Source organism: Podarcis vaucheri, assembly GCF_965113315.1.
Source record: "Podarcis vaucheri genome assembly, chromosome: 13".
Classification (NCBI taxonomy): domain Eukaryota; kingdom Metazoa; phylum Chordata; class Lepidosauria; order Squamata; family Lacertidae; genus Podarcis; species Podarcis vaucheri.
The window spans coordinates 54335277-54581693 of NC_138751.1; the positions used below are offsets into that span (position 1 = coordinate 54335277).

A 246417-nucleotide genomic window follows, 5' to 3' on the forward strand; every position below is an offset into this window, starting at 1 on the left:
AACATGATGTTTGTCTATTGTTTGCATCAAAATGCTACTACTCAAGATAATACCGATTTCCCACCAAAATAAAGATCTCATGCTAGTGTTTGTTAACGTCAACATTTCTCTAAGCAATTAATTAAACATCATATTTTTAACTAATATTATTTAAATACCGTATATTTAACTGTAAGCTTGTATGATCAGAAAATAAGCTTTCTGGACAAATACAACCCTAAAGGGAGATAGGTTTCTCTCAATATTTTATTCTGTTGATATTATTTACACATAGTAAATTCCTGCACTCTGCTAGGATGGTTACACAGCTCAAACCCAAAAATTGCAGTTATTTGCAAAAGTCTAAAACAGACAGGTCATGAGGCCACTTCCTGCCTAATCAGCTATTTGGAACTGCTGATGCTAGCTACAGGTCAGAAGGTCGCTTCCTGCCTAGCCAGAAACTGCTGTTAACTGAAAAACCACAAGCAAGATGTTTCCTGCTTCACTTCTGCTTTTAAGGAAGAGATACGAAGGAAATGCTTAACTAGCAAAAGAGGACACGTGTACAAGGAGGTGGAAGAAAGACAGGAATGTCTAGCAGGCAATATTTTGTCCTTAGCAAGCAATATTTGCTAGCCGATTTGGGGAAGTCTGCGGGTATAAGAAAGTGTGCAGAAGTGACTTGCTTTACAGCCAGAATATTCTCAGGAGCTATCCAGCTGGTTGTCTCTGGGTACAGATTGTCTCTGTGCACAGATTTGAAATAAAACTCTTTTCTCCAAAGAAGATTTATTTCCTGGTACTTTTGTTCCCTCCGAGGTCCAGGGGATGGCGTGGCTAATGGATCCCTAGGTAAATAAGGCTTCATCTTTCTGGGGGCTCGTCCGGGATAAGCCCCCTCCCCAATACGGACCGGAGGGCCAGGCTCAACAAGGTGAACAGCTCCAGTCGGCGTTCGCATTTCCGGTGCACACCCTGCCAGTTTGTAGGGGGAGATTGCCACACCGTCCTGGAGCGGAGACATCTAGTTGAGGGAGAATAAGAGGACAGAACGGCGCCGAGGGGACAGGTCCGCAGCGGAAAAAGGTAAGCCCGAGGGAAAGGGCTAGGGGGCCCGATGGAAAGGGCGAAGGGGCCTGATCAGCCTCACCTGGTAGTTGGCAGTACAGTGCCCGTGCAGTAAGATGCCACCAGGAATAAGGGGATTGGTTGCGCAGTAGGGTGCCAGCCACCAGGAATAAAAGGGGACTGCTGGTAGCAGTAAGAGTGCCACCAGCAGAAGTTGGGAACAGAAGAGGGAATGGGGCGCCAGTAAGGTTTGGGAAAGGGAATGGGGCAGAGGGAATTGTGTGTGTGTGTTTTTTTGGCACGTTGCATGTCAGAATTATTTTGGTGTATTGCATGCTGGAGTTATTTTGGTGTGTTTAGTGTGTTACATGTTGAAATTATATTGATGTGATTTGTATGTTGTATGTTGCTATGTTGCATGTCAGATATTTGGAAGGCTTTATTGCTATGTTGCATGTCAGATACTTGGAAGGTTTTTGGGGATTCAAGCTGATGAGGGGAAGATGAGGACATTGTGAATTAGACTGGCCTACCCAAAAGAATAAATTGGCCGTCCATCTAGATTTGCAACTCATTAATCCATAATGTCAGAACATTTTGAATGACCGTTCTGACCAAATCCCCTACATTTCCACATGGAACACCAATGTGGAAAAGAACCCCCCCCCCCTTGGCTAAAGTCATGCTGCCAAAAGTCTCAGGCAGCCGTATCTGCTCAGTCAGGAAGACAGGAGGACAACCCCCAGTCCTCCAGGATTCAGAGAAGGAAGAAGATAAAGTTTTAATGCCCCCACCGCCTTATGCCCCGGCAACAGCCCTGGCACCACCCCCGCCACAGGGAACAGATGGCCCAGCCCCCAATCCCGTGGACAATGCATTGTTAGACCTGGGCGAAGATGGAGAAAGGGAGGAACGAGAAGAGTGATGATTTGGGGATTCAAATTGAAAAGAACAGAGACTCAGAACTTTATGTGAGGTGGACTTGCCAACCCAGGGAACTGCGTGGCTTTGATTTGCAATTAATCAACCCCCTGTGGCAAATCAACCCCCTGTGGCAAAATATATTAAATGTCCACCCAAACCAGATCCCCTATATCTCTACATGGAAGACCAATGTAAAAGAAAAGAATCTACCATGGCTAAAGTCTTACTGTGACAGCAACACACAGAACAGGATTTGTACAGTGAAGCCTCTGGTGTCAGAAGACCCAGAAGATGAGGAGAGGGGAGTGATTAAGCCACCACCTTACACTCCACCAACAGCCCCCTCCAACCCCCCCAGGCCAAGATCAAGAAGCACAGGGAGGTGCTGGTGTAGGGGGAGGAGGACCTGCGAAGGAAGATAGTGAGACGGAAGAAGAGGAAGTGGGGACAGGCGGCGAAGAAAGTATGTCTCACAGACAGTATGAGAAAACCAGGAAGGATCAGGCAGCCGGAGTAATGCCCCTTCAGAGAGTTTATGATCCACCAGCCCCTGTCCCAGCTGGACAAGCGAAGGCACCACAGACAGCATATACTCTTTTCAAGTGCAGATGTTTGTAAATGAAGAAATCAGAACCCCTCTTTTGAGGAGAATCCAGCAAAGACTGTAAAATTGTTTGAAGGGATTTTTTTTTTAAAAAAAAAAAACCTATAATCCCACTTATGATGATGAACAATATCCCCTGGACTCACTACTAACTACAGAAGCATTGCTTGGCCCCTGCATGAGTCAACTAGGGGAATAGAGAGGGAACAGCAACAGGCTTTTCAGGATTTCAAAGTGGCATTATAACAAGCCCCAGTGCTTGGCATCCAAACCCCGAGAAGCCTTTTACCCTGTTTACAGATGAAGACCAGGGGGTAGCCAAGGGAGCCTCATGCCAGAAACTGGAAAATTGGCAGCAACCTGTCGAATACTTGTCAGAGAAGCAAACCCCAACAGAACAGAGGTTGCCCCCCCCCCCGTATGAGAGTGATTGTGGCAGTGGCCACCCTATTCACAAAGGCAGATAAATTCACGTTTGGACAGGACACCAGCTGTGTAACTCCAAGAGGAAGTGCCAGATGCTGTTATTACATTCACGCCTGAAGTTTCAGGTTACCACAGCCCTTAACCTAGCTACCTTATTACAGGTAGGAGAAGGTGAACAAGGGAGCTGCCCACTCAGTCTTACCTGTGCCTGTAACAAAACCCACAAACCAAGTGGTTAATATAATTGGAGCCACAGGTAAATCACAAAAGGCCCCGTTTTTGCAGTCTGTTACCTGCTGCCTAGGTGGCTAAGTAGTCCAGCACAATTTTTTTGTATATACCAGAGTGTCCCATTCCTTATTGGGCCGAGACTTGTTAACAAAATTACAAGCCCAGATTTCCTTCCAACCAATGGGGGAAGTAATGATGACAACTGGACCAGCAGGAGAGTTTTCTTTAGAAATACCCCTGAGAGACCATTGGTGCTTGATGATGGTAAAAGAAGAGGAGGGAATCCTCCCTGTTAGCCTGCTTCATGATGTTGACCCTGGACTATGGGCAGAGGATAAAAACCAATGCCCCATCCCACGACAGGCAGCTGAAGGAGTGGGTGCATTTGAAGCGATTGATTCAACATGGAATCTTGAAACAATGCCAATCACAGTGAAACACCCCACTGTTGCCAGTGAAGAAGGACGATGGTGGGTACTGCATATAGGCCCCAAAGTTCTGGAAAAAAAGGAAAGGATGAAAAGGACTTTGAAAAACCACTGACCCAAGAAACAGGGTCTAATTGGGTGTTCATGTTGCCCTTGGCTTTGCTTAGAGTCTGTAGCCTCCCATTGAAACGTATTCACTTGTCACCCTTTTGAAGTGATGTTTGGGAGACCGGTTCCTTATGTGTGCATGCTTTCACCTATCCCTGCTCAAGATGTGGAATTGAACAATTATGTACAGTCTCTCTCTCGAGATTCTCTCTCTCAACCCAGGCCCGAACTCCTTGCGTGACCAGTTTGAGCCAAGTGACGAGGTGTGGATAAGACTGGTCCCAGGCACCACTGCAACCGTGCTGGAAGGGCCCATCTGCTCTCCACACCCACAGCTGTGAAGATCGCTGGCACCACCCCTTGGGTCCACCACATTCAAGGAGGAAAGCTGCTTCAGATTGGACTGTGTCTCAGCATCCTGAGTGACGACTGCCTTGCTGATATCACTCCAGAGGCTGATATCTCTACGTACGGTGAAGAATTGGATGGGAGGGGCGCCCGCAGGCAGCGCCCCCAACGTAGACATTTGTTCTCCAGCCAATTTAGAGGCACCACCAGAACTTTTGATATTGGTACCAGAACTCACTCCAGATGATGTGGAACCACGTTACACCCTTGATGTACAGCAGTGGACCAGCCAAGAAGGAGCAACGCTCCAGGAAGGACCAGACAGCCATGTTTTTGTGCCCCAACATCTGGCCAGCACAATTGTAAAGAATTACCACGAGTCCACCCATTTGGGAGGCCCAGCTGCTAAAGCACACCTTGGGAGAATATTCTACCTCAACTAACTGCTGCTATAACTAACTGCTGCTATATCCCAATATGTGCCCTGTGCGCCAACCAAGAGACTGAGAACTATCACCCTGTGAACTTCTATATGGCAGGCCAACCCCTTTCGTCCGAGGCATCCCCGCCAGTTTGGGGCAGATGGGAGATCACATCACCCAAGAACAAGTGCAATCCCTGTGTTTGTTGTGTGTGTTTGCTTTCTTTCCAGGTATTCCCTCGAGCGTACACCTGCAGTCCCGCGGCAGTCTCGCTGAGCCGGTTCACCAGTTCCTCTGAGTGACAGCGTCTGGCGACCCCCTCATCCTCAACTGCAGTGAAAGTAATCGAGGTGATCCCCTGGGTACATCACACGCATCTGAAGAAAGGTGTCTGGACTTGCAAAAGAAATCCTGCTGACCCTCTGAAGTTGATCATCACCTTGTGTCTGACGCTACCAGGAGAAAAAGCGTTAGGCCACGGACAACGACTAATCATCACAAGGACAGTTACAAAGACTTTCTCTTTTCTCTCTTATTTTCTTTATTGACTTGCTCTATGTCTTATTGCCCTGACCCTACCGAACCATACCGCCCTTATTGGCCTGCTGGCCTCTGCTACGACTGGTTCGTCTTGCCGGTGGTAAGGGATGGCGTGCTCCTTGGCTATTGGAAACTGGGGTTTGATGAGATTACCATATTGAGACACCCCACTACCCCGTTGTGGCTCCTCTCCCACACCACTGACCAGCACGCGTGGACAGTACTCTTACGGGAAGCTGCAGAGACGATCGAAATCTATCTAGTTCTGTACCGCTCTTGCTGTTGTGGGAGGGTAGTCAACTGTTATCCGGAAGGTAGAGCACTGTACCAACCTCAGTTGATAGAACAGGTCCTACTCTTAACCCAGGTGATAGAGGGGACAGAACCTATCTTAATGCAAGTATTGCAGGGGTGGGAGCCTTAGCCAGGTGTGCATTGAAATTACTAAACAAGTGCCAGTAAGAATTGCCACCCCAGGATTTCAGCTTCCATATGTTCTGGTCACTAGGGAGGCAGCACGAGAGTTCAATCCACCCAACAGGGCTAGTAGAAAAATTGACCCACATAGTGGGAGCATCAGCTCACCGGTGGGCTCTCATCCTTGAGGCTCAACAGGTAGTCGGGTACAAATATCAGTGGGCTCTTCAACAATGAGCACACCCCTGAATATTGGTGGGAGGAACCATGAAGATATTGGGTTTGGTGGGTAGGAGTGATATGTACCGCCCTTGTCATATGGATGCTCTCGTATTTCTGTTGGCATGAACGGTATCGTATTTGTGGGAAGAATAGGCCCAATAATGCTTCTATTGCTTCTTTGCTTCTGTATACCCTGCTCAATGCAATGCCTGCAACATATGATGGGAAAGATGATGTCTCGCATGATGAGACCTCGCGTGATTGCTGTAATGAGAGAATATAGACCCCTACCCCAGAACGAATCTAAGTAATAGATTGTTCAAAAGAAGAGGACGGAGTAAAGGGAGATAGGTTTCTCTCAATATTTTATTCTGTTGATATTATTTACACATAGTAAATTCCTGCACTCTGCTAGGATGGTTACACAGCTCAAACCCAAAAATTGCAGTTATTTGCAAAAGTCTAAAACAGACAGGTCATGAGGCCACTTCCTGCCTAATCAGCTATTTGGAACTGCTGATGCTAGCTACAGGTCAGAAGGTCGCTTCCTGCCTAGCCAGAAACTGCTGTTAACTGAAAAACCACAAGCAAGATGTTTCCTGCTTCACTTCTGCTTTTAAGGAAGAGATACGAAGGAAATGCTTAACTAGCAAAAGAGGACACGTGTACAAGGAGGTGGAAGAAAGACAGGAATGTCTAGCAGGCAATATTTTGTCCTTAGCAAGCAATATTTGCTAGCCGATTTGGGGAAGTCTGCGGGTATAAGAAAGTGTGCAGAAGTGACTTGCTTTACAGCCAGAATATTCTCAGGAGCTATCCAGCTGGTTGTCTCTGGGTACAGATTGTCTCTGTGCACAGATTTGAAATAAAACTCTTTTCTCCAAAGAAGATTTATTTCCTGGTACTTTTGTTCCCTCCGAGGTCCAGGGGATGGCGTGGCTAATGGATCCCTAGGTAAATAAGGCTTCAACCCTAGTTTGGTACACATGTGGATACCAAATTATACCTTTGTGATGTATCTTATTACACTGTCCTAAAATCCTTATGAGGTAAAGGTAAAGGGACCCCTGACTGTTAGGTCCAGTCGTGGACAACTGTAGGGTTGTGGCGCTCATCTTGCTTTATTGGCCGAGGGAGTCAGTATGACCTAGCCGCTTCTGGCGAACTAGAGCAGCACACGGAAACACCGTTTACCTTCCCACCGGAGTGGTACCTATTTATCTAATTGCACTTGGATGTGCTTTCGAACTGCTAGGTTGGCAGGAGCAGGGACTGAGCAATGGGAGCTCACCCTGTCGCGGGGATTCGTACCGCCAACGTTCTGATCGGCAAGCCCAAGGGGCTCAGTGGTTTAGACCACAGCGCCACCTGCGCTCTTATGGGATAAAGGAGGTATATAAATATTTAAAATAAAATAAAATCTCACTTCATCAGATTCATCAGTCTCTTAGTGCACCTGACCTCTGTTGTTATTCCTCATCAATTTGTGTCTATTCATTGCATCCACATGCTAGGCATTTATTCAGTGGCTATTACCTGCAGAGCCATGAGATTTGGTCATGAGTTGCAATTATATGGCACCTAATAGAAGAGCTGTGGGTTCAGGATTGGGAGTGGGTCAAAGTTTATTGTGGTGAGAACTCGGCCAGTTCAAACGGGGCAGAGGTTTGGGGTAGTTGCAAATCTCTTTTTAAAAAATTGGTTACATGGGAGTAAACCTCCGAAAATGTTGAAACCCCTTTATTTTCCTCTAAAGAATCCATAAACATCCTTGCAGTAAAACCAATATTAATATTCCTTATGTATCAAGCAAGACATAAACAAGTCCCACTAACAGCTGACCTTGAGTGGGACCCTGGTCTCAGTTCTGCAAAGTCTCAGCCTTCTGCTGCAGACCTTCCAAGTGTCCCTCTTTTCCAGGGACGTCCCTGATTTAGAGAAGCCGTCCCAATTTCCGATTTGAACCCGGAATGTCCCACTTTTTCTTAGGACGTCCTTATTTTCATTGGAGAAATGTTGGAGGGTATGGAGTTATCCGACCCCCGAGCTGTCTGAAGGGGAAGTTTTTAAAATGTTTAATGTTTTATTGTGTTATTATATATGTTGGAAGCTGCTCAGAATGGCTGGGGCAACCAGTAAGATATGTGGGGTATAAATAGTAAAAATATCATGATGGAATGGGACATCTGACCCCCGAGCTGTCCTATTTTCATGGGATAAATGTTGGAGGGTCTGCTGCTGCTGCTGGCTGCCCAAGCGCAACCTCTGGGCAAAGCAGTGGTGTAGGAAACATCTCTCAAAGAAGGGGCCCAACAAGCCTTTCCTTGCCAGACTGATTGAAAGGTCCTGCCAACAGTGGTGCTGCCAGGAAGGAGGAGAAGCCCAGGGGGACTTTCAAGGCCATGAGAGAGCCTGCATCCCTCTGTCCCAATCTCCCTGCTCCTGCAAAAGGGAATGGAAAAACTGGGCACTCTGAAAACCCCCCCAAATCCTTGAGCATTGTTCAGTTCTCTTCGAGGTGCCAACTTGATTCTTAGACTAAGCCACATGCTGCTTGCTCATCTGTGCATTTTTGCACATTTTATCAGCTGCTGAGCTTTATTGTCACACCTCTTGAGGTGGTTCTTAAGGAAAGTGGTGACCGTAACTTTGGTATGAAAGAGAGCATTAACATTTATTACCTGTCTTGCTTGAGATGTGGATTTTCAGATGCAGGTCGTCACTGTTGTCTTCTCCAAGATGGTAGCCCAACTGGTCTAAGTGTGTTAGCAGAGGAAGATGAAGGAGGCGATGTTTGCCTATTCACCCTGCATCCCTCTGCAATAGTGTAGGGCAGAGAGGCCCAAACTTTTTTCAAAGAGGGCCAGATTTGATGAAATGAACATGTTGAGCTTTTTTTTAAGTTGCTGAGCTTTTTTTAGGATTTTACCCCAGGACATATACTGCCTTGGGGATTGGGTTAAATCAACTGGCGGACCAGATTAGGCCCCCGAAATGGACTTTGGACATGCCTGGTGTAGGGAGTAGCAGAAGAGTATGGAAGGGAAATCAGAGAAGAGCCCCAACTCATTTGCCCTGCTCCACTGGATCAAAGGGCCTTGTGTTCATGGAAACACTCCTTCAGATCCATCTCATTGTTTCCCAACCTTTGGTTAACAGCAAGGTATGCTTCACTGTTGAACCTGGAAAAGTAATTTTCAGAGGTGAGAATTACCTGCCAACAGAAGGACCCCTGTGTCCCTGCACTATTGACTGTTTAGGTCTACTTCTTGTTTGAAAGGAGGCAAACCTGAGCAGTGACGTAAACATACAATGGGCCTCTGGAGGTGGATAATTCTGCTGTGCCTCTGTATTCGGAGTGATTAAAAACACCAACCCTTTGGGCAGAATTACCAGTCCTCAGCAGGCACTGAGTGGATGAGGTAAGGTGGCAATGGGAAAACACGCAGAAATGTAGCAGGCAACACATTAAAGGAGGCTTTGGATTCCAGGAGCCTCATAGAATCATAGAACTGAAGCATTTGAAGGGAACCCGGGGTCATCTAGTCCAACCCCGTGATGCAGGAATCTCAACTGAAGCATCTGTGACAGATGGCCATCCATCCTCTGCTTAAAAACCTGCCAAGAAGGAGAGTCTGTCACCTTCCAAATGAGTCCATTCCATGAGTTACTAGGTGTATTTGTAATGGCATATAGAATCCTGGTCACTGTCTCTTCGAGCTCTTGCCGTCGGGACGGAGATACAGGATGATGAAGACAAGAACGAGCCATCTTAAGAACAGCTTCTTCTCCAGAGTGATCTCGGCCCTGAATGGGAAGCCCGGACTTTGAAAGTCATCTAATCTCCCTTGCTGTATTATACTGTATTGTTTAATTAGTGTTTTTATGGAGCAGTCAAGTAATTTCGTTGTCCCCGAAGGGGGCAATGACAATAAAGATATTATTATTATTATTATTATTATTATTATTATTATTATTATTATTATTTGATATTAGCAAGATATATTCAATTCCACTAGTGTGCCCTGAAACACAGTTTGGGAATTACTAATCTAATGCTATTGCCCTATCATGCCATTTTAACACCTGCCTACTTTGGCGGTTCGAATCCCCACAACGGGGTGAGCTCCTGTTGCTCGGTCCCAGCTCCTGCCAACCTAGCAGTTCGAAAGCACGTCAAAGTGCAAGTAGATAAACAGGTAAGGTAAACGCTGTTTCTGTGTGCTGTTCTGGTTCGCCAGAAGCGGCTTAGTCATGCTGGCCACATGACCCGGAAGCTGTCTGCAGACAAAATGCCGGCTCCCTCGGCCAGTAAAGTGATATGAGTGCCACAACCCCAGAGTTGTCCGCTACTGGACCTAATGGTCAGGGGTCCCTTTGCCTATACCTTTTACTTCAGTAAAAGTTATTTCAAACTTTTATCAAGGTCCTGTGCAGCAGGAAAAGCTGATGCACGTTAAAGAGGGAGCGGGTACAGGGGAGAATTTTTTGCCAGTAAGTTTGCCAGTTGCATTTTGCTGTTATTTGATCTATCTTGGGGAAAGTATGCAAAAGCCCTCCCTAAACTTCAGCCCATTTCTTTGGAAGTAAATCCTGCTGTTCCTAGTGCGGCTTTCTTCCATTTAAGCATCAGGGTTGCAGGCAGTCCCATATTGACTATTTGGGCCTTGATATGTCCGTAGCACCACTACTCTTCCAGCTCATGGTGGGACGGTTCTTTAACCCTTCCCTGGGTTTTGCCGCTGTTTCATTAGAAAGAGAAACAGAGCAGTCTCGCCACAAGGCTTTAGGCAAGAGAAGTTATTTTCTGGCAATTTGGATGTGACAGGACATTATGAGATAGATTGATCTCCCTCGCTCCCCCTACTACCTATGGGTCATTTTTTCCTTATTTCCTTAATTGCTGGTTCCTTCGCAGTAAAGACGGCGGATCAATTGGGTTAATATAGAAGATTGCTGGGAGGCAGAGTGCCATTGATTCGCCAGCAGGAGCAAAGCCCGGCCTTCCTCAAGTTTTTGGTTCCCTCTTCAACATTCACAGCAGCACTGTTGACATGGTTTTCAATCCTGTCAATCTTCTCCTGCTGAGACTAGATGCAAAGGAATTACGAGTGAGGTTCCCTGCTGGGAAGCGGCAGTAAGCCAATACACACCATTTTAATGTCTGTAATCAGGGACCCCACAGCCGCTTTCAGCTGGTACACTCTGCAGCCATGCAGCCTTAATGGCAGTTCATTAATAGCTTCTGATAAACCGCACTGGAAGCACAAAATTATATAGAGTGTGGAATTTAACTATTAGGCGATAAACAGAGAAATGTTGCATAAAGGATTGCTAAAAGTTAAAGAAAACAATGGACGGACTGCATTATTTACGGTTCTACTATTATGTGAATAGATGGGTGTGCTCTGTATGGAGACTCAGCACAGCACACAAATACTTGTTTGGATTTCCCCCGCAGGACACACCCTGCTTCATAAAGAGAGGCATCTAGAATGTTGCCCAAATTTCAGAGTAAAGAGAACAACCTGAGATGTCTGAGTCTGTAGCAAGGGAAGGGAAGCTTCTCCTGGTGGCTGAGGTGGCCCTATGTGACATGGTGCCAGAGGGAGCAGCCAAACACCCTTCAAACATGGGGGAGTCGGTGCCTATGCTCTGTGCTGTGTGTTCTTTTTTGTGCCCGTGTCTTTAAAAGAGCTCTCCAAATTGGAACGTGTCCAGAGGAGGGCAACCAAAATGGTCAAAGGCCTGGAAACGATGCCTTATGAGGAACGGCTAAGGGAGCTGGGCATGTTTAGCCTGGAGAAGAGGAGGTTAAGGGGTGATATGATAGCCATGTTCAAATATATAAAAGGATGTCACATAGAGGAGGGAGAAAGCTTGTTTTCTGCTGCTCCAGAGAAGCGGACACGGAGCAATGGAGCCAAACTACAAGAAAGAAGATTCCACCTTAACATTGGCAAGAACTTCCTGACAGTAAGAGCTGTTTGACAGTGGAATTTGCTGCCAAGGAGTGTGGTGGCGTCTCCTACTTTGGAGGTCTTTAAGCAGAGGCTTGACAACCATATGTCAGGAGTGCTCTGATGGTGTTTCCTGCTTGGCAGGGGGTTGGACTCGATGGCCCTTGTGGTCTCTTCCAACTCTATGATTCTATGATTCTATGATTCTATCCTTTGGGTGCTGATAGCCCACTCAGCGACCAGGTAGCACCACGTGAATGAGACGTGCAAGCAGGTGGAACCTCAAAAAAGCACTTAAGGTGGTTTGGGCTGAGCATTTGTCGCTGGTTTGCCACAATCCAGCTCAAGCGCCAGACATTTTGCCTCTCTTGGCTATAGCATTCTTCTCTTGAATTAGGGCCCCACAATAAAAGCCTTCTAATCTCCTATTCGTTTTACTGGAAACAAGAGAATTGCATTTATATCTATCCTTTTATTTGCACTTTCAATGATGGTCAAAACTACAATAAAAGTAATTATTATATGTAAACTGAAAATTCATAAAAATGTCTAATTTGCACGTGGATTATACATAGAGTGGCTGTGCATATATTTGTCTAAAACCTGTGGCAGAAACCTTAGATCAATATTTACTTAAGAATTCCTAATGTATTTTTACAGCATCTAATTTTCCGAGCAAAGTGTGTTGTAGAGAACATTTGGTAGTAAAATAATTAATCTGATTTCTTTGCAAACAAACAGAACACTAGCTCATTGGTAAACATTTAAACAGCTTACAGCAAACACATTGTACATGTCGTATAATTTATCAAGTGTCCCAGACTTCTATTTAATTAAAACAAAGAACTAGTCTATTTCTTGTTTCCGTGGACAGAACTATTTATTATATGCTGCTGCTATCAGGTGGGTGCGCACTCATGAACACATTCCAGTTTAATGTATAATTCAATTCTTTCAAGTTAAAATGTGGAGGGAAACAGGCTTTTAAGAAGAACCAACCTGAAGCTTCGATTCTGTGCCTTTTACTCAACCCAGTCATTTAACGCTCACAAAAACAATACAACTATTTGCAGCTGGGGTGGTGAACCTTCATTCCTTCATAAGCTACCGGACTACATCTCCTATCATCCCTGACCATTGTTTATGCTCACTAGGGCTGATAGAAGTTGTCAGTCAGCAACATCTGGCGGGCCACAGGTTCCCATCCCTAATTCAAGCCACTAATAGACTTCACCCCAATCCAGGTGAAGGTGCTTATCCCTCTGAAATTAATGGGATTTCAGCTGTAGGGCTAATAACCCATTCTAACTCTAGCCATTGTTTGCTACCATCATAATTAGTTGCACAAACCTTCCCCATTTGCAACGCATTGCAGATTGGGAATCTCCAATCACTTTAGGCCAGTGTTTGCCAAGCCTTTTCCAAATAAATAGTTTAACCATATTCTGTCATTGTTTTATTTTCTTTGGTGCCATCTATAGAGGGAAAACCAGAAACAACCAAATTTGCCTTTGAAGTACGTTCGTTTTGATCCCTAACCAGGAAAGTAGCAGAGCTCTCTCTTTTTTCATAAACCCTTTGATTTAATTTTTACAAAACAGCAGTAGCAATGACAACACAACGTACACCAGTTCTGCAGTGTCTGTTCAGGTGGATAATTGTTTTCCATATCAAAATATGTTTACGTTTTCATGTCCATTTCAGCCCAGCACCATTCCCGACTGCACTATGAGAAAAGGACAAAAAGAGAGTCATTGTCATACTCTCCATGTCATGATGCTTCATTTTGTTTGGTTCCTTTTCCATTTGTGTGTCCTTGCCCATTCTTCTACCTTCCAGTACTCTGCAACAATCTGGCTTCCCGCTATGAATATATAAAAAAACAAAATTTCTTTGTATGGTAATACTGTGCTTTGTCCACCAACCTTTGGATTTGGATTTGATATCCCGCTTTATCACTACCCAAAGGAGTCTCAAAGCAGCTAACATTCTCCTTTCCCTTCCTCCCCCACAACAAACACTCTGTGAAATGAGTGGGGATGAGAGACTTCAGAGAAGCGTGACTGGCCCAAGGTCACCCAGCAGCTGCATGTGGAGGAGCAGGGAAGCGAACCCGGTTTCCCAGATTACGAGTCTACTGCTCTTAACCACTGCACTGTAACCCAAGGTACCACTGTGCATTCTTCCTGCAGCACCCCTGTGGGGCTCAGGAGCCCAGTTATGTCACCCCTTGCCTGCAGAGCTGGCAGTCTCACGCCCTTTTTCGAACACCCTCCATTATGGAGTGTTCCCTCCGCCTCCTCTCCTCTCCCTTCTCCTCGGGAGTCTCTTGGTCTCTGAACTGCCCCCCCCCACTGCCCCAAAGAGAGGTGCCTCCTCACACTGCCCGCCTTTCTGATATCTGATATCCCGCCTTTCACTCCCCCTCAGGAGTCTCAAAGCGGCTAACATTCTCCTTTCCCTTTCTCCCCCACAACAAACACTCTGTGAGGTGAGTGGGGCTGAGAGACTTCAAAGAAGTGTGACTGGCCCAAGGTCACCCAGCAGCTGCATGTGGAGGAGCAGGGAATCGAACCCGGTTCCCCAGATTACGAGTCTACTGCTCTTAACCACTACACCACACAGAGTTAACATACAGAAGGATGCTTTGCTGTTTGAATGGGAGAACAATTTTCTCACATTCCACAAATACTTTCTCCAATAAAGTTTGTAGAAGAAGGTCCACCTAGCCTTGTAATCTTTCCCCCATGGCCCTTGTGCTATCACTCAGATTTAACGTTTTATGTGTCTAAGGCCAGTGGTGAAGGACCTTTCAGGTATGTTCTTTTATCCCAGCTGACACGTGGATATGGCTTTTTATGCCATGGTGCATTCTATAGCTCCTTTGCAATATTTATTCTTAGATCCTTCTCTCAGCATCCCTTTAGTCTCACTAGAGAGTCTGTATTTTCTTTGTCAAGCAGGAGAGAGAGAGAGAGAGAGCGAGAGAGAGAGAGAGCGCTTTCCCCTCTGCTCCTGGCACTTATCTTAGGATACAGTGGTGCCTCGCAAGACGAAAAGAATTTGTTCCGTGAGTCTTTTCGTCTTGCGATGTTTTTCGTCTTGCGAAGCACGGTCCGTCGCAACTGCGCCTCTTCAAGCGGCTTTAAAAAAAAAACCCAAGACGTTTTCGTCTTGCATGGCAGAATCCGAGACCTGGGAGAAGAGACAGTGGAAGAGGACTGGAAGAAATTCAAGGACTATTTGCAAAAGTATTGTAAATTGTATGAATGCTAGAATGATGCAGGATATAAAGACAACATGGCATTAGTAACCTAGCGGAAAGGAGTATGAAAATAACTGAATTATAAGAACAAAGATGAAATTTGAATAATATTATGTCAAGCTTAAATATTTAAATACTTGATAACAAAGGGTAAAATTGGAGACATAATAGTTGAAATGTACAATTCAAAACAAATTTTGAGAAAAGGTGAAATATTGCCGAACATGATTTTGTAAACAGGAACACAGAAAAGGGAGATGTGAGGGAGTCATGAAAGAGGGTTATGGAAATAATATTTAAGAAACTAAATCAATTTCTTTTTTTATGTCTTTTTATGTCTTTTTTGCTTGTTTGTTCTGTATGCTTTGTATGTCTTTTTTGTCTTTTTTTGGCTTATGGTGTCTTTCTTTTTTTCTTTTTGGATTGTGAATGGGAAGTTTGTTGTATTGTTTAAATTGTTTAAAACCCTTAATAAATATTTTATAAAAAAAGACGTTTTCGTCTTGCAAAGCAAGCCCATAGGGAAATTCGTCTAGCGAAGCAACGCAAAACCGAAAAACCCTTTCGTCTAGCGAGTTTTTCGTCTAGCGAGGCATTCGTCTTGTGGGGCACCACTGTAGTCACGTTAGCAAGATGGTTAAATGCAAGATGGACAGTGTTGGTTGGCTGGAGTGCCATAGGGCTTTTGCAGTTCGAGATTCTTATTATAAACGAACTGGATCCTTGAAAGCATTGGTATGAATCTTGAACAGCACATATCTCAACTAAAGAAGAGGCTTGAAGTGCTTGACTTGCATAATGGCTTGACGTATGTGACAACTAAATAGATGGAAAATATTCACACTATTATTTTTACTTTGTTACATTTTATTTTACCTTCTATTTAAAAATTCTGTCATGATTTGCTCTGACTTCAGAAAAACTTGTAATCTTTTTTAAGAATCAAACTCGGGAAAGATTATTTCTTCTTTGCCTGTGAATAAATTTTCCATCGTATAGTAAGTGGTCAAAGAGAATTTTTGCATTAAAATGTTGAAGCACATATATGTATGTCTGCTTTTCTAAAGATTTATTAAAAACGTTTTTTTTATATAGCTTTTAAATATTCATTCTTCCTCACTTTCAAAACCTATCAAAGTGTAAATAGCATCCTGCTGCAATTCAATATCAAATCTAGAGAAGCTCTGCTGACAGGTGCTTTTCTTAGCAAAGGGGTATTGGAAACAGTGAATGAAATCGCCATTTCTGGTATATGTCTGTGTCTCTTTACTGCAAATGGAGCTTTCATTCTGTGTCTTCAATATCCTTTTGCTTAAAAAAACACCACACCAGTTGGTAGCATTGCTCTAGATTTGAACTTGTTGACAAAAGAATATACTGCACCACAATTCCCCTATCCTCCTGTTTTTAAAGAGTAAAGGAGGACTGCACTTTGGGGGGGGGATCAAAATTGTAAAAGAAGGTGAGAGTAACAGCGAAGGAAGTAGCAGAAGTAAATCAACAGATTTGAGAGCTACTGCTTTAATAATAATAATAATAATAATAATAATAATAATAATAATAATAATTTATTTATACCCCGCCCATCTGGCTGGGTTTCCTCAGCCACCCTGGGTGGCTTCCAACAGAACACTAAAATACAATAACCTATTAAACTTTAAATCTTCCCTAAACAGGGCTGCCTTCAGATGTCTTCTAAAAGTTTGGTAGTTATTTTTCTCTTTGACATCTGGTGGGAGGGCATTCCACAGGGCGGGCGCCGCTACCGAGAAGGCCCTCTGCCTGGTTCCCTGTAACTTGACTTCTTGCAGTGAGGGAACCGCCAGAAGGCCCTTGGCACTGGACCTCAGTGTCCGGGCAGAACAATGGGGGTGGAGATGCTCCTTCAGGTATACAGGACCAAGGCCGTTTAGGGCTTTAAAGGTCAGCACCAACATTTTTAATTGTGCTCAGAAACATACTGGGAGCCAATGCAGATCTCTCAGGACCAGTGTTATGTGGCCCTGGCGGCTGCTCCCAGTCCCCAGTCTAGCTGCTGCATTCTGGATTAGTTGTAGTTTCCGGGTCACCTTCAAAGGTAGCCCCAAATAGAGTGCATTGCAGTAGTCCAAGCGAGAGATAACTAGAGCGGGCACCACTCTGGCAAGACAGTCTGTGGGCAGGTAGGGTCTCAGCCAGTGTTCCAGATGGAGCTGGTAAACAGCTGCCTTGGACACAGAATTGACCTGCGCCTCCATGGACAGCTGTGAGTCCAAAATGACTCCCAGGCTGCGCACCTGGTCCTTCAGGAGCACAGTTACCACATTCAGGATCATGGAGTCCTCCACACCCGCCCGCCTCCTGTCCCCCAAAAACAGTACTTCTGCCTTGTCAGGATTCAACCTCAATCTGTTATCCACCATTCATCCTCCAACCGCCTCCAGACACTCACACAGGACCTTCACTGCCTTCACTGGTTCTGATTTGAAAGAGAGGTAGACTGCTTCCACCCTTTTGACTGCTTCCACCCTTGAGAAAGGCATGAGTTTTCAAACTTTGCTCCATGCAAACACTCCCATGTTGCAAAATATATTTTCTGGTAAATGTCCTCATTTGCCACCTTGAATATTGTGACTCTGACCAGAAGGCAGAAAAATAAATTTTAAAGATGAGTGCTAATAAAATTAGACGTCGGTACTTTCATTCAGCATTCCTTTGCCTAACTACCACACTCCAGTGTCTAGTTTTCAGCATTCAGCTATTCAGTTAACTTTTGGGAGAGTCAAAAGTAGCTCAAAATTGGCTTACCTTTCCGGTGAGCTCTCTTATTCTTCCCTGCTCTGAAACTGGCTTTATCTCTCCTGAATATAAAATATCAGATGGTCTGCAAAGGAAGTGTGTGGATTGGAGCAGCTAGCATTCCCCTCATTTCCAACTTGTAGAATAATTTATTTTGTATAACCTGCCAACATATTGAAAAATGGAGGGGTGTGCGGCCAGTAAACACAATTGTAGCGGAGTGGGCATGTAACTGTGTGCAGACGCCATATGATGTCTGGGCAACACACATCAGTTCTCTTTGGTTCTGAAAATTTGTGTACATGTCATCATTATTGCCTCTGTGCAGTGCTCTGCACCAGTTACAGATTTTCACAGTGGAGATTTTTGTTTCGCTTCCTGACTACCTCTTCATTTTTATAATCCTAGTATTTTAGACATGTTGCCAAAGTGCCACTCTACTTGACCCGTGTGAACTGTGTCCCTGGCTGGGACATGCACTCGGCGAAAGTTAGTGGCTTTGGGAAATAAAAGCATTTGTTCATTCTGGCTGGTCGGTTTTGGACCTTTTAAACCAGGGAATCTTGTGAGAATGCTTTATGTACCTGCTGGATACATGATTTGGCTAGTGGATGGTAACTATGAAGACAAAGCTCAATATAGCCCGTGCTACATTTTCTTGCTGACATATGTATTTCAAATAGAAAGTTGTTGTTAAAACCCCTCTGTTATACTGGGAGGCATCCGTTTAAAGATCATTTAACAGTCTTAAAAGGTAAAGGGTAAAGGGACCCCTGACCATTAGGTCCAGTCGTGGCCGACTCTGGGGTTGCGGCGCTCATCTCGCTTTATTGGCCGAGGGAGCCGGTGTAAAGCTTCCGGGTCATGTGGCCAGCATGACTAAGCCGCTTCTGGCAAACCAGAGCAGCGCACGGAAATGCCATTTACCTTCCTTTACCTTCCCACCAGAGTGGTACCTATTTATCTACCTGCACTTTGACGTGCTTTCGAACTGCTAGGTTGGCAGGAGCTGGGACCGAGCAACGGGAGCTCACCCCGTTGTGGGGATTCGAACCACCGACCTTCTGATCGGCAAGTCCTAGGCTCTGTGGTTTAACCCACAGCGCCACCCGTGTCCCATTGAACAGTCTTAGCTTCCATTTAATATGTAGGACTTAATGACGTGGACTGGAGAATTTGGGATGTCTCTAAATGTTGGCTTAGTTTATCTGTGGAGTACAGATTAGAGCCCCACACTGATGGTAGTCCTACTGCCGAGTTGTTCTGAGAACTGAAAGATCATCATTTTTTTCAGACTGTTGCCACTGCTAGATATGGGTGAAAGCTGTGACTGCTGAGGATCGGTATTTACCCTGGTGCAGTGGGGAGAGAGATGTCCTGGTGGGTCATCCATGCATTATAATTGACAGACAGTGTTAGAAACAGGGAGGAAGCTGTAAGCACTCTCAGCATGGGTGTTATCCAAACTGGCTGAATTATTCATTTGTGAATATATTAACACATAAATTTAGCCTTCTCTACACAAAGCGTCAAGAAATGGATCCTCATTCCTAAGAATGAGTGGATTGATCTTACTATTTGTGAGCTACTTTGATTGAGCTCAGATTTCTTTCCCTTTTTTGCAGGCAGTTCACATGAATAAATTGGTGCTTTTTCTCCCTGGTAGAACCGGGTCTACTCAAAATTGAGCTGACAGCCTATTTGTAATACATTTTCCCCCACAAGGCACTCGAGATGCAGACAAAACAACAACCAACTGCCATAATTTTTCTCCTACCAATTTCTCCTACATAATTTTTCAGTACCAATTGTGACATCACATTGACAGGATCATAGGGTCACTTTCATACAAATCCTTTATTACATAAAGTAACCGAAGATGGTGGACCATACATGTAGTGCAAGGCAAATAAAAGCAGTCATAATACCCAGCCTATAGTTTAACATCATATCAACGTGGGTATCATGGGACACATCAAATGCTTTCCTGTGATTTTAAGCTATTTCTAATTTGTTCTGAACAAATCGACACTCATAAGCAAACAGTCATAACCCCCAACATGAATCTTAACATTCACATAACAAGATTTAGAAAATATATTTTTAAAGCTTTTTGTTTTTAGTGAAAACTGCACAACTGTGTAAAAAAAGAAACCTTTGGAGATAATACTGATAAGCGTAAATTATAACAATGTGAATTACAACCAATTCTTCATATTTTCCATCTTCAGTTACACAGAGGGAGCAAATCCCTTATTGTCACATCTACACCACATATCTGAATCACATTTAAAGCACATGGCTTTTCCCAAAGCATGCTGGGAACTGTAGTTTACCCCTCACAGTGCTACAGCTATGATTTCTTTCATCTCTCATGTGGGCTGATGTGTATTCCTGCACTCTCATCTTCCTCAACTGCCCAAGTCTCAAAAGCCTCCTTTGGCAAAAGGTGTGACACTAGGGAAGCCTTAAAATTTCTTGCTCATCAACCTATACTAGCACAACCAGCAGAAGACTTAATCTTCTGAAAGTCGATAATTAACTCTCAATTCCTCAGTTCCCCATATGCTACGTGGCAAGAAATTCCCACAGAACATGTGAGCCTTGCAAATCACAGTAGAGGAAGTTGTCTGTGGGGTTATGGTTACTGGTGATAGCTCTAGCTACAATGCATTCCTGGAAAAGGGGCTTACTCAAAGCTGCAGAACACGGGTTTGTCTGGATTGTCTGATAAAGCCAGTATTTCTAAAGTTATTTGTGCTGAATGCAAGGGCGAGCAGTTCTTCGGTTGCACAAATGTTGCCATGTTTTGCACCTGTAGGACACTGGAATTGCTGCAGGTACACTTCATCACAGGCATGCGGGTGGTGCTGTTGGGTTAAACCACATAGCCTAGGACTTGCCGACCAGAAGGTCTGCGGTTCAAATCCCCAAGAACGGGGTGAGCTCCCGTTGCTTAGTCCCTGCTCCTGCCAACCTAGCAGTTCGAAAGCATGTCAAAGTGCAAGTAGATAAATAGGTACCGCTCCAGTGAGAAGGTAAATGGCGTTTCCATGCGCTGCTCTGGTTTGCCAGAAGCGGCTTAGTCATGCTGGCCACATGACACAGAAGCTGTACGCCGGCTCCCTCGGCCAATAAAGAGAGATGAGCGCCGCAACCCCAGAGTCGTCCGCGACTGGACCTAACGGTCAGGGGTACCTTTACCATTTACACTTCATCACAAAAATGACAAAAATGACCCCTGGGTTACTCAGGCCCTTCATGAAGAAGCCCACTGGCCTGCAAGATCACCCACCTAAGGGGCTGAGTAGACTTAGAACCATAGAATCCTAGAGTTGGAAGAGACCACAAGGGCCATCGAGTCCAACGCCCTGCCAAGCAGGAAACACCATCAGAGCACTCCTGACATATGGTTTTCAAGCCTCTGCTTAAAGACCTCCAAAGTAGGAGACTCCACCACACTCCTTGGCAGCAAATTCCACTGTCAAACAGCTCTTACTGTCAGGAAGTTCTTCCTAATGTTTAGGTGGAATCTTCTTTCTTGTAGTTTGGATCCATTGCTCCGTGTCCGCTTCTCTGGAGCAGCAGAAAACAACCTTTCTCCCTCCTCTATGTGACATCCTTTTATATATTTGAACATGGCTATCATTAGCAGTGCTGGAAAAAGGGTTAAGGAGCATGTGAAACATCGGACATTTTCATATGTGCTGAGAAAATTCTCCCCAGAACAGATTTCTGCCCCACCCCTGAACCATATTTTTTAATCCATTCTAATTCTTTGCAAGGTATCAATTTAATGTCTGTTTATTTCATAAAATTTATATATTGTTTGATTGTAATAAGAAATAAACCTCAAAGTCACTGACAAAACTTTGCCTTTTGCTTTGGGATGTAGAAGCCCAAATATTTAAACATCCTAGCACATCTTGGCAACACTATTGCTTGAGTTGTTAGTTTAGGTACTGCATTAAGAAATTAATTCTCAGAATTAATTTTAAGACTTGGCACTGTCCTATCTCTGTCATAACAGCCATATCATCTATATATTAAGTTTAAGAAATGCTCTTTGCCCCCCACCCAAGTAGCCCACGATGTTCCAGTTCTGCCTTAATGCAATAGCTTGGGGCTCAGTGAGCAGCAGTGACAGCAATAACCCTATTTAGTGTCCCAGGCAAAGGGCTGAGTCCCATTAATGTAGCAAGTGAAGAGCTGAGTTGTCCAGTGGGCAGGAGACTTTGGGTGGGGGGAGAACAGGAGGGTGCCTTGTAGGGGCTTGTGTCTGAGAGTGTACATAAATAAAGGAAATAAAATCATGGCTAAACTTCAACCCGAGCCTCTTCTGTTCTATGATGCCTTCTAAATTAATTTATAAAAGCAATGCTATTTTTCTAGAAAAAGAGATGCCGGAACACACCAGGAATGCCTCCCTTGTAGTTTTACAGTGGCACTGGTACCCACCTGAAAAGAGCCAGAACAGAGTTCCAGCAAGTTCTGCTTAAAAAAAAAGCCCTGTAGAAAAGTAATAATTAAGAATGATTTTCCCAAGTAAAGCACACTTTTAAAGGTTTCTTTGAACCTGAAGTACATGAAGGGTATGTCACAGGCAAGTGAAATTGAAATGAAGAAGTTTTGGGAAAAGTTCTGGAAACTACTATGCATTTTCATTCTATGTACATGAGAAACCAGCAGTAAATTCCACCGAATTCAATTCCACTTGCTCAGGGAGACGTGTGTTTAAGGACTGCAACCGCATTGGCCCAAGTTCCTTTTTCCTTGTTAGCTTTCTGCTCTTAGGCTGGTTGGAATGACTCTATCCAATGCCTGTGAACAATTGAGGTAACAAATGCAGCACACCAGTTGCTACTAGAGCGATTTAATAATAAGAGATGCCTAAACAAGCAGCAGCAGCAGCTGGCATTGTATTTAATGACTCTGTTTTGTTCTCATATTCTTCACTTTTTGAGGGCCCAGCCACATCCTCTGCTTGATATTTTTTGAGCTTTGAAAGCCTGGGGTCACAGCCAAAATTCCAAGACATGCTGGAGTTTTTACACAAAGAATTTTGTCGTGATGTTCTGCATGTGTTGTGGGAAGGCAGAGAATGCCTGGCGACAAGAGAAAGTTCAAGTATTAAACTGGTAGGTTGGAGGTTGGACGTAACCAAGAAACCAGCTTCTGCAGAAGGCAAGACCCACGCCGCCCAAAGTGTATGTGTGTGAGTGCACGCGTGCACACACACACACACTTTAGAAGGACTTCTGCTCAGTATATTTGGTTATTAAAGATAATATTTATCTACAGGTTGACTACAAGCTGAAAGGTAAATAACCGGCAGACGTCAGATGGGAGACAATGTTGGTATAATTTGGTTTGCTTGCATCTACACTTAAGATTAGTCACAGTGCTAGAGCCGGCTTGTTTGTCCACGCCTTTCTTCCCATAAGGTTTAATTAAAGCTTTTTCATTATATAGCAAGGTAAAGGAAACTCATCTAAATAAAAACAAAAACAGAGAAAGGGAAATGCAAAGTCTTCCTTACGGGGTCCTCACTGTGGGATCACATTCACCTGGTACTATACCAGCTGCACTGGCTCCGGGTGGAGTACAGGATCAGGTTTAAGGTGCTGGTTTTAACCTTTAAAGCCCTAAACAGCCTAGGACCCTCGTACCTACAGGACCACCTCTCCTGGTATGTCCCACGGAGGACCTTACGGTCTTCAAATAAAAGCATCTTGGAGGTCCCGGGCTGCAGGGAGGTTAGACTGGCCTCAACCAGAGCCAGGGCTTTTTCAGCCGTGGCCCCGATCTGGTGGAACGCTCTGTCACAAGAGACCAGGGCCCTGCAGGACTTGACATCTTTCCACAGGGCCTGCAAGACAGAGCTGTTCCACCAGGCCTTTGGCCAGGGCACAGCCTGACCCCCTCCTTTGGCAATCCTCACAGAACTCTAGCCCAATGGTTGCCATCAATTTGATTTTGAATTGATTTTAGAATGAATTGATTTTAGAATGCTGTGTTACTTTTATTGTTGTTAGCCGCTCTGAGCCCGGCTTTGGCTGGGGAGGGCGGGATATAAATAAAATATTATTATTGTTATGTACTGAAGTTCTCACCCTGAGCCAGCAGGGGGAATAATGTAGATAGTTTTCACTCAGGTCCACATATGCAAATAAGGGATTGAAAGTGATTGGATAGTTACAGAAAGTTGTTACAGTTACGTTGTACTGGTGCTCTATATAAGCAGGCTGGCTGAACCCTTCAGTTCAGTTCTGGCCTGACCTGTGAATAAACAAGAGCTGCTTGAAGAATCGCTGTGTCGTCTGATATGTTCACCCACAACTTAACATTCATTCATTCATTCATTCATTCATTCATTCATTCATTCATTCATTCTCTCTCAAAGGTAGCTCTTACCCCTTGTCTCACACAGAAAGGGGTGGCTTCTCCCAGCTCTCACCTGGGAGCTTCCCTGTCTTCTCCCAGTCTCCCACCTTGGGAGGTCTTCCCTTCTCTGCCCCTCTCAGGATCTTCCACCCAAGAACCACCTTCAGGTGCTCCACCCTGTTCTTGCTTAGAAATCAGGAAAGGGCTTCACTCTCTCTCTCTCTCTTTCTCTGCCTGCAGGAGGAAGAAATTGGCAGAGGTGTCACTGCTGCCGGATTAGTTTGACACACTGCCCGGTAGTTGATGGGGGACTTTTAGCATTAGACTATCGCGATGCAATGCTGGTTCAGACAAACCCATATTCTGATGGTGACGCTATACAGCAGTGAAAGTGACTGAAAAGCGACATTTTTGTAAACAGGCTGCTTAAACTCAGTAGGCACAACTCCTCTGGCGCATCCTGCAAGCTTTGACTCATTTTTAGAGTAATAAAAAGGTAAAGGGACCCCTGACCATTAGGTCCAGTCATGACCGACTCGGGTTGCTGCGCTCATCTCGCTTTATTGGCCGAGGGAGCCGGCGTAAAGCTTCCGGGTCATGTGGCCAGCATGACTAAGCCGCTTCTGGCGAAACCAGAGCAGCGCACGGAAACGCCGTTTACCTTCCCGCCGGAGTGGTACCTATTTATCTACTTGCACTTTGATGTGCTTTCAAACTGCTAGGTTGGCAGGAGCAGGGACCGAGCAACGGGAGCTCACCCCGTCGCGGGGATTCGAACCGCCGACCTTCTGATCGGCAAGTCCTAGGCTCTGTGGTTTAACCCACAGCACCACTTGCGTCCCTTTTATAGTAATACTCCTGTGTTAAAAGTGAAGTGAAGCCATCTCAACGGTAAATGCAATATCTAAGACTGCTTAAGGGCTAAGAAAAATCTGGTATATCCCAAACTGTCAATTATATTATTAGCATTTGATATCAGTCTTGTGTATGTCACTTTCGATGTCACTACAGTCTGATGTAAATGACATTCAGGCCCACTGACTCCAGTATCTGGGGCAAGGAAGAGGTTTGAGGTATATTTTTTAGGAATGTCCCAGTCTTTGCTTGGGTTAAGATTAGAAGCAAGGCTCACCATTCATCTTCATAGCATCCTGAGATTCCTTTTTATTTTTCTTCGGTTTGCAGCCCTTTGCACAAACAGGGGATATCCCCCCCCCCACCAAGGTTAGTTATTACAAGTACTGATTAATCCGAATATTCTTGCGCAGGTCCAATGTGACAGAACTGTGGAAAGTTACTCGCATATAAACAATTTTAGCACTGCACAAAATAAGTAAGTCAAATCATGAGGTACTCCCCATAGCACATTTCAAAAGAAAAGTGGGCTGTACATTTTTAAATACTTTTGGCAATCATGTTTTGATTTTAAATATGTGTATTGATATAAGCTTTCTAATTCTTAATTCACTTTAAATAAATGAATTAATAATGAGAAAGCTTATATTAACACATATTCTGCTGGTCAGGTGTGGTGGAAATCAGTAGAAACAACTGTTTCTCATGTCCTGGTCAAAGATCATGCATTCTTATGGATGCACAAAAATAATGTGTGTGTTATGGACATTAAACTGTTGAACTGGTGGTCTAAAAAAGACAAACTACTTATGCTTCCCCCACTTCTCTGGCAGGACTTATGATAGCAGAAAAAACCAAGCCAGTAAAATAAAAAATGAAAAAATGAAAGCCCACATACTGCATATATATCCTCTATACTGAATAGTAAGGTTATCAAGAGGCTGCACTTTTCAATGCAATGATTTATTTCTCAAGATACGCAAACCAAGTTCCTGCTAATTTTTCAGTGTTCTAAGCTTGCTCCCAGGTTTTAAACCACAGCAGACCTAAGAGATAAAAAAAAATCACATCATAATTCAGCAAAATTCAATACAAATAGGGCCTCTGGGGGAAAAGTTAATTCAATTTAATCATTTTAATTTACACTGGATAGGTAGAAGAGCATTTCTTTCAACCCTACAGGTTAACACATTCACAAAACAGAAGCATTGCTGTTAGAGGAACAGAAAACTTCTGAAGCACTCTGTTATCTGAAACAGAAATAAAAACAAGGCACTCTCCATTAACAGCTGTAATATTCCTGATTTTAGTATATGAAACAAGGCATGTTCACACTGAGAAGTTTCTAAGAAAAGGAGTAGCAGAACTGGCTTTGCATTTCGTTTCGTTTTTCACTCTTGAGATTTGTCAGTGACTATCCTGTATGAACAAACTGATCAACTTAAAAAAATAATTAGCCATAGGTAACAAAGATGATGTCCCCCCCCCCAAAAAAAAATAATCTATGGAACTGAAACACAAATGATCACAGAAAATTTAACTGTGGGAATATTTATTATGCCATGGATGAGTTATCATCACTGTCTCTGAGCCCTGGAAATTTGGACATCTCAGAAATTAACTGAATGGAGAAGGGATTCTGAGAAGTGTTTTGAACTAATTCTGTACCACAAACTTTCAAAAATGTTTGCATTTTATTTGAATATTGAAAATATATTAACTAAAAAAATTCTTACAACTACAAAAGCATATTCTTTCTGATAAACTTTGTTTGCCTATTATTATAAAAAACCACACCCTTCATATTCCATTTACTGCCAAATGAGAACTGTGGTTTGTGTGTCTCCAGAAAGAGAATGAAAGTGAAAAATTAAATTACTGTCAGAGGTTCTTATTACCTCTAGTGAGTTATATATTTTGCACATGTGGCAAACACATTAGCATGCCTTTTAAATTCTCTTCTGATTGGGTGCATGAATTCAAAATCAAAAAACGATTGCTTTACAGTTCAACAAGTAAAATTTACCTGCAATAAAAAGCTGTTTCCTCAGATATTTAATCATGCTATTCTGTTAGCCCATGAAGTCAATACTAAAAAAGCAGTAATTTTTAAAATATCTGAAGGAAAACTGAAAATATAACTTATAATATAACTTTTCCTGTTGATACCATTACCAGTCTTGAGAATAATAATATGTTTCCCCCCAAAAGCACACCCAAATATAAAGATAAAATACCAGCCTTTTTAAAAGTGAGATAATAACTTGATATCTAGGTTGTCCAATGCATCTATTAGGCAGTTAATTTGGCATCTGTTTGATTGTATAATTTAATTTCTATACAGTTTTTTAAAAAAATACAAAATTACTGTAGACCGTTAACAAAAAAAGATACTGGGGCATGAAATTGACATTCAAAATGTTTTCTTTTCTTCGTCTTTTTAGCAAAATGACCAATCTTAACTTAATACAGTGCATATAATCTTTTTTTGTAAATAACTAAAATATTTAAATATTATTTATGTTACCAAACATGAGCAAAAAATTTTAATATCAAAGTGCTAAATTGTACTGCCTTAAAAGTCACTGCAAATAAAACAGTAAGATAAAGTTTACTTGTGGAAGGATGAATTTTATATACAGCTGGTTAATAGAAATGCGCACATATGTGTGTGTGAACTACCCACACTCAACTGAATCAGTGTGAACGCACTATTTCGTTGATCTGTGTAACGCGGCTCCCAGGAGCTGGCAGTCATTGCAATAAATACAGGCGAAGTTTTACAATATATTATGCATGCAAATATTTATACAAATAAAGACACTATGCAACAAATAGTTTCATATTAATATAGCATCAACAGTATAAACATACAAAATAGGGAGTACATACACGGAATGTTTAAAATGCAGCCCACTAAACCCTTTCTAGCATTTACATTCAGACTATTTTTTACAAGACTTGTTCTTCTTCCAAACTGTCTTGTATCCTTACTAATCAATTTGCTAAATTCAGTTCTAAACTGTAACTATGCATGGTGCTGACCCTTTCGGTTGCTATGCATCGTGACTTACTTCGTAAGAATGTGGCCTCATCACAAATTGCTCCTTCCTGCCTTTCCACTCCACCCCACCCCCACCCCCATATTGGCATGTTAGTAAGTCATGTTACATGGATTCAAAGTTTGGGAAACTTTATCATGGAAGTTAGTGCATGTAAAAACTATGCCCCCCCTCACTCTTGCTATTTCCATTTACTTTTTATATTAAAATAAATTATAATTAACAAACAAGACTTTAAAAATTGCACTTGACCATGGGAGTTAACAGCCGTTGTCATTTTGCTATATCAGATTGATACGAAACATGAATCAACATTAGAAAAAAAGAGAGAGAATTTTTCATTTGTGCCAGGTTAATGTGCCCTTGGTACAGGAAGTATGCTAAAGGTATAAACTATAAAAGACATACTACCTGCATGAACAATTTGCCATTGTTACTGTTTTCAAACACTACTATTTTCAAACACACAGCATCTACAATTTTCTGCTCACCACTTAAGATGAGGTGCTATGCAATAGATTTTTTCCTGCTGGGGTAGCATCGTTCAAAAGTGCCATATTAGTGATTAAAAAACAAAAACTGCACTCAACGCTCCCTCTCTTCAGTTTCCGAGCTCCAGACCTGTAGATACATTTTAGGCAGCTTGCAAGGAAATTCATTAGGCGAAGTCCAATGCTCAGGGCTGGAATTGCTTTTCCCGCCGGTTAAATGAGAGCAGCATTGTTAGCATTAAGTTTTCAGTCTTTTTTTTTTGCCTGCTCTGGTAGACAGTTGCCCTTCACGAGGGTAATTTGAACCTCAGAATGGTAAGGTATCCAGAAACAGTTTGTCAATAATGGAAGGAGGTGGCACCAAATCTTCCAATTTCAGGTAAAAGATCCGCTGCAGTCCGAGGGTGCAGAGGGAGCGCAAGTCAGCAAGGACCCCCAGCACTTTGGACTCCACAGGCTCAAAAAGTTGTCCTTTGCTTTGGCAGCTGAAGGCCAAGTGATCTTTAAAGCTGCTCATGATCTTGTTGCATAGCTCATGCACTTTCTTTGGTTCTTTTAAGCCATGTCGTTCTGCAAAGCAACAGGAGAGAACGCAAGTGAGCACCCATGTTTTATGATCAATTTGTCAGCTCCTCTTATTTATACTAAAAGGCTGCTCATTACTAACTACATTACATAGTAACTACAGTATCGAGATGTGAATGTCAGGGTGAAGTGTGGCAGTTAAAGACATGCAGTAGTTTGGTTTTAAAACACCACTAATGTCTTTTAAAAATGCCTTCTCCAGTTAAGAGACCAAAATGTTTATGTGGCCACAGGTGAAGAGAAAGGGATCTAGATGATGTATACATAATTTTAGTGCCATAGTTTCATTGGAGGATTTGACGGCAGAACTGTCACAGAAGGTGTTTTGGAGATCTCCCAGCTTCCCTACCAGTTGTGAATACTCTATAACTATGGCAACCATTATTTATTCAGTGAATTCAAGTGGAGATCAATATCCACTGTGAGCTCCATCAGTGCTAGGCCTGGAATTCCATCAGGAATTCAGACACTCTTCTAAGAAATGAAAAGCACCTCAACCAAGCTTTGCTATTTTGATTATCTTCTACTTGTTGCAGCTTATTTACCTGTAAAAAGGGCTGGAGAGAAAGCAATCTCCAAGCCAGATATTTCAGGGCTGGGAAAAAATTATTTTATTGCGTTGTGTAAAGTGCTATATTAGAAAACCCTGAATCTTAAGAAAAGCTTTCCCTATACTCCACCTTCCACCAAACTTGTGGCAAACGGTAGGTGGTAGCAGATATGGAAAACATAAGAAGGTCCTTCTAGGCCTTTATAAGGTTTTCCGGAGAAGCTTCCAGGAAGCCCATCAACTGGAGAGGTAGCCCTCCTTGACTGTTGCTTTCTCTCTCCTGCTAATTGGTACTCTGCACCATATTGCCTGGGAAGAGAAAGTTGCGCATCGAGGTCCCCCAGGCCACCCCCAATAACTCACGCTTCACACATCAATTTTTGTTTAAGGTTTTTGGCATGAATTTGGCCACAACTTTATTTAAATGCACACACGTGAGTGGTTGCTTAGGCATTGGTTACGGCTATCTGTCCTTGCCGCAGGGACAAAACTGGCCTCTGGAATCCAGCAGAAGCCCTTGCCCCAGGGACAGAACTGACTTCCGGATTCCAGTGGAAGCCAGTCAGGGAGACAGGACGGACTTCTGGATTCCAGCGGAAGCCAGTCAGGGAGAACCATATTGGGGAGAAATGAAGCTGGACATCTCTCACCCTCATGCCCCCTGGGGCTTGCATGGCCCAAGTCCGATGCCAGGGACTAGACGAAAGGGATTGCAAGCCCTTGGATTCCTTTAACGGAATTCCTTTTCCGCACCGCCATTGGAGGGGTAGGCACTTACCCCTCGACCAACCAATTTGAACCAATGCCTAACCGCCAACCTTACAAGTTGTGACGAGTTGCTACGCAGTAGGCAAAAACCAAATGGCAACAGCCAATCAGCCAAATGGACAAAATTCCTCCCAGGCCCCTGCCCCAAGGCAGATGACCCCATGACAGGCATAGCAAGGCCAGAGGACAACGAACCCCCCCCCCTTTCATGATCCAGTGCACGCAGCCCAAGAGAAGGCCCCAGGTTGCGAGCCCCGCATTTAAGACCTCTGACCCCTCCCACACTTTAGCAACATAACATTCTCCCCAGCAACACTCCTTGCCCAATCACAGCATGTGGCCAATATGCCCAACAACAGTGGGGTGGCCTTTTTGGCCCCCACCGCAACACGTGCTCCCTATTATGGAGAACACGCTTTACCACGTTTTCTTTTACAGGGAGAGTAAGCCAGTGGCCCATGAGGCTGGAGGTGACCCGCCAAGAAGTGCTTGTCTGAGAGAGAGAGTTCTGAGAGGCTGCATGTCTGATGAAGTGTGTGTGCTGCATGTAAAGTGCACGTGTGCGTCTGCAATGGCCACCCCCACTGCTGGCATGGAAGGGTGGCTGGCAGCCCATGTGGCCTAGCCCTCGGGCCAGAAAAGGACAGCCTCCCTTGCCCTGGCAGTGGCGTAGCGTGGGGAGTGCAGGGGGGGCTGGCCGCACCGGGCGCAACATCTGGGGGTTAGGGTTAGGGTGCGCAAATCCACGGGTTAGGGGGCGCAAATTACTTGCCTTGCCCCGGGTGCTGACAACCCACGCTACGCCACTGTGCCCTGGGAGTCATTCCAGGGGGAAACTTCAATCCTGTTGGTTCTCCTGGACCCCTCGGCAGCTTTTCATACCACAGTAAAGGTAAAGGGACCCCTGACTGTTAGGTCCAGTCACAGATGACTCTGGGGTTGCAGCACTCATCTCGCTTTATTGGCCGAGGGAGCCGGCATACAGCTTCCTGGTCATGTGGCCAGCATGACTAAGCCGCTTCTGGCAAACCAGAGCAGCGCACGGAAACGCTGTTTACCTTCCCGCCGGAGCGGTACCTATTTATCTACTTGCACTTTGACATGCTTTCGAACTGCTAGGTTGGCAGGAGCAGGGATTGAGCAACGGGAGCTCACCCCGTCACGGGGATTCAAACTGTCAACCTTCTAAGCCATTTCTCACCTTCTCACCCCTTGCCTTTTCCTATAAGACCTATTACAGTCGTTAAGAGTCGTCAACAGGCTCATCTCAGCTATCTGCCAATCTCCCATTCCCACCACCCTTCTGAGTAATACCCCTCCCCACCTTCTCACTATATAGAAGGATCTGGCAGCTTCTGTTTCAGTGTATCTGAAGAAGTGTGCATGCACACAAAAGCTCATACCAAGAACTAACTTAGTTGGTCTTTAAGGTGCTACTGGAAGGAATTTTTTTATTTTGACTATGGCAGACCAACACGGCTACCTATCTGTAACTGTCAACCTTCTGATCGGCAAGCCCTAGGCTCTGTTGTTTATTCTTCTGCAAATGGTTTTGGGAACCTAGGGGCTTTGCTTGTTCCTGGAGAGTAAGACCTAGAAGCAGGACCCTTGTTCTATAGGAAGCCGCAGACAAAATCTCACTTAGAGATTTGGGCAGCGGAGGCATCAAGATTCTGATGCTAGGATTGCTTCCATGCATCCCTAGGGAGACAGTGGAAAGCAAGGGTCTCTGCTTCATCTGTTGCAAGGGATACAACAGGCTGAAGCTTTATCCAAACAAGGTGGACCTGGTAGTGGGCTCATGGTCTGATTTGGGTTAGGAGTACTTGTCTTGAACGCACTACCCCCAAGAGAGGAGTGGCTCACCCACAAGCCATGCGCCACGGGAAATGGCCTACCGGTGCCTGCTGGGCAATAAACCACTTCTGCAGGGAGTGTTGTTGTGTTACGCATTTCTTGCCTGCTACACAATTCCAAATGAAAGTGGCATGATTTGGCCCAAGATCAATAGAGCTGAAATCCAGGACTTATTCCAACATATCATTGATTTCACAGGAATTTAGGCAGACTAGCTTTGATCAGGACTGAACACAAGTCACATTCTTAGCAAGAAAGCCCTTTCTCCAATGAAATATTTACTGCAGCCTATGATTTGCCTCTGACTGAACACAAAAAAGTATCAGTTAACGAATAAATAATGCCAGAAACTTACAGGACTGAGAACGTGTAATGCAATTTTTCGGCAAGTGAAATATCACAGAGAAAATGATCCCAAGGGAAACATAGCAGTAAGGGCTTTATGAACTGGAATAATTTACTATTGCAACTCTTGTCAGTCTAGCCTTTGCAAGCATTTAAGATTGACATGGGACGCGGGTGGCGCTGTGGGTTAAACCACAGAGCCTAGGACTTGCCGATCAGAAGGTCGGCGGTTCGAATCCCTGCGACGGGGTGAGCTCCCATTGCTCGGTCCCTGCTCCTGCCCACCCAGCAGTTTGAAAGCATGTCAAAGTGCAAGTAGATAAATAGGTACCGCTCTGGCGGGAAGTTAAACGGCGTTTCTGTGCGCTGCTCTGGTTCGCCAGAAGCGGCTTAGTCCTGCTGGCCGCATGACCCGGAAGCTGTACGCCAGCTCCCTCAGCCAATAAAGCAAGATGAGCGCCGCAACCCCAGAGTCGACCATGACTGGACCTAAAGGTCAGGGGTCCCTTTACCTTTTTAAGAATGACATATCTTTTTAGAATATTGTAAAAGTGGATGGGCACTTACTGAAACACCTTATTATCTCTAAAAAATATTTGCAGAGATATTTTTTTTAACTCAAGGGATTTTTTAAAATTGAAAGTGCTCTTACCTGTCATCATACTTAGAGCTGATAAGCATGCTAAGGCTGGGATGTCAAGGTTGAGGCTCTGTAAATTTAAGGAAAAGTCTTTAATTGAGTCGAGCCACTCCCCAAATCCACGAAGGCACTGAAGTCTATGAAGCACAAGTCCATTGCAGAAAACAAATTTATCTTCAGCAGTGTCAGATCTTGAATGTAAAAAGACACACATTATGAACGTTGTTAGAGTGGTATGTGCCATTGTTAACAGCACATCATTTGCACACTAGTACATGTTTACTTGGAAAGAAGTCTGAATAAAATGGATTGGCAAGACTAAATCTTTGGGGCAGGTCTACAAAAACAGCCGATCACATAGTAATCTCATTTCAGCTGAGTTGCAAATCCCTGAAAAAACATGCAAGAAGAAGAAGAAGAAGAAGAGTTTGGATTTGATATCCCGCCTTTCACTCCCCTTCAGGAGTCTTAAGAACCCTTCTCCTACGCGTCTAATTTTGCGTATGTAGGGAGAAGGGTTTGTTTGTGTTTTAATGGGAGTCCTTCAGTCATGCTTGCAGTAAACGTCTATGGGACACTTCTATCATGTTTGCACTCAACTTTCCTTTACCCACCTCTGCACAATCAAAGCAACTTTTACAAAGTCATGCCAAGGAAAAAAAAAACCACACGCAGAGAAGGGATCAAGAATTTCAATTATCCTGGGGAATCTTTTCTTGACTCATAATTTACTTGGCACGCGAATTAAACCCTTGACCAAGTAAACAAGTTTGACTGACACATGTCAGCCGAGAGATCCTGCCTATTCCAAAGACAGAGCTCAACTTGCACAGCTATTATAGTTTTAGAAACAACAGAGTTAATGACTTCACAGTTATAATTTAAAATATTAATAAATCATGACTTCTTGACAAAATGAACCTCAGATTTACCTGATGGACATTCTCAATACAAAGAGCTCCAAGAACGCTGATTCTATGAGTAGAGTTTGATCTTCTTTTGGGAGGTCTGTAAATCCTGGGATTTTTTCTGCCCAGACCCTGGATATGTCAATGGAGGCAGTGAGAAGATTATAGAATTGTTGCACGTGTTCTGCATCTGTACCTGTAGAAGTCTGCTCAGTGGAACAGTACTAGAATGAAAATTATTTTTGAAAAGAGAAAAGGGGAAATACGTTTTTGAGTAATATCACAGTATTCTTCTTAACCTCTTTTCTGCCAAGCAAAAGCAGATTTTATACAAATTGTCAGGTGTGCTTTGTTTTTATATGTGTAGCTCTGAATGCTTATTCTACACAGACACAGTAAATATGACAATTCATAAGCACCTCAACTCCTAAACCATGCCTCTGGGCTTCCTGACTCTTACATGAGAGTTGTATCAATCAAAAGCATCCTTTAATCAGCCCGCTTTGCTGCCATGACAGTCTCTCTGAAACTAAAATGGTTATAAGAGCTGGCGTGGACTTTATGTATTATTTACTTATATATTTGTACCTCGCCCTTTAGCCGAAAAGGCTCCTGGAGCAGTTGCGGCAGTTCCTGCCCTCCTGCTCACAATCTAAGAAGATACAACGTGTAAGGAAAAGGGAGTGGGAGGGAGAAGGGGAAAGCAAACTCCAGTTCTTAAAAGTAGAGATTTGGAAAGGCAAGGGAGATCTGGGTTTAACACCCCTGCTTGCCCATAAAGCGTACTGGGTGACTCTGGGCTATTGGCTCAAACTAATCTACCCCACAGAATGACTGGTAGTATAGTACTCCAAAAAACTAATCTAGAACATGATTTTTTCCATCAAACACTTGACAGGGCTGGCCCCAAGACATTTTGGCACCTGAGATAAACCACAGAATGGCACTCTCCTCACCCGGGAAGAAAAGGGGAGTGAAGATCTTCATCAAGAACAGGGGTGGGTTTGGCCTCCAAGGAGCGCACTGCAGCTGCTGTGGCGCTGTAGTGGGTGATCTGGTCTTTGGAGACCAGATCTGCCGCCCCTGCCATCTGAGGCAGTCACCTCACCTTGCCTCATGGGCAGTCTGGCATTCGCATCGCTCAAAAGGGCCATCAGACATGCTCTTTTATAACAATGTGAAAGTGATGTTTGAGCAAGTGCGTACTAATGCTAAAACATTGAGGTGGAAATGCACACTGCGCGTTACCTGGGTTTTGCTTTGCCTAAAACCCCATCTCAAGTTCTCTTCTCTAAATTTGTAGGATCAATTACTTTGTGGGTTGTGGGAAAGTTTTCCTGATCCCAACTGCAGCAGCCAGTGCCAAGGGGAGTTAGGAGTCCAGGAACGCCAAGGAAAGCCGCAGAAAGGCCACCCCGACTTAGAAGAATGATGCCACCATTCCCCACATCCCATTTCTTTCAATTACTTGCAGATCAGTTCCCATCACCTTCCACTATCTCCTAATTCTTCATCTCTGCCTTTTAAAAGCATGTTCTACTACAGCTACAGGATATACAACTGTGAGGCCAAGCTATACTGCGCACCGACAGAGTTGCCAGAGAAGTTAATCTAAAGTGAAATTCAGGGGGAGATCTGGAGGATTCCACTCAGGTGAAACCTTTGTACGAATGTCAAGAGAAGTTAAAAGAAAACTGGAATGACCTGAAACATTTTTGAAGAGCAGGGCTGCACAACTTATTACTGCCATATTGAGGGACAAAGGCCCACTTCAGATTTCCCCTTGACAATATATTTTTGTCTGAAAGTTTAAAAATCAGCTTTTCGCTAGCTTTCCACAAATAATATTTCTTGACAAACATGTTAGCATTCCCATTTGATAGATCTACAATCAGGGGCTTGAATACTTAATCAGAGATGGGGAGCCTGAAGCCCTCCAGAAATCACTGGACTGCAACTCCCACAATCCCTGACCAATGACCACCATGGCTGGTGCTGATGGGAGCTGGAGTTCTGCTGGACAAGTTGGTTAAGTGGCCTTCATGTTTGCATTCCCCCTCCATTTTAGGACTCCACGGTTAAGCAGGGAATATATAAATGACCTGTAAGTTTGTATGCCAGGATGACAGCTGGATATGTATTGTAATTAGAGAGTGTAAAAAAATTAAGTGGCTGGGGAGGGGGGTGCTACAAAAGAAACGTACTGAAATGTATGTATCCTCTTGTGTCTCCAAGAGGGTTGCCAGGTTCTCCCCCAACCATGATGCCTTTTTTTTATTTTAAAAAAACTTGCTGGCTGTATTTGTTACTAGATGTTGTGCCTCTTTGTACTGAATTTTACTGGCCTGTGACCATAATAAATTGCTTGCCTAAAATATTTATTTTCTAAGCAGATAAAAGTGATACTTGTTATCAGCACAGCTTCTTTGCAGGTTGAACTTGAAACCTAAATGCATAAGTGCAGTGGCAGAGATTAGTGCTGCTGTTACTCTCTTGCCGCAACCTTCCCAGGTCCCATAGCTCCTCTTCGCCTTTCTGCTGCAATTTGCAGAACCTCAGTCCCTGCCCCCTACAGCAGATGGGGGGTGGGGGGAAGAGGGTGACTAATGAGATCTGGGAAGCAAGGGGGTGGGTGGCAAGAACTCAAATGCATTAATGGTAAAAGGCGTGATCTCTGGTTTGCAAGTTGCAACCTGGCAGCCCTGCTAATATCTTTTGTCCTCCCTAACCAATAAAAATAGTGCCACGAGAAAGAAAGAAGCACAACTGAATTCTTGTGAACTAAAGGCAATTTAATGTGGAAACACAGCAAAGTTGTTGGTTTTTGTTTTTAGTCTCCCTAAAGAGTATTACCAGCCAAGAGGCTTAACAGTGCAGATCCCCAAAGATTCTGGGGGTTCAGAGGCCCACCCAGCTCCTGCTGTCTACCATGGTGTAAGCCCTTAGGCTGAATGCACCAACCACTCCAGTAAACGGCGGGGGGTGCTCGGAAACTTTAGTGGAGATTGTGTATTGATTGAGAGTATATCTGGTGTAGAAATGTGTTGCAGAAATTTTATTAATCGTATATAAAAGGAAGGGGAGTTAAAAGGTTGACAACTGTTTATCAGAGAGAGATAGAAACTGATGAAAATTAAAAAAAACCACAAATGTGGCCCAAGGTAGCATATTGTCTGTTAAGTATGTCGCCAATGTAAACATCAGAAAGGTAAATGTAAAACATCTGAATTTAGTTCCTACTAAATTGGGAGGGTTGTGCCTGTCTCATCTGCCACATCACTAATGAAACTTTAAGCTGTCTATGTTTGCTTGATTTGATATCCTTAATAATCCAAAAGTATATTTTAAGTTTGTTGTTTTAAAAGGAAGGAAGGAATTCACTCCCAAAAGGCTGAGTTATGTTAATCATATTTTGTGGTCCTTAGTCACAAGCCTTCCCTCCAGTTCCAGTTCAGTGCAACGCAGTTTGCTGCACACTGTCCTGTGACTGTTGCGGTAAAGGGCAGTATAAAAATACCTAACTAAACAAACCTCCAGCTGGGACTCACTTTTGGTTTTCAAGCCTGACTGTGGGGGTATATATTGCCCAGGGGGCATTTGCAGGATAGAATGAGCAGGTTGAGAAGGAGCTCAGTCTTTCCCTCCTGCCGCTGGTCCCCTGCAAATGCTGTCATTTTGACTCTAGTCTTGTGAAGGTAACACAAGGTTTGAAACCCTGGGTTTAGCGCCAGGCAAACACTCCTTGTTAATTTATGATCTCTCAGAGTTACTGCATGGGGCAGAATTCTCACTGAACTCAACAAGAGTTTTGTCTGAATAAAAAAATGGTTTAGGGATAGATTCTTATCGCCTTGACGCAGCTCATGTCTGAAATGGAGTTGGAACAGTGTAAAAACAGGTGGGAGACCCGAATGAGGCCTGATGCCCTTGAAAGGGTTTCCTCCTAGTGACTGCTTTTTGAAAGCCAGTTTCTAAATATACTGTTGCTATGGGTTGGGTAAGCTAATACCAGCCCTAAAACATTAGCAGCAAGTCAAAATAAATTCAAGCATAACTGTATAGCATCTAAGGATCATCAATTCAAGTTATCTAGGATGACTCTGGCTCAAAATACTGGCTGGTCATGAAACTACTGTTGTGCGTCCACATTGATTCTGCAAAGTATTTAATAAAGATGAACCAGCCCCTACGTAAGGCATGTGGAAAAACTGGGCAAACATATTTAGCCAAAAGTTAAGACTTATCAATAGTTAATATTAAATGAATTTTATTTAACAAAATTTTGCTAAGCTGTGCTGACTGCTCAAAGTTTATGTACCCAGGTAAATCTAAAATGCTGGTCAGCAATATGATTTTGGAACAAAATATTGCCAATTAAAACATAATCAGCATGTTTACACACGCTTCTCAACAAGAATGCAACTCTTGTTGAGAAGCGTGTGTAAACATGCTGATTATGTTTTAATTGGCAATATTTTGTTCCAAAATCATATTGCTGACCAGCATTTTAGATTTACCTGGGTACATAATACATGGATTTCATGAGTCCTATTGCAGAATAGGACTCATGAAATCCAGCTGAAATCTTAAGTGCTCACTCTCAAACTACTTCTGTGTAAATAGATGCTCCACCCAAAAAAATCTCATGCATTCGAACTACACAAAAGCAGTGGATGCTAACCATCATGAGTAAAATACAAAAAAAAAAAAAATAAAAATTCTCCAATCCCCCAAAATTACTTGGAAGTAGGCCCCACTCAATATGTTAATTGGGAAACATGTTTAGGTTCTGGGTCCCGATCTCCACCCCCAAGGCAGCTTTAACTATTATTTGTGTACATAACCAACTTTAATGCTCCAGATTGCAAACCACCCCAAATGAAACACGCCAAATGAAAGCATAAAATTATGATAAGATTTATGACTAGGGATTTGTCAAGCGGTGGGCTATCTTTTCATTTCAAGGTGATGGCTTTTCACTTCAGAAACAAAGCATATACCTGAGGTCAGAGTCTCGCTTTCACTTAAGATACAGGAAGCCCACAACTTGCACAGGGGTTAAATTCTGGGCATGGTGCCTAAAGCCAAAATCACATATAGTCAAAACACGTTGGATGTGGGTGCGATTGCCAAAGTCTTTTCACCTGGGTGCCCACTTGCCCCCTTTCTAATTTTTTTATTTTTATTCTTATTAATTAATTTTTTTAAAAAATGGCCAAGTGCATAAAGCTGAATGCGCACAAGTTAAATGTGCCTAAGCTGCAGGCTTACTGTATATGGAAATTTTGAAATGGTGGAAGATTGGGTCCAAAAGTGCTGGCTGGTGTACATGAGAAACCACGGGAAAATTCCAGTCTTTCTTACTCCTTGGTTCTAACCACAGTTACTAATTGGATTTAAGGGGACTTACTTCCAAGTAAAGATGCAAATGACTGGACCGAAACACACTTATGATTCACAAATCATTTAAATTAAATGGGGTTCCTTTTGTTACTTTCTACTCTCTGTATTACAGAATCATGCATGAAGCCCTGACCAATTTCAGGAATAAAATGAAACCATTCTGCAGCATTGCTGCAACTACAGACAACTTCTGGCAAAATGCTATACGGTCACAAAGCACCCATTACTGCGGCCAGAAACCACCCACTTGTTCTACCTGCAAATGGTATTTACCGGTATTTCATACATTAAAACACAACAGTTGATAAAGAATCCTATGTATCAGCTGGCCAAATATATTTGCTAAAAGCCATTGGTCATCAAAAAAGCTAATTCTATATAGAAAAGCACAAAACCTACTCTGGAATAATCAAGCTCTCTGGGTGCGGAATCGGATAACGCTTGCACAAGAGCATTCATCATACTGACTGGAGGAGAAGGTGGAGAGGGCTGAGGAAGCTCGGGCTGCAAAGGGCTCTTTGGTTTGGAAGGCAGTCTGCCTCTTCTCCCTTTCAAACTGTCAGTACGGACAACTGATCAAGGAGGAGAGAAAACAAAAAACACACACCGTCAGTCTTCAGAGGCAAATTCCAACAAGATACATGTGAACATTACACGGTCAGCTTTTTGCCTAATTAATACAAGGGAAATCAAAACAGAGAAGAAAGCTGTCTGTCGATCTCCCTTCCTTAAACATGCAGTTTTCAGTTCACAGCAGTTACACAAACGGATATTATGTAAAACAACAACAACACTTATTGTACCAATAGTCAGTATTCACTAGAGCACTATCCTGTCTATTCTGTAACATTTATAGGGGACGGAGATTACAGGCATTTTATGAGTCTTGCATGATTTAAATTTGTACATGCTTGATTGTCATGCATAAACCACAGCACTGCTGAAAACAAATACCTTTACATTTGTAATTAGCACTAAAGATAAAATGAAATATAATATTGACAAATACATCTTGTAACTGACTGAAAACATGATCTACATGGCAATTCTCTTCTCTTGAAGTGTTCGGCTCAGTTTGTATTAATGATTTTCGATAAAACAAGACTGTTAACAATTAAACAGTTTTACAGAGCTATTTTTGATTTCAATGAGACTTACTCCCAGTTAAGTGTGCACAGGGCTGCAGCCACACACTTCCTGAGTAAATGCCACTGAACCCAATTGGGCTTACTTCTGAGAAGACAAAGTCCTGCATATTAAGCTTCTTTATTTTACTCCTTTCCCCCAAGGAGCCTGACATGGTGTACATGATTCTCCGCCATTTTTTCCTCACAGCAGCCCTGAAAGGTAGGCTATGGCGAGAGATTGTGACTGGCCAAGATGGGGGATCTTAATGGTTGGATAGGGAACTACCAGGTCCTAGTCTGACACTCGAGCCAGTGGCTCTGCCAAATTATTTGCTTTTCAACTGATAATACACATAATATTCAACCCTCAGTGTAATTATTTTAGATACCGATGGGAGTTAAATATAGCTTCCACACATAAGTGGAGGAAAGCCAAATATTAAATTGCCATTGCCTTTGGTGGGAACACATGAAAGGGCTTTTTCTGTGGTGGTGCCCCGTCTGTGGAACTCTCTGCCCCAAGGGGTTCGGTTATTCTGCCTCTTTATTTGTGGTTCTACTGACAACTGGTAACTTTTTTTAAAAAAAGCTTTAGATTCTGTGGATATATTGCCTGCCAGCAACTGTGTCAGTGGCCTTAAAGTTAGCCATGACTAACTTTCACTGGGTCTTCTTGGAGTATGACTTAAGCACCCTTTGTGCTTCTGCTGCCATTTTTTAGTTTTGCTAATTTGTATTTTGTTGTTGCATTTAAGTCATAAGGTACTTTCAGCAATTCCTTTGTGTAGGGGATGTAGTTTATTTTCTAATCAACAAAACAAATAACATATTTTCTTAGAAATGTCCTTTTACAGGAAAACACCAAAACTAAACATAGCATTTAAAAAAAACGAAACCCAAATCTCATTGATTGAAATGTGACTTTACCATTTCAATTTAGCCCCAACATTAATTTATTAAAACTTCTACTGATGAATCTCTATATTTAATGGATAAAAAGGCTTGCAGCCTTGAAACACTATTATCAATTATGATAGCAAAAAGGATATTATCTGCTTGTTTCATGTCTATAAAGTACCGAATAATTTTGAGAAAAGGAAAGTGGCAGTATTTACATGAATTTGATGAGGGTGGAATGCAATAATCCCCATTCAACATATCAGGGCTTTTTTCTAACTAGGCTATGTATAGGATTGGGGCTATTCAAATAGAAGGAGACAAGACTCAATGAAACAAGCACTATGTAAAACAGCAAGGAAAGCAGACTAAATAACTGGTGTGGAAAACCTTCCTTTTCAAAGTTCTACTTTCCTGCTCCCATATCTAAAGAACCTCTGAACAATCCATGTTATTTGGAATAAGTCATTGTTGTAAAGTCATTGTTACGCAACGTGTAAAGACAAGGACATCCACTGTTATTTCTAAGAATCACAATTCCTTTAGGGTCCCTCCTTTTGCACTCAACCCGTTTTGTAGTCTGATGTGCAGGCTAATAATAGCAAACTCTTACCTTCTTTTACCATGCCGACACTGAGACACTTCTGAAATCGGCAGTATTGACATCTGTTTCGACGGCGCTTATCCACTGGGCAATTTTTATTAGCCAGGCAAACATATTTTGCATTTTTCTGAACTGTCCTCTAGGAAGATACAATGCAAGAAAGAGTGAGCCGGGACCTGACAAGTTGCATTTTAATTACAGTGTGAAAAGTGACAGTGCAATTCACATAATTAAATAAAATTAATTTCCTAACACACTAGCCTCCAGGAAAAACAATTTTATTAGTGTTAGCTACTGACAATGAAAATCGACGGTGGTTCAGAAGCCGGGCTCAGGAGACAGCCAACTCCTAAATGATAAAATCATATCTGAAATTACCAGGTCATCGCATCATACCTTTGGGGAATGTATTATCTGGGCTTTTAATATTCCTCTGAGAACAATTTTTACTTGGTTCATTCCCTTGATTATTACTGACCTTATTAAAATAGAATCAAAATTACCTGAAGATTGATCTCTCTTGCTATCAAGATAACTGGTTTAGATTTATCTCACTACTTCAGTTATTAGATATCAAAATAACTGGTTTAATTCATCATTGCCATAAACAAAGAATATATAAAACACAAAGAGAAGCAAATGTACAATATAGAAATCTGTAAGTTAAATTATACAAGTATTACCATGGGCTCACAACAAAATTTAAAAAATAGGGGGCATGATTTAACCAAAGTTGGGTACTTTTCAGTCAAATTTATTTGAATGGAAGCGTTAAGCTGAAGTCCTTTTCTCATATATATGGGGTTTTTTAAGGAGTTAACTGTCTATGGTTAAATAATGTTTGCATGGAATTATTTTACTATTTTTTCATTCTTTTGTTTCTTGCCTGCCCTTCACTCTAAGATCCCAGAATGGGTTGCAGCATTGAAATACAATATAAAAAAATTTTTAAGCAACTTTCAGCCATAAATGCAAGGTGGGTCATAAAAAACACACAAACCTCAAGTATTAAGATTAAACTTGGGTTTTGTTAAATGTGAGGAAAACAGATACTGTAATGTATTCAGACATCTAAAGTAAAATGAAAGGGGTTTTTATTTCTTTCTAATAATATTACTTATTACTTTAACCAAGAGCTGAAAAACAGTGAAGGCTGCAATCCTGTCTGGAAGGAAGCCCAACTAGATGTGATAGCACTGGCGTCTGAATAAACATATAAAGGATTGCTATGTGCTTGTCTTTATATAACAGCATATTTTTAAAACCAAGTTGGTGACTTTGCTATACTATAACTTGCACATTATATACTGGGTGTGGGAAATTCTTGCTATAAAGGGACCAAGTTCCAACTGTCTAAGGGAAGATTTCTGTGGTTTAGTGCAGGCCAAAATTAGGGCTTTAACAGCAAAAGCCTGATAAATATGCTGCAAATATATTACCACTAAGTAGTGACCATAATATAAAACATGTTTCCAACAAAGGCAATAGGAAAGCAATTGATCCCTTCAGCTGATACAGGCTCTAGGAAGTTTGGAGCTCAAGGCATGGCCAATTTCTTTGGGCATGTCCTACTGAAATGAGCAGAAGATTTCACCCGCCTCTTCCTCTCAATGGACATGCAGAAGAGGACTCTCTGGCAACATGTGTCCCTTGACCCCAAGGAAAAACAGGGCAGGCTGACGTTTCAGTATCAAGAGCTAAAGCAACCTTATACGTACATCCTCAAATACACAACATAGTCTGAAAAACAAGTCAGCCAACATATTTACGGAAACATGATATGTGAAACAACTGTGTATAGCATACACAATTTGTTTCATATATATCACATTCATTTAACGTTTCGAGAGCACATCTCTTCTCTGTCCTATTAGAAAATACAGGTCTGTGTTTTGACCCTGAAACTGAGCCTGCGAGAGGTGAAGTGTTCTCAGCTTAAGGCCACTTGGCTTAGTGAATTTGAAGAGAAAACTCTTAGATGTATTTGCCTGTTTCCCTACACTGAGGTACAATCCTTTACCCGTTCACCTCACATGCTGAACATGATTTGCAGAACAAGTCAAACAACATACTTTATTATACACGAAACAAAGGTGGTGTATAATAAAATATATAAAATGTATATAATAAACATATAGATATACCGTATTTTTTGCACCATAACACTCACTTTTTTCCTCCTAGAAAGTAAGGGGAAATGTCTGTGCGTGTTATGGAGCAAATGCCTACGGATGGTGGGGGGATCTGCTGCAGTCGTGAGCAGAGGATCCATGGTTCCCCTTCCTTCCCTCCTCCGTGGTTACAAAGCATGGATCCACATGGATCCTCAGGATTTTTGCATTGGGCTACTCCAAACTCACTGTCAGATCACATGTCTGTGGCCACAGCATGAACCACAAAAATCATATATCCACTATTTCATTTAGAATATTTTTGTTGTTGTTTTCTTCCTCTAAAAACTATGTGCGTGTTATGGTCTGGTGCATGTTATAGAGCGAAAAATACGGTATTTGTATAATGCATTTATGTGAGAGAGTGTATTTTCAATATATATCTGAAATATATATTTCAGATATATTGTCTTAGAAATCACCTGGGACTTAATTTCAAGTCAAGAATAGGATTGCACTGTGAAGGTATTAGGCGCATTCTCTGTGGTTGGCCAGTCTGCTCCATAGGTCACTTTCAGCAGGGCACTGGTGTCAGGCACTGGTGTTAACCTTTAGAGTCCTGAGCGGTTTGGGACCCGAGGACTGTAAGGGCTGCCTAATTCCACGTGTTGTTTCTCCGTCATGCTCCAACTACCACCTGAGGCCTTGCTTCAGATCTCTCCGCACTGGGAGGAAAGACTGGCGTCAGTGAGCTTTCTCTGCTGTTGTGTCCACACTGCTGGGTGAGATTCGGCGGTCCTATCATTATACCGCTTTAGGTGGTTGGTGAAAAGGCCCCTGGCTTTATAATTAAATAATTTGCTGGCTTAGTTTTGTATTTATTCATTGGCTGTTTTGGAATCATCAAATGCGCTTTTAGTTTTCTGATATTTTGATTCTGTGGTTGACTTTAATTTGGGGATTATTTGAATCTTACTTTCATATTGTTCCATTACTGATTTGTTAGCTATCTTGCATTTCCCCAGAAAAATCAGGTAGGGCAGTTTTTAAAAATAAAGAAATGAACAATGTAAAAGCTTCAGAGCAGACACAATATTCAGCGAAAACTGGTTGCAACCAAGACCCATGGAAAGCAACCAAACTTGTTCCATTGAAATGTGCAGGTTTTAATCCACATCCACTTAGAAGTACCATTGTTTTCAATGGGGCCTCCTCACAAATAAGGCTGCAATCCTAAACACACGTAGCAATCCTTAAACCCTCCTTAACACAATGGGACTTACTTTTACCTAAACATGTACGCACAGATCCTGCTCTCCAAACACAATGCATTCTCAGGAAATTGCTAGGCGAATATCTGCATAACGAGTCATGACTTTGAATGCATTCCTGACCACAGAATTTTGACTCCAAAATGAAGAAAAGACCTGGGAAACCCCTCTAAATCCTTGCAAGGAAGAGGGGAAAAGTTTTCTTAGTTGTCAAATCTCTCCCCCTCCTCCAACCAGGGTTTCTGGAGAAATGGGTGCCGCAACCCAGAAAAACACAAAAAGGAGACTTGTTTAAGGCTGCTTATCTGTTTACAGCACTACACACAGGTCTGACTCTTTGAATATCTGAATCTGCACTATGTATAGCGAGGTTTGGGTACTAAATCCTCGTGCTCAGATAAGTGAATTTTTGCACAACGAGCACTGGGATAGCAGGCCCTGTGTGTATTGGATTACGCTGCTACTGGCTGAAGGGGAGAGCGGAGGGCTCACATTGGCGGTTCTTACCTTGAAGAAGCCTTTGCAGCCCTCGCATGTCCGCACGCCATAGTGCTGGCAGGCAGCATTGTCCCCGCACACGGCGCAAGTGCCCTCCCCTGAGGAAGAGCTTCTGCTGGGTGGGGAGGGAAGACCACTGCTGCTACCGCTGCTCTCCCCCAGAAGACTGGAAGCGGCTGCATTGAGACCCAGCGGCGAGAAGGCTAAGGCGGCTGCTCTCTTGGACAACGGGAGCCCGTACGGGTGGTTTTCCATGGCGGCTTGGCCAGCGGGGGGTCTATCCGATCCCATGGGCAGGCTCAAGGCAGTGGCGTCGTAGCACATGTGGGTGCCGGCAGGTGGCGTGTGGGGCGGCGAATGCTTGAAGTGGAAGAGTGGGAAGCGGCCGGGCCCCGTTTTCATGGGGGCAGCGCTCATCAGGTGGCCAGGAGCCATGCAGGTCTGTGCTGGCGGAAGAGGCGGTGGCGGCGCTTCGTCCCAGGGGGCCTGGTGTGGGGGGAACCCGGGGGTGGTGGGCGTGGAGGGCGGGGACTGCTTGAAGTACATGGAGGTGTTCACAGCCATGCCTTCGTCAGCAGAGGGAGGCAAGGAAGGGTGGTAGCCAAGCATCCGACTGTCTTCCATCTTGACGAGGGGCCTCTGGCTTGCGGAAGAGGAAGGCGAAGAGGACTGCATTTGGTATAAGCAGGAGGGCTTCAGCTCATAATTCCCAGCGTAGCCCTCCATAAAAGTGCTGAAACTGGGCAGAGAGGTGGTGGCAGTGGCACTGATCTCAGCCCCGCTCATCTCCATGGTCAGCTTGGTGTAGTCCGGGTTCATGATCTCGGGGTTGTACTCCGAGCCATAGGTGAAGGTCTGAGCTGCATAACTTAAGCCAGGGGGCGAAGGGCTGTACTGGGCCTGCACGCAGGGCATATCTGCAAGGGCAAAGAGGAAAGGGTCCATTAGCAATGGCTGAACTCCCAGGTTTTCTCATCAGTACTTGTTCCTTGTGTTACTTTATTGCAAGTCCAACCAGTGGCGTAGCGTGGGGGTGCAGGGGGGGCCGGCCGCACCGGGCGCAACATCTGGGGGTTAGGGGGCGCAAATCCACTGGTTAGGGGTGCAAATCCACGGGTTAGGGGGCGCAAATTACTTGCCTTGCCCCGGGTGCTGACAACCCACGCTACGCCACTGAGTCCAACTAAAACACATTCCCTCCCTTCTGCCTTGGAGATCCTTCAAAACGTGACAAAATGAAACAAATTTTCTACTTGGAAAATACTTCTGTGCGGGGGGGAGGGGGCGCACGAAAAAGAGACATGCATATGACTAGTGTGCTATCTCTCAGTTCAGTTTCAGGCAATGAAAGATACACGAGTCCAATGGGACTTACTCCAAAGTAACTGGATATAGCGTTGCAGCCTGAAAGGTTTTCCACATAAGGAGTTCCTCACATTTGTGGCAGCCCCTCGAATGAATGTGGGAATTGCACATCCCATAATGTGCAAAAGTTAACACTGGCTTTCAGGCAGCTGGATCAAGTGAGCAGAGTTACTCAGCGTTTTCCAATGATAAAACAACAGAATTCAGCTCCCCAACCCCTTGACTGTTTAAATTTCGGTTATTTTTAATATATCAATCAAGAAGCAAAAGAAGAACTAATAGGCTCTGAACAATTAGGTCCTAATACCCAAGCTGGGAGGGGGCAGGGGAGAAATCAAAATATCAAGACATTACAAAAAGAGAGAAAAATGAAAATGTTTGTCAGTGGTATAGAAAGGAAGAACATATACCAGAGATAAATGGTTATTGCTGTTGGATCTGCATATTGATATTTTTATAATTTGAAGCTTGTTATTGTGAAGGTAAATCAAACTAGCTTTAACACCAGCAACAATGCTATGATAGCACTGTAAATGCCCATATAAGAATCTTAATAAAATATAATAAATATACCATTTTATTTTGTGTTATTTTCATTGATACTTTAATGAAACTGAAACTGTGAAAAAGATTAAACACATGCAACAAAACATTAAATCATCAAGTTTTAGTATCAGTTTTTGAGGACTAAAAGAGACCTTTTGGTAAAAGGGAAGAACATACTGTATGTTGCATATTTATTATGCATGACAGGAGATTTAGGCTTCTTGTCTATTTCAAAATAAATGTAAAAGAACCAAACAAATCCACAATTCTCATAATGACCTCCCCCATTTAAATAGCAGCTCCTCTTTCTTAATTTGTAAAACAACCTCTTGCTTTCATTTCAATTTTTCCATTAAAATCCATAAATAAATTTACAATGTAAGTAGTTGGGATCCTACAAAACATACCAGGCTCTGCTTAGCTTTGCAAATGTTCTGGCAGGTTTACTGTTGCCCCACTATAAGGAAAGTTGCCCTACAAACAGTTATTTAAGATTTAACATTCATGTTTATAGTAAAATATGCTTTGCAGATTTTAACTGCTGGGATTTGCAAAGAATGAGAACTCAGGCTGCAACCCTAAACACTTACTAAGGGAGTAAGCGCCACTGCAAAAAAGCGAGGCTTACTTTCACTAAAAGATGCACCCAGGAGCGTTCTACCTTCTTTCTGATTCAAAACTACTCCCAAGAAAACTCTCGACTTTAAATTGTGTGCTGCGCATCTAATTTTTCTATACAGTATATCTTAGAGGAGGCTCGGAGACGTCTCTCCAAGTTTCCTTTCCTTTCCTTTGGAAAACGCCCTCTTTCATCTCCAGACCAAGGCTGCACCCAGGCGAGAAGCCCCTGAGCAACACCCATTCCTTGGGCAGGAAAGCCCCCTTCGCCCCGGTTCCGCGAGAGGCGCTTTCCCGAAGAAAGCAAAGGTCGCCGCTTGACTTTTGGGCGCGCGGAGGAGCCGCGCTGGGAAAGGGCAGCGCGCTCCCGGGAGGCCCCGGCCGGGCTGGGCGCCGTTACCTGGACGGTGACTTGCTGGCCGAATGGTGCGGACAGCGGGCTGGGCGGCGGGGGCGGGCTCGTCGGCGTCGGGCGGGCGGGGGCTCCCCGGAGAGGGCTCTTCCGACCTGGACTCTGCAAGACGGAGACAAGGGAGTCGGCGGGGGCAGCGGGCAGGAGGATCCCGGGGCCGGAGGAAGGGGTCTGGGGAGAGGCGGACGCCTGCCGTCCAGGCAATTCCGGGGAGCCCTCGAGGGGGACGTCCAGTCCGCAGCATCGGCCACCCCCGTCTCTACCTGCCGCAAGGCTCCCCTGATCTTGCAGCCCAGGCTGGACGGAGCCACACCCGACCCAATTTCTGGCCTCGGGTGTGGGAAAGTCCAGGGTTCAAGTGCGCCCCGGCCCGCCCTTCGAGGGGAGTGGGCATGGGGGGGGCGTGTGCCGAGACAGGGGGCTTCCCCCGACGCCTGGCCCTCCCGCGCCAGGGGCCAGAGCAAAGCGCCCCCGGAGCGCCACCTCCCACCCCTGGCTGCTGGGCGAAGGCGTGAGGGGCGCAATCTTCGCTCGCCATCGTCTTCTCGAGGGGGGGGGCGCCCTTCTAGGGCGGCATCGTGCCCTCGGGGATGCCCACGCGCGGGCACTAAGCGGCCTCCCTGCTGTGCCCGGAGAAGGTCCATTCTGCCCCAACAACCCCGTCGAGGGGGCGGAGGGCTCCCTTCCCCAGAAGAGCCTCGCTTGGCTCCCCTTTCCCCTTCCGCTGGGCGCGCAAGGCACCAACTTTCAACCAAGTTCAAACTGAGCTCCGCGCAGCTCTTCCTGCTCGCGCCCGGAGGAGTCACATCAGGCCCCCCGAACCGCCCCCGGCCGCCTTGGGGTGGAAAGCCCGGCGGAAAGCCCGGGCCGGCCCGATCCCAGAGCCAGAAGCTCTCCCCGACCCATGGGCAGCTTCGCTTCCACCTTAGGGGACCCACCCAGCTCCTTGGCTCCGGCTGCCCACCCATCAGCTGAGGATCAGGGCTGGGCTGCCCCGGCTCGACGTCTCCAAGTCCCGCGCCCCCTGGAGACTCACGTCTCTCAAGCCCGCGGCGCCCCTACTTTCCTCCGAAGGACGCGAAGCACTGGCGTCCCCCAAGCACCCTGGACCATCGCGCCCCCAGCCCGCCCCCCCGGGTTCCTAAGTGGGCAAGGGACGGGCTGGCACCCTTGGCAAGCTCAACAAGCGAGGGGGGCTGCCACCGCCGCCCCTCTTTCCCGGTTAGCCAGAGGTATGGCCAGGGAGAAGGATGGGCCGGCAAGGAGAAAGCAAACTTCGCAAGGAAGACGCGAAGAAAACCCCGCGAGTTTGCTGAGCCCCCGCCCTCCCACCCAATGACTGTCCGACGGGGTCTCCAAGGACTGGAACACGGCAGGAGAACCAGGAGCGCTCAATCCAAGGGGCAGCCCTCCGGCGCGCCTTTTTAAAAGCGAAGCGACTCCAGTCCCACCTGTGGAAACCCTTCCTCCGGAGTCCCCGATGGGGGGCTGCGGGCGAGTCCTCTGCCGGGACACTCCTCCCAAAAACCCGCCATCCTTCTTACTTTCAAGTTAGACACTGTCCTTCTTCGCCCGGCACCCGCCTCCTGCCCCCAGCAGCCTCCACCCCGCCTCGCCCCGCTCTTCCCCGAAGGGGCTGGGCATCGCCGCCCCCGGACGAGGGCGAAGACCCCCGCCTCCGCCCCGGGGCAAGTCCGCCTCGCCCCCACAGAGCCCGGGGCGACGCCTGCCGCTGGCCTCGCCGCAGCGCCGGACCCGCCCAACAACCTGCTTCCGAGGGAGCGTCTCGAGCAAGGGGCACGTGCGGGATGCCTGGTCCCGAGCAGCCTGCCGCCGAGGGCGGATCTCGACCCGGGATGAAAGAGGGTCTCTCCGCTTCCCTTCAGGAGCTGGCCTGCTTCCCCACCATCGCTAAACCGGGAGGGACCCGCGGAGCCGAGCCGAGAAGGGAGCGACCCACTTCCTCGCCGGCCGAAAAGTGCCGCCGCTCCCCGCGCGCAACTCCAGCCCGCCTCTTTCGGCGCCCCGACCAGGCGCCTCGGCCCCCGCGCGCCGCGAAGCCCACCCCGGAGGACCCCGCGCGCCCCCGGCCCGCCCCCCGCCGGGAAGCTCCGCTGCCCCGGAGCAGGACAGGTCGCCGCCCTCCGGCCCGCCCGCCCGCCCGCCCGAGCCCCCTGCGCGCCATCCCCATGACAACGCCAAGCGCCGGCGGCGGGAGCGGCGGGCGCAACCCGGAGCCGCCGCTTTCCCGGGCGCGAGAAGCCGAGCCCCCAAACTTCGCGCAAGTGGCCGGGCTGGCTGGCCGGGGCGCCGCGCCTCGCCTCGCCTACGTACTGGGGCGCTGTGGCGGTTCCGTCTTTACATGCAGTTCGTCCCGCGCCTGGTTCCCCGAGAAGCCGCGGCAGGTGGGCGCTGTGGTGAGGCGCGGCGGCGGGCGGGCAGGGAGCCGGCGGCTGGGGCGAAGCGGCAGTCCGGGGGGGATGCGCCGCCGCGAGGCATGGGGCGCGGGGGGCCGGGCGGCGGAGCGAGGCGCCTCGGGCTCGGAAAGGCCGCCGGGGCGAGCCGCTCCCAGCCCGTCCGCGTCGGTCGGCGGCTCCGGCTCCGGCTCGGGCTCCGCAGCGCGCGCGCCACCTCTCCCTCTCGCCGCTCTCCCTGCGCGCCGCGCGTCATTTATGCGAGAGGAGCCCTAGCGGCCTCTTCATACAGCGGCTGGAATGCGAGACGTCAATCGTGACGCCATGGGAGCCTGACGCGCCGCCTGACCCCCGCCCCCCCCCCGCGCGCGGCGTGGGGACGCGCACACACGTGTGCGGGCGACCCGGCTCTCGGGCCGGAGGAGCCCCGAGGAGGAGAGCGGCGGGCCGAGAAGGGGCGCGCGGCTCGGGGCCAAGACGGAGCCGTCTTCGCGGGGCAACGGCGCTCAGGGGGTCCGAGGACGTGGAAGACAATGGCTGGCTGGAAGTGCCAGAACGAGATCAGCTGTACACGCAGAGACGCACCATCGAGATCTCTGGCTTCGAAATATTATACATACAGATTATTTTTAATGGTGTGTATGTTTGTGTCATATTTGAGAGGGCCACACCGTACTCAAAGGAACTGCATTGCAATTCAAATATGTGTGCGCGCCTTGTGGTTGTGGTGTGGGGCTTACCGAAGTCCCCCAATATTTTATATCCCCTGACGTGTGTATATGTGTATATTTTGCACGGGGGGGGGGAGCGCTCGTTGTTGCACTTCCAAGTGTAATAATAATAATATTTTTTATTGTTTGTACCTGCCCATCTGACATCAACAAAATATTAAAAACACCATAAGGCTGCCTTCTTCTAAAAGTTCTGTAGGCATTTAGCTCTTTGACATCTGACGGGAGGGCGTTGCACAGGGAGGGGGCCACCACCGAGAAGGCCCTCTGCCTGGTTCCCTGTTGCTTCACTTATGGCATGCAGGGAACCGCCACAAGCCCCTGGAGCTGGACTTCAATGTCCGGGCTGAATGACGGGGGTGCGGACGCTCCTTCAGGTATGCAGGGCCAGGTACTGTCTAGATATAGATAGTGGAAGGGCAAGAACGAGCTCGGAGGAGCTCCCTTAATTGCTGGGCGACCTTCCGGGCTCCAACAATATTCCCTGGGGCCCCTTCAGCCGCCCCATCATTTTTGCTGCCACGTCCAGCTAATGTCTTCCTTGCGCCGGGCCCCTCGCCTTTGCTTTTGCCCAGGCCAACGTGGCCCTGGCCGCTTCTCCAACTCCCACGGTCCCGGTGACAGGACCGCGGAGGAGGAAGGCGCGGACTTCTGCGCGAAGCGAGCGAGACGGCGGAGAGCGTCCAGAATGCTCGGCCAGGTGAAAGGAGGACGGACACTTTCCCTTTTGCTCCGCCCGGATGGACTGGCTCCGCTGCTGCTGCGGAGGAGCAGGAAACCTGGCGGGATCCCGGAAGAGACTCGAGCCTGGCACACGCGTCCACACGCGCCTTCCTTTCCCGGGAAAGTATTCCTGCAGGTTGCGGGAGAGAGGGGGGACCCGAGGCGGGGAAGGCGAGAGGCGCTGGGAAAACCCTTTTGCGCGCGAGAATACTTGGTCTGCGCGACTCCCCACCCCCCCGGGCATTGTTTAGGCGGGTTAAGCCTCGTTGCTTGAACGTGTGAGTGGGGACTGTCCCCCCGGCCACCTCGCACAGGACCAGGCTGTGCGCATCTGCCCGGGCACTTCCGTGCGCACCTGTTTCTCCGCTGCTTCGCCCGGCAAAGCAGCTCCGCGGTGCGCCCTGATCGCGCGGCGCAGCGCAGAGACGGAGAGGGAACCGGCCAGCGCGCAGCCCTCGCCCCGGCCCCCCCTCCCCGTCCACCGAGGGAGCCCCGTCCGGGAGCCAATGGGCGCGGGGACGTCAGCGCGCGGCCCCGGCCCTCGTGACCCCGCGCCCAATCCCAGCCCCGGACGCGGCGGGCTGCCGGCCAGGCGGGGCGGGGCCGAGGAGGCTTGACGCAGAGGAAGGCGCGTGATTGACGCAAGCGGCCAGGCTAAATTTAGCCCCCGCGGAGCGGGTTGCGCGCGGCGGGGCCGGGGGCGCGCCGGGCGGGTCCCGAGGCGGCGGGCGGCGGCTGCTGCTGCGCTCCGGCTTGGCCCCCGCTGCTCCGCCCGCGCGCAAGGGAGAGCTATTTCGGGAGCGCCGCGCGGCCGGGCCAGCCAAAGATAGCGCGGGCGGGAAGTATTTATAGCGCGGCGCCTCCGCCGCTTTTCCGGGGCGGGGAGAGGAAAATGCGAGCCGGAGCCTCTGCCCCCGGGGCGAGAGCCGGAGCAGGGATTCCCCGCGCGGGCGGGCGGGCGGGCGGGGGAGGCGGAGACGCCGGGGCTGCCCCGGGCCAGCCTGACGCAATGGCCAGCGGACGGGGATCTCCCTGCCGGGGCGGGGACTCCGCCCGGAGCCGCGAAGCTGGGTGCCGCGCGTTGCCCGGAGGGGGCCGCTGCCCTCTCGCCAAGGGAAAGGGACTTGCAGCGAAGCCGCCGCCGAGTCCAGACTTCTGGAGCGGGACCAAGCAACCTCCTGCACTCTCCGGGCACTTGCTCGGGCGCATCTGGGGGCAGCGCTGGAACGGCAGATCCGCGATCGGTGGAGACGCGGGTGCGGACGTGAGGATGTGCCGTGCACGTGCACGCAGAAGAAAGCTTCCCTGAAGTCACAGGGGATTGGCTCCCTAATAAATACCCGTAGAATTGCAGCCCGACCCTACCTGTGTTTACTCGGAAGTAAGCCCCACTGACCTCCATTGGATTTGCTCTCAGGTAAGTGTGTACAGGATTGTAGCTCTAGGGCAGCATTCTATGCGGTATTTACTTGAAAGTAAGTCCTCACGAGTTCAGTGGGACTTGTTTACTTGTTGTAAGTGACTGAATGGTTTTTCTCCGGTCCTTGCTGCAAACCAAACAGTCTTCCCATATCCTGGTACTGACAGCCCTGGAGGAGAAAAGCAAAACGTGTGAATACACCTTTAACATGCTAATAGTGAAATATGCACATGTATGCATTGAAAAATGTAGGGTCCAGTTGCACTGGGGTTGCTGCAGTGCATATGCATAAGTCCATATGCGTCACAGGGATCCTCCTTACATTCCATAAGATTCCAGCAGGGATGTTTGCTTTTGAGACCCCTTGCAGCTGATAAAAGTTGCAAATGGGTGGCTTCCCCTGTTTGCTCATGCCGTGGTGTAAGGCTTTCCGCAGATGCGGGCATGCTTTTCTTTCATTTATTTAAAAGCAATCTTCTGATCAGACAGATGACCAGAAAAGTTCCATGAGCCAGTGGAGCAAAAGCTGTAATTCTTTGCAGTGGTTTTTTTTGGGGTGTGTGTGTGGTTCTTTCTTATCACCATGTCAAATGGAATATTGTTGCCATTTTCCAGATGGGCACACTACACACTCTCCCCCCCCCCCCCCGCGCATTTGTTCCTTGGTGGCTCCGGGGGCCAGTGACTCCAGGCTGCCCTCTACTGCTGGACATCATAGTAGCTGCAGTAAATGCAAAGCGTTCATTTCCTCCAGGGGTGCCATGTCTGGAAGGTTCCTTGGTGTGTGGGGATTAATCTTCAGCTGTTTTTCCTGCAGGCCCAGAAGAGAGACCATTCCCCACAACTTCTGTCGCTGATTGCCAGCCACACTCTGAATGAAAGGCAAGTTGGAGGGCTAGGAGAAGTCATGTGGGAGGGGCCGTTCTCCTTCAGCGTGATGAGTGAGCGAAGGGACCTGGGACTGCAATAAGGGTGGGGTGGCCTAACCTTGAGCAGTCCTGTGCAGGGGGGCAGGGGCAGTTCAAACACCCCCACGCCCCCTGGGCATTAAGTAGGTGGGGGTGCCTAACTTGGTTGCCAACCCATCATACAACTTTGGGGGAGGGGGAGGGGCAGGAAATCCCCCTGTGATTGGCTCAGAACTTTAGTGCTTTATAAGGAGGTTTCTGTTTTCAGCATAGCCAGTCGCTCTGCAAGACCCCTTCTGAATAATGTTTTCTCTTTCTCTGTGGTTAACTTCCTCTAACTATACTGTTTTGGAGAGTTTGGGGGTATATCTCCTCCTTCTCCATGCTAAGAAAGTTCCTTTTTAATGGAGGGCAGGAAGAAAAAAAAATTGCTCTTGTGCAAATACTCTCCCTTGTTTGTGTTTTTTTTCTGAATCTGGTTCAGAAAACTGGATAACCCCCCTCCCCGGCCAAATTCTGCCCCATGTAGCTTTCGTCAGGTCCCTCCCCCCCAAGTTTGTAGCTGGAAAGTCTTTGCACATTTGCAGCCCTTGGTTGGTGGACGCTCTCTCTCTTACAGTTAATTTTTTTCTTCATGCCTTGGGTAACTGCTAAATCTTGAGAAACCCCAGCCTTGTCTGCAGAAAGCCTTCTTTCATTGTCCGACTGATCAGCACAGGCCCACTGTTAAAAATGTAATCGGATCCGGGAAGTAATTGGGCTTTGCACAAGAGAAAACATAAACAAACCACAGATAGGGACTGTTGCAGGTGTGTATGTGTGTGTTCTGTAAGTTGACTTTATCCTACGAAGCAAACATGACTTCTGGAGGATAAATCAGTGCCCAGTTGATGGGAGAGAAAAGCAAACAGGTGGTCCACGTTACTGTATGAATACTGACTGGCAATAATGCCCTGAATCCTGAAACTACAGAGAATAGGGCAGTGAGGAGTCTTGGGGATGAAGGCACATGGAGCAGGCTTCAACTGCACTTTCTCTCATTAAGCCTATTACTGCAGTCTGATTAAAGACATTGTAATTGAGCTGTCACCTAAATGTAAAGGTAAAGGGGACCCCTGACCATTAGGTCCAGTCATGATCGACTCTGGGGTTGTGGCGCTTGTCTCACTTTACTGGCCAAGGGAGCCGGCGTACAGCTTCCGGATCATGTGGCCAGCATGACTAAGCCGCTTCTGGCGAACCAGAGCAGCGCACGGAAACGCCGTTTACCTTCCCGCCGGAGCGGTACCTATTTATCTACTTGCACTTTGACATGCTTTCAAACTGCTAGGTTGGCAGGAGCAGGGACCGAGCAACGGGAGCTCACCACGTTGCGGGGATTCGAACCACCGACCTTCTGATCGACAAGTCCTAGGCTCTGTGGTTTAACCTACAGCGCCACCTGCGCCCCTTGTCACCTAAATATACATATGGTCAAAACAATTTTGAACCAAGAAGCATGTTCTCTTTGTTTTTAGATGATGCTTGCATGTGTCTTCTTATGAGGCATTCCTTCTGTGTGTGAGTAGAATGAGAATGCCTCTTTTGTGACAGTATATGCCAACTGCAGTTTTTATATATATAGTTGTGTTGCAAAATCTATATTTCCCTTAACAGGGACACTTTTTGAGTCAATGATTTTTTAAAAAATGATTACTCAAATCATTAATTAATTAAATGTTGCAGCCTTGATTACCACCCCATTTCTTTTTACTTACTTTGTCTTTTATAGGGCTGAGCGCTAATACTGAAAACCCATGCTGACCCCTGACACAAATTAAGCCCAAGCAACAATGAGGAAATGTAACAGGGGTAAGACAAGGAATGGGCTCGCAACTAGATGCATTATACCATAAAAGGAAATGTCATCATAGTAGTAGTAGTAATATATATATTTATATATTTATGCCCCACCTTTTTCCCTGACAGGGACTCCAGGCAGCTGATAGATAAAAGAAGGGCTAAAAACAAAGAAAAAAACAATTAAAAAACAATTAAACATTGTCAGGATTAAAAGTATATATTATGTAGATAGATCAAAATACATTAAAACCATACAGATAATCACAGTAAAAACAGCACAGCACCAGCCCTTTCATTAAAAGCCATCAATTTCCCCAAGCCTGTTGGAACAAGAAAGGGAGAATCATTCAAATAATTGCACTGCTAGCAATATTTTCACATTTGAGAGTTAAATCAGCTTTAATTTTTTTGTTTCTGCTGTTTATAGACCACCCATTGACCAAGGTCTTGTGGGCGGTTACTGAAAACCAACAAAGCACAGATACACCTCAACAGAAAGATAGATTAGAGATACATAGGGTGGCCCTTGCATCTTCCCCAAAGCTGGTGTTGTCCTGGCCATCCAGGAATTGTGACTCTGCCAAAGGCAGAGGTAAGTTGTTACTGGACAAATCCTCTAGGGCTTTCAGTTTTTCTCCTTCTACTGCAAATGTAAAACAGCCCCTAATGAAAATATAAAGCAAACTAGTTCACAGTCTAAATTTATTTTCCTGTCCAAACTCAAATATTAGAAGATTTCAGACCTTTCTCTCTCTCTCTCTCTCTCTCTCTCTCTCTCTCTCTCACACACACACACACACACACACACACACACAAAATATGAGAGGAGTTTCCTAAGCCGCATGAAAACACACTCAGGCTTAAGATAGTTATGTTTTGAGCATGAGTGAAGCTTTTAATTATAAAGCCCTCCTGCTGTTAATACTTGAGCTGAGGTTACAGCATACTGATATTTCTGTGAGAAAGTAGCTGAAGGTAAACTGGGTCACTTTGGTAACCTTAAGGTCATATTACTGCCATGCAGTTTATCTGATTTCTGAAAAGTGTTCAGAATTCAGCACTGAAGCTGTTGGTGGTTGCCATCAAGAGACTATGATACAGAACTGCCTTGGCCACCAGTTTGTGGGCCCAGTTCAAAGTGCTGATGGTCTTCTTTAAAGGCCTAAACTGTACTGGACACACACTGCCTCCCCCGAAAAGGCACAATAGTCCAAGTAACAAAGAGCCAGGCATTGTATTTCACAAACAGGTCACCCCATTCCTGATCCCCACGATTCTCCACAACTCTGTGAGACTCTGGGGGCTTCTTGTCAGCAGCCCGACTTAAATTAGGTGATTGTATATGTACTTGCCCATAATATTTGACAGCATTAAAACATTAAAACGAACTCTGCTCATGCTCTTATGTACAAGCAATCATTTTCCCACAAGGTGTCACCTTTGATAGAGTCTTCTCTGTGACTTCTCCAGCTTCTTGTTCCATAGTTTCAAACACTGTTCTGTGGGAAATTGCTGTCTCATGTAGCTATAGCATGTGTAATGCTAGTTAATGCAAAAAGCAATTAAGACCACAGAGTTGTATTGCTAGACACAGCTAGGTCATGCTCCTCACCTAGAAGGAAGGGAGTTAAATTTCCTGCTTTGGTTATTCTCTTTCACCATGTGAACTCTCAGATAAAGTTTGTGCCTGAGCCTGAACTGGCCCGCTATTAGTTCAGACCATGTGCTTAGAGCTGTTTCACTATATTTTGTACCCCAATATTTTTGCCTGTGTTTATATGCTGCTGCATGGATAAATGCATGAACCTGACTTTTGGAACTTTGTAAGTAAAGCATTTTAAAACTTCCCAAGGTGTGTGGTCCGTTCAGTGCTAAGAGGGGTAGAAATGGGGAAGCTCTGCTAGCGACTCAGAACAAGAAGTTTAAAAGGTTTAACAGCCTATATTCCCACAATATGCTGCTGCTTGTGACTTTTAAATCTCTGCTGGGGGCTGTCTGTTGCTGGAGAGCATGTTTAGCCCCACACTTTAGATCTAGGGATCCAGACAATTCTTTTATTAATTACCCCACACGTATGATCTACACCTATGAATCTATTTTCCCCACCTGCTCATCTGATCCAGCAATTCCCAAGCTCACCCAGATAATCCTGTTTGCTGTCACAATCTTTTGATTCTCTTTGAACCATACTGTATTCTATAACTTTCAGAGACAAACCCCTGGGGTTTTGTGTGATGTTCATTATCAGTTCTTCAAACATGATTAAATGTCTGCTTCCTTGCTCGCATTATTATAACTGGGTTCAGCAAGAAGCTGCTTAAATCGGAACAGGTTACTGACAAACTGTACATCTTGACAGACTATAGTCTTCATGAATGACACAGATTATGAAGCAATAACTTCGTGCAGGGGTACCAGATGAGGTTGCCCTCTCCCCTCGCCCCTCCCCTTATTTCTTCTTTCCTTGAAACCCTGGCCCAATGATTAAGAGATGGCTGGGGGACTCAGGATCGCCCCTCCAGCCTTCCCTGGTGCCAGGTCCTTCAAAGTGGCCCCTCAGGATTATGCACACCTTATATCAGGTTGGAACACTGGGTGGTCATAATAACAATTTCTCTAAATCCGAATCTTAATCAATACAATCCCCTAACATCTGTATCTATCTGTTCTTTAAATTTCTCAATTACTGGGATGTCAATGTAGAAAAATTAGGGGGTGTGTGTGGACCTTTATCCTGAATTGCCCTGCCCCCACCCATTTTTAAAGGAAAATTGAAAAAGAAACTAAGTCTTGGTCCAAACTCAACCTCTTCCTCTTGGATATGTTTACTTCACTGAAGATGGCCGTCCTGCCCAAGCTGTTGTCCTCGCTTGTTCCTGTGGCTTGAACAATCAGGGTGGGAAACTCTGACAAATTGATTCTGATGAATGGGTGGGATTTCCCGCACATCCAACGCTTATGATTCTTTTCAGAGTAAGCATTTATTACCCTTCCTCTGGAATGATCTGCTTAAGCCTTGGGCTGACTTGGAGGCCTGTAATTGGAATAGCACCTTGACCCAGACAGTTTCCCTGTTCCCACAAGAAATGAAAGGGGGTTGAGAACTCCTTTTTTTGGGTGGAATTCGCAGAGGAATCTTGCTCCTCCCATCTCTCTTGTTCTTCCCTTCTTACATTGTCATCCCCCTTTCTGTTGTCAACGTAGAGGGCCACTTCGAAGAATCTTAAAACACAGGGAATTGTTCTTGTTTCTGTCATGATAATACTCCTTTTTCAGAAGAGCAACTCAAAGGCAAGTTGGAGGCACCCTCTGTGAACTGGTTGTCTGTATTTTGGATTCGTTGCTTTTTCTCAAACGGGACAGTCAAGTATCTGGGTCGCTGCCTGATTCAGCGGACAACTGCTTAGAAGCCACTTTGGCAAGTAAGCAGCATGTAAATAAATAAAGTGTGAACAATGGACTCAAAAAATGCACAGGGTGAAATAGGGTGTGGGATCCTTGCCGGAAGATGCTGGGACCACCTTTTAAAATATCCTGCCTCAGAATTCTACAGATGTCCCCATTTGAGATCCAAGAGATTCATATTAGCACCATCTGTGACGTTGCAAGATATCCTGGGGTCTTCTAGTCATCAGATGGTGCAGCGTAGCCGCTCAGGCAGCAAAATGTCTTGGGGGGGGTGTCTCCAATAAATTAGGTTGCACCACTGTTGTGAAGTAAGAATTAAATATAAAGGTCAGACAGAAACCAGAGCCCTTGTTTACAAAATACACTCTGCTGACAGGGGAATTGTGTGTTCTGTCCCCACCGCCACCCCCAAGTCTGCACACTGCATTTCCTCCGCAAAAAAGTGGTGCTGGAGTAGATCCAGATTAAGTGGTCCACACAAAGGTATGACATCTAAACTGCTGCTTCCATCAGAGAAGCTATTTTTCAGCACTGGCACAATGAGGAAGATTTGCCAAAAACACTCACTGCAGACAAAGCCCGAAGCAGTTCGTTTCACCCTTTCTTTGGTGCTTCTGTGAATGAATTGAGCACCCATGCATGTGCTCAGCAAAGCACTCAAGGCAGAGCCAAACATACTTTAAGGATAAAGCGAGTGAAGAACCAGAGTGCTGCTTTCTCAAAGGCAGTTGCTAGGGAAGATTAAAGTTCTCTCCGGGGAACTGCATGCTGTCATCAGCTCAAAGCTCTCACAGAAGCTGAGCTTCTTATGTTCACTGCAATAAAAGCTACAGCACACAGGACATCATCCTACCATGAGAGGTTTTGTCAAACAGCCCAAGGCCAGAGAAAGCCAGCAGCCTAAGCTATTTCAGAAGAGCTTTTCTCCAGTCCCAACAGTTGTCCTCATACCCAATAGAAAACACTTATTTGGTAATCGTATAAAGTATAACATACTATAAAATTATATTAAATAATAGGAAATGTTTATTTTGTTGTCCTATTTATTATAGGGCCATAGTCATGGTTAAGCGAAGTCAACTGAATTGCATCCCACCATTACAGTGAGAAATCAGGAGGGGAGTCAGGTAGAAGATGGTTCAACAGATCGGCAGTGTGGAAGCAGTAAGTATGAAGGTGGTTTCTGCCGAACTTGGGGTAGAAAAGAGAGGAAATGGGTTATTTTGAATTAGTTAAATGACATGAATTGTGCATTTTTCTTCCATAGACTTTGCTGGGGTGGATTTTCCAGAATGATTTATCCAATTATTTTGGGGTGTATCCAGCTAGGTTCTGCTCAAGCGTAGGTGTATGGAAATTAATGGACCTAAGTTAGTCGTGTCATTAATTTTGGTGGGTCTACTTTGAGTAGGTTTAACATTGGATACAATCCAATGCATTTTGGGGAAATGGGTCATTGTTTTAGGTCAGTTGGTTGTACTTGTACCCATGAGTTGTGTTTGTAATTTTTATTTAAAAGGCACTTTGTTGTCCAGTGTAATCAATGGACTTGTTGGGGCTACTGTTGCTAGGCAGTGCTTCTGGCCAGTCTGGGACAATAGAAGCTTGCTGTTACTAGGCAGGATTCTCACATCCCAAACTTCAGCCTGCAGTTTGCAGTTCAGGTAGAAGTTAGGTATGAAAGGAGATGGGAAAAGCAAATCACAGGAGATGAATACAAATAGTTTGAGATGAATGGGGAGAGGGAAAGGAAAATGATATCACAGATGCACAGCAACTGGATTCCATTTTTTATTGAAAAAAAATATTTTTATTGCTTTTATATATAGATAAACTATAGCAAAACATAAGAAGCATGAAGCGGGGACCAGGTGTACAAGCAAAAAACAGGATGTATACCAAATTTTCACATATTAATGTCCAAAATGTTTTTTGTGCTATATAGGGAGTTAGTTACATATATATAAATCCAAAGCACTATCAACAACAAAGTAAGGAGACTTTCAGATTTCTGTGTCAAGAAGCCCATATGTGGAGGCAAGCTGGAGAAAGGTCCACCCTTCCTTGATTAGTTTAAGGAACAAACTTTTGCCTTGTGGCATAAAATGCATCAGGTGTCTTTAGTCCTTTTGGTGTTCTCAGTTGGTGGGTTATCTTGCCCAGAGTTGCTGTTTTCGACACATTTCTATGCCACAATGTTAATGTCCAAGTTCGTTGAGGTTTTCCGTATTTGGGCAGTTGATGGATGGGCTGCAGCGTTGAGAAAGATGTGCAATTCTTTAAATTTAATGTCAGTCTTAGGACCCACAATTATAGGTAATAGTAGCCATTGAGGAGTACATTCATTGTATTCCTTTAGTTAGCTGTTTCCCAGAACAGAGCTATTAGGCAATACCCCATTCCTACAATTTTGCCAACAAGCCAGTGAAATCTCTGATGTTACGTGAGGAAGTTGCACAGGTGTCCTAGCCTACCTGTGCCAAAGCTTAATTGTACTCTCTCGCTCTAATGTATGCTGGCAGAGGGTCATATCCATCTCTGCTGTTCTGCTATCTCAGGAGACTTAGGATTTCAGAGTGACACTTTCCCCATCCCTCCTCTCCCTAGCAGCCTCAAAATCACCTCCAGAGGGCTGGACCATCACCTGGGGAAGATTTTGAGGGTGTAAAAGGAGAGAAGAGGGAACTTCATTGTGTGAGTGGAAATTAGTGCATGCCGTGTTGGATGCAACCCACAGGCTGGAAAGTTTTGAATTCCCACATCTTAACTCTGATGACTACTAGCTGTTGTGATTAATAGGTAAAAGGTAAAGGACCTTTGGATGGTTAAGTAAAGTCAAAGGTGACTGAGGTTGCGGTGCTCATCTCCCTTTCAGGCCGAGGGAGACGGTGTTTATCCACAGACAGCTTTCTGGGTCGTGTGGCCAGCATGACTAAATCGCTTCTGCCGCAACGAAACACTGTGATGGAAACCAGAGTGCATGGAAATGCCGTTTACCTTCCCGCCACAGCAGTACCTGTTTATCTACTTGCACTGGTGTGCTTTCAAACTGCTAGGTTGGCAGGAGCTGGGACATAGCTGGAGCTCACCCAGTCGCAAGGATTCGAACCGCCGGCCTTCTGATCTGCAAGCCCAAGAGGCTCAGTGGTTTAGACCACAGCGCCACCTGCATCCCTATTAGTGATTAATAAATTGATGGTGATAATAGTGATGGTAGGTCTCAAATTAGCCTTTGATTTGATAACCCAAGGCAGAAGTTGTCAACCTTTTTGAGTCCACAGCTCCCCTGACCAACTGCGTTCTTTCTGCGGATCCCCTGGAGAGAAACGTGCTCTGAGTCTCAGGAGCTCCCCTTGCCTGCCGAGCTGCCCACCCCTCACCTCTTTTGCGGAGACCCTTCCTTGTGGAGGGTTCCCTCAGCCTCCTCTCCCCTTTCCTCAAGAATCTTTGCCCGCTTGTTTACTTACCCTGAGGCCACCTTGGCTCTCGGCAACCTGCTCTCAGCTCCCCTGGCCAGCCCCAGAGGCTGCTTTCACCTGGAGAACTTGTAGCCTGGGCCGCTACAAAAACACAGCTGTGCAAGCCTTTGGGAGGCAGAGACATGCAGTGGTGTAGCGTGGGGGGTGCAGGGGGGGCCGGCCGCACCGGGCGCAACATCTGGGGGTTAGGGTTAGGGGGCGGAAATCCACGGGTTAGGGGGCGCAAATCCACGGGTTAGGGGGCGCAAATTACTTGCCTTGCCCCGGGTGCTGACAACCCACGCTACGCCACTGGAGACACGAGAGGGCATCAGAGGAGGGAAGGAAGGAAAGAGGGAGAGAGGCCACTGTTGCCCACGGCGTGCCTGACCACCATTCAAGACGCCCCAGGGTGCCACGGCACACTGGTTGAAAACCACTCACCTAGGGGATGGTTGCAGAACAACCAAAAGAGTGCACCAATTGATAAAAGTCTGTTTTATCTCACGGAACAATTACAGTTGGAAAGTAGAATGGAAATCAGATGTTGTGTAGGAGGTCCTCTGTCAAATTCTGTTGCAACTGCGAGAGGAATTAGTGTTGTAGTCTAGCTCCCCTCGTTCCCTGATTTAACTCTCCAGAACGTCATAAACTGAAAATTTGCAGAAGCCAGAATGCCTCCAGACTCCTGTATGTGGACGATGCAGTCCTTCTCTCAAACACAGTTAGGCCTGAAACACGTATTAGAAGGATGTTCTAACCTTTACGTATAAGAATGAAGCTCTTGCAATTAGTTACGACTAAGGGATTTTTTTGCTTATTCTTAAAAAGTAATGAAAGATAAATGGCTCTTTTGATGGCTACCTATGTGTTTTTAACCTTTTAGGATTTTATCATTGGGTTTAATATTTTTATATTGTTGTAAACGGCTGTGGTATATCTTTATGATGCAGCAGTGTAATAAATATTTTTAATAAATAAATAAAGAAAGCTATTATATAGTTCTCTATCTCCAAATCCCTGAAGAGGATGCAGAGGCTTCCGCGCTCCTCCACATGCAGCTGCTGGGTGACCTTGGGCCAGTCACACTTCTTTGAAGTCTCTCAGCCCCACTCACCTCACAGAGTGTTTGTTGTGGGGGAGGAAGGGAAAGGAGAATGTGAGCCGCTTTGAGACTCCTGAAGGGGAGTGAAAGGCGGGATATCAAATCCAAACTCCTCTTCTTCTTCTACATGCAGTAACACTGTCCTGCTGTGGAAGACAATCGGTAGGGTTATTTTTTACTACAGTGGAACCTCGGATTACGTACCGTCCTCCTTACGAATTCTTTGGGTAACAAGCTCTGCTAACCCGGAAGTAGATGCCCTTGTTGTGAACTTTACCCCTGGGTGCAAGCAGAAGTCGCGTGCCGGCAGAGGCCCCATTAGCGAAAGCGCACCTCATGTTAAGAACGGTTTCAGCTTAAGAACGGACCTCTGGAACGAATTACAGTGGTGCCTCGCAAGACGAAATTAATTTGTTCTGCGAGTTTTTTCGTCTTGCAAATTTTTCGTCTTGCGAAGCACGGTCAAGTCGCAACTGCACCTCTTCAAGCGGTTTTAAGAAAAAGGAAACAAACTTGCAAGACGTTTTTGTCTTGCAAAGCAAGCCCATAGGGAAATTCGTCTTGCGAAGCAACTCAAAAAACGAAAAACTCTTTCGTCTTGCGAGTTTTTTGTCTTGTGAGGCATTCGTCTTGCGAGGTACCACTGTACGTTTGTAACCGGAGGTACCGCTGTATTGCAGAAAGAACTGGACAAATGATAGGGCTCAAGTTGAGATCCCAGCCTTGTTATCACTATTAATATGGAGCTACTTCACAAAGAATGTATTAGGATGCTCTTGGCTGAAGCAAGGATGGAGGTGGATAAGCATTGGAAAGATGGGGAGGAACTTTCCACTAAAGAGTAGATAGAATGAGCAAGGAACATTATTTTAGCTGAAGAACCAGCACATCAAATTAGGCAAGGGATTGGGGGGGAAATGATTTATTCATGACAACATGGTATCCATTTATTGTTTATGCTCCATTTATTGTTTATGCCATCAAAGATTTATCACTATGTAGTCTGCCTAATTCTTGGAGCAAGATTTGGCAGTTTTTTTCTGAATGAGGAAAACAATTGTTAAGATTTTTGTAGTGTAAGACGTGAAGAAAATGGACCAGCAGTTCCAAGAAAATTTGTAAAACATTATTCGAATAAAGTGATAGCTCTCATCTTGGTTTATTGCTGTTTACAGTTTGTTAATACCAATGTTTTGTGGGATAAATCAGCCTCATATAACCAACGTGTGTAACTCTAATGAATGCGCTAAGAGGTTAAGACCATAGAGTAAGCTGTCCTGCCAGGCTTACCTAGGATACTGCCCCTCACCTTGGGAGGAAGGGCTACCAAACTCTTTATTCTCTCACTTCCACCATATGAACCCTACTAGTAAGGAGGTCTAAGCTGGATGCACGGCTTAAACAAGCTATTTTTGTGATTCTATACAAATAATTTAGAAACTTGGCATTTTTTAATCCAAGTTAAACTGCCTGTCTTTTTTTTTGCTGCTGTATGGAAAAGCACATGAATCTGACCTCTGAGGAGTTTGTAAGTAAACAATTTTTAACTTACCAAACGTGTGGTCTCTTTCTGTGCTATGGAAAGTGGGGGATTTTGGAAGCAACTTAGAAGGGGATATTTTAAAGTACTAACTGCCTATATTTCCACACTTTACTATGCTGCATATATTGTGATTTTAAATCTCTGCTGGGGCTCTCACCTAAAAGTACTTGCCCCGAACCTGGATCTTGGCGTCCAGGAAATTCTCCTTCTCATTATACCTAAAATATTTCTCCTTTTAACCAAAAAATGACATGTTTTCTGGGGCATTGTCTGCATCCTGACATCAGGAAGATTGGAGCTGTCATAAGAGCTGTTAGTTAAGCAACGAAGTTCTCAGGCCCTGATCCACAAAAAGTGCTTGTGCATCTCCTCTTCCCAGGCAGATAGCCAGGTGCTTTGGCAGTGACTCTGAAGATCTTCCCTGGCTTGCTGTCCTGTTCCGGTGGTCTTCTTGGGTGCTGGAGAACTGACGAGGAACCCAGGCAGCTGGGTAAGGACCTCCAGTCCTGGGGCAGGGATAGCTCCTCAGGTTCATTGGTAGTATGGAGATCTGCTGGAGGTTCCAGCTGCCCTTGCTCCTTATTTGAGGAGACCTCAGGTTATCAGTCTGAGCAACGCTGAATCCTAACAGTTAGCCTGAGAAATAAATAGCAATATATCAAATAGTAAAAATCATCACGACCACCTTGCAACCATGAAAGAGGTGCATGCGTTTGCTTGGTTTCCTCTTCCCTACCCATCCCACTTTCCTTTTGTGTTTTGCCTTTTCAATTGAAGGCTTGCATTATTTTTGTTGATAGAAGCTGCTTTGGGATCTTTTTCAGCTGAAGAGTGGAAGTATAAATGCACTGAGTGAATGGATTGATGAATAATAACAAATATAACAAGCCTCTCTCCCACAGTAAATGGAGCAGTGATAGAATTAGAAGAGGTATGCCTCTGTACCCTTAGAGCTTGCTTGAAGAACAGGAAGCAGAGAGTAGGCATAAATGGACAGCTGTCACGATGGATGGATGGATGGATGGATGGATGTAAGAAGTGGAGTCCCCTGTAACTTGTTCATAAGTTGTGATGAGACCAAATCATTCAGGCAGGTAAAAGCAAAAGGAATCAAGGGTAGCTCTAAACCAGGCGATTAGTCATTAAAATAGTAGATACAGTCCACTCAGAGCTGGCACCAGGTTTGAGAGGGCCCCGGGGAACATGGATTCCACCCTCTATCAGTGGGTCCTGGTGGACTTACTTAGCTGTGGTGACAGGGCTGCCAAGGTGACATGGTTCAGCCACCATGTTTCAATATTAGGTTCACAGTATAAAAATACAAAATAAAAACACAAAATACATAATAAAAACAAGAATACAATACCCCCCCCCCATTTAAAAGGACATAGACTGTTAATCAGCTCAAGGCCTGGTTGAAGAATTTTTGCCTGGTGTTTAAAGATCAGGAAGGCCTCAGGCGAGTCCATTTGACAAATAGGGAACCACTGCAAAAAAAGGTTAAACAGGTACGGTGGACCCTCCGGATACAAATTAAATTTGTTCCAAGGGTCCGTCCACAACCCAAAAAGTCTGTAGGCAGAGGCACCGCTTCTGCACATACATGTGGTGTGATCGAGCGCTTCTGTGCATGCGTGCGCGGCGAAACCTGGAAGTATACACTTCCGGGTTTGCCATGTTCATAACCTGAAAGTTACGTATCCAGAGTGGTACGTAACGAGAGGGCCCACTGCAAAGACATGTTTCCTGAGATACAGAAGAAGAGAAATGAGTTGAGTGTAATTCCTATATGACCAACAAAATGAATGTAAAGGACAAAGAGAGGAAATATAATTCAGGGATAACCTCTTCCAAAATTAATGACCAGGTGGAATGGTCAATGCAGACTGAGAGGGAAGACAGTTTATAGGGGGATAGCAAGATGAGTCTTTGCAAGATGAATAATGCATCTAAAGTTTAATACTGTTTGGGTGAATTAACAAAATTCTAGCCCATCATGGCATGACTGCACTGCACGTTTATTGGAGACTCTGCAGACTGACTGGAGTATGTGCACAGAGTGTACAAAACAGGCTATGCATGTTCCCCAAGGCCTGTTGGGAATTATCTACAAGGGCCAGATAATATACAAAATTCAGCTGAGATGTGTACTTTGCCCAAAGGCATGTTTATGTACACAGTTCCCTCTTCATTGAAGGATTATGTGTATGTTCTCCATGAGGCCTGGTGAATGTGCACAATGGCTGGCTGTGATACACATTAACCACTCAATTTATGTTCCACTTAACACACACAGGCTTAGACTAGTATCTATTGTGAGCAGTAATGGTAACTTCTCTCTCAAAAATGTATAGTAGTATTATTCAAAAGTGAATAATAGAACACTATGTAGATTATCATCATCATTACAGTTCTTGAAGCCCAGAGTGATTGCATAGCTCCATGTATAAACAAAACTGTTTTCCTATTTCCTATGAAAGCTGTTCTTCCAGCCGACCCCTTCAAGTCTGCATCAAAGAATGACATATTTCTGACGTATTGCATCACAAAGAGCCATTCTGTCTACCAGGAACAATCACATGGAAGCAGCTTTTCTGTTCTAAAATGAAAGGCCAAAATAGGGTTGAATAGCCTTTCTACAACCACAGTAGAACGTATCGCCTCACAATTGTACAATGATCCACAATATTAAGTGCTGATAGCTATTTAAAAATGCTTGCAGGGGAAAAACCAGCAGCTTTCTCTCCACACCTCCATGTAGATATATTCCAAAATACAGTTATTATGGGAACAGGTTAAAAGTGAGATAAGCCTGATTCATACAACAGAAACTCAGCTTCTTCCAAAAGACAATTTGCTGGGTATACTGGCAAAAGAGAGAGCCTGAACAGTCTGTCTAAAATGTGTCATTTTATTTGTGTTGGGGAAAGGGGTGGGGGAGACTTACATTTAACAATTAGCAGTCTAATCAGTCTATTCAGTCTATCTCAGCAAATAGCAAGTACAGTATATCCATATCCCCACTCCTGGAACTACTAACATACTGTTGCAACATGAATGGAAGGAAAGGACTGGTTCACACATGGCATTTCATCACTAGATGGCTGCAACATCACTTGATGGTTTGCATGTTCCATCCCCAGATAAATTCAGCACAGACCAAACTGCTTAACATGCAAGTATGCACCTAGGCCATCGTAATTCTGATTCCAGTTACTGCACCCATGGGGCAAGAGGAGTGTGCCGTTAATATGCTAATCTTTTCCGGTAAGTGGGTATTTCAATTAATTAAAATATTAAATAAAGACGGGGGAAACAGGTCATTGACCCATGATGGGCATGATGACCTGTCATCATCCTATGGTATCTGACATAACATCTGTTTTGCAGCAGCTGCATTCCCAGTTTATGTCCCCTGTTATGGCTCCTGCCAACCTAGCAGTTCGAAAGCACGTCAAAGTGCAAGTAGATAAATAGGTACCACTCCGGCGGGAAGGTAAATGGCATTTCCGTGCGCTGCTCTGGTTCGCCAGAAGCGGCTTAGTCATGCTGGCCACGTGACCCAGAAGCTGTGACGCTGGCTCCCTCGGCCAATAAAGCGAGATGAGCGCCACAACCCCAGAGTCAGCCATGACTGGACCTAATGGTCAGGGGTCCCTTTACCTTTACCTAAGGCTCAGAGGCTTCTAGGAGCAGCAGGTGAACACCTCTGGTCTGGTTCCATCTTGGTTCAAGTGGAGCTCATCCCTTTTGGACAGCCCCAGCTTGTCCTAAAGGACTGCTCAGTGCCCAGCAAATCCCAAATACCACTCATGCAGTGATTTAAGTCTCAGTGAATTAATGACAAAGGTAATCATAGCAATGTCATTTCCTGTTGATGTGGACAAGGTGTGGGGAATAAGAATCACATACCAAGGTTTCTACACTTTTCACCCAGACTCTCACATGAGAATGAGGAAATCCCAGCGTGTGGAATAATGCAAATGCTTTTGAAACACACTCATTCTGCATTGCATAAGGGACCTTCCTTGGAAGTTTGCTGTGAGGTGAGAGATCTGTTATTTGGGGATGGCTCTTTCCACCTGCCTTGCCTCAACCTCTGGGAACCTTTATGAGGAAGCTTCTTCCTGGACTGTGAGCAGGCACAGAAATTTAAGATCTACCTTTAAGAGAGGACTCCGCATTCTACGTTCGATTTGTGTTTTTTGTAGCTGCTTTTGTGTTTTATTTGGGTTAGTCTTCTATATCTTATTGCATTATGAATAACTTTAATAAAAAAAATTCACCTGCAGAACTGTGAGGAGAACTTGTGGTCTGTTGTGGCGGCATAAATGGGTTGCTAATTGACCTAATGTTGCTAATTGACGAAACGGTCAATAATGGTGAACCTGTGCTCACTTTTTAATATTTTTAAAATGAATTGTTAATGGTTGAATTAATAATTCTACAACTGAATATGATATTGTAGTTTATTATGTATTACAATTCTGTTTCTGTAGACTGTCTATTTTCTGTAAACTGCTTTGGGTACAAATTTTGGGTTTGTGGAAAATGCAGTGCATATATATAAATTACTAGGTAAACTAGAGGCCACATAAGCAATTACACTTTCTTTTCTTCTTAATCTGTCCATTTTATAGTTTTGAAAATATTCAGTCATTCAGCCTAAAAATAACATTTTATTTCAGAATTTTGTACTTGATTCAAAAAAACTTTTCATTAGTTAAACCAACCCTATTTTATTAGAGCTAAGTTTAATCAATTGATTAATGCTTTAGCTAGTGGGGGGAAAAACCTTTTTGAATCGGATACAAAATTTGGAAATAAAATATTATTTTAGGCTGAATGGTTGAGTATTTTCAGCCATCTAAAAATTGATCTACTTCCACTTTAAAAAAAGAGACAACAGCCCAAAGCAACCAACTGGCTGTTTCAAAGGGACTAAGTATATCCTTGTCTTTATCTTTGATACGGTAATTACATTTTCTCAATTTGTAAGCTCTTTAAGCTGTGGTAGGGATTGTATAATAGGCACAAGTGAGCTAAAAATACATTTCATATTTAACTGCCTAATAACCGGCAACTGAGGGAAACAGGAGCCAAATATGAAAACAGGAAGTTCCCCTCCGCAAGCTGCATTTTTCTGATAGGTAGGATTTCTTAAAGCCTTTGCTAAAATAATAACCCCCTTCAAGTTTTAAATAAAAGCAGAGTTGTTGGCCATTGTTTATAGCTCTGCGTAGCTGAAAAGCAGTGACCGTATTATATTAAGAGGAGCTTAACTGAGTCCTGGGAACAGGCGCTAAATTTAGCACCCTTATTTGCAACAGTAAAAAGCTTTAGTTTTAAATTCCGTTTTGACTCCGTAATTCGGTGCCGATACCCTATGTGGTCTGCATGTAGCAAAGTGACCCCGATTCCAAATCTAACTTGAGTCTGAAATGATGGGATGGATTTTGTTAATTTGGGCCCTGCTAGGCCTTCGCTAGGGACGTGGGTGGCGCTGTGGGTTAAACCACAGAGCCTAGGGCTTGCCGATCAGAAGGTTGGCGGTTCGAATCCCCGCAACAGGGTGAGCTCCGGTTGCTCGGTCCCTGCTCCTGCCAACCTAGCAGTTCAAAAGCACATCAAAGCTCAAGTAGATAAATAGGTACAGCTCCGGCGGGAAGGTAAATGGCATTTCCGTGCGCTGCTCTGGTTCACCAGAAGCGGCTTAGTCATGCTGGCCACTTGACCCAGAAGCTGAACACCGGCTCCCTCGGCCAGTAAAGCGAGATGAGCACCGCAACCCCAGAGTCGGCCATGACTGGACCTAACGGTCAGGGCTGCCTTTACCTTTACTTTAGGCCTTCGCTATCTACTCCTCTAAGCTGTTTGTTCCGGTGTAGAGCTAAAGAGCGTGTTTTCCTTGGGAAAGGAGCAGGAGAAGGCAGAAACTTCTGACCCGTGCCTAGGAAGCACAGGGCAAGCGGCAGTGTCAATTTTGGTGTAAGCTGCGTGGAACTTTCTGCAAGGAGAAACTCACTAAGACCTGGGCGGAAAGTGAAAAAAATGTGCTTAGCAGGTGCAACGTGCGGGAGGAGGAAGATGCGGGAGGTGACCGTGGGGATGGTTTGGGTGCAGAGGGGCTGCACAAAAGGGGAGAGAGGAGGCAGGGACCTGGGAGTGAAGGGGAACACGGATGCAGAGTGGGACTGCAGAGCAGGAGAGAGAAGCGGCTTCGGGTCTGGGGTTGGGAAAGGGAAAAGCAGCTTGTACGAGGTGAGAAGAGGAAGCTGCATGGAGTTAATGGTGAGGGAAATCACTGGCGGAGGAACCATAGCTGTCAACTTTCAGATTTGAAAATAAGGGATCAGCAGCCTCACCTGTCCGGGGACAGTCTACGGGATATCTAACAATCCAGGGTAGCAGCGGGAAGCAGCGGGAAACGGCGCTGGAGTAAGGGAATTTCCCGCAAAAAAAGGGAAGGTTGACAGCTATGGTAGGAACGGGAGTACAGAGCGAGCGGCCCACCCCTGGTACCGCTATTCCGATAGGGTGCCATCGCGGCGGCCACCGTGGACACGTGCCACGCACCCCTGCGCGCTGGGTACCACGCCCGTGTGGGTGGTGTGCCATGCCCTCGTGGATGGTGTGCCACATCCCTGGGATGCGCACCATGCCCCCACAAGCAGCGTGCCATGCCACGCCCCCGCAGGCGGCATGCCACGCCCCCAGGAGGTGCACCACGCCCCCGTGGGCACCAGCCACACCCCCGCCTGCTCTCCACCCCTGGTAGCGGAGCATGCAGCTTCGTCCCTGGGAGGAATGGCAGGGATGAAGCCCTGAGTAACCTCATATACTACAAGTCCACTCACCTCTCTTGGTGCAGCAGTGTTCCCCAACAGTGGAATTCAAACAGCAGTGCCCTTCCTGATAGTGGATCGGGCATATGCCCCCTCTGCCTATCAGGAGCTGGATCTTAGCCTGCCCTCTACATTGGCGAATGGGGATGCAGGCTGGGATGTGGGCAGAGCCAATAGAGCTGACGGTGGGCTTCCCTCAGATCCGCCCCCTGTCCATTTAAGCAGCCCAGACCTGGGGCACAGCCTGTTTGTTCCTGCGCCAGGTTCCCCCACATCCACCGTTTACGCTGATAGGCAATGACTTTGTTGTGGCTGCGGTGGTCGCCTTCTTTAAGGGGCCTGGTAGGAATTTGCCCACCGGGCTAATTGGCACTGACCTGGTGGTTTTGCCTACCTCATAGCAATTCGTCACAACTGGTTGAGCCCTGGGGCAATCCCTTGTTTGGGACGGAGGGGACGTTGTAGTCCCTGCCTGCCCCTCCAAATGCTGGGGTAGCCCATTAAAAGGATCCGGGGAGAGTGGCCACGTCTGCGTGTACAGGGGGCCAGGGCCAAAGGCACTTCCCCAGACAGCGGTCCCTGCGGGGGTCACCCTATTGGATGTAAGTCTTAGGAACTCTTCCTTGATTGACCACGCATCACTTCCGGGGGATGGGCCGAAAGTATTTAGATTGCCCCCTTGCCCAAACCAAACCTCTTTCATCTGTGGTGGCCTGTTTTTGACTCAAACCCAGTCTTATTGGTCTCTTACAGTGGTGCCCCGCAAGACGAATGCCTCGCAAGACGGAAAACTCGCTAGACGAAAGAGTTTTCCATTTTGGAGGTGCTTCGCAAAAAAAATTTCCTATGGGCTTGCTTCGCAAGACGACAATGTCTTGTGAGTTCCTGCTGGGTTTTTTTCCTCCCCCCCTTTTTCTAAGCCGCTAAGCCGCTTATCAGCTGATCTGATCAGCAGATAAGCCGCATAAAGCCGCTAATAGCGCTAATCCGCTAATCCTTCAATGGGCTTACTTCGCAAGATGAAAAAACCGCTAGACGAAGAGAATCACAGAACGGATTCTTTTCGTCTTGCGAGGCACCACTGTATTTGTATGGGTTGGGGTCTGGGAAGTCTGATGCCTGGTCCTGCAACAGTGCTGCCAAGGGGAGTAGTACTACTACCTTTTGGTGACCCCAGAGGCAGCTGGCTTATTGCGAAGCTATGGGCTGGAAGTTATTGTCCATTTTTAAGCACACGCCGCCTGGGCTTTTTCTCCTTGGGCTGCTCCTTTACCAACCGCACTGGTAGTTAGATGGAGCAGGGCTTTCAGTCGGACCTGTGCTCCAGCGCAGTGGAGGGGCCCCTGAGTGTGGTGTCTTCTCCCTTTAGTCTCAGAAATTTATGTTTGGAAAATAAAATCTGATATTCTCAGGTTTCCAGTTTAGCCAACTGCTAAGAATAAACCTTTGTTGTAAGCCACTTATGCCTCAATCTTTTTCATGTTTCCTTCGAAGTAAACGACACTGTTCTAAGTTTGTTCCCAGGTAAACGTGCAGAGGCTTGCAATTTCTGTCATCCTGAGTTGTTCTCATGGAATCGTGTTTTGTAAAATGATCATAAACAAACTTGAAAACACAGAGCTCTACATTCAGTACAAAACAAAGCGGTATGGGACCTTTGAAAGCTCTTTGGGCTTCCTGGTTGAGTATTTGTGTGGAACCAGGGCTTGGGGTGAGTCACTTGCTTCTTTTCTGCTAAAAAAGCCAATTGCAACTTTATCAAAATCTGCAATTTTCAGTGGATTCAGGCTGAATGAATGACCGCTAGTATTCACTAGTCAGTTTTGTTTGCTTTTTTGCTAGTGAAAATCACAGTACAAGCTGTCAATAAGAATAATATGAATGGATGGGACAATTGACCAGCAAGATTCTTTACAAAATGAAAGAGTTTGAAGTGGACATTTAAAATTCTAGCACAGAGGTGACTGGGATTTATATGAAGCTTAATTATTTTTAGCTACTGCATTTTGAAATTAAGATATTTGGCACTACAGTTTGTCTCTAAAGCAGAAAACGGATGTGTTTTACATTTCTTTGAACAAGAAATTCATGACACACTATGTGAAACCACGAATGAACCCTGGAATGAGACATATTCCCCTAAGGAAGACTTGTTGTGTCTGAATAGGTTAGTTCCACTGTGTTAGCTTTAAAAGTGTGATTTTTACCTGGTACTATATAGGATATTTACTTGAAAGGACATTTTAACCCTCTTGTGGCCAGGCAGACTTGTATATAAAGCACTTTAATATAGGAGCAAACCTAGTTATAAAATGAGGCAAAATAGTAATAATTTGGGAGAACAAATAAGGAGGATTCCCCTTCATGTGACAATTTAAAAATAATTCACCAACAGCAGTATGTTTCATTTTTTTATTTACTTATCTCTCCATGTAGCTTGTACCATGTGGAACAAACCTTAAGAATGGGTAGGATCTGTAAATTAGCTAGCTGTCAGAACCCAGCACCCCTGCTTTCTGTGCTATATTTTCAGAGAGTTAATGGAGCACAAGTTGCTAAAAGTGTGAAATGAGAAGTTCCTGATTCAAATATCACCTCAAGCAGCCATCCAGTTGCCTTAAGCAATCCATTGTTCTGCCTGCCTTTGCTCCCCATTTCAGGTATGAGAATAGCAATATTGGATTGTTACAGGACTGTTGTAAGACTCACGGTGGTAATAAGTGTGGCACACCAGAAATGCGCTGCGTAACTGCTAACTCTTGTCTTCAGACAGCATACCCCCCAAAACCCTGCATATTCCATCAATATAAGCTTGCCCTCTGCCCAGATCCTGATTTTATTCCCAAGGTGAAATCTGTGTCCAGAGTTCTATGCTCAGGTGGTTTTGCCTTCCCTCTGAGCTCCTCCTTCTTGTTCTCAAGAACATATATGACATTCACTGGGTGTCAGTCGTGCCCTGCAGTTTTATTTGGATCCAACAGTGAAATTTAGGAAATCGGAGTCCCTCCTTGTGGGGGGCATTTTCGGGGGCTTCCAAAGGTATAAATGTGTCTGCAGCCATGATTTCTTGATGTGCAAGTCTGCTCCCTCTGGAATGACTGCTCACTCTTTCAGGGAAGCAGCTGCCGCAGCTGCTTGCAGGTGTAGTTTTCCTATCATAGATATTTGCTGGGCGTCCACTCTGGCCTCGCCACACACTTTTGTAAAACACTGCAGAATAGATTTACTTTCATCAGCTGATGGAGCCTTTGGCAGAAAGCTTCTCCAGAGGGTTTCTGCTGCAGTAAGTAAAGGCAGAGGAAACCCAAGCAGGTCTGGCGGAGGCTCCTCTGATATATATCTATGAGGAATGCCTTCTGTCCCTATCTGGCAAAAATGGAAATGGTACTGTACTTAATGAGAATTTCCATTTGGAGATAGGGACAGAGGGCACCGCTCCTTTCTCTGTGTTTTCCCCTGGAGTGAGATTGCTGATGTAGGGCTTCTGCTGCTGTCTTACATATTGCACACATTATTTGAGTACTGGTGTATGCCCAGTTTTGTTATGTCTAAGACCAGGTCTCCTTCTTTGCTATTTCTCTGGTTTGAAGTTGCTGGCAGCCAGGTTCTGCAGACATTGGATTTGGGGTCGAGGAGTTGTCTTCATTCTTGCCAGTCAGTCTGGAGGGCAGGAGCTGAACAGTTCTGAAGATCCTGCCCCTCATAGCCAGTGGGAGGAATCATTCTTACTAGGAATGTCCTCCACCCCTATTTTCAAATAAATTCCCAATTCCCCCCTCAATCATATGTTTCTGTTTCCTTAAGAACGGATTTAAAATATTGTCTTCTTCCTATTAATGGATTGTATGTCTAGATTAAAGGTAAAGGTACCCCTGCCCGAGCGGGCCAGTCTTGACAGACTCTGGGGTTTGTGCGCCCATCTCACATCTATAGGCCGGGGGCCAGCGCTGTCCGGAGACACTTCCGGGTCACATGGCCAGCGTGACAAAGCTGCATCTGGCGAGCCAGCGCAGCACACGGAACGCCGTTTACCTTCCCGCTGGTAAGCGGTACCTATTTATCTACTTGCACCCGGGGGTGCTTTCGAACTGCTAGGTTGGCAGGCGCTGGGACCGAGCAGCGGGAGCGCACCCCGCCGCGGGGATTCGAACCGCCGACCTTTCGATCGGCAAGCCCTGGGCGCTGAGGCTTTTACCCACAGCGCCACCCGTGTCTAGATTAGGAAGCAGAAAAAAGCAGAATTTGTATTTTGAACAAGATATACAATGGTACCTCTGGATGCGAAAGGGATCAGTTCCGGAGCCCCGTTCACATCCTGAAGTGAATGTACCCCGCGTCTGCGCGTGCATGGGTCGCCGCTTCCGCACATGCGCGTGACGCCATTTTGAGCATTTGCGCATGCGCGAGCGGCGAAACCCGGACGTAATGCGCTCTGTTACTTCCGAGTCGCCGCAGAGCGCAACCCAAAAATATTCATCCCGAAGCTACTTCAACCCGAGGTATGACTGTAGTCCATTCTCTCTCTCTCTCTCTCTGTCTCTCTCTCTCTCCCCCCCTCCCCATCTTTCACTGTGATACCTGGGAACTGTCCATAGGCTTTAGGAAGTTACACAAGGGCTTTGTGTACCTTCCTTTTTAAAGTGCGTGTACATTTTGTTTTTACCGCTGCAGACCTCTTCATTCTCACACGTTATAGACTGAGAAACAGAAATCTCAGCAGATACTATACAGACAGCTTCCTGTTTTCACTCTACTTGCACGCAACTGCTCACACAGACAGTGCCAATAACCTGGAAGTGGGGAGCACCATGTAGAATCCTGGCTCATGAGGAGACCCTCCCCGGAGCCCAAAGAGGATGTCCTCTTCAGGCTCCGGGGAGGGTCTCCTCATGAGCTGGAGGTGGAGTGGGGCTTTGTTGAGTCTGCTCAGCCTCCCCGCCTAACAGCTGACATGCAGGGTAGTGCAGCAGCTGATGCCGTGTCCTTGCATGTCAGCTGAGCAAGCCCCGCTGCCCCTCCTGCTCACGTGAGCCGGAGGGGCGGAGGGGCCTTGTTGAGCTGCGCAGCTGACGGGCGGGGAAGCCTGTATTGTAGAATTGTAGAGTTGGAAGGGACCCTGAGTATCATCCAGCCCAACCCCCTGCAATGTCATATGAGCATCGTCTCCCAGAAAGTACAGTGGTGCCCCGCAAGACGAACGCCTCGCGAGACGAAAAACTCGCAAAACGAAGGTTTTTTCGTTTTTTAGTTGCTTCACAAGACGAATTTCCCTATGGGCTTGCTTCGCAAAACGTAGCTTGCCCCGCAAGCTCCGGGGATAGCGGGAAGCACAGCGCGTCTTCCCCGCTGTCCCTGGACCTCTTTTGAAGCAAGGGGCGGCGGGGAGAAGCGCTGCGCTTCCCGCTGTCCCCGGACCTCTTTTGAAGCAAGGGGCGGCGGGGAGAAGCGCTGCGCTTCCCGCTGTCCCCGGACCTCTTTTGAAGCAAGGGGCGGCGCGGAGAAGATCGCTTCTCCCCGTTGCCAGCCCCGCAAGCTCCCCGGACCCCTTTTGAAGCAAGGGGCGGCGAGGAGAAGCGATCTTCTCCCCGCAGCCCCAGGTCCGGGGACAGCAGGAAGCGCAGTGCGTCTTCCCCGCTGTCCCCGGACCTCTTTTGAAGCAAGGGGCGGCGGGGAGAAGCTATCTTCTCCCCGCAGCCCCTTGCTTCAAAAGAGGGGACAGAGCGGCGCTTCCCCTCTGTCCCCGGACGGTCTCCATAGGAACGCATTGATTGATTTTCAATGCATTCCTATGGGAAACCGTGCTTCGCAAGACGAAAAACTCGCAAGAAGAAAAAACTTGTGGAACGAATTAATTTCGTCTTGCCAGGCACCACTGTACTCCTGTACAAATGTCATCAAAATGAACAGGACACCTGGGCGCCTTCTATTCAGCTGGCCTGGGAGTACTCACTGGTAGATACTGACCCATAACTTGTTTGCAAGTAAATCCTGACAGGGAATTCAGCCTCTTTCTTTCCTTTCGAAAATGACCGTATTTGCTGTCTTGCTGTCAACATTTTGCATGATTTCACATTCCAGGGTTGCTCTGCCCATCTGTAGTTGGCAGGGGAAGAACTGAGCAGGCTGAACTGTTGTGCGTTGCTTTTCTGTGAAATATGGAAAGAATGTAAAGTTGTTGTTGTTGTTGCAGGCCTCAGACAAAGCAACACAAAAATGTACATTGAGCTTTCAAACAGGCTTCACGCTACTACACACTAAGCATATTGTGTCTGTCTCCATTTCTTATTCTTTCTCATTACTTCCAGTCTTTAGGAGGAACTGCAGTTGAAGGACTGAGTTAAAATTACGAAAGAAAGTGATGAGTCACGCTGCTTTCCCCAATAGCTTCTAAATCTGAAGACCCGACTATATCATGGCTTCTGCCTTGCTATATCCGTGGGAAGGGGAGGGGGTACAAAATTATACTAGTATGTTTGCCTGATGTTCCCAGTTTCCAGCTTGTGTGTGTGATTACCTAATATTCCTTCCCAGCTGTTTCTTAACATTACTCATACCAGTCTAAAGCAACTATCTTCTCACTTTCCTCACTTAACATAGTTTCCCTTTGTGGGCTGTTTAGAATGCTTTTTTGTGTGTCTGTGCACTATAGTTGCCTCAAACTGGCACTGATTTAGGTAATAATAGTTACAAGCTCAACAGGGAAATATGTAATCAAAATAACCTTGCTCATGCTAAGCTTTATTCACCATATTCCCCATTTCCACAAAAGCGGAAAGGAAAGAAAAAGGCAGGCTGCCACAAGTCTTATTTTATCTTACCAGGCAAGTGTTTATCGGGCTGCCCGGGAAAGTGCATGGACGGAGAGGCATGATTCAAATGCACAAATGGTGGAGCTGTGGAATCTTAGAGTTGGGAGAGACCCAGGGGTCATCTAGTCCAACCCCCTGAAATGTAGGAATCAACGGAGGAATTACCATGGTATTTTGGAAATAATGAGCCAAATGGTTGGCTGTGATGTGAGGTCTTAAAACATGGGTTGCCAATCTTTCTGAGCCAATAGCACATTTGGAGAAGGTGCCGTGGCCGCCAGTCGTTAAATGGCTGCCATGGAGGTGTGGCCTAACACAAAATGACGGGGCCACAAAATGGTTTGGGCATGCCGCCCCCCTCCCTCAATGAAGAAAACGTGCAGTAGCTACTAGTTCAGAATGGATGTGTGTGTGTGTGTCCACTCCTGGCAGCCAGCGAAATGTGCTGTGTTCAATGAAGGAGAGGCTGAGCCAGTACAAACAGAAACTGAACAGTCTACTGTATTGTGAATTGTGAATTTCTGAGGAGATATCTTCTGAGACCTTTCATGGGGGAAGCTGGGTGCTGCTGGCCAGCACAGCGGTGTCTGTGGGTGCTGCATCAACTTTTTAAAGCTCTTGAGAAGGCATGACTATTGAAACACATTCAGAGATATGACTGTATCAAGACACAGTGATATGTTTGCGTGCACATTCAAACCTATGTGGCTTGATTGTCAAGGAACAATCTGCTGAGCTGAGGGTTTCCATTGCTCTTTCACGGAACGTGGTCTTGGAGCAGAAAGTGACCTAATGTGGACAGTCGGAGCTTGAAGATAATGGGTCACTTCTATTGCTCTTCTCTGGCAGCTGCGATTCAGTGCTATATTGCCTCTAATTCTGGGGGTGGCATTTAGCCATGGTCATTAACAGCCATTGGTAACCCCCTCATCCATGAGTATGTATAATCCTCTTTGAACTCTTGTGACTAATAGCCTTTACTGTGTGGTAGTGAGTGCCATATATTAATTAGGTGTTCTGTGTATTTTCTTTTGTCTGTCCTAAAATTGGCTCTTAATCAGTTTTACTGGGTGACCTCCACTCTGGCATCACGAGAAAGGGAGAAAAAAACAACTTATCACTACCCACTTCTTCCCCACCTTGCACAATTCCACAAACATCTTTTTGATGCTCTTTTTTCTGAACTGAACATTCTTAAATGTTGGACGTCTTTCTTTGTAGGGAATGCCTCCTGGTTCCTTGATCCTTTTGACTGCACCTTTTCCAGCTCTGTGATATCCTTTCTGAGGTGGGAAGATGGTGACCCATGTTATTCCAAGTGTGGACGCGTCAGGCATTTGTGTAAAGTTAAAGGCAGTTTTATTTCCAGCCCCTTCCCTAAGAATCCCTAGCAAGTTATTTGCCCTTTTCACAGCTGCTGCATGCTGGGTCAACATTTCTCAAAGTATCTGCCATGGCAACCAAGAAAGCTTCCCTTATACCACGTCAGCCCGGCCTTTGGCACACCTTGTTTGCTATTGTCTCTGCAAAAAGGTTGCAAATGACTTTGAGTAACGTGTGCGGTTCTAGGGTCACTGTCATCTCAAAAGGAGGATTGTTTTTAACAGTTTAAAATCCTTCAACAGCAGAAGCGGAACTCTTAACCACGGCCAAAGCGCAGCACTGTCCTACTAGCGGAATTGTGGGCAATATATATCTGTGTATCACCCCTGACACTAGAGTAAATGTTACGTCAGGCCTCTCCCCCAAGATGCATGCGCCTTGCACGCTTCCAGGTGTTGCTTATTTATCAGCACCCAATAGTGGCTGTTCTGCTTTAAAATGGAACGAAACCCGTTTCCAAATTCCCAGCTGTCTGTAACCAAGCAGCAGATAGGTAGCGGTGTTGGTCTGCCATAGTCCAAAAAAAAAAAAAAAAAACAAAAAAAAAACTTCCAGTAGCACCTTAAAGACCAACTAAGTTAGTTCTTGTGTATCTGAAGAAGTGTGCATGCACACGAAAGCTCATACCAAGAACTAACTTAGTTGGTCTTTAAGGTGCTACTGGAAGGATTTTTTTTATTGTAACCAAGCAGACAGTCCCCATTTCCCTAGCTCCAAATGCTGGGTGGCAGCAGGGGGTGGGGGCTGTGTGTGTGTGTGTGACTGAGACCTGTGTGTGTGATAAGGGTCAGATATTCCCTCCCCCCTGCACTGCACTCCTGATCGTGATTCCTCCCCCAACTCTTGTGGCACTGCAATTCAGGAAGAAAAGAGAAAGAAACAGATATGAAGGTGCTGGTATTTAAAAAGAGAAGGGTTGATTCCCTCAGAGGAGAGGGAAAACAAATGGCTATAGCAGACTCAGAAATAGTCTGTGTGCCAGAGTCAGCTGAGCAGCAACACAAGAAGTCACCTGCACCTGGAGAAATTGCACAGACATTCCTTTGATAATTTAAAAAGTTGTATTTTCGGAGCGCTTAAACATAAAACTCAACACACACACACACACACAATGAGAGGGGGATGTTTCGTTCATGACATTGTGGAGCTGCCTTTTCAAAAGTAAGTGAAAAAAGCAGGGCAACACCACAGTAAATGCTCTGTGTGCAAGAGGCCATGTTTACGTGCGCTTAGCGTTAAGCGATTTGGTTTGTAGTTTCCCAGGTTGCTAAAAACAAACCCAAAAACTGCGTTCGATGGACTGCTCTTCAAGCATGTGGTGTGGAGGCCACTTTTAGGGACAGCTTGCAAAGTTTGGTTAGCTTAGCAATTTCATGCAAAATTGGTACAGAGCGCCTTATTTTGGTACACTTGACACTGTGAAATCTAAGAGCCATTTGTCACAAGATGCAGGGGCAAACCTGGGATTGGTACAACGTGGGCACTCAAAGCAGGAGCTGTAGCCCTGCTCATTATTGTATGACACAAGCATTTATTGCACATTTACACTTTATATCTTTTCATAGTATGCACAAAGCTTACTAGACATATATCTAAAAAGGTAATGTACAAAACGGCGCTATCAGCCAAAGCAGCTTCTAAGGGCTGAGCACTCCGTAATGCATAATGCTCATGGAAAGAAAACATTGCAATATATTATTATATCACAGGGGGACCTTTAGTATGATAAATATTTCATCAGGATAGTAGGCCAAGGATTCTTGGACTCATATGCAGTCTTTCCTAGGGCACATGGAAAAACTACCTTTTTGAGTCTTTAAAAGCGTGAGCTCCCATTGGACAGAAACAAAGAGCGGAATAATAAACTGATAACTTTGCAGTGGGGTCTCCGTTGTGCATAAGATGTTAAAGTGGCCTTCCAGAGAAAGCTGTGGGAGCCAGTGAACGCTCCAAGGCTCAGGGAAAGGAGTGAAAAGAATTGAACAGAATGCATTCTGCTGAAGTAAAAAGTGACAATTTGAAAAAGGGAATGCCGTTCTGAAGGGGGATGAATCAACGCTTGCTCTGAGTCACCCTCAAATCCATAGTTGCCCCTTCGTGCAATGCTTGAGATCACACTCTTGTACTCTGTGTTAATCAAGCTGGATTAATCATATCTTCTTGGTTTTGCATTTATGATTAATAACAATTTGTTATAATTTCCAACCTTACCTTATTAATATCAGTTAAAGGCATTATTATTTACTAGCATAAAGACATTTCAGTAAAATGCCTAGCATATGTTTTGGTAGAGAGGACATTTAATACCTGGGAGCTGAACAACTTTGTTGTGTAACGATGTACTGTACTATTTCTGCTTATCACTGTGAAATAAAGGAGTTTTGCAATAAAAAGTTTTTGGTTCTTAACATAACATTTAAGATAAATGGTTAATAAAAGACCCATGGTTGATAGAGAGGAAGCAAAACCAAACAAGTACCAGAAATATATATTTAAAAAGCTCTTGCAATACTTTTATATCTAACAGCATTAAAGTTTATGCTTATAGGCTGCTTGATGCAGCTGTCATGTTGGGTTTCACTTGGCCCTCCGCCAGCCTTCCTCATTTGTCTGAGACCAAAACATTCAAGCTGTCTGTCACAGCAGTGTGATCTTTTGATCCAATGGGAAAGCAGAGTTTCTGCCATATTCAGGAAAGATCCATCACATGATCTTCAACAAAGCAACTGTGTCATGCGCTGGTAAATTCTGCCCATTGAAAATACGTAAGTGTGTCCTATAAATTATGATGCCAGGTTCCTGCAAATAAAACCCCTATTTCTTCCATAGTGTTTCATAGAAAGCTTAAAATGCAAACAACAGCAAAATGCTGCTGATCATGTTAAAAAAACCATGTAAAGCTGATTCAGCAAAAAATAGTATTTTGGGTACACTGGACTCCACAGCATCTTTACAAGAAGCTATTGTTTTCTATTCAAGTAGATGCTGGAGGTGTAATCCTGGGGTACATGATGTGGGCTTGTCGAGTGATAGCATCTTTTTGCTTGGAAGTTGTCCCTATTGTTGCACGGACCCCACTTTCCGAGCAGTGAGAGACTCCAGGGATGCCTGTGATTCTTGTGATTAATTATATTTGTATACCACCCTTCATCCGAAGGTCACAGGGTGGTTCGCAGCATAAAAATACAAAAGGAAAACACAAAATAAATAATAAAACAGAAACAAAAGCAAAACAACAACAACACAATATCCCCCCCCCGACACAATAAAAAAGCGTTTGACTGTTAATCCGCCGAAGGCCTAGTTGAAGAGGAATGTTTTCACCTGGCACCTAAAGGTGTATAAGGAAGATGCCAAACAAGCCTCCCTGGGGAGAGCATTCCACAAGTCGGGAACCACTGCAGAAAAGGCCCTGTTCTTGTGTTGCCACCTTCCAGACCTCATGGAGGAGTCACATGGAGAAGGGCCTCCAACAAAGATTGCAGGGTCTGGGTTGGTTCATATGGGGAGATGCGGTTCTTGAGGTATTGCTGTCCTGAGGGTTGACCCAGGGTTCAGTTTCCTAGGAATGAAGGTCAATGGAGACTGTGGTGTTGTCATGATATATGGTTTTATTTACACATAAATACAACCTGAGCATAGGCTGGAGGGGCCCAAAACATTAAAACAGAACTTGCCTCTGCATTTGGTTTCCAGGAAGGCCCCATCACAGCACAAAGCAAGATATGCCCCTTCTGTCCTTGGCTTCCAGCACCAGTCAAACTCTCACGGGCAGCCTCCCCCAACCTCGGCCTATTATTCTCCATCCTAAGATGACATGGCATCCAGCCTGGAGAAGTGGGGAAAGACCCACTCATTTGTCTGTATGGCAACCTTTAGGGGCGAGTAAATGGCAGTACTGAACTGGCCAACCAAGGACATGACCTTAACAAAACAAGTGGCTTGGCTGGCTCATCAGGTTTCCCCTCATAGATACTAACCTCACATATGCCTTATGAGGAACGGCTAAGGGAGCTGGGCATGTTTAGCCTGGAGAAGAGGAGGTTAAGGGGTGATATGATAGCCATGTTCAAATATATAAAAGGATGTCATATAGAGGAGGGAGAAAGGTTGTTTCCTGCTGCTCCAGAGAAGCGGACACGGAGCAATGGATCAAAACTACAAGAAAGAAGATTCCACCTAAACATTGGGAAGAACTTCCTGACAGTAAGAGCTGTTTGACAGTGGAATTTGCTGCCAAGGAGTGTGATGGAGTCTCCTACTTTGGAGGTCTTTAAGCAGAGGCTTGACAACCATATGTCAGGAGTGCTCTGATGGTGTTTCCTGCTTGGCAGGGGGTTGGACTCGATGGCCCTTGTGGTCTCTTCCAACTCTATGATTCTATGATTCTATATACAGGCTCTATGACTATCATCCAGACTGAACACCACCACCTGTTACAGCAAAGCTATAACAATACTAATTTTCCACTGGAGAAATTCTTGATGTTTGCAGATGTCCATGTACTTTTGAATTATATCCCTGTTGTATGGGAATTGACTATTGGAGAATGAAAAGGAACTCTACCAGTCCTTGTGGTTGCTAAGAGACCTATACTCTGAGCCATGTAGGATAGATATTCACCATCTATTATGTAATAGACTGAAGATTAACATCCCTGCTACATTTGTGCGTACTTCATTGATCTGGCACACAAGAGTTGCTCTTTGCTCCAGATAGAGGAAGGGGTGTTCTCAAGATGGGGGTGCTGGTGGATAACACCCTGCCATCCTGGTGAAGTTTGGACTTACAGTTCTGTTCTTTCCCTCCAGGGATGGTGGAATGATTCAGATAGTCTGCACCCAGAAACCAGTGGAACCCAATGGATTCTTAAGTGCCCTGTTTTTTTCTTCCCAGCAGCTAGAGTAGACGACCCCTTTGAAGCCCCATCTCACCGTTTAACAGTGAGACCCTTCAGGTTCTTGAAATGGTTACCCCTGAGCACAATGTCTGGTGCTGTGGAACCTGCCCTGCACAACTGATATGCCCAGGAACTAAGGGCTGGGTACACCACAAGTGGCAGAAAGTGTGCTTTTAACCTGACTGAGCGCAAATGAAACCATATAATCATGTGTAGTGTATGGTAATGAGGCAGTAAAGAAGGCTCATTTCTCTGCCTCCATCTCTATGCCAATGCACAGAGTATGGGAAACAAGCAAGGCAAATCTGAGCTCTTAATACGGCAGTATTAACATGAGTCAACAAGGTGATGCAATAGCAAAAAAAGAGGCTAATGCTATTCTAGCCTATATCAACAAAAGTATACTGTCCAGATCAAGGGAAGTAATAGACAGCCCCAAATCACTCTGGATGGGCTGATCCAGTGCAGCCTCAATATACTTTTGGGGGTAAAGTTGACTTTATTTTTATAGGAGTCTCTCAGTCTGATTTGCCAAAAGCCAGCACCACCTGGATTGGCCCAATTTGGTTCAGGATCCAAATCACTGAAAAGGATGAACCAAATGCCCTTGCTAGAGTGTAAGTGTCAGTGAGCAAGGGTGCAAACTTGATTAAAATATTGGGGGACCCAGGTAAGCCCTGCCCCCACATAATCTATCACATGACATAGTGCACACACACCATTTGAATGGCAATGCACATCGACTTTGGGGCTCCCCCATCCCCTTCAAAAAATGTTTTTGTTGGGGGGCAAAGGGACCTTGGCCCCTAGGAGTTCACTTCTATGTCGGCGAGTTAAGATTTGATAGTGGATTGTCCTGCTAGTTATTGTATGGTAGGCAAGAACTACTGACCTCCATTGAGAAAGCAGCCACTGATACAAAAGGAGCGAAGCACAATTTGTGTTCATTTGGCTTTTGTGTATGTATGTGTGTGGGGGTGGGAGTGTCTGACAGGAATCGGAAAAACAACTTTTTTTTTAAAAAAAAAAAAACCTAGAAAGGGGAAACCCACAACTCATTTTTCCCCCTCCCAGCTGCGGCAGAAGCCAGCACTGGGCGGTTGCTCATTGCAGTATTTCCAGGGAGGTCAGGTCTTGAGATTAGGGCAAGTACATTTAAAAAAAATAAATGAAAGAGTGGAAAGCAGAACCTGACATGATGACACAAGAAGCTATTTTCCATATTTGCTTGTTATCGAAGAACTGGAATCTGTACTGACGAAGATAATGTGATGTCACTCTTTAATCTGGCAAGCCTGAGGAAACCACTTCCTCATGTGTAGGCTGGCGGTCTCATGATTGCCATTTAATTCTGAAATGCTCATTGAAATGATGTAAGAAAACAAGCTTTGCTGTTATGTGTGTGTTTTTAATAATAATGAATGAACTCTATTATGAAATTCTCTCCAGCTATGTTAGGAAGTATGCTGGTTATTCAACAAAACATACTGATTATCTAAAAGCAACAGTAAAGGCAGGGTTGAGGAGCAGAGCATGTGAGCTTCAAATTGTACAGAGCTGGTTCCTGATTTTAACTCTTTCTCCCAGAAACACAGAAAATTTCCTTATGACTGAAGTACAGTGAGTGAAATTTAAACCCAAGTTACCATAACAAGGATGTCTGAAAAAATTATATGCTGTTGGGAGAAACACAGTTAAGAACCACCTCTGTACATTAACTTCTCCTTTGTGTGTGTGTGTTGTTGTTTTTTGTGGGGGCCTGGATGCAGGTTTCTTTTTCCTCCAAATATTGAACTGTATGTGAGGGTGGAATTTCACATGGCATGGTGCATAATGACCTCACTATAATTCTGTGTTGTGTGAATCAATAGGAGTATAGCATCTAGATCCAGGGAAGTAATAGTGCCACTGTATTCTGCTCTGGTCAGACCTCACCTGGAGTACTGTGTCCAGTTCTGGGCACCCCAGTTCAAGAAGGACACTGACAAACTGGAACGTGTCCAGAGGAGGGCAACCAAAATGGTCAAAGGCCTGGAAACGATGCCTTATGAGGAGCGGCTAAGGGAGCTGGGCATGTTTAGCCTGGAGAAGAGGAGGTTAAGGGGTGATATGATAGCCATGTTCCAATATATAAAAGGATGCCACATAGAGGTGGGAGAAAGGTTGTTTTCTGCTGCTCCAGAGAAGCGGACACGGAGCAATGGATCCAAACTACAAGAAAGAAGATTCCACCTAAACATTAGGAAGAACTTCCTGACAGTAAGAGCTGTTTGACAGTGGAATTTGCTGCCAAGGAGTGTGGTGGAGTCTCCTTCTGTGGAGGTCTTTAAGCAGAGGCTTGACAACCATATGTCAGGAGTGCTCTGATGGTGTTTCCTGCTTGGCAGGGGGTTGGACTCGATGGCCCTTGTGGTCTCTTCCAACTCTATGATTCTATGATTCTATAATTCTATGATTCTAACAGTTGCTACCCCTCCGTTCTCCTCCTCTGGCATGACTGAAGAGACTGGAAAAATCTGATTCCATTTCCAACTTTCAGTTCCAAACAAGCCAAGATGAAGCCATGGCTTGTTGGATAAATTGTAGTTTAAACTAACCATTGTTTGTCCTAGTTCAGAAAAAAAATGAGAAACAGTGGTTAGTTGAAAAGGGAATTAGATGCCTCCTTGGGGCCACAGCAGAGAAGGTGGAGGAAAGAACAGGATTGTGTGTGTTTAGTGTTTAAAATATGGTTCAGTGCCTATTACATAGGAAGTTGTGAGTGGCAGCTGGTAGGGCAACTAGGAGATTGCATAGATGGAGCCACTGCTCCCCCCCTTAAAAATGTTTAGGGGTACTCTCATTTTCCTTCTCATATTGAAGTACTGCCCCTCAGTGAGACCAAACTTAGATTCACAAAATGTTTAGGGGTATGTGTCCCCCCAGAAAAAAGGCACTGGGTGGAGCAGGGGACAATGAAAAGGTGCCAAACATATCTGTTAACCAGAGGCTCCATAAACTTCCAAACCTATGGGAAAAATTTGTTTCCCTCCTCCAGCTCATTCACTTTAAGGTCTTTCCAGAGTATGAAATAAAGTGGTGAGATATTTTCTGAACTAGGCTCTGGGAGAGCAGGGCTAAAATTACCACTCAGCCATGAAGCTCAACGTGAGACTTTGAGCAAGTCACTGTCTCTCGGCCTAGCCTAACTCGCAGACTGGTTGTGAAGATGACATGGGGAAATGGAAAACCATGAATGCTACCTTGAGAGGCTTGGAGAGAAGGGGGGAATATATATACGCAAAAGAAGCAAAAGATCTCCAGCCTGACTCTCCTTGATTCTGAAGGGGGGGGGGGGCTAGGTTTGGAATAATACAAATACTCAATCGGGACACAGTCAGGATAGTCTGGCCTACGCAGGTCCCTGCAAATCCAATGTGTGGGGCTCTGCTGGGACAGAATTGGCTGGGTGGGTTGAATTATTATTTTATGTATTTATTAAATTTATATACTGCCCTTCATCTGATGATCACAGGGCAATTTACAATGCAGAAACACGATGCAGGAAGGGAGTTCCAAAGTCTTTTTTTAATATATAAATATTTATTAAAGTTTCAGAAAAAGGAATTGCATTAAAGCAAAAAATACAAGAATAAAAGACAAAAATAAAAATACAAGAAAAATACAGAATAAGTACACAGATAAAAAATAAAAATAAAAAATCAACCTTTCCATATCTTACATTCATATCTTTGTTTCCCTGACCTCCTCATACCTCCCTTTTTTGTATTCCAATTCAGTTAATTAATTCAGCAATTTATTTCCCTCCTTATTATCCTGATCTTTGATCTTAATATATTATAACATTAAATTTTTACCTATTTAAAAATCCAATTTTCCATATTCTTTTATATCATTACAGCTAGAAACCGCTTAGCTTCATTCAAACATCATTCTAACCCTCATTAATTTTGCAATACTTCTGTAAATAGTCTTTAAATTTCTTCCAATCTTCTTCCACCGACTCTTCTCCCTGGTCTCGGATTCTACCAGTCATTTCCGCCAATTCCATGTAGTCCATCACTTTCATCTGCTATTCTTCCAAAGTGGGTAATTCTTGTGTCTTCCAATACTTTGCTATGAGTATTCTTGCTGCTGTTGTGGCATACATAAAGAAAGTTCTGTCCTTCTTTAACACCAATTGGCCGGCTATGCCCAGGAGAAAGGCCTCTGGTTTCTTCAAGGGAGTTCCAAAGTCTGGGAGCAACAAGCTTGTGTCCTCTCCCAAGAAAGAGTGTGTGGGATGTCTCTATTTTCATTGGAGAAATGTTGGGGGTGGGGTGATATGGTGGCAACTTCACCCCTGCTAAAGGGACGGAGTGGCATTCACAGGGTTTTGTGTGTGGAATATCAGCCATGGCATGGTTCAGTTCCTTGGAAGTCTGATTTGTGGTTCCCTTTCTTCACACCCACCACTTGATAACTGCTCTTTCAAGGAATGGCTTGGGCGCACGAATGTGGCCAGAGCAGTGCTGACACCACAGATGGTGCTTTCTCCAACTCTTCAGGTGTAACACAGGCATATGGGAAGTACTAGTCCTGAATGGCTGTTATGAATACATTTAAAACTGAAGTCAAACACAGTCATTAGCCGTCATTTGTCAGCCCACTTTCCTTCGCCATCAGCCCCTGGGAGTTTTTATAAGGTGAGAGTCACCTGTGACAAGACCAGCAAGGCCTCCCAAGTTTTAGCCTAGCACTTTTCAGCACCAGAACTCTCTTCCTCTTTCATGGTTCTCTGATAGGAGTGTTTTTGACAGTACTACAAGCCGAACACTACAGGGCCTCCACTGTGGGAATGGCTATGTTTTTCTACAGAGAAATTTCCTGTCATGTTGAATTTACAGACACATTGACGCTGGAAGGCTTTCCTAAGGAGCATAAAACCAGCTGTACGGAGCGACTGTTCTTCAGATTGTTGCCTGCTGCTTTCTTAGCAAGGCAGAAGTGAGGAAAGCTTGTCTGATCAATCAGCTCTTACAGGCACCAGAGTGCGGCTTGGGGTTCTCTTGCAACTTCTCTATGTTAATCCAGTATATCTACTGAAAATTGAGGCCCAATGTCAACTTTATTGCAAAGGGGAAAAAAATCTGTCATTTACTGCATATGAACAGTGTATTGAACATGTCAACAATCAAAGTTATAATCAGAGGAACATCCCCAAAATTGCAAGGATGGCTGTCATTCTAAAGTGATCTAGCACTGAACTTTGGCAAATGCACACTATATTATCTACATCAGCAAAATGCATCATAGAATCATAGAATCATAGAATCATAGAATCATAGAGTTGGAAGAGACCACAAGGGCCATCGAGTCCAACCCCCTGCCAAGCAGGAAACACCATCAGAGCACTCCTGACATATGGTTGTCAAGCCTCTGCTTAAAGACCTCCAAAGTAGGAGACTCCACCACACTCCTTGGCAGCAAATTCCACTGTCGAACAGCTCTTACTGTCAGGAAGTTCTTCCTAATGTTTAGGTGGAATCTTCTTTCTTGTAGTTTGGATCCATTGCTCCGTGTCCGCTTCTCCGGAGCAGCAGAAAACAACCTTTCTCCCTCCTCTATGTGACATCCTTTTATATATTTGAACATGGCTATCATATCACCCCTTAACCTCCTCTTCTCCAGGCTAAACATGCCCAGCTCCCTTAGCCGTTCCTCATAAGGCATCGTTTCCAGGCCTTTGACCATTTTGGTTGCCCTCCTCTGGACACGTTCCAGTTTGTCAGTGTCCTTCTTGAATTGTGGTGCCCAGAACTGGACACAGTACTCCAGGTGTGGTCTGACCAGAGCAGAATACAGTGGCACTATTACTTCCCTTGATCTAGATGCTATACTCCTATTGATGCAGCCCAGAATTGCATTGGCTTTTTTAGCTGCCGCGTCACACTGTTGGCTCATGTCAAGTTTGTGGTCAACCAAGACTCCTAGATCCTTTTCACATGTACTGCTCTCAAGCCAGGTGTCACCCATCTTGTATCAGTTACTCTCCACCATAGCTGTCAACTTACAGATTTGAAAATAAGGGACCAGCAGCCAAAATAAGGGACCTGCAGCCTCACCTGTTCCAGGCACTCCGGTCTTCCTGTCCTCCTGCAGTCTGGTCAAACTCATGCTGGTAGCTTCTAGAACACTGTCCAACCAACTTTGTAACCAGAGATCCAACTGAATAGAATCTGAATCACATGCACCACAAGGCCTATGCAGCCTAACTTAAAATGGCTCCCCGGCCTGGCTTTGCACTGCAAAGTTTGCAGCAGCACGTGCAACAAAATGGCGTCCAGCATTCAAAAAACCCCTCAGCTTGCATTAACTAGCCACACACAAGGCATGCAAGCTCCACCCCCCAGTTGTTCTTAGACTTCTTATTGGGTGAGCAACACAGCCAAGCAACACAGTTGGAGACTCCCTCCTCCCTGGCCGGCAGGGAGGGAGGGAGAGGAGCTGCTTCCTTTGAAATTTAAGGGAAATCATTTAAGGGACATTTAAGGGACATCCATCAATAAGGGACAGCAGCGGGACATGGCGCTGGAATAAGGGACTGTCCCTTCAAATAAGGGACACTTGACAGCTATGCTCTCCACCTTCAATAATTTTAGAAACATAGGATACATGTACTGGTGTACATTTGCCATCAAATCACAAATATTACAAAATACAATACAGCTTCCAAATACATTTCATTTGTGTTATGCCTCGTCGGTGAGGTTTCAGTGAGAAAAAGTAGGCAAATTGCAGTAGCTGACACCAGGCCACTCGACACTCTGATCCTGTTGTTTTCTGCAGCTGCCCTGGCCGTTCTTGCAGCTGTTCTGAGACTTGCACCTACATGCACTAACAAGCCCCGGAGGGCTGGTGCCACGACTGCTTTAACAGGTCAGTTTTCTGAAATTACCCTTCCCTAGTTTTCTGCTCATAAACCATTTCATTGTCTATCCAAACACTGTCCATCCATTTTGTACCTAGTTTATCCCTGAGCTCCTGCTTGTTGGTCTTGTTAGCAAGGAAATGCTCCTCCTTTGTTTGAACAGCTTTGCTACCTGTGAAGCTCACTTGCATGCCAACACCTTGCGACCATCTCAGAGGTGCTTCCGAAAAAGATAATTCACATACATGTCACAAATTGCCTTGGCACAGAGGGGCTACATTTTATTCGGTTTTAAGAAGTGGACCACCATCTAAACTTCCACAACAAGGAAAACTTAATGGACTCTCCTCTAATTTCACTGGCCAATATGGCCCACTATGATTCAACAAGAAAGGGCTCACTTGCCTTTCTCAGGAGTCCAGAAGTAATGATGGTTTCTGACACAAGTGATATTTGAAGTTTTGTGAGATATCTTCACTTACACTCTTTGCTCCCAAAACCAAACATTGAAGAAGTAACTGTAGATGTGTATGTATGGTCTCAGATCCTACTTCCACAGCATTAGTTATGGTAAGTGTTACAGTGTAACAGCTGCAACTTGATTTCCTCTCTTGAATGTGTATTGTGAAGTACTTTTCTCCCAGCTATTGACCTCAAAATATTCTTCCCAACATCTTTACAATGTAACTGTTGACCTAACAACCACTCCGTTTGCTGTTTCATAGAGATGGGTAATTGCTGAATGAGTTTCTATCCTGGAGACAATCACAGATAATATGAGTGTCTACACCACCTACTTCCTGCCTGGAAGTGGGGCTGTACTTCTGTTTCTTTCTGCACAGGTTGGCACTGCTAGGAGCTTACCCATGTGTAAAACCTCCAGTAGTGCTCTTCAGATTCCTCATAAATACTTGTTGAGTTGAGAGAACTGAAGAGAGCCTTGCTAAGCACTGAGCTGTCTGGGGAATGCAATGGCCAGGTGAAAACAGCATGTGTGCTTCTCGTGAACAAGATCTGCTGCCTATAGATGTAGACCGAATCTGAATACAGGCCATCATTAGTTGCTTCAGAGTATTAGGCCATGGCTAGCACAGACTGCCAGTGAAGACACCTGTCAGGATTGCTGGAGAGATCCCAAGACAGCCTGGCTCCCTGCCCTCACCACCTGCCTGGAATTAAGGCCAGGTGCCCTGAAGTAGGACACAAATGAAAAGAGAGGCGTGGGAGGGCCATTTCTGACTTAGAAGCAGCAGAGAATGCTAAGAAAGGGGGAAGGGTGAACAGAGGAAGATTTAATGGGAGGAAAAGAAGCAGAAAGAAATACCAACGAAGGAACATTATAAGAAGGGTTACGCCATCTTCATCTCTCACCTATGATGAGTTGTGGCTCTTAGATCCAAGGACAGGGGCCAAAAGGGGCTTCAAGCCCCTTTCTCTGACATGAAATGGGGCTAAGATGTTGTGGCCTTAAAAGCGTCACAATGCCAACTTCCTGTTGATTCACCTATAAGGAATTTCCATAAAATGGCAACCATTTCCATGTACAGCAGCCACAGACCAACTGTATGAGGATGAGTCATAGACTTCTTTGTGGTATCAGTTCTTTGCTGAGATCTGAACACTGCATCTGTGAAGGATAGCCCCTGCTTATGCTACTTGACACCATATGAATACCATAAAGCTGTTTCATCTCATTATCTTCTTCACTGAAGCCACTGGTTGCACATCAATGGCTGGCATTGGTACCTTCACCTTCACCACAGCTATCCACGCCCAAGGTCTGTCTTGCTGCTGTTGCCTTTGTAACAACAGCATCTGAAGCAGCATCTGCCAAGGAAAGTGACCTCTTCCCACTTACTTTATGGTCATGCCAATATATGTGCAATGCTACTGGAAGCATTAACCAGTTCAAGGGCTTCCTGTAGTCCTGGTTCAGCCATCAAATACATTAAAAAACACCCATCTTTGTGTGAAAGCCACCTAGACATTGTACCTTGATTGTACATTGTTCACTTTTTTTCAGGTTTTCTGGTACAATTAGTTGAGTGTTTTCCACCACAGACATTGATTAGGGTTGACGTAGCTTATTTGCATGCAAATTTTTGAGTCTAGTTAGATAAAGGTCCTATCCGTGGCACTCGTACCAGTTATTAGTAGAAATCTGACTGAAATCTTGGCAAGAGGTGTTATTTTATGCATAGGCTGGGTCAGGCCAGGCCATGTAGGTCTTGGAGAGCTCAATGGCTGTAAGAGGTTCCATAGCAAGACAGGTTTTCAAATGGGGTCATGGGATTGTAAGACATAACATTTGTTCTATCAGAAGGTCCTTTGAATAAGTCCCATCTGAAGCACTGGCTTACGAAGACGGCTTGTGCAGTCCCATAGGGGATCCCACAGACTGAAGCTTTGAGCAAATGCAGTAAGCAAGAGAAGATGAATTTTGCTGATGTGCAGGATCCTTTTTACATGAGTTTACCAAAGTTCAGTGCTAGGTTGCATTAGAATGGAGGCCATCTTTGAAGTCTCTGATTTTTAGAAATGTTCCTGTAATTATAATTGTCTGGTTTTTTTCATGATTAAGATATTGCTTGTGTGAATAAGTCAGGTTTGTTTTGTTTTGCAAACCATTTCAAGTTAAGCTACTGGGCTACAGTTGGGAGGGAGTGCTAAGGATTTTACTGCCATCTACTGACACTAAAATATTGGAGTAGTGTTTTGGTCTTTAGCTTCCTCATTTTTGGCAACCAGTTTGGTTCAGATTACCTGCAACATAATGCAAGCCGTCAAGATCTAGAGACCTTTATATCTAGAGAAGTGTGGTCCGTCAGCAGACGTTACCTGTGGACCCTCCTGAGGAGATGGAGAACCTGAGTTTCAATAGGCTGGTTTGTTTAAGGACAGTGGGTGACTCAGCCTCATCGTTAGAATTTTTTTCTCAACTTCTTTTTTTGTTTCCAAATAAATAAATAAAAAGGTAAATCAAGAATGCCTGAATACTACTAAGCTGATCTCCAACCTAAACACTACTTTTAAAAAGACTTGAGTCCAAGGACCAATTAATGTGTATTACGTTAATCTTTAACCACAGTCTGCTTTCCAGCTCAAAAAATGGTTTTTAAGTTAATTGATAACAGAAATCAACCATTCCCCAGAGTAGCAAGGCTGCACCTGTTCTAAGAGTGAGTGGCTCTCTGATTTCTAGTTATAGCAGAGGCCCCTGAGGCAGTCTGTGCCTTTGGCATCCTTATTTTACAGATGAAACCATTTTGCACCAATAAAAGAAATTCCCAGGTAGAACTGAACAAATATAGGAATTTTGCCAGTATCGGAAAGTTTCAAAGGTTGCCATTCAATGTGCAATTTCACATTTGAAATTCAAACAAAGAATTTGAAATTTTATCTCAAAAACCGGCATTTGATTGTTGTGGCTTTCATTTATTTATTGCATTTATGAGGTACTTTATAAAAAGTCCCTGGAAACCAAACAATATTGCTCAATCAATCAATCAATCAATCAATCAATCAAATAGCATCTCCCACTGCATGTCAACTATCAGATAAGGTCAAATATTAAATAATAATTTTATGCCATTTCCCCCATGGAACATCAGCACAAGTGCAACATCTCTTCACAACATCTCTTCTTTGGTATAATGCTTTTGCTGATGTCTTAACAGGCAGGAATAAAACTGCAGGTTTCCCTGGGATAAATGGCATCAGTGGGCAGATTTCTTAGAATAGAATCATAGAATCATAGAGTTGGAAGAGACCACAAGGGCCATCGAGTCCAACCCCCTGCCAAGCAGGAAACACCATCAGAGCACTCCTGACATATGGTTGTCAAGCCTCTGCTTAAAGACCTCCAAAGTAGGAGACTCCACCACACTCCTTGGCAGCAAATTCCACTGTCAAACAGCTCTTACTGTCAGGAAGTTCTTCCTAATGTTTAGGTGGAATCTTCTTTCTTGTAGTTTGGATCCATTGCTCCGTGTCCACTTCTCTGGAGCAGCAGAAAACAACCTTTCTCCCTCCTCTATGTGACATCCTTTTATATATTTGAACATGGCTATCATATCACCCCTTAACCTCCTCCTCTCCAGGCTAAACATGCCCAGCTCCCTTAGCCATTCCTCATAAGGCATCGTTTCCAGGCCTTTGACCATTTTGGTTGCCCTCCTCTGGACACGTTCCAGTTTGTCAGTGTCCTTCTTGAACTGTGGTGCCCAGAACTAGACACAGTACTCCAGGTGAGGTCTGACCAGAGCAGAATACAGTGGCACTATTACTTCCCTTGATCTAGATGCTATACTCCTATTGATGCAGCCCAGAATTGCATTGGCTTTTTTAGCTGCCGCATCACACTGTTGGCTCATGTCAAGTTTGTGGTCAACCAAGACTCCTAGATCCTTTTCACATGTACTGCTCTCAAGCCAGGTGTCACCCATCTTGTATTTGTGCCTCTCATTTTTTTTGCCCAAGTGCAATACTTTACATTTCTCCCTGTTAAAATTCATCTTGTTTGTTTTTGCCCAGTTCTCTAATCTGTCAAGGTCGTTTTGAAGTGTGATCCTGTCCTCTGGGGTGTTAGCCATCCCTCCCAGGTGTCATCTGCAAATTTGATCAGGATGCCCTTGAGTCCATCATCCAAGTCGTTGATAAAGATGTTGAATAAGACCGGGCCCAAGACAGAACCCTGTGGCACCCCACTAGTCACTCTTCTCCAGGATGAAGAGGAACCATTGATGAGCACCCTTTGGGTTCGGTCAGTCAGCCAGTTACAAATCCACTGAGTGGTAGCATAGTCAAGACCACATTTTACCAGCTTCTTTACAAGAATATCATGGGGCACCTTGTCAAATGCCTTGCTGAAATCAAGGTAGGCTACATCCACTGCGTTCCCTTCATCTACCACCATATGATGTGGCGGAATGTGGCACTTGTCTCAGGTTGTGGGACATAATCGATGGATACGTAGAACTATGCTGCAGATGGGTTACCTTGACTAGGGGGTGACCTTGCAATTCACTTTGTAGCTTTAAAGCACATGAGAAAGCAGAGACGAAGTATGTAGCTGTGGCTTTGCTCCCCTGTTCTTTCCTGGGGCTTCTGTTCACAGCCCTTCACATTCTGCTTGGCGCAAGCCAGACCCCAGATGTATCAGGAGGGGAAGAAGTAGACAAAAGAGCTGTAGAAGGAAGAGTGAATCTGAAGGCTTCTGTTTCCTCAGAACTTCTGCAGCAGCAGTGTGAATCTCTAGGTTGCAGTGGGTTGCCTCTGGCACACCTGTGTGTATCGGAGGCGAGTCCCTCCAAACATGGGCTGGGCTGCTCAAGAACCTCACCCTAGAAGGGAAGCATAGCTGTCAAGTGTCCCTTATTTGAAGGGACAGTCCCTTATTCCAGCGCCATGTCCCGCTGCTGTCCCTTATTGATGGATGTCCCTTAAATGATGTCCCTTAAATTTCAAAGGAAGCAGCTCCTCTCCCTCCCTCCCTGCCGGTCAGGGAGGAGGGAGGCTATAACTGTGTTGCTTGGCTGTGTTGCTCTCCCAATAAGAAGTCTAAGAACAACTGGGGGGTGGAGCTTGCATCCCTTGTGTGTGGCTAGTTAATGCAAGCTGAGGAGGTTTTTGGATCCTGGATGCCATTTTGTTGCACATGCTGCTGCAAACTTTGCAGTGCAAAGCCAGGCCGGGGAGCTATCTTAAGTTGAGGCTGCATAGGCCTTGTGGTGCATGTGATTCAGATTCTATTTAGTTGAACCTCTGGTTACAAAGTTGGTTGGACAGTGTTCTCGAAGCGACCAGCATGAGTTTGACCAGACTGCAGGAGGACAGGAAGACTGGAGTGCCTGGAACAGGTGAGGCTGCAGGTCCCTTATTTTGGCTGCGGGTCCCTTATTTTCAAATCTCTAAGTTGACAGCTATGAAGGGAAGGTTGGCATTAACCACCTCCCTGGGCCAGCCAGCTGCCCTCTCCCTGCTAGTTTTGATCAGCCAAGAGGCTCCAGGGTCCAGAGTGCAAGTGGTCACCCTGACTGATCCCAGCACCTTGTCTACGTCTTCAAGCCATACTAATGGAAACTTATCTAGTGTAACAGGACTAGAAGGTGCTCTGGACACCACTCAAGATTCCAGTCTGAATTTCTCCTAATATACACGTTTGCTTGCAATTTTGCATACTCATCACATCTCTGCAAAGCAATTTCCCCTTACATAATAAATAAATAAATTGTATTCTGCGCCCTCCCAACTAATATCTGCATTTTTGTATACATTACTTGGCTGGAGACTGCACCGCAAAATTTGGGGAAGTTTGGGTTTTGGATTGTATATTGTTTTGCAAAGCAGCGCATTTTAACAACATTTGTTGTGATTACTACGTACCTGGCAGGATGTGCAATGTTCACTGCCTACATACTTTATTTTTGTGTGATATATAAACCTATAAATTAATTCCTAAACAACATAATGCAGCCCAGTGAGCCTTAGAAATCAGTCAACAATGGGTCCTTACTTCAGTGTCACTCTGCATGGCTCAGGAAAGGTTGAGAAACTATGTTTATTGCTTTTGACAGACATCTTCTGATCAGTGTCAGCAGGAGGATCAGGCTGCTAGGGCAAGAAAGGAAGGCAAAAGAAAACCACTGATAGTTAGCAGCTGTTTGCAGCTGATTTGATCCTGAACAGCTAAGTCAGTCCTTCCACCAGCAGAATAAAGCTTCTAGCAGGAAACAACTGCAGTCCTTCCATCCCCGTGAGCCTTCCTATTTGTCCCTGAGGATTCCCCAGAGGCCATCCCCTTCGCTGGGCCTGCTCTGACTCCATCTTCGTTGCTTCAGTGTGGCTGGAATTGGTCCTTGAAGTGGAACAATGCCTCTTGCTTGAGAGATGTGCCCACATGTGACTTTGTGGCTGGAATGCATCAACAACAACAACAACAACAACAACAACAACAACAACAATTTATTATTTATACCCCGCCCATCTGGCTGGGCTTCCCCAGCCACTCTGGGCGGCTTCCAACAAAATATTCCAACAAAATACAGTAATGCATCAAACATTAAAAGCTTCCCTTCAGATGTCTTCTAAAAGTCTGGTAGTAGTTGTTCTTTTTGACAACTGGTGGGAGGGTGTTCCACAGGGAGGGTGCCACTACCAAGAAGGCTCTCTGCCTGGTTCCCTGTAACTTGGCTTCTTGCAGTGAGGGAACTGCCAGAAGGCCCTCGGAGCTGGACCTCAGTGTCCGGGCAGAACAAAGGTGAGATCCACCTGCTTGACTCCACCCACTTTTGTCTCTGGTCCTGCCCACCTGCAGGACCTTCAGAAGACTGCATATAAGGGAATGTGGCCCTGCAGCTTAAAAAACAACGGTCTCCAACCCTTCTATGGGAAGTCTTGGGAGTATCCATTACAAGGGATATTTCCCTGTGAGGGAAGTACTGGAGTCTTATGGTGGTTTGCTGTAGTTATAGTAAAATCTGTTTGTTTTTAAATTTACAGGTGGGTCATGGTGAAGCTGGGGCAGGCATACCCCCCCCCCAAGATGGATAACACTATTCTTTACAGCAACATCAGAGGCCCCCCCCCCCAGCAAAAAGTATGCAAAACAAGTCCCATGAATATTTTGTTGCAGCTAGTGACAAAACTCAGACCCCCACCTGCTTTCCTGGCTGCATTCAAATCGCTAGCTGGTTCCCTCCAGCTCCACCCCAATAGGAATGGTGTGTGCAGTAACTAGTAGACCCCAGCCATCAAAAACTATTAATACTCGTTTAATCAAGCACTTTTTACCTTTCAGTGCCCATTAGGAAATGCTCTTTGGCAGGCTTCTTTTCACAAACATAACACTACGCCCATAAAAAATATAATGCATCAAAATTAGTCAGCAACACAGTAGGTTTAAAAAGCAACAACCCTTAATGATTTGACAGCCTGCTAAAATGAGTAATAATGAGAGAGAGAAGGGGGAGGAGAGAGATACGCCCTCTGTATTTGCATAATATTAAGGGATCAGGCAGACTACCAGGTAAGCTCACTGTTTCAATAGGCATTTGGAAGCTGACTGCTTTTCATAAAAGGGCTGGTGCTGTGCTGGTTTCATTGCAATCATTTGTATGTTTTAAACATATACATACATATACTTATACATATATATATATATATATATATATATATATATATATATAGTGGTGCCCCGCAAGACGAATGCCTCGCAAGACAGAAAACTCGCTAGACGAAAGAGTTTTCCGTTTTGGAGGTGCTTCGCAAAACGAATTTCCTATGGGCTTGCTTCACAAGACGACAATGTCTTGCGAGTTCCTGCTGGTTTTTCCCCCTCCCCCCTTTTTCTAAGCCGCTAAGCCGCTTATCAGCTGATCCGATCAGCAGATAAGCCACTAAAAGCCGCTAATAGCGCTAATCTGTCAATGGGCTTGCTTCGCAAGACAAAAAAACCGCTAGACGAAGAGAATCACAGAACGGATTCTTTTCGTCTTGCGAGGCACCACTGTGTGTGTGTGTGTGTGTGTGTGTGTATACACACACACACACACACACACACACACACACACATATATAATCCATTGATGTTTAATTGTATTTTAATGATTGATTTGTCTATGTCTGACCAACTCTGAGGTTGCGGCGCACATCTCACGAACCAGAGCAGCGCACGGAAACGCCGTTTACCTTCCTGCCGGAGCAGTACCTATTTATCTACTTGCACTTTGACGTGCTTTCAAACTGCTAGGTTGGCAGGAGCAGGGACCGAGCAACAGGAGCTCACCCCGTGGCGGGGATTCGAATTGCCAACCTTCTGATCGGCAAGCCCTAGGCTCTGTGGTTTACACCACAGCACCACCCGTGATTCTTACCTTTATCTATAAGCTGACTTGAGTCCCATCAGGGGAAACAAACAAATAACAAACAAACAAACAAACAATAAATAAATAAATAAATATGTGGAAACAGTAAGACCATCTCGATCAGGGGTGGCTTGGGGGCTGCATTCACCATTTGCAACCTTCCAGGGGCTGCATCTCAGCAGTGAGTTTGCCCCAAAGTGGTACACAACAGCCCCCCCATCAGCTGATCCATGCAAATCAGCTGAGGAGGAGGATTTATCCCCCCCCCACACTCATCAGAAGACTGCTCTGGTGGCCAGAGTGGGGTGGGGTGGGGTGATTTACACACACCTCAGAGTGCTGGCCAGCTTTATTGAATACTGTACCAGCCTTATGGTGCAAATTGTACCTTCCCCAAATCCTTGTCCCTAGATTCTCATAAAGCACAGACCTAGCCAATAGGGCTATCCAGTGTTAGCCCTATTGAATTACGTGGGGCTTACTCTCAAGTATGTGGGTTAGAATCCACGTAGCTATTTGTGTTCATGTGTTTAATTGTCAAAATTCCTCCAATCAATTTTGAATTTAGGACATGTAGGATAAGGAAATTCATTTATTTGCCAACTATCTTGTAGTACTTTTTTTCCCTCCATGTCATGTGTACAATCCTGAGGCTTTCCTTCAAATACTTAAATTCTGGAACCTTGCCTGAGCAACAGGTATGATTGTAGTTGCTGCTTCGCATTATAATTCCTATTATATATTGAAATATGACTTGATGCTTTGGTTTTTATTACGTATTTTCTGGTTTTCATATATTGTGATTTTATGTTGCAAACTGCCCTGAGATCTATGGGCATAGGGCAATATGCAAATTTTGATGAAGAAGATCATTCCCACGATGAAGAGCACTTTACAAATAAAAAGGTTTGTGGTGCTGAGAGAGAACTGAAAAATGGACTGCACTCCCAAAGCCATACTGGTTCTCACTGGTATTTGCAGGCCCCCCCACTGGGAAGCAGCTGTGGCAGGAGCAGCAAAGAAAGTCAAGACACTGTCTTGGGATCGAAATGGCCACAACTTTTTATTGATTACAAATGTAAGTAGGCTTTGGCACAGGAACAGGGTATGTTCCCTGAATCAACCAATCCAGTTGCTGGCTGATACTCTATCAGGGTTGATCCTGAGGTTAAGGACACTCTCCCCCAAGACACAGATCTATAGGGCGATCCTGCCAGGCTGCCACTTGTGGGGTTCTATGGCCTGTTGGCTCCCATCTGGGCTTTCAGACAGAAGCCAGCCCCTGGACCCCTTTACTGGGGTACCCTGAATTTGATCCTGGCTTGTGGTGGGGGGTGGGGTACCTACCCCCAAGCTTAGACTAAGTATCCTGACAGATGGGCTCCTCTTGCAAAGTCCTCCTGGTTCTCACTGGTATTTATGATAGCTAGGACAGCAACTTTCACATGCACAGCTCCTAAGCCTGGTCTCATCCTATACTTTGCTTGTACATACATGCTGGACTTCTCATTTATCTCTGCTGAATTTCAGCTTGTTGGGTTTTACTCAGTGTCCTAACCTGTCAGGATAATTTTGAGTGTTGGTTCTACCATAGTACTAGCTATCTATTCGGGTCATCTGAAAATCTGATATGCAGCCACTCTACTCCTTTGTCCAAGTCACTTATAGAAAGCTTGAACCACACAGGGACTAGGGCAAAGTCCTACATCACAATGTCCCACACTTTTCTTAGCCAGAGATCATTTTTAGGGAGATTACCATTTCTTTGGGATTTTGCTATTCTCATCCTTGTTATCAGAGAATTATTGGCTTATTAATATGGATAAAAACAAGTATTGCACATTGTATGCCTATCATATAATATATATAGTAAGACATGAGGCTTGACGCATGTGCTACTATATATATGTGTACAATGTGCAATACAGTACTTGTTTGTATTAATATTAATAAGCCATGGAAAACTAAAGATGTGTAAGGTAATAGAAGAGAGAAACTGGAAACCAGGAGTGGGGTGAAGGGAAGTCTAGAAAGGATGAATAAGTAAGTACTTTGGATGTTAAATTGTTAAATTATTGAAAATTGAAAATAAAATATGAAAAATATTAATTAGCCAATATTTTAATCCTTTGTTTATATAGGTTTAAGCACTTTCTCTTTTACCTTATTTCTGCTGGTCCAGAAGTGTCTTAACTATTCAAATGCTATAGTCTGTATAATGAAGAGCCAATTTGCTAAGCACTGCCAGGCGTTTTTTGTTTGTTTGTTAATAATGAGTTACCATTTTAAAAGAAGACATGAGCCTTATCCTATCTATCTATTTATCTGCAAATGCTTTTCAGCATTCTGTAGTCCCAGTTCAATTGGTTACACATAAACAAGGCTTCCGTGTGACGCTAATTGAACAAGAACATGAGTGGGGTGGCACATCAGCTTGCATGGAAGAACATGGGCTGGGAATTTGGGATGCACACCAGAATGCATATGCTGTCCACAGGAATACAGCATGGAGAGACAGTAGCCTTACCAGTTGGCTGTGCAGTTACATGCCCACCCCCCTTGTGCCCCCAGCAAGTGCCATGTGCACAGAAGACTGGTGTGGATCCTCTTAGCCGGATCAGAGCATATTTCTGTGATTGATTTGGTGATGCTTCCAGTGATACAGGGTTTTTTTTTTTTGAGTTTTATGTTAAAAGGTCAACAAAGCATAATCGTTTTTGAAGAGAACTGTATCACTTCATGTCTCAAACACTAATTAAAGAACTCCACTCGACGTTCATGTGAAGGCCCACATCAAGCAGTTAATGCAACTTGTTACTGCAAGATTTGTTCTGACATATCCCTTGCAGCAGAGTAAGATGGGAAGAAGGCATTTCTTTAGAGACTGCCAATAGGCAGCCAATAAGAAGCGAAGGGGCTTTTGCTTAATGAGATTAAAGATTTTTGCTGACATCCTAATTGAATCATCTTGAAATACAAATGTCTTCACCCAGAAAAGTAAGAACTCAGAACTAGTTCCACTCCTCCTTCACCAAATGCTTCCAGGCCATATATCTCAACCATCCATAAACTCAAAATGATGTGTGCTAGGAGATTACCGTATTTTTCACTCTATAAGACGCACCAGACCACAAGACGCACCTAGTTTTTGGAGGAGGAAAACAAGAAGAAAAATATTCTGAATCTTAGAAGCCAGAACAGCAAGAGGGATCGCTGTGCAGTGAAAGCAGCAATCCCTCTTGCTGTTCTGGCTTCTGGGATAGCGGCGCAGCCTGCATTCGCTCCATAAGATGCACACACATTTCCCCTTACTTTTTAGGAGGGAAAAAGTGAGTCTTCTAGAGCAAAAAATACGGTAGCTTATGCACTCTTCCCTGCTAATTTTTAGCACCACCAGCCAAGCCAAGAAAAAACCAACAACTTAAGAATTAACTTGTTTAAAGCATAAAGTAAAGCCATCATTTTAGCTCCCCAAAACAGTAACAGATGTGTGTAAAACACAGGTTGTGAAAAAGATGGCAAGGGCTTCTCAAAGGGCATATCAAAAGTTCCTCACTGAGATCAGTAGCAACAGATAATGTCACTTACACTGAAACGCGCTTTAATTTGCATGAGGACTTTAAAAAAAGCAGACAAACATCTGTGAAAATGTGGAGAAGTAAACTCAATATTGGGAAAATGAGACTCAGAGACACCAGAATGGACAGATTTGCTCATTCCTAGTAGTCATGTGCATGCACCAAAGTCAGGATCTATCTGGGCTGAATCCTGAAGCCCGACAGCTTTCATGCATATGCTGAAGTTTTGGGAGCAGGGGCTAAGGAGTGAAATAAATGTTTTAAGCACTAGCACATTTTTTACAAGGCACCCCCCAAGCCTCTCCAAAACACAAATAAGGGACAATTAAAGGGCAAATATTTACCAGGAACCAAGACTAACCCATTGGAAAGAAGATATTCTTACTTTGGTTGCTTCCAGGTGATGTGTTTATTCAGCATTCATTCTGATTTGTTTGAGGGGAGGTAAATTTCCAGTGCATTTCCCCCTATCACTTTTCTTACTAAAAAGAAAAAAAGTCAAATTTGGGGGCTGGGGTTTTTGTAGTGCAAGAGCTCCAAATCAATTTAAATGGCAGAACTTGAATTTTCCAGTATGTGCATGAATCCCATGTGATAGCCTAGAAGTGCCCTGTATCTTAAAGGGACGTGTTTTGGTCAATGGCCTCACATTCAGAATCTACAGTGGTGCCTCGCAAGACGAAAATAATCTGTTCCGCGAGTCTCTTCGTCTAGCGGTTTTTTCGTCTTGCGAAGCAACCCTATTAGTGGATTAGCGGCTATTAAAGGCTTAGCGGTTTAGCGGCTAAAAGCTATTAGCGGCTTAGAAAAAGGGGGGGGGAGCGAAAAAAAATTGGAACACTCGCAAGACGTTTTCGTCTTGCGAAGCAAGCCCATAGGGAAATTCGTCTTGCGAAGCAGCTCAAAAACGGAAAACCCTTTCGTCTAGCGGGTTTTCCGTCTTGCGAGGCATTCGTCTTGCGGGGCACCACTGTATTTTAAACATTTGGGTAGCTTAGGGGCAACATATTTTGCCAGTGGTAATGTAGCCTACAGCATCCAGCAATTCTGGAAGTTGCATTCTAGGACAATTGGCATGAAGATTGCAGAAGATTTTATCTTTGGAAAGCTGGTAAGTTAAATCCATCTCCAGCAGGAAGAGAGAATCGTTTCTCCCCAAAAGCGGAGATTATTGTTAGCCATTCCAGAATGCTAACTGTTAAAGCATTCACTCTCAGAGATACTCTAATGAAGACTGAAGGTTTATATAGGCTTGGTTGGTCCCCATGGTAACAGCCTTTCTACTGGGTTACCATAGGAATGGTAAAAGCCTCTATAAACCTCCATTAATAGAGCATATACTCTCTCCAAGCCGACTCCTAGAGAACACACCTTAAATATTCAATAATTAAGGGAAATGGGTTCTGCTTGTCGTGAAAGCTTCCAACAGTTTCAATAGCTAGATATTAGTTTACATTAGAAATTGAAGCCATGTAGAATTTCACAAGTCACATTAGGGGTGAGTAGTATTAAGAAGGAAACAATCTATAGCTAAATGTGTAGCTGACCGTACTCAGCCACAGGTCAAGGGCAATGTTCAACTTCTCTGAAAATAGTTCAAATGCTTTGGTTATCAGTCTCTATAGATCCTCCCCAAGCCCAGTTAAATTAAAGTTTTGGTGAACAAAGGTTCTCCTATAGTAAATAAGTTTCATTAAAATAACCCCGGCTAAATAAAAAGGACCACCAGCTAATTAGTCACTTCAGTTTTGCAAACATTTCAAAAGAGCTTTTGTTTTTCTAGAGCCATAAATTCTATCTCTTTAAATCTGCTGTGCTCGTAACAGAGCTAGTACTTGAAAATGTGCCAATTATCTTAGATAACTCAATGAGATTTCCATTTTGTTAACCTCAATGACTGAAACACCCAAGGCATTTCCTACAATAAGAACAACCAGTGCAGGTTTTAGTACAGTTTTGGCACTGCTCGGGCAACTGTATCTATGGCAGCAGTCCATAAAACCACCAATGATGGAACATTCGATTATACCAACTACTTTTCCAAACAAGATTGCATTATTTTCTGTCCTGTTCACATAAATAGGTGATGAGCTGGCAAAATGGTTCCTGGATTGTACAGCTTCAAACAGTTGAATGCTTCCCAAGAGGAAAATAAATCTTTGCACACCCAAACTTAGTAGAAGGCAAGGTTTGAATTCTTTACCCAGACATCTGGGGTTGTCCGTACAGAGTACTTTTTATAGAAATTTATTCAACCTTGCTGTTTCTCCTACTTTCAATCTGGAATGGCACAGCCCAGGCACAAATTTACCAGTTGACTTGTACTCGTGTTATGGAATAAGCTACCCTCTGCAATACAGCAGGCCTCGAGGGTGGTGTGATCCTGTCACTTACTGAAAACCTACTTCTCTCCCCAGGTGTTTTCCTGATCACTGTTGCCAGTTTGTAATGACTCCAATTCTGTTATGTTCCAATGCTGGTTGTTGTTGTTGTTGTTTTTAAAATGAATGGTAATTTCCACAAACAAACAGTTTTTTAATGGCTGAATTTAATTTTCATAAATCAAACTGAGTAATTCTTCATATCCCCTTCATGGATCACTGCCTTGCCGTGGCGAAGGGGCTTGAAGAACTCAGAGAAGCTATGAACTACGCCGAGCAGGGCACACAAGATGAACAGGTCATAGTGGAGAGTTTTGACCAAACGTGATCCACCTGGAGTAGGAATCGGCAAGCCACTCCAGTATCCCTGCCAAGAAAACTCCATGGACAAAGACAACAGGCATATAAAAGTTATGACACTGGAAGATGAGCCCCTCAGGTCGGAAGGTGTCCAACATGCTACTGGGGAAGAGCGGAGGACAAGTACAAGTAGATCCAGAGCTGATGAAGCGGCTGGGCCAAAGCCGAAAGGACGCTCAGTTGTGGATATGCATGGAAGCGAAAGGAAAGTCCAATGCTGTAAAGAAAAATATTGCATAGGAACCTGGAATGTAAGAACCATGAACCTGGGTAAGTTGGATGTGGTCAAAAATGAGATGGCAAGAATAAATATTGACATCCTGGGCATCAGTGAGCTAAAATGGACGGGAATGGGCGAATTCAGTTCGGATGACTACCATATCTACTACTGTGGGCAAGAAACCCGTAAGAGAAATGGAGTGGCCCTCATAGTCAACAAAAGAGTGGCGAAAGCTGTACTGGGATGCAGTCTCAAAAATGATAGAATGATCTCGATACGAATCCAAGGCAGACCTTTTAACATCACAGTAATCCAAGTTTATGCACCAACTACTGGTGCTGAAGAAACTGAAATTGACCAGTTCTATGAAGACTTACAAAACCTTATCGAAGTGACACCAAAGAAGGATGTTCTGCTCATTATAGGGGATTGGAATGCTAAAGTAGGGAATCAAGAGATAAAAGGAACAACTGGCAAGTTTGGCCTTGGAGATCAAAACGAAGCAGGGCAAAGGCTAATAGAGTTCTGCCAAGAGAACAAGCTGGTCATCACAAACACTCTTTTCCAACAACACAAGAGACGACTCTACACATGGACATCCCCAGATGGGCAACATCGAAATCAGATTGATTATATTCTCTGCAGCCAAAGATGGAGAAGCTCTATACAGTCAGCAAAAACAAGACCTGGAGCTGACTGTGGCTCAGATCATCAGCTCCTTATAGCAAAATTCAAGCTTAAACTGAAGAAAGTAGGAAAAACCACTGGACAGGTAAGATACAATCTAAACCAAATCCCTTATGAATACACAGTGGAAGTGAGGAACAGGTTTAAGGATTTAGATTTGCTGGACAGAGTGCCTGAAGAACTATGGATGGAGGCTCGCAACATTATACAGGAGGCAGCAACTAAAACCATCCCAATGAAAAAGAAATGCAAGAAAGCAAAGTGGCTGTCCAACGAGGCCTTACAAATAGCGGAGGAGAGAAGGCAAGCAAAATGCGAGGGAGATAGTGAAAGATACAGGAAATTGAATGCAGATTTCCAAAGAACAGCAAGGAGAGACAAGAAGGCCTTCTTAAACGAGCAATGCAAAGAAATAGAGGAAAGCAACAGAATGGGAAGAACCAGAGATCTGTTCAAGAAAATCGGAAATATGAAAGGAACATTTCGTACAAAGATTACCATAATAAAGGACAAAAGTGGTAAAGATCTAACTGAAGCAGAAGACATCAAGAAGAGGTGGCAAGAATACACAGAGGAATTATACCAGAAAGATATGGATGTCTCGTACACCCCAGGTAGTGTGGTTGCTGACCTTGAGCCAGACATCCTGGAGAGTGAAGTCAAATGGGCCTTAGAAAGCACTGCAAATAACAAGGCCAGTGGAAGTGATGGTATTCCAGCTGAACTGTTTAAAATTTTAAAAGATGATGCTGTTAAGGTGCTACACTCAATATGCCAGCAAGTTTGGAAAACTCAGCAGTGGCCAGAGGATTGGAGAAGATCAGTCTACATTCCAATCCCAAAGAAAGGCAGTGCCAAAGAATGCTCCAACTACCGCACAATTTCACTCATTTCACATGCTAGCAAGGTTATGCTTAAAATTCTACAAGGAAGGCTCAAGCAGTATGTGGACCGAGAACTCCCAGAAGTGCAAGCTGGATTTAGAAGAGGCAGAGGAACCAGAGACCAAATTGCAAACATGCGCTGGATTATGGAGAAAGCCAGAGAGTTCCAGAAAGACATCTACTTCTGCTTCATTGACTATGCAAAAGCCTTTGACTGTGTTGACCACAGCAAACTATGGCAAGTTCTTAAAGAAATGGGAGTGCCTGATCACCTCATCTGTCTCCTGCGAAATCTCTATGTGGGACAAGAAGCTACAGTTAGAACTGGATATGGAACAACTGATTGGTTCCAAATTGGGAAAGGAGTACGGCAAGGCTGTATATTGTCTCCCTGCTTATTTAACTTATATGCAGAATTCATCATGCGAAAGGCTGGGCTGGATGAATCCCAAGCCGGAATTAAGATTGCCGGAAGAAATATCAACAACCTCAGATATGCAGATGACACAACCTTGATGGCAGAAAGTGAAGAGGAATTAAAGAACCTTTTAATGAGGGTGAAAGAGGAGAGCGCAAAATATGGTCTGAAGCTCAACATCAAAAAAACGAAGATCATGGCCACTGGGCCCATCAACTCCTGGCAAATAGATGGGGAAGAAATGGAGGCAGTGAGAGATTTTACTTTCTTGGGCTCCATGATCAGTGCAGATGGTGACAGCAGTCACGAAATTAAAAGACGCCTGCTCCTTGGGAGAAAGGCGATGGCAAACCTAGACAACATCTTAAAAAGCAGAGACATCACCTTGCCAACAAAGGTCCGTATAGTAAAAGCCATGGTTTTCCCAGTAGTGATGTATGGAAGTGAGAGCTGGACCATAAAGAAGGCTGATCGCCGAAGAATTGATGCTTTTGAATTATGGTGCTGGAGGAGACTCTTGAGAGTCCCATGGACTGCAAGAAGATCAAACCTCTCCATTCTGAAGGAAATCAGCCCTGAGTGCTCACTGGAAGGACAGATCGTGAAGCTGAGGCTCCAATACTTTGGCCACCTCATGAGAAGAGAGGACTCCCTGGAAAAGACCCTGATGTTGGGAAAGATGGAGGGCACAAGGAGAAGGGGACGACAGAGAATGAGATGGTTGGATGGTGTTCTTGAAGCTACTAGCATGAGTTTGATCAAACTGCGGGAGGCAGTGGAGGACAGAAGTGCCTGGCGTGCTCTGGTCCATGGGGTCACGAAGAGTCGGACACGACTAAACGACTAAACAACAACAACAATTCTTCATATATTCAAATTCAGTTTTGGCATCTTTAGCCAAAAGTGTCTAAGAGGCTAAGAGTCTTGGAGGAAGAGTCTTCTTCTTTGGCGATCACTCATAGCCAAGTAAGATTGTTTTCCATAAACACGGTTTCAACAATGAGTCCGTAAGTGACTGTGGAGGCCAGTTCCGGATCCACACATCATTCTATAGTGGGGACATTGGTTTCCAGGTGGGAGTTGACCACGGTGTGGATTTGCCAAGCATGCCCTTCTCTTAGCAAGTTTCTCCCTTGCGTCCTGAGTTCAAGTGTCTTCAAAGCCCATGACACCTTTGCTAAAGGGTGTTCTCCAATTGCAGCGCTTGCAGGCAAGTGTTTCCCAATTGTTGGTATTTATACTACTTTTTTTTAGATTTGTCTTTAAACCGCTTTTGTTGACCACCAGCATTACGCTTTCCATTTCTAAGTTTGGAATAGAGTAGTTGCTTTGGAAGATGATAATCAGGCATCCGCACAACATGACCAGTCCAACGAAGTTGATGTTGAAGAATCATTGCTTCAACACTGGTGATCTTTGCTTCTTCCAGTACACTGGTATTAGACGATATAGGTGGCTCTGGAAGAATGGTCAACAACCTGGCTTTTGCTAAGGAGGTGTCACTGAATGGATTGGCCAAAGGGGGAGGAGAGAATCATTTGGGAATCAGGGTTCAGCTTCCCTCCTCCTTTCACTGGTTGAAGATGAGCATAAATGAGAATTACGCAGCCAGTTTTCTCCTGTGGAAAAACACAGAGGCCAGATTTGCTCTCTGCATGAATTCAAAGCTGTTGAATTGTCTAGAGTAAGATTAGTTGGGATGCTATCTCTGTGAGCCTTTTCACCTTATGCTGAACCTGCTTATACATGTACTGTGGTACCTCGGGTTAAGAATAGTCCAGTTTAAGAACAACTCGGTTTACAAACTCCGCAAAACTGGAAGTAGTGTCTTGGTTTGAGAAATTTACCTTGGTCTAAGAACAGAATCCGAATGGTGGAAGGGCACCAGTGGCGGGAGGCCTCCTAAGGGAAAGTGTGCCTCGGTTTAAGAACGGTTTTGGTTTAAGAATGGACTTCCGGAATGGATTAAGTTCGTAAACCGAGGTACCACTATAAATAATAAATCAATATTTTATCATAGAAATGTCATATGTTTCCCGTGGATTTCATTCCAAGGAAACCAAACCTTAGGAATGCACTTGAAACCTCTTGCTGCTGGGAGGGTGGTCTGTGTGTGAGAGTATTTATACGCTGCCTCCCAAGAGAACCCCCCACCCCCATATCAACATTTAGAAAAAGGTCCTTCATCCCACCCTTATGAGGGGGTATTCTGAGCCCTTGGGATCCCTTATGGTCACATGACTTTGGATTGCTTGTTGCTCATTTATGTGCTTAAATAAAAGTTGAGTTGAGGCTTGAAGTCTACGAGTCCTTTCATAATGGGAATCTATCTGATGTGTTGGATGGTTGTGCTGCTGACAGAATTTTCAGCATTCAACCCTTTCCCCATTAGATGTGTGCACAATCTTTGGCCATGGGTTAGCCTCTCTGAGCTCTGCCACCTGCACTCTCTTGTCTGAACTCCTGATGGAAGGAATGGGTCCGCCCTAACAAAATAAATAAATATTGTTGAGCGGTTTTGGTCCTTTTGGGAAGCAAGCAAATAATTCAAGCCATGGAGTAGTGCCTTTTATTTTCTGGGAGCAACGAAGAAAGAACATTTGATCTAAGAAGATCTCGTAGCCGCTCAGCAACAGAAGTTGTTTGTCTCTTCTCTGGGACCAACACAGCTAAAACATCCCAACACTGCTAAATATAACCATACTCATTTTAAGTTTTTAGATTACTGGCAGAAAATGAACACTTCATAAAAGATTAGCACATTTTAACATCTGGCACCCTGTATTTTTATATTCTGAAATTTCACATGTTTTGGCATACCAGGAAAAAAACAGCACGGCACCAAAAATGCTCAGTTTTCATTGGGTTCTTATTTTTCCTCAGATATGCCATACAGCAATGTATTAACATATAAAATACAATGAAATTTAGGCTTTTATTAAAACCAAGACTCCCATGGACTAAAAGCAAAACAAAACCTCCCTTTATCTTTTTAGTTGCCCTTCTCTAAACCTTTTCCAACTCTACAACATCCTTTTTGAGGCAAAGTGACCATAACTGTACACAGAATTCCGTACGTGGTCACATCATAAATTTGTACAACAGCATTATGATATTGACAATTTCCCCCCCTTTCCTAATGTTTTCGAGCATGGATTTTGCCTTTTTGATAGCTGCTGCACACTGTGCTCTCATCCTTTTCAGGAAAACACAGATATCCCTCTGCTCACATAGCACTGCACCACCCAGTCGCCTGCTGGTCAAACTATAAATAAAGTTGCGTTGAAGGACTAAAAATGTAGGTAGGTCCGCCTCAGTTTGGGGCTGGACCTTCTCAGTGGCGTAGCGTGGGTTGTCATCACCCGGGGCAAGGCAAGTAATTTGTGCCCCCTAACCCGTGGATTTGCACCCCCTAACCCTACCCCCAGATGTTGCGCCCGGTGCAGCCGGCCCCCCCTGCACCCCCCACGCTACGCCACTGGACCTTCTTAACAGAGAGGTCCCTGATTTTGGCCAAATCAATTAAATTATTTGCCAGTTGCCAATGAATGTCTTCTCCAGTCAGGATTCACAGGAAGACCCTGGACATTGGGGAATGGGTGTTTCCAGGGGTTCCCAAGGAGCTATGAAGCCATGCAACAGTGGGTTTCAACACAGCTGGCTTTTAACATTACAGGATAGATTTGATGCAGAACAGAGCAGAAAGATGAGCACATTCTCAGCCAAGTAATCTTAACATCAGTAGTAGTAGTTACAGCAGAGCAGGTGTCAAGAACCATCAGCCATCTCTTGATTAGACCAATGAGATAAGCCAATGGGGCCTCCTGTGAGGGGAGAAGGACAAACTGGCCTCTCTTGGATTGACCAATTTATACTATTTTTATCGTCCCACCGTCTGGACTATAACCAAATTCTGACCTTTACCAGAGAACAGCTATTTACATCCCATCTCTCCCCACCCCCCACCCCCACATCCCAAAATGTACCTTCCACGTGATCAGGCTGAATGCACCTGAATTGTGGAAAACAGCCATTTTTATTAAGATTGTGTACAAAGTATTCAAGCATATCCCCACCCCTTACTTTCATTCAAAACATTGTGTCCCTGTTAGTCCCATCAAACCACAAAACTTATGTCTAATCATGTCAAGACTTCAAATTCAGATGTCAGGTTCCACGTTTGTGTTGCATTCACTGATGACCTATAGGAACTTTATATCAAACTTATCTCCACCTGCTACACCAAAGTAGATACTATCTGGCTAAAATTAAATCAGTTCTTGAGATTCCTTCGATTTCAGGAAGCATATCCTAGCCATCTGAAACCAGGGTGGGAGGGGATATTTTTTTAAATCTCTAAGTCAGCTTTTTGGCAGATATTGGAGCACTATATAGACAAAATCGTTTGGTGGAAACCTGGTGAAGAACAACAGCTTTTTTGTTGCTAAATACCACAATGGAAACTGGCACCAATTTGTATCCAAGTATTTGGATGCCATGTTCTAGTCTATGCCTCATTTACTATTGAATAAGCAGGTTACTAACTGCTGTAACCATGTAAGACATAAAATGGTCACTCAGGAACGGACTGACAGGGCTGCCTGTCGGGGAGTAAAACAAAAAGGATTTCTGCTCTGTTTGTGGGGCTGCTGCTAAAAACAGATATGCAAGATTCTGAAGAATAGCAGTGGCTATTTGGTGTCCCAGACTGATTTTGCAAATCTAGTTCTGTTATGAGCTCCTATTTGATGCTATTTTTTCCTCATGTTTTGCCCTGAAACTTCCACACTGAAGGCAGCTTCCCAATTAAGCTGGCTTCTTCCGTTGCCTTCTGCATGGTGGAATAAAATTGGTCCTACCAATTCAGTGTCTTTGTAGGTCACCGTTGTGAGCAGATGAGTTGCAGCAGATGAAGCAGGAATGAAGCAAAGGTACTGGAATATTTGCTTCGAGTTTGATCAATTCTAGCACAGGAAATGTTTGCGCTTTTACCTTGTGATTATCTGGCAGACTCTGTTAAAGATGGGTCCTTTAGTTACAGACCCTCCTAGTGTCCTTATTTTCCAGGGACGTCCCTGATTTAGAGAAACCGTCCCGGTTTATGATTTGATCCCGGAATGTCCCACTTTTCCTTAGGATGTCCCTATTTTCATTGGAGAAATATTGGAGGGGATGGAGTTATCTGACCCTCGAGCCGTCTGAAAGCTTTCGCTTTAGCAACTAATCTACACTTAATGACCCACCCAGTGGTATTCAGAATATCACTCATGAAATCACTCAAGATATCCCTCAAGTAATTAAGGAACAAAAGAAGAAAAGGCACACTAATCTAGGAACTTCCTCTCTGCCCAGAACGTTGGAGGCTATACACCACACCCCTCAACAGTATTTATAGGAACTCAAACACCAGATTCTGCTCTGTTCCAGTAACAAGAAGCCGAAAGCACCAGCCTGAAGATGACGAGTGAGACCTCGTCGAAACGTCGCACAGACACCCCGACTCTTACACGGGAAGACACCGGAAGACACCAAAACCTGCATATATGTATATATGTATACACACATAATCACACACACACACACACACACACACACACTATAATATACAATAATAAAAGAGGACAAAAATGTCATTTTATAATGGAACAAGTTAATCTCACATACATTTCATGCTATTAACATTTTAAAAATATTAATTTGTGAAGTTGTTCACACCAATATCTGAAAAACCCACTTCTCTTTTTACATATGCTGTGAATTGACTCCATTTATTTAATTCTTCTGGATAATTAATTCCATTCTTCATCACTGTTGACAATTTAATCAAGCTCCGTTGTTCCCATTTTTTTTTATTACAACTCCTAAATATGTTACCATCTCTTTTGCTGGTATATCCTGCAACCCACCTTTAAGAACCAAACTCTTGCAGTTTTGCCAGATGGACTTTTCTCTTATTTTGATACCTGCAACCTTCCCATGCCATCCATAATTCTTCAGCTCCTTCTCCTTGTGCTGAGGCAGCCTGTGTCCAGATAGGTTTTCCCACTGGCTGCCTATTATTTGAAAATACTTGGCTGGAGGCAAGTATTCCCTGAATACAAAAGGCCCTTAGCTAAGTGGCATCCTACCTTTCAAATTGTACTCTGGTGTAATTTCATTAATGTCATCGAGTCTTTCAGGAATCTGGATGTGTATTCACACATCTGCCTCTCACTATGACCTCAACAGCAATAATAATAATAATAATAATAATAATAATAATAATAATAATAATAATAATAATAATAATTTATTATTTATACCCCGCCCATCTGGCTGGTCTTCCCCAGCCACTCTTGGCAGCTTCCAACCAAATATTAAAATACAGCAATACATCAAACATTAAAAGTTTCCCTAAACAGGGCTGCCTTCAGATGTCTTCTAAAAGTTTGGTAGTTGTTGTTCTCTTTGACATCTGGTGGGAGGGCATTCCACAGGGTGGGTGCCACTACCAAGAAGGCCCTCTGCCTGGTTCCCTGTAGTTTGATATATGGTAAGTAGCTACCTAGGATAGGAATTTTAGACTGCAATGTCCAGAATTTGGAGCAGACTCCAAAAAGAGTTGCTTGATTTTCGACAGACCTTGAAGATGATTTTATTTATGTGGGCCTTCTGCAGAACTTTGGTTTTCTGAATTCTGCTACTGTTTCATAGCCATGTTTTTTGGCAAATAAATCAATTCTTGTTCCTTAGGGACTATTCATGTTTAACATGGTAGTAAAAAAGCTAACGTTCCATAGCCTTTGTCCCATGAAGACAGATTAATGTCATTGGGGCTCCAGAAACTGGAACCTTGTGAGATCACATTACTCCTTCCCACCCAATCATAGAGGGAGGGACCATGTTGACTTGATGTGAAGGACCAATGCCATTTCCCCTCCCTGCCCTCTGGCCTACAAATGTGGTAGCAAAGAAGCGAAACCGCATGGGTCCTTCCTGTACCTTACATCTGGTTAAGGGTATTGCTTTGCATTTTGTGGTTGAAAAGCCTCTAACAGCTTGCAAACAATGCATTTCAGAGCACACACACTCCCTTGCACCTAGGCAAACCTGCATTTCACATATGCAACTCATCCTTATTTTATCGAACAGCTGCCTTAAAATTAGATATTTGTCAGCTGTGAAGTTGCTCCCTAATATGGTACAATACAGTCGATCTTTAGGCACGTTAATATGTTATTTGCATAAAAACATTCCATAGAATTAAATATTTTCTGATGTATCTAATAACGGTAACCTGCATTTCTAGGGAAAGCTTTTCACAGATGGATGCCAGCATGCTGTCAAAAATTTGTTGTTGGTTATTCAGTAAATAAATATGTGATTATTTATTTCTGCAAGTGCAGTGGTAGCTTCCTGATATATGCTTCAATTTGACCTCTCATAAATTGCTGCCCCAAAATCTTCAGTTTCAGAAGACTCTCGACAGTTTGGCGAACAAACACTTAGCTATTACCCTCCTCTTAAGAAATCATTACAGAACACACCCCCTGCAGATTTTGCTATAATTGAGGTGGAACTATGCACATGTGCTGGCACTGACACATGACACTTGAAAGTGTCTTATTCCAAAACAAAACATCGGTTCAGCCACGATGCTACGGCATCTCAGAGGTGACAGCTCTCCCAGTTGTATTTTGGGGCACACAAACTGAAATATACTCTGAGTCTAGAGTGGATTTCATGCTCTTTATTCAGCCCATTGTGGTGAGGAGGAATGAATGTCCCCTCAAGTATCTGCTTTATATACATTATTTACACAATGGGCTGCACGTGATTGGCTAATTCCGGAATTCTCCTGTAGGCCAATCAGGTTGTGGATTCACTTGAATCTGGAGCCGGATTGGGTGGCTCCTGCAGACCAATCATACTGCTGCATTGTTCTAGGACCAATCAGACTGCTGAATTCTGAATCCTATTGTTCTAGGACCAATCAAACTGCTGCATTTTGGATCCTATTGTTCTAGGACCAATCAGGCTGCTGCATTTTGGATCCTATTGTTCTAGGACCAATCAGACTGCTGCATTTTGGATCCTATTCAACTCAGTACATAACACAAACCTTTTCCATTTATGCATATACTGGCAATTACTGGCATGGGGATGCACAGGAGAGGGGAGAGAATTGCAGCAGTTTGTGAAGACTACATGTACAAACTTGACTCACTGTGGTGAGTGAGTGAATAAGATTAGCACCCATTGTTGTGCTTCTTTCTTCTCATGTTTGAATACACATCTGTTGTAAGTGTAACTCAGTGAATGAGAACATGTGTTTGTTTGCAAAGGTTTCAGGTTCAAACCTAGCCATCTCATTTATTTTTTTAAAAGGTTCAAGAAGATGTAGAAGGGCTAGAAAAGACCTCTGCCTGAGCCCCAAGGGATCAGAGTAGATGTTACAGGGCTGAATGGGTCAGGGCTTTTTTCAGCTGGAACTTACCAGAACTCAGTTCTGGCACCTTTCAGCTGGGCTCCATTGTCCTTATAAGAGAACAAGGGAGGCCTTGATGATGTGTTCCATCCCCTCTTTTTCTAGAAAAATAGCACTGGTGTGGATACATTGGATGGCCTGCTATAAGGCAGTTTACTATGGGCTTGTCCACACTTCCGCTTGCTCAGATAGCACGGGTGCAAGTGGTTTTCTCCTTGCCCTTCTCCTTTCCCAGGGAAAACTCATTTTTTTTAGCTCTGAATTGGAACAAACTGAATTCAAATACTAGAAAATAGTCCCACTTTGACTGACAGTGACAGTATCGCTGTCGACACTCTTTCCCCCCTCTTGTTGGCATCCGTCTGTCTCGAGGGGTGAAGCCAAACCGCTGGAGAATCACAGGGCCTTGCAGAGGCCAGTAACTTGTAACTCCTGCCTCCCACATTGCTTTTGCTGCATCAGCAACACCGAAGGGACCTTTCCAGAGTACAAGCCTGGGCAGAATGAATGGAGGTCCTGGGCTGCCCAGATGACAAGACTTGGCCTTGCTGATGTGGTCCAAAGGAAAGCAGAGCAATACGTTTGGCATCAGTTTGGCTGCAGGAGTTGCTGGAAGGAGGCTGTCTTAGGGACTAGCGGAGCAGCGTGTGTGGTAGGTGCCTGGGGGGTGTATGCGCAGAGGGGACACGGAGAAGGGGCTTGGAGGACAAGCGCAGGGTCATGGAATTGTAGAGATGGAAGGGAGCACGAGGGTCATCTAGTCCAACCCCCTGCAAGGCAGGAATCTTTTGCCCAACCTGGGGCTCAGATCTAGGACCCTGAGATTAGAAGTCTCATGCACTGAGCTATGGGATCGTATGGGGAGAGGTGGTCCTTAAGGTATTAAGGTCCTCAGTCATGTAAGGCTTTATAGGCTAGCACCAGTACTTTGAATTGGGTCCTAAAACTAACTGGCAGCCAGTGCCATGTGGCCAGGATCGGCGTTATATGCCCAACTCGGCTGTTGATGTTTCCAAACGGTCTTCAGAGGCAGCCCCACATATAACCTACTGTAGTTATCTAACCTAGAGTATAGGCCACAGAAGTTAGGAAATCCCTGTTCAGATGGGGTGCCACTGGACCACCAGCCGAAACTGATGGAAATCACTCTGCTCCACTGAGGACACCTGTATTTCTCAAAGAGAGCTTTATGGTGACTTCCCGGCATAGTCTTACTGCCCTCTTCCAACTTTGCCCTGCCCCCTTTCCTCTGAACTACGGGGTGCTGTTAAGGACTAGGTACTGCTAATGTCTCAAAACTCAAACTCAAAGTTAACATAAAAAAATTCCTTCCAGTAGCACCTTAAAGACCAACTAAGTTAGTTCTTGGTATGAGCTTTCGTGTGCATGCACACTTCTTCAGATACACTGAAACAGAAGTTGCCAGTGTATCTGAAGAAGTGTGCATGCACACAAAAGCTCATACCAAGAACTAACTTAGTTGGTCTTTAAGGTACTACTGGAAGGATTTTTTTTAATTTTGACTATGGCAGACCAACACGGCTACCTATCTGTAACTGGAATCAAAGTTAACAGGATTCAACAGAATTTCCCCCCAAACAATTGCCCTCTCCTCTCCTCTCCTCATTTGGCCCCCATGTCCTCCCCAGTTCTGCTCTGGTGTGGGGAGAAACCCACAACATATTTAGGGGGCTTATGAGGAGAAGAGAAGGAGCAGAGGTTCTGCCACGCAGCCAGAACTACTTCATTGGATACCACCCCATCTAAGTATTTGCGTATACTGAGAACTGAATACAACAGAGAACAAAAAGCAGTCATTGTCAACATGCTCTTCTTTCTTGGAAGCTTTCAGAAGTAATTAGCTGGCCACCCACAAGAATGTTGCTACTGTTGTCTGCCGGCGGAAATGATGCACCAGAATTACCTTTTGTGAGAAGATTGATTTGTGCTATCTTTTTATAGCCACTGACAGCAAAGGCATACAATTTAAGAAACCCGTAACTGGCTGCAGTGGGCAGCTGGTGGACTCCATTGGGCTTGATGGGGCAAAGCAGACCTGCCCCGTACGCAAGCCGAACAAATTTTGGCAAGCTACCTTAAGGAAAGACACAACACAAGATGGATTAGTGTTCTGACTGATGCTGTGATGCAATGGCCTAGCCAGTTAATCTTTAATATTTGAGTTTTTTTGAGCAGTTTGGGGTAATTTATGGTGAAGCCACAGAATCTACTTCAAAAACAAAACCAAGCCTTCTCGAAGCAGTTGAGTATTCAGTCTGTTGACAGGCAGAATTTAGAATAAAAAGGTTACTCACAGTTTGGCTGTGCTTTCTATGGGCTCTCTCTTGTGCTTCTGCCAAATAGCTCGCTAGGATCAGATTTGATTAAAATGGCAATGCTCTCTGCTACTTGAATGTAATTAGAACCATTCATTACAGCATTAGCTGACAGTTTGGCAACCTGTAAAATTTTCTGAATATGGAGAGTATTCCATGGAAACGGTTCAAGGGATGAAATCAAGAAAAGAGGCCTTCTTGAACTACGTTTAACGGATTACTCTCCGTATTCAGGAAGGTTCACAGGTTATTAGGACAACTACAAGGCCTGCTGAACAGACTGCCTGCACTGCACAGTTCATGGAAAAACAGGATGGAATTGGACTGGGGAGATTTTATTTTTTTAAAGTAGTATTTACAACTCGTACCACTTTATGAGGTGGCTGTACATTGTGACGTTTGGGGCGGGGGTCAGCCATATCCCCCCCCCCATCAAATCTCCCTGAGAGTGATAGTGTGTCATCAAGCCCCATCAACATGGGACATTGCTGTGTTCCTTTCAATGCATGTGGTGGTAGAAGCCACATTAGCTTGCCACTCGCCCATGCATCTGGATGTACCTTTGTAAACTCAGAAGAGTGGCACCTCTGAGGTAAATGCTGGCACAGTTCAAGGAATCTGGCCTTGTGTGGGTTCCATTGATCCAATTTGTACATTTCCCCCAGGCAGTGTGGACTGGGAGAGTCCATTATGGAATCCCAGTGCACTGGAATCTGCTTCCACTCCCAGGAGAGAAATGTCAACACATGTGCCCATTAACTTGTATGGATTAAGGAAAAGGGGTTGGACCCTCTAGGAAGAAATAAAATCCCCCTTCTGCCTCAAAGTTCTGGAGTGGGAGGGTCAACGTGTCATTCCTTATTTTAGCCTCTTCTCTTTTTGTCATCTAGTTGCACGGAAGAGGGGCAAAGACTTTGCAGAGAAATACCCTCCAAATAACAGGTTGGAAGGGGGTGGGGGAGATATATTTTTTTTTAATGCAGCACAAGAATTTGAGCTAGCTTTTAATACAGTCATACCTCAGGTTAAATATACTTCAGGTTGAGCGTTTTCAGGTTACTCTCTGCAGCGATCCGGAAGTAACGCATTCTGTTACTTCCGGGTTTCGCCGCTCGCGCATGCGCAGACGCTCAAAATGACATCACACGCATGCGCGGAAGCGGCAAAACGCGGCCCATGCACGTGCAGACACGCAGTCACGTGTTACATTCTACTCAGGATGCGAATGGGGCTCTGGAATGGATCCCGTTCGCATCCAGAGGTATCACTGTAGTTATAATTTTACCAAGGTACAGGCAGGCACCTGCAACTATTTCGGATAGGTTTCTTCTTATTACACACCTAGGTAGCCATCATATCGTAAAAAGGTAAAGGTAAAGGTACCCCTGCCCGAACGGGCCAGTCTTGACAGACTCTGGGGTTTGTGCGCCCATCTCACATTTATTGGCCGGGGGCCAGCGCTGTCCGGAGACACTTCCGGGTCACGTGGCCAGCGTGACAACGCTGCTCTGGCGAGCCAGAGCCGCACACGGAACGCCGTTTACCTTCCCGCTGGTAAGCGGTACCTATTTATCTACTTGCCCCCGGGGGTGCTTTCGAACTGCTAGGTTGGCAGGCGCTGGGACCGAGCAGCGGGAGCGCACCCCGCCGCGGGGATTCGAACTGCCGACCTTTCGATCGGCAAGCCCTAGGCGCTGAGGCTTTAGCCCACAGCGCCACCCGCGTCCCATTTAGCCATCATATCGTAGTTATGACTAAATGACTCTCGGGGTCCCATCCAGCCCTATGATTTCACAGCTGTAGAAAAAGAGACTGTTAAAGGGATCTGACTAATTGGACAAGTTGAGTCCAAGAGATGACTCTTGGCTGGGAGGACAGGCCTTTGCTTAGCTAAAAAGATGTCCCAAAAGAGCTAATGGCTGGAGATCCCTCTGGAAGGGAGCATATATCGCTTCTCCTCTCCCCTGGCGAGAGGTGGTGCCTATGGTGCGAAAGAGAACCGTAGACTGGCAAGGTTGGAACGGGATCTGAAAGGGACAGGGGCCTGACGCTGCCTTCTGTGAAAATCCAGGACTAAGCAAAACCTTGTACTGCAGAAACCCCCATTAGCCTCCAGTGATCTTTGTTTCAAGAAACCCAGGTACATGCTGGAACCTCCTGAAACCTCTCACCACTCATTTCAGGGCGAATGTAAGAATAAAATACCATGGTAAAGGTAAAGGTACCCCTGACCGTCACGGTCCAGTCGTGGCTGAATCTGGGGTTGCGGCGCTCCTCTCACTTTATTGGCCAAGGGAGCCGGCGTACAGCTTCTGGGTCATTTGGCCAGCAGGACTAAGCCGCTTCTGGCGAACCAGAGCAGCGCACGGAAACACCTTTACCTTCCCGCCGGAGCAGTACCTACTTATTTACTTGCACTTTGACGTGCTTTTGAACTTCTAGTGGGCAGGAGCAGGGACTGAGCAACGGGAGCTCACCCCATCATGGGGATTCGAACCGCCGACCTTCTGATCGGCAAGTCCTAGGCTCTGTGGTTTAACCCACAGCGCCACCCGCGTCCCTTAAAAAATACCATGGTACAGTTCAACAATGCTAGCAGAGGAAGCAGAAGGAAATTTGTTTGGAAATCTTTTTCAACCTAGTTTCTGCCACATTGTGGGGCAAGGCTTCCTGTTTTGCTTTAAATTTTATGGGTAAACCCCACAACTTCTAGGCACAAGCGAATGTGTTAAAATAAGGAAGGCAATAAAGCATCCCATTTCTTGAAACTATATCTCTGTTGTGCAATATTGTATGGTTGAGTACATTTTTCTTATTTGCTGTGATTTTCTCATGCCTCCTCAGCCTCTGCACTGTTGCCCAGGAACTGTTAAAACAGAGCAAATAATGCTATTCTCAAAGGGGTTTGACCCACATGAAACCACAATGCAACTATGCCTCTTGATTTCATTGTAGCTATTCATGCAATTATGGTAAGCAAGATTTAGCACAAAGTATTCGAAATCACAGGATCGTATTCAGAGAAAACATGGAGCCTCTTTAGCTGTGTTCCCTTCTCATTGTGCCCTTGATGGGAAGGGAGGGCAGAAGATTAGATTAATGAGCTAAGTATTGTGCAGAGTTCTGTGATTTGCTTTTCATGGCAGTGGGGTTTGGATGCTGGAAAAATGCTAGATGGCTGATGTGTATTCATGTGCCGTGAGAGGGCTTGTGTACTGCAAGGCCCTCGGAGGTGGAGGGAGTGCCTGGCTGTACAATCCTGTCCACGTGGCCTTTATCAGCAGGGCAAAGAACCATTTAGTTTTCCCTTCCCCACAAACACACCCCGAAGCACATCTTTTAACTTTTCTCCGCAGGAGTAAACAGACAGCTCTTCTCTTATATGGGAGGACCAAGGAAGGTGCATCGTAGGTGTTATGTAGTGTAGTTTCACCCTGGGCCAACAGGGGGATATTGTATATAGTTTTCACTCAGGTCTGTAGATAGTTTTCACTCAGGTCCGCGGCAGTTATTTTAGGCGGGAACTCTGGGCTGTTGTGGTTACAATGTTTACAGCCGGCTGCCTATAAATACAGGCCGGCTGAGCTGTTCGCAGTCAGTTCTGTTCCAGCTTACCTTAATAAAGAGCTACTTGAAGGAATCGCTGTGCCGGCTGCTATGTCAACCCACAACTTAATACTGGCGACGAGGATGGGATAGATGGACATCAGAGCACAGCCAGATGCGGCCAGCCTCTGAACTGAGCTGAATCACAGAGCGAAATCACTGAGCGAAATCACTGAGCGAAATCACTGGGCAGAACCAATTCAGAGCTGACTGTTCTGGCTAGAGCACTGTGTTCCATCCATCGCCCTTCACGCCGGCATCGGAATCATGGCTTCACTTGTGCCTCTACCGCCGTTTGCGCCAGCCTCTGAATCATGGGACTCCTACCTCGCTCGGTTCGACTGCTACCTCCAAGCCAACGAGCTGACAGCAGTATCAACGGATCGGAAGCGGGGCCTATTCCTCAGCCTCTGTGGGCCTGAGGTGTTTGAGACGGCCCGAGCATTGGTTGCGCCTGAAGCAGTCCAGGCAACACCATGGGACACGATCCAAGAGAAGCTCCGAAACCACTACGCACCGAAGCCGTCCAAGATTGCTGCCCGCCATGCGTTCTACCACCGGAACCAGGCAGAGGGGGAGTCAATCAACAACTACACCACCGCCCTGCGACAGGCTGCAATGCACTGTGAGTTCCGAGACTTAGACGATGCCCTGATGGATCGAATCGTCTGTGGGGTCCGGGACATCCATCTGCAACGGCGTCTCCTAGCCAAGCCAGACCTCACGCTACAGAAAGCCATTGAGGAGGCTGTGGCCTCAGAAGCTGCTGAACGCTCCGCCCAGGAGATCCGCAAGTCCAGCAGCCCGCGTCTTGCTAGGGAGCCAGTTCCGGTGCATCATGAAGAGGCCAGCAGTGATGAGGCATCCTCCAGTGAAGACGATGATGTGCACCAGACAAAGCGGGAGCGCAGGAAGTTCCAACAGAAGTCCAAGGGCCAACCGGAATGTGCTGGCTGCGGAGGCAACCATTCCCGTGCCAAGTGTCGATTCAGAGACGCCATCTGTAGGAAGTGTTCCAGAAGGGGCCACATCGCTAAGGTCTGCCGATCGGCTCCGTCTGACACCCCCCCTTCATCGACTCACAAGTTCAAGTCTTCACTCCAGTCTGCCAAGGAAAGTTGTTTCGCTCTCACCAACTGCCGCTGCCCGTCTGGAACCACGATTGGCCAAACCAACTCGCCTACGCGACGCAAGCTGAACGTCACGGTGCTCATTGAAGGAGCTCCATGTGACATGGAGATCGACACCGGGTCTGCCCTGTCCATCGTGTCATGGAGCACCATCAAAAGACTGGTACCCAGAGTGTCCAAAAGGCAACTCGACTCTCACCGCGTACACCTGAGAGACTACCAGGGAAACGACGTTCCCGTGGTAGGCGTTGGCCGGTTCCGGATCGCCTTCAAGGATTTTTCGGGCCTGCTCCGGTTGGTGGTGGTCGAAGGTCAGCGGCCAAGCCTCCTAGGGCTAGACTGGTTTGATGCCCTCGGCCTGGAAGTCACCGGCATCAACTGCATCTCTAACGCAGAGACTGAGGGTCTGGTCAAAGACTTTGCCGAGGTTTTTGACGGCACCTTGGGACAATATACAGGTACGCCCATCTCCTTTAGCCTTGATCCACAAGTCGCCCCCATCAAGCTAAAGCCACGCCGGGTTCCCTTTGCGCTCAAGGCTAAGGTGGACGAACAACTGGACAAACTGCTCGCCCAAGGAGTTTTGGAGCCGGTTGACCACGCAAAGTGGGAAACCCCCATCGTCACGCCTGTCAAGCCAGATGGGTCGGTGAGAATCTGCGCTGACTACAAGTGCACGATCAACAAGGCACTTCCGCAGCACGCTTATCCGGTTCCTGTTGTCCAACACCTGCTGCATTCCCTGGGTGAGGGTAAGGTCTTCGCTAAGCTGGACCTTGCCCAAGCCTATCAACAACTGCCAGTCGATGATGCCACTGCTGAGGCCCAGACGATCGTCACCCACCGGGGGGCATTCCGTTGCCGCCGGTTGCAGTTCGGGGTGAGTGTGGCTCCTGGCATCTTCCAAAGCCTTATGGAGCGTCTCCTGCAAGGGCTTCCTGGCGTGGTACCATATTTTGATGACGTCTTGGTGTCTGCAGACTCACACCAGCAGCTGTTCGAGCGCCTCCGTGCCGTGCTGACCAGGTTCCAGGAGGCCGGGCTCAAGGTAAAGAGGAAGAAGTGCCAGATTGCCGTTCCACAGGTAGAGTTCCTGGGCTATCTTATCGATGCCTCCGGCCTTCATCCAACCACATCCAAGATCCGCGCTATCCAGCAGGCCCCCACCCCAAAGAACAAAACGGAGTTGCAGGCATTCCTGGGGCTGCTGAACTTTTATAACATGTTCCTGCCCCACAAAGCCACAGTGGCTGAGCCTCTTCACCGACTCCTTAGCACTAAGACGCCTTGGGCCTGGGGTCATCGAGAGACGGCGGCCTTCAACGCGGTCAAGGCCCTCCTTTCTTCAGACAGTGTGCTGGTACAGTACAGTGAATCCAGGCCGCTGGTCCTTGCCTGCGACGCCTCACCTTTTGGCATCGGTGCTGTCCTTAGTCACCGTTTTCCAGATGGAAGAGAAGCACCGCTCGCCTACTTTTCCAGGACACTATCTCCGACGGAACGGAATTACAGCCAGCTCGACAAGGAGGCATTGGCACTTGTGGCTGGAGTGAAGAGGTTCCATGAATACCTCTATGGCAGGACCTTTGACCTCATCACTGACCACAAGCCACTCCTGGGCCTCCTTGCCGGTGATCGTCCAACTCCACCGGTCCTCTCACCACGCATGCTGCGATGGACTGTTTTCCTGGCTGCCTACCACTACCGGCTCATCCATCGCCCGGGGAAATCGATGGGCCATGCTGACGCCCTCAGCCGTTGCCCTCTTCCAGCATTTGTGGAAGACCCGGCTCCAGCTTCATCGCTCCTTCTGATTGAGGATCTTCCGGCAGCGCCTGTATCGGCTGCCACTGTGGCCTCCGCGTCTGCCCAGGATCGCACCATCAGCCGGGTGCTCAACTGGGTGTGGAGGGGGTGGCCACAAGGGCCTTTTGCATCGGAGTTCCAGCCCTTCGCAACCAGACAACATGAACTCTCAGCTCATCGCGGCTGTCTGCTGTGGGGAGACCGCGTCGTGATTCCCCAGGGACTCCGTCAGCGCGTCCTGTAGGCTCTGCACGTTGGCCACCCGGGAATTGTCAAAATGAAGGCGTTGGCTCGGTGTTACGTCTGGTGGCCTAATATGGACGATGCCATCACTGCCTGGGTGTCCGCCTGTCAAGCGTGCCAAGAGTCGAGGCCTGCACCACCGGCAGCTAAGGGACACACCTGGGAGACGCCAAAGACACCCTGGTCGAGGGTGCACATCGATCTGGCTGGCCCCTTTCACGGCCGGACCTTTATGGTAGTGGTGGACGCCTATTCCAAATGGCTGGAGGTCGCCCTGATGCCCTCCACCACTACCGAAGCTGTCATCCGGGTGCTGCGAGGCCTGTTTGCAACGCATGGGTGTCCTGATGTCCTTGTCTCTGACAACGGACCGCAGTTCACGTCAGGCACGTTTGAGCGGTATCTTTTGGGACTGGGCATCCGCCATGCCCTAACGGCACCTTTTCATCCATCCAGCAACGGGCAAGCGGAAAGAATGGTGCGCTCGACAAAAGAGGCACTGGCGCGCCTGGACCGGGGAGACTGGCATGAGCGGGTCGCCGAATACTTGTTCGTGCAACACATCACCCCTCATGCGGCCACAGGGAGGAGTCCTGCTGAACTGCTTATGGGCCGCCGCCTCAGGTCACCGCTCGACCGGCTACACCCAGACTTTGCCGTGGCTGAACCCCCAGGCTGTGCCAACGCACCACGGCCATTTGTCCCAGGAAACCAGGTCTTTGCCCGGAACTATGTGGGGGACATCCCTTGGGTGCCGGCCACAGTAGTGGGAGTCACTGGACCTCGCTCGTACCAGGTGGCACTCGAAGACGGACGTTTGTGGCGACGGCACATAGACCAGCTTAGGCGCAGGGTTGGCGACTTGGACACTACCGAGGTGCCCCCAACTGCGCTTGCGGCTCCAGAAGAGACACGTACAGATGGCGAGGCCCCACCTACACCTCCCTCGCAAACTGCCAGCGTGGAGCCGAACCAAGCCGTTTCAGAACAGACTCAGACCACTCCACTTGCGGAGGCTCCACCCACAGCAGTGGATCCAGGGGAGTTGGTTCCAACGCCACCTAGGGTCGCACCACAGCCTCAGCGAGAACTGTGTGGCCCTCCGGACTTGGCTACCAGTCCCCGGCGGTCTGGCAGAGTTTCCAAGCGCCCAACTTATTTAAAGGACTATGTTGTGGGACAGGTATCACTGTTGGTCTAAGTATGGGAAATGTAACCGATATGCTTTTGTGCCTAATTGAACCATTACGCGTAGTGCTGTATATAAGGAAACCATTACGATTGTAACTAACGCCTTATCTCGGTGGGGAGGGGTGTTATGTAGTGTAGTTTCACCCTGGGCCAACAGGGGGATATTGTATATAGTTTTCACTCAGGTCTGTAGATAGTTTTCACTCAGGTCCGCGGCAGTTATTTTAGGCGGGAACTCTGGGCTGTTGTGGTTACAATGTTGACAGCCGGCTGCCTATAAATACAGGCCGGCTGAGCTGTTCACAGTCAGTTCTGTTCCAGCTTACCTTAATAAAGAGCTACTTGAAGGAATTGCTGTGCCGGCTGCTATGTCAACCCACAACTTAATAGTAGACCTAATCAGGAGAGGGCTAAACCTATCCCTAAGGATCCCAGCCATGGAGAAGGGAGTTTGCCTCTAACTGCACAGCCCTATATTGGCTTCAGTCTGTTGGTTATGCAGAGTGTGATGAGATTTTGAAAGTGTGGGACAGGATGTCAGAAACTGGCATTTATATTTGAACATATGGGTAAGGTAAAGGTAAAGGTACCCCTGACCATTAGGTCCAGTTGCGGACGACTCTGGGGTTGCATGCTCATCTTGCTCTATAGGCCGAGGGAGCCAGCGTTTCTCTGCAGACAGCTTCCGGGTCATGTGGCCAGCATGACTAAGCCACTTCTGGCGAACCAGAGCAGTGCACGGAAACGCCATTTACCTTCCCACCGGAGCGGTACCTATTTATCTACTTGCACTTTGACGTGCTTTCGAACTGCTAAGTTGGCAGGAGCAGGGACTGAACAACGGGAGCTCACCCCGTCGTGGGGATTCAAACTGCCGACCTTCCGATTGGCAAGCCCTAGGCTCTGTGGTTTAGACCACAGCGCCACCCGCGTCCCTGAACATATGGGTAGTGGGCTACTAAACTTGCATGAATAGCTGAGGATTGCCCCCCTCCCTCCTCAAAAAAATTAAGGATTGCATCCGTTACATTATGTAGCATTTATGGGAAAAGCTGAGAACTTGATGGTAATCTTGGCTTTCCCACCTTGCAATATATGGCATGAGTTTTTAATTTTTTTAAAAAACCTCTTATTGTTTTGTTTCTACCTTTTCCAAACCGACAAGAAATTCAGCACAACCTTCATATGGTGAGTTTTCTTTGGAGGAGAGATGCCTGGAGTTGTGTGGCTTCATTATAATAATCTGTTCAGTTACAAATCTGCTGATTGGGCTGGTACCCTGAAGTATAAAAACCAAGCATGTTGTTTTTATATACCACATTCGCAGCAAGATGGGTTTTGCTGACCCCACCTGACCCTTGCAATACTAATGGGCTTTTAGTGCTCTGCAATGCAAAATTTTCTGCTCCCACAAAAGCTCTCTTGGCTCTGGAAAAGAGCACTGAGTTCAGATCCCACCATCCTTTCTGCAGGTGAGCGCGACCTTATTCATTCCAAACAGAAATATTCCTTATTTATATTATAATAAGGACACTTTTTGAATACTGGGGCGGGGCAGCCCAGGATGTCCACACACACTGCCCAGGCCACTTTGAAGAAGAAGAGTTTGGATTTGATATCCCGCCTTTCACTCCCCCTCAGGAGTCTCAAAGCGGCTAACATTCTCCTTTCCCTTCCTCCCCCACAACAAACCCTCTGTGAGGTGAGTGGGGCTGAGAGACTTCACAGAAGTGTGACTGGCCCAAGGTCACCCAGCAGCTGCATGTGGAGGAGCGGAGACGCGAACCCGGTTCCCCAGATTATGAGTCCACCATTCTTAACCACTACACCACACTGGTGTTGCTAATGCAGCAAAAACCACACGGGAGTCAGCAGTTATAAGTTACCGGTCTCTGCAGCCACAGCAGGGGCTGTGATTCTCCAATGGTTTGACTTCAGCCCCAGAGGCGTCCTCCATTTCCTCTTGAGACAGACAGATGCCAACAACAGGTAAGAGGCAAGGCGGAGTGAAAGAAGCATTTTGGTGTTCTTTTAACTGGCTCATATAACTCATGGCAGCCTCTTTAAGCAATTTCTTCCTGGCACAGGCAGTTGGTTACGCAGCTTCGATCAGGAGCGCCTGTGTCCCACATTCTTCTTGCTCCAGTTGCCACCATTGCCCAAGTCTCCCTGGCTTCCTAAGGTTATCTACATCAACCCTTTGTCTCCTGCTGTCTCAGCACAACAGAAACGCAGGGCCCAAGCTCATGCTGAGAAGGGGAGGACCCTTTCTCTGCCTCTTTAGTGAGTGTCTCTCCATCTGTATGGGTGCTTGATATAGGCTTATTCCAAGCAAAACCATTACCTTGTGATTGCAGAGATTAGTGTTGTGAAAAATAACTGAATCTGTGCAAGGCATTTGAACCCAAAAGACCATTTGGTGTAGGAAGGTCCACAAGTAAGTTAGATCAGTTCATTTCCATTCATAACAAAGCCCTTTTTACCCTCATGTTACCCTTACCAGATGGGTGACTTAAATAACTGCAGTAAAGGTAATTCAATAGCCTCACTTGGCAGCTCACTATGACCCTCCCTGCTTATGGAATTATACAGATTTTTTTGTGGTTTTTTTAAGGTTACATTTCCCGTGTTAGGTCTTCATTTAACAGCTTCTTTATCATCTTTTTATTTTTTGGTTGACTAATGAGACTAATTTGCATCTAGTCTGGCATCATTTTCTTTTTCAGATGCAAAATGACTGACCCTCTTTATTACAGCATAACCCCAGTGCTTATCTGTAATTTCTGCTTATCTGAATTTAAACTGAATACTTTAATAAATTTAACCCTGGATTTGCTGGGCAGTAGCTGGGCTTTGGCCACCTCACGAGAAGAGAAGACTCCCTAGAAAAGACCCTGATGTTGGGAGAGATGGAGGGCACAAGGAGAAGGGGACAACAGAGGACGAGATGGTTGGACAGTGTTCTCGAAGCTACTAGCATGAGTTTGACTAAACTGCGGAAAGCAGTGAAAGACAGAAGTGCCTGGTGTGCTCTGGTACATGGGGGTCATGAAGAGTCGGACATGACTAAACAACTAAACAACAACAACAACAGCTGGACTTGTGAGGAAGAACCCAAGCCCAGATATCAAGGGAGCACTTTCTAACACCCTAAGATCAGTGTCCTGGAAGCTGGAGCCTGAAGTACAATGAGCAGAATATCCAGGTGATCGCCTGGGTGATGGGCCATTAAGTGAAACAAAGGAAAGTGGATCTGTGCGAGATTGCAGATGTGTGGAGCCCCTTCCGTCAACTGGCTGGTAGCCAGAAAAAGACAGTGATGCGACTTAGAAGTAAAGCAGCAAGCTGGAGAAAGAAACGGCAATGCTTAATTTCTGCTTGAATCCAAGGTTGCAGCTATGTGGGAAGAAAGGACTTCTTGGTGTGTTAATGCCGTGAACACCTCCATCCTAGGCTCAGGTTGTATATGTGTGTAAATAAACCATATATCACAAAGTCACCCCACTGTGTCTCATTCCCGAAAGCACAAGGTAAAGGTAAAGGGACCCCTGACCATTAGGTCCAGTCGTGACCGACTCTGGGGTTGCGGCATTCATCTCACTTTATTGGCCAAGGGAGCCGGCGTACAGCTTCCGGGTCATGTGGCCAGCATGACTAAGCCGCTTCTGGTGAACCAGAGCAGCGCATGGAAACGTCGTTTACCTTCCTGCTGGAGCGGTACCTATTTATCTACTTGCACTTTGATGTGCTTTCGAACTGCTAGGTTGGCAGGAGCAGGGACCAAGCAACTGGAGTTCACCCCGTTGCGGGGATTCGAACTGCCGACCTTCTGATCGGCAAGTCCTAGGCTCTGTGGTTTAACCCACAGCGCCACTCGCATCCCTCCCGAAAGCACAATCCCTGGAACCTCTGCAATCTTGCACCATTCAGAGATTTGGGTGGCATGCACCAATATGCAGTATTTTCATGTGTAAAACCAACAATAGATAGTTTAAATTAGAATATTAAGAGAAAACCTTACTGGAAGTCAGAAGAACGAGGGTGCCCACAAGCTTGGGAGAGGGCAAGGGGGACAATTGCAGCATTGGGTGAGCCACTATCTCAAGATTCCCAGCTTTCTTTCTTTTCTTTTTTAAAAAAGCCCATAGCACTTGTAGAATCTGAGATAGGAGACACAATGTGCAGGTACTATTCACATTTGTTTTGTGAGAAACTAGCCTGCTCTCACCTTTCCATGTTTTCAATCAATGAATGAAGTCATAGCCATGATTAACACTATGGAAAACAGTTCTAGCCAAACGTTAGACAAAGAAAAGGCTAGAGTGAAAACACCCATTTTCTAAGTTCTAGAGAAGGACATTCCTGATTTGTTTTTAAGCTTTTTTCAGCTGGTCTTCCCTGATGGAAAAGTGATTGCTGCCCTGTAGAAAACAATTCAGGTATCCGGGATTTTTGTGTAGCTATATCTTGTCAATCCAGAAGCAAAAGGTAGCCTCAAAGAGAGGACTTCACAATCTTTCCAGCTCACATTTTAAGGTTTTAAGAAGAGGCTGATGGGCCAGATGCCCCCGTCTCCCCTCCTGCAGTTTCCAGCAATTGTTATTCAGAAACATTACTGCCTCTGATCATTTCATACATGTTTTATGCATTTGAAAAACATTTTAAAAATTACTTTGTCAATGCTGATGCAGATAAAACTCACACCCATACTGTAGGGAGTGGGGCTATGGTTGAGAAAGTGTGGGCCACGTTAGCCCTGCAAAATAACCAAGTGTTTTGTTATAAGAAAATAACTGCTCCTTTTCCCTTATGGGGTACCCAAGAGCCCATACAGAGTCCTTTTGTAGGTTCTCTGTTGGTAGGAGAAAATCAGAGACCAACCAGAGACTATTGAGAAGCAAAGCAGCTAGTAAGCCTGATCTTTATTAACTGTTGCAACAGGGTCCTCACTCACCACATGCGCACGGCCTTATATAGACTTTTTGAAATTGCCACCCTGCAGCCCAAGACCACCCCCCAATTCATCATACATACATCACAGAAGGGGTGGTCTACAGCAGAATTCTGTCTGGCAGGAAACCTGTTGATGGGTTTATCTGGAGAGTCTGGCTATTCTTTTGTGATGATAAATACTTAATTGTTGAGTCCAGGTCACAGGCTCCTATTCATATCTTAAATGTGCCCTTAAGGCAGGTTTTCCCATTTCCATCCAAACTGCAGAGGAATGTTTGAGGTCAATTTGGGAGAGACAAAATGGTTTCAGAACTTTTCTTCCTGTACTGTTTCAGACATGTGGTTTATATATTTATGTATGTGTTTGCCTGGTACATTTATTCATTTATTTTATACTTTGGACCTTATGATTCTCATAACGGTTTTTATATGCAGTGATGGCTGGTGGCTGCCAGACCTGGCACGGCCAAAGAGGTCATGGAGACTCAACCAAGTTGTTTTGGCTTTCTCCTCATCCTCCTCCCTTGTAAAGTTACTGTGAACACTTAAGCATTGCACTTTGACAAATACTTAGCATCTAACTTAGATTTGAATACAGTCTTACTTTGGTTCAAATGGGTCCCTGCTGTCACAGTTGCTTCTCGTTCCCTTCTTATCTTCCTCCTTTGCAAAGGAACAGTAGACACTTAAACACTGCAGTCTTAGAAATACTTAACCCCAGGGTGCCTTACCTTGGTTCAGAATGTGCCCTTGCTGTCACAATTTCTATTATGGGATCATTGCACAACAGGGCTGGGCCACCCAGGAGACAAGGTGGCAGGATCCACAGGGGCAGAAGATGTAGAACTTTATTCCACCACCACCACCCCACCCCGTTCCTGATTTAGATATTCACTCACCCCTTTTTCCCTAGTGGGGAGAGGGAATGCCATTCTGTAGTTTTCCTCAGGTGCCAACATGTATTGGGTTGGCCCTGTGGCACACATTACTTAAAAATAGAATTTGGCTGAATCCGATGGGGATTGCTGCCTAATACGCATGAAGCCTGAATTAGTTGGCCTTAAAGTTGCCACATGGGACTGCTGACAAGGGTCACCATATAGATTTCCAGAGAAAATGATTCCCTCTCCCAGCTTATTCACTTCTACCTTTTCCTTCTAGAATATGAGGTGTAAGGTAAAAGGTAAAGGTACCCCTGCCTGTATGGGCCAGTCTTGCCAGACTCTAGGGTTGTGCGCTCATCTCACTCTATAGGCTGGGAGCCAGCACTGTCCACAGACACTTCCGGGTCACGTGGCCAGCGTGACAAGCTGCATCTGGCGAGCCAGCGCAGCACACGGAACACCATTTACCTTCCCGCTATAAAGCAGTACCTATTTATCTACTTGCACCCTTCTATCTACGTGCTTTCGAACTGCTAGGTTGGCAGGCGCTGGGACCGAACGAAGGGAGCGCACCCTGCCGTGGGGATTCAAACCGCCGACCATGCGATCGGCAAGTCCTAGGCGCTGAGGTTTTACCCACAGCGCCACCCACGTCCCCATATGAGGTGTAGGTGCAGGTAACTCGCTTGTTTTGTTGTTTTACTTCTGTGATCACAGCTTTGTGTTGTGGGGAGGGGAAATACAAAAATAAACAGAGAGGGGAGGAAACCCACCCTCCCTTCATTTACTCCCCCACATGTGCAAAGCTGGGCTTACATGGCTTTGGCGTTTGGAAGAAGATGCAAGGGCTCTGGCAGTAGGGCATGTCATTTAGGAGGTGATAATTAAATTCTGCAATTCTTTTCAGTGAGGGGGGGGGTCTTAAAATACGTTTTTGGGTGATATTATTTTTGTGATTGGACAACATTTAGCTTGGTAAGTCTACATTTTATGAAGAAGTACTGAGCTGCTGTTGAAAAAACAAGAATTTTAATTTTACCTTCTGAAAATGTTAAAAGGTAAAGGGTAAAGGGACCCTTGACCATTAGGTCCAGTCGTGGCCGACTCTGGTATTCATCTCACTTTATTGGCCGAGGGAGCCGGCGTACAGCTTCCGGGTCATGTGGCCGGCATGACTAAGCCGCTTCTGGCAAACCAAAGCAGCGCATGGAAGCACCGTTTACCTTCCCGCCGAAGCGATACCTATTTATCTACTTGCACTTTGACATGCTTTTGAACTGCTAATTTGGCAGGAGCAGGGACCGAGCAACGGGAGCTCACCCCATCACAGGTATTCGAACCACCGACCTTCTGATCGGCAAGTCATAGGCTTAATCCACAGCGCCACCCGCATCCCTTCTGAAAATGTTAGGTAATGCTAAATCATAATAAGAAATAATAATAACAACAACATAATAGTATAACTGCAAGGACTTGGCAATCATTTTTAACTATTTCTGTGCAACTCTACACACATTTTACTTACCAAGCGAAACTAAATTATTTCGATTTAACCAAAATATATTTTCAATTCCTGTCATGTTACGACTTTTCAGCACCACTCATTTTTGAAAGTTGAAAATGGAAGAAGTCAACATGCCCTACTCTGGCAGAGTCCTAGAGCCCTCGTGTCTCCTTCCCAAAGTTGGGCAAGTGCTTGCTAGGTTTTGGGACGGCGATGGGAGGACTGTGGGCCCCTGGCAGAGCCCCACCACCACCTTCCCCAAGCCCAGGAAGCAGCTCTCCACCTTGCAGGGAAGCCAGTTCTGGGAGTTCCCGGCTTTAAAGGGATTTTGCATATATGTGTGGACCTGTGTATATGTGTGGAAATGCATCAGGAAGACAAAAACGTATGGAGGAGCGAGTGATCTGACACGGTTACCCTTCCTGCCTCTGTTCCTTCCCCCTCCCTCACTCTTGTTAAGTTTTTTGATGATGTGATAACAGTCTTTAATGTCCTGTTGAAGCCCCCCCCATCCAGCTGCCTTATTCAGTTGTGGAGGATAATGCTGGCTACCTTCTTTGATGCTGGACATTGTTTTGAGAAAGTGAGGCATTGAGAGGGAGTGGCTGGTGGATGATCTACACATAGCCAGTCTTGGAAGCCACACAGGTTGTCTACAGAATTGGACAGTTTTGGCAGAGTTTCTTTTAAGCTTGTGCATGGACTGATGGACCGCAGGGCCCTGCAAACTGAGGCTACCTGGGGGAGTCATTTCGCCGCTTCTTGAGGGCTTCCAAGTGGCAGATTGCTTGGTATGTATACATTGCTTGCCGATTTAGAATAAAATATTTAATCTTCTCACACACGTGTATTTTGTATTGCTTCTGAATCTCAGCTTAAAAGGACCACCTTGCCTTTGGCAAGACAACCCCTGCCACTGAACCCTTGCGAAAAATGCAAGTTACCTGTATATTAAATGGAATAGGATCTGAGGGACCAGGGTTAAAAACACCACTTGGTTCTATGAAACACGATGTGTGGTTTGGGCATGTCCCCTCTTTCTCAGCTTAAGCCACTTCACAGTGTTCTTGTGAGAATAACATGGGGAAAAGATGACCCATGAATGGTACCTTGAGAACCTCAGGGGAAAGGTGGAATGGATAGAAACATTTCCAGTGTATTTTTATAGAAAAAGGGGTGCCAGAACTCACCACGAATGCCTCCCTTGTTCTCTTATAATGGCAATGGTGCCCACCTGAGAGGTGTTGGAACTGAGTTCTGGTGTGTTCTGGCTGAAAAAGCCCTGAACTTAAGTCTGATAAATTGGGACTAATCAGCATATATGTAATTATCAAAAAAGCCCAACCTAAAAATCAATTTTGCCCATGAGGCCAATCCTCCAAACCATGCCCCCCACCCACAGGACTTTAGGTGTGGGGCAGGTACAGACATAGCTTCAAAGGAACTGTTGGGAGCTTAAAGTGAGCTCTGAATTGTTCTTTTGTTTGGAGCAAGGTATCTGCCTCCACCATCTATTAGCAGATGAGCAGTGAGGGCTGGCTTTGCTTAGGGAGCACCTGCAGCACCAAGGAGAACTCCTCGCATACCTGGTGCCTGCAAAAACCAGGCTTCTTTCTTCCCATCAGCAAACAAGGGGAAGAAGCCTGCTTTTCAGAGGCACCAGCTGCGGGAGCCCATGGGTGACACCTGGCATGAGAGCAGTACATGTGAAAAGGATCTAGGAGTCTTGGTTGACCACAAACTTGACATGAGCCAACAGTGTGACGCGGCAGCTAAAAAAGCCAATGCAATTCTGGGCTGCATCAATAGGAGTATAGCATCTAGATCAAGGGAAGTAATAGTGCCACTGTATTCTGCTCTGGTCAGACCACACCTGGAGTACTGTGTCCAGTTCTGGGCACCACAATTCAAGAAGGACACTGACAAACTGGAACGTGTCCAGAGGAGGGCAACCAAAATGGTCAAAGGCCTGGAAACGATGCCTTATGAGGAACGGCTAAGGGAGCTGGGCATGTTTAGCCTGGAAAAGAGGAGGTTAAGGGGTGATATGATAGCCATGTTCAAATATAGAAAAGGATGTCACATAGAGGAGGGAGAAAGGTTGTTTTCTGCTGCTCCAGAGAAGCGGACACGGAGCAATGGATCCAAACTACAAGAAAGAAGATTCCACCTAAACATTAGGAAGAACTTCCTGACAGTAAGAGCTGTTTGACAGTGGAATTTGCTGCCAAAGAGTGTGGTGGAGCCTGATTAGGCCTACGGAACCTCTCCATTTGGCCCACAGGGTTATTTCGGCCAAGCCGGATCACATAACCTGTACCTGCTGAGTTATATCACACCAAGTGCAGGGCAGATAAGGGCTGAAAGGGGCTTGTAGGCACTGTTGATCAGCTTACCCCAAAGCACCTTGCAAAGTGTTGCTCTGCTTGACTGACAAGTCTTCTGAAGTGCCTTGCAAGGGGCATTGCAGGACCTGACCATCAGCAGATGGTTGGGCCATGGAGAACACTCCGAAGACCCTTGCAAGCCAAACCAGGCTCTAGTGACACCACTGCGACTCTGGATGATCTACAGGTGGCTGGCCTTGTCAAGCTTGACCCATGCGGGTTGAGTAGGCAAGGATCCGGCCCACTGATCAGATCTAGTTCCCCCTATCCCTGCCTTACAACAGTGAAAAGAAAAACTCCCAATTTCTTGCAAAACCGCACAAAATGAGGAATAAAATACAATAGCTTGATGGTGTGCAGTGTATCTATTTCCATGGGGGAAAGTGAAGTGCAATAGTCCAACACATCCTGCGCAATAGCAAGCTACTCAGGCTGTTAAAAGCAACATGCAAACATCATTCAGAAAATGCCACTCTCATGAAAACTAGCTTATTCCGTCCTCAGTAAAATATCCGCTATTGTAGAGAGATTTCTTGGGCATGACGCCCCGGCTTGTTAAATTGAAAATGGCCACACGGATCATTGGGGAGACCGCATACCCTAATTTCCCTCCAAACTAAGACTGGTTTCTCTCGGCAGTTCCAAGCATCCTTGTTGCGTGCTGTGCCTAAAATAAACCTGAGCTGTGCCTTTATGTTAATTATCTGTTCTCTACAAGCTGTTCTGTGATAAGATACTGTACAACACTACAGTGACATGCCTTTCTCCAGCCCCTCCACCCCCAGCCGCACACAGCAGCTCATATGATGGTTATTTAATATCCATGACTCACAGTCCACAGGACTAGGATTCTCGCCAGCTGGGATTTGTTCTAAGTGGTGCAAAATGACAAACAGGGCATGAGACGCAGCTCAGATACTAAGCAACTGGCCCCCCAATTATTATTTTAAAAGGGTCACAGCTCTTCCCAAGGAAAGAGAACACTTACAAAAACCCCACATACTAAAACAACCAGAAAAATAATATCTGCTAAAGAAAAGTGTAATTCAGGGGTCAGCAGACTTTTTCAGCAGGGGGCCGGTCCACTGTCCCTCAGACCTTGTGGGGGGCCGGACTATATTTTTTTGGGGGAAATGAACGAATTCCTATGCCCCACAAATAACCCAGAGATGCATTTTAAATAAAAGGACATATTCTACTCATGTAAAAACACGCTGATTCCCAGACCATCTGTGGGCCGGATTTAGAAGGCAATTGGGCCAGATCCAGCCCTAGGCCTTAGTTTGCCTACCCATGGTGTAAACCAAAACCTCAAAAGTGTACTGCAATAGCGACCACCTAAATTATAATATCTCAGATAGCAGATCTGGGAAACACCCCTCTCTGTATGAGAAAATGCTGTCTGTCGGAGCCACACTCAGATAGTTGGTCTGATTCCATATTCCACACTCAGTGGAAATGTTTTTGTTATGTATTGAAGTCCTCACCCTGGCCACCAGGAGTATCGTGTATATAGTTTTCACTCAGGTCCATGTCAGTCATTTTAGGCGGGAAACCCTGTGTTGTTGTTGCTACAATGTTGACAGCCGGCTGCCTTTAAAAGCAGGCCGGCTGAGCTGTTTGCCGTTCAGTTCTGTTCCAGCTTACAAATAAAGATCTGTTTGAAGAATCACTGTGTCATCTGATATGTTCACCCACAACTTAACACTTTTAATGTCTAATACAGTGGTACCTCGGGTTACATACGCTTCAGGTTACATACGCTTCAGGTTACAGACTCCGCTAACCCAGAAATAGTGCTTCAGGTTAAGAACTTTGCTTCGGGATAAGAACAGAAATCGGGCTGCAGCGGCACGGCGGCAGCAGGAGGCCCCATTAGCTAAAGTGGTGCTTCAGTTTAAGAACAGTTTCAGGTTAAGAACAGACCTCTGGAACGAATTTAGTACTTAACCCGAGGCACCACTGTAATGGTTTCGTAGTGAGTAGAAGGCATTATGCTGAGTGGAAAAGCATTATTAAAGATGGAATTACCACACATGCAGAAAGACAAGTCTTGTTGAAGTGGAAGAAGCCTGGCTTCTGGAAGGATAAGTCCCGTCTCTCTAACCTTTTGGAATCCTTTGAGAGTGTCAACAAGCATATAGACAGAGGTGATCCAGTTGACACTGAATACGTAGACTTTCAAAAAGTATTTAACAACGACCCCTGAGGAAGTTTAGCAGTCATGGAATAAGAGAAGTAATCTTATGGGTCAGTAATTTGGTAAGAAACAGGAAGCAGCGAGTAGAAATAAATAGACAGTTCTCCCAATTGAGGGATGTAGGAAATGGATATTCCCAAGGATTAGGACCTATGTTTTCTATCTTCTTCAGGTTGTGGAGATAGACACTACAGTGGTACCTCGGGTTACAGACGCATCAGGTTACAGATGCTTCAGGTTACAGTCTTCACTAACCCAGAAATAGTACCTCGGGTTAAGAACTTTGCTTCAAGATGAGAACAGAAATGGTGCGGCGGCAGCAGAAGGCCCCATTAGCTAAAGTGGTAACTCAGTTAAGAACGGACCTCCAGAACGAATTAAGTTCTTAACCCGAGGTACCACTGTATTTTTGTTGGTGGGCAGGGAGTGAATGGGATCTCTGCTACAAGGATAGCACTACGGTTGTTGCAGAGATACTCTATAATGGGTACTTTGAACCTTCCAAAGACGTGATGGTACATTGTATGGCAACATGTGAAAACCAGTCAACGTGCACTCTGCTGTATGCTTTCATAGAATCATAGAATCATAGAGTTGGAAGAGACCACAAGGGCCATTGAGTCCAACCCCCTGCCAAGCAGGAAACACCATCAGAGCACTCCTGACATATGGTTGTCAAGCCTCTGCTTAAAGACCTCCAAAGTAGGAGACTCCACCACACTCCTAGGCAGCAAATTCCACTGTCAAACAGCTCTTACTGTCAGGAAGTTCTTCCTAATGTTTAGGTGGAATCTTCTTTCTTGTAGTTTGGATCCATTGCTCCGTGTCCGCTTCTCTGGAGCAGCAGAAAACAACCTTTCTCCCTCCTCTATGTGACATCCTTTTCTATATTTGAACACGGCTATCACATCACCCCTTAACCTCCTCTTCTCCAGGCTAAACATGCCCAGCTCCCTTAGCTGTTTCCAGGCCTTTGACCATTTTGGTTGCCCTCCTCTGGACACGTTCCAGTTTGTCAGTGTCCTTCTTGAATTGTGGTGCCCAGAACTGGACACAGTACTCCAGGTGAGGTCTGACCAGAGCAGAATACAGTGGCACTATTACTTCCCTGGATCTAGATGCTATACTCCTATTGATGCAGCCCAGAATTGCATTGGCTTTAATAAACCTAGTGGTAAACATGTATTAGGGCTGCAGTGGAGGTTCACAGGATTAATGTATGTACACCCCCAGTGCTATTTTTCTAGAAAAATAAGTGCCAGGGCTCACCACGAGCGCCTCCATTGTTCTCTAATAATGGCAATGGCGCTTGAACTAAGAGATGCCAGACCTCAGTTCCTGCAAGTTCCTGCTGAAAAAAAGCCCTGACCCCCCCCACCTCAAATTCATTGCACATAGAGAATTAAAATGTAAGTTGTCTATGTCTAGGGATTATTTTCTCAGGAGGGAGCACTCCATCATGTGAGCCACTACTTTGGTTAACTGCCCGAGTGAGGCTTGAAAAAAGAACAAGTTATCAAGACTCTGCCAGGTGTGAATGTCTATTCTACAAAGACAGCTGCCCAGGAAAAGAGGAAATTCAACTTTAGATGGACGGCTAGTTATGCACACCAACATTTTGGGGTGGTCTTCAATTAAGTTTTATATGGCTTGGGCCCAATGAAATGAATGAACACGACCAGGTTAAGACCATTAACTTCAGTGGGAATACTCTGAGTAACACATTACCACCTTAAAACACATATGCTGTGTACACATTACCACCTTAAAACACAGCTAAGGTCTTCCTTTTCCTCAGTTTGGAGGTGAAGCTAGTTTGAGGGAAATGTATCACAACACAATATTTCCTTTAAAAAACAGCATGATAGATACAGAATGCTTACAGATTGTGGCTAGCATCATGTGTACACAGTGGCGTAGCGTGGGTTGTCAGCACCTGGGGCAAGGCAAGTAATTTGCGCCCCCTAACCCGTGGATTTGCGCCCCCTAACCCGTGGATTTGTGCCCCCTAACCCTAACCCCCAGATGTTGCGCCCAGTGCGGCCGGCCCCCCCTGCACCCCCCACGCTACGCCACTGTGTGTACACTCCTTTAAAAAAAAAACAGTGGTGGGAGCACCCTGGAGCCAGAGTAAACAGGATTGGGTACATGGCCTTAGTTAAAGGCTGCCAACTTTTCTGAGGCCAGCTTTCCTCAGAGTACCTCTCAGTACCTCAGTTGCCTATCAAGCTTAACAGTATCTGAAGAAATAGTCATTGTCCTATGAGGCTTTACTATGAAGTTCAAACTCTGTGTTTTTTGTGTTAGAATTTCTTCTAAACCATTGGTTCATAACTGAAAGCATCCTAGATTCACTAGCATAAAATATTTATCCTGTATTTTTTACATTTTTTATGCAAAATTTTAATGCTACTTTCAGAACACCCAACCTTCAGACATTCTCTTGTTCATTTCAGGCTGCGGCCCTCAAAAGCAGACTCTGTGGCTTCATCACCAGCCAGTCTTCCCCCTTCTCCTACCAGCAAATGTTTTATCGCCTGGCCTGATGAAGAATTCTGAAGCACTCAAAAGTCTGCACACTAGTTTCATATCATCATAGAATTGTAGAGTTGGGAGGGATCACAAGGGTAATTAAGTTCAACCTGTGCAATGCAAGAATCTTTTGCCCAACGTGGGGCTCAAATCCACAACTCTGAGATTAAGAGTCCATGCTCTACTCTACTGAGTTTATGCAATCTTAGATTCAAGGATGTGGTTCTTCTACTGAAGAACTTTAATCTCTGAGGGAACATGGCTTCCAGCTGTTAGATAAGAAGAAGTTGCCAAATTTGGCTCCCTTTAATTCAGTGCACCCCTAAAATTAACCTCCAGCCTTGTTAAAATAAAGACTGCCTAGTTCTTTTTATTCCTGTTTTCCACCAACCAAAGAATCCGTGTGTATCATGTAAGGATGGATGTTGAGAGACCAGAGTGCACATGCTGTCCCCACACGGTTTCTCCCTCACGCCAGTGGCGTAGCGTGGGTTGTCAGCACCCGGGCCAAGGCAAGTAATTTGCGCCCCCTAACCCGTGGATTTGCGCCCCCTAACCCATGGATTTGCGCACCCTAACCCTAACCCCCAGATGTTGCGCCCGGTGTGGCTGCCCCCCCTGCACCCCCCACGCTACGCCACTGCCTCACGCTGACCAGAAGGCAAGTTGGACAGGCCAGAAATTGGAAACCTCTGAGGAGAAGAAGGCAGGCACTTTGGTTCCTCATCTCCCAGAACCTTCTGTCTCAGCAGCTATTCTGTCCTGGGCATGAAATGCAAATTTATGAAACAGTAGTGGCCAGATTTACTTGTTTTCCTGTATACTTCTATTTAGGTTTTTTTTTTATTGGCCTAACAACAACAGCCATTGTACCCTGGAAATGCTTAGCTTGTCGGTAAACTTTTCTAATAAAGTGAGTTCCTAAAGTTTGGAAGACCAAAAAGAAATATTGGCTCTATTCAGATCTCTTCAAAAACAAATCCCTGTGACTCTAGCTGTCATCAAAAAATGAACAATTAGCTCTTCAATATGTACCGTATATTAAGATGAGCTTCCTCAAAAATAGGTACCTAACTGTTTCTTTCTGAATCGTGTCTGTTAGATTGCAGGCCTATGGGCAGGGACAGTATTGTTTTGTTAATCTGTCTACAAAGCCTAGCAAACTCTTGCACCTTCTTTGACCCACACGTATGCACTAGCTAGCAGCCGTACCTCATGTTTCAGAACACATTTTTGTTTTTTTTTAATAAAAAATTTCTTACCCTGCCCGTAGTGGGTATGAGTTACTCGTGCATAAACTGGTGCCTTTCTCGGTTAATTTGCCTTGTTAAACCTTTCTGACTGCACAGCCCCTTCTCATGGTGGCTGCCTCAGTCACTGGCAGAATCCGTCAGTGGGCGTTTCTTGAACCTCTTCCAACATAAAAGTTGTTTGACACCCAGTCTCCTCCTCCTCTCACTGCGCGGGAGTCTTCTGCGCAGGGAAGGCGTGGGTAGCGGAGGACCTGGGCTCTCCTCACTGGTGTCCAGTGAAGAGTCCTGGAGCCTTCTCTCCAATTCCCCCGTCTGCCCCCCTTTATCCCTGGTGTTGCGCTGATTGGCTTCCCCCTCTACTGAGCTGTTTCTCCCCCTGCTGCTGGGTCCTTCGCCAGCATCATCTGGGAGCCTCCCCTTCGCCTCTCCCTCCGATGTCAGTTCCCTGACACTGCCCTTCACCATAAAGTTTCAATATAATCATAAAACTAAAAACAAGAACAATTCCAAAAAAAGCACAGTATAAGTTAAACAAAACCGAAATGTGAGTCCCAGAAAAATACTTGAGTTGTCAAAAGCAAGGAGGATACCCTAGAAGATACACAACCAAGATTCTAGGTGCCCCTCAGTGGGGAGGGAGTCCCCCAATTTACAGTAAGTGCCGACAGAGAAAAAGGCCTCTCCTGAACTGCCATTCTCTGCACTCCTGAGGCTGCTACTCATAACATCTAGCAGGGTCTGTATGGATGGAGACAAATATTGGGCTACCTTTGGCTAATTTATTGTTTCTACTGCATGATTTACTTTATGCCTGCACAAGTCCCTTCTGGCTGCAACAAGGGGCGGGTGCACTTATGGGCAGCACCTCCACCATGGATGAGCACATATGTATTTACCCAGCATGCAAGACACGACCAATTCGTATTTTGGGCGCTTGTTCATCACCCATTGGATTCCCAGAATAAAGTCATTTATCTGACAGGCAAAGAGGCTCCTCTTCACTTTCAGTGCCTCTGTCAGCGTGCCACTGTTTTTCAGGGATGACCACAGTTCTGTAGAATCACTGCACCAAATCCAGGCTATGAGCCAGTGTTCCCCAACCTCCATATATTTTGAACTGCAGTTCCCATCATTGCCAGCCGGCCTAGTCAATGGGCAGGAATAACGTGAGGGCTTGGAGGGCATCAGGTTAGAGAAGGGTTCTGTAAAGCCTCTAAAGAAATTTTAAGCAGCCTACGGTAGCTATAGGATTTTAACAAGGTAATCATAATCAACACAGTCCACACCTTGGTCTGCTGTGCTTCCCAGCTCCATTCATGTGCTGGATGACAGGCTTGGTATGAATTCCCTTACCTAATCAGCCATCCCCAAGAGCTGCTTGGACTGGGCTGGGACATCATTTCAATACTTGCAACCTTTCACAGCAGAGATCACATCTCTCAGAAATGTCAGTTCAGTCACCCTGAACGCACAGTTTCCTTCCTTAAATTTGTAGCTCTTGTCGTTTCTTAAGACCTTCCCAAATCCTTAGGCCTCATTTAGCTCAGGCAGAACCCCAAACATTAATTTTTGTCCATTGATGCATCCCTTCATCATTGTGCCTGTATATATGATTCAGACAGGGGAGGCTGATGCTGTTGGGATGCAAGACACAAAGTGATACCTCCCAAAGGCAGTTTTACATGGACAAAGTTTGGGGTTGCCCTCTGTGACCTGTAACTGCTAAAAGTCTGAAGAGGTATCTATTTTACTGAAAAATAGCTATTCACAAATTATGCCATTATGTCCTCTCTAGTGGGGAGTCTGAAATTCTTTTTCTAGGTAAGACATGTTTAGGTTTCTGGGATTACAACATGCTCATACATTTCCATTAGACATACTAAAACCAGTCTGCTGGTTCCTGAATCTTTGGAATCTACCTGTAAAGCAGGGGTAGCTACTATGTGGGTCATACAGCCTCCCCCAGAAGTCCTCCTTCCTGTGGTCTGCAGGAACTCCCCCCTCCACAATATTTGTCAATGACATCATTTTTTGGGGGAGGCTTTTTTTTAAAAAAAAACCCTGTGGTTTTTCGCCTTCTGCATTGTTCCTGGTGTTGCCTGACTGCCCCGCAGCTAGTTTTAGATATTTATGAATCTAGTTCCTTCCCTCCCCGTTTCACATTGTTTCTACAGCAGCTTCTGCTGCTCTTTGCTTCCATGTTCAGAGCTCAACTGGCGATCAGTGAACACTCACCTGATTGTTGCCTGCAATTTCCTCTAGTGCTAGCCCTAGTGGTGTTGAGTCATTGGCTGGTAAGGCTCCAGCTGCTTGCAGGATCCATCATGGAAGTTGCCAGATGTTTTCAGTCAGGCAACCGCCGCCAATCAACAGTTGTGAGAGCAAATGGGAGTGATCACTTCTCTTTGTCAAGCAATGGAGAATGCCAAAGCAGTCTGGGGCAGGCGATAGAGAGGCAATGAGACAATCTAACTTACATCAGCAACTTTAAGCAAAGGGCAAACATTGGTGCTTTTTCCAGCAACTGGCCAACATTGTTGTTGTTGGCATCTACCTGTCTCAAGAGACGATGGAGTGTACCTCCGGGATGTGTGTGATGTCAAACTGTTGTGTTAGCAGCCCTGAAGTGGCCTGGAGGTTCTGGGCTGCCCAGATGACAAGACCCCTCTCTCAGCCTCACAGATGTGGTCCAAAGGAAAGCAGAGCAGTACATTTGGCACCAGCTTGGCTGCAGGTAAAAGGTAAAGGGACACCTGACCATTAGGTCCAGTCGCAGACGACTCTGGGGTTGCGGCGCTCATCTTGCTTTATTGGCCGAGGGAGCCGGCGTACAGCTTCCGGGTCATGTGGCCAGCATGACTAAGCTGCTTCTGGCGAACCAGAGCAGCGCACGGAAACGCCGTTTACCATCCCGCCAGAGCAGTACCTATTTATCTACTTGCACTTTGACGTGCTTTCGAACTGCTAGGTTGGCAGGAGCTGGGACGGAGCAACGGGAGCTCACCCCGTCACGGGGATTCGAACCGCCGACCTTCTGATCGGCAAGTCCTAGGTTCTGTGGTTTAACCCACAGCGAGTTGCTGGAAAAAGGAGTACAAGGCACCATCCAGCCACCTTAGGGATTCCACTCTGGATTTGTGTAGGCTTTACTTTATAAAAACCTTGCTTACGAATGGAACACACTCAAACAGGGTGGAAAGGGTGGAATGGCTGCTGAGTGATACTGATGACTTCGTAACTTATAAAGTAGAACTATATGCGCGTTGGCAGCTAAGAAGATCAGGAGAAAAGAACTAGATAAAATAGCGGTCAATTGCAAAAGTGATTCGGACATTTAAGCTGGCATATTCTACCTGAGAACCCCCTGCTATTCTATTGTATGCAACAAATAACTTCTAGGAGATGTGACCGTGGTTTATTGTATTTGCAGTGCCTGATGTTTTTATGGTTATTGTTGCTTTTCTTTTTGTTCCCTTTGTGAATGATGCCATGGCCTTTGGCTACTGCAATAAAGTTTATGATGATGGTGTGCATGAGTAGGCAAACTAAGGCCCAGGGGCTGGATCCGGCTCAATCGCCTTCTAAATCCGGCCCACGGACGGTCTGGAAATTCAGTGTGTTTTTACATGAGTAGAATGTATCCTTTTATTTCAAATGCATCTCTGCGTTATTTGTGGGGACTGCCTGGTGTTTTTACATGAGTAGAATGTGTGCTTTTATTAAAATGCATCTCTGGGTTATTTGTGGGGCCTAGGAATTTGTTCATCCCCCCAAAAAAATATAGTCCGGCCCTCAACAAGGTCTGAGGGACAGTGGACCGGCCCCCTGCTGAAAAAATTTGCTTACCTCTTAGTGTTTACTCCTTGGCTTTTTCTTCTCCCAAAGATTTCCCGCAAGGCAGCATAGGTACTACTCCTCCCCCAACACACATTATATGCCAACTGGCTAGTAAAAAGTAGATAATTTTAAAAGGTATGCTTGATAATCCACTGCGGGAGGCAGTGGAAGACAGGAGTGCCTGGCATGCTCTGGTCCAGGGGGTCACGAAGAGTCGGACACGACTAAACGACTAAACAACAACAACATGTTTAATAATCACTGAAGGACAGGGGGCGGGTTAAACTCTGACGGTGTAGTGGTGCTTGTTGAATTTAATGAGGCAAATAGGTGTGTGATTTTGGCTTCATTATTTATTTAATGAAATTTACACACCATTTGATTGTAAAAAAAATAATATCTCCAAGTGGTTTACAAAAAGAGACAACGATAAAATCAAGAAAGATTCACAACCCTACTTTAAAACATAAAAGCTGAGATACTTAGAAAGTTGAGGCAATTTTAATCTATTTTAGTATCTGGGTAGGCTTGTCTAAACAAGAATGTTTTAAGTAGGTGCCAGCGAAGCCGTCTGCTTGATCTCAACAGGCAGGGAGTTCCGACGTGTAGGCACTGCCACACTAAACGATTGAGGTCTTGCAAATTTGGAATGGGTATTATGCAGGACCTATGGCAGTGCCAATTCTGCCAACCAAAGTGGCTGGGTGGGCACGTGTGGGAAAGGCCTTACTCACAGGATCAGCTGTTTTCTTAAAGAAACCATTTAGAATGTAATCATTCTCAGTTATAGAATAAAATATATATTTACTTTGTGTTTTACTTTAAAGTGAACCCTGTGCTGTTTTGTACCACATTTATCCATAGCTACTGGTTGGTATTATAACCGACAGATATATTATAATTGAAATGGTATTTAGATGGAGGTTGGCATTGATAAAAGGATTAGATAAATATGTAAGAGTTTTGAACCTAAATTAAAGAAAACAAAACACTTTAGGTGGGTGAGTTCGCCTCCTCCAAAACAAGGAATGTTGGAGTTGAAGATGGTTCACCACAGTGCACTGCCTGCAATCTGTGCTACAAAAACAGTTTTACCCTGTGATTTCTGTAAACTGGCCTCATCCTGCTTCCTTGTGGCATGATCTCCCATGCCTTTAGACTGTGGGAGAATGGTGCACTGATGTGGGTATCTGAAAAGGAGTTGATCCTGTGGATAAGGCCAGCATACCAGTCCCATTGATGTAGCCACAAAACACGTCTCTCCCCTATCGGTCTCTACAGCCACAGCAGACGCTGTAACCCTTCAATGGTTTGACCTCACTCCAGAAGGCGCACTCCCCCATTGTCTCCTGAGATGGATGGATGTCAACCATGCATACACAGAAAGCTTGCAGATGTGCAGGATTTCACCATAAGGAATCAGCTGCCACACCACTTGGGCTACACGTGAAAGGTGTTTAGGTTTCTTTGAAAGTGATGAAACTGGATCTAGGTTAATTGACACACTTTCTAAAGACTAAATTGTGAGGAGGTATAAAGTGGAAATCATGGCAGATGGTAACAGCAGTCACGAAATTAAAAGACGCCTGCTTCTTGGGAGAAAAGCAATGACAAATCTAGACAGCATCTTAAAAAGCAGAGACATCACCTTGCCAACAAAGGTCCGTATAGTTAAAGCTATGGTTTTCCCAGTAGTGATGTATGGAAGTGAGAGCTGGACCATAAAGATGGCTGATCGCCGAAGAATTGATGCTTTTGAATTATGGTGCTGGAGAAGACTCTTGAGAGTCCCATGGACTGCAAGAAGATCAAACCTATCCATTCTTAAGGAAATCAGCCCTGAGTGCTCCCTGGAAGGACAGATCCTGAAGCTGAGGCTCCAATACTTTGGCCACCTCATGAGAAGAGAAGACTCCCTGGAAAAGACCCTGATGTTGGGAAAGATGGAGGGCACAAGGAGAAGGGGACGACAGAGGACGAGATGGTTGGACAGTGTTATCGAAGCTACAAACATGAGTTTGACCAAACTGCGGGAGACAGTGGAAGACAGGAGTATTTGGCGTGCTCTGGTCCAGGGGGTCACGAAGAGTTGGACACGACTAAACAAAAAACAACAACAATAAAGTGGAAAATTGATGCATAATCTCATTTTCCATCAGTTGGTGAAAAGTATGGCATTACTGTTGATCCCGCTGCCACATACACCTCAAAACTAAACTGGACACTCGCCTATGATTCCTTATAGTCATCTTCATTGCAGGAGCTTCAGTTATGAACTGAAGAAAAAAAAAGAAACAGATATTTTCAAATATTACAGTTACATGTATTTGGCTTAGGTTATCGTTGACCATTGTTTTGAATCAAAAACATGGAACTGTTAAATGAAGAATAATCCCTATGTACAAAGAGATGTTTTGAGATAAATTTGGGCAGCACTTTATATTTCCACCTTAAATCCTCAGAAGATGGCACTTGCTTAAGGTTCTGAAGATGGGAATAAGATCTGCGAAAAATCAGACAAGTGAGCAGAAACAAAATATGACTTTTTGCCCCAGGGGTAATGGAGATGGAGATGAATCCTGACAGGCACACACATGACAAGGCCGAGGCAGAGCAGGAACGGGTGACTCACAAATTGTAGTGGCACGTTCTCTCCAAGGGCTTCAGTGTGCGAGTAATGCCTGAACGATCTTAGCCACGATCACATGAGGAACACAATGGCTGGCTGGCTGGCTGTTGAGCCATATAATAAAACCCCAACAAATTAAGTATAAAACAGCCTCTGGTGAGTCATAGTCCTAATTAGAAAGAGAATTAACAGGTATTAGATTAGCAAAAAAACTCCCTGCTAGGAAAGTACATAGGGGACATTATTAAAGAGGCTGACCTTTTTTGTTTGGTGTGTGTATGTGCGTGTTTGTTTCACTGAATTTGATCACACTTTTAATTACTCCTGCCACCATCAAGAACTAACTGGATTCTTTAAGTTAACTACTGACGAGTAGAAAGGTTTATAAATCATCCTGGAAGGCAGAGGAGCAGAAGGAATTACAGACCCACAAATTCTTACTCTGCGCCAAACATCACAAATATCACGTTTGCTTAGTTTCTCTCGAATGGGCTGCATCACTCAAAGCACTATGTATAGTTTGGCTTATTGGTTATACTTTCTTGAGTGCTTTGACAGACACTCTTCTTTTTGCTAGGTTAGGCTCAATGAATACAATTTGGCAACTGACTAAACATCTAGGGTATGGTTACCAGACACCCCCATTTCCCGGGGACAGTCCCCGGATTTACAAATCTGTCCCGGGACAAAATCTGTCCCCAGAATGTCCTCAGATTTCATTTAGTGTACCTGGATTTATATTTTAAGTGTTGTAGATTTATCAGTAGGGAATGAATGTTGCGTGATTGGTTCAACGGCACAAGACGAATAATATGGGGACTTCCGGTGAGGCAAAATGGCGGGTGCCACAGCAGTGAGCAGCACCTGAAGCCACCCAGAGCCAACTGCGCTACGAGGCTGGCTCCGGGCTGCTGAGACTGCCGCTACCACTGCAGAAGGGAAACCCGGGACGTCTGGTGCGTCAACTGGGGGAACCGCTGACACCCCCCCACGACCCAAATAGAGCCAGGAGCGAGAGCGCCCGGCCACCCAACAGCGCTCCGGGGCCAGGAAAAACCCTGGAGCCGACGCAGGGAGAAGGAGGAGCGGAGAAGGAGAAGGAAGAGAGAGAAAGAGGAAAGAGAAAAAAGAGGGAGCCCCGACCTTGCCGTGCTGCTGCTGAGGAGGAGAGGTAGAAGAGCACGGGAAGGGCAAGGACATGTGGCCAACCCCGGGCCCGATCCGAGTCTACTCCACGGTGGCTAGCGCTCCAAGAGAGCAGGCAGGGGCCCAGAGGAAGGCTGCACAACAGAGGAGACCACAGAAGAGAACACATTACTTCTTAATTTTTTTAAAAAAATAATAACCCCCCCTTTTTTAAAAAAAGTGTCCCTGGATTCTTTGGAAAAAATCTGGTAACCTCAATCTAGGGCTGATATTCAAAGTAGTGAGGAGATTGCTCTGTCAGGGCAACCATTACTGCTTGCCTGATGGAATGACTTCCCCAGTCCTCCCACTCTGTCCTGTTCAGGGGGATTCTCCCAACCACCACGAGCTACTTTGTGGGGTGCAGGGGACCCCACAGGGGGAGGAGAGGACAGGAAGCCCCATTGTGCTATCAGGATGTTGTAGTGGCTTCTGCTACTGCAACTACATAGTTGTACCTACCTCTATGTGTTTATAGCTGCATCTACTTGCATTCATCTCTCATGACATCTGCTCCCCCTTACGCTGCCTCTATGTCTCTGCCTCTCTCGTTTGCTACCTGTGTCCCCCTTCGCCCCACTGTTGGCTCATCCATCACCAAAAACTGGGGTCAAACTATATCTCACATTCCTGGCTACTTTTCTTTTGATGGCAGGGAGGGGCGGGAAGCAGCTCAAAGGCCCCCATCCAGGTATATCCCCTGTTAGGGAGCCCACACCAGTTTGTTGCTGAAAACCCCTCACTGGCTGCTCTTTTTTGCGTTGGGAGGGAAGCCTCACTATAGCAGTTTGGGAACATTTTTGTAGGGTCAGCTGTGTGGGGGAAAGGATTGCTTTCCCTCCCCACACTCTGAAGTCTCTTTGATGCTTGGCTGGCACTGCAACTGCTAATTATACAATTTAAAGCATGCATATTAATTGTATCTACACACAATTAACATCAGATCGAGTTTGGGCCTTAGGGAGGTCTGAGTGTCTTGATATAAACACAGACACAGAGAGACCACTCAGATTCTCTGGGTATACAAACACTTTTCCAGCTTTACTGAGAAACATATGCAGAGACAATTTCTCCGTAGGTCTTTCCCCATAGTTCTTATTCATGTAATACTTAGTTACCCTAGAGATATATTTTTTTAATTGACTGACTCATCTTGAAAATTCTGCATGTGAATTTTCTTCCCATAAATAAGCCCATGTTGCTGAAGCTATTTTAGTACAGGTAGCCATTGATCTCAAATGCTTGATAGCAGATACAAAAGTGTTTGTTTCTACCTTTTCTCCACAACCTTCTCATCGCATGGGCTCCATGAGCTATTCTCACAAATCAGTACAGCTGACCATTTTCTAAAGAGAGGCTGCATGGGTAAATAGGAGAATGAAATTGCGCCATTTTTTCATAAACCATACCTATTCTAGTTTGCTACTTTGCAATTGATACAATTGGGAGTATACAAATTTTAGGGCTGTGTAAGTCCCCCGTCCCACAATTTGGTGATTTGGATCAGGCCCCAATTCAGTTTGGATCAATTCAGAACTGATCTGATTCCAGCCTAGAAAATCCCAGTGAATATTTGGAAATCCAAATCTTTGATTCTTCCATTGACTTGCACTGGGAAACCAAGAAGGTCACAATTCTTTGTTTCTTCACATAGGTGCATGAAATTTGTAGGAATTAACCACATCAAATTTCTAAAGCTTGCTTTTTTCAAAAGATAAAATAAAAAAGTGAAAGTGAAAGAACCATAAATTTATTCCTTGCAAATTATAGACACATTTGGAACATGATAAGGTCTGATCTCAATTGCTGAATGAAATTGCAGCTGCCTCTAACAGTGCATATAGCTGCTGTAAAAATGAGCATGTTGCCTAAGTTAACTTTTCTTTTTCATGCAGGATGGATCTCCAACAAACAATATAAAATTTGGCAAAGAGAATTGGAACATTTTATTTTTAATGGGGAAAAGTCAATACTGAAAATGAACTTACTTTACATACAAATGAAAAAAGGTGGGCGAGGGATTCTAGACTTCCAGTGAGACCAACCAAGTTCATCATTTAATATTTATTAGTTTAGACAGTAAAATAAAGAGATGGGTGCAAATAGAATATATTTCTGTAAATGGTCTCCTAATTAGTGTTTTACTGTAAAACCAATGCAAGAAAAATCTTTCAGTAGCTCTTTACTTATTAGTTGGATATGTAGAGGTATTACACTTATTACTCACAACTCCTCATTGCAACCATTGTATTTTCATTCAGAATTCTATAGCAAACAAAGGCTTGAACCCTGGCAATCGTGGTGTTAGAATTTTTTTTCCTTCACCTACATGATTTTTTAATATATTAATGGTAGACCTTTTTCTGAGCTGGGGATTCAACTACCAGTGTTGGATTCAATGGTGGCAAATTAATGATTTCATTTAGCATGTCTGCCCCTCACTCACAGCTTTTGAAAACATGATTTCAGCAGCCTCTAATCAGGTATAATTTCTTCATTATATACTATATTACTAGACCTCGATGGTGTAGATTCAAGTTAAGTGACCTTTTAAAAGTCTGGGAGGGAAACTGGGGAATAACACTTGATGACAAAGACTGGTCTAACCACTGGAGTGAGCCTCTTGGCGAGGATGCCCAACAGCTGGCACATACCACCATGTGTGGTGACGGTGCTGGAAAGCACAAACCTTTTGGGATGCCATTTTTGCTGCCCATCACTACAAGCAAGTACCAGGATGGAGTAGTCTGACTAGAGGTGAGGAGTCTGGCTAGTGGTGATGCTGCTACTGCCAGCACCTCTGCCTTGGGTGGCACCATGGTTGCTATGGGCATGTCTCATGCCAGTGCTAAGCTTCAGAAATTATACACTCACAGTATGTGGACTGCTTGTGCACTGACTGTTCTCACAAGACTAACTGGCACACATGTGTGTGTGTGCATGCACCACCCCCAAAATGCTAATCAAGATAGCTACAGAACAAACCTATAAATGAAATGCAAACTTAACATTAAAACCAGGGCCAAAATGGGGAGAGAGGATAAACCATGGGTCTGCAAACTAAGGCCCGTGGGCCAGATCAGGCCCAATTGTCTTCTAAATCCGGCCTGCGGACGGTCCGGGAATCGACATGTGGATCACCAGAGTGTGGATCGCCGGTGTGCATGTTCTTTCCCTCTCCCTCTCATGGCAGCACTTTTCTCCTCAGGGATGGAGCAATCTTGTCCCATGCTGGGCGCCGTCGATGGTGGGAGTTGGCTTGCCTGCCTGCCTGCCTCAGTAGGGCGGCGCTGTGAAGGGGGCATGTGACGCCGGCTGCTGCTGTGTTCTCCTCCTGCTCCTGCTCCCTCTCCCTCAGTCTGCCCTTCCTTCCCTCTCCGAGCCCCTTTTCCGTGCCGCTTCCTCGTGCGCTTTCATTGCCGCTGCCACCTGCCTGCCTGCCTCCTTCATTCCTCCCATGAGGTTCAGGTAGGTTATTGCAGTGGCCGCTGTTATGTACTGAAGTTCTCACCCTGGGCCAGCAGGGGGATACTGTAGATAGTTTTCACTCAGGTCCACATATGCAAATAAGGGATTGAAAGTGATGTTCAGTGATTGGATAGTTACAGAAAGTTGTTACTGTTGCATTGTAGTGGAGCTCTATATAAGCAGGTTGGCTGAACCCTTCAGCTCAGTTCTGTTCTGGCCTGTGAACAAACAAGAACTGTTTGAAGAATCGCTGTGTCATCTGATATGTTCACCCACAACTTAACAGCCGTGGCCGCTGCTTGCGGGTGCCTCTTCTCTGCGGTGCCTCTCGGGAAGCAGCAGCAGCAGGTGGTGGATAAAAGCTCCAACGACACCCCGATTCCCCTACCTCCATCCAGGGCTCCTCTGCTGGGGCTGCTGCGTCTGTCGTCGCCGGCCAGTGCAGCCTCCTACCCCGTCTGGCTGGAGAAGCCCAACTGTGGCTATTGGGACGACAACTGGGACAGGTAAAGCGAAGCATCTTCAGGCCTCTTTGCGGGCGGGCGAAAATTGTTCATTTCCCCCCCAAAATATAGCCTGGCCTCCCACAAGGTCTGAGGGACAGTGGCCTGGCCCCCTGCTGAAAAAGTTTGCAGACCCCTGGGATAAGGGCAGTGAGACTAACTAAGCAAAGACATAAAATTTATGTAACGCTTGATCATTAACCAACCAACTTCAAAACGGCTTCTTCTTACTTTCCAACACCACCCACTTCCAGGGCAATTATAACTAATTTAAATTACGTATCACACACAGCTGCAGGAAAACAAAAGCCAATACAGTGCATGTGACTTATGAACCTCTCAATTTTTATTGTACACCCCTAGACCAGCGGCATGTAGCAGACCATCACATTAAAAAAAGTTATGATACTTACATGGAGACCTCTGTCTTGTGCTTTTAAAAAAAATTAAGGATGTGATTTGGATTGATTTGGGGGTGGGTCTGTACCTTTGCTTGATTTCTATTAATGGGGAAAGGACACACACGGGTCCTTAATGTATGGCAAAATACTAATGAATAATCACCATAAATCACCATAACCTATGGCTCCTGCAACATTTTCTATTTGTGTTTTCTGACCACATATAACTGAGGGCAAATTTAAAAGGAGCCCTTGCAAAGGAAGGCGAAAATGGAGCGCTATAATAAACAACCTCTCCACCCCAGTGAAAAATGAAGGTTTGACAGAAAGGGCTTTCAAATGAAACACAGGTGTGCAGGTGCACATTGGGAAGTTTTTTGGTGGGCGGGGGGAGTTTGAGCTTTGCGCTGTGGGTCAAACTGTGTAATTCAGGGGACTGGTCTAAGGACCTCTAATTATTGGCTCCAACTGCACATAACAGAACACAGGTGTGCGCCACTGATGGAATCATAGAATCATAGCATGGTAGAATCGGAAGAGTCCCCTCTTGATTGGGGACCCAAATAAGAAAGGGTTCTGCGGAGAGAAAGATGTAGGGAGCTGGAACCTCTAAAGCTGCTTTATAGCAGGTCAGATCAATGGTAGATTTCATCCAGCATTATCCACTGAGTCTGTTTATGTCCCACTCATTTTGCTCCATTGCTGAAGTGCATGATAATTTGCCAAGTTAAAAGGTGGCAACCCTGAGATGATGTTCTAAAGCTAACAATAAGGGGGGGGGGAAATCATCCCCCTGACCCTTGTTCGCAATCCAACAAGTGTAGAGGCTGCAGGCTTAACTTGGTTCACTGCTGCTCTCTCATCCCTCTACATCCAAAGGGCTTTGGTACCCTTTTCCTCCCTTCCTGGGGACTCCATCAAGAATCTAATTTTTGTTGTCTAGCATTTCCGTCTAGCATACACACTGGTTAACTCAAGCAGGGGAATGTTTTGTTCAAGCAAATGCTTCAGCATAAAAACGAGTGAATTCCACTAGGTGCTGACATTCCAGATCAGTCCTTAGTGGTCTGGCTGACACTGGGTTATACTTATCAAAGTTGGTTGGTAGTAGAGTGGCTTGAATTATTCATCACTACCAAGTGACTCTTCTATCTGAGAAAATTCAAGACGGAGGTTGCTTATGCACACAGGCAATTGTTTTCAAACAGCTGGCACGAACAAATTGCAGCAGCACCAAAACTGCAGCAAACCTTTTAGTTTTGGGAATGTATTGGGTGTTAGGGGAGGGTAGTACCTCTGGTGGGGAACATGTCAACACTGCTTCTGGGGTAGTTTGTCCACCTTTGGTCTCCACCCTGTGCTCAGCTCTGACCTGTGGCTCCTAGAAGTTTTCTTTCTTTCTTTTTTAAATGATATTTATTGAATATATTTTTTTAAGTTACAAAAGAAAAACAAAGTAGAAAAAGAAAAAAACAAGCCACTTCCAACCATACATATACAAATTCAAAATAAGAAAGAAAAACAACAACAAAAATACACCACAAACATTTAAAAACAAATCCATTATTCTCAACTCCTCAACTATCATTACCCTCTTTCCTTGACCTCCTCCTCCTCCCCTTCCTTGTATCCTGGTTGTTAATTGTCACAGCAAATCCTTTCCATATTTCATAATATTCTGTCATTAGGCTCCTAGAAGCTTTCAGCATGCAACAGTAGCTACAACCTGGGAAACAACTTGGTGAGTCAGGGACTTCCCTTGCATGCAAAGACGGGCTCTGACGGATTGAGCAGACAAGACTAATAGTGGGCCCAATGGTCAAGAAGGAGGTTTCTGCATGTGCCATAGAGGAAAATGAGGGACAGGTGGGACTCTTCCACTTAAGAAGGTGGCCTGTCTAGGAGAAGGAAAACTCTTATACTAACCCTCTGCTGCCTTGCAGGATATATTTGGGAGAAGAAAAGGCTGAGGAGTAAGCCATACACAAATCCGGAGTGGGGTCCCCAAGATGGTTGGGTGGTGCCTTGTACGCCTCCTTCCGGCAACTCCTGCAGCCAAGATGGTGCCAAACATATTGCTTTGCTTTGCTTTGGACCACATAAGTGAGACCGAGAGAGGGGTCTTGTCGTCTGGGCAGCCCAGGACTTCTCTACACACTGCCCAGACTTGCACCCCAAGGAGGACACTTCAGTGCTGAAAACGCAGTGGTTTCACTTCACCCCCTGGAGGCAGTGGGGGAGCTTCATGCCCCGGCACTGGGGGCGGAGAGCAGGCGTAGGCATGGCTGGTGTGCGTCCTGGGGGTGTGGCGCAGCACCCGCAAGGGCCTGGCGTCCAGTGTGTGTGTGGGGGGGAGCCAGGTGCGCTCCCCCCCCGCTCCCTCTTCCTCTGCCAGTGCCCGGAGGTGCATGCTTATATTGGTTTTACACCAATTTAAATGTCCTGGCTCTCCCCCCTCTCTCCCAAAATCCTGGGAGCTGTAGTTTGGCGAGGGTACTGAGAATTGGGGTTGCCATCAATCTGGGGGGTGGGGGGGTGAATCTTTGAAAGTTCTATCATTGGCAGAAGAATTACAACTGCTTATGGTGTAGAAATGCTCACTATGTTTATGCCAATGGCCATTAAGATTTTTTAAACAGACAAACCAAAAAACACAGCTCCAAAATGAATTGCTGGCTGGCATTTCAGAATTTTGCCAAATGATGGCAGACGTAACAATTGGAAAGCAGTGCAACGTATGGCTCTCTAAGCCAAACACCACTCACTACCAGCTAACAGAGAACTGTGTCAGCAGGTTGATCACTCTGTTTTTGTTGCCTGCACAGGTGTACAAAAATAGGGCAGGAGCTGTGAAGAGCAGGGCTCACTACAGGACTCGTGGGCTTTGATTAGCTGACCACAGAAATTGTGGAAGCTTATGCTACTTCTCTATTATCAATCATGTGGCATGTGCCATGCGTTTCCCTCGGTCCTTTCCTTGGTAGCTGGAAAGCAAGGGCAAGACCGTATCATGAATGTAGCCAAACAATATAGCCAGTGGCTCCATGGTCAGATCATAGTTATGTGTTTTATATTTATAGTTATGGGGACGCGGGGGGCGCTGTGGTCTAAACCACTGAGCCTCTTGGGCTTGCCAATCGGAAGGTTGGCAGTTCGAATCCCCGCAATGGGGCGAGCTCCCGTGTTCATGTCACCAAGAATTGCTTTCTGATCTGCTGTGTACATGATGAAGTCATGCAGGTATCCGATACCAGTGGAAAACTAGTCTATTAAGACTTTGTTGTGGTATGTGATGTTTTCAAACCCATTTCTAAACTTCATCTGGAATATTATGGCTATTCCATAATTATGGATATTCCCTCAAATATCTTGGCACATATTTATGGTTCTATTCATACTCATAATAATATAATTTGTTTATGCTCCCTTTCCAAATAGGTACTCTTATTTGAAAGTATTAAAACAAAGAGGAGAGCTGAAACTGCACCATTTCATTACTTATCTGCTCATAGGATTTAATAATACCCCCTAAAAAACATTTCCTTAGTTCAATTACATTATTACTGTTCTGGGATTGCATGCTAAGCAGCAGTATTTGATCTGCTGTTTCTTGGTTGAAACTCACTGCTGTTAATAGGTACCAATCTTGATCTTAATTTCCTTCTGTACTTATTCATTGAGTGGATATTTTTGGGCATGGGTTTGATTTAATTATTTCTTTATCATACCTATTATAATTCCACAATATATTTCTAAATTCTGTTGATACATTGTACTGGTCCATAATTCTTTATTTGAATGGAACTGAGTTCTTAAATGAGTTAAACAGCTGACTCATAATATTTTTTTTTACACAAGGGAAGACTATTCCTCCATTATTCACTAGTTATGTCCATGTGCTTTGTTCCACCCTGATTTCTTCACTCCCCAGATAAAGGCTGTAAATATTTTTTTTTTTGCCGCTTAGCAATTATCTATTTTGACACATACTCAGGAACAAAAACAATTTATTGGGTTACAAAGATGCATTACAGTGGTACCTTGGGTTACATACGCTTCAGGTTACAGACTCCACTAACCCAGAAATTGTGCTTCAGTTTAAGAACTTTGCTTCAGGATGAGAACAGAAATTGTGCTCCTGCGGCAGCGGGAGGCCCCATTTGCTAAAGTGGTGCTTCAGGTTAAGAACAGTTGCAGGTTAAGTACGGACCTCCGGAATGAATTAAGTACTTAACCCAAGGTACCACTGTACTTTGGTTAAAGGAAGCAAAGTTTCATGGCTATAAGGCAAGCACTAAGTCTCCATTTGCAGCTGTTCCATGTTTCCTTCAATATCTCCACAACAACCGTGCAGGGTAGGTTCAGCTGATAGCCGGTGATCGGTCCGAGGCAGGAAGTGAATAAAATAATGATGAGTTAAATGAATTTAAAATGTGGACCTATACATGTTCGGATGGCAAACTGGTTTTGTTTTTGTATCTGGTTTTGCTGTAAAGAAAAAGCAGTGGAATGCAACAATTAAAGCATGGGTAAAACGACTGCTGTCCTGTTTTTGTGTGTCCAGCTTTACAACACCCCATCTTCAGAGTTGGGAATCTTTGGTCCACCAGATGTTGTTGAACTAAAATTCCCATCAGCCCCAGCAAGCAAGTCCAATAGCCAGGGATGGTGGGACTTGGAGTTCCGCATCGTCTGGAGGTCCAAAGATTCCCCACATTTGTATTGTAACAAACTACTGTGCAATGATCCAAGTTAATTAATTAACGATGGTGAACCAAGTTCACCTCAGTGTAGTTGGGCACATTGCCTACAATAACACAAGAGTGAATCTGTTCCATATTTAAAAATGGAGTAAGTTTCCTGTGAATATATTCAGTCAAGTTTCACTATTAACATTAAAATAACAAGCAACAGAGCAAAAAACCATACATGGCAATACTTGTACTGGAACTTTTGAAATTATTATCCATATCCAATATATTTTACTGTTTGCTTTTGTAGCTGATGAGTGTGCAGATCCCATACAAAATTGTTTGTTTTACTTTTTATATATGTATACAAAAGCCCCAAAGAGATGAATTATATCCACCTCATTAATGTTATTGCTCAGAGATGGCATAACCTATGTATTCAAAATTAAGGAAGATTAAATCTCTGAGAGATATTAAAGATAATACATTATCTTATGCCGTTCAACGCAGTGGCACCGATCCAGCGCTATGTGTGAGACCAGCCAAGGCTGATTTGCATGGCCTAGTCAGATATGCATGCAAAAGCCAATGTTGCCTATATTATCTTGATCAAATCTCTCTTATTTTTTGCCCTCCTCCCCTCACCCAACAGTAACTTTCCTATTCCATAAGTGCAGACACACACACACACACACACACACACACTTGCAGCTGTGGAAAAATAGGTTGAGTAGGAGAGTGGCAAAGTTAGGAAGTTAGAATCTGTTTTCAAAAGCTGCAAAAGCAGGTCTGCTTCTTTGTGAGGGGGGGTGTTGTTGTTGTTGTTTTTAAAAAAGGATGAATTGAACAAATCTGTGTCTAAAGGTGTGGGGTGTGAAACACAAGAGCAGTCAAGTACAACATCCCTAGAGTGGACATAAAAGGGGATGTCTGGACCAGCCAGTCGGAATTTCCTGTTTCTTCTAGGCTGGGACAGACTTCCTCTTCATGTGACTAGAGGTGGGCGTGACCTCACCTGCCCAGGTAACAAAAGAGCAGGACTGGTCAGCCATCTCTCTCTCTGACGACATTCGTCAAAGAAGCAACATCTGCTTAGCCTAAGACGCTCTCTTGGCTTCCAGGCAAGAGAGGACAAAGGGGCTATCTCCTTATGGGATGGTTTTTCCAGGTGTATATTACTTTTGTAACTTAAGTCTGCCTTCTGGGATCCATTTGTGGACAGAATGTGTGAGTAAACTCTTTTTATACTTTTATAGCAGACTGTGTCGTGTCTATCTTTTATGAGGGACTAAGGAGGAAATTAGGACGCGGGTGGCGCTGTGGGTTAAAGCCTCAGCGCCTAGGGCTTGCCGATCGAAAGGTCGGCAGTTCGAATCCCCGCGGCGGGGTGCGCTCCCGCTGCTCGGTCCCAGCGCCTGCCAACCTAGCAGTTCGAAAGCACCCCCGGGTGCAAGTAGATAAATAGGTACCGCTTACCAGCGGGAAGGTAAACGGCGTTCCGTGTGCTGCGCTGGCTCGCCAGATGCAGCTTTGTCACGCTGGCCACGTGACCCGGAAGTGTCTCCGGACAGCGCTGGCCCCCGGCCTCTTGAGTGAGATGGGCGCACAAACCCCAGAGTCTGTCAAGACTGGCCCGTTCGGGCAGGGGTACCTTTACCTTTACCTTTAAGGAGGAAATTGCCAACAAAACGTATTTTAGAGGCTTTAGCGAGCCTGTGCAAACGCATCAGCTGTGCAAGTTTAAAAGGGGGAATGTTACTCTGCTAAATTGTAGAATTTGTTAACACAAGTTGGAAAGGATATAATCAAACAATATATCCTCTCCTGCATCCCTGAATATTCCCACAAAAGGCACTTTCAAATCAAGCCTGCCTGAACCATGTGAGTCTGGACAAAACTGACATGTATTTTCATAACAAAGTCAATCTTGTGTCATGCGAGAGAAAGCATGAAACCACAGAAAGTCTGTACAAAGCCACTTCACACAGTACTTTTTAAAAAACACACACAAAACCATAGACCTGCTTTATGTGTGCATCTACAATGGTAAATCATGGTACAAGAAACACATCAGCCTGGATGGCTCAGTCGGTTACAGCGTGGTGTTGACAATGCCAAAGTTACAGGAGGGATCCTTGCATGGAACAGCTGCATATTCCTGCATTGCAGGTGGTTGGGTTAGATCAGAACTGTGCAGACTTTTCATGTTGGTGACACACTTTTTAGACAGCCATCATTTTGCGACATCACCTTGCCAACAAAGGTCCGTATAGTAAAAGCTATGGTTTTCCCAGCAGTGATGTATGGAAGTGAGAGCTGGACCATCAAGAAGGCTGATCGCCAAAGAATGGATGCTTTTGAATTATGGTGCTGGAGGAGACTCTTGAGAGTCCCATGGACTGCAAGAAGATCAAACCTATCCATTCTGAAGTAAATCAGCTCTGAGGGCTCACTGGAAGGACAGATTGTGAAGCTGAGGCTCCAAGACTTTGGCCACCTCATGAGAAGAGAAGACTCCCTGGAAAAGACCCTGATGTTGGGAAAGATGGAGGGCGCAAGGAGAAGGGGACAACAGAGGACGAGATGGTTGGATGGTGTTCTTGAAGCTACCAGCATGAGTTTGATCAAACTGCAGGAGGCAGTGGAGGACAGAAGTGCCTGGCATGCTGTTGTCCATGGGGTCACAAAGAGTCGGACACGACTAAATGACTAAACAACAACAACACAGTGGTACCTCAGGTTACTGACGCTTCAGGTTACAGACTCCGCTAAATACCCAGAAATAGTACCTCAGGTTAAGAACTTTGCTTCAGGATGAGAACAGAAATCATGTGGTGGCGGCAGCAGGAGGCCCCATTAGCTAAAGTGGTACCTCAGGTTAAGAACAGTTTCAGTTTAAGAACAGACCTCCAGAACAAATTAAGTTCTTAACCCGAAGTACCACTGTAATTCAGTTTCCCTAACAAACTGGAGGGTAAACTAAGCCCTTTCTGGCCCCAGAAGGAGCACATGACACACTAACGTGTCGTGAAACACAGTTTGGAAAGCTCTGGACTAGATGATCCTCAGGGTCCCTTCCAATTCAAGAACTCTGTGAACCCAGGTGTCATGCAGCTAAATCCATATGGTTGCTGTGATGTCCCTAGGCTTCCTGTAGCTGAGGTTTGCCTCAGCATAATGTGGCAAAATATCCCAAGAATCAGAGAATACTGATTGTTGTGATGTGGGCTAACCACATTTTTTAGAGTTGTGCAAAACTTGCAATGGAAATAATGCATAACTTAAAATATTCAATTAATGCTGAAAGTGTCGCAACTGGGGTGGGCAGGCGGCTGGTTGATTGTTTTGGTTCAATTTTTTAAAAAAGAATACTTATAAACTATTCAACTTTGCCGAAGTCTTGTATTTTAACGAAAAGTCAAAAACAGTATATAACCAACAACACTTCAACAAATGCACATTTTTATCTTCCTCGTGTAATACCAGTAGGTTTTGATTAAATGCCTTGAAAGTTACTTGTGGCGTCTTTTTCCCCCCTAATGGAGTTTTCAGTTTCTGTTCATCAAGAGAGAAATTATTATCTATCATAATGAAAAAGGAAATGCAGAACTGAAGTGTTTCGAATCATGGCTTCAATCCAGCTCACAGTTGCCTGTGCTTAAGTCCCATTGATTTCAATGGGATTGAAGTGTGATGGTTGTGGGCTGGATTGCAGCCAGACTATTTGCAACATAAAGTAGAGTTAAAAGGTGAAAATCCTTGATGGCAACGCTTCCGTAATTTTTTAAGGAGATCAAGAGTTAATTGCGATATATTCTCTTCACTGGCAAATCTGCTCTACAAACATTGTCCATCTCACTCGGAATTCTGTTTCTGGCCATAGCTAATAAGCGCTGCCACAGTCAATTAGCCAAACGCCCGTCCAGCCCATAATGATCTGCCAGATGCCTCAGGAGAGCACACAAGCAGAGATCGAAGGGAGGAAAGCACCCCTTTGTGTTTGTCTTTAGCAGCTGGTAATGTGCAATAATGGCAAATTCCAAGGCATAGTAAATCCCCCATAAAAAATAATTTCAACAAAAATTGGCGTTTTACCTTTGCTTTCTCTACCCCATTTATGCGTCCACCTCTCCCTTCTATGCCAAGAAGGTTCAAGAGCAAGGCATTGAGTGTCATGGGCCCGCATCTGCGGAACTCCCTTCCAGTTGAGGGCAGACAGCCCCCCCCATTGAACTTCTGCCACTTGTTGTTGTTGTTGAGTTGTTTAGTCGTGTCCGACTCTTCGTGACCCCCTGGACCAGAGCATGCCAGGCACTCCTGTCTTCCACTGCCTCCCACAGTTTGATCAAACTCATGCTGGTAGCTGAACACTGTCCAACCATCTTGTTCTCTGTTGTCCCCTTCTCCTTGTGCCCTCCATCTTTCCCAACATCAGGGTCTTTTCAAGGGAGTCTTCTCTTCTCATGAGGTGGCCAAAGTATTGGCGCCTCAGCTTCACGATCTGTCCTTCCAGTGAGCACTCAGGGCTGATTTCCTTCAGAATGGAGAGGTTTGATCTTCTTGCAGTCCATGGGACTCTCAAGAGTCTCCTCCAGCACCATAATTCAAAAGCATCAATTCTTCGGCGATCAGCCTTAACTAGATTACAAACATAAATAAATACTTTTAGACTTTTTAACTGAATTAATTCTGATTTTATAATTTTGATTCATTATTGTATTGGGTCTCCTGCATGCTGTTTAATCATACTGTGATTAAACAGCATACAAATGGTTGAAATTAAATGAACAAAGGAAGCGGTGTACTTGTTCACTGCCAGAACTATTGTAGGGTTGGCAGCCTAGGCATCAAAGGCAGGAAGGCCACAAGGCTCTGCCTCCAAAACTATAATTTTGACAAGATTTGACAAATAGATTCGCTTGGGCAAGTCGCTTTTCGAGACCTTCTGGAACTGCTGCAGAGTATTAAGAAATCCGCCCAAGTCCATCCAAAGTACGTTGTCATCAGCACAGAACTATTGATCAAAAGTTGTTCTTAGCTGCCACCTCTTCCAGGTGAAAGAAAGCCTAGTAGTTGCTTATGAGCTCAGTCTTATTTTAAAACATTTAAGAGGAACATTGCCTAACATATGGAGTGTTAAAAATTCCATTGGGATTTAAATTGGTCAGACTTTATTTCTGTTTCCCTCTCAAAGCAGCTTTTTATGGAAGCAAACTTGGTACTATTGGAACTAAGTTTTGCAGAGTTATAGAGAGAGAGGGATGCTTTGCTTAAATGTTTGATTATTTCAGGCTGGGACAAAATGCTAGTCTGAAGCAGTGGCGTAGCGTGGGGAGTGCAGGGGGGGCCCGGCGGCACCGGGCACAACATCGGGGGGGGGGCACTCGCTAGCACTCGAGTGCTAAAATCTACGGGTTAGGGGGCACAAATTACTTGCCTTGCCCCGGGTGCTGACAACCCACGCTACGCCACTGGTCTGAAGAGTGAGATAAAATAACAAATATGTAACTAAATAGCCTTCACTCTATTAATCCGTAGTGATGCCATTACCTAGCCAAATCTGATGGTCCTGATAATGGCATTACAGCGTGGAAGGGATTCATCTACATTTTCAACCTTTCAAAGAGCATAATCAAATGGAGGGCATTACTGTACAATACTGAAAGCAATATATGTATCTCACGCAGGTTAACATAACGTTGAATTGCTGGACCTGCAGCAGCAGAGAGCATTCAGTGGGTAACCTATGGGTTAGTAAGTCAGCTAGCAAGAAGGGGAAAGTCAAGGTGTTACCTAGGATATGGTTACCAGATTTTTTTCAAGGAATCCGGGGACACTTTTTTATAAAAAAAATTCATGCTTTATTATTTTAGGAAAGGATTGCCCAGAGTTCTTGACCTTTCTTAGGGAGGGGGAACCCCAAAGTTGTCGGGTGTGCACCTCGACACAAGGCAAAGGCAGGCGGAGAAGCCCATCTACAAACACACAAACACCCCCCAAAATGAGGTTAGGGTGGGGGGAGGGAGAGATCGAGTAAAGGCACTCGCTGGTCTTGGGAAAACGCGCATTAAAACACACAAGGCCCCATCTCTCTTTCTGTGTCTTGCAACGCAGTACAGCTCTTTTCTAGGCCTCTCTTTTTCACCATCTCGCTTGCCCCCCCCCCCCCAACTTGGGTGTGCAGAGCCCACAGCAGAAGAGCTCCGCTTGCTCTTCTGCTGCGGGTGGCTCTGCGCAATTTTGGGGCGAGCATTGATCAAGGATGCGAGCCAGAAGGAAGATTGGCTGGTTGGAACTTTGACGTGGCCGGGACCTCTGGTGCTGCTCGCTGCCATGGCACCTGCCATGTTGCTTCGCCAGAAGTCCCCAGGCATAAATCAGGAGACATTAATTAAAATCCGGGGACATTCCGGGGACAGATTTTGTCTGGGGACAGATTGGTGAATCCAGGGGCTGTCCCCGGGAACCGGGGACGTCTGGTAACCCTAGGAGCCAGGGACGGTGGTGTGATCTTCACTGAGGCAGCGCATGCTCAGTTAGGTTATTTAGCTGAGAGAAGGTTTTCTTGTGAAAGTTAAGCTGAATCTAGTCCAGCTCATCAAAAAGCAAAGCCCCTCTGTTTCTTTCTGCTCAAGTTGCAGACTGGCTTGTTCAGTAAACTCTGACCAGGATTTCCCCTCGGGACACTGTCTGCTTTATTCAAATGCAAACAAATACCACCCAATTAATTCTGCCACTTTCCTTTTTCAGCCATGTACAGTACCTGACCTGTCTGGATGTACTACAACACAAGCTATTATAGTCTTTTGTTTTTAATGTAATTACTGCTTCAAAGCCAAATTGCAAAATATATGGGACATTTTAAAGTGCAATTTCAAGGTCATTATATTTGCTTTGCTAATTTCCTAGGGAAACCTATCGGCAGACTTGCCTTAAGCATTCGGGATACTGTTCATTAAAGTATGGCAAATTATCCCCCCCCCCATGAATTGCTATGTTCTTTTAAAATTCCAGTCTAAAGATTCTATCCATTGTCTTTAATCATTTATTTATTTTTTTGCTTTAAACTATTCCTATTTTTTAATGGCACACTGGAAGTATCAAAATAGGCTAGGAAGAACAAGCATACATTCTGCCATCTGTTTGAAACTCATGTAATTCCAGTTTTAAATTACATTTTCATACTGAATACTTCTGAAGGAGGAGGGGAAGGAAGAGAAAGACTGCTTTGCTGTTAATCACTTAATAAGAACCACAACCTTCATTAACTTGATTCTGGATTCAGACATGAACTTTCGGGGGTGTGTGTATGTAACCAATGACCCTCTCTGCAATGGTCAGAGTTGCAATCTTTGTAGATAACCTTTGTTCAATTTTCTCCCCAACTTGCCGGTAATGGCAATAGTAACCAGGAGAGCCCTGTTGTCGCCCCCCTGCATGCACCGCTGCTGCTTTTACAGGAGGGAGGGAGTTTCATAGATGCGGTGCCTTCACCAATAATGCCCTGCTTGTTGAGTTGCAAGCTTAAACTGAGAGAGCTTGGAGCACAGGCAGCAGCTCCAGTGGAACAGGAGAGCTTTCTGTGGGATCCTTGCTTTCCCATAAGTATGCAAGACTCCACCAAGCTACTGTCCATGGTCAATTGGTCTTCTGACTCTCTTTTTTGTAGTGATTTCTTCTCTTTGGAGCCCAAACTATCACATTTTACCTTTCCCACAAAGCACTTTATTGGAAAAAAATGTGCAAGGGACCAAATTATGACAGGTGCCCTTTGCCCTGACTGCTTAATATCTGTTCACAGCCTCTGCCCAGATACAATATGATTTCCCCCAGCAGTATTCCAGTAACAGTGCTTTGAGCAGCTAAATTTACAAATCTAAATAAATGTATTAACAGTGAAAACAGGATGGAACAGCCTGGTTGGATAAGGCAGAAGTTTCATTTAGGACAAGGGAGCATCAGGGATGGTGACAAACCTGTGAGCTCTTGTCATTTGTTCCCAACAGCTGGCAATTGGTTCATGAGGCTCCATTTTTAGTTTCATGGAAAGTGGCAGAATATTTATATTACACACACTCACTCACTCACTCACACACACACACACACACACACTGCCAGGGTTTCCCCAGCCACTCTGGGCGGCTCCCAACAGAATTAATGATGATGATGATGATGATGATGATAAATGATAAAACATCAGACATTTAAAAACTACCCCAAACAGGGCTGCCTTAACAGCCATAGACCTATTACAGTGTGCTTAAATTGCGTAGGCATACAATACATTAACTTTTTCCTTCTACACTTGCTCCATGTCTTTGCGGTTTTGAATGTTTGCTAGAGCAGTTTGTTCCAAAATGAGTATCCATGGCATGTACCAGGTTCATATGCAAAGTACATACCAAGTGAGTGACATGTTACTATAAATATTGGTTGTTAAGAATGCAATAAATATTTCGTGTTTTATATGCCAAGCAACCATAAACTTAATATACAAAGTTTTGCAATGGTGCATAGAATGACTCCTCTCGCCCCCCGAATGTGTTTAGATATGAAGGAGGCTCTGGGCAGGAAATAGGAAAGAAAGTACGCTTTCTGATAACATGCATGAGGTGCCATGTTACTGAGAAGTAGCCTCAGGGCGCCATATGATGGCCTGTCATACCATAAAATGTGTAAGACTATTGCAGTAAATAAACAAGCAAAACATTGGGAGAAGTAAGAGAGAACAAGATGTACACACACACACACACACACAGAGAGAGAGAGAGAGAGAGAGAGAGAGAGAGAGAGAGAGAGGCACAAGTTGTATAGTACCAAAGATGGAGGGGCAGAACTAGGGATGGCTTTCACTGAAAATCTTAATGTCGAGTTGATGCACATGGATTTTTCCCCTAACCCCTGCCTCACTCCTTCATCTCAAATCGGAAGTAAGAATTCTCTTTCCTCCTCCCCCTAGCCTGGTTCTGCTAAAAATATGAACAATTTTAGCATAGTGTATTTTTTTTTTATTATACCCAACATTACACTCACATTTGATGTGCATATACACCCCTGGTTTCCTAAAATACAGCACATAAGCAGATACATACAATAATGCCATATAAAAATTTCTATTACTTCCCAAATTATGGAACAGAAATTTAGTAGTGCATGGAGCCTAACTCTCTTACACATAGGATACATGTAATATGCACATTTTTGCATATAATTAGTTGGGCTTTTAAAACAAACACTCAACATTGCATGAGATGGTCCAATGCAGAAAAAGCTCATTGAAGTGCCAAATTCCATCCATAAATCATGCCATAATTTCTTGTCCAGTTCTTGACAGAACACAGAGGGTTACCTAAGAACAGCTAGGTTAGCGATGGCAAGATAGCACATGCAGCAAGTCAAGCCCAGAGTATGAGACAATGCCATTTTTGTGCTCACAGCAGTTACAGATATGCAATCTGTTGAGCCACTGTGGACCAGGCAAGAGAGTGAGTCGGCCTTTATTCCATAGCCCAGGCTTTCTGGCTCTCACGGTACAGCCAAGGACTGCCACAAGCTCCCACTCTCCATACCACTTAATGGTCCCTGTGCTGAGCACTGGCCACACATACTTTGGCTCTACTGTTTATAGAGGCTGAAGATCAGCCATTGAAAGAACTATAGCTGTTTCTGATCATTCATACCCTTTAACACAATCTGTCAATCATTACTGGTTCTGTGGGTCATCTCTCTGTTTTTATTATATTTTACGCATTTTGTTTCACGTTAAAGATTTTTTTGGGCTACAGCCTTTGGAAGTGAAATAAGATGCAATCTAAGCTTATGCAGCAGCCTTTGCTTGGCATAAGCAGTTGGAAAGCTATTGCCTCCTCATGCTGATGATTTAGATTTCAAGCTTCTTTTTCTGGTGGCACCAAAAATAAGCAGGCCACATGAGCCCCATAAGAGCAGAGTGAATAATACGATGCAGGACTGGGCCACATGAGAGCCATCAGGTAAAGTCTCTGAAACTTGGCATACCCTCCAACATTCCTTGGGTGACAATAGGGACATTTCTCACTCCCCTGACTCCTATCACACTGTAACACCAACAGGACACAGCGCACACACTCTCCAGCGTCCTGAGACAAACCCTTTATCCCACTTTATTTTATTTTATTCTTTGGTAGATGTACTAAAAGAAAAACACACACCAATAAATGCATTTTAAAGGTTAAGGGACCCCTGACCAGTCGTGGCCGACTCTGGAGTTGTGGCGCTCATCTCGCTTTATTGGCTGAGGGAGCCGGCGTACAGCTTCCGGGTCATGACTAAGCCGCTTCTGGCGAACCAGAGTAGCGCATGGAAATGCCGTTTACCTTCCCGCCGGAGCGGTACCTATTTATCTACTTGCACTTTGACGTTCTTTTGAACTGCTAGGTTGGCAGGGACCGAGCAACGGGAGCTCACCCCATCGCAGGGATTCGAACCGCCAACCTTCTGATCAGCAAGTCCTAGGCTCTGTGGTTTAACCCACAGCGCCACCCGCGTCCCAAATGCATTTTAGAAAGGGGCAATATTAGATATGGATGCACAAAGCATTAAAACACACACACCAAGACTCCTTGCGCTCTGCTCCTCTCCGCCTTTCTTTCCACCCAGGGTGGCCCTGCCCTCTGCCTGCCCACTCACAGCCGGCACGCCACGTTGGGCTGGGCCTCGGTGGCAGCAGCCTCACCTCCTTCTTGCCCGTTCACCAGCAGCTGCTGTGAGCTGCCCAGGGAAGGAGGGCAGCGGTGGCAGCCAGGGAGAGGCAATGGGACGATTCCCCGCAGCTGCCACCCTGCCATTGTCGTCACTCGAGACAAGCACAGGCTCATCTTCATCCCTGAGCTCAGCAGTGGTGCTGGCAGGGAAAATCGGGACATTCTGGGATCAAATCCAAATTCTGGGACTGTCCCTGGAAAATCGGGACACGGGGGGGGGGTACCTCATGGGAGTGTACTGAACATGGGATTCTCACAAAAAAAGTTGATCGAGTAGTTCAAGCAAAAAAGAGGTGCGCTCAAGTTCCTATGTACTCATATTGTTTTTGCAAATGGCGCCAAATTTCATCCTATACGGTACCCTCAGACCTATTGGAAAGGGATCTGGCTGAATGGAAGAATTCAGCTATTGTTTAGAATCTAATTTTTCCAGAAAATATGCGGATTCCATACATGCCACAATGTGAGTGTTCTCTTTTTGTCCTGCAATTATCTGTGATTAATCTTCTTTTGGCACTGTAAGATTTGTTCCATTGCCCATAAGAATATCTTTAAAGTTTTTTTGCCTTTGTCACGTTTAATACTAACAGACACAAATTAGGGTAGAAAAGGAGCAGATCTAATTTTGTGTTATACTAGCAGACACTTGAGTCATTCTGATCCCAGCATTGGGGATCATCAGTGCTATGGCATGGTGTCTACTTCTATGGAGCACATTAAACCATTTTATAGTCTTATTTAGTCAAAGTATCAGGCAGAGCTTAAATGTATTACTCTACTATTATAAGACATCATTCTGTCTTCATGGTGCCAAGGGAGGGAAATTCAATACAGTTCTCATTTAAAGGTGAAGCTGCTGAATTTGCACTATCCTAAACAATCTAAACAATGCACGGGACGCAGGTGGCGCTGTGGTCTAAACCACAGAGCCTAGGGCTTGCCGATCAGAAGGTCGGCGGTTCGAATCCCCGCGACAGGGTGAGCTCCCGTTCCTCGGTCCCAGCTCCTGCCGATCTAGCAGTTCGAAAGCACGTCAAAGTGCAAGTAGATAAATAGGTACCGCTCCGGCGGGAAGGTAAACGGCGTTTCTGTTTGCTGCTCTGGTTTGCCAGAAGCGGCTTAGTCATGCTGGCCACATGACCCGGAAGCTGTATGCCGGCTCCCTCGGCCAATAAAGCGAGATGAGTGCAGCAACCCCAGAGTCGGTCACGGGGTCCCCTTTACCTTTTTTAATGGGTACAAAAATGCTTTTACTAGGGTAAAGTGAAAACAAAATACAAAAATATTAGGCAAACATTGCTCTGCAGAGGAAAGTGCATATTAGGAGAAATTCACAAACTGATTTGGAAATGTGAAGGATTGAACAGGACTGGAAGAGAGAGGAACTGGAATGGACAGATTTGCCCACCCCTAGTGATGTTGTTGGGGCTGGTCAAAGATCTCCCAAATGCCCACAACAAGAGCAGCAGATAATGGGAGATGTCAGGAAACAGGGTCAGTGTTAGCAGCCAACTAGGCATGTGGGCAAACTCGTGGACCACTGGGCTGGGGCCTGCTCCTTCCCCTGCCCCCTAACAGCCTGCCTTTTGGGCCACATGGGTCCAAAGGTGTTTAGAGGAAATGAAAGTGTCAGCTGCCTGGAGCCTCAGCTGCTGCCTTGCTCCGTGGCATCTCCTGCCATCTGCCTTATACCGTAAGCCAGGCAGAAGCAGGATCCAGCAGGAGCACCTGAAAGAATGGCCTCCAGCTCAAGACGCTTGGTTTTTTGTCTCAGGGAATGTGGCAGAAAATTGGTCACAATGGAGGGGAATTATGGAACTGATTTCCGCAGGCCCTGAAGCAGACAAGTGGTCTGAGGAGCACAAGGCTTCACAGTTCCTGACATACATAGGCCAGAAGGGCAGAGATATTTGCAGATCACGGACTGCAAGTGGCAAGCCAGCCCCTGAGGACAACAAGAAACTTGAGATATTGTTTGCAAACTTTGAAGCATATTGCACTCCACATATGAATGTCCCTGTGTAGAGAAAACACTTTTTTGAGAGCCAACAAGGACAGGCTGAATCCATAGATGGATGGTTAACGCCGCTTTGTTTTATAGCAAGGGACTGTGCATTTCATGATGCAGATGATATGATAAAAGACGGTGGGGTTGATCTCCAAAGATATACAAGAGGAATTGTTGCAGGGAGTCAACTTAACTTTTGAGACTGTACTAAAGATGGCTCGTGAAATGGGAAGTCCTGAAATCTTCTTCTGCTGCCACTGAGGTGCGGGATTTTTCTCAGAATCAAGGCTGCAGATCTGATTAAAACCACCTCCAGTATTAAAGGGTGTGAACCCAAAAGTAGCTTTAAGGTAATGTCTAGTTTTCCCCTAAGGGAAAAAGCCCTGAGGAGCATCAGTCACTGCAAAGTGATGATATGGGTTGCTGGTGTGTGTGTGTGTAAAACTGAATGTGTGAAGTTATCAGGGAATGTTTTTGTGGTATAGTTTTTATCCCTGGTTCCCCATGTTCCATTGAAGAAAATACAAGGTCACGAAAAAGGCCCACCATCAGACACGATCAACATGAGTCAGTCTGACAGGCTTGGCTTTGAAGATTCTTGCCTTTGTCATTGCAACTTAGAGCCTTCACAAAACCCAGTTCCACGTGGCTTTCCATTTAGGTATAGCTTTAGGGAATCAGTACAACAGATTCCAGGAGATGCATGTATTTATTTATTTACTGTATTAAAAAAAGCTCAAAAAGTTTTGACAAATCTTTGGTGAAAAACACAGATATTGTCCGTTAACAGTGAGTAAATGTTAAAGACATCTTATTGTAAAATTTATTTATAATAACTAAGCCAATGGTCAACAATATTATACTTTCATACATCAAGATGCAACATATTAGTATGCCATATTAAAATCCACAAGCCCTGGAGCTTGGAGTTATTGGGAGTTAGAGAAAGGAGCATAAATCCACGCACAACTCATAATTACATTCCTTTGTATAGCGATTCTAAACTCTATGGTCTATTGAATACAGTGGTGCCCCGCAAGACGAATGCCTCGCAAGACGGAAAACTCGCTAGACGAAAGAGTTTTCCGTTTTGGAGGTGCTTCGCAAAACGAATCTCCTATGGGCTTGCTTCGCAAGACGAAAATATCTTGCGAGTTCCTGCAGGGTTTTTTTTCCTTCCCCCCCTTTTTCTAAGCCGCTAAGCCGCTTATCAGCTGATCCGATAAGCCGCTAAAAGCTGCTAATAGCGCTAATCCGTCAATGGGCTTGCTTCGCAAGACGAAAAAACCGCTAGACGAAGAGAATCACAGAACGGATTATTTTCGTCTTGCGAGGCACCACTGTAATGAAATAACCAGGCTGAAAGGTTTTAGGCAATACACCATGTAAAACCCCTCGACTTAACATGGCAGAAAATACTGCTAACATCCAAAAGACCTGTGTAAGGATGTGTCCTTCTGGCCAAATCTCATGTTATTAATGCTTTTCCTTACTCTCTCATCGCTGCTGAAAATCAGCTCATGCTGTGTTGTTAAACTTTTCTTCTTGTTGTTGTTTAGTGGTTTAGTTGAGTCCGACTCTTTGTGACCCCATGGACCAGAGCACGACAGGCCCTCCTGTCTTCCACTGCCTCCTGCAGTTTGGTCAGACTCATATTTGTAGCTTCGAGAACACTATCCAACCATCTCGTCCTCTGTCGTCCCCTTCTCCTTGTGCCCTCCATCTTTCCCAACATCAGGGTCTTTTCCAGGGAGTCTTCTCAATTCATGAGGTGGCCAAAGTATTGGAGCCTCAGCTTCACGATCTGTCCTTCCAGTGAACACTCAGGGCTGATTTCCCTAAGAATGGATAGGTTTGATCTTCTTGCAGTCCATGGGACTCTCAAGAGTCTCCTCCAGTACCATAATTCAAAAGCATCCATTCTTTGGCGATCAGCCTTCTTTATGGTCCAGCTCTCACTTCCATACATCACTACTGGGAAAACCATGGCTTTAACTATACGGACCTTGTAGTTGTTAAACTACTCTCCAATAAACTACCTCCGTGCCACATAATATCTCTTCTGCATTGGCAAGAACTCGGTCAACTAGCGTGGCAGCGCCTGCACTTTGGGACTCCCCGCCTATTGAGATTAACCAGGAGCCTCTTTTCAGTGCCCACTAAAAACATTGCTTAGACAAGCCTACCCAGATGCTTAGAAAGGTGAGGTAATTTTTATCTCTTTTAGTATTTTAACTTTTGTATGTTTTAAAGTAAGGTTTTGACTTTTTCTTGATTTTCTTGTTTTATCTTTTGTAAACTGCTTGGAAGTTTGTTTGTTTTACAATCAAGCGGCGAATAAAGTTTAGGAAATAAATAAAGAAGGAAATATTACTGTAGGGCAGTATCCCCCCAGAGTACCAAACAAGTTTAATGCAGGAACACCGTGAATAACCTTTCTTAAATTTATCCAGACATTAAGGCTACACGACAATCTAATCAAGACTTTCTCCCCTGCCAGTTTAAATTTTTTGCCCTCGCCAAATAGGGGAGAATTTTTGGAGCATCACAAACTAATAAATACCTTTCAACAAGGCTTCAGTAGTAGTGGAAGCACCCTCAAGTGGCAATCGTATGCCCTTGTCAGTTTTATAGTGATCAGGTGAACAAATAATTGATTCCAATCAGCAGCACCTGGTTTGATAATTGCTCAAGTGGATACAATTCAATAATAAAAAGCCAATTCAGTAATCTAACTCAGATTGCATTAACCTCCCATATACTGCATACGAAAACATTTGTAGAGGTGGTTTTATCCTGCCTTTCTCCTGTCGCGCATTGTCATTCTGTTTGGTGATTTCAAAATTTGTTGAATCAGTGGTCACAAGAACCTCACTCAGGCATTCAGAGCGCAAGCTAGGAGGGGAGAATGTGTACGCGAGAGAACTAGGTCTTGTCCTTGACCCCATCACCCTCCATAGGTTCAAGGACAACCGTTGCCAGTAGGAATACCTCCAATACTCATGTGGCGGGGGGTTCCTGTGTTCCATGAGCCCAGGGGGCTTCCTCAGCGCGGACAAGTCAGAGCCAAGGGGTAGTGGAGCTCCCATGTCCACGCCCACAGACAAGACAAAACCAAATACAGTGGTGCCCCGCAAGACGAATGCCTCGCAAGATGGAAAACCCGCTAGACGAAAGGGTTTTCCGTTTTGGAGGTGCTTTGCAAAACGAATTTCCTATGGGCTTGCTTCGCAAGACGACAATGTCTTGCGAGTCCCTGCGGGTTTTTCCCCTCCCCCCCTTTCCCCCAAGCCGCTAAGCCGCTTAACAGCTGATCCGCTAAGCGGCTTATCAGTTGATCCGCTAAGCCGCTTAACAGCTGATCCGCTAAGCCGCTTAACAGCTGATCCGCTAAGCCGCTAAACCGCTTATCGGCTGATCGCCTAAGCCGCTAATGGGCTTGCTTCGCAAGACGAAAAAACCGCAAGACGAAGAGACTCGCGGAACGGATTCTTTTCGTCTTGCGAGGTACCACTGTACTGTAAACCAAAAAGAGACCTCTCGGACCCTTGATCGTAGATGGATATGAAATACTAGAAATCATGGGACAAATGAAAGTGTGGGTGGGCCCTTATGGATGTCTCAAAGAATCATGGAGTTGGAAGGGACACCCGAGGGTCATCTAGTCCGACCCCTGGCAATGCAGAAATATGCAGCTGTCCCCTACGGGGATCGAACCTGAGACCTTGGCGTTCTCAGCACCACACTCTAACCCCAAAGTCCTAAGTTTCTATCACAGTGGTACCTCGGGTTAAGAACTTAATTTGTTCCAGAGGTCCATTCTTAACCTGAAACTGTTCTTAACTTGAGGTACCGCTTTAGCTAATGGGGCCTCCCGCTGCCTCCACACCGCCGCCATGTGATTTCTGTTCTCATCCTGAAGCAAAGTTCTTAACCTGAGGTACTATTTCTGGGTTAGCGGAGTCTGTAACCTGAAGCGTCTGTGACCCGAGGTACCACTGGCCCTCCACCTCCTTTTGGCTTTGAGGGGGAGCTCTCTCCACAAGCTGATAGGCAATGTCCTTCTTGGATGATCTACCAGGGGTCAGCAAACTTTTTCAGCAGGGATCCGGTCCCCCGTCCCTCAGACCTTATGGGGGGACTGTACTATATTTTTTTGGGGGGGATGAATGCATTCCTGTGCCCCACAAATAGCCCAGAGATGCACTTTAAATAAAAGGACACATTCTACTCATGTAAAAACACACTGATTCCCGGACCGTCCGCGGGCCAGATTGAGAAGGCGATTGGGCCAGATCCGGACCCCGGGCCTTAGTTTGCCTACCCATGGGAGTCTACACTTACTATTACACTTGAGCTCACAGATGGCCCACACTGAAAGCACGGAATGCAACATTCAAGTAACATTTTCACAATTAATTTAGCTTTACGCATTCTCAATCTCTGATCACTGCCATTTTTAAACATTCCCAAGGAAAAGCTGCAAGAGAGGAACGTCAGTCTCAAAGAGGTGGCTGAATTATCTCTCTTCTTTATAATCTTTTTAACATAATAAGGTTAAATAGATATGCATTAATAATCTGTAAGGACAATAGACATGCCAGGAGTGCAAATAAGCATATAGTAACAACCTAGTATTTATTTTCTGCGTAAATCCATCGTGACAACCAAATCATGGCAATGCTTTAAGGCATCTACAGCAGATCGACTTAGTATCCCCCCCCCCAAGTTCTTTATCAAGCCTGGGGGCTTGATAATGAGACATCATCACCCCAAACTGAATACTGTGTCTCATTATGACAAGCAAGGAAATTAAAGGATTTACACAATGGTTGTATCCTATTTCTTGTCTTTGGGGCAGAAAGAGAAGAGACATCTAACACTGGTAACCCCTTGTGCACATCTACCCAATCAGGTGAAATAATATGAATGGTGTAAGTCACCCAAACTGGTCCTTTGAAATATGTTACCATAAATTCAGAGAAACTGCCAGCTGCGTTACAGAAAACCACTATCTCAAAATTAGCAGCCTTTTAAGCAAAATCAAGAGCCATCAAAAGATCCATCTGTATCTCTCCCTGCTGCAATCTATAATCAGCACAGCTGGTCAGAGAACAACATATATTCAGAGTATTTCTTTTGTGCATGGACCTGCGCATGAAGTGCAAGTTCCGATGCCCATCTTGCTAGAGTTACATCACTGGTATAGGAAAAAGGACACACAAGGTAGTTTACTAGGGTGGCTCCAAATATCATGAAATAATTCCCTTTGCAGTGGGTAGTATGCACACATGGGTCTTTCTGGAATGAATATGGAAAGTATGCATCCTTAAACATATGGAAAGTATGCATCCTTAAACACCACTTTGAATGGGCTATAGTAAACAAACCTTATGCTACAAGAAAAATTCATCTTAGTAAGGGCCAAAGGGCATTAATCACATTTTTTTTATTTTTACCTAAAAGTGATCAAAAGCAGCTGCAGAAATTGGATTAGAACAGCCACAACTGGGGAGTGGGGGCATTTATTTGCTTCCCTGCCCCCAGCTGCTATTACTCACATAGCAGGAGCAGGAGCAGCACATTTCATTAGGGTTTGCACCTGGGGAAATTTTATTTATTTATTTCAGCGAAGAAAGAATGGAGGAGAGAGAATGGCAAGACAAACAAGGAAAGAGGTAAAGAGGCAAAAAGCTAATAGGGCAACAAGAAGAAGAGCGGTGAAGAAGCCAAAGGAGAATTTTATTCCTGTAGAGAAAAAGAACTGGGCAGAGATGGGAAGATATGGAGGCAAGATTCATGCTCCTCCTCTTTGCTTGCGCACCACAAAATCAGCCTGCCATCCCCACAGGCCTCTCTGCGCAAAAGGCGGGTGGAGCCTGGACTGAGACAGAGCCACCAAAACAGAGGTGCAGGCAGAAGAACAAGGCAGGAACAGATCTCCATCTCTGGAAGTGGCTTCCTCCTTCACTCCACCGCTGCCTCAAGAGACAGGTGCAGGCAGAAGCTGCAGATCCATTCCAGCCTTTTTATTCTGCCTGTGTCTCCTCCTTGCCATGATCCTCATGAAAAAATGAAAAAATAAAATCATGGGGTGCCCAGACACTCCCCGCACACCCTGTGCATGTGCCTATGAGCAGAACAAATGCTCTCGCCTGTATTTTTTTCCCCTCCAGGGGAATAGTAGCAGTTATGGGGTAATGGTGGTTTTCTGAGAAAATGTTTCTTTATATTTTCTCCTGCAAGGCTAGTAGCAGATTGGTGGGGGCAGGAATTAGACTGGCAGAAAGTGATGCTTGAGGGAAATGGTTCATCCAAGGATAGCCAGCTTGGTGGGCTCAGGATGCGGTTGGATCACAACTCCCCTCATTCCTGACCATTAGCCGTGTTGACCTGGACTGATGCAAGTTGGAAGCCCAACAACATTTGGGGGCACCATGTTGGCGACCCTTGAGATCAAGCCACCTCTCTAGGCACAGCTAGTCCAGTCTAAATCAGTTCAGCTCTGTGGCTTGAGAAAAATAAAACTGGTGGGAAATACAAGTGTGAGTTCTCCATCTCTTGATCCAGTTTGGCCCAGTGTTCATGTGCTTGTCCTGTTCTTCAACACTCCTGCAGGCTGGTATGGACCAAGTTTAACAGATTTCTCCCTCCCTCGGCTATTTTTGTTACAACAGTCTAACACATCTAATTCTCTGAAAAGAGATGAATATATGCATTTGCTAATTATTTATCTGAACAGTCCTCATGTTTATTATTTTAGGATTTAGAGAGAAAAGTCTCTCAGCCTGACCTACTACACAGGGTTGTTGTTAGGATTAAACAGGGAGGAGAACCATGAACTTGATTTCCTGGGAGGAAAGGGAGGTTGGAATTTTATGATGAAATAATAAGATTTTTTTTTTAAAAAAAAGATCAGGAAGAAAGTGCACATAAAGAAAAGGTGAAACAGATTATACAAGCAACATCAACATAATATGAGAAATTTATAATCCAAATATATGAGACTCACCCACAAGTCACAAATGTAGCATAATAAGAGGTGGGGAATACATAATGAAGCAGCTAATGGAGTAGGTCCGTGTTGTGCCTGGAAATAAATTCTGGGGATTTATGAATAAACATGATTCTTAATAAGGAGGCTCCCAGTGACCCGTCAATATTTATTTTAGGAAACTGAACAAAAAAACCACATAACATCAATGCAGGAAACAGTCTCCTGAGCACAAAGATGGTTGGCAAGAAAATTCTTCAGCGTAAATGGAACCCCTGTTCACCGCTCACAGTTGCCAAATGTTTGAGTAGCATTTGAAATTTGGCAGCTCTGAGGAAATCTCTTCCCAATCAGATGGAGCAATAGAAATTTCTCAAGAAACATGGCTCAATTTTCCTGATTTTGGTGACAGAATCCAAAGAATAACCACCTCCAGACTGTCAGGTTTTACTATAAGAAGGGAGCCTAGTGAGGCTAGATAGCCGTCCCTGGGCTTTGCGGCTGGCCTGGTTCAGATGAATGACATTCAGCTGAGAGCACTGATCACGGACGTGTTTTGACAGAAGTCAATAACACCCCGCTACCTGCTTCTATGTATCAGGATGTGTGGAGCTTTGTAGAGATGGGTTAAAAGGGAAATAATACATAGCTGTGAGGTGTAAGTCTTGTTGAGCTGACTGGGAACTGTGGCTACTGTCCTATCATATTCAACGTATTGGGCAATTGCCAAGAAAGTCCAACGCATTTGACTTCAACGGAGGCAACTTTGGAAAAATGAGGGGACAGAAGAAAGTCGAAAGGGAAGTCAAGAGGGTCAGATCTCTCCAGAGTGCTTGGAGGTTATTAAAAGACAAAGCAACAGACTGTACACTGCAGATCAGGAAAGGGACCAGCAAGGCCAAGAGATGGCCAGCAGGGTTAATGAGCAGAGGCGAGGAAATGATGAGAGGCAAGAATGTCCAGAAGAAGAGAACGAGGAACATAAACCTTGGCAAAAGAAATGCAAACAGACAATAAGGGGTGAAAAAATTCCCAAACTCTCTGAAAACATTTAGTCCAACAATAACTATTTCTTTAAAACATTAGAAGCAAGAAACAAGTCAGGGAGGTAGTCGAACCACTGGACAACAAGGAAGTTAAATATATGCCAAAGGTGGAAAAGAAGATTGCAAAGAAGCTGAGTGAATTCTTTGCGTCTGTCTTCACTGTGACACTGTGACTCCCTTTCTCAGGAAGGGAATCTGAGGAACTGCAGCAAATCACAGTGACAACAGGTGAAGCTTTAGTGAGAAATTAAAACCGTGGAGAAATAAGGAAATCATCCACCTAAGTGTTCTTAACCCAGTATCTTCTAACAAAAATATGTAATTTTTCTCTAAGATCAGTCTTCATATTTGACACTTGGAAGGTGGCTAATGCGACAATTTTAATAATGGAATTTGAAGAAAATTAGAAGCTGGTTAATTTAGCATCTGTTCTGGGAAAACTGGTGGGAACGATGATTAAAGATAGAATTATCAAGCATACAGAAGAACAAGTCTTGCTGAAGAAAAAGAAGTATGGCTTCTGCAAGGATAAGTCTCATCTAAAAAGCCTTTTAGGGTTCTTTGAGTATATCGCACATGGATCAAAAGCCCCTTAGGAGTAAGCAGTCACGGGATAAGAAAAGAGGTCAGTAGCTGGTTAAAGAACAGGAAGCAGAGTAGAAATAAATGGATAGTTCTCCCAGTGCAGGGATGTAGAAAGTGGAATCCCTCAAGGACTGAGATTGTAGCCTGTGCTTTGAACAACTGAACAAGGTCCCATGGTTCCAAGAGGTGAGCAAGGAGATGGTCAAGTTTCCTGACGACACCAAATTATCAGCTCCTTGGAGAAAAGGTGAGATATACAGTGGTACCTCTGGTTGCGAACGGGATCCGTTCCGGAGCCCCGTTCGCAACATGAGCAGAACACAATCTGTGTCAGCGCATCTGCGCAGGCTGTGATTTGCCGCTTCTGCTCATGCGCGTGGCATCATTTTGAGCATCTGCGCATGCGTGAGTGGCAAAACCCGGAACCTGAAAATGGTTAACCTGAAGCAAACGCAACACGAGGTATGACTGTAAATGCAATAAATAAACATCAGGAACATAAGCATACTTTGCAGGAGGAAGATTCATCTTAGAACATGCGGCCAAAATAATCGCAGCAGAGAAGCTGATGCTTGTGTGTTTCTTTTCCTTTCTGCGACTTCTGTAATGTTCGCCTGAAACTTTGTACCTGAGGGAGTGTAGAACAGAGGGGTGGGGGAAATAGCATCAGGGCCGGCTGGTGACAGGAGGCAGCCCTGGGACTGTTCTCTCAGGAGAGGAACCAGCTGACTTAAATGTAAGGGAAAGGAAACGCCAGCTGAGAATCGGGGCCAGCTCAAGGTAGAGCATGATGGACTCTACCATGGGTAGGCAAACGGCCCGGGGGCCAGATCCGGCCCAACCACCTTCTAAATCTGGCCCACGGACAGTCCGGGAATCAGCATGTTCTTACATGAGTAGAAAGTGCCCTTTTATTTAAAATGCATCTCTGGGTTATTTGTGGGGCACAGGAATTTTTTCATATTTTTTTTTCCAAAATATAGTCCGGCCCCCCACAAGGTCTGACGGACAGTGGACCGGCCCCCTGCTGAAAAAGTTTGCTGACCCCTGAGCTCCACCCGCCCCAACACCATGTTTCCTTTAGGGGGAAAAAATACTTTTGCTGATGCAGCCAAAATCTGGGGTTTTTGCAGAAAAAATGGCATGGGAGGGGGGCAGTTTCAGCCCCCGTTTCCGTTTGAGAAATCTGAGAATTGCTTCCTGAAGCGCTGCTGCCCTCAGCTTCCCACTCTGACCTTTCCTGGATCCTGAAAATCTGTTTTTAGTTGTTTTAAATTTTTGTAATACTTTCCCCATTATATTGCGTTAACTTATGATGCTGTACCCTGAGTTCTTTGGAAAGAAGAGTGGGATAAAAGTCCAAACAACAACAACAACACAAACACTACAGGTTTGAGATTTCTTGGGGTTTTGAAGTCCAGAGTCCCTCACATGCGTTTTGGTATTTGAAGCTGACTAAATAGATTCTGATAATGCTAAGCTGCGAATCTTAAGAGCCTGGCTGATGTTTCCCAGCAAGCTCCTTTTTCGGTGCCGGCAGCGGTGGGAGTTTGTAGCTTCAATTTGTACATTAGCCAGAACGTTGTAAGGCAGCCAACCCTCCTCTCTTGCAAGATTTGTAAGAGATCATTATTTAAGATTTTGGCAACTTATTATAACGGAACTATTCATCTTGCAAAATTGCCCAAACAAGCCTTATAAGGCCATTGCTAGCAGAAGGGAAGTGAAGTTGTTACAGAGCGAAGCCGGATTGGAGGAAGCAGAGCAGCCTCACTTTCCTATGTGACTCACAAAGGCAATCTTTGGCCTGGAGCAAACCTATCTTCTCTTCTATTCCAGCTTTGCCACTGTTGCAGTTTCTCACTTATGCTGGCCATCAACATCCCCGGGGCATCTGCAAAATGAAACTCACCTGTTCCCCAAATGATGCAAGTTAGGATAGCAACTGAACACATGGAACGGCTGCTCTATGTGGGAACTGCTCTCCCCGCAGCAATGACCGGTAGTGCCACGCTTGCTATCGGCAGCCATTATTTCAAAGTGGAGAATGTTTGGTGGGGTGAATTCGCTCGGCTGCTCCAGTCACCATGGCATAGTGCTGCCAGGAGAAAAGAAGTATTAGGAAAGTCCCTATCGCACTACAGCCAGGAATGGGAACTGTAAGGAAAGCAGCTGACTCAGCAGATGTACCAGCGCAGTGACCCAAACTGACTCGCAAGCCACTGGCTATGCGACACGGCAGCTTGTTAGTGCTTCTGCACCTGATCTGAAAATGGATTTAGCAGCTCAGCAATTCGCAGGATTGTTCTGCTAGAAGCACCATTTATTAGGAGTGCTATTCATTGGGCCGGTACTTGAGATCTAGGCCAGCACAGTGGCCGAGGGACAAAACAGATGCCACAAAGGGCTCCGACTTGGATTAGAAAGGAGCACGGGAATGAAAGGGTGCTTAACCTTGCCACCCGTGTCATTCTTATGTTTTAACTGTCCTGTTTCCTGTTCCCTGCTCCTCCCCCCCCCCCACCGGCTTAGTTAGTAGCTTCAGGGGAAGAGTTAAATATGTCCTCCTGTAGTACCAAAGGCTGCTTTAATATTTTAAAACAGCAGAATTTAAAGGAATCTGGTCATGAGTTTCCCAGACGTTGTCTTCTTTAGCCTTTAACCGTGAACTGTAGCCACAAGCACACTAAGTGGCCTTATACAAGCCACTCACGTCTTGGCCTCAGTCTTCCATCTGCAAAATGGGGATAATGATATTAAGTTACTTAGTACTAAAAAGGATTGAGAGAATTGTTGAGGTAATATATGTGAAATATTTTGAACGCTCCAAAGGTACAACATAACTTACAGCGGTGATAATGATCTGTTGTTGTTGTTTAGTCGTTTAGTCGTGTCCGACTCTTCGTGACCCCATGGACCAGAGCACTAATAAATGGACAGCCTTAGGGTGCCCATTTTGAATTTGTCCACTGGGAAATGTTACTTAAAATTAATGTGTCAAGGTAAAAAAACAACAAAAAACACCTTCTGCAATATTGACTTTTAAAAGAAAAAGTTCCTTGATGAGAGTATGTGACACAGAGGCCTTCATCCTAACACTGCTTCCCTCAGGTTAGTCGATATCTCTGTGTACAGCAACAATATGCCCTTATATTTAAAAGGCCCACCTGCTCAGAGCTGGTGTAAAGCTAAAGCTATGAGTCTGTAGGACCCGTTTTAAACCTCGTGTTGGCCATGGACTCACTAGACGGCCTTCAGCCACCCACTTGTTCTCAGCCTCACATTTGCGTGAGGAGGATATTAATATTGCCAATACCATACAGGGCCATTTTAAGATTGTTGAGATAATATTTTTGAGCCCTGCAAAAGCACGATATGATAGGTACTTAAACACAGGCATTCCTCCAATATATATTTTAAGCATTTGAATTCCTGCTCTTTCACAGAAAAAGAAGAAGAAAACATCCTTTCCCCAGGCCGTCTTACAATATAATACAAAATACAACCTCAAAAAATAAATAAATCATCCTCCACCCCTTTGTTATTTTTAAAGCACTATTTCACTATTAAAACAAACAAGCCACGACTGGAGACAATGAATTCACAGCATCATGGAGCAGGCAGCGACTGCGAGGCCATTAAGAGACTCTCCACCACGAATCCCCACAAACTGAGATTAACAGGCAATGAAATGGGATGAGTCTGCAAATAATAAACTTTCAGTTAGAGGCACAGGAATCCCGAAAAGCCTCAGCAATGCATTACATGTGGGGCTGTCATTAACGATGACTCAAAAGCATTAACTAGTGTGGAATATGGCTGCCAGGATTTTTAAGTGCTAAACACATTTGTTATCATTGTAGCTATTATTCTAAGAGGTGCCTATGTGCAGGAGGATGCTGGTACTTACCTTTAAATCCCTAAACTGCAGGAGCCCTCGGCACCTGAAGGCGTGCCAGTTCCCGTCCCTGTCTGCCTGTGTTCTGAGATCTGCTGAAGTTCTTCTGCAAGGGCTTTGCTTATCAGAGCTGCACTTTGTAGCAACAAAGGAGGGGGCCTTTCCAGTGGTGGCCCCTCCGTCATGGAATGTCCTTTGTCAAGAGGTGTGACTGGGGCCTGCGCTATTTCATTGGTGTGTGCCCGTTTTAAGACTCCTCATGTCCGGTGAGGTTGTTCTACCGATTTCAATGCAGCTGATATGTTTTACTCATTTCCTTAACTGCTTGAAGCATGAAGCATGGAACCTGCCATTTTGCATGAGTATACTACCACTACTCGTAAAAAATAAATAAAAAATCTATCTTAATAAGTTATGTTCTGATGTTGACATTTTCTATAAAGTGATGGTTATCAGAAATACGTGTTTTTCTCTTCAAATGAAAATAACCAGTGGCCCGTGTTGCTATTTCCCCCTTTGGCACAGCTGCTTCCATTTGAAAAAGGTGTTACTTTCTCCCTGCCCACAAGAGCAACACACTGTCAGTGATTCCACATACTATAGCACTAATACACAAGATTTTGTTAATTTAATCTTGACTGTTTTCTAAAGCAAGCAATTAAATCTGGCTGAGAATCTCGCCCCCTCCTGAAATCTCTTTACTTTAGCTCCTCCAAGCGCAGACCTTAAGAGCTTGGTGTGAGTTCTAGTTTCAGGTGTCCCACAACACATCAGTCTGGAGCAGACGGATTCAGACACGTCTGTTCTTGTCATTTGCAGCAGCTTAAATGACACAAAAGTATTTTCCAGGGACTCTTCTTACAAAGCATTTGTGTTTGCAATTAAAATTCCTTGCCTGAAAAGGTGCCTCTATATTTGTTGTTCCTCCACTCTTTGGCCTTTTTAAAGTACCATTTACACCATGCTGACATCTGCACTTCAATGCGATTTTACCCCTGTCCACTTTCTAAACAGCAATAATAACCACAATACAGCTGGGGAAATTAATTTACCTCTCATTGAAGCTACTAATTGCAGAGTGCATTGTCTTCCTTCTTCTCTCTTTCTCTCTCTCTCCCTGCCCCCTTTTTCCTCTGACGCACGAGCTCTGTAATAGGTGGCTGCAACTTGGAGCTTGGGAGCTTGTGTAGTAAATTGAAACCTGCTACTATATTTACACACTTTCCACATTTAGACAAAAGCTAATTTTATCTGGAGTTCTATTTGTGGGGGCTGCCAACGTCACTTTATGTTCACATGAATCCCGGGCATCATATGCTTCTTATTTTTATTTACTGAGCCTTTGCCAGATCTGCCTCCTTTCTTTTTATCCGCTTGTTTTTAAGAGAATGAAGTAATCTGTTTCAGCAGTCCAGTCTTGGAGAATGCTATTGTATAACTGCAGATTCCCAGATTATCACCAAAAGGGAGACCACTCAGTGTTGCTGCTGGAAAACCTGCTTTCCAGGGCTGCCCGCTCCATTTCCCTCATACTCTGATAGTTGGCGATTTTGGAGGGGACCCCCCCCCCTTGGCTTATGGCCTGGATGTTTCTCTGAAATGCAGCCCCCCCTGAACGTCTCCTTGGTGTCATTGCCATCACTGCCATTTTTTCACGACACGTTAACATCCTTGGAAAACAAACGTCCGCACCCTGTGTCGGTTAACGTTGCACTTTGAACAGGAGACGGGCAAATTCCAATTTCTGCTTTTTATTAATAGCAATATGTTTTTCAGCGGTTCAAGATGGGGTGAGTTTTGTTTTCACTGACGACAGTGAATGCGTTTGATTTTAATGAATAGCACAGTGGAAAACCAACTGCACCCTGAAGTCCTGAAAAATGTGCAGCATCTGAGAGATGCATAATTCATGCAACGGCAGCGAGGGCTTCCCTGGCTTTGTCTGGTAACCTCATCTGGCCCCAGAGGAACTCCCCCTTCTGAGATTCGAGTCATTCATTTTGTGTGTCAGCCTGGAATGCCAGATTCATTTGATACCTCCATCATGCATCTGGGTTTTCTGTACGCTCATATGCTCTTGTCATGATTTCTCCGGTTACTCTTGAACACTGCCAGCGGCTTCTGACTTACATAAAAGAATGAATAGCTTAACAGAGGCTAAAGTTACAGACAAAACACGCGAGGACAGATTTTCACAGGTGAGGATTACCCCACACCCTGGCACTTCACTCCAGTGGATCCCCTTTTAGTTGCTGGGTGCCTGGGTGCTATTTTTGCCTTTGAAAAAAATCAGCCCCTTGCCATTTTTATAAATTAAAGCAGTCGGGTTCATCCAAGTTAGAGGTACTGGACTAAAAAGGGTAACCTTGGTATAAAAAATGAACGGAAGCATGCTTACATCTTTTTAAAAAAAACTTTTTTTAAAAAAATACATTAATGTTTTTAACCCAGATAACCTGATTCATTAAAGGAAATGGGACTGACAGATTTTGGGTAATTCTTGTAAAGTATGATGGTGATAACTTCTTGAAAGGCAATGACTAATCTAACATTTTACTTTCTTTTCCATTTTTGGTATATACTAGCTGAAGCAAAACTCTCATTATCTGAATATTGCTTATTCAGAACCCTTAATTATTTGAATGCACGGAATGCCCTTTGTAGGGTTTTTAGATTCCATGCTTTACTCATAGTATTGAAAAAATGAACCTACGATGCCAATTCTCGTAGTAGACCAGTATAAAGTAAGCGGCACACAAAACACTACCAAACCATTCTACGTACTAAATCTTATATTAATAATCCAAAAATTGAGAGAGCTATGTACAAGATCTACTACAGAAGCCACAAACAAAAAACTCATTCACATTGTGTCCAAAAGGAAGATTCAGTCTTTAAAGGTTCCTTTAGCCAGGCTCCTGTAGATATCAACGAGGATAAGTTTGATCAAACGAAGTGTTGGTGATGTTACGCACAAAAGTTAGGCAGGGTGTCGGCGTTTGTCACCTGTTTCACTACTGAAGAAGCCCCAGACTCTTCATGGGCTCCTAGGAGTTGGCTCCTGTGCATGTTTCGGTTACTTTTCAGCCATTCCCAGCGACAGGGCATGAAAAAGCAAAACAAAACTGCTTTTGCCTGAAGCGAGACATTGTAATTTTAGTGTGTTGCTTCTTATGCTTTTAATCTGTTTGAAATCTCACTAAGTAATTATTTCTGCCACAGTTTAGGCAGCTGGTTTCTTTTTTGCCCGCCCCACCACAGATTTTAGGAATCTGCAAAAGTACGCTCAGGAAAATAGATATTCCCAGAGTTCTTTGGAGGACATCAGGGCAATTATAGCCAGAAGTACAAGTGTGGCTTTTAAAAGTTGTGGGCTTGTTCGCAAATTCACCATTGCAAGGCATTGCGTTCCCCTCTCCTCGCCACCCCCACCCATGTACCAATATAATAGGTGGCATGAGGCAAAGGATGGGTACAGCCTGGCATGGATATGCTGGACCTCTGTAATCCTTCCATCCCTTTTGGATGAACAGCAATACAGCTCACTTCACACACACACCTTTGTAATTAAGACTCAGAGCAGTGGGAAGACCACACAGCCCTGATGCCCAGCTGTGTGTACAGCGTTGCCACAGAGAGTGGGGACTGGCCCTGTGTCTGTGTGCCTCACAGTGGAAGGAAAATTCACACATTGGCAGCAATCCAGCGCACAGCTGGAGCCAAGCACCATTGATTTTCAATAGGATTTAAGATCCTGTATCTATAGAATAGATGCAGACCATTGTGTTCAGGGCAATGCATGCTTTACATTAAAAAAACAACCCCAAACCCTCATTTAGCTTTTAACTCAGAGAAAAGTACTTGCACGTCAAATTACATTATTATTATTATCATCGTCTGAGGACCACTGGAGGAGCAAAACAATATTTATTTCCTTCATTACATTTTCAGGCTTTCAGATGCCTGGAAGGAGGTTATGATTGTGAGAGCGTTTCTAAGCCTTTCATGAATGGTTGTTCAAAAAGAACAGACTGTGTGTTACAGTTACCTCTGCACAGGCTGCTTCCAGTAATATTTATAACAAGCAGAAAGAACAAGCATGCAAGAGACTCAGATTAATTTCAAAGTTGTACTGGAGTCCTTGATGTATATTGGTGGCAGTGGCGTAGCGGGGGGGTGGGTGCAGGGGGGCCAGCCGCACCGGGTGCAACATTTGGGGGTTAGGGTTAGGGGGCACAAATCCACGGGTTAGGGGGCGCAAATTACTTGCCTTGCCCCGGGTGCTGACAACCCACGCTACGCCACTGATTGGTGGTCAGGGACGTTGTTAAAAGGTGACCTAGCCAGGGGGCCATAGCCCCAGGTCTTTTGCAACAGGCTCCAGATCCACAGCCCCATACCCCTTTTAAAGTTGGAAAAAACCCCACCCCAAACCTGCATGTATCTGCTTTTAAGGGCAGCAGAGTGCACTGCAAAGCACAGTGCTGATTATGCTCCAGCTATCTGCCATCTTAATCTACCCAATACCTCAATATTAACAAATGCAAATTTGTATCCTGGTCCTGGGTCCCAAACTACATAGCTATGTTCTTGTTGCTACTACCTCAATTGTGAACTCTGTCTTGCACAACCTCATTACATGGGATTCAAAGCATAAGTAGCAAATGTACGTTTGTTTTTCTCCCACTGACGCATAGCAGAATTGCTAGCCGGCGGGTTTTCCACAAGAAAATCCAGTTTCAGACCTATGTCATGCACCCCAGGGAAGGAATAAGTCAGCCGGGGTGTGTTTGGCCTTAGGCAATGTCCTGTGACTGTAGTATGTCTTTGAAATTTCTTTGGTCCGCTGTGGGCAGGCCTTAAACTATTATGAAATCCTTCCCCACAATGGAACTATGATGATTTTATTTAAGACATTTATATCACGTCTTTCCCCATTAGTTTCTGGAGTAGGTGATCAAAAATGGTTTCAGCTGGCATAAGATCACAATTAAATACCATTAAATCACAACAATGTCAATCACCACCGATAATATAATAGCAGGAATATAATTTACAACATGTTTGCAGCCTGCTCTTCAGCCAGAAACTCTTCCAGATAACAGCTTACGTTTGATCAATAAAAACAGGACAGCCCTTGCCTGCAGGCTGCCAATCTAAAAGACATGGCACAAAAGGAAAAAGGGTAAGGAGGGAAGAGTTAAAGTTGCATAATAGTTCTTATGACGATCAGCGGGAATAGAAACTGTTCAGGGAAAAGAGGAGTTCAGTGGAGTTGGGTTTTCAGCAGAGCCAATGGACTGCCCTGCTGCTTTAATAATAATAATAATAATAATAATAATAATAATAATAATAATAATAATAATAATATTAAAAACAATACAGCATCAGACATTAAAAACTTCCCTAAACAGGGCCACCTTCACTTGTCTTTTAAAAGTAAAATAGTTATTTATTGTCTTGACATCTGCTGGAAGGGCAACTACAATGGTTCCTCGGGTTACATACGTGTCAGGGGTTTAGGAGCAGAGGCAAGGGCAAGGGAGGAAACAGAGAGCGAAGGGGAGGAGGCAGAAGAAAAGATGAGTGATGACGACGACCCGAGATCTCCGAGTCTTTCCAGTGAATCAGAGGATTCACAGAAAGGAGCACCAGTGGCCAGGGCAAGGGGGGAGTCTAGGGGGGCACCCCAGGAAGATAGAGCCAGAGGGGACTCAGAGGAGAGCAGTTGGAAATCGGGACCAGCGTCACCGCCAGAGAGCAGGGAAGAGGAAGGGAGCCAGGGGGCAAGCGCTGGCAGCTCACCACAGGAGGGAGGGCATGAGTCAGGAGTGGCCACACCTCCATCGGGGAGCGAAGAAACGGTTAAGAGGAAAGTGGAAGGTTGGGCGCGCGCGCCAAGTTCAAATGCAGAGGAAGGCGGCGCAGTAAGCAGCCCGGAAAGGGAGCCAGGTCCTAAAGCCCGGCGCAAGGAGGCAGGAGGGTCCGGGTCAGCGTCAGAAGAATCCCGGAAGGAAGAAGCCCCGGGGGGTAGAGGGACCCAGAGGAGGACAGTCAGGCGGAAAAGGTGGAGCAGGGCTAGGATATTAAGTTGGTGCGCACGGGGCGGAGACTCAGACGGAGCTTCGTCGATCTAGCTACTAGACGTAGAGTTGCGCGCAGCAGCGTGAGAATGGAAACTGTAATTCAATAAAGACTTTTACTAAATGATCGCTGGCTAGCGTGATCCTCTGTGAGCTAGGATCTTCAAGCAGCTCTGACAGTAAGCTCCGTCACCAAATTGTGGGCATCTACAGCCCCGAGGAGGGGAGAGAAACAGGTGCCTACTAGTGAGCTCACGAACAGCAGACGACATGACGGCTGAGCAGCAGATAGAGGAACTCAGAAAAGCAGTGGCACAACTGAATGCCGAGGCTCTCGCATCCAGGAAGAGAGAGGAGGAGGCAGCTGCCGCCTGCAGGGATCTCCAGATCAGGTTAGACGTGCTGACGAAGCAGACACCCCGGCAGGAGGGAATTGGGTTGGCGAGACGAACAGGCGGGCTGGTCTCTCACTTCGATGGGAACCTGCAACAGTATCCCAACTTTAGAGCAGACGTACTGTGCGCACTGCAACTGCTGCATAAAGACTTTAGAGATGAGCAAGAGAGAGTGGGATTCATCATGGCCCATTTGCATGGGGATGCTAAAGCATGGCTACGCAATTTATGGAGGGATAAGGATCCGGCGCTCCAGAATGCAGATGCCTTTATTAAAGCGATGGATGGGTGTTTTTTATCAAGTATTGACGTGGATCTTGCCCGGAAGGAGGTGCATGGGCTAAGACAAGGGAGGGCCAGCGTCAGACAGTACCATGCCCGCTTTTTCGCCTTGGTCAGTGCCCTGGAATGGGACAGAGATTCGGCCCCTGTAAGAGACCTCTTTTGGGAGGGGTTGCACAGCTTGATTAAAGATGAGATCGCGAGGGGGGAGAGACCCCGAACCACCCAGGAGGTCGTTCAGAGGGCACTGGCAGTGGGGGTGAGGCTGGAAGAACGTCCGTGGAGCAGGGACGAAGGGCGTGGAGGGCGCGAATCAGCCAGGGGCCCCTCCGTCCTTCCCAGAGAAGCAGCGCGGGCGCAATCCACGCCTCCGCCAGGAGGAGGAGCCGAACCTATGGAGGTTGGAGGTGCAAGGGCTCAGTCAGCAACCAGAGCCCTAGCACTGGCAGCAGTGAAAGCGAAGCCTCCTAGAGGGAACAGGAAGTGTTACGTCTGTGAGGAGCCAGGGCATATGGCGAAAGAGTGTCCCCAGAGGCTCCACAAGCTCACTGCAGCCTCAGCAATGGTGACTGCAGCAACGCAGCAAGGAGAACCACAGCAGGGAAACGACGATGTCTGGCTGGAGGAAGAGGCACTGGGGCCCAGCCAGACATGTCAGTGAAGCAGTCCCCAGAGATTTTACAGCCCGTGAACCCCCTCCCGCCCAAACCAGTGGTGAGGCTCACCGCATCTCTCCAGCTGCCCAATGGAATCACCATGGACGTGCCAATTACCATCGACTCGGGCAGCAACGCGGACTTTATAGGGCAGGAGTTTGTCGACAAGCACGCTATACAGTTGCTGCCTGCCACGCTGCCCCTGCAGGTTGTCACGGTGGATGGAAGGGAGTTGCTAGGGGGGCAAGTGGTGAAGCAGACGCCGCCAATGGTGATGCGACTTGGGAATCACAGGGAAATCATCAGCTTCAACGTCACTCAGCTATCGGACATGCCCATTGTATTGGGCATGAGTTGGCTGGACAAGCACAGCCCGGCGCTGGCTTGGTACCAGAGGCAGCTGACCTTCGGCTCTTCCTTTTGTGCTGAACACTGCATCATGCCCCAGCAGGAAGGGGAGCAAGAGGAGTCACAGCTGCAGCTAGGCACGCTGCAAGCGATTCCCCACAAGTGCGCAGAATTTTTGGAAGTTTTCTGCGAGAAGGAGGCGGACAGGCTACCCCCTCACAGACCATATGACTGCAAAATTGACCTGCTGCCGGGGGCGGCGCTGCCCAAAGGGAAGCTGTATTCCATGTCAGAGGACGAGCTGCAGGAACTCAAAGAGTTCTTAGATCATAATTTGGAGCGCGGTTTCATCCGAGAGTCCAAGGCAGCGGGGGGCAGTCCTGTATTCTTTGTTAAAAAGCGAGACACGCCCCAAAAAAGACTGGTCGTGGACTATCGCATTTTAAACAATGGGACCAAGCCGTCGGACTTCCCCATGCCACGAATCGACGACCTCCTGGCGAAGGTGCGGAAGGGAAAAGTGTTCACCAAGTTAGACCTGCGAGGGGCGTACAACCTCATTCGCATGCGGGAGGGAGATGAGTGGAAGACGGCCATGTTCACGCCACTGGGTACCTACGAATACAGAGTTATGCCTTTTGGATTGCAAAATGGCTCCCACGTTTTTCAAGCTTTCATGCATCACGTGTTGGCGGGACTTCTCTACAAGACGTGCGTCTGTTTCTTAGATGACATCCTGATCTTTTCGGAATCGCAGCAGGAGCATGACAGACACGTCAAGGAAGTGCTGACCAGACTAAAGCAACATAGGCTCTACGCCAAGCTGGAGAAGTGCCAATTTGACGTGACGGAGGTGGATTTTCTGGGCTACAAGTTGTCTGACAAGGGGCTCGCCATGGACAGCGCCAAGGTTCGAGCGGTATTGGATTGGAAGAGTCCACGCAACCGAAAAGAGGTCCAAAGGTTTGTCGGCTTTGCGAACTTCTATCGCAAGTTTATCAAGGGCTTCGCTATGCAGACAGCGGCCATCACAGACACGCTTAGCTCCAAGAAAAAGAAGTTCGTTTGGACAGAGGAGGCGGAGCAGTCCTTTCAGGCACTCAAGCGTCTCTTCGCGTCGGAAGAGCAGCTGCTTCACGTCAACCCCAGCAGGCCGATGAGGGTGGAGACAGACGCCTCGGACAGAGCCGTGGGGGCGGTCCTGCTGCAAAAGGACCAGCAGGGGGTGTGGCGGCCGGGAGCGTTTTACTCCAGGAAGCTCAGCAAGTCCGAGCAGAACTACACCATCTGGGACAGGGAGTTGCTGGCCATTCATGCAGCGTTCAAAGCGTGGAGGCACTTCCTGATCGGCGCCAAGCACACGGTGCAGGTTTGCACGGACCACAAGAATCTGGAGCACTGGCGCACGGCACAGTTCCTAAACCAGAGGCAGATACGTTGGGCTGAGTTTTTTGCGAACTTCGACTTCCGCATAGAGTATGTCCCGGGGGACACTAACATCATGGCGGACGCCCTCTCCCGTAAGCCACAGTATCTGGAGGACGCAACGCCAGCGGCCGCCATGCACATCTTCGCACCAACAGTATGGGCGTGCGCCGCGGCCACCGTGGACCTGGAGGCGGTGCGACGAGCGTTGCAGGATGACTCCTTCGCGCAAGCAAAGATGGCAGAGGTGCAAAGGGGCAAGGCTGCGGCCGACGGTTTCCAGCTACGAGATGGATTGCTCATCCGTAAAGGGGCCATCTACGTGCCGGGAGACGACCTTCGCGCCAAGGTGCTGCAGCAGCTGCACGACGCGCCCACGGCCGGGCACTTTGGCAAGGAGAAGACGGTGGAATTAGTAGCCAGGGATTTCTGGTGGCCTGGAATGAGAGGGGAGGTCGCAGACTACGTGGCGAGGTGTGACACCTGCCAGAGGGCCAAACCAGTGCACAGACCGCCGGCAGGACTGTTGGAACCGCTGCAAACTCCGGTCGAACCTTGGGAAAGGGTGGCTCTGGACTTTGTCACAGATCTGCCCAGCTCGAGGGGCAAGACGGCAGTGCTGCTGGTGGTGGACCTGTTTTCCAAGATGGCACATTTCATTCCGTGTGCGAAGGTGGCCACGGCGGAGCAAACCGCCAAACTGTTCATAGACCACGTGTTCAAGGTTCACGGTCTGCCACGGTCTATTCTGTCCGACCGCGGGCGGCAGTTCATCTCGAATTTCTGGCAGAAGCTGATGGGCTTCCTAAACGTCAAGATCAACCTGGCATCGGCGAGACACCCGCAGACCAACGGGCAAGCGGAGCGGGTCAATGCCATCATGCAGCAGTACCTGAGATGCTATGCGAATCAACAGCCTGCGACGTGGGTGGATTACCTGCCGCTTGCCGAGTTCGCCTACAACAACACGAAGCACGTGTCCACGGGGGTCACGCCGTTCTTCGCCAACAACGGGAGGCACCCCAGAACCTTCCCGGGACTGGAAAGAATGGGGGAGGGGGAGCCGCAGACAGCAGATGCGTTCGCGTCGGAGCTGCAGGAAGTCCACGATCAGCTGAGGCGCCACCTGGAGCTGGCCAAACACGCATACAAGGTACAAGCGGACAGGCACAGAAGGGTTGGCGAAGAGCTCCACGTGGGAGACTGGGTCTGGTTAGCAGCCCACGCAGTGCCGGCCAGGTCGTTGGCCAAGAAGAAACTAGGGCATAAACAACTGGGACCCTACCAAGTCGAAGAGCAGGTCAACCCGGTAGCTTTCAGACTGGCACTTCCGGAGGGTTCCAGAATGCATCCGGTGTTCCACAGATCGGTGCTCACTCCCTACAAGGCACCGCACAGGTTCCAGGAACCCGGAACGGCGCCGAGTCCGGTCAGAGACAGAACGGGGCACGCGGGAGTGGCACAGAAGGAGCGCATCAATGACGTCACGGAGATTTTGGACTCCAGATGGGGGGAAGAGGGGGTAGAATACTTTCTCGCCAAGGAGGGCACCCTGGCCAGTGCGAACAGCTGGGTGCCGGGCTACGCCTTGGACGAACCTCTACTCAAAGACGAGTTTCATGCCCTCTTCCCACATAGACCTATGCCAGCAGACTTTTTCGACGACTGGCTTTTCACGCCCACGCTTTCGGCCAGCACTTTCCGGGGGTTCGACTCGGACGAGGACCCGACACAAGACGTCCGTTCCCCGGAGGGGTCACCCTCGGGATCTGCATCAGAACCCTCGTATTGGTGGGACGATAGACCAGAGGAGCAGTTCCGCAGAAGGTGGCTGGAAGGCCCAGGACGAGCAACGCCGCCAGGAGGAAGTGAGGGAGAGACGGACATGGACGTTTTCGGGGACGACCCTGGTTTCGAGCACGGCGGCACAGAGATGGAAGCGGAGGTGACCGTCGTCGACGAGAGCAGGGAGGAAGACCCGCGAGACTTCAGATGGAGGCCCGCCACGGGAAGCGAACGATATCCGACGTTCGTCCCTTTGCAACAGCACACCCCAGCTCCAGCACCGGAAGGAGGGGAGGGGGGAATGGGGGGCTTCGAGGGGGGGATGGATGTCAGGGGTTTAGGAGCAGAGGCAAGGGCAAGGGAGGAAACAGAGAGCGAAGGGGAGGAGGCAGAAGAAAAGATGAGTGATGACGACGACCCGAGATCTCCGAGTCTTTCCAGTGAATCAGAGGATTCACAGAAAGGAGCACCAGTGGCCAGGGCAAGGGGGGAGTCTAGGGGGGCACCCCAGGAAGATAGAGCCAGAGGGGACTCAGAGGAGAGCAGTTGGAAATCGGGACCAGCGTCACCGCCAGAGAGCAGGGAAGAGGAAGGGAGCCAGGGGGCAAGCGCTGGCAGCTCACCACAGGAGGGAGGGCATGAGTCAGGAGTGGCCACACCTCCATCGGGGAGCGAAGAAACGGTTAAGAGGAAAGTGGAAGGTTGGGCGCGCGCGCCAAGTTCAAATGCAGAGGAAGGCGGCGCAGTAAGCAGCCCGGAAAGGGAGCCAGGTCCTAAAGCCCGGCGCAAGGAGGCAGGAGGGTCCGGGTCAGCGTCAGAAGAATCCCGGAAGGAAGAAGCCCCGGGGGGTAGAGGGACCCAGAGGAGGACAGTCAGGCGGAAAAGGTGGAGCAGGGCTAGGATATTAAGTTGGTGCGCACGGGGCGGAGACTCAGACGGAGCTTCGTCGATCTAGCTACTAGACGTAGAGTTGCGCGCAGCAGCGTGAGAATGGAAACTGTAATTCAATAAAGACTTTTACTAAATGATCGCTGGCTAGCGTGATCCTCTGTGAGCTAGGATCTTCAAGCAGCTCTGACAATACGCTTCAGGTTACATACGCTTCAGGTTACAGACTCCACTAATCCAGAAATAGTACCTCGGGTTAAGAACTTTGCTTCAGGATGAGAACAGAAATCGGGCTCTGGCAGTGCGGTAGCAACAGGAGGCCCCATTAGCTAAAGTGGTGCTTCAGGTTAAGAACAGTTTCAGGTTAAGAACGGACCTCCGGAACGAATTAAGTACTTAACCCCCGAGGTACCACTGTATTGGTCTCTGGGCAAAGTTTGGGCTCCTGAAGAACTGAAGCTGGCTTTCCATTTGCCACTCTAAAAAGCAACACAGTTGTGGAGAACGTAACTCCTTTCAAGGAGTTGGGGCCTCGGTCCAGTATACCTGAAGGAGCGTCTCCACCTCCATCATTCTGCCCGGACGCTGAGGTCCAGCGGCGAGGGCCTTCTGACGGTTCCCTCATTGCGAGAAGCAAAGCTACAGGGAACCAGACAGAGGGCCTTTTCGGTGGTGGCGCCCGCCCTGTGGAACGCCCTTCCAGCAGATGTCAAAGAGATAAACAACTACCTGACATTCTGAAGACATTTTAAGGCAGCCCTGTTCAGGGAAGTTTTTAACGTGTGATATTTTACTCTATTTTTTGTTTCTATGGAAGCCACCCAGAGTGGCTGGGGAGGCCCAGCCAGATGGGCGGGGTATAAATAATAAATTATTATTATTATTATTATTATTATTATTATTATTACGTTACAAGCTATTTAAGACAATTTTAAGTGTCAGCACCTAGAATCGTACTGATGTGAGGGCCAGAAAGACCTTATGATAATCTACATTTAGTAACTGCATCACTGGATCTCCTTTAATCAAATGGTTTTAATTAGATCCAAATTTGACAAGCAGCACATGTGCATGTATGATATCACCCATCTAAGGCAACATGATGTTAAACTGGTCATTCGTGGCCCCTTTTGCAGGAACTGGGATTCATTTTAACATCTCCCGTGTTCAGTGCTGCTTAGTCTGACGTGCCTTATTGAATAAATGCTGAAAATACCAGAGCCCAAGATGGTGTGGCAACAAGCCAGCCTTAATTAGTTAAACTCACAGCACTTAGCACCACTCATTAATTCTTAAAAAAAGAAAAAAGATCTCACTTCACCTTTTTTTTCATTAAATCAAAACTTTCAGGAAGATGAACCATCTTAGAGCACAGTCCTAACTCCATTTTGGGCTGGCAGGATTAAACATTTATTTTGCATCTCACTTTTCTATTTTTAAAAATTGCCCCCCTTACAATAAAATCCAAATACATGACAGAGAAGAATAGCACTATGGATATCACATTTTTTCAAAAAATAGATTAGAAATGAATAAAAAGGAAGCTGGACTTAATTTAAAGTAAAAAGACAGTTTTATACAACGGAGAAAAACAAATCAGCTGCGTAGGCCAAATATCTGTTCAAATAAAAAGATGTTTGCCTGCTGGCAGAAGATCATCCACAAGGTTCCAGAAAAGTCACCTTCAATAAGGAATCCTCAAGTTTGGGCGCAGCCAAACACCCATCAGTGGCTGCAGCCGTCCCAATCCGTGTGACGTTGCCTTGCAGCCTTTAGACGAAGCCCTTTGCAGATAATGTTGCAGTATCCAAATGAAATGTAATGAAGGCATGTGCCACTGTGGTCAGATGTGCCATTTCTAGGAACAGACAAAGCTGGCATATTCCTGGCAACCGCAGGAACCTGAGCACCCAGGTTTAGTCGCGAATCCAGGAGAATCCTTAAACTATGAAGCTTCATCCAAAGCAGATGGAATCCCAATTTCCCGATCTACCTTTCTGGTGACCATGGGGAGCATCCACAGGATTTGGCGGGGGGCTGGCACTGGGAGTAAATAAAATAAACAACCCAGCATTTGCAGGTTGCAGCAGAGAATAGCAGTAGCAGGTGGCCTAGTGAGGCAGCAGCCCTTACCTGACTTCCCAACAGCTGTGTTATGTAGCTTACTGGGAGCGGGAGAGCAAAGTGGTGGGGAGGTCAGGATAGGAGTTTCCCAGCACCTCCTTTTGAAACCATCCGTCAAGGAAGAACTGGAACTCAATCTCGTATATAAATTTTTTTATTGGTTTTTTAACATATCATTTTCAATAATAATTAAACATACTTTTACATCTTATACCATTTTCTTTACTTCCAGCAATCTCATCTGCAAATTTTCCAATCTACTCACTTAGTATACATTTCTTACTTTCCCTATTGCATTTAAATTTCATAACTAATATCTCTGTTCTTTTTCTACTTTGTAACGTTTCATATATTTCTGCTTACAAAACTTACTGTAGTCCTACTAGCGTAATTTGTTGATTACAATTGCTCTTCAGATAGTTCGTATACTTTTCCCAATCTTCTGTAAATCTGTAGTTCTGCAGGTTTCGAATCCTTCCTGTCATTTTATCCAGTTCTGCATAGTCCATTAATTTTGTCTGCCATTCTTCTTTTGTCGGAATTTCTTCTTGCTTCCATTTCTGGCCTAACAATACTCTTGCCGCTGTTGTTGCATATAAAAACAATTTAACATCTTGCCTATTAATGTCCTGACCTATAATACCAAGTAAATATGCTTCTGGTTTTTAAAAAACGTATATTTCAACATCTTTTTCATCTCATTATATATCATTTCCCAGAAGTTTTTTACTTTCTTACATTCCCACCACATATGGTAAAATGTTCCTTCTTTTTCTTTACATTTCCAACATTTGTTATTTGTCTTAAATGTATAAGACAAATAAGATAAGAACTGGAACTCAATGTCATTCCAATCTGGGGCAGGTCCGAAGGATATCATGATTAATGGTATTGAAAGCAATTGAGAGATCCAGCAGAGCAGGACACTTCATCTGTCCTGGTAAAGGTCATCCCTCAGGATAATCAAAGCAGTCTCTATCCTATAACTAGGCTGAAGATGCCACCACACATTAAGCCACTGGACCCACTGCCTTTGTTGTAGTCATCCATTGTGGAGACCCACTCAAAGACTCAGGTTAGCCTGTTCTGCATATACCTTCTCTGGGCTTGCCTACTGGTTGGCATCCATCTGTTTCGGGAGACAATGGAGAAGTTTAGTTTTGGGGGTGAAGTCAAACTGTTGGCCGGTTGCAGCGCCTGCTGCAGCTGTAGAGATTGATATGGGAGAGACATGTTTCGTTGCAGATGGAGCAGATGAAGGCTGCAGATGCACCATAGTATTCCTTCTCTCTGCGATCCTCCCAGTGGTCATTCCTCCTCTGGTCATTGGCCTGACTGTCTCTAGGCACTGCAAGGGAGTCCCACACTGCGGGGCAGGGCCAGTAACACTGCTGTGGCCTTGACCATCCGGAATGGATTTACAAATTCTGGCAGAGAATGTGCAATAAGGGGGAACAGAGCTATTGTCTCAGGCCAAGGCCTGACAGCTTGAATTGAGATCAATATCAAAGATATCCAGCTGATGTCTGGCAAATTAACCTGCTAATCACAGGTTTGTACAAACTGAAGAACTTCCTCACCTGCACATATCCACCCAGACCAGAACTTGCAACCTGAGTTTCTGGTTGTGGAGAAATATTCTCAGAATGGACCCATGACATGCTTGTTTCCGGTGGGTTCTGAGCTAGGGTTGCCATATGTCTGGAATTTCCTGGACATATCTGGAATACTGCAGTTGGCAACAGTGTCCTGGCAGAAATTGGGAAAATGTCTGGGAAAATCCTGACGTATGGCAATCCATGTCAGTAGTGTCATTTTTACTGATCTTCCATAAAAATGGCTGGATAACGTCTTTTTTTGTTATTTTGCCAAAAAAGCTCAACAACTTTTCGGTCCAGATTTTTACTGTTTGAAATATGGCAGCCCTATCTGAGCATCTTTTGAAATACATGAGAGGTGAGTGCAGCGTGGTCCTTCGAACATCCTGAGGGAACATTGCTTTCACCTCTCCAGCCTGGAGACACCTGGTCACTAAGCGGCAGCCATAATCCTCCTCTCTCAGCACACTGCAGGACTCAGCGCAACCCCATGTTGGGCCTTCTTGAAAGGGACTTTAGCTGAGTTGTCTTTTGCTATCTTACTTTAATGTTTTGATGGCTGTTCTGTAATTCTGTTTTTTGTTAAATTTGTTTCAGTTTTTCACATTTGTATTTTGATTTTGTTCTTCAGTTTAATTTGATGAATATGATTTGTTTTTATACAGCTGTTAACTTATTTGCTAGCCACTTTGGCTTCCTTTGGGAAATTAGGCGAAGTAGAAAAAATTAAAATTGTAATACCGATAATCACTCCTGGCCAGTCGGTAGCGAAATCAGCAAAGAGCTGCTATAGACACACCCACCCACACCAAATTCTGCATTAACTATTGAGATCAGAGCACAGTAATTGCTCCATGAAGAAAATTAACAGTGTGACAAGACTACAGGAGTGGATAATTGGTTCAGTTCTTCCACCAAACATGTCTATAAATTCAGCACACATTAGTTCAGAAACCTCAGGGCAAATTTCAGGAGCTTCCCTGAAACATAAAAAGTGAGATGGGAAATCATCGTGGTCGTGCCAGATTCCTGGGTCTCTCTTTTAAGACTGTGTAAAAACTCCCTTTGCCCACCTGCCTTCCTACCTGGGGATATCAAGGACTGGCACACCTTCCCAGTCATTCTACACCCAGAGTGACATTTGCAAGGCTGAGTTTTCTCTCCCGCCTCTTCGCTGCGTACATTCTTTGCGGCTCTGCGCTATTCATTTCCCTCTCCAAGGAATACATAACAGTCAGCCAGCCACCCTGGGCTGCTGTGATACTGAGTCACAAGTCATCAAAGATCATTTTCAATTGCCCCCTGCTTTTATCTTACGACGGAGGTACCTGATATTGTTCCTTCTGCTCCCTTGAATGTCAAGGAATTTATTCCTTCTCCCCAGAGAATGTCATCGTGTTTCAATTTATCTGAAGCTTTTTTTTTCTTTTACAAATTGTTCAGGAGTCATTCCTGTGCTCATACCCAAAAGCAAAAATATGAAGTGACTGTATTGACTTGCAATGAAACATAGTATTTTGTGTGTGTGCGCGCGCTTGCTTTAATTGGTCTCCTTTGCGTTCTCTGCTAGGATAATCATTAGTACATGACTGGCCAACATGTGACACAAAAGTCATGTACTCTTGATTCATTGGGAAACACTTGAGGAAATACCGTATTATTAATAACAAGGCTGTCAACCAGAGAAAGGATTTGTAGCTGGTGAATAATTTTCCCCTTTAATGGACTGGTTGAGCAATCCAATCTCAATAAAATGTGTGTATTAGCAAAACGTCAGTAGCAGTGCATTTTCTGAGATATTAAACATAGTGCACAATAACTTGCAATTTAACATAGAAAAGGAAAAGAAAGGCTTTCTCCCTCCCTTATGCCATAGTACACCAAAATAAACTTGGGTGTCCTTAATTTGTATCTTCACTTATTTAAACTGGCCCCCACTTTAGCCAATCAGCCAAGTTGGTTATTCTATTGATTAAACTTATTGAAAGCTACTAGTACTACAAACAGACAGATAAATTGCTGCCTGGGTCAGCTCTCAAGAAGCAAAACCTCCCCATAGCAGGGGAATCTGTGTGGGTATTGCAGCACACACCAGAGCGGTCTTGACTTGGGGCACACTTTCTAACAGATTAGCCACCACGGCATTTATGGCCTTCCTAAAGATCTGCCTCTTTAGATCAGCTTTAGCTTTTTTGAAGATGTTCTAGGGCTGCTACACTTCTATCATTCATAGACACACATAAAGCAAATATAAAGGCTCTGTGACAAGGTGGGGGAGGGGCAATGGAGCCAGTGAACATGGAAAACGCCGCTATATTCAGTCAGCTCAGATGACTGTTACCACCGGCTTTCAAATCCAGGGATGTGAAAACTTTGCAGATTAAGCCAATAGCCCTGGTTACAGTGTTCTGTGCAGCTGAGTGAATAATTCACAATTAATAATATATGCCACAGTGTTCATCTCCTCCTTGTGTGGGATTTTCTGTTCTGCTTCCTTGACTTGACAAATTTTTCTGCTTCAGGTTCTTAGATACGATCTGGGCATCTCAATATTGCAGTGATGGATCTGAGACAGCAGGCAGTGGTGATTTCTGATACTGAACTTGAAGAGTCTTACATCCACGAACTTTAGATAGCCATGTATATTGCTTCAGTTAATTGTTTTCTTCCTATTTTCCTTCCCACCCCCCCACCACCACCACTGTCAAGAAGGTGGTTTGTGCATGTGCAGTAGAGGGGATTGAGGGGCAGATAGAGCTCACCAATCTGGGAAGGTAGCCCATCTAGGAGAAGGAAAATTCTGGTCCTAAACCTCTGCTGCCTTGGAAGAAGAAAAGGCTAAGGAATAAACCCCACACAAATCCAGAGTGGAATCCCTAAGATGGTTGGATGGTGCCAGCAACCACAGGCAAGCTGGTGCCAAATGTATTTCTGTGCTTTGCTTTGGACCACATCAAGGAGGCTGAGAGGCAGGTCTTGTTGTCTGGGCAATCAACATTTGATGATCTCCCTCTACCGGTCCACAACAGAAAGTGTCCTTTCATACTGCATCACGGTGTGGGACGCTGGTTTGACATCAACGGACAGGAAGTGCCTACAGAGGGTGGTGAATACAGCACAAGATATTATGGGCTGTCCCGTGAATCCGCTGGATGAAATAGCGGAAGAAGGTTGCCTCAGGAGAGTGAGGAAAATTCTCAGGGATGATTCACACCCTGGCCGGCACTTTCTTGATCTCCTGCCCTCGGGCAGAAGATACAGAAGCATGATTAGTCGCACCAACAGGGTAAAGAACAGCTTCTATCCGTGGGCTGTTAGGCTGCTGAATGAAAAGATAACAACAGGGCAACTGACTTTTGGGTTTGGTGGGTGTGCGTCAGTAAACGAGGGGAATTAAGACCAAGAGAGCTGGGGGGGGGGGAGTGCTCGTGTAATCTCTCTGTATACAAGTTGTGCAAGTGACAATAAAGTATTTCATTTCAATCCAGAACCTCCAGACACACTATTCATTGCCTCAGGGAGATCACTTCAGTGCTGCAAACACAGTGGTTTGACTTCAGCCCACAAAGGAGCGCTCTGTGAACTCTTGAGACGGACACACGCCAAGAACAACAGGTATTCAGAGTGCTCTTGTGCCAAGGCTTGCTTTGTGGCTTCCCATGGGCCTCTGGTTGGTCTCTGTGAGAACAGCATGCTGGACTTGATGTGCTTTTCGCCTAAAAATTAGGGGTTTTTTCTTACATTGCTAGAGCAAAACGAATGAACAAATACCATTTGCCAATCCCTTTTATTCATTTATTTTAAAAAAGAAATCTTCTAACATGCGCAGCTTCAGATTTAAAACTCACTTAAATCCTTGCATCATTATTAAAGGTAAAGGTACCCCTGCCCGAACGGGCCAGTCTTGACAGACTCTGGGGTTTGTGCGCCCATCTCACATCTATTGGCCGGGGGCCAGCGCTGTCCGGAGACACTTCCGGGTCACGTGGCCAGCGTGACAATGCATCATTATTACAGTGGAATAAAGTGGAATATGCTCTATGGAAAGTATTGTTCTATTGAACTGAATTGCCGTTGCTCTTTACTTACCTCTGGGAAAGGCTGCAGGGGAGCGGGCAAGGCCATGAGGGTGCTGGGGTTGTCACTATGTTTTATTGTTTGCCTTCCACAGCAGCCCAGAGGACAGGTGACGTTTTCCCTAAGCATAGAGATAAAGTGATAGGAAACACGTCACCTGGTAAATGTCCTTGTTTCATGTCTGCTGTGGCAGACTTTGATAAGAACTCAGATGAAGATCTTAAGATGTTTTGCACTTTTATGAAGGATGCGAGTTCACAGGTTTTTGGACTGTTTAAATTAGGCATTTCCAAAGTTTGTCACAGTGAAGGGGGAAAAAATCTCAACAAAAAACTGTTCAAAGTAAACCAAAATAAAGACAGTCCAGATGGCAGCATTCGCTCCCATCAAAGAGACAGGCAGACTAATTAAAAAAAGAGAGGAGAAACAGGAACATACAGGAAAAGAGTTTCCCAGGATTGTCAACCAACCAGTATTTTACTGGTTCAACCACTAAAACTATGTTCTCTTACGTCGCCAATGGTCAAACCTTTTGTTTGAAGTATCCTAGACTCATGTAGCTGGAAGAGACCTCGAAGGGCGTCTGGTCCTGGCATTGCAGGAGACCCACGGCTGCAGCATCACAGAGAGGTGGCCAGCCAGCCTCTGCTTAAAAAACACTAGCGAGCGTCCACCATCTCCCAAGGCAGCCTGCTCCACTGTCAAACAACTGTAAACAGTATGAAGAACTTTCTGATGGTAAGTCTCAATGGTTTTTCTTGTACTTTGAACTCCTGGTTCAGATTCCTTCCCCTGGAGCCGCCTTTCTCAAACTTGGGTTACCAGATGTTCTTGAACTGCAACTCCCATCATCCCCAGCCATTGGCCAAGGCGGCTAAGAATGATGGCGACTGTAGTCCAACAACATTGGGGCACCAAGGTTGAGAAAGGCTGCTTTGGAGCCACAGAAAACAAATCTGCTCCGTCATCTGTCAGCAGCTTCAGGTGGCGCATCCAACCTCAGCCCCTTTCAACTACCTGACATTTAGAAGACATCTGTAGGCAGCCCTGTTCAGGGAAGTTTTTATTGTGTGACATTTTAATGTATTTTTAATTTTTGTTGGAAGCCGCCCAGATGGGCAGGGTACAAATAATAATTTTATTATTATTATTATTATTATTATTATTATTATTATTATTATTATTATCCTCCCCCACTGCTGCCAGCCTCCCAGGGGCTTTTCCGGTGCCACCAACACATCCCCACTGCTCTCGCTGCTGGCAGAAGTACAGGTATGATGGCAGAGGCAGGGAGAGATGGGGAACCGGATCAGGGGGGCGGCTGCAGCAGTGGGGCATTTTGCCTACAGTTACAAAATGTCTCTGGCCAGCCCTGTCTATCAGGCTAGTTATGTTGTCAAAAAGGAGGAAAAAACAGGGCTTATCCACACTTAATGTTTGCCTTTCTCTTTCCAGGCATGGGTCCACACTTAAAAGCTTCATGTCTGAGTGTGGTGAGGCTTTTTTTGCCCTGGACTTTCCCTATGAAAACCTGCTCTTTAAAGCTGAGGAACAACAAATGGAAATTCGGGTTTTCCGCAGCCCCAGACAGATGCCAGCAACAATAACAGTTATAGAGTATTTTTTGGTATTCCATGGAAGCTTATGCAATAATAATTTGGTTCGTCTTTAAGATACATCGGAACATATTTTATGCTATCTTCTTTCAAAGAGGAGTCGGACCCTGCCTGGAGAATGCACCAGGACATTAGTCATGAGTTACTTAAAACAATGAGTTCCTGATGCAAATGGAGGGATAGCTGGAAATCTACAAACTGTGGCAAAATTAAGTGTAGCTAAAAATTGGAAGAAAAATAATTTCCCACCAGTGCTAGATTGTTTAAACACACACACACACACACACCAAAAAACCTGAAATAGTTTAATAATGTCCAAACTAACATATTCTAGAAGACCAAGTAATGGTAACAATGCAAGTTTCTAGAGAGTTGGTCATTTTTTGTGATGCTTTGGATGACAAATGTTCAGCTACATAATGCCTATGTTTAGACAGAGACTACATAAAAACAACACAGAGAATATAGTTAAATCAATAGCTTTAAACAAAATGTTTATATAAAATAACATGAACTGCACTTTGACCCTGGAAATATGAAGCTATTGTCTCAACACCATGCTCCCCATTAATAAAAAAAGATATTTACATTAAAAGTTGGGGGGACTGCCCATTCATTTCCGTTTTCCCTTTAAAAGAAGGTGGGTAATCATTTCTCTTTAAAGGGTGACAATTCCACTATTTGTAAATTCTTCTTCCGAGGAACAGACCAGATTGCCTGGATCTTTTCGTTGTTGTTCTGGCTTCAGTTTCAGAACTGAATGCACTCCTTCTGCTCCGTCTGTTTGAGTTTTGACAATGCAATGGATGGAGCTGGAGGAAATCCCATGGATCAGAGTGGCCCAAGCTTCTGGTTTATCTCAGTTTAAATTACATTTTTACCTAATAGCGGTATACATCAAGAGTAACTTTGTGTAGCTATCTACTAGAGGGAAGCACACTTTTAAACAAAACTATGTTTTATTTCAAAGTGCTAAAATGGGAGCTGCAAAATTTGGGCTGCAGCTGTTATCTGTACATATTTATCTGAGAGAAATTGAAGCATCAGTGAATTCTGCAAGACTTACTTCCGAAATAATATACATAGTATTGGGCTTCACGTTGAATAATGGGTTGGGATAGTTGGTAAAAAAAACCTTTAGCTAAAGGAAAATACCTTTGATGAAACCTGGTCTCCCCTTTTTCTCATATGCAAGGGGGGAAAGAAAGTAAAATTCCTTCACCAGCCGCACGAACTGGTCTGTGGAGAATCTGTATGGAAAGCCAGTGTTTTGAGACCATGTAAAATGATGCCATAAATTAATGGTATATTATTTTTTATCTGTGACTGTATTCTATAATAAAAAAACACATTTGACTAAAAAGAAGTGTTTTTCTTATTTCTAGTACTTAACATTTAATAATACTTACAGCCCATGCTGTACCGCCCATTCCTCATCATCATGGAGATAAAGGCATGCTAACTCACAGGTTACAAGACCCTAACAGGAGTGGCTAGAATAACATGGACTACATGGAATTGGCAGAAATGACTGGCAGAATCCGAGATCAGGGGGAAGAGGTGGTGGAAGAAGATTGGAAAAAATTTAAAGACTACTTGCAGAAATACTGTAAAATGAATGAATGTTAAAGAGATGTTGGATTGAAAACAATGCGGTATTGGTAAAAAGATTAACAAGAGTATGTAAATATGGACTGATAATGGTGGAAAATATATATATTTTAATAGGTTAAGATGTTGAGTAAGGACAAATGACAGAGGGTAAGAACTTGCTGAATTAAATATCTGAACTGGAATACAAAAAGGGAGGTGTGAGGAGGTCAGGAAACTAGTAAATGAAGTATAAGATATGAAAATATGGATTTTTTATCTTTTTTTTCTTTTCTTCTTTTTAACTGTTTTCTATTCTGCATTTTTCACGTGTTTTGTTTTTGTGTATTTGTAGTTCTTTTTTCTTTTATTAGGGTAATTCTTGGTTTTTATTTTTTATGTTTAAACTTTGGAACTCTTCATTGTTTGTAAAACTTTAATAAATATTATTTTTTTTAAAAATAGAATAACAAGCAGCCACTAAAATAAACTGCCACAAAAAAGATCAAAACTGAGTCCCAGCATTAACTCCATTCCAGCTGACTTCAAGGACCATCTCAGGCAGAGGTGGATTTAGGGCAGCCAGTTCTGCTGCACTGCAAAATAAGGGGAAATGTTTGGATAATCTGCACAGGTCCCAGAGGCATTGGTGAAGCTACCTGCTCCAGCAGCGGGAGCAGCGTACATCTGGGGGTGTGGCTGGCACGTGTCCCAGGGGGCATGGTGTGCAGCAAAGGCACGCGTCCTGGGGCATGCGCAGCGAGTAAACGTCCTGGGGGTGCCCAGCGAGCAACCTGGGTGTGTGTGGCAAGTGCTGAGCATCCCAGGGGGAGGGCCCCCCCGCGATGTCACCCCCCAGGATGGCACCTGAAGCGGACCACCCCACCCCACCCCACCTTCGTTCACCAGTGCACAGAGTCCAGTTTTCCTTGTTGCAAAATTTAGGTTACCTTTATAGATACTGTGTGTGTGTGTGTGTACATACATTCTTGTTGACAGTCTTGGGAGCAACATACATTTATTTTTAACGCTCTCCAGCTTAGCACAGTTTGCCGTCTTGCAGCCATGCAAGCACATCCTAGTGAGGCTTGCCATGTGACACTTCAGGTGATGGCTGCTGGTACCCCCACCTTCGCTTTTGGCTATGCTCTGAATCCCCTTGTTAATAGATATGCAAGGGACATCTTACCTTTCTAGATGCTATTTCTCTTGAACCAGCTGTGGCACTGTGAGTGACACATGACTGAATGGGCTCATGTTCTCTGCTGAACGGCAGATCTGGTTTCACTGGGAAGCCTCCCAGAACTCTCGCCCAAGAGAGACAGCTGCTCAGGAAGCAACAGAGTATGCACATGCTCTCGTTACATAAATCCTGTGATGTGGCCCCTTCTTTGAGAATGCAGGTTGAGGTACCGAACCGCTCAGTTAGGAGATCAGATTTGCTAATAACATGGATTCTGAACACTTGATTCATATCTGATCATGTGACTAGGGGGCTTAGATACCCTGTTGCCCCGTAAACAACAGCCCCCTGCTCCCAGTGCCAGACACCTTCAACCTTCCATTTATTTTTATTTCAGAGTTCTGTAGGCCGCCTATCAAAAATACGTCCAGAGCTGTTTAAATCAATAAAAATATAACACACTGCAATAGAATAAAAATCAAACTAATTTGGTAACTCTAAAACACAGAGGAAAAGAAAAAGGGCAGTACTGAATTGTTAAAACTGTTCCATAAAAACCTGGCTGTAATCATCATTAACTAACCATTCTTCACTCCAGCCTTCCTCCAAAAGATTTCTGGTGTGTCTTGGTCTGTTTCCTAATATCAGCAGGAAGGGAATTTGACAGATGTGGAGCCACCCCCAAAAGTCTCCATGGCATATATGTTGCTCTGTTCAGGTACCACTCAGACAGCACTGTCCCTGCATCTCAAGGCACAGGCAGGTCTGTGTGGCAGCAGGCATTCTCTCATACATTCTGCCCCCCCCCCCCGGCTATTCAGGGTTTTAAACACAAACACAAGTAATAACCAATGTAGGTGTAGTAATAGGGGAATTATATGCAGCCTACCAGCGGCTCATGTAGGCACCCTGGCTGTTGCATTTTGCACCAATTCAAGTTTTTTGTTTTGTACCCCCCCCCCTGCACAGGTCATCGGCCAAGACAGTTTCATTCCTAAAAGCAGGCCTGAAGCCAGATTGAAATGAGCCCAGATTTTCTCCAAGTGTGTCTAAAGCTGCCACGCCACCTTTTTGAGCACCAGAAAGTACCCACGGAGGGTATATCTCTCTGTGTGTCTATCAAAAGAAAAACATTCCTTCTGTCCCACATCCCTCTATCCTCCTGCTGCCCATGGGAGTTCCCCAGGATGCTTCATTTGGTTTCTGGGGGGGAGGCAGGGAACAACAGCCATACAGTGGTACCTCGGGTTAAGTACTTAATTCGTTCCGGAGGTTCATTCTTAACCTGAAACTGTTCTTAACCTGAAGCACCACTTTAGCTAATGGGGCCTCCTGCTGCCGCTGTGCCGCCGGAGCACGATTTCTGTTCTCATCCTGAAGCAAAGGTCTTAACCCGAGGTGCTATTTCTGGGTTAGCGGAGTCTGTAACCTGAAGCGTCTGTAACCTGAAGCGTCTGTAACCTGAGGTACCACTGCACATTTTTGGGACAGCCAAGCCTTGGAAGCGGAGCCCCTGATCCGACTGGAGACACCTAGTTAATGACGGGATCTGACTCAGGAATGTGAGAACCTCCCTCAAATCAGTCCAAAGCCTCCTTTTGTAAACAATCCACTTTTCCAAGACTTTTAGGCTGTTTGAAGACACAACTGACACAGAAAATCTGTGACAGGTTCTCCCAGTGTTGTTGTTTTTTAAGCTTAAAAACTGGTGAGATTGATACAAGCGGTGCTGGAGGAAAGGGGACGGTTAACCCACCTTCTGCCTCATTTCCCTGACCAAAATCATGTCCTGAAGCTGACATCAGCCATGCTGCGTCTTGTGCCGCCTGCATTTTATATTTTGCAACAGCGCTTGTTGTTGTTGTTGTTGTTTTAAACAGGCATAAAATCAAAGAAGCAGGGGATACTTGATGCACAGCACATACATGCATTTCCTAAGGTGTGTAAGTAAATGGTGGTGTTAAGGCAGGCCTAACTAAATTTCGCTGTTCAGTTTTGTGCATTCCTTTTTCAGTGGTGGAGTTTTCATAATGCTTTGTGTAAAATAGCATTGGGCAAGTTAACTGGCAAAGTACCAGTGGAAATATTTGTGAATTCCCCACAGCTGTTGTGACTGCTAATGTATCTACCTCACAAAACGTCTAGATTTGTGCATCGCTTTAGGGGTTTTTGAAATCCAAAAGACCAGTTAAACCTTAACTGCTTTTCCACTTTCGAGTTTTGTTAGCTTTTGCTATGTGGCACTCATTTTTCTTCTGTTATACAGCCAAATAATGGTTTGCTCTGCCTCTTAGGTAGTTTTCTGAAACCAGATAAAAATGAAGGCGTGTGAAGTTTTCCCTTTAATGTCATCAGCCATCATTTCAACATTTGGTAGTTTTAATATATTATGTAATGGATGAGATACCTGCATTCTGATAGCTGTACTAGTTAGATCTTAAATGCTTCAGTTTGAGGGACACTGGCGGCACCAGAGGGAGCATAAAGCTCCTCCCGCCCCATAAATAGCTCCCCCACTGCTTGGAACTATTTGGTTCCCTGAAGGTAAGAAATGCTTCAGTTACAAATTACATATTAATCACAAACTGGAAATTAAAGGAAGGTTACAATCCCAAGTATGCATGCTTAAATGTCAACACCATAAAAATCACTAGGACTGCTTCAGAGAAATTATGTTTAGAATGTGAAAGTTAAATACCGTATTTTTTGCCTTATAGGACGCACTCTTCCCCTTCCAAAAATGAAGGGGAAATCTGGGTGCGTCCTATGGGGCGAATGCAGGCTTTTGCTGAAGCTTGGAGAGCGAGAGGGGTCGGTGCGCACCAACCCCTCTTGCTCTCCAGGCTTCAGGAACACATCCGCAGCCTAGGCAGCCCTGCGGGAGTTCCCGCAGGGATGTCTAGGCTGCGGATAGCAGCCTGCTTCCCGGAGCGCCGGGCGCGCTGAAAGCAGAGCGCCCCTCGCACCGGGCAGACACCCGCAGCGTGGGGGAATAAAGAAAAACCAGGTCGGGGAAATCGAACCAGGTCGAGGAACAGCGGGATGGCGGCGCTGCGCCTCCCTGCTGCCCCCGAGCTTGTGGGGGAGTTCCCCGCAGGGCTCCCCACGCTGCGGATAGCAGCCTGCTGCCCGGCGCATGGGGCACCCTGAAGCAGAGCGCCCCGCGCGCCGGGCAGACATCGGCCAGCCCCACAAGCTCGGGGGCAGCAGGGAGGTGCAGCGCCGCCATCCCACTGTTCCTCGACCTGGTTCGATTTCCCCGACCTGGTTTTGGGGGGGAAATAAAGGATTTTTTTTCTTTATTCCCCCCCCCAAAAAAAACAAAAAACTAGGTGCATCCTATGGGATGGAGCGTCCTATGGGACGAAAAATACGGTACATTCATTTATTATATTTCTATCCCTCCACTTCCTCCCAAAGGAGCCAAGGGCAGCAGACAACAAAGTGATAACATAATAGAACTGAAAATAAAACGAAAACATAAAAATGTAATTAACAACATCTGAAAACATTTGAAAACAGTCACAGACCCGGGCAAACTAATAATTTAGTTTGAGAGCCAGTGTGGTGTAGTGGTTAAGAGCGGTAGTCTCGCAATCTGGGGGACCGGGTTCGCGTCTCCGCTCCTCCACATGCAGCTGCTGGGTGACCTTGGGCCAGTCACACTTCTGTGAAGTCTCTCAGCCCCACTCACCTCACAGAGTGTTTGTTGTGGGGGAGGAAGGGAAAGGAGAATGTTAGCCGCTTTGAGACTCCTTAAAGGGAGTGAAAGGCGGGATATCAAATCCAAACTCTTCTTCTTCTTCTAATTTCAAGGTTGCCAGGAACAGTATTTGGCTGAGTCTGGGGTGAGTGTCAATAAGGCAGCATCAGCAAGAGGGTCTCCCACGCTATCTGTAGGGCCTGAGATGCTTAATGCTGAGAGGTGTGTTCTTTTAGGTACTTGGGTCCCAAGCCATTTAGGGCTTTGTGCAGTACTACCAGCATCTTGAACTGGGCCCAGTAACTTACTGGTAGCCAGTGCAGTGCTTTCAGGACCGGTGGCATGTGGTTCTATTGGGCTGCCCCACTAACCAACCCAGCAGACGCATTCCACACTAACAGGAGCTTCTGCACAGTCTTCAAGAGCAGCACTGTCAAAGTTCAGGAAGGAAGTCACAAGCGCCTGGTCCAGGAACAGTCATTGCTGGTGAACCAGCCGAAGCTGAGCACAAGCATTTCTAGCCACAGAAGTCACTTGGGTCTCCACTGACAGGCTAGAATCCAGGAGTACTCCTAGAGAACAAAGCTGTGCCTTCAGGGCAAGTGCAACTCCTTCCAGACCAGGTCATCCAGCTGATTCCGAGACAAGGGAACCATTCGCTCACAGGGCCACCATTATAACAGGATTAAACCTCAGTTTATTGGCCCCCATCAAGCCCCTCCCTGGCTTCAGGAAACAATCCAAGACCTATGTAGCCTTTCCAAATTCAGATGGAATTGATAGAACTGCCTGCCACCAGTTTGCTTTCAGAATGCATAAAGCTCCTTCTGAACGACCTCATGAATCTCTTCTAAATTCTTTTAGGTTTCTTCAAAATTCTTTCTGCATTTTGCTTAAATAGCAACCTCCAAATTCAACTTGAATTTTGCCTGCCCCACTAGTCCCACTTCAGTTGTCATGAGCTTATTCTTAGTTAGCTGTAGCTCACAGCTCCCTTCCCCTCCTGCTCCTCCAGTTTTCACATGTTAGAAGGTCTCCCTTTCTTCTTGATGCACAATGAGCCACCTTCCAGCCGCTCAGGGCAGTGGGAAGAACAGCTTTGTTCATGGCTAGCACCTAGAGGCCCTCTCGCAAATTGCTCCCTCACACCCCAGCTAGTACGATATTTTCCTAGCTTTTAAAGCTGAATGCAATCTAACGAAGACCCAGGTAACTACCAAGCAGTGAGTTGGACATTGATACCAGGGAAGGTCATAGAACAGATAATTCAACAGTCAGTCTGTGAGCACTGAGAAAAGGTTGCTGTGATCACTAAGACCCAGCATGGGTTTCTCAAAAATTAGTCATTTCAGACCAATCTCATTTCGTTTTTTGATGGAGTTACAAGCTTGGTGGATCAGGGGAATGGACATGGTGTATATTGTCCCTCAATATACACTATGTCCATTGCGAGGAAGCCAGTAAAATGTGGGTTGAACAAGGGAACTGTTAGGTGGATTTGTAGCTGGTTGGCTGACCAAACCCAAAGAGTGTTTGTTAACAGTTCCTTGTCATCCTGGAAAAAAGCGACGAGTGGGATGCCACAGGGTTCTGCCCTGCGCCCGTTGTCCTTCAACGTCTTTATGAATAACTTGGGTGAAGGAATTGAGGGGATGCTCATCAAACTTGCAGGTGGCACCAAATTAGGAGCGGTAGTTAATGCTGCAGAATAAGAATTCAAAATGAACTTAAGAGATTGAAGAACTGGGCCCAAACTAACAAAATGAATTTCAACAGGGACAAATGTGAGGTTCTACACTTAGATAGGAAGAACCAGATGAGCAAATATAAGATGGGCTTACTAGCAGTTCATGTGAAAAGGATCTTGGGGTCTTAGTGGACCACAAGTGTAACATGGCTCAACAGTGTGATGCAGCAGCAAAAAAACTGGCTACACCTGGAATACTTTGTCCAATCCTGGGCACCACAATTTGAGAAGGATGATGACAAGCTGGAACGTGTGCAGAGGAGAGCAACCAAGATTATCAAGGGTCCGGAAACCAATTTTTCGAGGAACGGTTGAATAAATTGGGTATGTTTTGCCTTGAAAAGAGGAGACTGAGAGGAAATATGAGAGCCATCTTCAAAAATCTCAAGGCCTGTCACGTGGAAGAGGGAACAAGCTTGTTTTCTCCTCCTCTGGAAGGTAGGACTTGAACCAATGGCTTCAAGTTACAAGAAAGGAGAGTCCGACTAAACATCAGGAAGAGCTTTCTGACAGTAACAGCTGTTTGACAGTGGAATAGGCTCCCTTGGGAGGTTGTGGGCTCCCTTTCTGTGGAGGTTTTTAAGCAGAGGTTGGAGGGACATCTGCCATGGATGCTTTAGTTGAGAGTCCTGCATCCCAACTCTACAGTTCTATGATTCTATCAAAGTTACCCAACAAATAACAAAAAATTAAAAGAATAATATTTCATATTCTTTACCCAGAGTGGCATACTTGAAAGAAATGATCCAATATTAACTGTAAATTAAGAACACTCACAAAATGAAGCCAGGCACTGCAGTGGATATGGTTAGAGACTGCATTAGTGTGACTCTAATATACACTCTCTCACACCACCAGGAAGCAAGCACACTGTTCCCTCCCTTCCATCACGAGCAATGACTGGATGATTTGATGAGCATTGCAGTGGATCTGGAACATGGGCACTAAGTGCCCATGGGAAAACATTGTTCTTTCATGCAGCCTCAAGTAACCTAGCTGAAATGCAACCACAGAGGCAGTCCCAGCATGAAGTAGCTGTCTTAGTTTACCCTGTTTCTCCCAGCCAAATTTCTCCAGGCAGAATTGTGGAAATCAGCAGAGAGGCATCCCAATACTCTTGGCACCTTTTCGGTGGACATGCTCCCCCGAGGCTCACCCAAAATGTCTGTGCCTTCGCTACTCACATTGCTCACCAGAATACAGGATACGCAGGTCATCTGATCCAGGGAGAAACCCTGCCCGGGGCAGATAATGTATCCCCCCCCTGACCACACAGGCCATGTGACCCTCTGGGAGGCCGTATGTCTCGTAGCAAACTCTTCGCCTTGGCAGGGTTGCCTAAGTGGTGCTTTGACAGTGGCTCTCACTGTCAATCTATTTTAAAACATCACTTCTTTGTTGTAGTTTTCCAGGGCTCCAGACTTTTGTCAGGGGGTAAGCCTGGTATCTGACAAAGTCAAAGTCAAAGTCAAAGTTTTTCTCAGCTGGAAGTGTGGCATCTGAAAGAATACACTTCCGTGCATTGAAACGGCTTTGTGCACGATGTGTTGCGTTTTTTTTTTTATATAAGATATTTATTAAAGTTTCACAATTTATATAATCAAACACAACAATACAAACAAACACAAACAAAAAAAACAAGTATAGTTTCAAATCCTTATTTTCATAAAACTTACTTCAACGACCTCCTCATAGCTCCCCTTTCTGCATTCCAATTTCAAATATTTAGTTCAGCAAATCCTCACCCTTAATTTTATCTAATTGTTAACCATTCTTTTCTTTTAACTTAATCTTTACAGCTGTAATCCACTTAATTTCTAAAGCCGCATCATTCTAACACTCATTAATTTTACAATGTTTCTTAAGATAGCTCTTAAATTTCTTCCAATCTTCTTCCGCCGTCTCTTTTCCCTGGTCTCGGATTCTGCCAGTCATTTCTGCCAGTCCCATATAGCATTTTCTTCCTTTTTTCACAGAATCCATTTTTTTCTGTTGTTGTGACTACACCTGTACACATTCCAAGCGCTGGAAGGATGCTTTTCGGCTTCCACCTACCAACTGAGGAGCAGCTTAGCCAGCACATTCCCTTCTGAGGAGACTCTAGGTTTGGTCCACGGGCGCCAGCTTGATTAAACTATTGGGGGGGGTCCAGGTAAAACCCACCCTGCAGAACTGATCACATGATGCAGCACACACCCACACTATTTGAATGGCAATGCCCATCAACTTTGGGAGGACAGCCCCCGCAGATATTTTATTGGGGGAAGGGAGAAGGGACCCTCAGCCCCATGGAGGCTCCTCTGGTTTGATCAGAGGTCCTGGACTGATACAACAAAGGCCCTATCATTTCCTCTCCATTTCTTTGGGGAAAGGTTATCAGCTGTCTCCCGCATCACTCACAATATGGAGTATGGAGGTATGTATGCAAAACAGTAATTAACAATATGAGTAGAAGGAAGTAGGCTTTTAAACATCTCCTTCGTTCACAGCCATATGAGACCTGGGGCAAACACAGTCCAAGTAGAATATACCTGCACACGCTTAGAATTCCAGCAAATTATTATTATTATTATTATTATTATTATTATTATTATTATTATTATTAATATATTTATACCCTGCCCATCTGGCTGTGTTTCCCCAGCCACTCCCAATCAAGTATTAAAAACAATACAGCGTTAAATATAAAAAACTACCCTGAACAGGGCTGCCTTCAGATGTCTTTTAAAAATAGGATAGCTACTTATTTCCTTCACATCTCTCCCCCAATGAAGGCATTACTCTCTGCTTTGTTCTAGACCTCATGCAATCATCAGTGGATGAAATGCAGTTTAGAAATATTGCAAATGTGTAATAATAATAATAATAATTCCAAAGAACTCTGCTTCTAGGAGGAACCAGTTCCATATAACTCCCTTGCTCTCCTAACCAGTAAATTAGATGGCTAAGGTAACCACATTAAAGATGGGTTTATCCCGCTTTAAGTGCCAGACTAGGTGGTCTCAGCTCCAAGACAGGAGTGTTTGACATTTTGCTGTAGTCCAGTTTCGAGGAAATCTGCAACATGGTGAAAAGTGGCTGCAAGGTGCCCGTGCATCATGGGAAACTGACAAGTGCTATGCTGGGGATAGGAGATGATTTAGAAACTTACCATTTTTAAACCCAAGTTAAATTACCTGTCTTTTTTTTTTTTTTTTGCTGCTGTATGGAAAAGCACATGAATCTGACCTCTGAGGAGTTTGTATGTAAACAATTTTTAACTTACCAAACGTGTGGTCTCTTTCTGTGCTATGGAAAGTGGGCAATTTTGGAAGCAACTTAGAAGGGGATATTTTAAAGTACTAACTGCCTATATTTCCACACTTTACTATGCTGCATATATTGTGTTTTAAATCTCTGCTGGCCCTCTCACTTAAGAATACAGTGGTACCTCGGGTTAAGAATTTAATTCTTTCCAGAGGTCCGTTCTTACTCTGAAACTGTTCTTAACCTGAGGTACCACTTTAGCTAATGGGGCCTCCTGCTGCCGTTGCGCCCCTGCTGCACGGTTTCTGTTCTCATCCTGAAGCAAAGTTCTTAACCCGAGGTATTATTTCTGGGTTAGCGGAGTCTATAACCTGAAGCGTCTGTAACCTGAAGTGTCTGTAACCTGAGGTACCACTGTATGGCCAACAACTCTATGAGGGCTTGGCAGGGGCAGATGGGAGGTGCTTTCTAGAGAAGAAAGTAACCAGTGATTCAGAAATTTGGTCGGGTGGCGGGTTTTAAGCTGAACAAACAAAAAACTAAGGCGTTAGGGAAAAATTTGACAGTTATTGAAACAGAGGGGTTTCAGAAGGAAACAGAACTAAACATTGTCAAAAAAGTGAAATACCTGGGGGTCAATCTGTCTTCTAAGAACTTGAATTTATTTAAAGACAACTATGAGAAATGTTGGTCAGAAGTTAAAAAAGACCTAGAAATCTGGTCAAGATTGAAACTATCCTTGTTAGGCCGAATTGCAGCTATAAAAATGAACGTTTTGCCAAAAATGTTGTTTTTGTTTCAAGCCTTGCAGATTGTGGACAGAGTGGAATGTTTTGGAAAGTGGCAGAAGGACATCTCTAAGTTTGTCTGGCAGGGCAAAAAGCCCCGAATAAAGTTTAAAATACTAACTGATGCAAAGGAGAAAGGGGGGTTTGCCCTGCCAGACTTAAGGTTATATTATGAAGCTGCGGCCTTCTGCTGGATGAAAGATTGGATTCTGTTAGAAAACACTGATGTCCTAGATCTGGAAGGCTTTAATAATTCGCTAGGTTGGCATGCGTATTTGTGGTATGACAAGGGAAAAACACACGGAATGTTTAAAAACCATATTGTCAGAAAAGCAATATATATGGTCTGGAAAAAATACAAAGACTTATTGGAAAGCAAAACCCTGAGGTGGATATCACCAATAGAGGCCAAGGCTCGGAAAAAACCCAATATGGAGGCCTGTTGGCCGAAATATTGGGAAATAATAGAAAACATTGGAGGTAATTGGAGGTTGCAGAGCTTTGAAAAACTAAAAGATAAGGTGCAAAATTGGTTACACTATGCCCAAATTAATGAGGTCTTTAAGCTAGACATAAAAACAGGATTCCAGGTGGAAAAATCGAAACTTGAGACAGAGTTGTTAGAACCAAAGACCAAGTTATTATCGAGAATGTATAACTTGCTGCTTAAATGGAACACTCAGGATGAGACAGTTAAATCAGCTATGATAAAATGGGCTCAGGACATTGGTTATAATATCATGTCTGAAGACTGGGAGAGGTTATGGACCACCGGTATGAAGTTTACTGCATGTAATGCTCTGAAAGAAAATATTATGAAAATGGTATACAGGTGGTACATGACCCCGGTCAAGCTGGCTAAGATATACCATTTGTCCGATAATAAATGTTGGAAATGTAAGGAAGCTGAGGGGACATTCTTTCACCTTTGGTGGACTTGTCCAAGATTGAAGGCCTTCTGGGAAATGATCTATAACGAGTTAAAAAAGGTGTTTAAGTACACCTTCCCCAAGAAACCGGAGGCCTTCCTTCTGGGCATTGTCGGCCAGAAGGTGTTAAAGAAGGATAGAACTTTTTTCATGTATGCTACTACAGCAGCAAGAATTCTTATTGCTAAGCATTGGAAGACTCAAGATTTGCCCACACTGGAGGACTGGCAGACGCAATTGATGAACTACATGGAACTAGCCGAGATGACTGCAAGGATCCGAGATTTGGGAGAAGAAGTAATGGAGGAGGATTGGAAAAAAATTAAGGACTATCTGCAAAAGTATTATAAGTTATATGAATCTTAAGATGCCGTATGATTTGGAATGTTAGCCCCAGCAACGAAAGTGGAGTATATATGAAATTGGATAATATTTATGAAAAAATCAAAGTTTAAATGGGTAAAAATGACAATGTGTTATATTTTTAGAGTAAATGGAAAATAAGAGATTTAAACTTAAACTGCAATTGAAAGTACAAAGAAACACATGAAACAAGGTTATAATTTGCTGATAACTTTATTATCAAGAATGCATTATGTGGGAGATGTGGGGAAGTCCGATAGAAATCTGAAATAAGTTGTTGAAATGGTTGTGATTTTCTGTTTTTTCTTTCTTTCTATTCTCTATGTTCTTTCTCTTTTCTGTTCTATCTGCAATTTGGAAAAAAAATGCAATAAAAATTATTATAAAAAAAAGAGAAGAAAGTAACCAGAATATCTGCAAACCTTACATATATTGCAAAAATGGCACGTAAAGCTATGAATCAGGGGCTGAAGGATCTATCTAACATTATGTGGCTTACATCACCTTGCAGACCAGGGGATCACAATCACCATGCAATAGTTGCCAGGACAATGAGGAAAATGTGAAGTCACTCCTGGCTTTTGTTGTGTTTCTTTTGCTTTGTTAAAGTGCTGGTGAAGATCCAAAATGACCATTCTGCCATTTTAAATGTGCATTTTTAAAAATTAAGGCCTCAAATTTTACATTTCTTTATAGAAATTATATCCAGAGTTCCAAAGCGCAGTTTAGCATAAGCAAAAACTTTTACAGAGGCTTGGTCAGTTTTAACACCATACTTCTGACTTCAGATTCTTACCCACTTCTGCCATTGGTGATGCCTGGGATTGCTATGGCTGTAAGGGATTAAAGAAAAGCCATGTTTCCTCCCTTATTGTTTCCCAGTTTGTTTACTGTGTGTATTTGACAGCACTTTGTGTCTCATCCTTCTCCCTTTCTCCCTTGTGTAGTCAATCAGTTTCCCCTGCTGCTTGCTAGAGTCTTTCACACAACAACTGGGGAGAGAAAGACATTTCTTAAAGATAGGAAAATAGGATTGTAAAAAATTACAAAATCTGGCAGGGGGACTCAGGGGTGAGAGAGAGTACCTGAGACTAATCATATTTTTTGAAGCGGAATAGCTTTTGTATTGAGGGTTTATAGTTAAAAACAGAAGTCTATGGTGAGTGCCCCATTTCATCTCAAAAGCATAAAAGTCTGTGGCAGCTCAGAGGGCTCTTCCTTTTTAATATTTTTTTTATATAAAAAAAACTATGAAACTGCTGTTTAGCGCTTCATCCAGCTCCCTCTTCCTGTTTCCAAACAGAAAATGGATAGAATTTATTTTCTTTTAAAAATAAAAAATAGGCATGCATATGAAACCTGCACATTTCCCAATGTGGTTCTTTATCCAGCTAGGCTATGGCTATGCACTTGCTACCACAAATGCGTAGTCCCCAGCTGGACTGGAGGAGTTGGAGTAATTAATAGAAACTGGCAATTTAATAAATAAATAGGCTGCATATTCATAATCCCAGAATCGACAGTTTGATTCCCGCCTTCTCCAGAAATTTGCAGCCCTGTGCAGGTTCCACAGAAATTGGGAAATGACACGTTGCCAATGAAGGGTTCTAGCCTCATTTAACACTCGCATGTATGAATCTAATTAGTGCATGAAGAGGTTAAACGACAGAGTAAGCTGTCTAGCCAGGCTTAGCTTATACCTTTGTTATCTCTCTCTCTCTATGTGGACTTCAGTATGTAAGGAGCTCTGAGCTGCTTGCTCCAGCCAGCCACTTTGATTTGGTCTGAAACAAAAGAGGCGGGTCAAAGTCGAGTCTGAAACTAGCATTTTTTTCTCTACCGAAAGAGATCTTTTGCCTTTTGTAACCAAGTAATGTTTTGACTGCCTATGCATCACTTCTGACTGCTGTATGGAAAGGCACGTGAATCTAAGGACAATCTGGTTGTTAAGAATCTTCATCTTTAACTCTCTGGTGTTTGTGAAGTGCTGGCTTCCAAAGTGAAACTAAATTCCTTAGCACGGCAAAGGAAAGCTCTTCAAGGCAGAGACTGTTATGGGGGAGGCTAACAGAACCCAATATGGTAAAGATACTGCTGAACACCCCACCAACTGTTGATATCATGCCTCAATTATTGGATGAGCAATTGAAAGAGCTCAGAGCTGAGATGTGTAAAAAATGCTGAACAAAAATGGATCAGAGAAATATCAGACCAAAGAATACACAGGACTTTGGGTGGGAAATACTGATTGAGATCTGCCTGAGTTCATACTCATGAGTGGAATGGTTGGAAGGTAGCAGATGATGAACTTCCACAAAGGTGCCTGGAGGAGTGAAACAGAAAAACAAGGGAGTTGTGATATTGGAGCAGTAGAATGAAAACTTTGATGGAGATGTTAAGAATCATATTGAGATGACAGAGATAAAGCTGAGACAGAAAGGATCCTGGGCACAAGTTGGAGTGAATTCAGAGAGAAAAGCCACAGACCTCTGGTGAAAAAGAAATGGAAAAAGAATGGAAGAAGCGGAAATGGAATGGGAAGATATGGAACTGGATACAAATTAATGAGTATACAACAAGAAATAACTATGGGTTATTATGCTAATAATGGAAGTTGTAATTTCTTGGAAACAAATACTGGTCAGAGGAAGACTATTCTTCACATTTAGCAATAATAACAATTGAAGAGCTCCTTTTGCACTTTTCGTGTAGAAAGGAAAATGAATGAACTTGAGATGTCTGGTGTTGAAAACTGGGAAAACACCACCTAGCAGATTGAGGAACAGCTAGATATTACCCTGGAAAACAGCTTGATGCTATCCTGGAGTGAACATTTTGAATATTTTGAATAATCTTTATATACATAATAGACAGTCATAGAATCGGAAGTCCTCTTTATTTATTTATCTTTTCTCCCTCTCTTATTTTTTATGATATTTATTTCCTATGTTCCCCCTTTTTCTTTCTTCTTCTATTCACCTTACTCTTGTTTAGTTTTTTGACGTCTTCTGTTAATGAAAATTCGCAAAGGCAGGTCATGGCTGGCTGGCTGGTGAAGGACCCTGTGTGAGGGGCAGGGAAGGGAAGATCTCCCAGGGTGGGAGGTTGGGAGAAGAAAGGGAAGTTCCCAAGGGAGACAAAATCTAACTCTGATAGAAGGCTTTGTGATTTTTTTTTTCCTCTTTCCCCCCTCCTCTTTTGCATTCTCTTTTTTCTATTTTTATCATTATATATTTAGATTAGTTTGGTTTGCATTGTATGCTAAAAAGTCTCTCTCTCTCTCTCTCTCTCTCTCTCTCTGTGTGTGTGTGTGAAGAGTTTTGTAAGTAAACCACTTTGTGACTTACCAAGCATGTGGATACAGTATCTCTGTGCTAAAGAAGTGTGGGATAGCTTCAAGAGAGCTTTGAAAGGGGGACAGTTGGGGAACTCAGTGGTAGGGCAAGTTTTAAAGGTTTAACAGTGTGCCTTTTTGTTGTTGTTAGGCAAAAGGTGCCAGTACTCACCATGAAGTTGTTCCAGTAAGTGCTGTACTTTTAACATCTGGAGGGGAAAAGGTGCCAGTACTGTGTACCCTCAAGTCCCCCCAGAAAAAAACCCCACTGCTTTTTACAGCCTAGATTTCCATGCTTTTCTTTGCTGCATGTTGTGCAGTGTTAACTATCTGCTGGAGTTATTATCATTATTTATTATTGTTCATTTACTTTGTTCTCAGTAGTTCTCACCCAAAGTTCTCTCGCCAAACCTTTGTGGTTCTCTCACCAAAGAGCGCTTCCCCCAAACTTGGCTCTCGGCTTCCAAGATTCAACAATCAGAGGTTTCTGGGATAAGCACACTATTTTTGTCCCCCATCTCCATCAGTCTGTGGGTTGAAGAGTTGAAAATGGGGAGACTGCTGTGCTGGGCCCAGGGGTAACCCGTGAAACACGGTCCAGGGCCAGTCCAGAATCCGAAGGTTCCACTAGGAGTCAGTCCGACAGGGCCAAGGCAGGAAACCAGGCAAGAACAGGGGCAGGATCTGGCATACAGCAATGTTGCTCCTGCAACCTGGGGCGGGGTCCGATAGCCTTTTATCTTAATCAGGGTAACAGCCAGTCCTGATCCCCCAGTGACTCACCTCCCTGTTTCACCCAAAGGCGAGCACTCCTCCTGCGAGTACTCAGGTCTCTCCTTCTCTCAGACCTCAGTCTCTGCAGCTCGGGAGACGTTGGTAGGTTACTAGACCCAGGGGCTGCCTCAGCCTCTCCTGACCCAACCGGTAGTGGAGCAGCTGTAAGTGATGGCCCAGCTGGAGGCGACGAGATCATCCCCGCATCTGGAGCCAGGGCAGGCTCAGGCCCCAGACTCAGTCCAGCTGGTGTTTGTTGCAGGGGAACCTGTGCAGACTGGGCCTCTTCAGAATCAGGCCCCAGACTCAGTTCAGATGATGCCTGAGGCAAAGGATCCGGTGCAGACTGAGACTCCTTTGGTTCCAAGTCTGAGCCCAAGTCCCAGGCCATCACAACTGCTTATATTGTGTGTAGGCTCACTGTGCAACAGATAACCATGCAGGGAGCTTTCCCAAGCAGAAGTTTCTGCTCCCATCAGTGCCCCTTCCACTTTGGTAGGGTGACAGACATGAGGCGGAGCTGGTCCACTTGTTCCCAGGACCATCCCTCATCTTCTGAATTTCCCAATTTCTGTTATGCCTAAATATGTCCAAATGCCTTGGAGGATGTGTGGACCAAATAATATATTTCCAGGTGCTATGGAAATACCCTAACATTTTTGAAATATGAGTGAGCCAGGCAGTCTCAGTTTGATTGACAACAATATTATTTTAGTAAATTAATAAACTGTGTGGCTTCCTGAACCCGCCTCCCATTAAGGAGAATGCCATACAGTGCACGTGGATTATTCAGAGCTACAGTATATTTGACATGGATTTCCAACAATTGTACCGAATTGCAGGTGAACCTTCTTGTCGTTTCACGAGATCATTTTACTTGTGCCATTTTCTTCTTGCTGGGAAAGACAGCCTCTCTTACAAGAAACATACCCATCTGTTAAGAAGAGTTTCAGGCACATTGCCTGCATCAGATACTTGGCATTGCCTAGTGGGGGAAATGTGTGAAGCAAGGATGTTCTAAAGATGGCAAAAGTGCTCAGCCTGAGGGCCCAGTGTTAAAAGCCATTTGAGCAAAGTTCGCTTTTGTGGGGAAGCAGGGGCACCAGGAGTGTGGGGTGGAGGGTGAGGAATGCCTAAATAAATAAATAAATAAAACACGGCTGGGATCCAAAGAGCATCTTTGGAGACCCCCGTGGTGCAATGGACAGCGTGTTGCATTTAGACTTTGAAGACCTGGATTCAAATATCCACTCAGACCTGAAGATCTCTGGGTGACCTTAGGCCACTCATCATTTCTCAAGCTCACCAGGTCATTGTGAGGATACGCCAGAGAAAGTCCAGTAGGCATCTCTATGATCTCTTTGGAGAAAAGGTGAGAATAATTATTCTATTTAGATATTTCGATGGTTAAGAGGTATATATCCTGTTAAATAAAATGAACAAAGTGAATCTGTTTCTTCCAAGGGATTATTGGAGGAAACTTGATTATTTAGACCCACTTCAGTCTGGTTTCTGGGCTGGTTACAGGATAGAAACAGCATTGGTCTGTTTGAAAAGCCCCAGTTAAACATTACCTTTGGCCCCAAACTGATTCAGAGAAGAATGGGTGGTATTTTAATTATGAAAATTCTGTTCCCCATTTTCGTTGCATTTGGGTCCTTGCCTCTTAAAGGTGTTTTATACAACCATTTTTTTTCATAGAAATTCTCTTATCTCCAGCTGGTTTTCCTGCTCCATCCATGGCCTTAAGCGGTGACTAGTTTTAAACAGTGTGTTCTCAATACACATTATAGCTAAATTTAAAAAGATAATCACATTTTGCATTCCAGTCTTATACATTCAATCTCTTATACAACAAGAAATTGCTTTTAGGTTTCAGATTGCAATGTTATGATTTTCTTTGCGTCACTCAGTCAAAACACTCTGGTTTGCAATCAGGACATATTAATATTAGTACATCTCACTTAAGGTATAATCGATTTGTCACAATCAGTTAAATCATCAGTTTATTACTCTACCAGATTTTATCAGTAAAGACCTAATTAAATTATTTATTGCATAATTTCTTAATTGCAGCTAATCAGATTCAATTAATTAGTTCAGTAAAGTCCTTTCATTTAAGAATCAAATACAGTTCCTGTATTGTATTGTATTGCACTGAAATTCATTATGTTCATGCAGTTCAAAATAAATTAATTCATTTCCCACAGAATTATTAAGAATTAAATAATTGTATCTTTGCAGTTTTCACAATCTTTGCTCTTGAACAACAAGTTGAAATTTGTTTATTACTTTCTCCTAATTTAAGCAGCTTGGATTTTTATGAGTGAAATGAAATAATTCCAGTGGCTGCAGCACAGGAGAGAGATATAGAGATACAGTACTTCAGTCCTGTAGTTACAACTGTGGCACAATTCTGGTATTTCTAAGTTAAAAGTCAAAAGTCTAGGGTGTTGGAATGAGACCTGTAGGAATGAAGAAATTATGAAGTTCCCAGAGAACTGGTCTGTAAAACATATAGACTCTTTTTAGATTTTTGAGGAGGCTTCAAACAAATGTCTTACACTTAACTGGATGCCAGACTTTGGTACTAAGGTGTATGAGGGAGATTGGAAAAAATTGTGAAATAAACTACCATATAAATCCCTTTCAGCCCAAACAAATCCACTGCCCTTTAGCTCACAAATGGTGCATCGTTGCTCTAAAATTATCACCAGATCCACAACATTATACTGGAGGAGTGAGGTTAACATTACTACACAATAAACTGTAAATAGACACTTTAAACTTGTTTATATGGGTCTGATAAACAGAGAACTAATTACTCATTTAGTAACAGCTGCTAGAGCAATAATTGCATGACACTGGAATAATTTCAAGAATGTTACTCTGTATCTTTGGTTCCAAAGGGTGGTATAGTTAAACTTTATTGAATGAATTAATAAAAGAGAACACGGTCACTCCCAGCCTTTGTACATCTCTGGATGCAGTAACACAGTTTCTTGAGTCAACAGTTATTGGATAATACCCTGTCACATCTGGAAGAGCAAGAAAAAAGAGAATTACATTGTTATTACTGTTTGAGTCATGGTAATGTATTTACCTTGTCTCTAACATTGTCTAGAGTATTGCATTACACAAAGCTTTTGTTTTATTACTTGGTCTGTAATGCCATTTTATTTCCTCCCTCCGCCTTGCCATATCCTTGTTCTGTTGTAAAATAATAAATAAATGATTGTGAATATGTAACTTATTCAGAATTAATAAAAATAATGTTTAAAAAAGAAACCCTTTAAATCTTTGATAAAGCCACTTCCGCCTTCGGAAGGAGGTTGGGTTGCGGGCTTCACGGTCCCACCACTCATGCGGTGGCTGGCTCTCAGCCTCCACGCGATTGAGGGAATCCCTGGCCGCATCACCCCCTGGCCAGCCAATCGGCTGGCTCGGGGGCGTGGCCTGCCCTATTTCCCGCCTACCAGCTGTTCCTGTTTCCCACCCTCCCACCCTTTAAGGTTTTTGTTCCTTGACCTTGCTATGGACCTTGGTTGGTTGCTGATGAGGGGCCTGATAGGAATTTTTTCCACTTGGCAAATTGGCACCAGTCACTTGGTTTTTCGCCTACCTCGTAGCAAATCGTCACAACTTCCTTAGTATTGGCAGTTAGGCATTGGTATTGGTATTGATATGTAGATGGAAGGTGGGAGGAAGCGCCATCACCTGCCTCACATATTGAAGGGTAGTCCAATAAAGGATTCTGGGGGGTGTTACCCTGTCCGAAGCCTATGGAGGTAAGGGCCTAAGGCACACCCCCAAGCAGTGACCCCAAGGGAGTTCCTAGTTGATGCGCATCAGCAGGACTCCTCCCTACTGGTGGTTAACCCTCCCCGGACTTCAAGCGGACGGGCTGAATCCGGATATAGCTGGTTAGGACCAATGCCTAAGCCAATACCGTTCATCACCTGTAACCAACAAAGTTGTGGCCATATTTAGCCCATTAACCTTAAATATAATTGTGTCATGTGTCTTTTATTTCACTGGGGGAGGTGGGAACTCGCCACGCAATCATCAGGTTCCAGCCACAAATCAGTCTGTGTCAATGTAATCCCAAAAAATCTGACGTGGTCCAATAGTGTAGTGCAACGGTATGTCTTACAAGGTCCAATAGACAAAGGAGCCCATGAGCAAGTCCAAGGATAAAAGCAGAAGTTCACTCTAGAATCCCATATACAGTGGTGCCTCGCAAGACAAAAAGAATCCGTTCTGTGATTCTCTTCGTCTAGCGGTTTTTTCGTCTTGCGAAGCAAGCCCATTGACGGATTAGCGGATTAGCGCTATTAGCGGCTTTTAGCAGCTTAGCGGCTTAGTGGATAAACGGCTTAGAAAAAGGGGGGGGAACCCGCAGGAACTCGCAAGACATTTTCGTCTTGCGAAGCAAGCCCATAGGAGATTCGTTTTGTGAAGCACCTCCAAAACGGAAAAGTCTTTCGTCTAGCGAGTTTTCCGTCTTGCGAGGCATTCGTCTTGCGGGGCACCACTGTACTTCTGTCATGAGGTTATTGAGCATCCTCTATTGTTGGAACAACATAGAGCATTATATTTATTTCATAAAGTTTATACTTCAAAGCAGTTTACAAAAAGAGAAAGCAATAAAATCAAGGAAAAAATCATGATCAAAATTTGATACATGCAGAAACTGAAATACTGAAACAGATTAAGATAACCTCAACTTTCAAAACATTTGGGAAGGCTTGTCTAAGCAATAATGCTTTTAACAGGCATTAAAAAGAGGCTCCGGTTTGATCTCATTAGGCAGGGAGGTCCAAAGGTGCTGCCATGTATATTCTGGGTATTATAGCTTTTAAAGCACCCCAGCATCCCTTAGATATTCACTCATTCTAGTCTGGATAGCAGACAAACCTCATCAGCATCTAGTCCTTCCAGAAGAAAATAAACATCATTTCCTCAATGGCTTGCTCTTGCAGAAGTGGCTTACCAAAGTGACAAGCCCCTCTTTTGCTACCATTCATCCCAGATAGCTGCATACCCTCCAACATTTTCCCAATGAAAATAGGGACACCCTAAGGAAAAGTGAAGGGATGTGGGTGGCGCTGTGGTCTAAACCAGAGCCTAGGGCTTGCCAATCAGAAGGTTGGTGGTTCGAATCCCCACAACGGGGTGAGCTCCCATTGTTCAGTCCTAACTTCTGCCCACCTAGCAGTTTGAAAGCACGTCAAAGTACAAGTAGATAAATAGGTACCGCTCTGGTGGGAAGGTAAATGGTGTTTCCGTGCGCTGCTCTGGTTTGCCAGAAGCGGCTTAGTCATGCTGGCCACATGACCCGGAAGCTGTACGCCGGCTCCCTCAGCCAATAAAGCGAGATGAGCATTGCAACCCCAGAGTCGTCCGTGACTGGACTTAACTGTCAGGGGTCCCTTTACCTTTTTAAGGAAAAGTGGGACATTCTGGATCAAATCAGAAACCGGGATGGCTTCTGTAAATCAGGGATGTCCCTGGAAAATAGGGACAATTGGAGGGTCTTCTCTCTCTGCATCCACACAACACACAACTTCCACCTCATCCATGTGAGGATCACACTTCTTCCCCACTGAAACAGGTTTTCCCCAGTCTGGATAATCCATTAAGGGAAGAAAATTCAATATAACCTAACTGTGGATGCCCTAAAACACATTGTGTGGGCATGTTTGTTTGTTTTCTCCTTGTGTGGTCAACATTTCTAAGAATTCAGTTTTCTAAGAATTGAGACAGTAACCATTTTCCTTTCCTCCAAAGGTTGCTTGGTCAACATTTGGGTGCCTCTTCTCATACAATTTAGTGGAATTTCATGTGGCAAATAATAAGCCTGCCTCTCAACCAACTTTAGGAGACAGCAAATATTTAATGACGCCCTACCTAGAAACAATAAATAAACTGGAGTTCCTCCTGGACTCCTGTGGAAAAAGGTAATGAAAGTTTTATGAGATGGAAATTAATAAATTATAAATCTGGCTGTTAAAATGTGAATCACTGAAGACTCTTGACACTCTTTCCTTTCCTCTAATTAGAAATTTAAAATAAATAAATGAATGTATAAACCTGCTGCATGTCTAGATGCTAACTTGTTTCTCAGCACATGTTGTGAAGCTAATAAACTCTGACAGTGCTACAGTTTTCATGCCTTCATTCACAAATTAAAATTGCTTCGAGGGACAGTAACAAGAGGAAATACAAATGATTTACAATGCAATCCATTTATAAGAATCATGTTATAACAAGCAACGGAGCCACAAACAAATTTCTGACAGCTGAGTCTTCATCCAAGTATTTTTATACATGACAAAAGGAACAACCATAACAGTATGCACCTCCCACTTATTTACATCTCTTTCCCTTTCTCTCGTCTGTTTGCAGCATTGCATTCAGCATTGCATGCACATGCAAAGATATTGCTGCATTCACATTTAGATCGACACATCCAAGACCCCGCTGGAGATCCAAGAGACTTGGTGAAATCCATCTCTACAGGCTGCACTTTCCCAATTGCTTACAGTGGAACAGATTGTTATTGACTGAAATTCCCCATCAGTTACACAAGGCTTAAAGTACATTGGAAGTCAAGAGCATTATGTATTCATTTATTATATTTTTATATGTGTTAGAAGCCACCCAGCCAGATAGGTGGGACATTAACAACAACAACAACCAGTATCCAAGCACCTTGCTTAGACAAGCTCACATCACAAACTGCTTTTGAAAGTCTCCTCAGTTTGATTCCTGATGCTAGGAATGTTTCACAAGAATTTTAGATATTAGGATTACAACTGTTTAATTTTAAAGTCTTTTTGCCTCCTGATCAGGATTGGGCCAGTTGTGGTTTGGAGTGGTTTGGAGTTACTCGTGCGTAAACTGTCCCCGTTTGGGAGCTTAATGGCCTGGGTTAAACCGTCTTGACTGCACAGCCCATCTCAGCTTGGCTGCCTCAGTCGCTAGCAGAATCTGTCTGTGGGCGTTTCTTAAACCTTTGCCAGCATAAAAGCTGTTTGACACCCAATCGTCTCCGCCACTCATTGCGCGGGAGTCTCCTGCGCAGGGAGGGCGTGGGTAGTGGAGGACCAGTGCTCTCCTCACTGACTTCCAAGGAAGAATCCCGGAGCCCTTCCACCTCCTCTGCCATTTGCTCTCCTGTATCCTTGGTGTTACGCTGATTTCCTTCCCCCTCTATCAAGCTACGTCTCCCCCTAGTGCTGGTACCTTCCCCTGCAGAATCGGAGAGCCTCTCCTTCTCCTGTTGCCCTGATGTCAGTTTCCTGACACTCCCTTCCCCCCATTCTCCCCCCACGCTACCTTCTGTGTTTTTTAAGATGTGAAAAACAAATGTAAATATAGCCCTGAAATTCATTCATTTGCAGTATCCAGAACCTAAGCAATCTAAAATTCATACCTATTCTTTATTCTTGAAGTCCTTTAGGCATTTACACATCCTATTGGCAAGTGTTAGTTTGAAAGCAGTGGATCCCTTAGATCCTTTCAAAAATATGGTTCAATGGTTTTTTGATGTCTCAGATCCCAGAAAGGACCTCATCAAATACCCATTCAATATTCAGGCTGCAACTGACCGGATGCTAGCAGATCAAGTAAACGGTTGATCTAATTTAGTTCTAAATAAATTTAATTGAAAATTGATGGTCCATGCAGTGAATTTGACACCAAGAACGTTAGCTAAAGGTGGAAGAGAAATTAGATTCAGTTCACATTTAAAGTCTGAGACAATATGAGAGCCAAAACACATCCTTGAAATTTGCAGATATCCATTGAAGCTGAATTTCTGAAGATTCCGATTAAATAACAAACTTCCTAAAACATCACATAGTTTAGTGATGGAACTCTCTCCCAGAGGACACAGTAATGGCCACCATCTTGGGTAGCTTTGAAAGAGGGCTAGACAAACAGGGGTGACAATAAGTACTCCTGCTTAGAGTCTCTGGCAATGTCAAATCATTATGAGTCCTGCCCATTTATTTGCAAACCACTCCTAGTTTCTTCATATAGGTGTCGCACACCAGTTGTAAAAAGATTGCCAGCTTTCATTTTTTTAGTACTGTGAATGAGAATGTCCAAGTCAGCTTATCAAATGCCTTACAGGCCTCTAGTGATGAGCTTGCGAGAGGCCTTTCGGAACTTTCCCCAAAATGTGCAGCCTTAAGGACTTGTCTGGATAGGAACTACCAGAGTCCTCTGTATTAAAAAAAAATTCTAGGTCAGTGTGCAGATACTGGGCAGCTGCATCAGCCAATCTCTCTAGGAATATGCCTGTAAAAAGCTTAGCATCTCTATTGATCAGCCAACAGGAGTCCACCACTTCACCATTCTTGTTAGGTTTGAGAATAACAGCTATACAAGTTTGTTTCCAGATTCCGGAACATCTTCTGGTAATACAGTGTTGATGCAAAATAGGTATTAGTTCTTTCTTAAATGAGTTCTTTAAAAGGCCAGTATAGCTATCTGTTCCTGGGGAAGGATCAAAGTTAAGTTTCAAAATTAGATCTTCAATTTCTGCCAGTGTTAAGGGAGCGTTAAATTTCCCTTTATGCACCAACGAAAGATGGCCAGTTTGAGCTCTTAGAATATCTTCTATACAAAGCTGTTGCTTATTTTCACTGGGGGAGAATAATTTTTGAATTCTAGTAGATATGGACCTTATTACAAGTATTTTGTCACCTGTATTTGTAAGGAGTAGAGCAATAATCTTTTTTTCTCCCTTTTCTTCTATTGGTTGGCCTGGAGTTTTGAATTTTTGTTACCGTGTTCATAAAAAGATTAGTTTGCATCCTGGAGGGATGATAAAAGTTTGCTAGTTTCTCACACTTTACATTCAGTTGTTTTCCTCATTTGAATTCTAAATACTCTATTACTGCTGTGGTTGCTTTTATATCTTTCTTCTAGTGATTTTTAATATTCTGCTATTTTCTGATATGACATTATTATTTCAAAAAACGTTTTGATGTCCTGCAATATTTTTTTTTATTTTGTAAAGCTGTTGTCCAGTAATAATAGATACCTTCTCTTATCCTTGCAACTGGGACAGAAACTAGTAGTTATGGACCTCTCCTTTTGGCAGCTGATGCTCTCCAGAGTCCAGAGGCTGGAAGACATCCTTGGACTTATGTTGTACAATTATTATAGCTGAATCTGGACCCTTGCTCTCTTGGAGAAACGGACCTATTCAGTTTGGTAAGCCAGAGGCAGGGGTGCCAACTTGAATAAAATATTTGGGGTGGAGCAGGTAAACCTCATCTGCATAATCAATTACATGATGCAACACAAACACCCCCTCCATTTGAATGGCAATGTCTATCAACTGGGGGGGGGGGCTGGCCCCTGCAAATATTTTATTGGCAGGCCTGAAGGAACCTTGGTGCATAAGAGTTGGCTCCTGTGGCCAGAGGTAACTGTATACCAGGGGCATTTACTCCTCTTTCATTCATTAAGGTTAAGAAGCCACCAACCTCCCATTTGATTTTTTGGAGCAATTTTATTTGTTGTGGAGTTTAGCCAGGGTGTGTCCTAAGGGTATGATCTCTAATCATTTATGTCCTCCTTGTTTACAGATAACTTGTCATGAGACCTCCATTTGTTTCCCGTTGTTTATTTACTTTCCTATTGGTTTTACAGTTGGCTGTATGAGTGCTAAAAAAAATTCAATAAAGCAAATTGTTTGTTTGTTTTAGAATAATTATAGTTCATTATGAGCAAAATAAACAAAACACTCAATTATCTTTCATATATGACCCAACACAGAGCATGTTGATAACACATTAATCAGATTATTGACTTAGGCCATTCAGATACAAAGCTTTGGATCAAATATATAAAACATAAAACGAAAACAACCCAAAGCATCCATGTATGTCTGATATGATAGCCTTTCTAATATCTGAGCTTTCCCAGAACAGGAAAGTGGTAGTGGCTTTTTCCTACTGTAAAAAGGTATTGAGACCGACAGTTGCTTTTCTTATTGTCCTACAGGTAAGATGGATATGATACATGAGGGGAGGGAAGATATTGTTGAATAAAGTTTATAGCTAAATTAACCAGACAGGAGGAGTGGCTTCTTCATGTGCCAGGATCCGAACAGACATTATGAAACAGAACCAAAAAATAGCTAATTTTTCTTTCCTATTTTGTCCTCTGGACATCCTTAATTTATGTCATCGGTTCTGACTGGTGGGGGAAAAAAATAAAAAAGGAAAGGAAAGGAAAGGAAAGGAAAGGAAAGGAAAGAAAAGAAAAGAAAAGAAAAGAAAAGAAAAGAAAAGAAAAGAAAAGAAAAGACTTTACCTTGAGCCATTCATTCTTACCTTGGGCCTCACCCGTTGCACCACCCAAGTTTAAGAATATACATCCTAGCCTCTTGGTTTATTTTCGTAATAATGCAGGGACCAGATGCAACTAACTTGACATAGACCTTTCTCATGCAGCAGTGTGTATCGTCTGTTCCCAGGGACCGTGGTCATCCCACTATGGTGGCTTCCTTAAGACCCGTTTATGAATGTTCCATTTTCAATAGTTGGAAAATCTCTTTCTGGGTGCTCTGTGAGCTGCCAAGTCCCTCATTACCTACGCGGACATTCTGATGCAGCTTCCAGGCAGGGCTCAACTGAATAGAAAATAGCAAGCTAGTCATCACCTCCACTGGTTTTACATAGTAAAAATCTATACTCATTGTGCTTGGGGGGCTAGAGCTATTCTTAGGTGTTATTTTTCCACTTGCTCAACAGCTGTTTTCAGTCACAAGTTCCTGGTGCCAGAAAAAGACAGAGGGGTGGTGAAATGAAGGATGAAAAAGATGACATAAATCCACATGTGAATGCTCGCTTCGTAGAATTGTGGAGGACCAGGTGACACCTTCTCTGCTGCTCACGGGAAGAGAAAAAAGACGGGATGCTAAAGGAGGAATCCTGTGGTGCTGTGCTCATTCCCAGCTGAGAGATGCTCATCCACGATGGCTGGCTTCCACAGGGTTGCGGCAGGATACAGCTGAGGAATAGCGCACATCTGAAGAATTTGTCCTCTACTCCAAAAGCACTACATGAATTCCAGGTGTGAGAATTTATTGCTAAGATTAGGTAATGCTGCCTCCCCCCTCACAACAGAATAGAATTTGGGTATGGCAGACAACTCAACAGGAATTGCAACTACCAAAAGGAAATTAAATCGAATTACACTGAATCATAGAATCATAGAGTTGGAAGAGACCACAAGGGCCATCGAGTCCAACCCCCTGCCAAGCAGGAAACACCATCAGAGCACTCCTGACATATGGTTGTCAAGCCTCTGCTTAAAGACCTCCAAAGTAGGAGACTCCACCACACTCCTTGGCAGCAAATTCCACTGTCAAACAGCTCTTACTGTCAGGAAGTTCTTCCTAATGTTTAGGTGGAATCTTCTTTCTTGTAGTTTGGATCCATTGTTCCGTGTCCGCTTCTCTGGAGCAGCAGAAAACAACCTTTCTCCCTCCTCTATGTGACATCCTTTTATATATTTGAATATATACTGAAAAAGGGCAACACTCATGGAAGATTCAGATAATGGTGGTTCTACTCCAAATGGGTTTTTTTTAAAAATACATTAGCAAATTATTACACTGACTAAAATTTAATATGATTTTTTAACATGGGTCTTGCAATGGGGTACTAATCAAGTTGCTTGTTATATTTCATATGAAACTTGAAACAACAGACTCGGTTAGACTAGTAAAGAAAAAGTGTTTCGTATGCATTGTATATGTGATATAACACCGTAACACCAGATGGTGCTGTGGAGTCCCATCTTTCCCTACCGGATTTCCCTGTATGAGTTTGCAACATGTTTAACTGGAACACTTCTTTGATGCGTCTAGATCCAGCCAACCTTTTCCACAAAATGGACACCTTCCAATTACTGATTTGCCATTTTTCAGACTACTTTGAAATTGGGATCACATTGCATTCTAGGAAACCAACTGAGTAGGTTGTATATGCTCTCTTTAAAAAAAAAATCATGAAAAAGAAGTTAGTAATTTTGTTCATTTGGTTTCCAGACCCTTGATCATCTTGGTTGTTCCAGCTTGTCAATATCCTTCTTAAATTGTGGCACCCAGTATTCCAGGTGTGGTCTGACCAAGGCAGAATAGAGTGGTACTGGACGCAGGTGGCGCTGTGGGCTAAACCACTGAGCCTAGGACTTGCTGATCAGAAGGTTGTCGGTTTGAATCCCCGCTCCTGTTGAGCTCCCGTTGCTCGGTCCCTGCTCCTGCTAACCTAGCAGTTCGAAAGCACACCAAAAAGTGCAAGTAGATAAATAGGTACTGTTCCGGCGGGAAGGTAAACAGCGTTTCCGTGACCTTCTCTGGTTTGCCAGAAGTGGCTTAGTCATGCTGGCCACATGACCCAGAAGCTGTCTGTGGACAAATGCCAGCTCTGTCGGCCTATAGAGCGAGATGAGCGCGCAACCCCAGAGTCGTCTGCAGCTGGACTTAACAGTCGGGGTCCCTTTATGACTTCCCTTGATCTGGACCCTAGACTTCTGTTGATACAGCGCAGAATAGCATTAGCTTTTTTTGCAGCTGCATCACACTGTGGACTCATGTTAAGCTTGTGATCCACTAAGGCCCCAAGATCCTTTCCACGTGTAAGCCAGGTGTCCCCCATCTTCTATTTGTGCATGTGGTTCTTCCTGCCTAAGTTCAGAACCTTACATTTGTCCTCATTGAAATTCATTTTGTTATTCTGGTCCCAGTTCTCCAATCTGTTAAGGACGTTTTGAATTCCCTGCTGGGAATGTCCACTGTGTGAAACCCCAGAGAGCGGCTGCCAGTCAGTTCAGACAATGCTGAGCTAGACGGATCAATGGTCTCCCTCAGTATGTCCCCTTTGTAGGTTCAGTACTCTGTGTCATAATTCGTTGGGGTGATAAATTGCGCTCCTCTGTCAGATAAAAGGATCCAAGTTTCCAATCTGGGAAAAGCTATTGATTGTCCACCAATTCACACTTTATAGCAGTGTTTATAGTATTTACACAAGGGTTCCCTGCAGGAACGTGTAAAGTGTGAGATGCCCTGTGTCTCCTTGCAGAAACATGCTTTCCCCTTTCACACACGTTCCCTGCAGGGAACACTGCGGGAAATGTGGCAAACGTCCCTGCCATCTTAAAGTGTAAATCAGTCTGGGATCTCATCTAGTGGAGAAGTGGAGTTGACAATTAATCTGGCAGAACATCAGACCAGAATCTCAGAAGACTGGGAAGGCACCCATCAGGGCATAGCTTCTCTAACATGGCACCATTTGTTCCATCTGTTCTGGATTGGTTTGGACTATTGTGGCCTGAAGATGTGGACAAACTGTTTGGAGAAGCGCGGCTGACCACTCTGCTCTTAACTCTTGCTCACCTTGGCTTCTTAGAGCTAGCCAAAGGGGAGTAACTGGGTGGGTCGAGGAAGTGATTACTGTTGACCACAATACTTCACTACCACTGATCATGGCATACTTCTGGAGATGTTCAGGGAGGTGGGGGTTGGAGCACTTTACTTCAGTGGTTCTGGTCCTATCTCCAAAAGTCGTTATGGTGGGCCCCTATTCAGCACCATGTAAGTTGTCCTGTGGTGTTCTGGAAGGTTCCATCCATGCTATTTAACATTTATCAGGAAGCTTTGGGAGCTGCCACCAGGGGTTTTGTGATTAAGCATCACCAATATGTGGATGACCCCCAGTTCTATGCCTCTGTTCAATCCAAAATCAGAAAAGTGCAAGACAGGTACTCAGAAGCAGTGATGGGCTGGATGGGCTGATAAATTGAAGCAGAATATTGAAAAGACAATGATGGTATCTGCTCTAAGGCGCTGAGTCAGCAAGGTGGAAGATGGTTGGTTCTGGATGGGGTTGTATTCCATAGAAGGATCTATCAGTCTCGTTTCTCTCTGTTTCTCATTTTTCCAATATTCAATGCAGCTATCCACATTTCTGCAGCCATTTGCAGTAACAGATATTTAAAATAAAACCTCATGAAATTCATTCAACATATCAGTGTGAGTTCAGTCCGATAAATACATTCAATTTCCCTTAAATACATCCGATAAATACATTCAATTAAATACATTCGATAAATACATTCAATTTCCCTTAACATGGTGCATTTTATATGCTATTTTCATCATATTCATTTTAGGCACATTTCAACCTATGTTTGTGGTGTGAACATTGTTTGGTTACATGCCACCCCAATCTCTGAGTGGTTTGGGATCCCAGGGGTTCCAGGTGCTTGCCCAGGCTTCAGTCTCCTTGAAACATCTACTGTGAGCCCCTCCATTGTTACTGAAGTAGGCAAGCCCCTGGAACCTCCAGAATCTCAAAACAACAACAACAAAAAAAACAACAACCACCCAATATCTTGACCAAAAAACAAACCAAAAATGGATGAATAAATTGCTTGCTTGAACTGTCTAGATTCTGTTTATTACTTGCATTGCAGGTTTCTCTGGTGTGATATACTTTGGTCCCCCCAACTCACTGCTTTGTAATTGAGATAAATCGAGATAATGGACATGGGTAGCTTGTTTATTTCTTATAGACATAGGCATCACATTGTCTCCGATTTTATAAAGTCCCTAATTTTCTGAAACATGAAGTGGACTCTTGACTCTGTACACATTAGAGGCTTAAAACGTTGTGTGGTCACTTCCTACTGCTGTGTTTCAAGTTGAATTTGCACGTTGCTGTCCACCAGAGAGACGGTGGGGCTGTCACCACTCAGTGCCCATTCCTTGCTTGATTTCCCTCCCTGATTCCTGCCAACTGCGCATGTGCAAGAGATTGTCTCCAGTGTCCACACCTCACCTTAACTGCTAAGTGAATGTGGCTGAAGTTTTCCTTTTTCGTGGAAGCTGGTTTCAGGAGAAGCACATCATAACCCACCATATTTCCACAGAAATCACAGGCTAGATATGGGTTGCATGTACATGGCTTCCAACCAGCAGCCGAGGAGCACTGAAGCCAGAGTAAATGGCGATGTGTTCCCATCCTTTGTCCTAGTCTGACGATGTAAACATTTCATGCAAAGGAATCCAGCAATATTCAGAAAAAGCCTTTGGAAAGAAATGCAGAGCAGCACTTGGCTGGCTGGCAAGCCGGCAAACACACACAGATTATGTCTTTCGTTGCAACTGTACAATTTGGAAATTAAATTGAAGAAACCTGGCAGAGACTTTGTGGTGGCAGATGCGGTCTCTGGAGCATTTGACAAAACTCCAGAGGAATAAAGTTGGATCTTCTATATGTTATTTTAATTAAAAGGAAGAAAACAAAACCTTGCTCTCAGAGTAAAAGTACTGTGTGGTGTCAAACGAGACCCCTCTGAAAATTATATTCCCAATCTTTAATTGCTCAGTGCAGTGGAGCCCAAATGGGAATCCATTTATAGAGCATTGATAGAGATGTGGGGGTGGAGAATTTGCAGGGTGTGTGTGTGATGTTTCCTTCCATTTTTTCCACATGCACGTCAAGCTGGAGAGAGTTGGATTATGTTTTTTTAAAAAATTTAGAATGATGACTAAAACATTTAAAACAATGCGTTCATATATTTATTCCCTCAACTTGATTTCTAAAAATTAAGTACAGTGGTGCCCCGCAAAATGAACGCCTCGCGAGACGAAAAACTCGCAAAACGAAAGGTTTTTTCGTTTTCGAGTTGCCTAGCAAGAGGAATTTCCCTATAAGCTTGCTTCGCAAAACGAAGCTTGCCCCGCAAGCTCCGGGGACAGCGGGTCTTCCCCACTGTCCCCGGACCTCTTTTGAAGCAAGGGGCTGCGGGGAGAAGCTATCTTCTCCCCGCAGCCCTTTGCTTCAAAAGAGGGGACAGAGCGGCGCTTCCCCTCTGTCCCCAGACGGTCTCCATAGGAACGCATTGATTGATTTTCAGTGCATTCCTATGGGAAACCGTGCTTCGCAAGACGAAAAACTCGCAGGGAGAAAAAACTTGCGGAACGAATTAATTTCGTCTTGCGAGGCACCACTGTAACAGGATGGCTTTTGTGTAGCACTAGATACAGTATCAGATCGTTCTAATTCCTGTACACTAAAGAGACACGAGTCCTGAGTTGCACATGGAGAGTTCAACTCTCAGCTGCAAGAGGATGCGTTCCTGCCTTGGAGGAGCAACGCCATTGTCACAGAAGGAAAACGTGGGCTGGTAGACGTCTCCTCTTTGGCCTAATAGTTAGTGGATCTGTTTCTGTCCTCTTGACTTTGACCCTGCAAGATCTCAATGGAACCCAGAAGCCACAGCCGCTTCTCCTTGCTTCGCTGTGGTGGGAGGGAACAGGGGGGGGCCACCATCACACGAGTGAGGAGAAGAGGTGAAAGCTCATGTGAGCCGGAAGACGCCACCATCACTTCTTCTAGCTTTTTAGGTAGTAGAATAATAAGTTAATAATAAATAATATTTTTTATTTATATCCCACCCTTCCTGGTTCAAAAACTGGGCTCATGTCGGCTAACAACAAATTTAAAACACTTAATTATAAAAGCAGCATAAAATACGGTATAAAAACATGAATAACAACAATCAAAAATCAATTAGAAAATCCCCAGGGCGAGCTGGCTGAATTCGTCCTCCTTGGGCCTGTGAGGAGACCAGGGGAGAATTAGCTATGGGATCCCAGAGCAGGGAATCTTCATAAAAGGGGAGGGGGAGGGAAGAAAGGGAAATAAAAGATCAGGCTGAATTCAAATTAAAGGCCAGGCGGAATAGCTCTGTCTTACAGGCCCGACGGAAGGAGGTTAAATACTGAAGGGCCCTGGTCTTGTGGGACAGAGCATTCCACCAGGTTGGAGCCATCACTGAAAAGGCCCTGGCCCTGGTGGAGGATAGTCTGACTTCCTTAGAGCCCAAGACCTCTAAACTATGGTTATTCATGGACCTTAAGGTCCTCTGCGGGGCAGACCAGGAGAGGTGGTCCCGTAAATACGAGGGCCCTAAGCTCTGCTTAAATACTACTGCAGCAAGTAGATTACAATTAGATTACATTGTGCAGTACAGTGGTACCTCGGTTTACGAACTTAATCCGTTCCAGAAGTCTGTTCTTAAACCGAGGCACACTTTCCCTTATGAGGCCTCCCACCCCCAGTGCCCTTCCACCATTTGGATTCCGTTCTTAGACTGAGGTAAAGTTCGCAAACTGGACACTACTTCCAGTTTTGAGGAGTTCGTAAACCGAATCATTCATAAACAGGGCTGTTCTTAAACCAAGGTACCACTGTACCATTATTAATCTGCTCCCCAGCCCTTCCGTGAGTTTTGCTGGTATTGCAACACCATCACTAGCAGTCAAGAAGAGGCTGCAACACGGCCCACATCCCTGAGCTTGGCTTCTTGTGCGCTTTCTTGAAAGCCAGTCTAATTGCTCCAAATGGAAGATAAATCATTTTAGTAAATAATACTACATGTTCTCGGTTGCTCATTTTGCACCTCTGTGCAGTCTGTGTCAAGGTCAGGTGCTTTTATTCCGTTTAGTCTTTCTTGCAGCATATAAATATTTTAAGAAATTAATATATGTTTCCCAAGCCTAGGTATGTCACAGCGTCTTTGCATTTCAACAGATTTACCATCTATTGTAGGACTATTGATTGTGATCCTTCACTATCTGCTTGGAAAGGAATTTTTGAGTATTTGCCAAAATATAGTGGCAAATACGCAAGCAATTCAATATTGCACTTTTATTTTATTTAACTAACCCATGATGCCTGCCCCAAATTAAATCTGTCCTTAAACATGGCTTAAGATAGTGTATTTTGAAAAGTACTAAGATGGCAATATTAAAATAAATCACTTTAGAAATACACACTTGACTAAACAATAGATTCCATATAAATTTGAATCTGCGGCATTTCTGAAGCCAACAGCCAACAGAGTAGATAATGTGATCCTTGGGGAATCACCACAGTCATCTTTAACATTGATCTCCTCAAGGAGCAAGACAACAAAAACTGACTATAAAATCAATGGAAAGAGACCTCTAATTCTCTGCTTTGCTAACCATAAAATCCAAGGAAAATCCACATATCTGCTTTAGTGCTGTGGGACCCGATGCCTTCAGGTCTGTGATATTTTCCTGTTGTAAATCCCATGATTCTGGTTTTATAATTGCTCAGGAAAAAATCTGCTCTTTTAAAGTTGCTGTACCCTGAAGTCCTGAAGACCATTTTTGTGTCTGCAGAAGGAAAAGGGCACAGGGAACAACATATATCAAACGCTGCTCCCTTTCCAGAAGCCCAAGCCACCCACTTGATCAGAATCTTAGAGTTGAGTATAATTAGTATGTTAAGCTGCCTCAGTGATTCACACCCAGCCCTTTGCTCCATAATGTAACAATCTGGGAGACACAAGCTTTAACTAGTTTACCTGCCTTAATTGAATTATGCCTTTTGAATTCTGGGGCTGGCGGAGACTCTTGAGAGTCCCATGGACTGCAAGAAGATCCGACCTCTCCATTCTGAAGGAAATCAGCCCTGAGTGCTCACTGGAAGGACAGATCGTGAAGCTGAGGCTCCAAGACTTTGGCCACATCATGAGAAGCGAAGACTCCCTGGAAAAGACTCTGATGTTGGGAAAGATGGAGGGCACAAGGAGAAGGGGACGACAGAGGACGAGATGGTGGGACAGTGTTCTCGAGGCTACAAACATGAGTTTGATCAAACTGCAGGAGGCAGTGGAAGACAGGAGTGCCTGGCGTGCTTTGGTCCATGGGGTCACGAAGAGGCGGACACGACTAAACAACTCAACAACAACAACAAGGCTTGGAAACAGTTACAGATTTGATTGTGTGTAACTGTAGCTTCCACTGTTTTGATGCTTCTTTCCTTAAGCCGGCTTCTATCTGAACAGAGAAAAAAGACCAATTTAGCTGCATTTTAAGCTGGTAATGTGTACACAGCTTGAGTAAGAAACTTGAGGGAGAGCTGAAGAGAGCGGTTTCAGAACCACATATTCTCCACAAATATTGAACACTTAGGCATTCCTTCGCCCTAATACTACGACATTTACAGAAGACCTGCCAGAGGTGGCTTTTTCCACCCTTTACAAGGGAAGCAGGGAATGCAGCGTGCCACGGGGAACAATAACTTATCTGACATCAAGTTACACAGGTTCCACGTGTCTCTTTCCTCAAGTATTCAATTAAAAGCTTTCCTTGCCATGGCAGCTGCTGCTTTGCACAGTGCATATGCTGCCTCTGAGATAGAGAGCAGCTTTTGAGAAACAACTGCCAACATGTTCTTGTAACTTTGGTAATCATGTTGCATCCAATATTAACAGCACTTTAAAAATCGATTACTTGGAAAACTAGTTGGTTTCCATGGAATTGGGGGGCTGGAAGGTTTAGTTGTGCTGAGGAGTAATTTAATAACATGCCATTTCCCCCCTCTTAGGTGCTTGTATATTTCTCACCAATTTACTAATCCGTTGTTATAAATAATAGAAATAAGGCAACTTTTTAATGTATTCCAAAATGTAGAGTCAGGAAGCATCTTTCTGAGATCCAACTAAATTTCAAAGCATTTCAAAAAAATTCTGTGAACCAACACAACTTGCTTTGCATTTTGTGTTACATTGTGCTTATTTGTCAAAATAAAAAAATTCCTTCCAGTAGCACCTTAAAGACCAACTAAGTTAGTTCTTGGTATGAGCTTTCGTGTGCATGCACACTTCTTCAGATACACTCACTTATTTGTTAAAGTTATTTATATACTAAAACTTCAACAATGAAATTCTCCCTGCAGTTTCAAACATAAAAATAAAAATTAAGATACAGTTACCATAAAGCCACCAAAAACAGCAAATTTAGGCAGCATTTGAACAATTAACACTGCAAACCTATACAGTGGTACCTTAATTCGTACTTAATACAGTGGTACTTAATTCGTTCCTGAGGTCCATTCTTAACCTGAAACTGTTCTTAACCTGAAGCACCACTTTAGCTAATGGGGCCTCCTGCTGCTGCCGCGCCACCAGAGCACGATTTCTGTTCTCATCCTGAAGCAGAGTTCTTAACCTGAAGTACTATTTCTGGGTTAGCGGAGTGTGTAACCTGAAGCGCATGTAACCCGAGGTACCACTGTACATGCCTACTCAGAAACAAATCCAACTGACATCCATGGTAAATGTGTA

The 246417-nt window shown here is 45.0% G+C and overlaps 1 protein-coding gene and 3 long non-coding RNA genes across 8 annotated transcripts; 1 reads left to right on the plus strand and 3 right to left on the minus strand.

Moving 5' to 3' along the window:
- Positions 1 to 25909: 25909 nt before the first annotated feature.
- On the minus strand, positions 25910 to 51514 carry NR4A3 (nuclear receptor subfamily 4 group A member 3; the record flags this gene model as incomplete). Of its 4 annotated transcripts, none has more annotated exons than XM_082194891.1 (8): positions 25910 to 29085; positions 33273 to 33451; positions 34193 to 34392; positions 39971 to 40143; positions 42209 to 42338; positions 46089 to 46996; positions 49009 to 49122; positions 51355 to 51514. In XM_082194891.1, 6 exons carry the CDS (start codon positions 46992 to 46994, stop codon positions 28823 to 28825), a joined length of 1851 nt encoding a protein of 616 aa, XP_082051017.1. In that variant the 3' UTR covers positions 25910 to 28822. The 4 variants fall into 4 exon arrangements, with proteins under 4 accessions (XP_082051017.1, XP_082051018.1, XP_082051016.1 ...); XM_082194893.1 differs by having other exon boundaries at positions 28947 to 29085; positions 33273 to 33330; XM_082194892.1 differs by lacking the exon at positions 49009 to 49122.
- On the minus strand, positions 36940 to 39964 carry LOC309516437. Its single transcript, XR_014212920.1, has 2 exons — positions 38701 to 39964; positions 36940 to 38571 (listed from the first exon to the last, which is right to left on the minus strand). It is a non-coding gene; the product is annotated as an uncharacterized lncRNA (long non-coding RNA).
- Positions 51515 to 53676: 2162 nt separating the features above from the next.
- Positions 53677 to 64957, plus strand: LOC309516370. Of its 2 annotated transcripts, none has more exons than XR_014212829.1 (7): positions 53677 to 54305; positions 55126 to 55190; positions 57185 to 57650; positions 60335 to 60480; positions 61519 to 61630; positions 62296 to 64072; positions 64250 to 64957. It is a non-coding gene; the product is annotated as an uncharacterized lncRNA (long non-coding RNA). The 2 variants fall into 2 exon arrangements; XR_014212830.1 differs by having other exon boundaries at positions 53684 to 54305; positions 63342 to 64072.
- On the minus strand, positions 62659 to 188502 carry LOC309516403. The gene is made up of 3 exons (XR_014212884.1): positions 188343 to 188502; positions 79382 to 79563; positions 62659 to 62716 (listed from the first exon to the last, which is right to left on the minus strand). It is a non-coding gene; the product is annotated as an uncharacterized lncRNA (long non-coding RNA).
- Between the last annotated feature and the right edge of the window lie 57915 nt (positions 188503 to 246417).